Here is a 288,358-nt window from a genome sequence, read left to right as displayed (position 1 = left end):
AGTGTCTGGCCAAAAGTGGAGGAGATGAAGGTCACTTGGCCGTTCCCCTTGCTGTGTTCAAGATACAGGGCCAGCCTTCTGCTGGCCCTTGCTATGCCTGGGGTGCCCTGAACCTCCTTTTGCTGAAGTGGAGACTCAGTTTCTGCTCAGTACAGCTGAGTTTTGCTTTTTACTCTGCCTTTGCTTTTTACTCTGTAAACTCTTTGAGACAAGGCCTCATCTTCTAAGGAGTTTATATGTGAATTCTCTGTATGAGCTTATGGACATCACACAATATACTGTGACTGCAGCAGTAGCCTCTGGGTGCTAACTTATGAAGCTAATTATCATGGTGCTTGAGTCTTTCTTAAATGTCACTGCATGTGTTTGCACTGTATGAGCAGACAAATTAAATCCTTAACCTGAGCTATTCAAAATCTAAATGAAGACACAGAGAGGTAGGATGTACTGTGAAGACTGAGGAAAGATTTGTCTCAGGATTTAATATGTGCTATTTGTTTGCTTCTTCAGGGCATCATGGAAGAATTACTCTTCAGGAGAGATAGGGTGTGAAAAGACCAGTAAATCAGGATGGCATGTAAGGTGCAATGAACAAGAGGAACTGACAAAGCAGGGAAAAAACTTGTTGAGGTTTATTTCATTGGCAGGGTTTATTAGTGAAGGGGAGGTAAAGGATGAAATATGATGGGCTCTGATATTCATCCTTGTAATTTAGTGTGTGTGTGTGCACTACTGTGTTTTCTTCTTCCCCACATTATGCATAATTCAGCTATCCCATTCCGTGCTGATAAGGATTCAGATTTATCACAGTTTTAATTTCTGATCTACTCCTAGTGCTTATTACATATATATATATTATGTCCATATATTATGCCTATTATGAAAAGCCCTTTTTCTCAAAGCCTGCGTATGTGCTGTTCATGGCATGTATGCCAAACATCTGTTGATATGATTAGGAAATAGGGCTTCCAGCTCCTGACTAAAAACAACTGGAACATTCTTCCACTTAATTCATGAAAGTTCAGCACTCAGACTGATTGCTGCATATGACACTGAAAGCTTTAAATGACCTAGTAAGTATTTATTGCAAAACCATCAGGTAATGGGTGGGAATTGGCTGAATAGGCTCTTTCACCTTTTGCTAGTATAACTAGGTCTACTTGACACTGGGTGCAAGAGTCTACTATTGATATTCAGATTATTCACCATTACTGTACAATTTTGATCTCTCCACGGTCCTATCCTTTGGAGCAATAAGGTCCAATTCTTATTTATTTGGTCAGTAGAGAGTTTTTGCTATGGCTTTATTTGGGGGACTGTCTGAATAGCATCTGTGTTTGTGAAGGAAGACCTTTGGATGGGTGCACAATTTTTTAAGAATATATGTTGCACCCCTCTCTGAAAGACTAGCTTCAAATATTGATAGAAAAATAATAAATGTTCATTATCTCATGGGATAATGCGTAGAATTTGTTCTGTAGCTGGTTTAAAAGGATAAGAAAATAGGCTTTTTAACATAACCATTTTAATGAAATGAACTATGTATGAAGTTCAGAAACTCAAATATATCATTACTCTGGCAGACTCAGGATTCCTAATGGAATTCAATACAACTATATGCAATTTCAGGCATTTAAAATATTGAATATAAAACTACAAAGACGTAAAGGAATAATTTGTATCAGCTGTCAGTCAGAATAGAAATACATGTTGTACAAATTTTTCCATTTGTCATAACTGAAGTAAAAAGAGAAGAGATGTCAAGTCTCACTTTTGGAAATATGGTTTATTTTAAGGACAGGATGAATGAGTTATAACTTACACTGTTGGTAATGAAAAAGAGAATCTTTCACCTCAAAATCCTTAATTTAATTCCCAGTCCAGGTGGCTGTAGTCACTATCACCTGAACACTGCTGGGGACCTTTCTATCCTGATGATAAAAACCAGCATGATGTACTTAAAACAGGAAGATAAGCAAGTGGATAGATGTAGAGACTTTGTGCTTTCTGATGTCCTGCAGTAAACTGAAACTCTTTGAGTATCACAGTGCTACCTTTCTGATACATTTTCTGTTTGTCCAGCTTTTTTTCTCTCTAGATTTCTACATAATAATCTTTACTGTGGGACCAGAGGTCATCCATAAATGTGAATGAATAGTAACATGAGAGAGTATATATCCATTACTTGCTGACAGTCATTTAGAGACACGCTTCTTTTCCTTATCAGCCATAGTATAAAGAAGATTGTCATGAACAAAAATCACGTTTCTTTTCTGCCATCTAAAATTTGAATTCATGGCTTTGAAACTTCCTAAAAGTACAGCTGGATGAAGGCCAGAGTTCTTTATTTAATCCACAACTAAAACTTGCAGTTTGTTAAGATTTTTTCTGACCTTATGACCTGCTGCTTTAGTCAACTTGCTATATTCTGATTCTTTCTGTGTTAGGCTGGAAACATTGACAAATGAGGAAGCCATAAAATATTTAAAGCCTGTAAGGCACTGCAAATACCAAAAGGACCTATTCCACATGTGTAGTGCTACACTGAGTCTTTCAGAGAAACATTTGCAGCTTGTTAGCTATAGCCAGAGTTGCTGTTTTGTTATATATCACTGAAGCCCATAATGGAAGCAAAAATAAACTTTGGAATATGCTTTACAATCCCAGTCTTCCTTTATCACTTGCTTTGGGTAATGCATGTTGGATTCCTAAAGACAGAGTAAGAGATTTACTGCATTACCTAATGAGTGACTGAAAATGATCGAACTGGAAGCAAACCTTGGAAAAGCTCTAAATCCCTCCACTCATTTGGTTCTTGCTGTTTCTGTGCCTTGCTGAGCTGTTTGCACGAGCTGAAATATTTTTATTTAACTGAAGAGAAGAGTAAGTCAACCTAAGGTTATAAAACTTCCATTTGGGCCTGAAGGAAACTCATTAATGTCCACAGCATGGGGTCCTCTTACACTAGGACTGCCACCTGTCATCAGCTTAGCCTGAAAGCTTTGACTAGAAGAAGCATGTAAGAAGGTACATATATAAATTGCAGAATAAAACGAGTATCCTGTCCCCAAGGAAGAAGTGGAGAACATTTGAATCACAATGTCTTTTAAGCTCCCCACACCTACTGTCCAGTTAAAGCATATTTAGAATTTTGTAGCTTTTTCTTTTCCTTATTTGCAGTTTCTTCCTGTGCTATAACTTCAGGCTAAGTTGTCTGGAGTTCAGGAAGCAGGAAAAAGTAGCGGCTTAGTGTGTAAGAACCTAGTAATGAAAAAATGAAGAAGAATTAAACAGGATTGTAATAAACCCCACCGACCTGGAGAAGTCCCTTATTAATAAATCAGAAGAATGAGGGATTCAATGAAGAAATCAAAATATGTGTCCTGTGACATTACTAATAATAGACTGCTTGAAAGATTTTTTTTTGTAATAGAAACTATTGTTAATAAAGAAGGCTTTTTGCAGCCATTGGGATTTTTTTTCTGAACAACAGTGGTGCCAGTTGGCATTGGATTTCCTAGGTAATTTTCTACTGTTCTAATGAAGTAATATATTGAAGCTACTGTAGGGACGTATGCAGTCAGGTTTTGCTGTTTTTTCAATTACCCTCTTCAGTGCAAAAGGTCAAAGGATAAATAATTGACTTGACTGAATCTCCTGTGGGTTCACAGTATAAGTTCTAGCTTGTTTCTTCCTAGAAATCTGTCCAGGGAGGCTCTTACCACAGCTGTAGCTGCCAGACTGCACATGTGGAAGTGCAGCATATGAAGAGGATGTTGTGGCAGTCTTGGCATAGGAGTCTGCATGGGTGAGGTTTCTTGCACTCATTTTACAGCGGGCTCAGCTGGTAGGTCAGGTTCTCAACTCATGTAAATCCATATTGCTCTACTCATATTACGGAGGTAGAATGACAGATTTCAGCTGAAGTTTTTGCATCCTTAACATTCATACTTATGTCAGCAGAGGGCTGATATACCTCCAGACTCCAGCTGGTGTGTCTGATCTGTTACTGCTGAGAGCTTGATGGTACTACAGCAGTTCTTATGGATGTCTCAGAGCTTCAACCTTAGCGTTTCTCCACTGTATTGCAAGGTATCTTGCCTTCTGTCAGTCCCACAAAAAAACCTTGTTTTGTAACTGTTAAATGTGTAACCTGAAGTCTCATCATGTCCCCTTAGCAGAGGTCCTAACTAGGGTTATTGGAAACTTCCACAGAAGCTGTGAAATAATGGAGGGTTGCTGACCTGCCAGAATCAAGGTTTGCAGGTCAGCACTGTGTGTGTACATGTAGTGATACAACTATCAGAAGACTTTTCTACCAGTGGTGAAAGTAAGATTGAAAATATTTTATTTCTTGTTAAAATTAGTATTTAGTCCTATATGGTGGTTGCCAGGGATGACTATTCTTAGCATCTTGACCCTTTCTACTGTTAAAGCGTATGCTGTCTTCTGGTTTCATCAGAAGATGTGTACTACACAGTACTACACATCAGAAACTGTATACTACACAGTTTGTATCTGTGGAGATGCAAACTGATGAACCATGAGAACTGAAAGGAAGGCATCCACAGGCAGTCCCTTTGTTTCTTAAGAGCCTGTTTCAGAATCTCAAGTTCACTAGAAATCTTTTTTGGGGAAAAAAAAAGGTTCAGTCTGGAATGAAAACAAATTATGGACAAGCATAAATGTTTTGTGAAAAAGCAATCCTGCATTTTAGTCAGCTTTGCTCTGAGTAGGTACCACACATTCATGTTGCAGTCACTTGAATCTCATATTTTTGTACACTGCAGGTAAAGGCCAGATTCTCAGTTGAGTTAATTGACTTGAGTGATATTCCAGAAGGTACAAATCAAAACATATTGTGTCTACTTGAGAACTTCTTTATAAATCATTCATTCACTCTACTGAATACTGCAGTCCAAGCAGAAAGGAGAAAGCTGTTGTTTGCTTCTGCTTTATTTTTTTTTATGAGAGTATGAGCTGGATGTTAATCTCTGGCACAGAAATAGCTGAATATTTCAACAGAAGAAAAGGTTGCTTAGATGCTTTTCTGATGAAGCTTTTTTGCTTTTATTTTTTCTGTCTTGTTTAATTGCATTTCTTTTTGGAAGGAAATTATCCTTTCATATGGCATAGAAGAAGAAGGACCATGACAGTTTATTAACTTTACAACATTTCTTGGTCTTGTTTTCAAATATGAAGAGGAGACATTTTATGATCGCGTAATTTAACTGTCATTATCTTTTGACTTATCTGAGTATGAGGTACAATATGCCTAGTTACATCCCTTCATATTTCACCATCTTATAATCAACAGCCCCCTGTGTGAAAATTATTTAGGAACAGATTCTTCCATGCAAGTCAGCTTGAGTTGTCTGCTAACTGAAAAGTAGCCCCATTCAGGGGAATAACTTACCCTACTGAAAGGAATAAGATATTATTCAGTTGAGAAAAGAAGCAACTTAACCCCCAGAATTGTGAAGTGAGTCATTAGGACAGAATTACAGTGTTATTATGCCAGGAGCTTGTTAGGCAGATTTATTGCCAGCTCATCATGGCTTGCAGTTATTCCACCTGAATTTTTTTTAAGAAAATTTACTATTCATTGAAATAGTTTGGATCCTGCAAATCTGTGACAATCCAGTTATGTAACTAAACTTAAGACATTTATTGAATAATCTTATTCAGATTCATACTTCGCAGATCCATTTTGGGGGTAAAGATGAAACATATATATAATTTGGAGTGCAAGACTCCTTTCATCTTGCTAAGTGCTTACAAAGATGTGTTCTTTTCAACTCTTTCTCACTAACAAGTCTTTGCTCCTCATTCTGGATATAAGTCATACAGTTGCAGGAAAAATTTCTCAACAATCCTTTAAGTGATTAAGGAATGTACTTAAGGCAAAGAAATATTTAAAACCTAGCAGATTATCTTATATTTCAAATTGTTTTGTCTCAGTGTTAGCATCAAAATTTGCCCTTTGCTCACCTACTTTGCATGTACTTGTATCTTGTTATTTCTGTGTGTTAGACAAATGTCCAGAAACCAGCTGAGTAACTGCACTATTGATCATATAGTGATTTTCTGTCCCCTTTGTTTGGTTTATATCTCTATGAGAGCTTCAGAAATAAAGAGCATCCATTTAAATCTATTTATGGCCAGTGCAGCTGTAAAAAGGTTTAGATAATTGTACATGTGTCTGTCTGTGCACTTGAATGTGTGTTACAATTAATCTTTGTTTTTCTGGCCTTTAAATGTTCCAGTAAAAATTCACATTTTCATCGTTTCTGTTAATTTTTATATATCATTCAGCAAATTTAGATTTCAGAGAGGAAAAAAGACAGAAAAAATGAGGGGACTAATGTCAAGAAGTTGGGTGGATAAGTGTTTGTAAGGTGTGTCAGTGTGCAGAGATGTAGATATCCTACTGTATACATGGATGTCTCTGTCCTCAGGTTTCTGATAATGTTGCCTTGTATTTTTTATCAGCTATGATCACCTTGTAGAAGTGGACAAAAGTGCATTTGACGCAGCACCTTGATCTGAGAAAACTGCTGACAAAGATATGTTGCTGAGTTGGTTTTCCTTCTCTGTTTTTTCTTTTTAATTGTCTCGTTTAAAGGTTCTTTAAAAGTTTGATGCAGATTCAGACTTACCCTGTGAAACACTTTTCCTCTGTCCAGTCCTTACTGAAGAATGTGTTTTTTGGAGAATTATATCACGACTATTAGTTAGACAACATGAGGGTCAGCATCTCTATTGGTAGAAGGAAGTCAAGTGTTGATGCAAGCTTCATTGCATTTTATATCTTGTTATTACAACTTATTTCAACTTGTTTAAAGGGAATTTGAACATACTAATAGAACTGTTATATTTTTAGTATTAAAATGTGTGTTGAAAAAGGCTTGAAAATACTCCACATAGGGAATATAGGAATATTCCAATAGGGAATAACTTGGTGTGCGCATGTGTGAACAAGGATCTTTGCAATTTCCCACTTTTATAATCACCTGTTGAAAAGAATGCTCTGATATGCCAGGTCATAATTTTCCTTCTTCACATTACTTAACTGCAAAACAAGAAAGGGCTCTCTAAATATCTTATTTTCAGGTTTTGTGGGGTTCTTTTTCTTCTTTCCTTGTAAATTCTGTTCTTATTTCACCAAATGCTCTCTAAATCCATTAGCCCAATGATGTCGAAGAGTTCTTTTCTCTGTAAGTAGTAATTTTTACTAGTCCCACAATAAAAAAGTATTCTTACTGTGAAGGATGATGAGAGAAGAGAGTGCTACAAAAACACAGAAGGAGTTTCAACAGGATTTAAAGTGAGATGAGGGTGTCTCTGAAGGTTGTAGGATGAATCTGCATCTCAGGACTGTCAGAAAAACTCTTCCTCGTAGTTTTGTGGAGTGGTCAGAATGAGAAATGAGCTCACAGTCTACCTGTAGTAAGAAGTCTGTTGCTCTTTACTGCAAGTTGAGGTATCAGTGAATAATTTAGCCTCTTCTGTGTCCTTTATCACCAGGTACCCTGCCCCACTCAGCAGCAGGCAGGTATTTTCCCTAGTTTTCTTTTTGCTGCCGATGGACCTTTAAAAGCCCTCCTTTTTGCCCTTCATGTCCCTTATCACATTCAACTGCAGGTGGGCTTCGGCTTCTCAAACACTGTAACTGCATACCTTGACAGTGTCTATTCCTCTTGGTCACTTGACCCCTCTTCCACTTGTATGCTTCCTTTTTATGTTTGAGGTTTGACCTACTTGTTCATCCATGCAGGCCCCCTACTGCCTTTGTTTGACTTATTGTACATGGGGATGGACCAGTCTTGATTTGGCAATCCTTGGAAATCAACCAACGATCCTAGAATCTCCCTCCAGAATCACCATCCATGGGATTCTTCCAAGCTCATCATCGAACAGGGCAAAGTCTTTCCTCCTGAGGCTGAAGGTTGTGATCCTGTCTCACTCCTCACAATCCTGAACTACATTATCACATGGTTGCTGCAGCAAAGACTTCCCCAGCCTTCACATCTCTGCCCTGTTCTGCCTTGTTTGCAAGTGTGAGGTCCTCTTCTGCTTCTTGATCATCTGATCTGAGTCAGGAAATTGTCATCAATGCAATCCAAAAACCTCCTAGATTGCTTGTGCCCTGCTGTGTTGCCCCTCCAGCAGATACAGGAGTAGCTCAAGCATCATTACTTTTTATTATTAAATATGACAGGTCCTCTGATGTAGCTGCTATGTTGGGTATTTGATAAGCATGTAGCATGGAGGTGACTTGTGTCTGAAAGAATGAGGGAAAAGTTTGTGGATGCAGAGAGAAAACAGAAGTATAGCTCTTGAACTGAACACTTAATGAAAAAATGCTGAAGCCATCTGCAAAGTATTGCCTACTGAATTCAAAGAAGCAAGTCTTTGTACAGTCTTTATGGATAAGCAGATCACATTAAACAAACCAGACACCCCATTAATGTCTCCTCAAAATGCAAACATTTTACAGAGGTCTGGAAGTTGGCTAGCATCCAAAGGTAAAAACCACACATAATTATGAATACCCTTTGCTATATTCTTTAGTTTCAAAACAGCTAATTGATATTTTTGTTTTCTTCTGCTAAACAATACACTGGATGAATAATACCTTGGACAAAATTAATCTCTGATGTAATTCCATTAGAATAGCTTGAGTATAATGAAGTAATATAAAGGGTGTATTTGGCTGATAAAATCTACATACTCCCACAAGGACTTGATGTTTTTCTAGCTGTTTAATTGGAAAAACCAAACAATTACTACAATAGGTCAACAACTGTCTATTCCATGAAGTTCACATCATAATGCTATAGAAATTATAGGTGGTTTTCCATGCTGCTGCACAGTGCTTTGTGAGATTAAGCAAGGACATGGGATATAAAAACCTGTAAAAGCTTGTGTCACCTACCTTATCTCTACAGATGTATTTTCATCATGAATTTTAGCACTGTAAATTCAAACACTGAGTGAGAGGTTTTTTTCTTGCTAGTTCTATTTTCAGTGTTTGTGAGAATCTCTTCTTGCAAGGTTGGTTGCCACTGAGACAGAATGTATGGCTGTCTTAATGAAAGAAGAGTTTTACAAGATAATGTTTTTGAATCTCCTAACTGTACATTTTCAGTCCCTCATAGATTAGTAATCTTATCCTACTCTAGGCAGTATGAAAAGACCAAAAAGGAGAGACTTCTCCTGAGCCTAAAAGGTTTTTCTTCTTTCAGTCTGCTTCCTCAAAAATTGGGTAAGTTGACTCATGACAAAACTCAGTATGTATTAGCAGACTACTACCAGAGATGAGTGTAACCATATCTTTTCATTCTGAGGGCTTTTCCTCAGGGTGCACAAATCTTTCTTTTACAGTTTTGTAATCATAATCTCGAAAAATCAGAAGGAAGTAATGATAAACCCAGATAGGAAGAATCAGGAAAAAAAATAGCAAGAAAAAAGGGATATGTTAAAATAGTTCATAATATCTATGGTATTTCTACAGTAAATATGAATGGGCATCTAAAAAGCAAAAGGAAGGTCAATGACCTTATTGGCTTCCATGTGCCATTATCCAGTGGTCATTTCAGGCATCTCGTTTCTGACTGAGGAATGCAAAGCAGCAAATTAGACTCAAGGTTTGAAACTAAAGCAAGATCTCTCTAGAGTGAGATTGTGCAGATTGTGAGAAAGGCAGCTGTTAAAAAATACCAAAACTGACAGATTAGCTCTTAGGGTTTTTTAACATATATAAAAAAAGTCTCTTTTACCTCAAATGTCTTGGCTTCCCAGAAGCACCTGAATTTTGTTCTGAAGAAACAAGCATGGCATGACTTTTAATGAGCAGAATGAACTGTACTTGGTAAGGTCTTCAGTGTAAATGGGGCTAACTATGATGCATGAAGATCTTAAGTTGTGTACTTTGGTCATGCAGGAAGTAAACAGGTTTTTTTTTTTCACTTGTAATTTAAAAAGCCAAAGGATGGCTAACAACTGAAGAGCTATAAGGAACCATAATCAGTGTGAAAGGAAAAGAGAAATAAAGGCAGTTATTATATAACAGCATGTGATGATTTTATTAATAAGTTGTATGTAGCACTTTGTAATAGTCCAGACAAACCAGAAAAACAGTTTTCAAAAACCCTGCATAAATACATAGATATATCCCAATCAGCCACATGATTCCTAGTCCAACCTGCAGAATATGTCCAAGTTTATTCTTGCTGAACCCTTTCTTCATTTGAGAAACTAAATCTTAACTGGTACAAAGTTGATGCTTTCATTTCCTAGAGACACATACCAGCCAGACTGGTGAGCAGGAGATTTACAATACATGAATATCCCCCCAAAAGATAAAGAACTACTCTGAATATTGATTGTGTCGCAAGAAGTCCTGATCAAAGACAGTCGAGCTAATATTCATCTGACTAATAAATTATATGGATTTTATCTTGCAATGAAAATAAAGATTGTTGGTTTAGCACTGCTATAACATGTTGTGTTTAAACACTCAACATAGAATTTAAATAATGTTTGGTAACATTGCATAGGAACTGGAGTGCAAAGTATCTGCCCAACTGGAGCATACTGTTATCGAGCCCATCTGTTTCTGGCAAGAGCTAGTGCATAAGGATGCTTCTCATGTAAGTTAATATACAGATGAATTTGCACTTGCCTTTCCTGACCTGTAACCATTTTTTAAGCGAGCAGCTAAAAAAAAAAATCTAGACTCTTTCATTTAGAAGAATTATGATTCTATGAAGTTGCAATGGTCCCAGGTATTTATCTGATGCTAATTTTCACATGTGTAAAAAATATGTAAGTCCCAGTTCCCAGAACCACAGAAGACACCAGTTTCTACTTTAGGCTGGAATTGGCTGATTCGTTATATCTAACATCCTCTATACTTGTTGCCTGGGGCTCTTTGGATAAAAACTTACCTTTGTTTTCTATTCTTTGAGCTCCTCAGTGGGCCACTTTACGAAATGCCAAGTGAGGAAGTAACGTGGACAAAGACTTTGTTAGGCCTTTTTGCGCTGTAACTGTTTTCATTTGTCACTGTGCTGTTTTGACCACAGATGTGAGGAAAAGAGGCCCAGCAGTCATCAGGTTATGCTCAGCCTACTGCTAATATCTTCCCAGGACTACTTGATGTCTAGAGAGGGTCTAGGGTTGCATAGCAAATGTTGGTGAAGATGGTGGTCCCTAGATTTGGCTGGTTCTCTTTTCCCTCTTTCCACTGATTCCTCCTATATCTGCCTGGATACTAGCTGCAACCAAAGAGCACTGAGTGCTCCTGCTGTATCTCCAGAGCATCCTACTCCCTTGGTCTGCATCTGAAGCTTCTTTGTCAAGGCCTGTTGTCAGGGCTGTTGAGGACTTCATATAATCCTGTTCATGAACATCTCCCGAATCAATCTTTTCTCCCTCCTTTCTTCTTAATATTTCCTCAGACTGATACTACAGCATGTTTTCTGGTATGATATCCTAGACATACAGTGCCTCCTGCCTAAAGCAATGTAGTGCTGAGGCACCAGAGTCTGGGAGTGGAAATTGGAAGAGAACAAGGCTTTTGTGGGTCACCTCTGTGGAGAAAAGAAAAACAAATCCGTGAGTCCAGGACTGTCTGCAGGGTTATAATGCAAGTATCCTGCCTACAGCCATCCACCCTACAGCTCCCTGGCTCTCTAGGGCACAATTTTGTATGTAATACCAAGATTCACCTATTCCTTCTCTAATGTTTGAGAAGGACTGCTGAAAGTGAGCTCTGAGTAGGAAGACTGATAAATTACCTTTATGCTATGGCCAGCAATGTGTCGTGGGAGTCTTTCTTCTGATAAGGCAGGACAGCAGAAGTGCTCTCAGGTGCTGAAATGGGAGGAAGGTCTGAGGTAGTGAAAGTGAACAAAAGCAGGAAAGAGTTTCCATGATTATGTCATGCTTTGTTTTATGAGAACTTGGTACTGCTTCAAATGTCCCTGAGGATGGTGGATGAGGCTTTGAAGCTCAGTGAGGGCATTCTATCACTGTAATATAAACTTGCTCCATACCAAGACATTCCCTATCCAGCTTGGAGAATGGGCTGATGTGTTGCCAAGACTGTAAAAACCACTATGGCATCTTTGGCAGTCAGCTACTTGATACTCTGCCTGATTCATAGCTTTGCCTACATGTTCATCTTGCCTTGGGTTATGATATGGCATCCCTGGGACTTCACAAGTGACATGTTAGCAAACAGGTCAGAACTTCCTTTTTTGTTTCTCTCATGTCCTGGGAGTCTGAAACTTTCTGGAGTAGAATTACATCTCTTCTGCACACCAGACTGGGGCCATGTGGCTTTCATGATTGCCAGAATATAAAGGAGGGGTTACTGGTCCCAAGCTCTACCTCAATGCCAGATAGATAGATCTGCCTCCCAACCTGTACATGACCTAAATTTCAGTGGGGGGTGGATTATTCAGATGTACTCTGCAGGCCCCAGTCCTGGGGAAACTTAAGTCCTTTTGACCTTTGTGGACCTCTCTGCAAAAGCCGCATGTAAAAAAAGCACAAGAAGCACATCAGGGAGTTGCAGATTGACAGTTTCAGAGCCTTTGCCAGTATATTGATGTCGCTATTCACTGGAAGACTTTGTCACATTGGAGACCACCTCTTGGTTCAGATTCCTGTGATTCTCTACAGTGCATCTGCCAGTCAGTTTCATCCTTAAAAGAACCTAGTCCACACACACCCCCCCCCAGGATCCTTCCAAGAGCTGAACAAATACATATGTGGAAATGATCAGGGGATTCACTTAATTTTGCTGTTGCTCTGAAATAAAGAATGTTAATATAGATGTACCCATAGATGATACACTTTTTCTCCATGGAAATGCTATTGTACTTAGGATTTTCATTAAGACTTAACAATCTAAGTCTTCTTTAATCATGGTTATATGTCCCTTCTCTGGATCAGTGGTGGTTATATGTCCCTTCTCTGGATCAGTGGTGGACAACTATTCTTTCTTCGGAGTCCATCAGGTATTTGATCCAATTGTTTTTGCTGCTACAAGACATTTAACTTAAAGGGATGGCAATATTCAGAGCACATAAACTAAGGGCAAATATGGTGGACTGCCCTGGATGAAAAGTAATTTGAGTGCCATAACATGAGAGTTGTAGCTGAGGCATAATGTCAAGCAAAATCCAATTCCCATAGAGCCAGTATTTCTGGGCAATGTGTTTTTTAGCTCACATCCGTATTTGGCTTTGCAAACTTCTTGGGAAACTTACTCATTCATATATTTTTATTGTTGTAAGAAGAGAAAGGGAGAATATTGTTCCATTAGTCAATTGGATCTCTACCTTTTGATATTTCAAAAGACACAGTGAAAACTTACTTAAACAAGAAAAAAAAGTGAATGTAGGATAACACTGATAGTTACCAAATACAATTCTACATAATTCAGTTACTACTTTTATCAAATTTACTTACAACAGCAAGAGCAGGATTTGATTCTGAGCTGTACCAAGAGTTGCTCAAATTCTGTTCATTGCTTTGAGTGCTATATCTCAAACACTGAAAAGGTCTTTCCAATATATATTTCACTGTGCCAGATGAATCTTACATTAAGCATTCCACATTTTGCATACAGAACCACTTACATTTTACTTAATCAGGAAATCGATTCAAAACTTGTTCTTTACACATCACTGATTACCTCAATAGATTGTAAGGTATTAAATGTGTGAAATAGTCTATAAAATAGCTCCAGCTAATTAATCCTAATTTCACAGCTCCATAGCAGAGTTTTGAAAGTACCTGCAAATACTTTGTTAGCGACCTTTCTGATATGTGTATCTTACCTGTCAATACCATTTATTACTACTGCTATTTAATTCCTCTTTTATTCAAATTAAATACCAGCCATTCAAAAACTGAATTATGTTGCTGCTTCTCGCAGTTGTCACACTAGTTAATTAGCTCTTGGCATGCCTGAGCGTCTGAAGAAATTGGGAAAATGATTTGTAATTGTTCACTGAAGTACAAAGAGGCACTTAAAAACAGCCACATAAATGCAGAAGAATAGATGTGTATTTCAACCTAATTTAGGTGAAAGTTTTTAGTTTATCAGCAAAAATTAGAAAAGCTCATTTATTTTATATGCAAGCTATGTGCTCATTACCTCTGCCTGTACCTGAGCTTAGCAAGGTTATAAAACAGTGAAAATGGTGAAAAAAGAAAAAATGAGATTTTATAGAAGCAAATTGCCAAATAACATTTTAAAGACTTCCTCCTGTCCAGTCTCTGACATTAAATTGATTCTTATTGCTGGTTTATATTGTGAGATATTTGGAGATATTTGAATATTATAGCAGCTGGTACATCGAGATCCATGAAACCCTAAGCTCTCCCAACTTTGGGTCATAGGACCTCTTAAGTTAACTTTAGGGATGTCTTCTGGCCCAAAGAAGTGTTAAAGCCAACCCAGATAACCAGAAGAGACTTTCCCTGTAGCTTTCCTTCTGGTGGCCATAGGACTTGAGAACTATAAAGGTAGCCAACAACATGTTTTCTTTCCTCAGTCTTGTTCCTTGCAGTTGTGGGTGCAAAATGTAGACCCAACAAGCTTCTCGTGAATACTCCTGAGTGATTTTTTCCTATTTATTACATGGAGACAAGTCTTTTGTTACTACTTTAAACACTATCATGTTTGCAATGGCTGTGTTATTGTTAACAACTGAAGTTAATTTAGTCAAAGAAGAGTATTACACTGATCTAGATGTGGGTCAGTTCAGTGTGATCGTTTACAGGAATCATAGAATCATAGATTCATAGAACGGTTTAGGTTGGAAAGGACCTTAAGATCATTTAGATCCAACACTTCTGCTATGGGCAGGAACACCTCGCACTAAGCCATGTCACCCAAGACTCCTTCCAACCTGGCCTTGAACACTGCAAGGGATGGGGTGGCCACAACTTCCTTGGGCAACCTGTGCCAGTGTGTCACTGCTCTCACAATAAGGAATTTCTGCATTACACCCAACCCAAAGCCCCTTGGTCTGGAAAGCTGGTTTACTCCAGCTCTTGCTAGACAACTTTTGTGTTATCTTTCACTTACAGGACTCATGGTGTGCACAGGGGGAAGCGTAGCATGTGTAGACTCAGAAAGAAATGGAGCCTGAGAAGCAGTAACTTCAATAGTCCTGTTGCCTGGTAGCTGGTTGTTTAGCAAATGTTCAGTCTTACAAGGAGTCACGTATCTACAAATGAGGATGCCAAGTGCCTTGTTAGTGCAGAATGTAATGTACTGCAACAGTGGTGTCAGATAATTAGCTTGACAGACCAATAGATTTTCCAATAAAATTGGTTATGTAAACCTTTTTTTTGGTTGTTATTATTGTTTAGATCAGGCATTGTAGCCTTTTGATGAAATTAAAGTCAGACCAGAAATAAAGACTTGCAGTTTGTAGGCACGCTTGTAATCTTGGTCACCTTGTCTAAGAATTATCTCTGGCTCACTTCCCCTCACTGCTTCCCTACTCATTGTAATTCAGACTTCTCTGAGAAAAATAAGCTGCTAGTCGTACAGTAATGCTCAAAATTTGATCAAGAAAGGCAATGCAGTGTGGAAAATGAATTTTCACAAACAGTGGCCATTTCGGATAACTTTGCAGCATTTACCATTTAAATTTTTCAAGTAACGAACTCTTGCCTTTTCTGTCACTCTGATTTTAGTCACACCTACTCAGTTTATTACTTCTGAACAAAGTTACTGTATAAAATATGACAAATGTACTTGTAATTCACACTCTGAATATGCTCTGTCTTGAATATTCAAAGTGTAAGGCAATGTAATTAAGATGTTTGTTATCGCTGTTGAGGATCTATGGTGCTGTAGCTGTACTTGAGTGCCTCAGTTGAGGTGATATTTGGGAAGCTGTGGCCTTTGGAGAGGTGAGCTGGTGTCAGCTGCCTCCCCTTCTGGGGTACATCTCGGAAGCAAGATCATCCTGAGCACATCACAGATGAAAGCCAGCTATAATAAAAATAAAAAGCAAAACAACCCCCCCAAAACATCAACCAAGTATTCCGCCTGCAATGGAGTAGAAAGATAAGTGAGCACAAGTGATGTTTATTCCTCATTATCTCCTTAGCAGTTTGACTTCATCTGTACAGTATAGGAAGAATATTTTGCCATAGGAGAAGACTGATTTGCTTTCCTAGAAGGATGTTTGTATTGCTTGTGTCAAGCACAGTTGCTCATCTGGGGGCACAGAATAGGTGTGGGTGCAGGTCAGCTGTACATACAGTGCCTGAGCAAGCAGTTGTGTGACAGTGAGCTGGAGACAGAGCTCAAACCAGTTCAGGTTGTTAGTTCTGTGTAAAATAGTTGTAAATAACTTAGAATTTTAACTGGGTATTTAGGTAAACAGAAGATATTCTTTGGAGCTTTTCCACCAGGTGTATTTAAGATACAAATGGTGTGGCAAGGAACAGTGGAAAGAAATGTGGACAAATCACTGCGTGGCCAGTGAAAATGCAGAGGTTTCTTCAGAGCCCCTCTTGGAACTGCTGGGAGGAGTGGGGCTGCATAGTAAAAAGTCCCCAGAGTAGAGCTGGCTTAAAGAAAACAGGGCCAGCATGTGCTTTTCTTTGAATTACATCTCCTGGGACAAATTTACCTCTGTTTTTGTTCCCATCATTACTTCTGGCATGAAGCAGGTTTTTGAAAGCATGCCTGTACCTTCATGGTAACCTGCAGAGTGCTGCAGGAAGGTGGGTGACTGCCCTGTGGGGAAAGCATTAGCCTCCTTCTACGAGCAGGCTTTCTCTACAGGTGGTAGTGACTTCACCTCGCTAGGTAAAGCAGAAAGTTTCTCTCAGATTTAGTCCTCTCCTTGCTTTGTCTCCTCACCTTACTTTTTCCTGTCTTTCTCCAAGATTGCATATTGTGTGTTTTTTCCCCCCCTGTTGCAGTCTAATGGTGTCACAGGCACTTTTAAATGGATTGCAGCACTGGTATAGAGGTATGAGACAAAGGAGAACACTCTGACAGAAGGATGAAATGACATGTGGGTTGGCTACCAGTGTAGAGACAGCTTTGACTGAAGTGAAGCATAGGAGAGGTCTAAGAGCAATCGCAGGGAACTATTACATATCTCCAAGGGCAGAATAAAAAGGCATGCTAGGCTTTGTGTAAACAGTAGGACACAAAGCACGGGAACTATGGTCAGCATTCTTTGGAGTCAAAACTGTAGTGTTTCCTGCAGGATTTTAGTGGGAAAAATTTCAGAAGGGATTTTCAATGGCTGCATGAAAGCTTTAAGATGTTACTGTTATGAATGAGTTAGATAATGTGTTATTGCTCCATTAATAGAGATTTGTTAGCAAGGGTGAAAAGCAAGGCAAAACCCATCACCTTCTGCTGAGTGCAAGTGGAGCAGTGTCAGGGTACAACCATGGCAGCTGCTTTTGCTGGATATAGCTGCTTCATTAGTCTGCCCTATGTGTAAATCCTTAGATATCTGCAGCACTTTTGGCAGGCTGGGGAAACCCTGACTCCAAAGCCTCCTCCTTTAGGGGAGCCTGCAACTTCTGTGGAGCAGCTGGATGCTCGTGTAACTCCATCTGTACAATTTACTTCTGTTCAGAGTCAGCCCCTTTTACTACCAAATATCTGGCGGGCAATTTCTAAAGCAGTTAATATTGCAAGGGAAAGTATTAAGTGTCTGTAGCAAGTCCATGAAGAAAAGAAACAAATGTTAAAAGGTCTGAAGCATCAGCCTGTTCAGAAAGAACATTTGTGAAAGAAATAAAGATGGATGGGAAATCAGGCTTGCTGAAGCTTCTGCATATGTTTTCAATAATCCAGAATGAACTGTTATATTTGGCAGAGCGCCATGGAAATAAGAGGGTATAATCTTATAACGATGAAATTAGGAACTATAAAATGTTTTAAGTATACAAGAGGGAATAAACATATGTAATAAATTACTGTTCGAATGAGAACTAGCAAGACAGCTCCTAGACAGAGAGTGGGAATGAGAAGAAAAATGGAAACTAGCTGTATTTTTGTAGTTCCTACAGAAGTTTACAAACCGTGGTCTCTTGGGTATTTAGATAACTTTTGAAAACAAGAAAACATTTGTCAGTGGCTTGGAAAGCTAAAAAAAAGCTCTTGTGATCTTTTTCGCTGGAGTTCCTACTGGGCATTGCAATGCAGAGGATTATGAGTATATTTATCATCTCAGGTATTTAACTGAGGTGAGACACAACATCATTTCAGTGTAGACTGTATGGTTATATGTCTGTCTTTTATGTCATGACCAAGGAAAGTCTCGTTTTTTTTACAAGGGGGGGATAGTAAGTAGATACTTCCAGAAAATGAATTTGAAATGCATATCTTAGTCTGACGGATAATAAAAGTTGAGGAATTTTATGTGATGCAAATATTTTTGGGTTTTGTATTTCAGGTCATTCCCTGATCAACTCCTTTTGTAAGGGCTTGTGGCAGAACACAGAAGAAAGTCTGAGTTCTGGCAAGTCTGACTCAGTTGTGTCATGGGGTTAATTCCACTGAAATCTTTGCTTGTTTGCAGAAAACAAGATAAAAGAAATGTGTAAAATGGGAATCTTGAAATATTCTGAGGATGTCTGTTAATGCAAGCCCTGGAGGAAGTAGACAAGTACAGGCTTTATGTCTCTGCCTTCTGTCTTTCATTCAGACTCTTCAGTTAGCAGTTTCTACCTGCATGACAGAGGTCAAACAGGTGAAAATTGCCTTTTTAGGAGGGAGAAACCCATCAGGATAATATTATCAACTAAAATTTGACTAAGGCGGTATGAAATTCCCAGAACAAAACAGAAGATGCATTTAAAATGAAAATTGGCAGACTGACCCAAGACAATTACAGTATTGTGTTTGTCTGTGTTTGTCTTTATCTCTTTCTAGTGGGAGGGATTCCCAAAAATTGTGTTAGCTTTTATATTAAGCCTCAGTTAGATTTTGAATGAGATAGTAAAGAGAGCTGGATGCAAATTTCTCTGAAACAAGGCTATTTCCATCTCATCTTGATAAAGGCAGGGAAAAAGAAATCCCCATTGCTTTGGGAGAAAGGGTGGAGGGGCGAGTTGCACTGTTTCCACCTATTTCATTTCACAGTTTCTGGTCTAGTGGCTTCTCTCAGTTCCCCAGTTCAAGCAGCACTTTCCCTTTATGTGGTATGCATGAGAGTTGAAGGAATGTTTTAAAATAAAAATACCTGTAAGAGCGTTGCACTGATTTCAGTGTGTATCTTGGTGAACAATGTTCCTAGTTAGATGTGGCTTGTGTGATGAAGTTTTATATCAAAATAAAGGCAAAGAAGAAAATTTGAGCTCATTTTTTACTGTTTAAATGCTGTTAAGCACCTGATTAAATTCTTGCTAGAACATCCAAATATGGTGGACATCCTTCTAATATATGTTTATATCTTAAATAGTTTCATGGTAGGTACAATTATTTTTCTAAGTAGAGGCTAAGTTCTGTAAAAGCATATAATAATCATTATCGCAAATATAAATACCCATTTCAGTGACAAACAAGATGCACTTCTTAAACATCCAATACTGTGAATTCCAAAACTGTCTTATAATTACGGACTTAATAATGATGCTGCTGTTAAGCTGTCTTGATGTTGCGCTTTGGAAATCTGACCTCTGGTTTTGATGCCAGGCTCTACGTTACACCCAGCAGCTTCAAAGGATTTTGCAGTGTTTAATTACCTACTTTGACTTATAGATGGAATAGGAGGGAGAATGAAGACAATAAATAAGTTAGAGATGATTGTTGTCCTACAGAAGAGAACTTTACTGTGGGGGCTTTAACAGGGCGAAGTAAGCAGTTACAGAATGACTTACTGGCTAGAAAAGCAAATTCCTTTTTTTTGTTGACTAATGGCCCATTGTCCACCTTCATAATTTCTTCCCAGCTTGGTTGTAGTTATGTGAAATTGCGAAGTTTGTGAATGGTGGTGTTAATATAGGCTCCATACTCACAAAAAACTATTTACCCTGGTGTTAGGAGCTGAGACCACAGTCTGGTCTTTTCTATTTCATGTTATTAATTCAGGCTATAAGCTTGAGGACTGATCATATTTAAACTGAAAATTACATTGAAAGTTCATTGAAGACATGAATTTGGAGCACAAGAACTTTACTGAGGTGTTTACTTTTATTATAATAATAATATAGCAAGGAATCTTCTCTATTGCTGGTTTTATCTAAATGTATGCATCATTAGAGTGTCAAAAACTGCCAGAACACAAATAGTCCATACTATTACAGCAATATAACATTTCTCTAAAGCTGTGGAAACACACCTTCACAAAATTTATCCCAGTGCTTCATTTTTTCTGTGTGCTTTTTATATGAAAGTTCATATTATTCATAACATTTTAATATTTTTATATTTTTTTACCAGAATAAAAAGAAAATCTATCAAAGTACCCACTTTAGCAGAACATACGTTTCATTTGTACCTGCATCTTTCGGCATTAAAAGGTTATTCTATGCAACTTCTATCCAGACTTCAAAATGTGTGCTATATGACCTCTCTGATCAATTACAAGTCAATCAGTGAATAATAACCAGGAAATATTAACAAATTCCTGTTTTTGTTTAGACACCCAAAATTATCAGGAACACTGAGTAGTCTACACATTTAAAATAATGCAAATCTCCTGGTATAGTTGCCTGTAGGCAAAAGACAGGTTAAGCTTCTCTAATAACATAATCACTATGAATTATTTGTGCCATCCTGCTCATTGTACAGTATTTCTGATGGAATTTTCTTTTGCATAAAACATGTTCTCTTTCTTTAGATATTATGGCAGTTAGCTTAGATCTCTTGGGGGAAATAAAAATAGATATTTATTTATATTCTGACTTCTAAACAGGCAGAAAGAAGTTGCCTAAAGCAGATATACTCTCTTTGATGAATTGAAATGTAAGTAGAAGCACAGAAAATGCTGGTTTAGCTTAGCTCACTTCAGTGCCTCATACTGTCAAACTCCAGCAGCAAACACAGTGGTGTAAGAATCCTGCTTGAAAAGTTTATGTATAAAAAATTATGATATCAAAAACTTGAGGCCTCCCCAGAGAGACAAGGAATATTCTACAGATGCAGCAACTGAAAGTGAGGCAAGACAGGAACTTGATGAGAAAAAAAAATGCAGAAAATGAAGGATGAAACAGTGAAATCTTGCTGTAAGAGTGGGGGCAGGACATGCTTGCTGGGTTATAATAACCCAGGCAAAGCTTAGACTTCCACATATGGTCAGAAATCTAATTGCTACCTTATGTCAGAAGAGTTTCAGCAAAAGACGGTCAAAGAAGTGTGAATGTGTAGCAGAGGCATCGCATAGCACCAAGAGAGAAAATTGAAATATGTGTTCATAGTGCCAAGGCATGAACACTGCCTTGAAACTTTTGATGGATTGCGTTCTGTTGGTGTTCATCACAGCCAGCTCCAGAGTGAGCCAGACAAACGTGTCTATTCTGAGTGAGCTTATGAATTACATTTGAGCTGACAAAGAGGAAAATCAGGCATTACAGGGCAGTCGGCAGAACAAAATCTAATATCCTTCACTACAGTTTCAAACCAGTGCCTAGTCCAAGAAATAATTCTTAGCTAGTGTACAGTGATAAAATTAAGCAGTTGCTCAAGCAGAAAATACTAGCTCATCTAGATTTGCAGGAAGTGGCCACAAAGGTGTGGATCAGCCTAATCGGCACCTACAGCCCCTGAAATGTTATTTCCCTAGACATTTTTTTAACCCTTACTCCTAAACAGAAATGTCTGAGAGATCACAGGGCTGCAGCAGTGGTACATTCGGTTCTGTTCACAGCGTCTGTCTTCTGTAGTAGGCTGGCAGCTGCTCCCCTAGTTCTCTGCACCACCCTCCCTACGGCTTCCCTCTTTATTCCTCCCCATCTCTGGCAACCAACACAGCGCACTCAAGCTGTGCACATCTGGCGTGGAGCAGCATCCCCTCCGTTCATCCGGCTGGCACAGCTGCTGCTTCTAAATGGGAGCTGGCCAGGCAACTGCTCCTAATGATTCCCCTGACAGCTCTTTTCCACTTACTGATCCAGCTTTCCTATTCACCACCTGCTTGATTTCCCTTCCCCGAACACCTTGGATGCTCAAAACCACACTCTGAATCCTCTGCTCCCAGCAGCCTCCACACTAAAGCCATACAAATGCTGCTCTCCCTGGACTGATTTCTGACACCTCCAGCTCAACAGTTACTGCTGTTATCACCCTTGGATTTAAAATAACAAACCAATGAACAGAAGATTAGTTCTCTTGCTCCCTGTTTTGCTGTTTTCTGATTGAGATCCTATGTCTGCAGGATAGTAATAGAAATAGCATAAAGCAATGCTGAGGTTCTCAGTTAAAAAAGAAAGCTTGTAATTTGGGGTCTTGAGCTGACTATTGGGCAACCACTATCTCTTACCCTGTGAAAAAGATAATTTTAGTAGTTAGACCCTTACACTGTAGTGGGGGCTGTCCCATAAGTACAGTGAGTCTTCTTAAAGTTCATCTGTGTCATAACAACTTTGTGCAGCAAAACTATGAAACACTGAATCAACCACCTTACCAATTTCTGAGGCTTAAGTTTCCGTTTCTGAGGCTTAAGAGACTTCGTTCTGCATTTGCTGTTTTACCACAGAATATGGATAGTCAGGAATTTTATAATTGCTTTCCCTTTAATAACTGCTTTCCTTTCTGTTTTTTGTTTTGAGAGGAAGCATATTGTATTCCATAATTGAGGTTTATTTGCCCAAAACCAGAGAAACCCAAAACCACAGAAGTACCTGGAGCCTGTAAAATTAAACCAGGATGTGGGGATGCACATGTTCAGTGCTAAGTTCTGAGTCAGACTAGGGAAGCAAACATCAGTATCTCATATTGTAGATGAAGTCCATCACTCCAGACTAAAAATGAATGGTCAATAACCTTTTACGTGCTTTGGTGGACTGAAATTATTACAATTCATTTGTAAATACAGAATATAACAGACTGTAACTTTATAGGCTTTTAAAGCCATCTGAGGCAGTGCAGTAGGAAGTCCACTTGAGACTGGGGTTAGTCCCTTGTTCAGAAGTCATTGCAGAGGATAAAGTAGGGACACAGACATTCTGGCAGAAGAGAGTAGAAAGAATAGGGAGTATTCTGTGGAAAAACACAGAGAGCAGGAGGACCAGGAGGATTTTCTTCAAAGAAGCCTTTGTTGATGCCATCAAAGATTACTCAAATGAAGAGACCTAATTCTAACATCTCCTGCTTTTCACTTCCACTGACTTCCCATCGTTTTTGTGAAATTAGTTTCTTATCAGGGAATGTTTCAATTTTCTTTCCTTCATTCTCACCAGTCTAATGATTCTTTACCATCTTAATAAGTACACTGGATTTGCTCCATTAATGGGCAGGGGCATTAGAGAACAATGGCATTTCTGAAAACTCTTACTACATTTTACAATTAAGAAGGCATTGATTCAAGGTATTTTTCAAATAGGAAAAACCTAAGTAATTTCTCTAGTGACATTTACTGCCCTATGGGAAATGAATATTCTAGTAAGAAAGTTTCTTCAGTTTTTTCACGTTGGTTCATTTAGATGAATCAGATTTGCCTGATCCCAGGACCTGGCTGCAGTACTCTTCTACAAGTAGCAAAAGGCTGTTTATATCACAATTTTATTCCAAATTTTGAATTCCAACTCAACAGAAATAGAGAAAGATATAAATTCAAGTGATTTTGATTTTACGCATGTGAAATTTATATGTAGTTCTATCAAGTACTCAACTAAGTATGAATGGAGATGTCTGCATGTAACTGTGAATACACATTCAAATTGCTTTACTGAAATGGGAACACATAATAGTGTTACTGAAGCAGATCTGCATGGATTTGTGTGCATGAAAATAAGGACTTTCATATGTGTAGCGCTGGAGTCTAAATTTTCAGGTTTTTTAGGATCTAATTCGCTCTTACTGGGACAGAGAACTACTAATGTACTATATACTATGTACTGTGTATTCTGCTTTTTCAATGAAAGAAAAATTTGTGTCTATATTAGCATTAATGCTTGTCCTGGTTTTGTTTGGGATAGAGTTAATTTTCTTTCTAGTAGCTAGTGCAGTGCTGTGTTTCTAGTCTGAGAATATGCTGATAACACACTGATGTTTTAGTTGTGGCTAAGTAGCACTTACCCTGATCAAGGACCTGTCAGGTTCCTATGTCTGCTGAGGAGCTGCACAGGAAGCTGGGAGGGAACAGAGACAGGACACCTGACCCAAACTGGCCAAACAAATATTTCATACTACAGCACGTCATGCCCAGTATAAAAACTGGGGGGAGTTGGTGGCCAGGAGCCACCAACAGCTGCTCGGGTCAGGCTGGGGTTAAGCCACAATAGTGCTTATGAAGAGAATATCTTGATTTTCTCTTATTGTGCAGGACTGCAGTTTGCTTTCTGTCATGGAGCACTCTCACAGTACATGGACTAGGTTTCCTTCAAATGAAAATAAACCAGGAGCATTTGTTCCATGAGACCAGACTATTTCAAAGCAAGCCCTTCCATATGCTATAGGCTGTATGTTTTTTGCTTCTGCTACACGTGTTTACTCCTTTGCTTCTATTGCACGCATAAGCCTATTTGTACTAGTAATGATATAGCATGGCCAAGGTGACTCTTTTTTTTAAGTGTACCTCCTTTAAAGGAACAGAAATCAGTTCTTTTCAATCTCAGCCAATATTGCTGTATGTGATTTTTAGACTATTTGATATATCCAAGTAGTTTTGCTTTGTTGTTTTGCTTGTATCCTTGCCAGCTGTAGCATATGTTTGCTCTTGTAAAATATCGCAAACGTTAGAAACTTATCAGGTGCCTAAGGGCTATCTTTAACTTACCTAAAATTATCGTCACTTATACCCTTTAACATGGTGGTTCATTGTATGCATGAGCTATAAGAACAGCAGGCTAAATTCTCTTTATAAAATAATACAAAATGCATTTTCTTCAAATTCTGTACATGGGCTAATTCAGAGCCCTTGTTCTCCAAGGTGTGGTGTAGTGACAGCATTCTGTATGAGGGATCATCTTTCCCTCTCTATCACTAGTACTGCAGAACAGGTGAACAGTTTAATTAACCTCTCATTATTTCTTGTCATGGTTGAGGCATCTTGAGAGGTCTGATAGCATCAGGAAGATAGATAACTTATGATTTATGTGATGAGAAAGACCAACATTTACTAATGTGGGGCATCACTCACAGCAGCAGAGCATTTCACTCTGTGAACAGTTAAGATAAAACCCAGCCATCTGGAATACTCTTGGCCAACCTTCTTTAAACCCATTAACAAGACAAGGCCAGTGCTCATGGTTTTCCCCATTCCCTTTCCATATGTTATAGCCTGATGATATGCAGTGGGTTAGAATGCATTGTGTATGTTTATACTTAGTTTTGTGATTGTGTATAATGAAAAGTTAACAAGACAGTCCAGTTTCTCTTTTTCATGGTTAATAGAGATTAAATTAATTGTGTACTAAGACTTCTAGAGAGTTAAATTAATGACCCATTACACACAAAAGCTGGAGCTTTCTTACCAAAAGCTAAGAAGCATAACTGCTTTCTCTGAGTATGGGCGACTCTTGGAAGATTTCTAAATTCTAAAGAATGGTCTTACAAAAGCAAAACGATATCCCTTAAATAGAAAAGCACTGGTTTTAGGTGGCTAATTAATATAGTTTAGAAAAGATGGACATTTCTTAAAGGAATAGATTTTCAAAGATATTGATTGATTGATTTAATAATGCAAGTTCTCTTTTCCTGTAACAGATTTATTTGTGTCTTCGCTTAGATCTACACTACTTTTTGGCTAGTGTCTCTCTCAGGTTTTAGCATTCTGCCAATGGCTATGTTTTAGGAGTGAGTTCTTCTGATTTTCTACACTCATCTAAATATTATTGTCATTATCCTGACAGTATGGCTGTCGTGTAGTTAGGGAAGTATGAAGTATTGTGGTCCCTATGAAATGTGTCTAGAGTTTAGATAGAGCAGTGAAGTGATATGCTGAAAGTTAAGGAAGGACATAGTACAGAGAGCTCAGATAAAAACAGAAGGATTTTTGAGTTCAGCTCTAACATTTCAGCAGTGGGACCAATATTTCTTGGTTTCTGGATTCCTTCTTCTTACCTCTCTGTCTCCTGTTTTGTCATTTCTGGTCTGTAATGCCCTCCTTTTAAACTTCCAGCATAGTTTTTTTATTTGAGTTTCTGCTGATTTCATCTACTCAGAATAAAGAAGAAAAATGTATCTTGACTCTTAACTTGCTGTTCTACCCCAGCTGTGCTTGTCCCTAAGATTTTGGATCTTTTTGCACAGGTACAATTTCAGAAAAAAAAAAAAAAGGATTATGAAATCTGAATTCATGTGAACATGCGCAAAGGTCCCTTAGCAGACGTGAAAGCCTCTTCCAGCTGAACAGTTTAGTCTGCAGTATACCATGTGGCAGTGCATACTGTTAAAACAGATGTGCTATCGATATAGTTTAGTGCTCCAGTGGTTTATTATCTGGGTTCTCCCACAGAAAGTTGCTTTCTATCAAAATGTGATGTAGGAACAGAAGAGTTCCAAATCCTGCTCTCTAATGCCTGTTGGTTAAAATGACAAGGAGGAAGACAGGTATCTTCCTCCTGCTTAAAGGAGAAAACAGGTATCTTGTCAAGATATCATTGGTAAGCTTAATTATTATAGATTGTAAGTATGTAAATTAGCTTACATTGTAAGTATGTAAATTAACGTGCCCCAAGGAAGTCCCCAGAAGTGCTTAACTCCTGTTAGAGAACTGTCAAAGCACAGTAGTTTTATGATTTAAGCACTTATTGTGTGATTGTGAGATTTCTTCTGTCCTACTAAAATGTGTGTTGAATAGATTTGCCTCTTTGGTTATTCAAGAGTCCTGTAAAATAGCTCAGACCCAGGTAAGTGGTTTTATCCCCATTGCACCTCATATTCAAACCTTCCTCTGCCTGTATCTGAGGAGATGTTTATTCTCTGAATGCTGTAAATAAATATTCTGCTCCATAAAATTCAACATTCATGCATTCCCATCTCTTTACCTAGCTAGACTTTTTCTCTCTGAGTGCACTATGCTGATACCTTTGTGATTTGGTTGCCTGCTGACCATACAGAAGAGACAGAACATTTTGATTTGAGTCTGTCCATTCTGGCTGTCACAGCAAAGCAGCAGATTTGCTGTGGTATTCTTGGGTTCACTGGTTTTTGAGTGAATCCACCCTCTGTTTCAAAGGTTAATACAGCAAATCCCATTGTGCTGTTCTGGGACTGAAAAAGGAAAAGCTTCCTGCATCAGAAATCATTGTTTTGTGATGTGTTTCAAAGTGCCTTCTGCAAAGTGTAGACCTTTATTTGGAGTGGCCTGTTTTTTATTACAAACATTAATGTCATAGATGTGGTCCTGAAAATTTGTTTGTCTTTCAATTGATAATGTGGTGTAAATGTGGTTCATTTGCTACTTACGTGTGTGGGAAGCTAGTTTATATGGTAACTTCTTATATATTACTTAATGAATTTTATAATTTTCTGTTTTGTAGTGAAGACCACTGGGATAAATCGCCACAGAACCTCATTTTTGGGATCCGCCTTTGTTGAATTCCCAAACATGAGAAATATGCAGTGAAATCAGTTCCTCCTTCACTGCTTATACTCCACTGAGTGAGGCTAAGGTAACTTTGCCTCTCATTACATGGGTTTGGTGGGCAGTGGGACATATTGTATCTGCCCTCCCAGGTCTTTACTCTTCCCATGTTTTGCTTTTCTCTTCACTCCTTTCTTGGGTTCCTGTAGGCCTTCCTGGAGAAGTCACCCAAATTGTGTTACTACTTCTTTCACCTTCCTTTTCAGTGTTTTATTCTTGTTCTGTCTTCACTTAACAAGACCCAAACACGGAGCCAGGCTCCTCACAAAAAGATGTGGGCAGTAACCATTTTGTCCCATATTTGACTTGAACTTATTTATTTTGCCTATGTTTTCTGAATTGCTTGTCTCCAATCTAAGATTTGTAGGCTGAGTCTAAGTAAACTTGGACATACCAAGCAATGCTTAGTGCTATAAACCCTGGTGAGCTTTGCTAGCATTTGATATTAACTTTTTTGCAGAGAGAGGTATGCAGAGAAGTGAAAGCTCCATTTCCACTCTACCCCAAAACTGGAGGTGGCCTCACTATGTTACTCAAAAGACAATGAACAAAAGAAATGCATTGCACTTCATTGCTTTCCCTTAAGTTCCTGGGGTAAGAGAGCCAGATGGTGTGAGACCTCTGGTCAATGCCTATCTCTAATTTAGAGAAGTATGCATGAAAATTAATCTCAAGAGCTTGGCTGTAAGTTTCACAGAGGAGCTTGCACTCACTTAATGCAAAGACAGCACATCACATTGCTAGACTGACAGGTAAATCCCAGACCAAACAGAGTTAATTGGAGCTCCCTGGGCTCCAAGTTTTATGTTCACAGTATACAAGCTTGCACAATTAACCTGTGGACAAGGACATGCCCTTTGGCTATGTTGATAAATATTTATTTGGTGTCATTAGGCCTTTTAGGTCACTGGTGGAGTTAGTCAAAGAGTTTTCCCTTCTGCTAGGCAGGTATATAGCAATCGGTTTCTTTCTTGTTGCTGCTGATGATAAAGGCTTTATTTCTGGGTGGGGACCACATCTACAGCATTAATATTTGTTGTAAAGGACAGGACACTCCAAGTAAAGGTCTACACCTTGCAGAAGGCACTTTGAAACACATCTTGTGCCCCCTTTTATGTGAATTAATATATTCAGCTTTAGCTCAGTTTTCTATAGACACCTGTGTTCACTGTTCCCATGAAATTACATGAAGTCACTGGTTCCACTGAAAGTTATGTTTTCTCTCAAAGGAAATAACAAAACTGAAATTACTTTTATTATGATTCTTATGACTAAAAACTTCTAGAAGTCATCACAGAGACAGAACTGTGACTTCTTTGTCCTTCCTGATGCTAAAGTGCTGCTGCTTTTCCCACAGATGGTTCAAATGTGTCAGCAGATAAAATCCCTTTTATTGGTGAGATCTGTGAGACAGCAGACATCTAACTTGAGGCAGCCATTGCAAAAGCCAGCAAGGGAGCAACAAGCCTGTAGAAAAGGCACACACACATAAAGGAAAGGTCAGAGATAGAGAAAGCAAATGAAGTGGCATTTGGAGCAATACAGGCTGGTGACTGTTGGTGACTGTTACTGCTAGGGTTATTTTTTGGTTTTTGTTAAATGGTGTAAACATTGCAAGAAAGATTCTTGTAATATCTAAAGTAGTGTTTCACAGATGCAGGTGTGATATCATTATTTTGAGTATCAAGAGTATGAATATAAATTGGCATTACTGAGAAGTATCTGCTTGTTCATCCTCCATGGATGATTTTTTGTAGATACAAACCATGAACAACGTTGGATTGCTTGTATTAAAATTTAAGAAAACTCAGAGCAGGATCAGGGATCACTTTGACCCCTATTCTCCCTATATAGTTTTATAAAGCGCCTTCACTTTTGTTTTGGTTTGGTTTTTTTTCATTCAGTTACTTATAAAGAGCCTGCTCTTACTTTTCTGCCCTTGCCATCACTAAGAACTTCACAGAGGGCACTCTTGTGATGAACAATGATTTTTACTTCTTTCTTCAAGTTAAACTACCAGTCCTGAAAACAAACCCATATAGTGCTATGATAATAGATGGCACTTTTACCATGAAAGTGGTATTCTGAAACAGATTACTCCAGTATTCACAATCCTTAGGTCTCTTACTGATGGTAATCCTAACAGATACTCAGGGACTGTTGTGGGTGTTTCAGCGAATTACTGTTAACCCATTTCTTCCTCCAAACATCTGGGTCCTACACCACCACATGTCATGAAGCTTGTGGTTTACTGGGTTGCTGTGTACTTCCCAGTATACCAAGGACATTGCTCTTCAGAAGGTGTATGTCCTTAACAAAGGCTATTTTCCCCGTTCATTCCAACTTTGGAATCATACAGCTTGAGACAGATGAATTCCTATGTACATTTTTATCCCAGATTAGACTCTTTAATTAGCATATATATATAAAGCATTATATATATATAAGCATGTATATATTAAAGCTCCTTCTTGAACTGCCTGATGCAGTATTTCTATTCCACTAACAGTGGACCTCCTCAAGGGCTACTTGTGCTATGTGCTTCCTGAGTGTAGCTTCCTGAGTATAGTTATAGTGCTATACTAAATGAATGACAAATATGTGAGCAAAAGAAATGGTACTACCTGTACTTTACTTACAGGCAGCTGAGAGACAGAGAGGTTGATGGTCAGGTGTTTAGAAATAGTTGAGTCTGTTAATAAATGGGTTTTGAATGATTACCTAAATCCATATAGGAAGTCTGTGACAAAGCTAGAACTGAACCACAGTTTACTCTAAGCTTTGTAGTAGGACTTTATCCTAGCCTAGGTTTTTAAAATCCTCCCTCTTCCCCCACCAATGCTTTAGTTTTCACTCCCATTGATGTCTACTGTCTACCACTGGATCTACTGTCTCTGTTTAAGAGAATGGGAAGACAGACCCAGCCAAAGCTGTCAGGCAGGGAGCTTCCTACCTGACCTGTCACTTCTCAAGGCATTACAGAGTCCAGATGCAATTGACACCCTTGTCCCCTTCGTCCCTTTACTCAGTATACTGCTATCTATTTCATTCTGCTTTATTGACTTCATAGGTATTCCAGTCATCAGAAGCCTTCGTGCTCCACAGCCTATGTATGTTACCACAACTTATGCTTGGCAGTGTTCTTAACCCACATTCTGTAGGTTGGCCTGGTTATGAGGTTAGCACATTTACTTTAAATATTTTTGGTTAGTTTGCAGACAGAATGTTTTCATTCTCCCCAGAACTACCTTTACAGGGTAAAAAGCCTCAAATATAGTTCCAGTTCATCTTGGGTTCTGTTGGTTACTCTTCTTAGGTCCCAGACCCCGGTTAGCATGACAGGCACTTTTGTTAGGAGAGTGCTGTGAGTGTCACTTGGCTCCAGGAAAATGGGCATGCTCAGGGAGACAGGAAGGGAGAAGAGAGAAGGCAGGGTATGTGGGTGCATGCCTAGCTTTCATCCCAGAATGGTCAGATGTCAGCCAGGGCAGACTCTGGGCCTGGATGCTGAGAAATGCTCACGTGTTTACACACATAACTGATTTAGACATAACTGGTACAAGCTAATGAAAATTGCCATTCCTCTTGATTTCTTCTCTGCAAAAATGGCAGCTCACATATTTTGCAGTTGTTCCTTTTTTACTGTTTTGATAGTTGTTGGTATGGTCATCAAGCTTTACAATATTTTACATGCATATTTATCAGCACATCCAGTATATGTGTGTAATGTATTGTCATGGTTTATATAGAAAAATCCTGAATGTGGCTCTTTACAACAATTCTGCCAGCCATAAAGTACCTTCCATTTACTAGTAAATATGCATTTAATAAACAAACAAACAAAATTGTAAACAGTATTTAGAATATGCTAAATGCCTTTAAACAAAAGCTATTAATAAGTCAAACGTTGTGCCTTCTATTCCAATTTGCTGCTGCTACCACATCCTGTTTCATTTTAATATGCATATTTCAGTATGCTAGTATTCACATAGACACATTATCCTCTAATCATCTTTCAGAGATAGTTATTCAGTACCTATTTTGATTATAATATACAATATGAATAATTTAATAGTTTTAGAGCTAAATACAATATAGGCATCTTAGTTGCTTTTCAAATTTCCAACTTCCTTTTAGTAAAATTCTGAGCTTATGGAAAGTGAAATTTTAATCCATTCATTCTCTTTTGTTGACTTTCTTCTAGTGAAATAGAAAACCAGCAGAGATACTGAAGTGAACAAATAAAATATCCGTATCTTCTCTATGCTTCACACATGATAAGAGTTACTTTTCCCTATTATTAAAGTTATATGTGGATGTTGAAATTCCCTTTTTGGTACACCATGATGAACTTTTACCTTCTTATACCAAATCACTGCTTAAGTGATGCTAATTTAAAAGGTTACCTGTTAGTTAAATGTTTTTTCTCAACACCTTTTAGCCTATGAGAAGGAGAAATGTTTCACTTCTATGTCACCTATACATTAGATCAACTAAGTCATTCCCTAATACATAAAAACTGGAAAAGAATAAAATACCCATCTCAATTCAAAGAGGTCCAGAAAGTGAAACCCATCTCTGAAAGGGTCTGAACCTGACAGTGCTTTTGCTCACAGACCCTTGTTACTGTCATACTTCCACCCACGTGCGTGTTTGGTGCTGTTTGTCTCAGTTCAGGGACAGCAGTCTTTTGTGTATAATAAGGAAATGAACTGAACTTCATGGGCACAACCTCCTGCAAGGTTAAAAAGCTAAGCTGCCTTGCCTTTCTCCACACAGCTGCTGGGACACGAGTTGGATCCTTCCCTTTCCCAGGCTTTGCACAGAGGTTTATGAGTTCTGGAAAGAGGAGCCAGGTTTTCTGCAGGTTTGCCTTCTAGTTGATTGACTTTGATGTAGACTTTGATGTAATCTCTGTTTAGTGTTTTACCAAATGGTATTTGTTGTAGCCTTTTCTGCCCTAAGATGTCTCTTTTGCCTTATTTCTTGAAATACTGTATTTGAGACCTTTTCTTCTGTCTCAGATTTCAACATACAGTTGAAATTGGCCATGCAAGGAAACGGGGAGCAGAGATAGGGGACAGACACAGAAACATGCTTGCTCATAAGGTGATTACACACTTTTCCATAGTAAATCATGTTAAAAAATTGATCTGAAGTAAAAAGTGTAAGGTTTATTTATGCAAAGTGTCACAGGTAGGCTCTTATATTGGAGTCTGTGATAACTGCTAGTGTAGATGTCCAGTTAATTTTTTTATGATTTAGAAATCCTTCAGTTTTCTTTGGAATAGTTTTGTTAGCTCTGATTGACCAATGTGCATATATATCTATATTGGTTTTATCTGTGTTCTTGAAATAGACTTGAACATAGCATAAAGCTTTGTTTGCATGCAAGAGAGGCATTCTTGGAAGACAAAGCAGTTTGTGCAAATAGCAAGAATGACTGCTGGTCTGCTCCATCAGCATGTTTCTTAATAATTTCTGCCTATGTGTGTGCATTGGATTTTTATGCTACTAGAATAGTAATAGCAGTTCTTAAGTCCGAGTACGTCATTGAAGTGTTTAAGCTGGTTTCAGAAATAATTTTCTTGTCAGATTCATCACTGTAAACCTCTCTGATGTCTGTACTGCCATATGTTGATTTACATAAAGTGTATCACATTCAATGTGAAAATAAACCAAATGGAGAATCCTTAGCAATGAGCCTCACTTAAGATGCTAAAGCAGAACTTAAGTGCCATGCAGGTAATCCCACAATTTATCCGCATGGAAATTCATTTCAGCTACAATTGAAATAGTAATAAGAATCTCTGCTGCAGCTTCTTAGGCAAGTAGCTGGGATATATGCCTACTTTGTCCCATCTGATTACATTGACGTTTTGATACCTGCAGTTTTTCAGCATGTATCTTTGAAAAGCAAAACCATTTTTTTTAAGCCTCTGCTATTATGGCTGTGAAAAATGCTTGTTTCACAGGACACATACAATATATGGTGATGATGCTTTCATCAGGTTAGCATTTCTTTCTAGTCATTCCATGAAAGAATACCTGTCAATGCCAGAAAAATGAAAAGAGCAGAGGAATAAAGGCAAGCACACTTTTACAGTCAGCTAGAATTATGGATTTTACAATATTCTTTGATATTTTTCTTGTGATGTTAATGATTCATTCTCTATTTTTCAATTGCTATTAAAAAGTTGAATATAAGTAAAAATTGATCCAGATAGAGAATATGTCTCTTTCAGTCTGAAAAAAAGGTCTGTTAGTTTTGTATTTTGAATTGAATAATTTAACATGTTTTCTTGTAGATTGTCAGTAGAATTAGTCAAATTATGGTGTTCCAGCAGACTTTAGCTAAAATGTTAGTTGTTAAGTGCTTTTATTCTAATGTATTCTAGGTATGAAAGGTACACTTTCAATTAAACTGTTAACATAACAGGAAAAGATAGTTCATAATAGTAGTAAGTCTTTAAAAAAAGCATAAAAGCAATGACCTCTTGTACCAAATTATTGCTAAAAAGAAGAAAAGAATGTTTAACAGCACTGTCTAGAACACTGTACTAAGATTGATGATTCCGGCGGTTAATCAATTACAGTTATAAAGATATACAGTAAAAAATAGTTGTAGCAGAATGACATTCATTCCTCTGAAGAAGGTTAGCATAAAGCTTCCCTCATTTTGAAGGGTTACATTGGAACTTAATGGTGCAGAAACTGCTCCCTCTGGCGCTTTGCAGAGGAATGGATTTCAACTCCCTCAAGATTATCTCAGAACCACCATGGCTGATTATTTCATCTGGGGAAAGGCACAGACCACAAATGAAGCACTATCGTGTAGTCCGTAAATATGATACACAGGTGATATATTGAATGAGACCACACCAAATCAATCTACAAAAACTGTACAATTGAAAATACCTGAAACCAAATATTATGTATTGATTAAACACATTTTAGAACAAAAAAACTTCTGATTATTTTCTAAACTCTAGCCCAAGGCTAAGATTTAAGTTGCTAAATGTGGGACTGGTTCCTTGACTTCACTTGTTGACATAATTGAGCTTTCAGTTTCGTTAGTGAGAGAAACAGTCTCAGTTCCTAATCTTATTATTATAAATGAGAAATCTCATCTAAATCAAGGGAATCTCTTCACTTTCTCTCTATAGTGTGTTGCCTAGTGAGCAAGAACTCAGGTTTCAGAGCTGCCTGTAGAAATTTATAGTTGGTGTGCTAAGGCACTTGAGGGATGCTTGAGTACTAAATCATTATGGACCACCTCTGAAACACCAGCCCTCTATTTTTATGATCATCTACAGGCTCTTCTGCTATTCAGCTGTTGGGAGCCAGGTCATGACAAGTATTTTGAACTTTTGTATGTGTTCATCTGTGAGTATGCTTCTATTAGTAGAGTATGAAGAACAGTTTACAATAAGATGTTAACTGTTATCTAGCCAAGGTTCATGATCTAGCACACAGCAAATATAAAATGTTTTAAGGTTAGAGAGTAGTTCTGCTCTTCAGATTCCTACAGTAAATAACTGTTGTCCAATGGCTTTTATGTGAGACAGACCAATCAATCCTGTACTTGTATAATAGACAGTGCTCTTGCATATGAATGATTTGCTTTGCAGAGATTTTGTTGACCTTAAAAGGAAACATTTTGAACATCCCCCTGGCCTGAAACAGCTATTATTTACAATGTACATGTTAGGAGATTACTCAGAATTTTCTTAACATTCAAGACAGCCTACAAGATAACAACCTGGACAAACTGAAGGAGACTGAATTCGGTTTGAATCCTAATGAACTGCAATGGCGAGTCCCTCTGCAGATGTTGCGCTGAGGAGCTGCAATGTCAAAACAATTTCTAAGCAATGCCCATAGAATTTAAAGCAAATCAGACATGCTGATGATAAAATAAACACAAAATGAACAAAAATAGGTGATTTTAACTCAGGCATGGTTCATGCAAGATTCATTGTGATCTTCAGAAGAGGGAAAGGATGATTTTCTGGCAGACTAGGAACCTGTGTAAGCAGTCTAATTTCACTAGATAGGTTAAACTTTAGGAAGCAGCCTTAGTAATGAAATTTTATGTTTCAAAGAATAAGACAATGACATCTTTTTCTCAGGTTGTCTCCTGACAGGAGGAACTAATTAAAAAAATAGACTGAACAGATGAGTAATATAGTTTTAGCCATGAAGAACAAGACAAAGAATGCTGGGGAGGGATGATTTTTGAGTCTCCCTCTCTAACCCTTTTGCCTTCCACATACTTTCCTCTAGAGCTTCTAATGTCTTAAATTTAAAGAGCAGACTATCTTATAACATCTTTTAGAGGTGATTGCTCTCAAACCCCAAAGTGCATGATACAATTTATTTATGTTTTTTTTTGTGGAAAAAAAACCCTCTTGTATAAGCAAACCCTCACTCATAGTGTACTATCATAATACAATTGATTTAACAGAGCTGTGATATTTACACCAGGCAAGGATCTCTGCCTCCTGGGATTTAATTCTTCTCTCATTTACATTGTTTTAAGCATACTTAACCATTTAACATTTTGAGGTGCTACTACCGATTTGACACAGTGCTAGACTAAAATCAGAGTGACCTTTTTCTTGCTACAGTAGAAAGGTGTTTGATTCTGAATAACTACAGCATGGGAAAGATTTACTTGTCAGCTTCTTCTTTAAAGTAAGACATGTGCAATTGGTGAGAGACAAATGAACCTGATACCTTTGGGTTCACTTTGAATGTCTTATATGACACTGGGTTCACTTCTGAATGACTTTGAATGTATATAGGCTGACCCTATATACATCCCAGACCACCTGTTCTCATCCATTTTAGCATGTTTCTTTAATTGCAATTTTGGTTACAACCCTTTCTGTCTAAAATTATGCAGTTTGCTAAACTGTACACTGACCTTACAGTAATTCTTCAATAATTAATATGAAATGCATTCTTGTGTATTCCAGGTCTAAGTTAATTTACATGCTTATGCAAAGTCTGGACATTTCACATTTCATATCATCAGGCTACAGAAACAGACCTGCTTTTTAAACAGAGAAAATAGTACAGTTATGATTATATTTTCTTGCTCTTTTAGGAAAATTTGAAAGCAATAAAGAGAATTTAAAAGGACAATGCCATAAGATAGATAAGAGAAATATCTTCTCATCTAAACAATTTCCAAAGGAAATGTGCATGAAGTGTATAAAAGAAATCTTCATGTTACCTTCAGATGCCATCTTTGATACAGTCTTCAAATATTGATCTGTTTATGTATTGACAAATACCTCTATATGTACACAGCCTCCTGCCCTCAGTTTTCCACATCACAGACATTTCAAAGAGCAGCATTAACACATTCCAACTACAGATTCCAGTTGAGCTGCCTACTGTTAAGCAGATGCCATAAATATTTGTACTTTTTAATTTCCCATAGCAGTCAGACATGCACATCTCCTTTTATCTCCCCCTGACACTCCAGAAACAGCACTGTTCATTCAGCTAATGCTTTAGTTTGAAGCAGATGCTCCGTTTTCACCAGCAAAGCCACAGAATGTTTCTGAAAGCAGCTAAAGAGATGATGAGGCAAGAAAGCTTGTTGGGTTTCAGACCTGACCGCTCATGCACATCACTATTATCTTGGATAAACTGTTTTTTTAAGCACAAGCTTGAGCAAACAATGGTATGTAAATTGCATCAACCTACAAATAGCTTTGGGAGGCATTGTGCCTCATACCACAATTCAGAATAATTGTTTAACGGCTTCCCCTTGCTCTAGGGGGATAATAATCAGCTGCTTACCTCTGTCTGTAGTAAAACTACTACATCAGCACAGAAAACCCAACATAAATGTACGCTTGCTCATCTGCTTCATTTAGCTGTTAAAACTTACACATCACTCTTTATTTGGTGCACAATGTGCAAATCTTTACTTGTTTTCTAAGTATTTGGGCTCTTTATCTCCCATAACCATACAAATATTTAATTTTTATCTCCTTGTATACATATGAAGTTTGAGCAAAACTGCAGCCCATAACTGTCTGATACTGTTTTCCCCCATTTGTATAATAGAGATAGTAAAACTTATTCACACATCTAAAGCATTTAAGAAGCACTGATTCTAAATTACATGTGGTATATAAAATGTATTTACACCATGTTAATGTTATTGTGCCATAATGGTGTAAAGCATCCTCTCCTGGATATGAGTTAGTCATATGTTATTCATATCGCTATGAATAACACTCTGTGAAAGGGGTTGTGCTCCATAGTGGGCTATTGGAAGATAAGATGCTAAGAACTCGATATAGTTAATAGTTTGTGTTACTCTGTGCCATAAAACTGGATTTTGGCAGATCTAAAACCCATTGTAATTTCACATGGAAATTTATTTACTAGATTAGTAACTTGTTTTGAAATTTCCAGTGCCGGTTGATTGATTGATTGATTGAAAGAGTAATTCAGTGATGATACTGAAAAAATAGAGATGACTAATTTCTTGAAAGTACATGACCCAACAGAAGTCATTTAAGAACTAGGCCAAAGGTGAAGACACAATTAGCCTTCAACTTGAGTGGTTCTTTGTGGTTTTACCTCCCAGACTTCTGGTTAACCCCTGCAGTTGTATCAGTGTAACATCCTCTAGTAACAAGTGGCATTTCCTTGACATAATAGGCCTTGAGGATTTTCTAGTTGTTTTACCTTTCTTTTAAAGGCTTTCAACATAATAACGGTGGTATTTATACTCTTATTCTAAAGAGCATTTTCCCCTTTCTATAGGAAGCTGAGACTGTTCCATGCTTGCTCCCAAGAATATCTTGACATTTTGAAAATGAGCACAGGTCCCAAGAGGACACACAACATGCTCAGATTGAACAGCTGTTCAGTTAGCAGTATATGCAGCTAAATTCAAATGTTTTAATTGCACATCAGGATCAACATAGACTTAAAGTTCTCTGAAATCAGAGCCCACAAAATACTAATCCTTTACCCCGTGAGCTCCACTTTCACTAATTCCATTATAGGAAACAAATATACCCATATTCATTTTTTCAACCAGCACTAGCTTTGTAATTCTGCAAGTTTAAAAACCACAGCTAGCTGTAGTGGAGAGTGCTATGCTGAGAACTATGCCACAAATACTTATAGTAAATGTTAATAATATTGAAAGTTATTGATCAGAGTGTTCTTAAGTGGGAATTACAGACATGCCAAAGTTAGCATCAGCAACTATGGAGGGGACAAACTGGTTTTCAACAGCCCACAACACTTTGGTAGTGATGACTGCTACAGAATGTGTATTTGAGTCTCCAGAGGGATCCTGGGCAGTGACTAGTTTGCCTTTTCTTCATCTTCATCATCTCATCATCACTCCATGTACTTATTTCAGCACATGAGAAATACTGCAAAGAGTAGTAGTAAGTGGAGAATGGACTTGGCTCATTTTGCTTGATACTGCCATCTCAGCATGGTTTTGTTCTGAGGTCTCATTGTGTCTGGGCAATTCTTCCAAGCTGGCAAAATTTTCTTGTTTTTGTCACAGGACGTTATGAAAGAGAGTTTTCATGTGTTTAACCATAATTATCTAACTTGAAATCCAGTGAACTCATATCTGTATTCAGTGATTGTACAGCTAGTTACTAGTTTGCTTTCTGGAATATAATTACTTACTGCTGATGGAGTTTATATCTTTGAACAAAACAGGTGTTCCACTAATTTAAATATGGTCTCTCTTAACCTTTAAATAAATGGTGTTTTGCTGTTCCTTGATGGAAAATGAGCTGAGATGCAGACATTTCTCTAGTTTTGTTCTCTGACTTAAATGTTTTACCTTGGTTTCATCACTAGCTTTGATTTCTTTTATGGTAACAAGACCAATTTATTTAAATATGTATTCTTACAGATACTAGAACAAATGCAAGGCCCTATAACTTTTTATAATTAATTTCAGTTGAAGAATAGTACCTCTAAAATGCAGGCGTTTGACTGTAATGTATTTCTTTCATCTCATTTATTGTCCTCTTTCTAAACTGTGATTCAGATACTTGCTTAGTAAATATTGTCTTAGTATTTTACTGCATTTCAGTGGAAATCACAGCAAAAAACAGGAGCACTAAAATTTAAAAATATGTGTCTGTAACCTATAGTTGTACATCTTATAGTGTTAAATAATATTTCTTAGCAGCAGCTATTTATTATTCACCCTGTCTGCCCTTTTCTGCACACACATAATCAGCAGAGATTTTGTAGTAGTTGTAGTTCCCCTAGGGTTATGTCATGAGGACTGCACTAAAATATAGGACCAGAATTATTGGTAGCATAAAGCAGTTTGTAGAAACTGAAAGACTGTTTCACAACTGACTATTGATGGGTATCCTCTTATAGCCATTCTATTAATGTGGAAATACAGGAAATATTGAACAAAAAGGAAAAAGGAAGCAATAACTACATATAAGGTATATATATAAATGGTATATATACAATTTTCCTTGGTACATCTTCTTATTTTGCTTAGCATAAGTGATGCTTGGTAAAGTATGGTAGCTTTATAATGTTCTGCTAGATTTCTCTTGAGGCAATTTCTAAAGTTGTAGTGCAGAACAGTTTTGAACAATTCTACAAGTATTTTTTTTCTGTAAAAATTCTAGAGACCTATATTTATGATATGCAATGATGAATAAGACCCTGTACCTAAAAAGAGCTGAAAGTTCTCAGTTTCACATCCTTTTTTTAGGAAGGGTACAGCATATAAAAAAGATAGCTGTACAGTGGGCACATCATACAACTTACTGGGATTTTGGCTAAACCACAGAACGTACATCTTGGGCCTTGGGAAGGAATTTGTTTCCCATATCCTTTCCTTTAAAACTCAAGAAATTAAAATTAGTTACAAGGAACAATCTACTTCACTCACTTTGCTTTATGTTAACATAGAAAATGTTAAATCTAATGTAAACAATGTTAGCATTTAAATGTACGTACTAGAAAGGAAAATGAGAGTGCATCATGGAAAAATTGATATATGTTCCAGTATGTAGCAATATATGTCTGAAGCTAGAGCTGCCAGAAAGTTGCTAAAATCATCAAAAGAGTACAAGGAAGAAAACTGTGGCAATAGAAATAGGACATGGAAATAAATATTAACATGATTGAAGTAAAAAGGATGTTAACAATGCTGTAGATCTCTTGAGCAGTAATAGAGTAGTCAAATTGCTTAAAACTGTAGAAAAGATAGAAGTGATCACTGAGCATTTTTTCTCCATGTTTGGGAAAAAATAAATTGAAAGAAGTAAATGAAAGACATGTTTGAAAAGATAATTATCGTAAAACATTTTTTTGATCTTGTGATAATTTGAGAGGATGTCTAGAGCTAAATATCAAAGTGATACACATTTTAAAAAGAGCATGTCCCTGTGTCTTGCATTCAGAGGTTTTGAAAGAATTAGGCGAGGAATTCTATCAGGATTTGACCTCAGTTTTCACCATATTTTGAAACACCAAGGGAGTTCCAGAAGAGAGCTAATGTTATCTAGTAATTTAGAAGGTGTCAGAAGAAATTATTTACTACCGTATTCAGTGCTTAGTAATATGCTTAATTTAGTATTTCCTCAGGGTTTTCTCTTTAAGAATACAATAGTTAAAGGCTGTATTCCTAATGATTCTATAGGTGCTTTGGTTTCTGTGCTGTTAAATATTCAGTAATGAGCAACAGAAAACCTAAAATCGTAATTCATAGGATTTTCAGGGATGCAAAAGTAGGGAAGGCATAAATAATGAAGATAAATATAGATATGCTAGTGTTCTTACCTCCAAAAAGCTCTGAACCCCAAATTATTTAGAAGCCTATAAATATTGCATCAGGATTGTTCTGTTATTTTGGGACCTTTTTTAAAAAGCAGCCTGAATCTGAGCTGATAACTTCTCATGTCTACTAAGAAAACAAAAGCTATATTACAATAGCTCTTAAAATGGGTTAATCGTGTATCTTGGGAAAAGAACTCTAACTTAATGTGTCTGTCATACTTTTGGCCAAGATGGGCTTTATCTCATAACATGAGGCTAATTGCAGTGCTTTTGGTCAGTCAAGAAAAAACAGCTTTGGGGAAAAATTTATGTGGCAGTTCTGAGTAATTGCCTTATGTCAAGTCCTCATTTCACCTGAAGAGCAGACCTTACCATTAAAGTAAATATTTCCTCACATCAAAATGGATAGTTAGGTTCTTGGAAAAGAACTACCATTACTATATTAACTACACCCTAGTTTAATCACTGAAAGATAATATTTTCCTTTGGAAGACAGGTAGTATATAAACTTTGTTGATTCAAAAAACGGTATTCAAGGATGGGTTGGACAGAGCCTTGGGTGACATGGTTTAGTCTGAGGTGTCCCTGCTCATGGCAGGGGGTTTGGAACTTTATGACCTTAAGGTCCTTTCCAACCCTAACTATTCTATGATACTATGATTCTGAAATATTATTTTATTTCAAATACAGGAGTTCAGTTCTTAGTCAGATGATGTTAGGCCTTACCAAGTATGAGTCAATAACCAATTTTACAATGTTTCTGACAGTGGGTAGATGTGAACTGTAAAAAAAAGCACACAAGAAGAAAATACACTGAAAAAATAAAATCAGCAGATGCTAGAGATTTACATTTCATGTAAGAATTCAGTCTTTGCAATAATCACGTCACACAGGGCCAAAAAAGCCTGCTGGCATGGTGGTATGGCTATCTCCAGGATCTGGATTCTATGGGACACTAGCTGCCCTAGGTTAGTTTGTCCTAGTGTGTGGTGGAGATGAGAAGCCACAAGCCAGTTCTTACCCCAGGAATGAAATTCTCACACCCAATGACTCGATTCCGTGCTGGTGTGGGGACAACGTGGATTAGTCCGGGTGATCCTGCAATCACTAATGCTGCATCAGACATAACCCTTCCCTCCTCACACATGCACGTGCTCTGCTGAACCTGGTAGATTTTTCTTGTGGAAGAGCTTCAGGGTTGAATTACTTCCCTATTATTGCAGTATTATGATTTTCATATTCATACTGTTAGCAGTGTTTCCACTGTTCAGAAAAGGGAACAGTTTTGAATCTAGGTAGACTGTATGTATGATGGGGCCATACTTTCAGTATGATTTCTATACAATTGCTCATCTATACAAAGAATTACAGATATATATACTTTATGAATAGCTCCCTACACAGTTCAGTGTCTGCATGGACTTACATGACTATTCCATAATTGTAAAAAAATGGCTTGGTTAGTGTGGAATATACCTTAAAAGAATGCTTAGAAGCAGAAAGAAAAGAATTGTATTCTGCTTCCAGCTTTTCCAAAGACTTGATTGAGTGACTTCAGTGAAACATTTTCTGATAAACGATGCATTCCTGTTTCACTGGCAAAACGATAACTTCTAATTCCTTGGAAAAAAGGGAAAGAAATATTGAAGGTGGCTAAAAGTGTAATGCAATAGCATAATGTAGTTACACAAACATTGCAAACAGCAAAAAAATAAATCACACTCATGATTTAGAGTTTGCAGTAGACAGACACAATTTTCATTGACTTGTGATTGAAATCTTGGTTTGTGGTGTAATCCTGTGTTTGTGTAGTAGGAATAAGACCTTGCTGAAAACAAACTGGAAGATCTTTATTCCCAGAGAATGTTTAAAATAGGACAGAAACAGTATGTAAAGAGAAAAAAAAGGTAGAAGGGTTCATTGTGTGTTCCTGAAGACATGTAGCATCTCCAGGCTTTCAATAGAAAGTGACAGCTTTAATTTACAGTTGAGCTTGGAGAAATTTTTATAGTTCTGAATTGAATTCTTTTATGTGGGCACTACAAATTGCTTATCAGAACAAGCCCATTTTTTAGACCACAAGGCACTTTAAGTTATATACTGTGAATTCAAAAGAAGGATCTTGAATGTACGTTTAGAGAAAATATACCATAAATTGGATCATTAGAGAGTCAAAATGGGAATAAGATTAAAGGTATACCTGAGGACATGTGTATCTTATACATTATCCGTGTCCTATTATTGTTACTCATTCTTCACTTGAAGAAATCAGTTTGCTTTGTGGAGAAAAACAGAAGCAAGATGAGTATCTTACTGGGTTAAACAGGTATTCATTGCAGAATAGGCAATATAATAGTTACAGGTGTCCTCTTTATTTGTGTTGTGTTTAAAACTATAACACTTAAAAACAGGAAGCCTAGTAAAAGTCCCTACAAATGCCAGCTGAACTAAAACACAGGGAACATCCATAGTAGCAAATAGAGAAGGGAAAGAACCCCAATAGGCTCATCTGGGCTCTCTGTGTTGTATGTGCCTGAGGCACAATAAGCCACTCTTATTGTGAAAGATTTTCTTCTCTTTCATGAGTCTGAGATAAGCTTGAAATAAAAGGTGAAAGCTGTGTTGCAGCAAATCAGAGTTGTGTTTTCACAGCATGAAAAAGAGGTTCTATGTATTTACTGTCTACCAGTGGTAGGTTAAAGATGGAGGTTAGGTATGAGAGTATGTGGAAGTGCTTGAAAATTAAAAGCCTCCAGGGGCTAGTGGTGTGCATGGTGTTTTTAAGCATGTTTAGCTCTTAATATTCAGCTACCATGAAAAAGTAACCCATGAGAATTACATTTGAGAAAGTGAATTTGGACTTTGTCCTTATTCTTTCAGCGCAGGTTAAGTTACCTATTTTCTGGGTAAATATTTTGCATGCTTCCCTGTCTTCATCCAACTATGAAGTGTATTTTGATTGGAGCAGCATTTTTGTGATTTTTGTAGAATACATTATAATGAAGGAAATATGATGAGTTTATGGTAGAGAATGAAAGTAGTGGTGACAGCCTCTCACTGTATTTTGTAAATAGCCATAAGACAGTGATAAAAGTTGATATTTTATTCATCTCACTGAATTGCAATAGCCTTTCAAATAGTAATAGATTGCAATAAATTACTCCCAGGAATGCAAGAACATTCAAGAACATAAGAATGGCTATACTGGGTCAGAGAAAATACTTAGATAATTCACTTTCCTATCTGTAACAGTGCTCAAATTTTTAGGGAAAGAGTGTGAGAAACATACAGGGACTTTGGGGAGATTTTGACAGACTTTATGAAAAGACAATGTTAATATAATGCTCATTTACAACCAAACAGGATTATGTTTTAACTGTTTTATCAAAGAATCACAGTAAGAAATGTTTTATCCCTTCCTAGCCCATAATGCAGCTGACTCTGGAGCATGAAACTGCTTCTTGTTGCCCACATTTCTGCTGTAGGGGATAAGGGGTGAAAGGGCGGCAGAGTGCAAAGGGCACAAAACCCAATATAATCTGCATCTTTCCAGGATCCTGTGGTTTACTTTGGTTTTTCAGTGAAATTAGACGCAAGTCATTAAAATTCACCATTGCTCTTTGTCTTCAAAGGAGCCCTAGAGCAAACCAGAGAGACTTGAACCTGTTATTACGGACAGGAATAAAAGGTTTGTAAGGTATAAATTTAGCAGTGAAAGTGTGCATGTTGTGATATATTTCTGAATAAATAATCTGTTACCCTGTTGAGCGTTAAATAGCAGAACATAACAGATATTTAAATTTTTTTGGAATCCAAGCTTGTTGACAAACATAAAGGCACCAAGAGCTGATGTTGTAAATGGTTTACCTCGAACCTTAGAAACCCATTAGAAATAATGAGCTCACCATATGGCAAGATATACCCCAGGTGACACAAAAATGCAACAATCATTGCTGCTAAAAGTTTACAGTGGAGTGCACACAGGAGATCTGTTGGTCCTAAGGAAGTAAAAGGAAGACCTGTGGATTTAGTGGGCAGATTGTCCCAGAGAGGATGCCTGAGTACCTAAAGAAGGCTTTACGGTGAATTAAATGAAACAAGAGACATGACAGCTCAGGTGGAAGCAGGAATAAACATGCTTGAACATGCTTGCAGTTTCCCAACTCTGAAGTTAAAAAAGATATCAGACAGCAGAGATATGGGGGGCATGCCTCATATGGAGAAATATGGTAGGTTTTCATTGTATCAGCTTCCTCCGTATTACTCCCAGCTGCTGAATCACTGGATTATAGAGGCTTCTCTTCTGACAGTGGATTTTTAGGAGCTCCTGCAAGATAATGAATGTTTATCATTTCTTGCCATGGCATCAGATAAGGCAGGCTTGCCTTGTCTTTTTGCCTGTTCCAGCAGTGATAAGAACAGAGATTACAACACACCTTCCCTGAGGTCTGAAAACTCACAGACTTAATGCTTAGTCCTGCTGAAAACAGGTGTCTCTCACCAGGGAGATGAAGCTGGAATAAATAAGCCTGCAGTGATTGAAACTTACTGGATGTATAAGCATGTGACCTCCTATTGTGGTTACTGGTATTCACAGTGATACCTAGCATTATATTTTCTCTCCACAGTTTTCCCTTTCTGAACTTCAGCAGTAGCAGAAGGTCTGCAGCAAGATTTTTTTTCCCGGGTTTAAAGTCTTCCCTTCATATTTTGTTCTAATCGAGCTATTTTTGGTAGATAAAATGGGAGTAAGAAAGGAAGACAAGTAACATACTTATCCACTTGGCCTTTTCAATGATTCTTTTCACTAACTTTTAAGAATGACTTTCACAGCGGTAAGACCTTCACGCAAATTACTAATGATGAAACATACCTATTTGATAGTCGTAATTTTGCTCATCTCATTTTCCCACTCTTGATAGTATTCGTGCTCAAATAAGAGTTTGGAAGTTTCTGATTCATTTCCCTTTTTCTCTTTTTTTTTTCTGAATCATGCAATCAAGTCATAATACTGAAATTTCAAGACCACAGCCCTGCTTCTGCTGGGAAACGGGTGATTGTGCCACAATGACAAAAATCTGCCATCATATAAATAGTACAACTTCTTGAAAGGCTTGAGCTATATAGAATTTTGAAAAGCCCAGTTTGGTAGAGATATTCTCTCCAGCCATCCATTCATTGAGCAGGTGAGAATATTTTCTAGCACTGGAAACTCTGTGTAGGCAGTTTATGTCTTTTGCAAAAAACAAGGCAAATTAAATGTTCTAAGACATGTTTAATATTTTGTTCATGGAGGAGACAAACAGCATTGCAGTGTTTCAACTGCATGTGCTGTCATTAATATAAGCTTCAATAATAGCATAATAAATATCTCTAGATATTATCATCCAAACTTCTCACTGTGGCTTGTAGTCCCTGGCATAGCAAATGCTAGAGATTTCTGGCAGCAACTGCTTTTCCCAAGTGTAATATTTTTTAACCATGAAGCTGGCAATGCTGTCTTCCTCTACAGATCCTTGAGGTACATTTATTTCTCAGTGCTTATTTGGTGTTTAATTCACTGACCAATTGATCGGTTGGTCTTACATTTTTCTTCACTGTAAGTATCTCTAATCAGATTCTGATTCATCTAACATTCATTTAGCTTAAGTTAACACCATGATTTTATAGAAGAAACTGCATAGTGCTGTGATGCTCCACTCATAAAGATCTTCCTTTATCTCATAGAGCTGGGGGGGGGGGGGGAATTTTGGCAGTTCTACCCATTCATTTATGGCATCTTGTAGCTCATTCCTGAATAAATCCACCAATGTCATTGAGATTACTGCTGAGAATGAGAGTTCCAGGTTCTGACTGCATCAGTTTTGCCAGGGCCTTTGCTCCAGACTTGTCTTAGCTTCTTTGATACTGTTTCCTTTTGTCCTCCATACAAAATGCTACCTTACTCAAGTTTATAAATTTCATTCTGATTTAGTCCTATCATCAGGTCTGCCACAGCTATAAAAATAGCGTATCTTGAAGACAGAAACATGCCTTGGAGTGTCTTGTATTTGTACAAAGTTACCCCTTTTCCTCAGATACTGTCATAGCACATATGCTGATTTTATTAGAAAACATATACTGAAAGGCACTGAAAAAGGAAACACTTTTACTGTAATGGTGACTGAGCATGGTCCAGAGATGTGGAGTCTCCATCCTGGGAGATACTTAAAAGCAGTCCTGACACAGCCTTGGGTGGCCCTGTTTGAGCAGTGTGCTTGAACCAGCTGACCTACAGAGGTCCCTTCCAGCCTTAACCATTCCGTTAAGCACTTTTATTCTACTAGCACTCAAGACCTATTCATTAAGTTTACCACTGATCCATCCAGTGTCTGTGTTTTCTGTGGGGCACTTTGTACAGTTTCAGATGATAGCAGGGAGGTATTTGCACACCATCTATTACAGTAAGGATTATGTCTGAAATGGAGTATAAGGTCTCCTTTATACAGCACACTCACTCTGGTATTTTTGTTGTCCATAAATGCCCTATGCAGTGCATATAGTCTGAAGGATGCATTATTGTGCTCCAGCTCAGAAAAGCACAGCATAAAAGTGTGATATTTTACAAATAATTAAGGCTGTTGATTCTTACCTCAGTTGTATAGTAACATTGCATATGTAGCATTAACACAAACACCTCCTTCTGATGATGTGTGGACAAATGGTTGGGGAACTTTACAAACCTTTGGGATCAGTACCCTGAAATCCAAACGAGAAATTTTGTACTGTTGGAATCTATTATATTGCATGAATTCACACCAGTCTTTTTCTTCCTGTTTCCCTGTGTAGTCTTGCTGAGCATCTCTAGATAATTAGGGATAATTACCTCTAGCCTTTGAACAGCACCGGTGTATTTCATGACATTCTAGTAGCCCCCTGCTTTCCTCAGCTTGTTTGTTCTGTTCCAAGCCTTTTGAAAGACAATTGACAAGTTTGGGTACATCTGTTTGCTGGCTGAGTTTAGGCATGGACAAAAGAGCTGCTGGAGAGGGTTTAACTGATACGATAAATAGCGAGAACACTTGCTGAGATAAATGGAGAGCTGCACTGGATATCACCAGCTATCTTCTTTTGTAGTGAATGCTGAAATACCAGCAGTGGGGCTAGTGGAGAGTGGCAAGAACTGTGAAGGTAAAGGGAGATAATTGCTGCATCTGTGATTTGCGGGGACAAGGCTGGATAAACTTTTCCAAAACACTACAGGCCAACTGCTCAATGTGTGGATTTTATCAATGAGAGGTTATTCAAGGGACAAAACCCAGAAGTTATAGGATTAAATGGAAATAAGACAAATGGAAGTGAGTCAACAAGAGATGAATTTTCTGTTCAAATCATGCTAGAAATATTAAAATTAAACAATTTGAATACTTGTTTTAAGAAGGAGCTCCAAATATATCACATATGAAGAACTTTTGCAGTATTTTATGTATAACTTTGAGTTTCAAAGGTATCATCTCTGCTTCTAGATGCTTGTTTTTCAGTCAGGTCATAATTCATCTCTCTCTGTCATGTGAACTACGGATTACCAGTTAGTGACATGCAAAAGTTGCCCTTCTTATGTGGAGGACACCAGAACTTCAAGTCCCCAATGAAGCCAGTCTGTTCTCTTGAAGTTGAGGGCAGTGAGCTTGCTGTATGCCCTTCTCACTGCCCTGAGGAGTTCAAAATCTTATTCTTTTCTTCACAGAAGCAGGAACAGCTGTGGGAGACAATGCAGAAACCTTTGTAAAATATAGTCCCCTCTTGGAAGTTATTAATACAATAACCTTTGTTGATTAATTGCTTTAGATAACACAAATAATTTGTCATGCTGCTATTCAGTCCTACACTTTCTCTTAGTGGGAGAGGTTAGAAAAAGAAAACAGGTGCCACACTTTTTGTTGATAGCAGCTGGCAAGAGGATGCTCATGGGATGTTGTATCTGTGTCCAGGCTTCATGGTCAGATATTTTATATTAAAATATAGTACTTGAAAGAGAAAAAACCTCAGATCTAGTACAAAGGAAAACCTCTGGTAGCTCACATCCAGCCAGTTACCTGAACATGTAGGAATTGGGAGATGGAAGCTGGTAAATGCCATTCCAGATCCTGCATTATGTTTTGACAGTTTATAGGATTTCAGCATACAACAGGCAGAACTCAAGTATTCAGGTATTCTTGATTATACAGAAGAATGAACAAAGAACATTTTTGTGTTTATTATTTTTCAGTAATGAGCTTGGATGTCTCCTCTAAGTGTTGCTGCCTTAGGTTCAGTTGGTTCAGTTTGTCTTAACATAAGTGTAAATTGACTTGCTCAATTATAATGTCACGAACAGTTTCACTTCCCTCAATGGTGTGAGCTGAGCTGCTTGTGGGGATAAGACAGAGATCTGAAGGGCCAAAAAAAATTACAACAGTGAAGAAGACTATAGAGGAGACTCAGGTCAGTTCAATATTCAGTATCTTTTCCTCTCATTCAAAGGAAAAAAAAAACAAAACAATAGCCTTTTCAGCCCATGGAAGTAGCGAATGCATCCTTTGTCCTCCCCATAAGCCTTCTTGGCCAAATAACTCATGAGGTCAAGAGATATTGCTGCTATGCTATAAATAGGGAAAGACTTTACTTTATGCCACAACATGAAATAATCCAGTATTAGGGAATTTTCTCGTTAAAGCCATATGCAATGAAGTCAGAGGATCTGTGACTGTGATGAGTGCCCATCTCAGCCTCTCTTTCCTCACACACTCATAGTCTGCCTGTTTGTGCTGGGGAAGGATTGGGTGCAGATCCTGCACTCAATGTTCTCAGCCTTTTCTTTTTGCTCTTTTTTTCTGGGGGCTGGATACCATAGTCATCAGAACTTACCTGGGATCTAGGGCTGTCAGTATCATTGCTATCAAGTGCTGGCATCACCGGTTACCTCCTTGCCTTAATCTACTATGCCCTGGGAATTTAAAGTAGTAGTAAACATGTTCATTTCTCACTGGTGTTAGTTACTGAATACTTTACTCCACCATTTCTTAAGCAGTGATTGAGGAAGCCTGTGAAGGTACATATATTTACTGGATGTGTTCAAAAGTGTAAATAAATGAAAAATAAACCCCAAAGAAAAAAAAAAAACAAACCCACAGCCTTACAGTTATGAGAGCTTAGGATTTGAAAATATGATGGGATGTAATGGTGTGGCAAATAAAAACTTTATTTTGGATTAAAGCCACTGCATATGTAGCTTGACTTAATTACAAAGAAGACAGATTTTAATTTGCTTTTCACTTTTCTCTAGATTCATTTCACATGGACTTTATAATTCATAATAAACTAGAAATCTTTAAAGATCTTTAACCTGTGCCCATCTCTTATACTGTCTTTTGCTGTTATGTATGCTGGCATTAAATTGGAACAATCAATGGAGTCTTAAATGCCACTATAAGCACATTCATTCCAGCTGTTTGCAGGACTGTATAGGTCACCCAGCCAAGGGGCTTGACTTCAGTGTTTTGTGATTTGTTGCAGCTTCACTGGAGGGTTGAAATTCAATCTTAAATCACTGTGCTGTAACAAGTTGGTGCTACGGAGTTTTATTACAATAGTTGGCTTCTTCCCTGTTCTGACTATGCATAGACTGGAACTGTGTTTTAGAGTGTCTTCTCTGGTACAGATTCAACAGTCAGACTTGGGTGTACCACACTGGCACCTGTAGTGTTCTGGTTAGTGGGACTATGTGATGTCACCTCTTATATCACTGTAGTCAGGTGACCCTGCAGAATAAATACAGACTATTCCTTCCATGCCAAGGAGACTCTTGAATAATTTACTGCTGCCCTTATGAGCCAGGTCCTGCCACCTTCATGCAGTCAGAGCTTCTTTTGACTTCTGCAGGAGTTTTGTCTGTTACAGAACCTGAGGCTTGGCTCAGTTTCGGTGGAAGTACACAACATCCTAACATCCGTCACTCAAAAGCTTCCTGAACATTCCTGCAAGGCTTTTTTACTGCACATAATCAGGAAAACATTTTTCTGCTAAGAATTACCTTTGTTCTATGACTGTCTGGTAACGTTCCATTATGATATTAATATATATATATATATAATCATAGAATCATAGAATAGCTTGGGTTGGACAGGACCTTAAAATCATCTAGTTCCAATCCCCTTGCCATGGGCAGGGACACCTCACACTAAACCATATCACCCAAGGCTTCGTCCAACCTAGCTTTGAACACTGCCAGGGATGGAGCATTCACAACTTCCTTGGGCAACCCATTCCAGTACCTCACCACCCTTATAGTGAAGAACTTCCTCCTTATATCCAATCTAAACTTCCCCAGTTTAAGTTTGAACCGGTTACCCCTTGTCCTGTCACTACAGTCCCTAATGAATAGTCCCTCACCAGAATCCCTGTAGGCCCCCTTCAGATACTGGAAGGCTGCTATGAGGTCTCCACGCAGCCTTCTCTTCTCCAGGCTGAACAGCCCCAACTTTCTCAGCCTGTCTTCATATGGGAGGTGCTCCAGTCCCCTGATAATTCTCATGGCCCTCCTCTGGACTTGTTCCAACAGTTCCATGTCCTTTTTTATGATGAGGACACCAGAACTGCACACAATACTCCAGGTGAGGTCTCCCGAGAGCAGAGTAGAGGGGCAGGATCACCTCCTTTTGACCTGCTGGTCACACTGCTTTTGATGCAGCCCAGGATACAGTTGGCTTTCTGGGCTGCAAGCACACACTGCTGGCTCATGTTCATTTTCTCATCTACCAGCAGCCCCAAGATATATAAACATATATATGTATTTGTTAAGATGTGGAGAAAATGAGCTAAGGAAGAGAACCCTTTCAACATCTTATAATTACGATTTATAGATTTCCAAGATCTGATATTTGCAATCTTTCCTTAAACTATGGACTAGATTATTAGATGAGATTAAATTCTTGCCACTTGTTTAGGGGTGGATGATTCTGAGATATGAAGACAGTGTTATTGGCTTTCAAAAATAATTGAACATATACTGCACAATACTTACCTGTCTTTTTCTTAAGCAGTTATCAAAAAACTGCTGGTAAAGTACTGATGAGGGATAGTTGAGGTTTTTTTCCCCATTTAAAATACTTTGAATTATTTTGCTAAAATATGATGTCTTCTGCAATATTATGTACGGTCACTACCATCATGCTCCAACGAGCTTCTTCACTAAAGTGCTTCGGAGAATGATGTCAAGACTGTTATCTAATTCTGAATATTTTCTACATGAGCTGAATAGTTGAGTAAGAGTAACATTCACTGTTGAAAGGCAACATAGTATGTCTTAAAAAGAAAGAGTTTTTGTTCATACCTGCCTTTGTATGTATTTTGCATTATACTTTATCCAGTATTACAGCTACCCAAGTGACATCAAATTACCTATTTATCTGACTAACATGGGATTTTTGATATTAGATCATCAGGGTTTTTTTCTTCTTTGACAATTACTTGTCAGAAAATTAGCATTTTCTCTTTTGCTCCATGAAACCAAACTTACTATAAGTATTTGTGATTTACTCAGAAACTTCTTTGAAATTCAATAACATTCATGCCTCATAATCTTATAAGTGTATTTAGTGAAATGTTGTAAGGGATTACCCTCTTAAACCCACCCAAAAGCTAGTATTTCACCTAGACAAGTAAATTCAGATCATTAAAATCTAATGGGAATCTCCTCTGTGGTCAAATGGTTGCTTTAACAGTCACTAAAGATATAAAGTGAGTTAAGCCAAATTTTAGCATTTCATTGTGACACAGACTGTACTCTTTTTTGGTTATGAAGCCTCTATTGAAAGGTGGTAAGTCATAGGTAAGGAGGCTGTAACCTTTAGTTGTGGGACAGTAACTTCCTAGAGTGTTCTTAAGCCAAGAGCAATTATCTAATGCCACCCTTCCACTTCGGATTTAAATCTTCTCCCCTCTGTTACAAACCTGACATTTCTCCCATGTTAGATTTTATGTTCCTTCTTACTGAAGTCAAGAGTCTCAGTAAAATTCTGAAATTTCAGCAAGAGTATAAAATGTGTGTAAAAAATAGTTTATGCTTTGTTTGTTTGTTTTAACTTTCTCCTAGCTTCATGTGTTAGTTTTCTGTTAGAAATCCAGGATTTTAGCATTTGGCAAGTCAGTCATTTACTCTTCAATGCTGAGGTTTAATCTAGGTTAGTTTGGTAGCTTTTCGACATCTTTTTTCCTTAAATTAGGAAGTGTATATTCTCCAAAATAAGGTAAAAGTGTGATGTGAACATTGTGCTCTTGCCCCAAGGTTTTACAAAAAGTTCTCTCAGTGAAATATCTGTCAAGAAAAAGGAAATACATGCCTAAGAGCACTGAAATGTGAAGACAGGGTTTAAGTCAAATGTGTCTAGTGTTAAAAATTGCCTTGATCCAAGGTCTTCTCTGTTCCAGATGAGTACTCCGGCTACAGGGTGGCATAAGTGGCTTCCACTGCTCCTTTCTTGCCTCGGTATTGCCCCCTTTCTTGTGCTGGTGTACAGCTTTTTGGAGGTATACAGTGAGCTGGGAAAAAAAGAGGGAAGGAAGGAAAGAAGGAAGGATGGAAAGAGAATGGGAAGGGATGGGATGGGAGAGAAAGGTGAGTGCTCTGCTGAATACAGCAAAACTGTCCCAGGACTTCAGAACAGAGGACACTTAAAGCTCCAGGTGGAATTTTCTGGAGGAGACTTGGGAACCAGATCACTTTTTTAAGTTGCATCTGCCAAACTGGACCAAACCATCTGTACTTCAGCATGGCATGTTGGAAACTAATGATAATGGTAAAAGGAACAACTTTCCTCAGAGGTTCATCATACCCAGGAAACTCCTTCTGAAGCCACAGGTTAAATTTATGACCATAAGATGAAACAGAGAGTTTTGGAGAAAATGTCTTTATCCTTATGAACAGTAGTCAGTATGGATGATGAGCTGTGCCCTGGTGCTTCTCCTGTGATAATTATTAGCAGCATCAGCCAACTCTGAGACTTACATGCATAATTCAAGTATTTCAGATAATTCCTGACTTGAACTTTGAATGTGAATGCTCTGGACTGTAATTTTTTGCAGTCCCAATTTTTTGTATAAGATTCTTATTTTCAAAACCTGAGGAAACAGTGTCCATTTGGAAAGTCATAATTATTAGTGTCTTTTTTTCCTAGTTTTTAAATTGTTTTTATTGCAACACAAGATGTCAAAACTATAAAGTTTTACAGCTCTGCAGCTATTAAATATTTAATATTGTGATTGTTTCTTGAATACAAGTTTGTTAGATATAGAATGGTTATTTTTCTTGCATGGCAAAATGAAGCAGCTGTTGCATATCAAATGCAGAGTAGATTATATTTCCCTAATTTTGTAAACTCAATCATTTATAGCATATCAAATTTGCAGATATTTCTATATCTGCATATATCTATTAAGCTTTTATTTTTATATTAAACATTTTGATGTTTTTATAGTTATATCAAGCCACTTTTGTTGTCTAAAATTATATGTTGCAGATGAAAGCTCTTTTCCTTCATCTAGTGGCTCTTTGGCTGGATATAGATGTAGTTATTCACCTCAAACTGACGTGCTGTTTATAAAAGCTTTTTCATTAAAATATAAAACTAACTGTTATCCGTGAGATTTCTGACAGGAGAAATTAACTTTGTAATTCTAGTCTGGTGTTTCATCACTCAGATAGCTTCTGATATGTATTTTGAAGTATAACAGGACCCAAGCATTTGGAGAAGGGGTTTACTCCATAGGGGGCATTTGTTGAGGTCTTCTCTCAAAAATGGTGAGGTTTGTGATCCATCTATTGGCTAGGACGACTGTGGGGATTTTTTTCTGTACTCCCTATGCAGCATTGCTGATTTCTGCCTCACATTTTATTTAGTTACTCCCTCACCATAAGCAACACATGAGGCGTTAAGGCTACAGCTGCCCTATGTCTTCTATTCAGGATGTTCCAAATGTGCTGACATCTGGTTGATCCATCTAGCTGGAGAAACTCAAAATTGAAACAGATTAGCTTGCCTGAACTTTGTGCTACTCTTAACACAAAAAGGCTTGGGGCATGGCCAGAAGAGAAAATTCACCCAATGTGACTTTAATGCAGCCCAGTTTTGCAGCTTAGTACCTTCTCGCACTCTGTGTAAGAGGGACATTGGGAATGTTTGACAGACTTAGTGAAACAAAGAAGTAAAAGAACAAGACAAATGTGGCACATCTTCATTAAGTGATCTGATACAGCCCCACTAGAGCACTTTACTGCTAGTCCTAGTCTCCTGAGTTGTGCACTTTACATTACAAGATTGCTCTGCTGATGGTGACTAAATAACTGAGCGCTCCCTTGGCAGCAGTAATAAGAAATACTATGTCTCCTTTTCCAAGTGTTGTTATGATAAGAAAATGTTATTTCCTATCAACTTTTATAGATTTTTATAACTTCTTATGAAAATTTTTCACACAACTGAACATAGGTTTCACTAAAAACTGACCCCAGTATTGAATTTGCCAAAACTAAAGCTTTTTTATTTGCAAGAAAGGTTTGGGGTTTAATTCCACTTCTGTTAATCATTAAAAAACAGTATCAAGCAACAATTTATGATGGACACAAACTTTATTGTTTTAGTTATCTCCAGTAGTGGAGGTGCCAGTTTCTCCCAAACATGTGTTTGTTAGAAAAGGTATGACAATAAACCCCAAAAAGACCTTAGTCACATCAAGAATAGCCCATTTCTCTCTCCTTGAAATCCTCTGACCTACCAAGTTGATATATGCCTTCTAGCAACAGGGGAAGTGAAGCCAACTGACACTGCCTTCAGTGCTCCGGTTTTCTGGCTGTTTTCAGAAGAATCTGAAAATGATAAAGAAAGCAAAAATTCATGTGGGAGAATTTCTCATTGAGAAAAACAGCCTCTCAAAACCTATCAGAATGGTTTTGGTGAAAACATTTCAAAGTACTCACATGCCCGCAGGTCCAAGTGAAACTGTCTGTCATGGTTTCTGCTTCTTTCCGGCTGCCCCACATGGCAGAGGTTAGTCTGGTGTCCACTTGTGACTACTGGGATTTTGGATCTGTGCAAACAGACAGTACTGGATCTTCATTTCTATGTAAAAATAGCCAGTAATTGTGCACAGCAACCTGTTTCTCTCCCTTTATTGTGATTATTTCTGTACACAACTACCTGAATCACAAAGTTGAATTAGGGACTGCTTTTATTCATTGTCATGGAGCTAAAAAGTCTATGGCCTTCACTGCTGCTTGGGAGCTCTGTTGTGTGAAATACTAGATTTAAGAACAGCAGCATTTACATGCCTTCTGTATTCAGTGCATATTGCTCCTGGTATAAAGAAAAAAAAAACTTAGTATGTTTTCTGTGCCATTATCATGATTTATTATGTTTTTACCTTCTATCAGCACTGTCTGCAAGAAGGTTTTGTAATTTACAGAAGAGTAGCAATTTGAGCAGGAGAGATGTGCCTCCTACCTCTTTCTTTTATTTAGATTTTTTCCCCTACTAATGTATTCTGTGGTCTTTATGGGTGAGACAAATACTCTGTGTTGGCGACAAGAGCAGAATGCATGAGACTTTAGCTGCACAGGAAAGTCTCACTGCATAGCCTGATGGTGAAAGTACATGTTAGTGGGCAAGGAATGGTGCTGTATGTTTGGCATCCTGCTTCCTGGACTCCTTTGGTGGTTTGCATGCTGTCACTGTATATAAAAATAAAGAGCCTTGCAGGCGAGAAATAAGAACCTCCCAGTCCCAGATAAGCGCTATAAGCAGTAGGCTGTAGACTCATGTTTCTGCTTGTGCTCAATTTTTGACTCACTAAATAATTGTGGGGTTTTTTTGGCTGGTGCCACAGCTTCAAGGAGAAGCTCTCCCCCTTAGTATCCTAATTGACATTTCAGTAGGTAGCAGGAGAGGAAAATGAACCTTATTTTTGTTTGTAGTGGGTGCCTTTATCACAGTAATCTATAAAAAGACTAATTGTGTTCTATATGTGTATGTCTATCTACCATTCATGTACACATTTGTGCAATCATCTTTGGGAAGATACCAGTGGCCACTGTGCTGTTTTGTCACAGCCCAGTCCTGACAGACATGTTCAGAGATATCAAGGCAGATATCAGAGAGATATACAAAAGGCAGACTTTTATCCATTTGAGGCATGAGCTGAGTACCAAGTCTGTTAACATGGGTCTGATGGCAAAGTGCAGTGGCTGTGTTTGTTGATGTTGTAGGACTACATCTTTCAGGCATTTAAAGTGTAGACCTACATGGCTCTGAAAATTGCTCCTAAGGACAAGTTTAAGAAGGGACACACTATACATCTTCATTTGTATCTGTGCTGCAGTCTGTGCTGCAGGTTTTGTTCTCAGACAGCTCTAGGTGTTTCAACACTTCATAAAATGTCTAAGGGCAGCCATCTCTTGCATCAAACTGTTTGTGTGAAGTTAATTACCTCAATAGCCACCCCAATCAAGTTCTGTGCTTCCTACACCAGCAAATTCTTCTGTGCCTGGTGAAGAAACCAGGAGGTGGCATTCCACTGTGAGCACTAGTGAGCTGTTAGACTCCTCTGTCATGTTAACCGAGACTAATGGTCTTCCCGGGAAGTTCACCTATGCCTGGGGACCATTTTGAGTTGGTAGGTATGTGTTTTGCACACAACTGCCCTGTTTCAGAGCCAAGGACACTCTACTGGAGGCAGTCCTAGGACAGCTGCCTTCAGTGTTGGGAGTGCTATAAGGACACACTCAAATTTATTGCTGCTGGTGAAGACCTAGGCTACATGAGAGTTTCAATGACTCTCAGGGCAGAGATGGCTAATAAGCAGATTCTAAACTAATTTGGCAACTCCATCCTCTGTTCGCTTGCCAGGGGCTTCAGGAAGAAATCCCTTTCACTGTCGCTGAAAAAAGGTGACCTGAGAATTACGTAGGTGTCTTCCTGACCCTGCAGGATCTCCAGGCTCTGACTCTGGTCATGGAAGTCATCAATGCTTTCCTGCATGATACAGGACAGGACTCTTGCTGTGTCATTGCTAATACCATAAACTGTGAGTTCTGCCTGTGCCAAGGAGTTTTTGAAATACTCTACAATCTTACAGATGGAATTTGTAGCACCCTTGTAATGTATTGCGTGATGTATCCTGTGGTTTAGGGAAGCTACAGGCAGAGGTATTCCCAAATGTGAGATCACATAAACTGCCTGAGGGAGCACATTAGAAAAAGCATGTCACTCTGAGGTGTCCTTGGTGAAGTCCAGGATAGGCCATTATTGTGATGCTTGTGAGTCTACTATAAGGTGAAGACATTAAAAAAATGACATCGGGATCACCATTGCTGTGTACCAATTAGGTTGCCCACATACTTCCAGGAAGGTGACAACCACACCATTAGGTACTGAAACTCCATCTGAGGTCCATGCAAAATATATATTTTTCTGAATTTGTTCGTTAACGTCTGTAGTTCTTTTCCATATCTAGGGAAGAACACAGGTTGATACAGATGGACAATGAGTTAAAGAAGAGTGGGCCAAGTGTGACAAAAGCAAGGAGATAATGCCTCATGAGCGTCACTCAAGTGGGAGTTGTGTTACCCCTTTACCTACAGCATGAAAAGGATAATTTTGTTAAGATAATATCATTTTAACATTACTGCTTGATAATTTTTCATTATATAAATGTGCCAGCTGTTTATCTGATAAAAGTCAGTGTAACTTCCCTGATTGCAGAGGAGCTGCACTAAGTTGATGACTTTGTTCATGTAATTGGTTGGATTTATCATGTTTATTAACCACTACATAGAGAATGCAATTCATAGAACCATTTCATGACTGGTTTAAGGGACAGTTTTTGTACACAAAAGTTGGATTCTGCTCTGAGCTGCTTGTAGGAAAGAATCAAATCTGGCCATTGCATGTAAAATGAAATGGTTTATGTGAAATACCCACATATGCTAATACTTCGGTTGGTATTTATAGGGCCATGCTTATTCCATCTGACTCAGTTACAAATATTTTAAGTACATATTTCAGTAAATTTTAGGGTTTGTAACAATGTAGTAAAATAATGTAGCTGTGTAATAAATTCTACCAAGCACAGAAATTCAGTTGTTTCTCAGTAGGATTCTATTTAATGCTCAAAAATGTCTTGCTACAGCTTGAGAAATACTGAACCAAGTTTAAACTTCAACAACTATGCTGCTGAGAAAGTTGAATTTAATGTCTTTATAACAACAGACTAGATTTTCAGAAATTGGTAGCAAATTAATTGAAACTGAATCTACGAAAACACAGACATGGGGAAGGGAGGGAGCATGATGATACTTCAGTAACATCAGCAAGGTTCACATGGCTTTGCTCAGCCTAGGTGAGCTTTTGTTTAAGACAAATTTTGTACTTAAGTAAGTATTGACAAGACTTAGGTTTTCCAGCATACAAGAATAAAATAAAACTTGTCTGAATTTGTAGAGGTATTTTTGTATTATATGAATATTTTGCAAATATCTTCTTAAAGTTCTTTCCAGTTGCTTTTTCATTAGAAGATCTGTATGATCTTCTAGTAGCTTGACTAGTAGCTATCATCAGATACCAGTGTACTGACAATGCTGGCAAAGGTTACACCCAGGAACCACAGTTACAGAATTCTGATGTACTTTAGTCTGGGGAATCCTGGTGCAAATAACAAAATGTCAAGTGTTTTATCTCACCCATAATTAAAAATGGATGTTCTTTTTATGTTTTTTTGTTACAGCTGGCAGCATTAGAGAGACAGATCTTTGACTTCCTTGGTTTCCAGTGGGCTCCTATCCTTGGCAATTTCCTACAAATAATAGTTGTCATTTTGGGGTTGTTTGGAACCATCCAGTTTAGGCCTCGATATATAGTTGTGGTAAGTCTCATTAATTACCTTTTTCTTTTTTTTTTTTTTCAATTAGCTTTAAAACCTGTTACATTGCAAAGAGGAATTTTATTGGTTTCAAAAGGTTTCAAAACACCAGATGGTATTTCTCTAGAAACTTCAGAGGGTTCCATATCATTTCGCAAATTTAGGACTACTGAGTGCCATTTCTGAGATTTTGGAAGCTATCAAGAATGGGTAACCTAGAGAAAATGCTGCCAAAATCATGACCAGGATACAAGTCCTTAGTAAGATTCTTTAAAGGATGAAATATCCAGATGGGTCAATTAGACCAAGAATAAATGAAAAAATGCAAATTTCCCTCTTTGCAATAGACAAGCAGAATCAATTGCCATTAAAAATAAAATAAAAATTAAAAAATTTAATGATCAAGTTATATTTAGCTACGTGTTCCTCTTAAACAGGGAGAAGCAAGGATTATACAAATTCCTTTGGTCATGTGGCCCATGGAAATCTCAGTCTCACATTTAACTTTGCTGAGATACGTATTTATGGCCTTGAACCAAAATTGTTGTAAATTGTCTCTGATGCTTGTAACTTGAAGCTTCTTAGATTTTTTTCCCATATTTTCAACATAACCAAGAATAAAAAACTTTCAAAGCTGTGAAGGAAATTGTCAACAAAAAAATACCTGTTTATTCCCTCTCAGTCTCTTTTGCATGGGTGAATATTATGTCTTTACTTGGCAGAGTCTGTATGTGGAGCATTTCATTTGTGCTGTCAGTAATGGATTTTAAGATACGAAAGTTGGGTTTTTTTCCCCTCATGGAAAGATAAAATAAATGTCTATTGGGGAAAACCCATTAAACAAATAACTTAAAAAGCTTAATCTTTTCTAGTCAAGCCTGGAATCCTGTAATTCTTTGTCATGTCTCAAAAGAAAAAGTGAAAAAAGTGCAACCAAGGCTCCTTATACTTACATTAGCTAAACTTCACAAGCAGACTATAAATAATTGAAAATGGATTGATGTAAATAATAGCACTTTTATCTATTACCTGTGGTTGGAGAACTAGGCAGCAGTGTATATACATCCATATATTGATGACTCACTTTTCTGCTTCATGTTCTCCATTTTATACAGAAGAAATAGGAAGCAAGTGAGGGTAAACATCTGTAAAATTGCATAGCAATTTTATTTTATTAAAGAATGAAATACCTAGATGGGTCAATCAGATCAAGAATAAATGAAAAGAAGAAATACAAAAACAGCATAAGCATAACTATGTAGATTAAATTCTGAATAAAGAAATGAGTTCTGCTTAATAGTTTGAGTGATATAAAATTTGGATTGAGTGCTTTCCACCAAATAATACCCTACCATCTAAGAGCTGCCATGCAATGGCTGAGCCATGAAGCATCTCTGTTGAATACAATTGTCATTCCAAGTAGGTAAACGCAGTACCTCATATTTTCTTATCTACAGTCCTTCAGGTACAGTGCTATAAGGAGGTGATTCTGGAATAAATATAGAATTTCACTTGCTCATAGGTAAAATTCTGAGTCCTCAGAGCTTAAGAAACACACACAGAGAGAGAGGGGAAGAAACAACATTAACACCAATTATTTCCAATAGTTTTTTGTATTAATTAAATCAATTTTTGTGAACAATTTGTTCTGTCAGTAAGCGGATGTGCTATTTTTAGTACTTGAATATTTTGTGGCTGAATTAAATCAGTGCAAAGTTCCCAGGTAACATAAAAGTTCATAGTTGATTCCTAATTTTCCCATATTGGCTCATTTAAAACTTACACAAACATTTGTAAAGAAATAAAACCTTCTAAATGTCAGTTTTAACTATGCTGTAACACACCTGTCATGCAGCTCCAGAGCTCTGCTATGATCCATTTCCCTGTGCATGCTTTTCCTTTCTTAATAGGACTTGCTATTGCCAGCAAGATTTTTCAGGCTATTAAAACTAATTAAAGATGTTGACAGGATACTTGTTAAAGTGGGGGGGGTTAACCCCGCTTTTACTTCTGATATGAGACTTCAAAAGCCTTCTAAACTATGAGTCTTGTAGCTAAAATTGCTCACACCTGGCCCAACGCATTAATGAACAGTGAGAGATGAAAATAATACACTTAAATAGGGGGAATATTAGTTGGAGGTCTCTGCTTTACTTGACTTAATTTATTCCATTAAATAATATCAACGTGTACACCTGAAAAGCCAAGAGGTATAAAAAGCAAAAGCAGAAGAAAGGCTATACAGGATACTTTACACAGCATTCAAGCAAATGTTAGTATAGACAGTCAAAATATGTGAAATATTTAGTCATCCAAAATTACTCCTTGAATATCCTACCTAATAAGTCCTGAGTTGTTACTGTTCTAGTATATGTTGATTTATGGCAGTTTCCATGTCATCTTTCACAAATATGACCAAGTAGAGCTCTGCAAGTACTGATGCCTCTAAGACACAGCCAGGTATTACAGGGGAATGATCTGATGACTCAGCAGTTTCTGCCTTTCCCTTGAAGTATCCCTGAGCCAACATTCATTTCTCTTAATGCCAAGACACTGTCAGAGGAGGTGCTGCACTTCAGATTAAATATACACTTGAGGTCGTTTATTCATTAATGCTAAACTTACCCCATGATCCTTGTAATATTCACACTTGCAAATTTCCATTTTCTCCCTTACCTTTTAGTTTGAGAAACCATCCTTTGCATTTTTCTTTAATCCTTTCTTTTTGTAATGCTGTGTCCAATAATAACAATGATTTAACTCCAGAAATGGTTGTATTTCACTGGCATGTGAAAGGTATCTCTTCACCGATTTCAATATAACCTGTAGAGTCAAAAAAGGCATAGAAATATCATTATTGTAGAGAGGCAGAGGCATTAAGAAAGGGATCTGAAAGGAACCTACTGGGTTGCACAGTAATCTAACAGACATTTAACCTGTAAAGCTTAGGTTGTACTCACTTCAAATAATATCTAAATGCTTCCTTACACCACATAGTACACAATCCTTACTGCAAAAATAAAGCAAGAATGTATACAGTGCATCATGGGGAGAAAGCAGCAAAGGTTATCACTAGTGTCTAGGTCCTTTGAGGAGAAGGAATTTAGTAAATGACAATGGCTAGGTAATTTTTAAGTAGTGCATCATATGGGATATAAAATAAAAATATGAAAAGAAAAGAAAAGAAAAGAAAAGAAAAGAAAAGAAAAGAAAAGAAAAGAAAAGAAAAGAAAAGAAAAGAAAAGAAAAGAAAAGAAAAGAAAAGAAAAGAAAAGAAAAGAAAAGAAAAGAAAAGAAAAGAAAAGAAAAGAAAGACCACAAAACAAAAGAAGAAAAGCTAAACAAAACCAACAAGCAAATGAACAACCCACCCCCAGGACCTTTCTTATTGATTCAACCTGTGTGGTGAATTCCTTCTTCATGCCAGATACAGTGAGGGTTGTGACGTTGAGCATGAAATCAGCTGACCTGGCAGTTACTGAATGTGGCTGGCCATACAGCTGAGGAAGGAATCACTAGCTGGGGAGAGGGGATTGAACACACATACACATAATGTTCAGAAAGTATTACAATTTTTTCAGGGAGAAACCCTCAAATTAAGAAAAGCTGCTACTAAAGCCCTCCTCTGCAATCTTTACGTGATCCTTTTGTATATTTGCAGTTTTGAACTGCATGGATGAATACCAATTTTTTCCAGTTGCTATAGAAAGGACAGATATTGGGGGTTTTCTGGTGATTACAGCTATAGAATAGAAACTTGATTGGCAGAAAACAGAAGCCATGGGAAATATAAGGCATTTGATGGCAAGAATAAAAGACTGCTTTTGTTGTGAAGTATGTGCCAGGTAGCTGAGTTTTATCTCTCCTCTCAGTCGCTGAAACCTTTTTTAACACAAAATGAGTTGCTTCAACCAAACTTCTCACATGCTTTGTTTTCCCCTTGTATTCTGGGTTCTTGTCTTGAGACCTTGTGGCCTGATTTGCAAAAGTGCTGAATGCTCAGCCACAGGAAGCTGAACGCTGATCTTATAAAGCTCTTTATAATCCCAAGTGCTCTGAAAATCAACTCCTAAGCATCTCAGGTTGGATGCCTATAATGTATGAACATTTCTGAATGTAATCTTTGCATGTATCAAAACATCATTTGCATTCTGAGAGCTGTATCATTCCTTTATAACATAAAGTAAATTAGTTAATGTTTGTGCAGCTCTCACACATTATAACAATGTCATCTTAGAAAACCTCCTGAGGAAATAAACATTCTGTCCTTAGAGCAGGGTCTGAGCAACAAAGAGAATTACTGAGTTAGCTGTTCATAAAATGTATTAAGGGAGGTAAGGTCTTCTAAAACAAAAATATACCTATGGTGATTTAATTAATGTTTGCATTGTGTTGCACAGCCACAACATAGAAAAATTAAATCAGAATTCTGCTATTTCCTAATTTTGCTTTCTTGCTTTTACTGTCTTAAAGCCTTTCCTTAATGCATTATTCCTTAAGTGCCTATAACACTATGCAAAGAAAAAAAACTGCTACTTACATATCCAAAACCATGTGTTGTCTAATTTTGTCAATAACTTGCTTACTTTAAAAAACTGTATACTACTAACTACTGAATATATAATTATTATGTACTTAAAGTGAAGGGGAGCTTATATTCAAATTACTGTAGTTCAGTGAGTGTGTAGGAAGAGCTTTTTCATGCACAGTAGCTGGGTGTCAAGGGGCACATGTGCTTTGCACCTGCAGTTTTCTTCCCATAATCCTCACAGTGGATAAGGAACCAAACAGGTCCTGACTGTGTAAACCAGCCTAGCTTGGCCTGCCAAAGCACATTCAGGCAGTTTTTACCTGCATGATTTAGAGTTGTCATTGGTGCCCATGGGACAGGATGAGGTCATTAACAGATTTGGCTTTGCCTGGCAGATCAAGTAGGTTTCCTGTTGTTGTGAAGACAGATTTTGTTCATGGACAGATAAAAAATTCTTTCTTAAAAGGGGAAATTCTCCTGAATATTCTGAAATCTGCTTTTTATGTGCAACTGGGCTTGTATTAATTGTCCATTAATTTTAAATGCTCATCGCTTGATGTTCTGAGGCCATATGTTGAAAAATCAGGAGCTTATGATGAGTTACTACAAAGTCAGCAAATGTAATAAAATGTGTTATCCTCTTTTAAGTTAATCTTATAGATAGTACAGACCTTATACTGCTCACAGACCACAGCAGCTTTCTCTAATTTATAATTATCCAGCCTTCAGTTGCCACAGTGCCCTTATTTGTAAGCCAGAGAAAATGGCCCAGGAGCATTATTCTCATTTTGTTTATTAATGACCTAGTTCTTGTACCATAACAATATGCAAACTGCCTATGTACCTCATAAGAAATTAAAGCAGTTAAACTATTTGGTGTACAGAAAAGACTGTATGCATGTGGAGGTAATCAAAGTGGGGAAAAATTCAAGTCTCTTCACCTGAACCTTTCATCACAGGGAGGGGAATTAAGAGGGAAACATAACCCAACACTTCCCAAGACAGCCAAACTAGTGGCACCCATGTGATAGAAATGGGATCCAGCATATTATAGATTAGGGTGTTGAGCTTTACTGACTGTATTGAGGCAAAACAATAGCATATTAGCCTCATCTGGTCACAGCTAATTAAACTTGCAAGGGTGCTTAGCAGCAGTTCCCCACTGTGAAGGTTGTAAGCACATAAATGTAAAGTGACAGTGCTGCTGCTCATTGCATTTTTCTGGTGGGTGTTGCTCCGATGTGGCTGAGGGTGTGCTGTTCCCATCAGACAGAAATGCTTCTGAGGTGTACTGCTTGAAGTGTTGATTGGGTGTAGTTTACAGCTGTATGTAGTTAAACTGTGCATCTGTAAGGAATTAGGGTCAGTCCATTATGCTGACAATTAAAATGCAAAAGATGATTTACAATAGACAAATTAATCTTCCATTCATGCTGTGGATGTAGTATGGGTTCACTCTTGCACTAGGGTAGGAGAAACAAGAAAAGCTATAGATACTTTCACCTGTTAAGGGCACATTGTAGGATTAGGTATGTGGCCACTAGGGCTGGAGTAGTGAGTTATTTTTAATATAATTAAAATACCTTTTATTGAAAGACTCCTCCCATACCTCTGATACAAAGACAGGCTAAGAAAATTGGGCTGGAGAAGCGAAGGCTGTGTGGAGACCTCATAGCAGCCTTCCAGTATCTGACCTACAAGGATGCTGGAGAGGGATTCTTCATCAGATAGTGTAGCAACAGGACAAGGGTTCCAAACTGTAACAAAGAGATTTAGGTTGGATATAAGTAATGAATTCTTTACTGTAAGGGTGGTGAGGCACTGGACAAGGTTGTCCAAGGAAGTTGTGAATACTTCATCCCTGTCAGTGTACAAGGCTGAGCTGGATGGGGTCTTGAGCAACCTGGTCTCGTGTGAGGCATCCCTGCTCATCGCAAGGGGGCTGGGACTAGATGATCTTAAGGTCCTTTCCAACCCTAACCATTCTATGATTCTATAATCCTATGATTCTTAAGAGAACAGATTTACCCCTTACTCATGTGATTTTTTTTTGTCTATATTATCAGATCAATAGATCTGTTTTATTTGGTGTCTTTTTTTTTTCTTTTGTATTTCTTCAGAATATTTAAATTTTATTTTAATAATACCTGTCTATTTAAATTACTATTCTGGAATCTCCTTTAACAGAGCTAAATCATGATTTACGAATAACTCACAGTTGCCCCCAAAACAGCATTTTGGACTTAATTAGTATCAGTAGGATAGTACAAAGCTGTAAAGAATAAATCTGTTTTATTGGTATTTACTTAGAGCAGCAACGAATATTGGATTTGTAATTTCCTGTGGTTCTCAGGGGACTTCTGCAGGGAGAACTCCTTTTCTGAACTCTCTGTCTTGGCTGTTCCCAGAAGAACAATGCTTATTGATACCAGGTTTATTATTGTTGATCTGCTCAGTATAAAGTCCTTTCATCTTCACATTTTATTTTTCTGTCTTTTTGCTTTTATCTGGCTTTGTGTTTAGTACACGGTGTGGACTGCCCTGTGGGTCACCTGGAATGTTTTCATTATCTGCTTCTATTTGGAAGTAGGCGGACTTTCTAAGGTAGGTCACTTATCCTTCTTCAGGTTTATGGGAGGGTGTTTTAACAGCAGGACTCTCAGATTTTAGAAGGCTAGAGCCATAGAGGAAAATATGGTTGTTTGAAGATACAATTTGATCTTTGGAGTTCCCCTCTGATGAGAAATCCAGTGCTTGAACTTGTCTTTGATAGTAAATAGTCATGGGTTTGAAGTATATGTATGCACTGAATCTGAAATACAGTTGCCTTCTGAAGTACCATCTGAAGGAGTGGGGGAAAGGTTATTCAGTGCAAAACTTGAGGTTCTTTTTGATTGTTGAAATTTCAAGTGTGCATGAAAAGCGTATCTGAATTTCCAAGACTGCTGTGAAAGCAGCTAAAGAAAATTACAAAGAAGGTTAATGTAATAACTTGTTGAGCAAATTGGTCTCACAGTGAGAATGATGATTCTTTATAGAAAAAGAACAAATGGCAAAGGGTGAATTTTTCACATCTGAGTAAAACTTTCCTTTTCATGGTACTCAGTGCTCTAGGTCACAGATTCCTTATTCAAACCTCCGATTACTGCAAAAGTGTTTGCTGAAGGTATCAAGATGCTTGTTGCCTTCATACAAGGTAGCACTTCCATTAGCATAGTTCATATTCAGCATTGTATCTGCAGTGAATTCTATACAGCATCTGTTGTTTTTTGTCCTCTTGCTGGACATATATGATACTGATCTTTGGTTGCCACATTCATACTTAAATGATTCCAGTCACAGTGTGCCCATAGCACATGCTGATCCTGGTATTAACAGAATAAATGACCACATTATTGGCTGTAGATTTAGAGGCATGAACTACATCATGGTTAATTCATGTGTTGCTTTTAGCTCAGTTGAGATGGGAACATTTGTAAGCTACATCCTTTTTGGGTTCAGCATTAAAAATCCTAGCTTTTGACTGACAACAAACAGAAAACTAGTGAAAACAATTTAATAAGAAATTAAATTTAATGTACTCAGTAAAAATTACATTAAAATTAAAGCTTTCACTGATAGATTCCATTGGTTATAAAATTTTATAATGAAAAGCTACAGCAGATATGATGTAGCTCGCCAGAAGCCATAGGCTTGATGAGGAAATTAGTGTATTTCATAGACTATCAAAATAAATTATCATATTGGTATGTTCTGATTTTAAAATATGTTAGATGAATGGAAAAACACCACATGGAAGTGATAAATGACCAAAATAATTGTTCATTTTCATTATAAATAGAGTTTGTATTTTTTCAATCAGTTGATGATGACTGTTTTTATAGTGCCTATTATATTTTTATATGTAGCTAGTGTTTTTATCTGAGTAATTAGGAATTAAGTGAAACTTTTAGTCTGACCACTGATTTCATGAAAATTTGAATTGTCTTTCCACTGATTGCAAAAGATTCTGTTCATATCTTTAGTGAGAGAGAACTATAAACCAACAGGTTTGAACTGAAATTTGAATCTCAGTTTCATCACTGTGTTTCACTTTTAAGTCTTCTTACTTAATGTATATAGCAAATCACAATGAAGAGAAATAGTAACAAAAGTATTACTCAGCAGTTGAGAAAAATCCCTTTTATTAGTATGTACTTTGGTTGATATCAGAATTTTAGTGTAATTTTTATGTTGTGGTTTATAATTACAGGATTTGAGAAGTAGTTTTTGAGAAAAGTAGGTGATACATGCAAAATTATTTTCATGGAAGTTAACTGTTCTTGTATAAAGTATATGAAAGGTATCAGTATCAGGGCCAAGCTAGTAACGACAGAATCAAGAATTAATTCATTAAACCATGGAATTTGAAATCCCTTTAATGATGTTTCTGAAAACTATACTGGAGATAATGCAGTCATCAAGAGGCTGAGGTCTTTTTGCAGCATACACATAGAATTCTGGGTATTTACAAAGTGATAGGTATTTGACACTGGTTTAATTGGGGCCCACATTTTGAACATGATAGCCTAAATATTTCATCATTGCTTTCTGTGGACATGCCCCTGTGTTGTTAAGCATGATAAAGAAAGGTTCTGTTATCAATGTACATTACTGTGTTTGGAAATCAAATACTACCAGAAGCTTTTCAAGGGTGGCTCTTTTCTCAGCATTGAAATAATGACAGAGAGTAGGTTTTATTTGTTTCTTGCCATTGTTCTATTTTTCTATTGAAAAAAAAAGGTTTTGTTTCTGAAATGAATGCAGATTAAATATAATTTTTAATGTCTGTTGACACAGTTTCAGGGAAAATGAGGGTGGTGTCTGGCAGTGGACTTATTTTTGTTTGCTTGTTTTTTTTAAGCACTATCATGTTTATAGCTGCTCTGATCAGTATTAGCTATTGCTTGGAGTCCCAAGAATTTCTTGAGTCTTTGATCTTGAATACTATCAGGAAATATAACCTTGTGCAATAATAAATGGCAATTTTAATTCAGTATCTTCACTTGGAGTATACATGCAATGCAGACAGATTTTTCGAATGTCCTAATAGGAACCCCACCACCACTGACTTTTTGCTCAGATCTTATTCTTGCAGCAGAAAGGAAGATCTCCTTTGAGTATTCACTGTTTTCATTCAGCCAAAGTTCCACCTCAGTTAATAGAAAATTTGAATAAGAAGGAGATAGGTAATTCAGGCCTGTTCTTTGCTGTGAGAGTCTGAAACTTTTTCCATCAATTATAATGCATAATGTTCAGATTTTCCTGGTAAACTGATTTTTTGTTGTTGTTTTAAAGAAGCAGTTTGACATTTAAAGTTTATGGTTCTGGTATACCAAGATCTTTAAACTTTTCTTAATAAAAAGTGATGAAACCTTCTACCACCGACCCTCCTAGTAGCAAACACAATGTATGTGACTTGATCCTTTCCATTCTTTCAGTAAAATGTGACATTTCTTCACAAGAGTGACATGGAAAGTATATTTTTAGTTGTAAACACATTTTATGTTTTAAAGTAATTTGGGGGGAAGGGAGAAAATAAAGTCAGTTTCGTATAGACCCAAACTCCCCACCATATTAGTTTTTAATAATGTGGAGGGCCAAACTGGTAGACATGAGGGATGGAAGCTGGTAGGATAGGGTAAGCTTGGAACTAAAATACTATATATATAGCTGTAGGCTTGTTGTCAAGGAAATCACTTGAGTCTCAGTCCCTGCTCCAATTAATATCATATTATTTTGTTTAATGAGATAAAGCTTCACAGAAGAGCTTTCTGTGGAAGCACTCCCAGTAGCTACAGTATGTTAATTCAACCAATCTCCTGGGAAAAAGGTGATATGCATTCAAGTCTTCTCAGGTGTGAAAGGGAAATTAACATGGCTTTCCCACAGCCAAGTGTTTTAAGTAGAAACCTAATGTATAAAGATTTCCTCTAACTACCTTATAGACACCATATAAGTCAAACTCTTTCACTTATGATACAGATGTGCACATAAAATTTTAATGCCTTTCTCAGGGCTAAAGAAATTGTATTTGATCAGAAATAAAATAAATATACCCATATAATTTTTTTTTGTTTGTGTTAACTGTTTTTTTTTCCTGCTTTTTAGCAGTGAAAACACACCCTTATGAAATTTGTCTGCATTTTTTATTGCTTTTATGAAATTGAAAGCATAATTTTTGGTCTTAACTACTCCATATGAGAGAAACAAGGCTGCTATTATAACATGACCTTTTAATCCTAATCCTCTGATGCAGAAAGACAGATTGCTACATCCATACGTGAGTTCATTAGTTGTTTGGATCTTGTTCTGTCTTGAAATGAAAATGTGTTCTAATTACTACTTTCAAGAATATAGATAATTTACATAGACATAAACACAAATCTCAAGGAATAAAAGGTAAAAGAAAATTCTCTAAAGAGCATTTGAAAATAAACATTGATTGCATCTTACCTGATACAATAACAGAAACTGTTATTTTGAAGTATTGTATGTACTTCTTAAATATGGATGAGAACTTCTAACTTGTATAAACTAGCCCTCCATTCCCAGCAATACATTCTGTTATGTACTTCTGTACAAAGGACGCTTCATTTATTTAGTGTGTGCAGCTAATATTTCTATCATTTATAACCCTTCAGATCCAGTATGAAAATAGCTGTGTTTATTTGTATTTATAATTTTCTGTTCCAACTGATACTTTTCTTTAGATCATTTTTCTATTGTGTTTTATTGAGTGTTAGTGATGTTTGCATGTGTTAATGCCTTTATTCAGCAAATGTATGGCAGCATCCCAGTGCAGTGCACTCTTTTCATGTTTGACATAACTTACCTAAGCAGCTAGGCAGTAGTGATGAGCTCTTTTTTTTTTCTATGATGTTTCTTCTTGTTCTTCATGTTTATTTTTTGTCTATGCCATGCTTCTTGAGCATGAACTTTGCCTTATTCTGCATTTCTTTAAGTTTGGCTCCCAAGATTGAGCTCTCTGTCAACTGACTCTTTCATTGCTTTTGACTAAGGATTTGTATGGCAAACATTCATGTGGGAAGCCACTTCTAAAACAGCTTACATTTATCACATCCTTAGTTTTAGGTATTGAATGTAGATTAATGTGAACTGTCCCAATGTGCCTTTGAAACTAACTTAACCTTTCCCCTGAAGCCAAAGGAAATTTTGCATATGTTAATTAATAAAACAAACCTCTTTCATATATATTTTCCTTGTAATACTTACTTTTATCAATGGAAGCTCAGAATCTGTAGGGCTCCCAGTCAAGTTTATTAAGACAGAACTATAGGATAAAAGCTTATATGGTTCTGTAGTTGAAGGGATAGAAACTATTAAAATTAACAATTTATTCCATCCAAGGACAAAATAAACTAATAAATTACTTATAATAGATTATATGAATAGAAATCTGGTACTCTTTTTTAAACAAAATACTGTGCATCAGAATGAGGGCTAATTATGTGGACTTTATCCTGGCTACTCATGGAATCCAATTTATTCCATCTGGTGCATGTCAGTCAATCCTTAATTGTTGTGCAGTTACATCTAATGATCTCAAATGGAGTAAGTTAAGATTAAAACCAATGCTATTTTGTAAATAATAGAGATATAAAGGTATATGCTTGTGTCTTTTTTAAAATGTGAAATTAGAGCATAAGTATTGATTGAATTTATGATTAGCAATATGAAAGTAAATGTGATTTTCGTTCTAATTTGGGTTGATGTGAGAAAACAGAAACAATTACTCTGGTGTAATTAGCATCATAATTAGCTCTATGGAATAGCCCAGTCCAGAAAGCTTGTGAACAAAGTTAGAAGCATCCATAAAAGCAGTATGGAAAAACAGCAGACGGAATGTAAAAGACTTCCGCATCTAAGCAGGAGGCTGAAGGTAGGTCATAGTACATCTGCTCACATGTAAGTGATTTTATGTGGAGGAAAGAGGTGAAGATTTTCATATCCACTGGGAAGAAGGGCAAGAAATAATTTGCTGAGCATAGAAACATAGAATAGTTAGGGTTGGAAAGGACCTTAAGATCATCCAGTTCCAACCCCCCTGCCATGGGCAGGGACACCTCACACTAAACCATATCACCCAAGGCTTCATCCAACCTGGCCTTGAGCACTGCCAGGGATGGAGCATTCACTACCTCCTTGGGCAACCCATTCCAGTACCTCACCACCCTAACAGTAAAGAATTTCTTCCTTATATCCAATCTAAACCTCTGCTGTTTAAGTTTCAACCCTAACCCCTTGTCCTGTTACTACAGTCCCTAATGAGTAGTCCCTCACCAGCAACCCTGTAGGCCCCCTTCAAATACTGGAAGGCTGCTATGAGGTCTCCACAAGAAGATTTGGTTGGAGATCAGGGGAAGCTTTTCTCAATAATAAGGCCCTGAATAGGATCTAAAGCTGTTAAAAAGCCATATTGCTGGGTAACTCTTCTGCCCCACTGTTTTTAATCTATAGAAATAAGACTGCCAAAAGAAAACCCCAAGTTAGTGTCCATGGATGGGTTAGGGTAGGAATGTTAAAATGAAAGTATGAGTACAAGTTGAAGTCTCAAAACTACATCTTTAATGAAATCAGTTTTATTAATTTTTGAAGGGAGTGGCATTCCATCTTGGGAGTTTGGGGTGTCTCTGGCTTTTTTCCCCAGCAGATGTGTAGGGACACAGAAAATGGGACACCTGAGTTGAGGCCGAGAGGTTGCTGATAGCAGTTCTTGAGCATGCAGGGATGGGGTTTTGGTGTTCAGCTGTGTGACACCAAGTCAGAGTGATACATCATTGCTGCTCACTCCTGAGAGAGATTAGACCTCTGTTACAGATAAGACTCATGTGCTTTCTGTTCTGTTGATGGATTTTTAATTGAACACAAATCATTGCCTTTCACAGCAGCACATCTTTCACTTAGGACAATCTGAGAGTGATAATAGTATATTTCTTTGCTTCTGGACATGGTGTATACATTCATGTCCAACTCAGCTGAGAATTTTTTCCCACACGCATCTGATTCATACCAGTTGCTTTGTCAGCATCTCTCATATACATTACCTTCATACTCTCCCTACTACTATATGTCCATTTACTTCAGCTGGTGCCATCAGCTGCTACTAGCTGTAGTATGCAGGAATAACACATCATGATAAAGCAGTGGATGTAGCTGTAGGCATTCTGCAGTTTCTAGTCATTGCAAATAACTCATTTTATAGCAGTAGTTAAATAAATAATCTCTTTCTAGCATGTGTGCTAATAAAATTCAACTTGCAGAAATTAAACCTAATTAAAAGATTGGTTTTGTTTCTTTGAGGTTTGGATCCTCTTGCCCAGTCTTTCTTCCCCAACTTTATTATTCCAAAAGGGTTTAGTAAATTGTTGTTTTGAAAGTCATGTTCCAGAATCTTCTGTGACATGGAAAAAGGAGGAATGCTAATTAAACCCCATTTAAGTAAATGGAATTAAACTAATATAAAGATAAAGAAAAACAGACACAATACAAGTTTCAATGCTTGTGTCATATAATTCATTTAATTCCCTTGGCCTTCACTCTTTCTTTGAAGCAGCTCTCAAAAGTAACAGTTTGTTGGGATTTTTTTCAATATAAAAAGGTTTTAGAGCCAGTTGTCTCCTTTTTTGTTCTTCTTGTACCCTTTTCTACAATAAATATTACACTGAAATGTGTTTGCTAAAATATGAACTTCTAATATGATTTTCCTTATGCAAGTTGTTCCTCCCATCCTGCTGCTCTCTCACCATAAACAGAAATAATCTCCAGGTTCAGTTGTATTTAATACTTTTCCATAATGTTCTCTTCAAACAGCAACCTTTTGAATTTTTAATTGCTTTGGCAATAAACCTGGAAACCAATTTACTGTGAAGTTATGCAGTGTAATATAGAACAGAAACAACATTTCTGCACTTCAGAATAATAGCTCTGGCCTTGGCTGGTATTAGGTACTGTTAATCATAGATTCAGTGTGTTGGTGGTGTGCCTTTCAATGGTATGTGCAAACAGTATTTTTGATGTTGTGTTAGGCTGACATCAGTATGTGCAGGAGCAGAAATTTCCTGTGGCAGTTTCTGTTTAGAATACAATGATTATTTCCATGAAAAGTTAGAAAACAACTAGCCACCAACTATCAATTCATAATGGTGAAGCTATGGAAAAATAAATTATCTTTTTATTTGCAATTTACATTCTCAGCCAAAAAAACAGAATAACTACACATTCATGCATGCCTTTTGAAAATAAAGCTAAAGAAATACTACCTGCAGAATGCTTAAGAAGATGCCTTAATAAATGCTCTCTTTAACAAACAAACAATCCACTCCCCCCCCCGAAAAAACCAACAAAAACAACGCAAATGAAAGAGCTGTTAGCTCTCTAGTGTTGAAATCAGTACACATTCCTTCAATTGAAAATTTTAAACAATGAACTAGCTTCAAAGACTTCTATTTTAGCTGAAGAGACTTCGTTGTTTTTTTTGGTGTTCCAGGTTTCACAAAACCAAAGTGATTTGGTATTCTGTTTCAGTCTGTTGTGTAAAGCTCTAGTATCATGTAAGTTTTAATGAAATACATGCTTAATCTTGGAAGGAGAATTAACATGCAGCTAGCTTGGTGACACAATGTGAGCATAAGGTCATTCTGGAAAAAAAAATTGCATGGAACAAATGGGACACAGATAAATGCCACTGAAACTGGAGAATGTGTCATTCTGATGTTAATTATTTTGTTTAGGTGATACAATCACATTGCTGAACAACTTAATCAGGATTGCATTCCAGATGGTGCAAAATTAGATTTCATATCCTTTCAGGTGACTTTTACGGTGGTTCATAATATTATATACTATCAGCACCACTAAAATATGTTTCTAAAACAGAATTGGTGCTCCCTTGATTGCTGTATTCAGAGGCTGATATTCACAGTGTAGGCCTCCATCATCTCCATTGGTTTAAATAACTGAGATGACATCTTTGTGGCTTTTTTTTTTTAACAATGCAGTTATCAGCCATGAGTTACTCATGTTGGGAATGATGAATGTGGTATATATGGTTACCTAATTGCTACACAAATAAACTTATTAATACAAACATTCATATTTGTTTGAGTTCATTATCCTGATGGATAGGGGAGGAACAGCTGACTTGTCATCTACCTAGACTTGTACAAAGTGTTTCACACTGTCCCACGTGACATCCTTGTCTCTAAATTGGAGAGACATGGGTTGATACAAGAGGGTAAATCCCTGAGAACCTATAGTACATCTGTGCCTGAAGCCCATAGCAAAATTTGAAAAAAGGCTGGGTATTTGGATGTAGAACAAGAGCATACAGAATAAAGAATCAGAGCATATAGGGACAGGAAGGAATATCTAGTCATTTATTCTAACCTCATGTGTTTGGGAAAAGGTGAATTGATTAGCTTGTTCATGGAGTGAGGAAGGGAAATTTCTCTTGAGTTGTGGTTTGGTTGTAAGCAAGTACGGCAAATTCATCTGCAGAGAAGGGTGAACCTATTATTTTATGTACTAATTGACAATTTGATGTATTTTGTAGTGATTCTTACGCTGTTATGGTAGAAGAAAAAAAAGAAGACTGTTGCTTAGATTTTGATTTTGTTCTTTGTAAATGTGATGTCCTTCTGGCGAAACTACAATGAAAGCTATTTTGGTTATTTCTTTCATCATATTTTTGTTCAGACATTGGATCAACCACATCTGCTGTCTATCCAGCACCTTCTAAGTACTGACAGAATGACTGCTGTGTACAGATTTTGACCCTTACGTAAGGCACTATACTTTTTTAGTGCCAGTGCAGGCTTGATTTATTGCCTGCCAGGGTAAAAATGACGCTTTTTGATAATAATTTTTGTACACTGTTTTTCTGTTGTATTGTATCTTTGAAATTTTTATTCCTACGTTGGCCAAGTAAGGAGCTCTTCCTATTTATAAGTAACCCTGTTATTTCATTAGTCTTCTAATAAATAGTTTCATTCAACTGATGCCCAGCTTAAAGACAGTTTTACTGATTTGAAGGGAGTTTCACACTGATTCATGAAGTCCAGCTGTCAGCCTAGCACTGCCAAGTCCACCATGAAACCATGCCCCTAAGAGACACCTACACTTCTTTTAAATACCTCCAGGGATGGTGGTGCAACCATTTCCATGGGCAGCCTGTTCCAATGTTTTACAAACCTTTCAGTGAGGAAATTCTTCCTAATACCCAGTCTAAAGCTTCCCTGGTGCAACTTAAGGCTGTTTCCTCCCTGTTACTTGGGAGAAGAGACCCAACACCCACCTTGCTACTTCCCCCCTTTAGGTAGTTGTAGAGAGCGATAAGGTGCCCCCAGAGCCTCCTTTTCTCCAGGTTAAACAACCTCATTTCCCATAGACGTTCCTCAAAACGCTTGCTCTCTAGATCCTTCACCAGCTGCGTTGCTCTTTGGACATGCTCCAGCATCTCAATATCTTGTAGTGAGGTGCAGTGTTTGAGGTGCAGCCTCATCAGTGGGGGACAATGACTTCCCTAGTCCTCCTGGCCACACTGTTTCTGATACAGGCCAGAATGCAGTTGGCTTTCTTGGCTGCCTGGGCACAAGCTGGCTCATGTTCAGCAGGCAACAACTCATCGTCTTTAGATATCATCCAGGTGACTGTAATTGCGTTCTTTGGAATTCCAGAACTCCCCCTAATTTAGAGGAAAGACAAGGAAAAATACAAGTTTGTTTCACTTTTCATAGGGTATCCATGGAGATTTTACTATGTAGAGCCTATGTATCCACTCACAGATTTCCTGGTTCTTTAGGATTTTCTAAAGTATTTCAGCATGCAATGTGCATAGTCTTGAACTTTCTGAGTTAACATTTACCTTAAATTACTTTGCTATACAGGTCTGGTGTTGGCATTTTACCTTGTGTTTTAGAAAATTTCTAAGTCTGGTGAGCCTACCTGAACCTGACTTTCATCAAAAATTGCAGAAGAGCATCTGGAAGAAATTTTTGCCATTCATCTCCTTTTGAGTTGTTTTTTCTTGGTTCTTGAGTAATGTCTTGCTTTCTTGGGTAGTGTCTCTCCCTTACTCCTAAAATTTTGAAGGCTTCAGCAAACAAAAAAACCTCTAGTTAGTTCAATAGCGTCCCTTGGGTAAGCCTTAAATATATTTCCAACATGTGTGTTTTGACAATCTTTTGTGGAATGCTTAGTGTTTATGTTATGTTAATCTTTCCTAATTCAAAGGGTTTTGATTCTGTAGGTTATAGGAAGTAGTCTCTTACTCTTTGTGGTATGAATCTTGGAGCAAGCTTATCTCCTAAATTCGGTTTTCTCGTAATAATTTATTTAACCTCCATAAGATTAATGCCTTTTGAGAACTCCTTTTCTATGCATAAGGGAATTGAAGGGATTATTCCTTATCTAGATCATTATACTCTCTTTTCCTTTTACAGTTGTCCTTCAGAGAAATTTCTTGCTCATGTTGATGATGTGACTGAGTTTATTATTCATGAGTATCAGCACTCCTTTGAGCAGACTTCTTCAGTGTAGATTAATGGTAAAAGAGTGACAGAATCCTACTGGGGATTTGGCTGCCCTCCTGCCCTTTGCTTTGCTAGGAGGTTCAATTGTCAGAGTGTCTTTACTATACCAGGAATAATGCTGGGTCTTTGACCTGTTCAGTCAAATGGGGAAGGCAGAGTTGTTGGAAGTCACAATGATGGCAACAGTGCTTGCCTGAGATAGTTTTCTGTGGCAAGATACTGTTTATGAACAATTTGATTATCTCTGTGTTATGGCAGCATTGCATTCTGTCTCCTTAGATTCCCTCTCTGCTTACATCTTCAGACAGATTGTAGAAGTTCTTTAAGATACTGTTTTGATAGAGCTTTTCCATTGCAGGTAGAGAATGTGTTATACCTGTCTGCTGAGAACTGTTGCTCTGCATTAGTGCTATGGATCTTACTTCTGCATACTTGGAAGTACCTTATTTTTTTTCTTTCTTTGGTAGATTGAGATATTCAGGTTTGACTTGGGAGATTTGGCTGAAAATTTTCCTTGTTTTTCTCAAAGACATTTGAAGGCTTTGACATATTTTTATGCTGAGACTTTGAACTGTCTGAGCTGCTTGCTGACCCCTCTGTCTAGTTCTGCTGGGAGGGGCATAGGTGTTACTCCTAAAATCCAGATTACTTCTTTGCAGAAAATATGACACAGTTGATTTATTTTACTTTTATTTTATGTGAATTATGAATTATATTTGTACTTTTCAGCTTTATTTTCATTCAGTTTAGTAGTATTCTTCAGTTTGATCTGAAGAGACCAAGCTGCTGGCTAACTTTCTTATGGCCAGGGCAGATGATTTTCCTTTTGAGTCTTCCCATCTTGACTAAATTGTTATTTCTTTCTCTTTATCTGTTACCGAGGTATTCACAAGTGCTTCTTATTTTTTTCCATTCAAAGGTGGGCTGTAAGATAAAAGACTACATTCTATGAGAAAAAAACTATGTACATGTCCAGCTGTGAAGAATCTGATTTCCACTAGGTCTTCATCTCAAATAAACCTGTACATTGTTTAACTTCAGAGCTGTTCATGTCCTTTTGGGACTATTTTCATATGCCTCATATCTACCATGAGTTGCAACTATGGTTTGCTTCAGGATATCTTCTATCCTTATGTCTTTTTTTTTCCAAATGAGCTAGCTATTTTTCATAGAATCATAGAATGGTTAGGGTTGGAAAGAACCTTAAGTTCACCTAATTCCAACCACCCTGCCATTGCCATTGGCAGGGACACCTCACCAGAGACCATGTTGCCCAAGGCTCTGACCAGCCTATCTTTGAACACTGCCAGGGATGGAGCAACCTGTTCCAGTGCCTCACCACCCTAACAGTAAAGAACTTCTTTCTCATATCTAACCTGAACTTCACCTGTTTAAGTTTAAGCCCATTACCCATAGTCCTGTCACTACAGTCCCTAATGAAGAGTCCCTCCCCAGCATCCCTGTAGGCCCCCTTCAGATACTGGAAGGCTGCTATGAGGTCTTCACGCAGCCTTCTCTTCTCCAGGCTGAACAGCCCCAACTTTCTCAGCCTGTCTTCATATGGGAGGTGCTCCAGTCCCCTGATCATCCTCATGGCCCTCCTCTGGACTTCTTAATATTTTTATCTCTTTTCTTTTTTATATATTTTATGCTTATGAATCAATTGGCTAACTGATGATTAGAAAAAAATATACCTTACACTCTGGTTTTGAAGCTGCAACTTCCTATGCAGAATTTAAATCATCTTGTTGTAAGATTTTCTTTGCAAACATCTTGCTTGACTCTAATACAATATGCTAAGATTTGTGAAAATATATAAATCTTAAAATGTGCTTGGGACACATATTTACCTAGTTTTAATATATAAAATAACCAAATGGTTTTTAAAAATTGTTAGAGAGTTTTAAAGTATTCCTAGATGTTGGCAATGCCATCGGTACCCTAGGATTTCTTCATTCCTAAATGTCTCAGATCACTTTTTACATCTCTAACTAGGCAGCTTGCTTAAGCATTCCAGGATTATATTAACTTTTATCCAAGTATATTATTCCTTAGGATGTAGCTTCCAATTCTGTTGCATGACATGTGTTTCCTGCTTCCACACTGTAGCACTTTGCTTGTGCCTATAATTTAATGGATTTTGTTTTGCTGATCCCAGCTAACCATGTGCTCCAGATGGCCCTGTACAGCTGCCTGCCTTTTCATTATTTACTCTCCTCCCTCTTGTTGTGTCATCTGCAAGTACATCCACTGTAAGCAGTGATTTTATACTTCTAGATCATTGATGAAAATGTTGAATAGCATCAGACCTTACATCAATCCCAAAGGAGTCCTGCTAGTAACACTCTTATTCAGCTATGATTTCCATTGATAAGTATGTCAATTAGGTAGTTTTAAATTTGTTTCATTTTGAGTCCATTAAAAATATACTGCCAGTCTAATTTTTTCAATAAGAATATTTTCTGAATGCCACATAGAGTTCTAAATATATTATCTTTTTGCAGCTGCATCTATCATCTCAGCTTTTAGTCTTTTGAAGTAATGAAATCAAGTTTGTTTAATAAGTCCCAATATCTTATGAAATCTTATTGACTGGCATCAATTATACTGCTTTTGTTGGTTCTCAAGCATCTTTTTAAGTTGTCTTTCCCCTCAATTTCTTTGGGACTGATGCTAGACTAGCTGTCCTAGAACCATTGCATGTTTGAACATTATGTAAGCTTTAAAGTTCTTCAGTCTCATGAATTTCCCAAGATTTATTAAAAGTTAACTTATATACATTCATGAATCTCAACACTCAGTGTTTTTGTGTAGTTGCCTAAGTAAGTTGTCCAGGCCTAAAGACTGAATATAATTTATAAATTGGTAGATCATTTACTAATGGTTTAGAATGTGCTTCTTCCTCCTCTTCTCATTCTCTTCTTTACTAAATAAAGAAAGGAAACACATATTAAAGATGACTGCTTTTTCTGTCTCTTTAAAAAATGTACAGTCTTTATCTATAAGTAGGTCTAGATCATATCTATTTCTTTTGTTCCTTATAAGCTTAATGAATAATTTCTTACTTCCTTTAACCTTGCTAGCATGGATAATATCTTTCTTCCCTATTAAATATTCTCCACTATATATCTTCCAATTTGTATTGGCTGAACTCTTTTCTCCATTTTTATCCTTGTCCCTTGAGGAACAGGTTGACACAAGCAGTATATGCATGTGTTTTTTTGCCTAGCACTGAAAATTTTTTGTACCTGTTGACTGAAGAAATTTTCATAAAGGATGAATCTTTCATAATTAAATTCTTGTGTATGTTTCCTATTAGAAATTAAAGAAGTAGCTGGAAGAGGGGACAGAGCAAACTGTCTAGTGCCTCAACAGAGAGAAAAGTTGCTGCAACCTTTCATTAGGAACTTTATAATTGCTGTCTTTAAATTAAACTAAACAAGGGAAAGACCACAATGGAGGACAAGGGAAGGAAACCCTTTTGCATTCCTTCCGAGTTTCCGTCCTTCATCCAAAGCACCCTAGCTCTGGACCTGGAAGACTCCCTAAGTCGTTAAACCCTGAAATTCCATGTGCCACTCACCTAGGCCTCCACAACCCCAAATTGCTCAGTCCTGTGAATTTATACATTCTCTGACTCCCTGAGGACAGTATGGTAAAAATACATTTTCCCTCACTGAGATGTCTTCTTGATACACATAACCTCTACATCTGCTTCAGAAAGGCAACAAGAGCAGCACGCACCAAAAAGGCTCCTATAACCTAAATCACAGGGACAATGTATGTAAAATGCAGTGATCATTGTCCTGTAGCATTGTGTATTCCTACTACTTAGATTTCTGTATGTTTTTTTTCTGCAGCCTCAGTACAGCAAGACACATGATTAACTTAAAATGCATGAGTAGTCTCATTAAACTCAATAAAATTACTCACATGCTTACTGTGCATTTAAGTAGTTTGCAGAATCAGCATTAAAATAAGAGGCAATCCATAGACACCTCCACTTATGATATGCAAAGTCTGGGAAAGGGTGGAGGCTTTGTTGCAAAAGTTGGAAAAAAAAGAAGTATCCATCAGGTACAAAACATCTTGTCTGATGCAATAAAGTTGAAATGTGGAGATGTGATATATTTAATATATAATGTATTAAACAAATACCAATGTATACATCTATGTATGTAGTTCTATGATTTTATATCATGCACATTACAATATTGCTTAATAGTGTCTCTTAACAGCATTTTCAAGTCATCTAGCTTTCATTTGCTTGTATTGATCTTGTATATATTACTGTGACACCTCTTCTGTTGTGCTTATGCTTTGTAATTTCTTCTAATACATAACATGAAGTGAGAGAAATTCAATTAATTGGAGTCAGAAAAAGTCAGGGGACGATATATAGATGTATGAAGTTTGTGTTGGTGTTTCTTTTAAGCCATCATCTGCCTTAGCTGACTATTTCAGTACATCTCTGAAATATTCAGTGTTTTAAAAAACTTAAAGATGTAGTCCTTATGAAGAAGACTAAAAAACCACTGAGAATTAATGCCATTCCTAGAATCCAAAAAAGATTCAAAGCCAAAGAAATCATCATGTTTTTGTGAAAAAGATTTCACAATATGTTGCTCTTTATTATCTGCAATCCACCCATTAGTTTGTGCTGCTGTATCACATCACTGACACTGTGAATAGTGTAATAAATAATCTTTCTGACTTAGTGTTTCTTTTAATTTAGGACTTATATTTTGAGTCCCTTTATTAGCATGGAAATATAAATGTGTTCCTGTACTTAGGAGTTTTGCCAACAGTAAAATAAGTTGGTGCATCAAATAAGGATGATTTAATATTTCACAGGGTTGTGTTCTGCCTTTCTAGTGGAATTATTGCTCCCTTTTACTTGTATTTCCACTTGCCTTAATAGATTATTTTGTTAGTCTACTGAGTGGTCTTTTAATTCAGGTTGTACTGTACATGAAAAGAAACACAGAGCTTATGGATGTCCTGCATTCAGCAGTAGCAGTCAGTTTTTCTCCTTAGTAGCTGGTGCAGTGCTGTGTTTTTGACTTTCGGCTTGGGAACAGCACTGATAACACCGATGTTTTTAGTTACTGCTCAAATTACTTTCTGAGTCTCACGCTCTGCCAGGGAGGAGGGAAAGCCAGGAGGAAGCAGAGACAGGACACCTGACCCAAACTAGCCAAAGAGGTATTCCATACCACAGCACGTCATGCCCCGGATGCAAACTGAGGGTTACCTGGAAGGGCTAGTTCATTGCTCAGTCGGGCTGGGTATCGACGGATGGTATTGTATTCTCTTCCCTTGTTATTTCCCTTATCGTTATTATTGGTGGTAGCAGGAGTGGTTTGTGTTATACCTTAGTTACTGGACTGTTCTTATCTCAGCCTGTGGGAGTTACATTCTTTCGATTCTTCTCCCCATCCCTCCAGGAGCTTGGGGTGGGGGGAGGAACAGAGGGAGTGGGCAAGCGGGCTGCATGGGTCTCAGTTACTGACTTCACTTAAACCATGACAATGGGTTACAATAAGGTAAACAGAAGGTATTTATTGATTGATGGCTTGGCTTCATGAGTGAAGATTTTGGGAAGGGCTTTAAACACACTTACTACAAGCACAATGACCAAGGGCATGTGGGATATGCAAATCTGGTTGGAAAAAGGTGCTTAGGCAATCAGGGAGTGTCCGACCAGGACTGTCATCTCCTGAGTAATCTTAAACTACCCATGTGCTGGTTCACCTGTATGCAAGGTTGGATCTGCAGCTTCCCATGCACCTTGTCATAACAGAAGGTATTACATAGTAAATATACATACTACTGAAAACAAACTGTAATATTTTAGTATCTGCAGATTTTTCTGCTGCCCATGTATGGCTGTTGATAAATATTATTTTTTAGGAGAAAAAGAAAGGATTTCATTTTGTGAAATGTTAATTTTTCAGAGTCCTTGGCATTCTTCTTAGAGAATAAACACTGACGTAACTAAAGGAAAAAGCATTGAAACCATGATCATACAGATTAGATAAAAAATAGGCCTTGTGGTTTTTAATAATAATATTATTTTTGTACTTGTGTGCAAAGTAACCTTAAAGGAGAGACAGGGTTTGGTTTGCTTTTCTGAGGAGAAGGAAACCCTGGATTCTAATGATGTAAAACTGACTCGATATTGACAATGCGTTTTTAGGAATGCCGTCACAAGTTTTACATAGGCCTCTCATAGGCTATCATGGAGCTTCTCCTTTGAAGACTGCCTTGGTGGCAATGCGGGGAAGAAAACTGTCTCTCTGTGAGTCTTGCTGCGTCTTCAGAGGCAGAAAAGGGCACCATCTCTGTAGTCAGCACTTCTATTATTCCTTTCTTTAAATACACCATACCTCTTCCCATCCATGAAGAAAGGTGCTGTGGTCCCACCTTGTCCATTTACCAGGGTAGAAGAAATTTCCCTGTAATATCTTTTTCCCATAAAGCACTGTTCACCAACTCATGCTATTGCTTTTCACCCTGAGCTCTGTAGCTTTCCTCTATGTGCTTAGTTTATGTACATAGCTTTCCCCTATGTACCTTAATTTACATACTTACATTGCTTTCCACACAACTGTTGCTTAGATATTTGACTCATGGAAGACAACCTTTGCTTCACTGTATTCTGAAAAGGTACATGTGTGGTATAGTCTTTTGAATCACCATAATGAGATCTCTTCCATTGTAGATACCAGTAGACCTGAGGTAACTGAAATACTATACAAAGATAGCCTAAAATACTGTATTTGTCAGGCGTTTGAAAAAAATTGGTCACTTTTGCTTGATGAGTGAGTTCTAAAATGTATCATAGGCCTTTCGTACCAGGATAGACTTTCAGTCTTACATTTGAGAAGTTAAATATAAGATTTATAGTTATCTAGTAAAAAGGCAGACTACAGGTTCCTAAAATCAATGATTCTCAAAATCACCCAAACATTGAATGATATGCATGAATAATTTAAGAGTGTTTTGTTAAATGTGCTAAAGTCAAGTTATCCGTGCAGTGAGACTCATTGTAAATCGCCAGCAATTTACTGTGTTTCTGAAAACCACAGGCAGCAATTTGCAGGCACGATTACACCTGTTACTGCACACATGTGACGTTTTCTTGATTTAAACTGTCATTCTGGAAAGCTGTTAACTGACAGCCAGAGTTTGGAATGGGGTTATAAAGTTTACTGAAGGACTCCTTACCACTGAGGCTGAGCTATATTTGTGTTTGGGTAGAGAAAAGCACATAGACCTCCTACCACAACTGAAGTATGTATGAATGCAAATTAGTGCTTTCAAGGGAAATTATACATGATCTTTTTAGACATTCAGGCTAAAAAGTCTACTGTGCTGCAGTAGTGTATGGTGCTATACTGACATTTTACATCTCATAAACACAGTAATATATTTCTGAAATACCTTCTTTCTTCTAAGGTATGCCAGAAATTCTGACTGTAAGTGCTGCAGATGGTTGGCACTGTAGCAGTACACATCAGCATCATAATTTTCTTCTGCTCTCTGTAAGTGATGTTTATTAAAGTCGTTTCTGAAGATGATCTGTTGGGTTCCAGAATATCACATGGGTGAAAGGGGGAATATTCTTCTTGATTTACTCTTCTTTGGTTTGTTTGTTTTTTTTTAATGATCAACTAAACTGGAAGTTTTTCTACCAAGTCAGTTCCCATTATGTTTCCATGGCATGTAGATGTATAGTACTTGACCTAAGGAATGTATTTCATCATTGCTTTAGCTACCTTCTCTTTTACATCAGGGAAGCAGTTTCAGTGTAAGTGACATTGTCTCTTTATCTAGTGACCTTCAGAAATGAGCATGCACTCAGACATGCACCAATTTAGATACCCTGATGTTCTTATTTTTTGACATGGAATAACTCCTGCTCAAGTTCTGTCATTTAAAGGGTGCAAAGTACTTTCTCATAGTCACTTATTCAAACCATGGCCAGTTTTGAAAGCTATTGGTCTGGGTATGTCCTTCGTATAAAGAAGTCATCACAGTTAGTGAATCATCCAGAATAGAAAAAAAATAACTTTCTTTTCTTTTGCTGAAACCCATCTTGAAAGGTATGCTCTGCAGGTATGATAAATCTTTCCCAAAATTTTCACTGGAAGTTTCAGATTGAATGTTACTTGTTATCAGGAAATCAAATTCTTTTTATTAGGGATATGATATCCCTAGATTTTGCATTAAAGATTTTGCACAACAACTTTTTTGCATATAACCTTATGACAACTCTTCTACTTTTAATAACTCTCTCAGAAGGAAGAAAACCAGTCAACATAAAATTGTATTGCCTGGAATATTGTGGATATGGTGTCCAAAGGAGTAGAAACAGAAAATGACACTATGGACAGGGGGCTCTTTCCTTTTCCATTACCCTGCTGATACACCAGACTCTTCTTCCCTAGCAGATGGGCATGAAGAAGAATATCTCATAGTGCTGCTCGCTTGGAAAATTGACCTATATGATTCAGAAAAAGGAAACTGTTAAAGCAGAAAGTGATATCAAACACTGGAGAAGTTTTTAAAAGGTGACTGTGAAGAGGTGCACTGTAATTTAAAAGTTCAGTATTTTCTGAAGAATCTCTTGGGAGAAGAGTCTCAGGTAATATCATATATAAAAAGAGATGAAGGAAAAGATGCAGACTAGTGGTATCTGAATTACATGTAAGAATGCACTGCAGGAAAAAATCCAGAGACAGTCCTGTTCAACTGTATGAGCCAGGGATACTTGAGAGCTGATGAGCGCTTGTGTTACAGGCAGATGGCAACAAGAGGTGCTGGAAATGTGTGGCAAATCAAAAAGAGATTAGAGTAAAAGAAGTAAACCAGATAAGCTACAGTTGCTGCAGGCAGGTGTCAGCTTGGTCTTCTAGAACTAGGTGATCCCTCAGGCATTGCCACTCTTATTACTCTAGCAAGACTGGTGAAATGTTCCAGCTGGTATGCATCTCAGGTAACACAGCTGCTGACAGTGGATTTGAGCTTGCTTATATGGAATGAATAGGTATTGTTGCAGTATTAGAACAGTAAATTCAATACTTCGTACACACTCATTTGGTATTATTACCCATGTGTATTAGTATTCCTAGATGGGTTAGGTGCTAGCCTGCAATTCCTGCACCTTCTTCAATTATGCGAGGTGAAGCTGCCCTTGGAAAATTCTGCTTTTGTGAGGTATTTGATGGTGCTGGGGAAACAAGTGAAGAGACAGGCAAAAAAAAGCAAGCATCAAGAAAGAAATCAGTTCTCCTTCCTCTTACGCTTAAACAGTGTTGTAGGAAGAGCACATTAAACCAGTGAGGTTGTAACCCACAGAGTAGTAGATACAGGGATATTGTATTACAAATATGTTCTTAAGAATATTCATTAAAAAAATAGAGGGGAAAATGGAATGAACTGAATTATTCTTCAATAAACAAATGTCTGGCTTCAGAGGGGACACGGATTATTCATTGTATTGTATCAGACAAGGGTGTTAAAAAAAAGTTAACCTCTGGGCGTCTAATATGTCCCCAGCTGATACTGCAGGCACTTTCCCACTAGCAAGAAGTCCCTAGTCTCTGATTTATTGAAATGACAAAACCTTATAGCAACATAACTTGCTGTGACATTTTACTTACACATCTTGGATTTATAATTCAGTCCCTGTGTTCAAAATCTATACATGCGTATGTACAGGAAGGCTCTTTTTATAACTTGTTTTATTAAAAGCTTTTTTTTTTCCATGAGGTAGATGTGTTGTCTACATAACTCTCTTTTGTTTAGTGGAATATTAGTCAAGTCGGCCTGCACAAGACCCTGTGGCAATGCAAAGTGGTAGAGGCCACAATGCTAATTGTGATCCACAGTGCTGCTGTTGAGAGATCTCCGGCTTCACATGTAGGTGCAGGAATTCACCTCACTGAGTGCTAATATGAGTTATGCAGACTCTGAGGGAATTCAGTGATGCTGCTTTGTGGATAAACAAGGGAAGAGTAAACTCTGCCTAAAGCTGTCCTAGAATACTTTATTTATTCACTGTATTTCAAATCAGCCTACTCCAAATTAATATCTGCTTTCATCTTTGGTTTGTCTGAATGCCAGCCCTCACCTATTTTTTTCTCAAAAAGGAAAGCTACGACAGTTCTTTAATAAATTACTGGGTTTCTTTCCCCTTTAACTTCCATAGACAAGAACAGAAAATGTTAAAACTTTATGACAAGAATTAGAAAATAAAGTGGTTAGTAAATGCAGATTAATATTAGCCTATTACTCTGGTATTACCTGAGTTATTTGATAAGTCAAATCAGTGTTATACAAGCTAGTTCCAAGTGAAATCTTCTGTCAGCTGATTTTTCAGAAGTATGAAGGACAGCTTTAAATTAAGCCTGCAGTAGCAATTATTTTACCAACTAGACCTTTAAGCATGGAAGATATGGCCTGCATATTATTCACAAGGTCATAACATCTGACCTGATTACAAAGGCATTACTTTGAATTATGTGGAAGAAACACAGTTCCTTTGCTCATGTTCTCTAATTAAAAGAAAAGCCAACAAATTAACAACCAGGCAACAACATTCTTATGTAAGTGACAGAATGCAAAATTCTAGCTCTTCTGAACTGTTATAAACAAGCTCTGTTTCCAGTGTTGAATCTAAACAAAGTAGGCTGCCAAATTAATTTTTGTAAACATATTGTAGAATTAGTATTAAAGTTTGTATTCTTGTATGTGAGCTCATTTGATTTACCTCTTTCTGATAGTCGACAAATGCTAGTCCCTCCAAATAATCATCCCTGGGCTGTTTGCTGTTGGTCTCCCTCTGATCTTGTGCAATGCCTATGTTGTTCTTGACCACCTGACACTTGCAAACTAAACATCTTTAAATAGATACTTGTAAGTACCAAATAGCACCACAAAAGAAAAATAATCAAGAAATTATCTTAAATTGCTACCATGTGTATTTTCCTGCCTCACGTATAAACACTTGATTTAAAAACCAGCCTGATTAAAAAACTGAGTAACATTTCATGGTATTCTCTGTCAACGGAAAGTCTAAGTAATGTTTTAAAATATTTTGGGATATGTATTTTATAACCTGGTGTTACTATCAGTTTCTGACTCTTTGGCTTCTTTTATCTTTGTTAGTAAATGCAAGGAGGGTCTTACTTTATCTGCTTCCACAAGAAGCGCAATAATGGAACAAGTGACTTTACAGAAAACTCAGCTTTGTAAAAACCACTTTCTGCTATGTGTGCATTTCTGTTTGAGTATGTCAGGCAACATCTTCTCTTAAATCACTGAGTGCTCTCAGCCCTGACTTTTTATCACCAGTTTTTATATTGGAAAACGTAAGCTTCTTTGACATCTGCCTATCAAAAATTTTTGAGAGGCTTGATTCATCTGGGGTCAACTCAATAAGGAAAATGCTTTTTGATGAACAAAGGAAGAAAAAAATTGCTGGAAAAATATAAAAAAAACCATATTCTTAATCTCAGTAGTCTGGGATTACAAGATTGAGCTCTACAAAAATAATCAAGGCAGTTTGCAAAGATTTTATGGAATATGTTGTAATGAACTAGCTAAGTAATTTTGGCATGTGTTGCCTTTGAGCATATTGTGTGAACTCATGGGTTTTACTAGGAAAATAGAAGGAATATTACGGGTGAAAAGCAGGATGTGGCAGTAGTTGTAGGTGCCACATAGGGGTGGACAAAGGATATTGTGGTTTGACTTTGTTATTCTCTTGATCAAAACTTTTATTGCTCGTTGCATCAGCAGTCTTTGTACACAATATATAGGAGCATGTGGCTGCAGAGAGGGAGAACACTAAATTCACTAGATTATTTTTTATTTCAAATATCACATGTATTTCTAAGTGAATCTAATTCAATAGCAAGCTTAAACAATAATATTTGTATTTTTTATGTAAATATCAAGGTTTAGATTACATCCTGGAGAGGAAAAAAACATCAGGAAAATGTATGAGATGCATAAGCAAAATTCCTGATTAAAGGACAGGTTTGTGAAGAGTTAAGGGACCATGACATTAAGCTTGCAAGATTCTGTTCTCTAGAGACTTTTCTAAGTCAGAATGTGATCCCTAACCATTAGCTATGCCAAATCATGTCTTCACAGTTTTTCTTCAGAGCCAGTGGGGTTTTTGGGGGCGGGGGTTAATTCATGAATTGTGTATTTCACTGTAATGATAAATTAGTGGTTAGAGGGAGTTGAGTTTATTTTTATATAAAAACTTTTAGTGCTTACTTTTAGAATAGAATGGAATGGAATATTTTAGTTGGAAAGGACCTACCACAATCGTTTAGTCAAACTGCCTGACCAACTCAGAGTTATCAAAAAGGTAAAGCATGTCAGTAAGGGCTTGCCCAAATGCCTCTTAAAAACTGACAGGCTTAGGGCATCGACCACCTCTATAGGAAGCCTATTCCAGTGTTTGACCACTCTCTCAGTAAAGAAATGCTTCCTAAAGTCTGAACATCCCCTGGCTCAATTTTGAACCATTCACATTAGAAAAATAAAATAATTCCAAACAAAAATTTAAGGATACAAACATTAAGTACTTTCAGACAATCAAAGGCATAAAACCAAGAAGCACCCACTTTCTTTACTATCTTGTGTCTTTGTCTGAAAGTACTTAAACTCCCTCCTCTGGATGAAGGTTAATATCTGCAGTTTCAATATTTCAGTCACTGATATCTAACATATTTTCATTTTCTTTAATAAAAGCTTAAATAGCTTTAACTTTCCCGATCCACATCTCCATTTGAATTATGGCTTTTATGTTGCTATTCAAGCCAGCTCTGTCTTTTATATCGGGAAGTAGTATATTTAACATGCAAAGTCTTTTCTGGGGTATACTTAGCAGCAGCCCCACTACTGCTACAGCTGGAAGAGATTAAAAAATATAATGTTCATTTCCCTTGTTCCCCTCAGAACTTGTAAAGCTTGACCATTTCCCAGCCATCAAGCTACTGACACACCTTTCCATACAGAAATTATGGATATATCAAACGGTGGTCTTAGAAAGGCTGGCATTTACATACTTTTTTTAGGTCAATGATTAAAGTAATGAAAGATGCCAGTTAGTAATTTGAAAACCACAAGATACATTTACCTGAAAGGTCAGAGAAATGAAAGAGCTGGTGCAGAAAGCTGTGAGGTTGGGCATTAATTCCAGCAGGTTTCTTGGTATCGATTACACAGATTGCAACTGCTCATTTGTAAGCCAGAAGGCAGATATGTCTCTTTGCAAGCCATTTGTCTCCTTTTGTTTCTTAATTAATATCACAGGTTTGAAAACTTGTGGTAATGAAATTAGCCTGTTAATTAGTCTAGTCTTCAGCAGTAAGGTTTTGATATCATAGTTTTTTTTCCAGCGCAGTTAACAGCAGTCTTGTTAGAATCAGTGCTTGTTTTCCTTTTAGAAGTTACTTATAATTCAAATAGTGATAATGATTTGAGGAATAAATACATTCTCTGCTTGATAACCATTTCAGGGTTAGATTTTTCAGAGACAAACACTTTAAGATGATGATTCTTCTCTGGTTGTCTTTAATCTGCTGCTTTATTCAATTACATTAATATCTTATATGGAAAACACTGGGGGATTATTTTCTTTTTTTTTTGAACATGTGGCAACATTTTGCCTGAGATAAAATATTATACCTTGATATTTTGATGCAAACTTCCTTGGCACAGTCAGCTTTTTCTGATGATTGTGCAAGCTTTTTCCAGAACAACAGAAGAGATGGTTTATGCCTTTTTAAAAGTAAAATAAATAAAGTAAGTAAATGAATAAATAGAAAATAATATTATATAGATAGTTAATATATTAATAAATTGATGGAGTGAATGAAGTTGCAAAGCCACTGGCCATATATTTGAAAAATCATGGCAGTCAGGTGAAGTTCCTGACGACTGGAAAAAGGGAAATATAACCCCCATTTTCAAGAAGGAGAAAATGGATGACCCAGGGAATTACAGACCAGTCAGTCTCACCTCTGTGTCTGGCGAAATCTTGGAGCAGATTCTCCTGGAAGGCATGCTGAGGCACATGAAAAACAACAAGGTGCTTGGTGACAGCCAGCATGGTTTCACTGAGGGGAAATCCTGCCTGACCAATCTGGTGGCCTTCTATAACAGGGCTACAGAACTGATGGACAGGGGTGGAGTAGTTGACGTCATCTACGTGGACTTGTGCAAAGTGTTCGACACTGTCCCACATGACATCCTTGTCTCTAAATTGGAGTGTCGTCAATTTGATAGGTGGACCACGAAGTGGATAAAGAACTGGCTGGATGGTCGCACTCAAAGAGTTGTGGTCAACGGTTCAATGTCCAGTTGGAGACCAGTAACGAGTGGTGTACCTCAGGGACTGGTGTTGGGACCGGTCTTGTTTAATGTCTTTGTCGCTGACATGGACAGTGGGATTGAGTGTGACCTCAGCAAGTTGGCGGATGCTACTGCTACTGCTGAACCCAGGACAGACACCAAGTTGTGTGTTTCTGTTGATACGCTAGAGGGAAGGAATGCCATTCAGAGGGACCTTGACACACTTGTGAGGTGGGCTGATGCCAACTTCATGAAGTTTAACCATGACAAGTGCAAGGTCCTACACCTGGGTGGGAGCAATCCCAGGCACAGCTACAGGTTGGGCAAAAAGGAAATTCAGAGCAGCCCTGCAGAGAAGGACTTGGGGGTGTTGGTCAATGAGAAAATGAACATGAGCCAGCAGTGTGCACTCACAACCCAGAAAGCCAACCGTATCCTGGGCTGCATCAAAAGGAGTGTGACCAGCAGGTGGAAGGAGGTGATCCTGCCCCTCTACTCTGCTCTCATGAGACCTCACTTGGAGTATTGTGTGCAGTTCTGGTGTCCTCAACATAAAAAGGACATGGAACTGTTGGAACAAGTCCAGAGAAGGGCCATGATGATGGTCAGGGGACTGGAGCACCTCCCATATGAAGACAGGCTGAGAAAGTTGGAGCTGTTCAGCCTGGAGAAGAGAAGGCTGCATGGAGACCTCATAGCAGCCTTCCAGTGTCTGAAGAGGACCTACAAGGATGCTGGGGAGGGACTATTCATTAGGGACTGTAGTGATAGGACAGGGGGTAATGGGTTGAAACTTAAACAGCAGAGGTTTAAACTGGATATAAGGAAGAAATTATTTACTGTTAGGGTGGTGAGGTACTGGAATGGGTTGCCCAAGGAGGTTGTGAATGCTCTGTCCCTGGCAGTGTTCAAGACCAGGTTGGATGAAGCCTTGGGTGATATGGTTTAGTGTGAGGTGTCCCTGCCCATGGCAGGGGGGTTGGAACTAGATGATCTTGATGTCCTTTCCAACCCTAAGTATTCTATGATTCTATGATTAAAAAAAAGAGAAGAGTGACAAGGACACCAATAAAATATATACATAGACTTCCTAGTGAGTACTTAATGAGGAAAATACTCTTTTTGGTGTAAATTGATTTTCTGGTTTGATGTTTGCCCTCAAGTAGAAGACAACACTTGGGGTTATTGTTGGTTGTTATACTCAGTGTTGAATTCTGAAGAAGTTATCACTATAGAACAATGATGAAATCCTATCACTATTGACATCACATTCTGTGTTCTGTATGCAGCCTTTGCGGTTCACAGATGCAGTCACATAACCTTTCATTACTTCCTCATTTTGACATCATATGGGTCACTAAAACGAGTATTGCTTTATTTTAACACATCTTTATCAAGTGAATTATACTTACATCAAATAAATGAGAAGTGGAAGTCAGAAAACAGGACTGGATTTATTAGAAGAGCAAGTGATCCCCTGGTAATGTTAAGGTCAGAAAATGTTTTCACATCATGAAATCTTATTGCACAATTCATATCTCTCCTGGGACAGCTGCATGTAGGCTGGTGCAGTCAGCATAATTGTCCACATACTTACGCGAAAAAAAGCGTGTTTAAAATGAAAGCTTACATTGTCCTTTTTATCCTTAGTGTGATGTTGTGATCTTCCTTTAGGAAATGTCCAGGATACTAGTTATTTTCATGTAACTGTGAGGGCTAGAAAACATTGTTGGAACCTGAACACCTGCTAAATGAACTATTCAGAACAAAAGAATCTGTCAGAAAATGCTTTTGTGAAATCTGTGAATAATCTTTCACAGCCTATGACCTTATGTATACTCATCAACTCAAGCGATTAAATTACCTGCTTAGTCTTTGAACACCGAAAGAAAAGGTTGCCATACTGTGCTCAGATTTTCAAAAAAACATTGTGATTAGGAAGAAAGATTCAATATATAAGATCCCTCAAACCTGAGTTTTAAATTGTTTTAAAACTGCTATAGCAGAAATTGCACACTAGTTTTTACTATAATGATTTCTACCTCTCTGTTGTACATTTTACATTTTTTCTGTCCATTTAACCCAAACAGTAGAACTCAGAAAACTTTAATAACGTCTCATACTCGGCTCCTGAAGTAACTTTGCTAATTGAAAATTTCATCTCAGTGGCATTGCTCTGGCCATTTTTAATAAATCTTGACAGATTTCACAGTTTCTGATTTTGCTCCATTATTTTGTCCTCAGGGGTTTCTGAAAATTTTCCCCCCTTTTCAAATACACTATAATATAACAAGGCTGTTGGATAAATCTGGCAAATCAATTAGTCGTGGCCCATGCAATAAGAGACACATGCAGCTGGTATTTCCTAGGCCAGCCAAATGAAGCAACTATCTCAAAGCCGAAAAAAAAAATCCAGGAACAAATAGTGACCAATACTGCATCCTGTTAACTGCATCCTGTTAACAATAGTTCCAGTTTCTGAGCTAGCAGGTAAAAGGGAACTGGATTATAAAAGTGGTCATGAAAGACACTGAGTCACCATGTGCAGTCTCTTGCATAATCAGTAGTCCTGCCATATAATCTCTTTCACAAACTAGTCAATTTATTATATATCATGTGATTATATGACCCAGTGTCATTTTATTTTGCCATATCACAAAATGCACAGATGTTGTCATCCATGTACCACATATTGTTTGCAGTTGCAAATTTTGGATTTGTTGGATAATATGATGGACTACTCTTGAGGTATTTCTTTATGATCTTAAGAAAACCCCTTAACCAACTCGTCTCTTTTTTTCCTCTTTCTCTACACTCCAGCACTGTAACTGCCTTTCTTGTACAGAGACTCTTACACAAGACCTCTGCTTTATAAATTCCGGACACCATCCCACCTAGCACAGGAGAAGAGTGAGGGTGGTTTTGAACTACTCCTTTCAGACTAAGGTTTTTATTTTATTTTATCCTTTGTCAGATAAACAATTGCTCACAACCATGTGAAAAGTGCCAGCAACCGTTCCATGCCATTTTGTTCTTAAATTTAAATGCATGAAGTTCTGTAGGTAGATCTAATAATGTTACAGCTGAGTCAGGATGATTTTGTTGTTTTATGGGGTTGTTACAGTGTTACATTGCTTTTAAGGAAAACATTTTTTTTTTTTTATTCAGAGATAACTGTAAAAAAAACACAAGAAAAAATGGACTTTCTTCAGTATTTTCAATATTGATTTGGAACTGTTAATTACAAGCCATATCTTTGCTTGAAGGCAGCAAGTACATAACATTTTTTCCTTCCTCTGGTTCTTAGCCTTCTGTCACAAAGGAAATTTGGAAAGTTATAGCTCATCACTTTTGAGATGAGAAATTAAAAATGAGGAATGGGCAAGTTAAGACAGTGCATAAGTGATCTTTTGATGTGTGTTGGGAAAATATTAAATACACCATTCTCTATCCCAGGGTCACAGACAATGTGCTGCCTACAAGACTTTCCAGCTTTGCTTGTGGGTATGGGAAATTAAAAAGACCAAAATAAAACCTTGACTTTCAGAGGAAGCAAAGGATGATGTTGCCTACCACTCATTCTGTGTCAGTACTGCTGCCTCTGGTCAAATATGATTGGAACCACTGTTTTGTTTCATCTAGTACATTCTAGGTTACAGCTCTATCTTTGACCTCATTGAGTAAAGGGTAAACGTGGAATATAACAATAGTTTTTCCTCCTATATCATCAACTTTTCAGCACTTCTGCTGCAAAGTGATGGTTTCACACTGAATTGAGGTAATATTTAAAGCAATTCAGTGCTTCAGTAAGGGTAGTTGATATAATATTATAAAAAATTCAATATTTGTTATGTTGAGCAAAGATTTTATGCCCAAGAGGAAAAGGTTTACAGATACTAAGAATACTTTTCAGGGATCATGTAAAATTTTCAAGATCAATAAATGGAAAAATAAACATTTACCAATGAAACAGTGCCTTTTGCATGAAACCTGATAGTTTTAACCTTGAAGTGTTGCTGCAGCATCTCACAATGGTAATAATCCAGCCTTGTGTCTCTAATTCTCTTTTTTGATCTAAAGATCTGAGGTGACCACATCCCATGTTGAACATGTTCTCCATTCTTGCTGAACCACTGTTGTGCATGATCTGTAGTCAGCTGGAAAGAACAGAAGGAAGAAACAAATTAAAAATGTTGACATTGAGATGATATTTCAGAATTTTTTCCATTCCAAATAGTTACCAGAAAGTTGATGGTTGGGGGTGTGTGTGTCAGTGTATTTAGGTATATTAAGCTTAAGATGTCATTAAACAATAAGCATTTTTCACTCTCCAAAAGTCAACAGATCATCCCTACAAAAATAAGTTTAACATAGCAGTTTGAACAATGTGGTTGAGCAGTTTTGTGGTTTGATGCAGTTTTAAGATTCCTCACCTTCAACATCTCTTTTTTTTTAATTTGTTTTTCTATTTTTATCCAAACCTACCAGATAAAGTTGAAGTGATAGACAATCTATTTATTTTGGGGGCCTACAGGGATGCTGGTGAGGGACTATTCATTAGGGACTGTAGTGACATGACAAGGGCTAAAGGGTTAAAACTTAAACAGAGGAAGTTTAGATTGGTTATAAGGAGGTAGTTCTTTACTATAAGGGTTTTGTGGCGCTGGAATGGGTTGCCCAGGGAAGTTGTGGATGCTCCATCCCTGGCAGCGTTCAAGGCCAGGTTGGATGAAGCCTTAGGTGGCACGATTTAGTGTGAGGTGTCCCTGCCCATGGCATGGGGGTTGGAACTAAATGATCTTAAGGTCCTTTCCAACCGTAACTATTCTATGATTCTATGATTCTATTTAGTTCTGTTGACAGCATCCCTGTCCATATGAGACAGCTTACAGAGGTGGAACTGGGTACAGAGACTCATTATTTGCTGGAACAAAGCCCAGGCACTAGGAAGTCCTTTTTAACACTGGCTGGGAACTAACGAACTGCATTTTAAAACATCCTTTTTCAAATGCAGTAACTGTCACCATTCCCAATGCTGACATTAGGAAAAAAAATTTTCAAAAACGTATGCACAACATGTCATCCATATAGACACATATATTTTCACTACACTAATATAGCATTAGTGTGTTAAAACTCATTAAGTGGTGGAAGGGTTTGATGCAAAAATAAGACCTGGTAAATATTTTAGGAGCATTTTCTGCTATGTAGAACATGCCTCCTGTCAGGTGGTGTCTGAGGTGCACTAAATAGATGTGAGAAGTGCACTGTGTACTCTTATGCCAGCTAAATAAGCTTGGTTTAGCATCTAGAAGTGACTATTTTGTGCTCTGAGTGGACGTCAATGAATACTGCAGCAAATTATGTTTTCATGTATTTTTTTTTGCAACAAAAGATTAATCTTCTGAAAAGCATCAGGCAGCAAGAGTGACCCCAATTCCCCCAGAGTTTCAGTAGTTTGTTTTTGGGGGCAATTTCCCCCTCCTCTCCCAGCCCCCCTTCTAGATTCACAAACTGTGTGAAAATGGTAATGCCAGTGTCTGGGTTTTTTTCAGTCATTAATGGTCAGAGCACAGAGCCACAATGTGGGAGAGGGGGGTTCATGGTCTAAACTACTTGTGCACAGATGACACTTTCTGAGTTACAAGGACTCTCTGAACCAAGGCAAAGCTGAAGAAGGAATATTTGAAAATGAGTAGATTTTATTAGTCACAGCTGGTAGGGAAGGGGCTCTGAGTGAAAAGCATTCATAGGGCTCAACATGAGAGAGGGGTGCTGCTGGGAAAAGCAGTCAGGAGACTGATGGTACACAGACTTTTTTTAGTTCATTTTACTGCTGAGCAGACACTTCCGTGCTCTTTTTTATGGTTTAGGTCTGCTCTGGATCTGATCTGTTCTAATATTTATTCTAATTATTCTGATCTGTTCCAATATTTTTCTCTCCCAGAGTGGACCCACAGCTCCCACAAGGACTCTTTTTTGTTTGACACAAACCAAAATATCTCCTGCGCAGTGGAATGATTTAAAAACAGAAAATGTCCTGTGAAGAATGTGTAGCTTGTTGTCAAAGAAGGCAGATAAAAGGCAGATTGCCATTATTTAAATCCCTGGTTTTGATCCAAAAAAGGGTAACAACCTGGATTTAACATAGACCGGCTAAATACTCTAACAAAATAATTGTTCTAAAAAGGAAAAGATTCTTACTTCTAATTACCTTTGTTTCTGATGGTTTTTGGAAAAATCTGCCTGAACTAAAATATTCTTTGTTAAAGTGTAATATGCATTTGATCTAGAAATCTACTGTATCTTTTTTCACTTTGATTCGGAAAACAGACAAGCAAACAGTTATCCAAAAGAAACTGAACAAAAAATGCTTTAAAGGAATCTGCAGTCCCTACAGTGTTTTGACATGATGAGGGATTTCTTGTTAGTATTAAAAAGAAATTCTGTGTTCCCACTCAAGAATAGTTACATTCTTGTTTCTGAGAATTGATATCCACTCATAGAAAGTGTTCCATGCTTTTACACCACACAAATGTTATAGAAAAGCCTTCAAAGGGTATTGGCCTCCTTCTAGGGGCAGATAGATACCCAGGTTTCTGAAGAAAAGTGGTGCTGCTGCAGTGGACTGCTTGTTTTACTGTGCTTTGAAAAAGATATATTGGACGTCAAGTACCCTAGACATTGAGCAGCTGTTTAGTGGCGTGGCAACAGTGGATTATGCTGGGGCATAGCTGCGCTGTATGTCAGAGGAAGACACTCTTCTGTATTGCTCACTCAGTAAGATCTGTCTCCAAGGGAGCTGAGGATGTGGGCACTATCTTTCAGCTCTCATGATGGGAGAGAGAGGAGAAGATTGGAGGAGATAACATCTTTCATTCATGTTATAGATTAAGTTCCAACAGTCAGATGCCTTGTAGTCTCCTTTCTCAAGCCTTCTCACTTCCTTCTTCACTGGTTCCTATATATTGTTTCGGCACTAACTAAACAGATAAGGATGCTAACTGCATCCAGAATGTTATTTGTAAGTGAGGTAATATAAAGTGAAGCTAAATAATCTTTCATACTTTGACAGCTCCTGGGAAAAGTCTCTTCCAATTAATATCAGTTATATCAAATATCCAGATCATTATGTTGTATTATTAAAAGAGGGATGCTGCAATAACACTGTCGTAACTGTATGGGTCATTTGTCTTACATAGCTAGGAGTCAGAAGCTGTATTTTCCTTATGCTCTAGGAAAGAAGAATTGAAAAATTCCTACCCTTGTAAGTAAAATCTGTAGGAAACCTATTGCTGGACTGAGATGTGAATGGCATTTAATTAGAAATCTAACCAGCTTAGAGGAAATGTTTATCCTACCTCAATTTGAAAAATAGCAAGGAGTATGTGTGGTAGGGTGCTCACCATTTCTAAACAAGCATGTTGACAAGGGAAGCTGATGCCAGGTGTTCTACCAAAAGCATAGAAGGGAGAAAAGCAGTTAACATTTCGTCATTAACTGTCAACTAATAACCCCATCTCAAGCTCCCCTTGCTCTCTGATCAAGCCCAAAACAGTGGGTATAGCTGGTGTACAATCTGGATGTAGAAACTGAGGATATATGGAGTGTACCTGACCCCATGGGAGTGATTGGCACAGCAGTGCAACGGAGTACACCTAGACCATTCCCAGCTTCCCTGTTGCTGTGAGACTCTTCAGCTGAATGCCAACCATTCACACCTGCTAAGGGCCTGCTCTCTTTCCTCACAAGCGCTATGTCATATTTTTTTGCCTCATAACTGGGATGCTAGTGTATCTTGAATAGCATTGAATACTGCCCACCTTCTTGAAATAATGTGCCTGACTTTGATCGTACTGTACCAGCTTTGAAGAGCACTCAAGAAATGAATGACAAAGAAGTATGGCTAAAGTGTAAGAAAGGGGTGGACAGGGACAGTTCAGAGGGAGAGCAGCATCGGCTGTAATTCTTATGGTCACTACTGTTCTCATTTAATTGACTCCTGTGCTTGGGGCACAAAACCTGGTTATCACGGGATTGGACAGAAGGGTCACATGTCCAAATCTCTTGCCACACTTGGTAGTGAAATAGATGTACCATATGGTTGTTTTCTTCCCTATGGTATTTTTCAAGCCACTTTCAAACTAGGGAATAAATCCTGTGCTACAAATGAGTCAAAATTACTAATAAATACTATGAGAGGGAGAAGGAATTAAGGGAGAGAGAATGTGTGAATTTTCAACTTAGTCTGGAAAACCTCTTCATCTCACAGTAAAACATTTTTCTAAAGTACCTTTATTTTTTTTACTTTCCTAGAAGCAAGGGAGAATGACCTGGGAAATTACCTAAAAGGCTGAGTCCACCCTAGAAAAGACTTTATAGTGGCACAGGAATCATATTTGAGTGCCAGTACCTAGCATTTTGTATCAGCTTCTAGAACAAAAGAAGGAAGGTATTTTGCAAAAGAACCTAGATACTCTATCTGAGGGGTTTTGACAATATTAAGAATAGCATTAAAAGTTGCATCATTAAACATTATTTTGATAACACAGGTTTTAAATCTAGGTTTGTCTTGTGGGCTTACCTACCCTGGAAAATCTGTTAAGGACACTAAGATTTTGATTTATACTAGCTGCTATACCTTAGCCCCCACTGTGGAAATCCTGGGCTTATAAAATGCATTAATAATTCATTTTGCTTAATACATGCTGATATCCACACCAAGAGTTAAACAGAAGTAGATAGTGTGCAATAGGCTAGCTCATTTTGGAGCAAATTCTCAGAAAAGGCACATATTCCAAGAAGTCCTTCAGCTTCTGCTAAATAGGTACATTAGCTCTCTCAAGGAACATTTCTGTGTGTTTAACAATTTTGTCTTATGATTGAGTTATTAAGTAGCACAAAGTCTCAGCTCATTTCTCCTGAATGACAGTTAGTCATTGAGCTACTTACTGCAAACCAGCACAGAAGTAAATGCGCTCTTAGGCATTAGTGGATTACTGATGAATTTTTGTTATTGTGATTAGGCATTTTCCACCTAATCTCATAGCTGCAAAGATGTATTAGTGGAGATGAGTGCAGCTTGTATTTTGCAACACTAAGCTTACTCAGCAGCTCTTCTTAAAGAAATCTGACTTCCTGGGGGATGGGGGGAATTTAGCTTTATGTTATAGAAATTTGAGCCATTATGAGCATTAAAAATCTAGTTCCCACAGAAGGATTTCTGCAAATATCTTATTGGTTTCTGGAACCTTTTCTACTGCAAGTCACCAAACCAAACTCTGCAGACCAAATCTGGGTTAAGAGTTTTTGCCTTTATTCTGGGGAAGTGAGGGTTGAAGTAGAGGAACTGGTATAGCTGAAAGTGCTCTGAATATTGGTCTTCTCCCCTCCCTCCAACTCTTTTAGATCTTAGGCATGGAAGGCATCTGTCAAGCATAACACTCACTCCTATGTTAGAGGTTAAGTTTTTCTGTCAACTGATCTATACTGGGTTCTGCTTTGAAGCTGACACGGTAGAAGACTATGGGAATCTTTTAAAGTTTTGACAGAGTTTTTTCAAGACCCAACAGTATAAAGACCTGAACAACTTGGCTTGATGTCGTATTTTGACCCTGCTGGGAGCAGGATGTTGGACTAGGGAACCCTGAATCTCTCTTCCCACTGGAAGTGTGATCCTATAACTAATTTGATATCAGTTTGTCTTTCTTGCAGTCTGGTTAGCAAACTTTGTAAATTGTACTTCTATGGCTCTTTATGTTGTCCTTGCCTCTTGAGGAATTTGGAGTAAGGGGACAATATTAATTACTGTGTTTAAGGAGGATGCCTTTTGTATCTGGTACCAGCTGGACTTCCTGGAGACTCTGTTGTGCAAATTTTTCTTTATCATGGAGAAATGGGTCCATCTGTGATTTTAAGCTTTCTTTTCCTAGACTTCAAATGCTCCCAGGAGAAAGAAAAAGAAAAAAAGAAGCTAGCTGAGGCCTGCAAGATTTCTCTCACAGCAATCTGAAATTATAGGAGAATCATGTCCCAGTGGTATAGACATATCTATGTGAAGCCTTTTCTCATTTCTTTTGATTAAAGCTTCAAATCAGTTTCTTGGTTTGTGGGTTGGTTTGTCTCTCAGCAATTGAGTGAAATGTGTTCTTCAGTCTCTCATTAGGCCAGTTCTCACAGAATTGTTGTAAGAGCCCAGCTGCTACAGTAACAGCTGAGACTGAACAGGCAGAAATGGGACAGGATGATGTGCAATAGTGTCCACTGCATGAAGCCACCAGCTATTACCCAAAAGCTCTTCTTGGGCACAGCTACTGCAGTGGTTCTACTAAAAAAAAGAAGATTGGTACAAGTGTGGTATCAGACCTTTTCACAGATCAGCATCCCAGTTTATTAACACCACCTTCACAGCTGGATGCCAAGAGCTGCCTGGGAGTCAGAGCATGGCAGGCTGCTTGTGTCTTCCCCTCAAAATAGCGTGAAGCAACTGATCATAACTCTGGATCCTAACAGCTATAATTTGTCATTAAAAAAAAAAAAAACCTCTGTAAGGACATTTACCCCTACATCTATAACTACATCTTATTATTGGAGGCCATCGAAGAACCCAGTGGTGACTGAGTTGATACTTCCCAGCTTCTCCAAGGTGCTGGTGCTGCTATTCTGCTTCCTTCTGGTGTCACCACACGTTGACCTACCTGCACCTCCTTTGCCATTGGCTAGTGCCAGAGAAGTTTGTATGCCTGTGGTTGTGCCATCAGTCAAAGAATTACCATTTTGCCATGTTTTTCACCTGTCTTTATAAGCTTTGTGATTCACACTACAGCTCTAGGGATGGTTTTGGGTGTGGTACACAGCTTGGTACCTACCCTTTATTTTACTCCTTGTAGGAAGTGTGACTGCTTTTTCACATCTCAGCCAGTCCATAATGGACAGGCTCGTGCTGAGAAACATCTGTCTCTGTGGCAGCCTCACCTGCAACCCCTTTTTTGTGCTAGATAATCCATTACCCACATACAGATAGCTGGATAGCCTCTCAACCCTTTAGTTACTGGCACAGCATGAAAGTGCCTAATGCAGATATCATGGCAATCACTAGTTGTGTGTTCCTTGTTTTCTGATTCACTGATTAGAAGCAGAGTGGCAGAGGCACTGAGCACTCACAGAGGAGATTAGTTCAAGATCTACTCTGCACAAAGTGTGTATTTTTGCTGATGTTTTCTAAAGTAGAAAAGAGGACAGATACCCCACACAGTGTTGGTCGTAATAATTTGGAGCTGCTCTTTCTTCTATAAAATAGAGATGTTAATGCTTCTTCATATCTTGAAGGACCCATGAGGGCAGATTTAAAGTGTGCTACCCCAAGCAACATCCACCACAAGCAGGTTGTTTGCAAAAAAGGTTTAGGATTATGCACTAAATACAGATATGAAAGAGTGAATAATTAAGCAAATATTTATTATAAAGAACATAAATTCTTAAGGGAAAAGTAAGCATGTGATCATGGAACTAAAGATCCTATCAGACTCCAAATGCACAAAGGGGCCAAGGAAAAACTGCAGAAGCAATATTAATTCTTTAATAACTTTTTATGCTTGATTTTGCAAAATTCACATGCTTTGGACTTCTGTGCAGGAGTTTGCTAAAACGACTAACTTTGTAAATTAAGATGCCCACTGGTTAAAATCAGAAAGAAATAGTCTTTTTAAAAATAGCACCAGTAAGTAATACACTTTGCTATTTTGGGGCTTATGAAGCATTAATGAGATTTGTAGGAGCGATTGTTATTTTAAAAAATCACAGCAATTTATTGTTGCTAATTACTCTCTTGGCACCGCATGTATTTAAGATTAATTGGAATGTCTGTACTCACTAATGAGGTCCCTTGTAGTTTACACTGACTGACAACATCTTCCTTTATCTGGAAAATTACCACACTGGAAAAATTGTAAACAGGGCAGTAGCTCTTGGCAATCAAATTTCTAAAGTCTTACTTGATGCAGTAGCTACGGAGTTACGATAAAAAGATCAGACAGTTCGAGTAGTTAATAATAACAATAAAAACATCCACAGGAATGCTGTCATGAAGGTGTAACTTACACACATAGAAATGGATGTTTGACTCCTGCCTAGTCAGACTTAGCATTCAGAGAGAGACCTGATTTCTCAGTGTGATACAACATCATGAATTAAACCAGCAGCATTTCTCAAAGATTTATTTTTATCGCTGTTTTGCTACTGTAAATTTAGTCATCTAAAGCTGGGATTGCTGGAAAAGCAATCCTTTCATCTCCATCTTGAAAAGCTGTGAATGAATAATAGTAGGTGTCGATGACAGGATTATGTTGTAGCGTGATTCAAGAATTTTTCTGAAATGCTTTGTTTGTGTATACAGGTATGTGCATGTTTTTGCATTTGAATATTTCTTTAGCAGTTTTCTATTTCTGTAGTTCGCTTAAAATGGGAATTTTGTGTCATTCTTTCTTGGATGCATTTATCAGATGAGGCTAATAATCACTTATTATAGACTTTTTTATCAAAGAGCTAGTGATAGAATTCATTACGCTTTGAACTGGAAACCTGGTATCCCCAGCCACAGGCCTATTTTTGCTGCTGGAGAGAAAAAAAAAAGCCAAGCAACAACCAACCACACAGAAAACAGTAACCCAAACCCTATAACCTGGGTCACTCCTGCATTGCAACATTGAAGCTACACTTAATAACTCTCTCAAAATATTAGTTGTTTTCTGTGAGCTCCTGATCTTACAGAATTCCCCACTTAACGAGGAGGTCTTTTTGCAGAAGCTGTAAGGGTGCAAATATTCAGGTAGGTTTTGGAAAATTCAGACATTTCTCTTCAGCACTTTCCATTTCTATGTATTATGCAGTCAGTCTGTAAAACTTCAATTGTCCAATGAATCAGAATTGTCATGATCATTTCTTACATGAGCCCTTGAATAATAGCAACAAAGTTGTACCATTAGTGGCCAGCAGATATAGTGGTTTATTATCTACATATTCTTATTTTTCAGTGTTTAATTTTATAATGTATCATAGGCTCACCTCTCTGCTTAAGTGGTGATTAGATGAACCATTATTATGAGGGTTGCAGCAAAATTACCAGATACACTATGAGTTGTACTTGCTTGGAGCACTGTGTATCTGAGTATTGTTGTTGATGCTTGAATTAACTTGGAATTGCATTTTAAATGGATATTTATGCTGCTGTTTAATGAGACTCAATTAGTCTCAGAGCAGAGTTTCATTGTTTTGATTTTTTTTATAAGGGAATGGGGAAGAGAAGAGGTCCTTACTGTTCTGGTGATTAGTTACATATCTTCAAAGCATTTCAGAACTAAACTGTGCATAAGGCAGTGGGTGTTGGTACACATTAATTCTGAGTGGCTCTGTCCCAAAGAGATAACAGCATGTTGTCTGCCCCAAAGAGATAAAATGCTTCTTTTCAGCTGGCCAAAACCCCATCATGAATCTGGACTGTGGTGGAAACTGGTTCTCATTTCCGGGATGCCTCTGGGGGAAGTTGCAGTTCCAGGGTTGCTAGAAGAAGCAGTTACTGCTTTCCCTAAAGCCTTCCTTAGCCTGGAGGGTGCAAAGAATGGCAAAACTCATAGCCTTGTTTATAGCCCTGTGCGTCTGGACAAAGCCAAGGGAAGTTACTCTCTTGATTACAGCACTGTTTATTATATGCCATATGCTCCTTTTCTCCTTGGTAGCAGCACTCTGACCTTGTAAATATGTCTCAGAAGAGTGAAACCAGAGGTGTTGTGTTACTGTGGGCAGTGGCTACGCATGACCAGATGCTTTTCTTTGCTGGCAAGCTCCCCTTGCGGGCACCCAGAGGAACCAGGGAGAGGAATGGCATCCAGCTAGGTCAGTCTTGTCACCCATTTTGTCACTGTGTCATCTTAAAGGGTGGATGAAGCCACCAGATCTGTGGATGATTAGGACCTGTCTGCATTCATGTTTCAATCTTGCATCTAGGTTTTTAAAACAATTTTTTTTAACTTACAGTGGTACATATGGATAATAGGTAGGTGACAGGTAACTCTAGTTACCAATAACCTCTGCATTTCCACCAGTGTATTAAGTCGAAGGTGGCACCACATCCTATCTTAGCCATATGTATTTCCCTCAGGTTTTTGTGGTGGCTATTGAATGCTCTCCAGGGTTGGTGCAGAACCTAGCAAGTGTTGTTGAAAATGAGTTATTAAAACTCAGAGATCAGAACATAAATGAGAAACTTCAAAATTTCTCAGCCAAGTTACATTCTGAAAGAAAAAATGTATTTTAAATGAGTGACCAGGTTCATTGTCTTGTTAAAAAAACCCAAACAACCAAAAAAAAAATCCTAAACTACCCAAAAGCACAGCTAGGCATGAGTTTTGCAAATTCCTCATCTGTCCTGGCTAAAAGACAGAGAGGTGGTGCTATTCCCAGGAAGTTTGACACCTCCTGGAAAGTAGAAAGGAGTCATAGCAATCCACTTGTAACATGCAGCACAGAGGCCCTGATAATCTTGGCTCATGATAGGACCCTTGGGACTCCAGTCCTTCTAGGCTCTTGGGAGTCTGGTTTACCTACCTGTAAGTTATTTTAAAGCCACTCTAAAATTTGAATTGCTAAGGTTTCTTAGACCAGAGGTCTTTCAGCATCATGTAGTGGTGCTGCTCAGGAGGCAGACATTTTGAGAGCTCACACAAGACAGTGACTTGTGATACAGGAGGTCAGAAAAAGCTGAAAGTTCCTATCAGAAACCTGTGCGCATTATGTAAACCAGCATATTTCTGTAGGTAATACCTTTTATCCAGATAATTTTGCCAGATAATTCCCGAGTAGTTCAACCGCATGGCTGTGCAATGTGAAACTATTGTACATGCATCTTTGAAATGAAGTCTGGCAATGCTGCTGTCATTCTGTATTGCAGAAGAGACTCTTTTTAAAGACCAGGTGTTTATTTAGATTATTTTTTCTACATAGCTTTCAAAATAACTGAGTCCAGTACTGTCTCAGGAATATTGGCAAGGTCATGTGCTGTTAACCCTGACAATCAAAAGTAATGAATCAAGGCCAGAAAAATAATGAGATTTCAAAATAAAAAAGTACTAGTTTAGCTTCAGGTATCTCAAATCTCTAAGTTATTTTCACTAAGTGCTCTGTAATAACAAAGGCTAAAGCCTTGCATTTTGAATAATGCACTGTTCTTAAATAAACATTCTTCTGATGCAATGGTAGCATCTTAACAAAATAAATATATAATACATATCAATAATATAATAAATGCTTCAACTAATGATAAAGTCATAGAAAATGGTTACACAGTGTGTTAAAATAAGCAGACCTGTTGAAAAGAAAACAGAGAGGAGATTAAAAAAGAGGGTACCTTATGACTACTGAATCACAAGGTACATGGGAAGCAAGTCAGGCAATGTCTCTTTTTGCCTTGCAGCAGATTGTCCACATAAAGCAATGACAGAAACAGATATCAAGGAAACTACATGGATCAGCTGTCATACACTTATACCCCACAGATCGCTTAAAGGCTCCAATGGTCTGTAATGCAGAACTGAAATGAAAGGTTTACAAACATTCCTGTTGTCTGGGACATCTGGCTGAAGCCATCCGGGTCCAGAAGCCTTCACTATAAGTGCCAGAGTCTATTAGGAGACTTGCCTGCTGAGCTCTTGCAGTACAGGTGGTCCCAGCGGAGCAGATGAGCAATGCCAAAAGGTCTATTGAAGCTGCAATAAAGGAAGTTTCTGGCTTGTAGTAATGAAATAAAGGGATCATTAACTTAGGTGTGCATGCTTCTAGTGAGAGACATTAGGAGGCCATTGGCAAGCTGCACTTCTTAGTCCTTATATTTTAGAATTGCTTTTCAGTGCCTAGGTTTGAGCACTGCCTCAAAGAAATGGCTGGGTTTTAACTCAGATGCAAATGAAAAGTAGCAAAATCTCTAAAGGGAGAGACAATGTAACACACCTTTTGTCCTACATCCACTGCGATGTATAAAGATTACCTCTTAGGAAAGTTCTACTTAAATAATTTGAAAAAAAACAAAAAAAAAAAGTGTGTTTGTTGTGTTTTTTTCCACACTAGAAATGTCTGATTTTCAGGTCCAAACTTGTGTAATTTATTCGTGGTTTATTCATCTTTAATTCCTATTGCTTCTTTCCCAGTCGTCAATCTCTTGATTAGAATTTTGTCTACTCCTTCATTTGCAGATGAAGTGGTACATTGTTGTTTGATGCATTCAAAATTATCAAAGCTAGGGAATTGATTTTCTGAGTTAATTTTGCAAAGTAGGGAAACCTGTGACTGGTTTAATCTCCCGAATGAACATGATCTTAATCTCTTATTAGCTTCTTTAAGAGTTTTCATCTGAAAATTTTCCCTCTCTAGGTCGACAGCTTCATTAGTACCCGTCACCCAAACAAATCAAGCTGAGCCAGCTCACTCCAAAATAATGAGATTGTCTTTCTATTTCCCTGAAGTACTTCTCTTCCCTAGTTATATTAGTCTTTCCGACAATTAGCACCTCTTATTATGCATGGTGATTTTGAAAGCTGAAAAGTAATGTTATTAGTATTATTTTTAAAAAAATGCAGATTTTGGCATTTTATGTAAAATTATGGTGCTTCACCTGTTATTGTCTCCTTGGGGGTTCCCAGTGTATGGAAGATAATTTGAAGCATGTGGAACTCAATAGCTGAAGGCATTAGAAGAGAAAGTAATGTCACCTTTTCAGGCATTTCTTTTGAGAACTCCTTAAAAGCAAAGAAATGAGTGAAAGATGAGTTCATTACTATTATGATCTTAAAGGAGAAAAATTACTGGGTAGATAAAGCAATGTTTATGTAATATGTAGTACTGTCATATGTACCCCCTCAGGTGTTACTTTATGTATCTTTCGCCTTGCAGGAGTGTTGTCTGGTAAATCCAAATAGGAAGGATAATAAGTGGCTATATATCTGCTGTAAATAGGCTACTCCTATAAATGCAAGTCTTTTTGACCAACACAGGATAGCAGATTCCATAGCCGCAACTATGAGAAACACTAAATACCTTAATAATGTGAGGAGGTTTTAGCCCAAGGAAGGGATGGTTTATTGGTTTTCCATTAACATCTTGTGGAAAACAAGAGGATTCTTCTTTCTATCCTTTGACTTAAAACTAAAAAAGGAAAAAAGCAAATATCCCCACATGACCATTTGCTTCTTCAAGCAATCATCCAAGAAAAAACTCATTGTCTGCTTTGTCTCTTCCAGCATTTGAAATAAAATAGGTAGCCTGCCAGAATTTCTGTTATGCTTCTAAATCAGATTTCACACCATCTGCAGGTCTCGTGTTTATATTAATAGCTCCTTATTCATCACATATCATTGAACTACTTTAGTTTTTAGTAGGACTGGTAGCTGTAAAATGCATCAATTCATCTGATGTAGGTTGGGCGCTCTCTTGGTGAGGCAGCTGGTTGCATAAATGGGAGCTGCAGCTTGTGCATATCTCTATGGCTGTGTTCAGTCATCCACTCCCTCATAATTCACTTGGGGATGTGGATTCCACTGTTATGCTTTGCTTTTCTCAATCTGTTATGGTATTTTCACCTTCATCCTCTGGAACCAAATATGGGGCCTCTGAGGTGAGTCATTGCTGCTGCTTTGGAGATCTCTTGTTTCAGGAAACACTTTTTTTTTTGTAGCACCAGTTGCAAATCAAGCTGGAAAGGCACTTGTAAAAATGGTTTGAAGATCATCTACCTGTGTATTTGCTATGAGGACAAACAGCAGTTTAAGTGAACTGAGACGACAGTACACAAGCATTTATGGATAACCTCCAGGATTAAGAGGGAATTTCATCTCTTGTGCACTGTTAATCAGTGAAGCAAATGTACTTGTGCATCTTTTATTTTCTAAAATACCAAATGTAGACAGCTTTTGGAGACAGGATACTGTGACTGATCAGTAAGTAAACAGACCTTGTAAATCAGATCTTTTACACCTAACAGTGTTGAAGGTGGCAATTGTCTCAGACAGGTGTTTCATCTGCTAGAGTTTAATAAATTACTCTACATTGTGTAAGCAGCAGTAACAGACAGCATAGATTCTCTTATCTTGCAGGTTAGGTAAATTTCATTACTTTAAGTCAACTTCATTCCTAGTTTCAAGGGAAAAATTAAAAGGAAAAGCAGCTGGGCTGCTTGTAATGCACAAGACTCAAAATCCTTTAAGTAAATCTGCTATACTTGCTTGTTTGTTCAGTGAACATTAGCATGCATTTAAAGAAATAGAAGGGCATCCAATCCAAACCCAAAATTCTTATGCTGTTTTACCCCACCTTAAACAGGTTTGATAGTGAATTTATACGGGTCACTGGCATTTGTCTGTGCAAATTTCTACTGTATACATCCATTTTTCTGATGAAAATTCAGAAGAAATACTGACAGACTATTTTTCTGCAGTTTTTAGTGTCATCATCTACATTATGAATTGTGTTATGGTGGATGAAGGACAAAGCTCAGGAAAGTAGGTGTGAATAGTTACTTTGACAACTCTTGTATGGCAAATGTTTATGTCAGAACTGGTGCACAAGTCCATCTCTGGAGAATAAAATACCCTCAATATCCCAGGTATTTAAGGTCTTGGGTCATCTCAGCTGAACCACATTGCCTGGTACCTGATTGAATCTGACTGTCATGCTTATGTTAACATGAACATGAAGTTTGATATGTTCAAGCTGGAAAATAGGTGTGAGTGCAGATATTTTATTATTTCTCCCAGTCTAGACTGTCTTTCATCCAAACAAGTAAATGTACACCTGACTTCAGAGTTACTGTTAAATGCAGCACATTCTTGGATGTTTCGATGAATTATGACCTCAGAGATGAGATGTGCCAAATACACAAGAAGTGAATAAGATGACAAAGTATTTCACCTGAGGAGCATAGATGCCAAAGTGGTGGTCTCTAACTTTTGCTGGCCAATAACCAGTAAGACCAGTAATGAACAGTAGCAAGGATCACCTGTTGCTCTCCCTGTAAGACTCAGTTTTCTTTGTTTTAATCTCCTTGCTCATGAAGTATATCAAAGTGCTTCATGGACAACATGCCTGTGTGGTCCTTGAGCTGGAGACCTACCATGACATGGCTTACACGTACTATGAAGATCATACTTGCCACTGATGTAATGAGTAAATATTTCCACTCTAGAAGAGGACAAACAGCATTTACTTACAGTCATTTCTTTGAGGATGCCTAATGCTGCTTTTCCCTGTCTACATTGGCAAGTGCTTTCTGAGCTTTGCCAGCTGATCAATACCTCTTGCTGAGTCATGTTGTTGGCAGCAGTCATTTTCTTTTTCAAGATGAGCTCTTATTCCTCCTGGCATTTACAGTTTTATATCTGAAAGCACAGACAGTGAAGCCTCAAGGTAAATGAATTTTATTAAGTATATTGTCTCCCTCCTTCTGCTCTGGCAGAACTGGTAATTATCACACGCTATTGTTCCACCATAGTAAAAGGCCTTCGAGTCATGAAGTACAGCTGAGCACAGCCAGTTTACACTAAAGCTAGGTTTGAGCAATTAAAAATTACCCAATCTTTCCTCCCTAGTTGAAAACACACTGTAGGAGTGCTTCTGAAGCGTATTAAACCAATGCATTGAAATAACTCTTAAGATTCTCTGTTCTAGAATAGCTTTACTATTCACAGAGACCAAGTAGTTTTAATGTTAACGGCTTATAAAAACACAAGCTATTCACCATAGAGATGGGTGCACTAGCTACATTCCCGAACAAGATCAGTAAGGCTTTATCTATTTATTATTTATTATACCAGTAGTCCATAAATGATGTAACAAATAAGAGAGAGAGAGTTGAAAAACATTTAAAGATAGAAAGGAGACAGTGAGTTTAATGAGTCTTATGTTTGGATTTTCAGCCTTGGCTTTGTCTTTCAGATACGCACTTTAGACCTCTGTGCAAAATGTTTTGCATGGAATAATCACTAAAGTGTTTATTTTTTCAGCAAATACTCCATTTTCTGCAATGCTCTGGCATTTTTTTACACCATTACCATAGCATCTGGCTTATACGCATAATAGCACTCTATTTTGGCTCCTGTAACATACGTGTGTAAGTACATATAGAGAAGTAGGTATCCATATGCATCTTACCTGTATATAAAAGCACACATGCATTTACCTGTGTAGAGGTGTATAAGACTGCACCATAAAAATCTGTGAACAAAAGAGAAAAAAAAGGAAATTATCTACCCTAAATCAGATACCTCACATCACACAGAGAAGCTATTTTGCAGGTCCTGTTGTCAGAAGCTCAGGTACAGGAGCGGCAGTGATGACACTTACAGAGGAACAGATCAGGCAGGAACTACAGATGACCACTCGAAACCCAGCATTTAAGATATATGGCACTTACATTTCTGTTCATAGTTTTCTAGGTTGCATAAAGTATGGTTTTCTATGTGTAACCTCCATGAATTGTTTTGCTACACTCAGAGGTAATAATCAATAGACTTTCGGAAGAAAGAGTGGCAGTCTTGCTAGAGACATGAAAAAAAATTGTATTTGTTTATCCAAGTAACTTTTCTGCTAACATTTCTCCAGTTATTTGTACTTTAAATCTACTGCATAACTGAGGATCAAAGAATCTAAATCAGTTGAAAAATATCATAGTCAGATATTACTTAGTAGAAAATAAAACTGCAGCATAACAACTGTGCCTCAATGGAGACCAATGGCATCGCCTCTAAACAGCACATTGAGCAAATCTTGTAACATTAAAACTAATAGAAAAACAACTTGCTGCAGGAAAAGCATCATAAAACCAAATGTTTTAAAAAACAATAACAAACAAAACATATTAGAGTAATAAATGTTGATGAAAACAATTAAAATTATGAATAGATCATTCTCATAATTCCTGACTCAGAAAAAAAAATCAATTTAAACAGCTTCTAATATAAAAGCTAAGAACAGAAATATAATTAAAATGAATACAATATATTTAATACTGGAGGTAAAGCATACAGTCTCTGAAGATCTGACTTTCACTTACATTACCTTGTCTTGACATTCTTTCTTCATCAGTGTGGGCAAGACTCAGGAAGTAAATGGGTATCTTAGTAGCATTGTGTTGCTGTAGAGAGACAGTGAAAAGGTACTTAGCCCTGGCATGGAGCAGGAGATCACTAAGTGGTGGCTCCAGCTGGGAGAGCTTTGCTGTAAAGGCAGCATAACCTCTGCTATAGGGTGCTGGTGACCACTACCCCTTGGGGTTCCTGTACCATCCAGCTCTGCTTTGCTACAGCAAATGAAGAGAGTTCAAAAGTCTGACCTGAGGTTTTCTTCATGATCAAAGAGTTCTGGAAAGGATAGTCAGTGGCCAGCTGATGTAGGAGGTTCCCAGCATTTCTGGTTTGGGTGGATTGCTTAGGTGGAGATGGCTGTTGAAAGGCAGCAGAGAAAGGGCAAGCAGTTGCTATTGAATGGGCAGAATTGCTCTCATTCCTTGTTTTAATACAAAAAGTCTTTTTCTATCTTTGGGGATTTTTACATTGGCGATGTTGTGGCTTTCAGAATTCTGACTGGTCCTTGCTATCCTCTGCTCTCTTTATGGCCATTGCAGTACTGTGAGTCAGTCCACTGCCTGGTAAATGTAATAACCCAGACTCTGATAGGATGCTGAGAACACCAGTGTAGGTGCTGTGCTCAGTGACTTGACAGGATAGGTACTGGAAGACTTTGGATGCTCTGGGAGAGAGGATGCCCAGATGTGGTCACCAGTACAGCCAATTTGTCTGTGGGTTGCTCTTCCAGCTGAGGTTCTGCCAACATACCAGCAAAGTGCTGCTGTGACTGGATACTGTGGAAAAACTAAAGAACTTGCACACACACCTGAAAGTCCCAGCGTAGACCCCAGTAAGATGGGGAAGATGCAGGCAATGGCCGCAGCAAAAGTATATAAAGGGAAAAAATGTGTCTTCTTTTTATTGTTTCAAGTGTTCTCAACATATGTCAGTTGTTTTTTAAATGGAGAGATTGGTATCCTGCCTCCTCCTCTCTCCCATTCTCTGGGTACCAGACATTCTCCATGAAGAAAACAAGTAATCCTTCTGGATAGTCACCAATGTTTGTAATTGCTTGGTGCCAGAATGTTAATGAGTGACAGGTCTGCAGAATATATGGATTTAAATATTGGATGTTAAATGTGTATCCGCAGCATGCTGTTGATAATTTCTGTGATGTGTGTGTGTTTGTTTATTCATCACTTATGGAAGAGTGTTTGAAAATAAAGATTTCTGGGGCTCAGCTACACAGATGGAATTGGCTGTACAAGATCTTCCTTTTAAATGAACAGTTCTTGCTCTCCATGGAAAGAAAAGGCCTCTGTTAGGAGAGCCTCATCTCAGTCTCTCCTTATTGTCTTAATTGAGCCTTTGAATTGCAGAAGCTCACAGCAAATACAGTATCCAATCAGATGTATATTTTTAAATTAATCTACATTTGAATACCTTCCCTGATTTCCCACCAGCACCTGCAAAAGAAAAATAAAAGAAAAAAAAAAAAAAGGAAAAATGTTTGAAAAGAAAGGGAATACATTTGCAAGTTTAATTTCCCTAGGGAGAAATGAGCTTTTCAGAGCAACTTTGATTTGTTTCTTTCTTCTTTGTGTAACCTGTACTTTAATTTTTGTTCACATTTTTGCATTTACATTTGCATGATAAGAGAGGTTCCACTTTTCCTTTAAAGATTGTTCTAGAAAGTCAAAATTATTCATAGGAGAAAACCAGCAATAAATTGAAAATTTAAAAATTGTCTCCCTTTTCTGTAATTTGGATATAAAACCCACTATGATTTCTAATGCTTTTACTGTTACGAGCAGACAACTGTGTTTTTCACAAGGTTCCATGAAATATTGTTGCACTGCTATTTTAATGGTGATTCTGTAAGTTGAATGCATTTTTAATGAAATGAATCATCCCAGAGACGGAATTTCTCACCTTCAATGTTCAAGATCTGATTTTCAACAATTTTTTTCCAACCCAAGCAGATGTTTGGGCTGTTCAGCATCCTTTCTGAAAGCTTCTTTCATGCCATCTATCCTGCAGCTGATGTGATTGTGAAACGGAGTGAAAGGACATAGAAAATCTTTAGAGCAAAGCAGAAAAACTGCCTGATCTGTATTTGTTAGAGCTGGAGGACTATGGTTTATTTCCACTCAGGCATGTTTTACACTGGGATTTCTGAATTTGCTCTTGATCTCTGACAAAGCAGAGGCAGCACTATCTAGTAACATGTATATAGCTGTACTTATATATATATATATATACATGAGATGAGATGTTTGCTCATCACACAGGATCTGCGTTTTGCTTCACACAGGATCTGCGTTTTGCTTTTCTGTGGTATATCTGTCACACAGAAGTATGTGGAACTTAGTCTGGGGACCTGTTTTATCATGGTTTTGTTTTTTCACTTAATGGGTGGCCCTCCTCCTGGGTTTCTCAGCCTCGTCAATTGCAGCAAGCGGATTGTCAGGCAGTATAGCAAGCTGCAGAGTTTATATTATACTTCAGTAAGCAGGAGCACAAAGAAATTTCTAGGTATACAGAGCTAGAAATCCAACATTTACTAAACAAAGCTCCTCTGTACATTGTATATTCCAGGGCATTACATCCCAGCATCAGAACAAGTTTATTATAGACTTCAGGTGCTCAGATACATGCACACATATGTGTCTTCTGCCACTGAATATAACCTGCACACCCTTGCCACCTTGGAGCAGCTCCTTTTGAAGCAAGTGGCCTTTTTTGAAGGAGATGGTGTATATATGGCTTTTCACAAACCTGATTTCATCTGAACTGATGGCCCTTTGTGTCCTTTGCATGCCCGCATATTCAGGATTACTCAGCCCCACATTGATTCCTAGCTGCCAGTTCCTATCCTGATCAACTGAAATGTTATGGTGATACAAAACCTATATCATATGCTGATTAACTTTCTTAACTACAGAAACAGGAATTTTATAAAGCATAACTCTCTGTGTATTACATGTTATGGTAATGCAGGTAGTTTTAATCCTATCCTTTTAGATTCTGATGGGGTATACACACCACATAGTACCTGAGCCAATCATGGTATTTCATGTGCAATGAGTGGAGAGACCATTTGCTCTTTCTTGTCCCAGTCTGTCTGAAAGAGGAATAACTTGGGTAATAGAGACAATTTATTTGCTTATAGCTTTTAGTGAGTAGAGGTAGGAAGACAGGCGTGAGAGGGAGGGAGAGAAAAATATACTAAGGGAAAAATGTGAAAAATAGTTTGGGTTGGAAGACCACCTAGTTCCAACCCCCCTGCCACGAGCAGGGACACGTTCCACAGACCAGGTTGCTCAAAGCCCTGTTCAGCCTGGCCTTGAACACTTCCATGGATGGGGCAGCCACAGTCTCTCTGGGCAGTTCATTTTTGGAGCCATCTGATTTACTGTTTGGTCAAGCTCACCTTCAAGTTTCTGTCTTTCACTTTAGAGAGTTTGGTTTTTCTCCTGAGTTTAAACAATGAACAATTTTGTCTCAGGAAATCAGCTGCTTTAGTGTTTTACTAAAAAGCAGTAACACTTCAGGAGCTTTATTTGCTCATTAAAAAAAAAAAAAAAAGCAAGAGAAAGGTGGCTTGGTTTTATGTAGAGGAATTCTCAAGTGTTTTTAATTTCAGAAATCAGCCAGTGTTATCTTAGGTAACTGCATGCAACAGCAGGATGAGCCTTCTGCCTCTTGCAGAAAAAGGTTTTATGTTGACAAAATACTGGCTGTAGGGATTCAGTCTAAGAGATACAAGCCATTTCTGAAATGATCTATTAAAGGTTGTTTCCAAACACCCTTACAGCCTCTTCAAAGGAGGACAAATACACTTGGTGTTTGTCAGTACCTAACATCAAAGAGATCTCTTGAAGACTCACATGGATATATATCCTACTGGTCTGTAACATCACGTCATGCCATTGGATTGAGCCCTAAACACCACTCAAGGAAGTGCAAGTTTGCTTACACTCCTGGTTCCAGGTTGGGTCAAGGGCAAAAGAGAGAATTCATACACTACAGGAATTCTAGCATTGCTCAAAGCAAGAGTTTTTTACAGCCCTTGATAACACTGGCTCCACATACTGATTCTCCTCAAGAAGGTCAGGGTCAGAGCTATGGGTGATGGCCTTGATTGCATCAAATGCTATAGCTGTGCTGCTTTGAAAGCAGATGTTCTTTATTCTCTGGCTCTTTTTTGGTGGTGAGGGAGGGTGGTGGTGTTGTTCAGGTGGGTTTTTATCCTGTCAGGCCATTAAGGATGCTGATTTTGTGTTATTCAGTCCCTCCTTTTGTGCTACTATAGTGTGCAACAGCAGTCCACCTTGGGTGAAGAGCCTTGTGTCTTTGTCAGCAGAGTTTGTACTTCCACAGCATTGATCACAAAAGCATTTTCCACTGTAAATTTCAAGCATACCCTACGAATACACGAGTTATATGCAAAAATTTTTAATGTTGAAAAGGTATAAAATTTTTAGAGAGCCTGATGTATCCCTGAAAGAAGTAGATTGTTACATTATTTTCCACACTTAAGTCTCTTTTCTTACTATATCAGTGGTTTTATCCTGTCTGAAAGCAACACTGAATGTTTACTGTTTGCTCAGGAAACTGAGCAATAAAATGGTTACTGCTCACACATTTCTTTCTTTAGTTTCTCTTTGCTAGACATTTGCAGGATAGTTTTTCCATTATGTCCTTATTAGTTATAAATAATTGAATGTCAGGATTTTCTGCATATTTGTGTTATCCCACATTTTAAATTCAACTTTTACTGCATGAATAACAGTTACAAAATAGACTGACCAGGATATAGAAACAGGTAACCTTAAATAGAAATCTTAGCACATAATTGTAAATTATATTTTTTCTTGCTGCTTTTTTTTTAATCTCCTTGTTGATACATGTACATATCCCACAGAACCAAAATCAAGGCTTAATAATAGGAGCAGAAGAAATATTTTGTCTTAAAGGGGAAAAAAATTTATATACTGTGATGATCTTCAATGCTTCTAAATTATTGAGCAACGTAAAGTCTTTCTCTTCATTCTTTACTGCAATAAACAGAATAAATACATATCTTCAACAGCTTTCAATTTTTTTTATCCACCGTTCTTTACCCACCAATGGGTAAATGGAAGTCAGATCTTTTGTAGTCATTCCTGTTTTCTTTTTATATTTCCAATTTGTATTTAGAACAGATTGTCTCCTTTACCTTAATAAACAGAAAGGTTCATTTATTTGTGTAAATCTAAATATAATTTGATTTCATTTTGTGTAATTTATAATGGTCAAATGGCTTGTCATTTTTTGTATATCAACCAATATATCACGATTTTCCTCCCACCTACTGCCCTTTTTAAGACCTCACTTTTTTAAAGTAAAATACATTTCCACCAGATTGGAAAAATGAATGCTATTGATACAATAAATTACCAAAGCAATAAAGGTATATATGAATAACAAAACTATCCAGTGTCATAGCCCATTAATAAAAATGCTGTTGCAGGGCTTCGAAGTGTGCTGCTTCGATCTGTAAAACTGAAGTAGGACTAAGATTCAGTTTTCATAGGTGGTAGTTGCAATTTCACACAGCTTCCCTGAAGTTCAGTTACTAACCAGTCTTATGGAGAAAAAAATGCTCTAGGATACTACTTTTGTTTTCATGATGCTGTGTTAGTAAGGGAGAAAAGCAAATTAGTCCCCATTCTAAACCAGCAAAGGTTGGGAGTTGCCAGTGCTTCATGTCACTAGTTGTGAAAAGGGGGTAAATAAAGAAAAATGTAGTTTTGGGTAGAAATCCAAGGCCAGATAGGTTGGGGATATAACGCAAGCAAACAAGTACCATTTCACAACATGAAACACTTCTGCTTAGGGATATTTACTGATATATTCACTTATTTTACAAAGAAACACATCCTGCTTCCCATGAAAACAGGCAAAAGTATTCAAAGAAAGTACAAATTTTTCTGTTATGATTGATTTTGATAAAGAATTTTTATTTGGCCATGCTAAATGTGCTAAAACATTCAAATCTAACATTGCTTGGCTGCAAAATAACTGAAAGTTAGCTAGCTAATGATGTGTCTAAGGAAGTGTTGGCATGATGCAACCATACCCTGCTGCTTGTGTTCAAAGGAACTTGCTGAGAATGAGGTTCTCCTTTATTTTCACATAACAGGTGGATGATTGGGTTAATTTGACTTAATGATGCATTACAGCACAGATTTATTTCCTTACAGTCATGCACAGCTTCCCTATATGAAGGCGATATTGTAGTATGAGCTGCTGGACAAAATGAGGAACAGTGCCCTCCCAAAGCCATCACACACAGTTTTCTCAATGCTTAGTGCTTTCTGATCAATATTTAGCATTATGTTTGTTCATGCAGAGGTAGAACCTTTCTGGTCTACTAAGTGAAAGTTTTTATGCTTATATGCATTTGAGCAAAAGCCTATGTGCTTTTACGGAGCAATTACACTGTGTGCAAAAACTCTTGTCTGTCCATAGGGTATGATTGGGAAATGTCAGTTCAAGGCAGCAAGGGCCTAATGCATAAGTTAACATTTGGTGAAGACTTTTTAAATGACTGAAAATACCAGTTATGTGACAGTGTGGAAATGTGTTAATGTTAATTGGTTCCAAGGTGTTGATCACTCTTGTCCAGCCTAAGAAAGCAACTGATTAGTCCCAGTAAAACTGAATTTATTACATTTGAACACTTTGTCTGCTGTTCACAGTTACTGTAAAAAAAAGTGGCCATTTTATTTATCTTTTTACAAAGCTATTTATGACTATGTTTTCCAGACCTGATGTTTGAATTCATTCTGGAAAGTTCCATTTAAATGGTTCAGACACAAATACTGATAAGAAAATAAGTTGTAAAATAATTTCTTCAAATAAAACGTTATCTCAGGCAAAAAAGCCATTAGGGAAATTTTGGCTGGTCTGCAAATCTCTATTTTTTGTGATTGGGTTTTTTTTTAAGAAAAGAAAGATCACAGAATCACAGAATCCTAAGGGTTGGAAGGGATCTCGAAAGATGATCTAGTCCAACCCCCCTGCAAGAGCAGGGTAACGCCTGGACAAGTTCCTGTGTGATGTACTCTAGGTCATGACATTTTAAGCAGTATGGAGAATACTTAAGTACTTGTCAGGAAGAGAATTGTGTTCAGGATGTGTTAATTACTTTATACAGAAATTATTTTTCTCAGGTGCATTTCCAGTATCAAGGGGTGACTGAACCATATGGGTGGTGCTGGGACATGGGCGAATGAAAGTGAAAAGAATGAAAGGGGGAAGAGGGAGGGGAGGACACTGCTGCACAATCTCTCCTGCACAAGGGGCAACCAATGGTTCTCTAATGTCTCTGGTCCTTCTCTTCCCTATAGCCATTCTGCCTTTGCTATCACTGCTGCTTTTCAGCTTTGAAAACAAAGCTTCCCTTATAAAGCCTGTTTTGCACATATCAGGAGTATCTGAGCTGACCTTGTGAAAACAAGGCCATTTTGTCATGTTACTTCTGTCCATGATTATTCCATCCCAGTGTGGCAAAGTATTTCTCTATATCCTTAGCTTTCAGAGTAAATAGTCCTGGAATGGATTCATAGTTTTTAGGTATTGTACATGAACAAGTCTAAGGATTGTCTGCTATAAAAGGAAAAATTCAGCATTGTCTTTCCAAAACTCTCGAGTTGATATAATTGAGCTTTTAACTTTAAAAAATATTCACTGAATGGGTAAGCAGGTAGTTCTCATTCCACGTGTGTCTGTGTCAAAATCCAAAGTTATAATAGCTCTGAATAAGATGTCTGGAAGAAAAAGAGGTGAAACTGTGAATAATCCATGGGATTTAAATCAAGCAATCTGCAGATTTAAGAAAGGCTTCAAGCCTCTCCAGCTTGGAGAATATAATACTCTTGAAACAGATTGTTCAAGAAACAAAAGAAAAGGGCAAAGTATTTATTTTTACCTATATTTTAGCAAAATTATCCTTTAATATTATTATTATTTTTGTGTATATATATGCTTGCACACTAAGTCAGTGCATCATTGAATTGGTCATTATAGTCTTAGGAAAAAAGCCAGTAATTTCTGATAGCAGTGAAATACAAGGAGATTGTGCTGGGTAGCTTTACATCCTTAAACTGAAACAATACATGGTGTTGACTTTCTGTACACGTTTATAGATTTTGAACTCTCTGTTGTTCCCAGCAGCAGTTAGCTAGTCAGCTTTAACATAGGCAACTTGAGAACAGAAAATATTGCTGTAACAGCAGCATAGTGCTGAAACTGAGTGAATCCCCCTGTGAGTATCCTTCCACAAGTACCGTATACCACAGATCAAAGTGCTGTAATGGCTACCTTTATTCTTAGCACAAGATAGATCCTTCCACTCTGTTAATTTCTTTTACTTTTTTTTGTGATGTGTTAATGTATTAATGAAACTAGAAGATACATTGACATTATCTGAGCCCCACCTTCAGACTGATCATTATTTTAATGAACTCCATTTTTTATGAACTTTTCTATTAGAGTAAATGTGCATATTATATACATGCTAACATGTATATTTGGTTACTTAGGCTTTTAAATAAAAGCCCTTAAAAGCATAAAGAGCTTGCTTTATTATTTATCAATTACCTTTTAGTATAGCGTATGAACTCAAAGGCCACAGGTGACCTCGGGTCATAGCTTTAGAAGTTGCTTTCCTATGCTTCTTGTCCTGGATTCGGCTGGAACAGAGTTAATTTTCTTCCTAATAGCTGGTGCAGTGCTGTGTTTTGGATTTAGTCTGAGAACAGCACTGATAACACACCGATGTTTTTAATTGTTGCTAAGTAATGCTTACCCTGATCGAGGACTTTTCAATCTCATGCTCTGCCAGTAAGGAAGGGCATGGGAAGCCAGGAGGAAGCAGAGACACGACGCATAACCCAAACTAACCAAAGTGGTATTCCATACTGCAGCACGTCTTGCCCAGTATATAAACTGGGGGGAGTCACCTGGAAGGGACCAGTTGCTGCATGGATCTGGCTGGGTATTGATCAGTGGAAGGTGAGCAATTGTATTGTGCATCACTTGTGTTTCCAGAATTTTATTCCTCTTCCTATCTCTTTTATTATTCTTATTAAGAATTATAATATTAATATTGTTATTTTTATGATTGTATTTAACTTTTTTTTAGATTATTAAACTGTTCTTGTCTCAGGCCATGAATTCTAACTGTTTTCTGATTCAATTCCCCATCCCCCCTGGGGCAGCAGGGGAAAGTGAGTGAGAATCTGCATGGTACTGAGTTGTCAGCTGAAGATAAGACTATGACACTTCTAAATAAATCTCCAGGTACTTCACAGGGGCTGTGTAACCCATTTGTGATGTTGCTCCAGAATGTTTTCTGTAAAATGGATCCTTCACAGTCAAGATGAAAATGTTCCACCCTGTTATTTCTGAGCCTTAATAGACTTAATAGAATTTTATGTTATCTACTTCTTTCTGGCATTAATTTCAGTAACATTTTAAATTTTCCCTTAAATTATGAAACTGTAGAAAAATTATTTGGGGTTGGCTTGATTTGTTTGAGGTTTTGTTTGTTTGTTTTTCTGGTTCATATTCTGAATAAATAAAAATACTACGCATTAGGCATGCAGCCCTCTGTATCCAACTGTTGCACCACGATCTGCCTGCTTGTACTGATTTAGCTTGAATTCAGTCCTGCTTAACCCTGTTTTCCTTATTGTAATCTCAGCTCAGATGAGAAAGTCGTAGTATACCCTGCAACACTGTGTTCACCCTGATGTCTCTACTATAGAAATAAAATTGCAAGAATAGCAAATAAATTAACTTGAAACAGAGTTAGAAAGATTTCCACAAAGTGCAGGAGTGTCCAGAGAGTTTACATTATGCTTTCACTGTCTCTTTTTATTTGACTGCTTAGAACAATCATTATTTTGCATCCATTTGCTTGGTACAGTTGTGTGGAAGGAGCTGTGCTATGATGGATGGAGCTGTCTTAAATCCTGTTGAGCTGGGTATTTAACTATTGGGCCACTGCATTGGTTTTACTAACAGCTGTACTGTGGGAAGTCAGAACTGCCTTTCCCCTCCTTTCAAGGTAATAAAGTAGAGTATAAGGGGAAAACCTGTCTAGGTTTGGAGGTAATTTAAGAGGTACTTTTTGCTCCTGTACAGGCAAAGCATGTCAGACAGATGATTTCACAAAGGTTCTGTCCTCAGAGATTTTCACTCAGAAATGAACAATGCCCTTCTAACCTAAACACAGATGAAAGATGAATCCATGACAGTATCACATATTACTGGAACAAGTCTTAAGATTTGGAGTCCTTTAATAGAATGAGAGAAGTAGTATCATGAATGGACGAAACAGTAATACTTTCTGTTTTATGGATCCTCCCCCAGTTCTTCATAAATCTTATCACTGACATTTCAAATTAAAATGCTAGGTGTTTTACCTTTAGGTTACTTTTCTCAGTCTCTCCTTGTTTCTGCATTCAGGGGAAACTGCAGTTGCAAATTCTGTAAGTCTTCTGAGTGATATATTTTAACTTTGTTTGAAATGTCACGAGTCTTTCTTCCATAATGAAGAGCATGGAGATTTCTCTGTGTTTGCTTCTGTAGTCCCTTGCCTTCATTAGATTCATTTATCCAGAATGACTTCAAACTTTTTTTTTATTAAAAATATGCAAATCATTGATATCATTTATTGCAAAATTAAATAATTAGAAATAAATTATGACTGATTTAATTGTCTTTGCAACTTGGGATGCGTATAATTTGCAAATCTTCAAAGCTGTGTTAGGTAGCAATAGCCTCATTGTATTCATAGTGAGAGTTAAATTTCTTTTCATATAGTAGTTGACCTCTTTGAGGAAGTCACCAAGGAAGTGATTGATTTTCAGAGGCACTAAGCACCCACCGCTGAACTGAACATAGGGGACTTGACCAGTGTTTTGTGTCACAGCCTCCCTGCTTCTTTGGAAATTACCTTTGGTGGATCACAGCTGCCTTTTCCTTTTTTGCCCTGGAATTTCTACATCATTCCAAAATATACTGGCATTCCCAGTCTTACTTAGCTGTTTCCAAATGAGCATTTTATAGCATGCCTATTTTGTCATTCATTAACTGAAAGACTTTGGGACTATTGGATTTCATCCGTTACTAAAAATTCAGTTGGTTCACACCATTTATGGTTGTGATTCTTTTTTTCACTGATACCTTTCTGAGAGTAATTTTTTGCTAGGCCATACCTGCTTCCTGTGCCAGAAGCTATATAAACATCTATTAATAATGTGACACTAATTAAAGCTTTGGTATGCTTGCTAAGCTTCTATATGATTATATTTTGTAACAACAGGTTAAAATTGTTCATAGAAAAGGCTGATAGAAAGAGTATATTTGTACTTCAGGAAGACTGAAACAGAAGGGTGTTACTACAATGTCCTGGGGTCTTACCCATGCCTGATAAGGAGGAAGATGGAATTTCTTGGCATCCAGTTTCAGTGTTGTGTGCCATACAATTACTCACTCCAGCAACACAAAACCCCTCTTATGACTGTCACCTTTCCCCCACATCAATAGCAATTTTATACAAAACTGGTAGGATTTTGCTAAATCAAGTATCTTCTCAGGAACCAGCTTCTTGTGGTAAGGGTGTTTTTTATGATGATCCTTCCTCTCTCTGTAAACAGACCCTGGGAGGCAGGCTTGTGTGGGATACTATTCAAAGTGAAGACCTTTCTATCTAAAATTTCAAATTTTTGTGATTTGAGTTTAAAAAAAAAATCAAACCTTTTAATCTCCAATTTACCTACATGTGAGGAACCATTTGCTGAATCATGCATATAATCATACAAATGTGTTCTGCATGTTTAAATTTGTCTAGATGTGAATACATGTGCACCTGTAGTTGATGGCAGCCTGAAAGCAGAGCTTTAAACCACCTCTGTGTTAAATAAAATGTAGCCAGCACAACCTAGGCTGGAAGCATTAGACTTCAAAATATACAATAAAGATATTGCTTCATCTGAAACTGTGGTTTCTTAGTTTTGAAACTCTTAGTTTAGGAGAGAATCTTATTCCCCTTGGATTCAATTCATCTCTGCTCTATGAATAGAAAACAAGAATTGGGTGTCTGAAACAATTGCTCTTGTGGCAGCCACAAATTTCACTGTGGTGCTGCTAATTCCTTGTGGAGCACACTGCATCTGCAGCCTCCTTTTTTTATAGATTCTTTCTGTTAGACTGCAGTGAGCCCTAGAATAGAGCTACAAAATTTCCAATGTAATTTCATCAGAATAATAATAATTATTATTATTCCTGTTATTGTTGTTAATTGCTGTTGTTGCTGGTGGTAACGGTGGTGTGTGACCTCTGAATATGCAATATGGCCAGAAGAAACAAATAACTGTGGTTTTCATCTATGGGCAATGATCTGTTTTCTTCAATTATTTTTCTGTGAGGTTTAAAGCAGCAATCTGTGGCCAAGCAAGTCCCAGCATTGTTTCTGCCTTTATTCTGAATGCCTTTGGTTTCATACACTTCAAAATATTCTCTGATGTGCCTTTCTGCCATCTTAGGTTCTCTGGAAGCAGTGTGGCTCTTTGCCATAGTGTTTCGGGAAAAAAAAACATACGTTTCAAAGATTACAATGAAAAAGTCCAAGTCATTTAATTTGTACGTGATCGTCAGCTTGGCCTTCACATTTAAGCCCTCAGGTCTTCACAAATTAGTATTTACATGACAAAAGCCCCCCTCCGCATGTACATATGCGCATGGAGGTGAAATAGGTTCCTTTCTACCAAATTTTAACATGCAAACAGTATTTCAATATGCAAATGCTTTTGGTTTTTTCTTTTCTTTTTTTAACATGGACTGTGCAGGAGTATGGAATCATGTAAATTACACAAGGAGTGAAGAAGTCCAATAAGAAAAGCTAGTCAAGTCTGTAGTCCATCTCAGTCTTTGACAATGCATTCTCTACACAGTGCTTTGTCCTCTTTTTGTTAGCTTGCTTGGGTTTTTTTTAGTTAGCTGTCTTAAAAAGCAGAGGTTTCTTGGTTTTCCTTAAGAAGCTGCAGTGCTACAAAAGCATTTCGCTACTCTATTTCTGTTTTATTATTTTCTCATCCAATTAGTGTGCAAACCCTTTCAAGGTCTGTAAACTAACTGTCCTCTTCCCACCTCCACAAACTGGGTAAATGCACAGAGGAGGGAAGATCACATTTTTTGTAGGACTGACACTTTACTTAGAATTTACATTAAATAATAATTATACATACCTAATCTTTGGTTTTTACTCTTTTATATCATCTCCTTACTTTCTATACTGCATAACACAGGTCTCTTTAAATAACTACTTTCCACATTATTCTCTCTATGTTATATATGGGAGATGTATATATATATATATTGCAACAACACATCATCAGTAGGATAAAACTAACCTGTCTCACGATGGTCTAAACCCAGCTCACATTCCCTATTAGTTGGGTGAACAATCCAACATTTGGTGGATTCTGCTTCACAATGATAGGAAGGGCCGACATCGAAGGATCAAAAAGCGACAGTAATGACAGTCTTGATCAGAATGTGTGTGTTAAAGCCCTTCCTGAATCTTTGTCAGCAAAGACAGGCCCTCCTCATAGGAGAAGGAAAACTCCCATCTTCAAACCCGTACTGATGGAGCTCCTCTAGCCTTGTATGATCCTCCATCAAAGAGAAGGACACTCTTACAAAACCTACGACCTGTGGACTTTGCTGTCACCATCCTAGCTTGCTATGCCGTGGCAGTTAAACCTCAGGTGTAAAGGTTGGGGCCAGTTCTGCGCACGCTGTGCCTCACCTAAACAATCCCCTGCGCAGGCTGGAAGGGCTTGGCTCTCACTTGTCGGTATGGACAGGCAAGGGTCGAAACAGTGGGTGACAAGGTGCATGGGAAGCTGCAGATCCAACCTTGCATGCGGGCAGACCAGCGCATGGGTAGCTCAAGATTACTCAGAAGACGACAGTCCTGGTCGGACACTCCCTGATTGCCTAAGCACCCTTTCCAACCAGATTTGCATATCCCACATGCCCTTGGTCATCGTGCTTGTAGTAAGAGTGGTTAAAGCCCTTCCCGAATCTTCACTCGTGAAGCCAAGACATCAATCCATCAATCATATATATATATATATATATATAGTATATTATTCTTTATTTTTTAAAGATTGGTTTGGTATTTTACTCATCTCCTTCCTCTTCAAGGAGGAATTTCTTATTCTTAGGGTTTTTACTCCACATCCTTTTCACCCTCCTACTTTTGATCCTATCCTGGGAGATTTTCTGTTTCTTTTTGGCAGAGATATTTAGCCTTCAATTTCTTTCCCATCTCTTTGTGGTACTTCTCCCTTTGTTGTAAAGTCTTTGCACTTTTTTTCTTCTCCCCTCTTTCTTCCTATCTGTTTTTCACTACTATGCTAGCAGACAGAGGATGTAGAGGAAACTGCTGGAAGTTGTCATGACACTCCAGAAGGTGACAGGGGGATGATATCTCCTTGCTTTCCTTGGTTTTGATGTGGCTCTTCCCAGCATTGTGGAGAGTCTCTGTCCTGTGTGTAGCTGGGAAGGTGAAGCAGACTGGCTGCCCTCCACTTCCAACACTTTCTCAACCTGAACCAGGCATGCCACTAACTTGAGACTAGCTCTCAGGCACAAACAAGTAGGAAGGAAGGAAACCAAATTATTTTAGTTTTTTTGGGTTTTTTTAGTTTTTTTTTTTTTTGTTTGGGGTGTTTTGTGGGTAGTGTGGAGTGCGACACCAGGTGATAATTTAATGCTGAATGTGTTTAGGCTTATTTTATTACATTGTGGGCAATACTATGAAAGGTCTCCAGTGAGAACTGGAGCTCCTGCAGCTGTGGAAGACCGGGGGAGATGAGCGGTCATTTTATTGTCAAGATACCAGGACTGGAAAGAGTTGGCAGCCTCTGTGGTTATATTTGGCTGGCTTTGCCAGCAGTCTCTGTGCTAGTCATGTACAGCAAAAAATACCTCAACAGGATGAACCTTTCTCTGCTGTGTGTGTGCAGCCTGCTCTTGAAACACAAAGGGCTTCTTTGTGGGAATGGCTGCTCTTGCTCCAGTTCCTCCTTGGTCTGGGTCTGGACACACAAGGAGCAGCCTGGAAGTGCATCTCAGCTCTGCAGCTGACTAGCAGCTGATCAGAAATTTCTGCCAAGAAGAAAACATTCCACCCACAGATTGACATTTCAGAAGTGTATGTATGTCAGTTTACATCTTCCTAATATTCTCAAAACTTTTCATTTTGATTATGTCAAGAAGTGTCACTTTCTAAATTCAGAATATTTAGAATGCCATTCTGTTTTTCATCATTGTCTTTTTTACTTGCACAAGAGGAGCACCAGTTTTTCACCAAACAAAATAGAACTTTAGTTTTGCTTGATGAGCTTGTTTTATCCTTCTTTAGCACAGTTATGTTTGGCTAAAAATATAAACACATGAATTGACATTTAGATTTGAGCTTTGTGATCCCTGGCATAGACGTCCGCCACTGTAACTAATAGAACAACAGCTAGAAAAAGTGGTTTGACATCTTGGTGGACCAGAACTGGAGTGGGAGAAAAGATTTGCCCATGCGTTTTGCAGAGGAATAAGAGTTTCTGGATGCCATTCACAGGTAAAGAGGTAGATGTACTTCAGGAAGCACAGAGCTCTAGGAGGTGTTTTCCTCCCTGTTCTCCCCAGCCTGTCTCTACCTCTTTGTCCTCTCCTTCTCAATTGTCAGTCCCAGTGCACCATGAAAGAGCTTTATCTTCTACTTGATTTCTATTACCCTGATATCTCTTGTCTTTTCCTGCTTCCTTCAGTGCTGCATTTCTATCAAGACTAAGTCCCGATCTCCTTCTTAGGACCTCTTGTCCCCTTCTAACTTTATACAGTATCCTTCAAAGCTACTCTCAGCTCCAGCTGCACATAAAACCATTTCCTATGCTGATATTTGGAACATCTTCTGTTTTGGCATCTTCTCTGAACTTTATTGCTGATAACAAACTCTCTCTTCCAGCTCATCAGTGAACACATGAAATATTGCAGAGACAGATTACATTACATACACTTGGCAAGAAAGGTACTTTGTGAGGGTTTTACATTTTATTACATGCTTCTCAGCTGTTGAAGATCTGGAAAAAAAAGAAAATTAAAAACAATTTTACAATGTCACAGCAGTAAGTCAAAGAAGGTAGCATCAAAAGCTTACATTTGGATCAATCTGGCTAACATTTCCGCTTGCATCTTGTTTCCCAGTGTCCAGTATTTAAAAACCTTTTGAGCATGGGCAAATAAAGGTTTGCACAGAAGACCACAGAGGAGTCTGCAGGACAGTGAGGTAATGAAGAGACAGAACAGAGGAGAAGGAAAAATGTGCTCACAAATGAATTTTAAATACCTTCTTGCTAATGGCTCATCACAGTAATGTAATTTTGTAAAGAGGTGAGTGGGTATCTGAGAACACAGAAAAGTGATTTTGTGTTTGGCAGGATGCATGGTTGTGAAGGTCAGTATAGCTTCTAGGGGGCTGTTTTTCATCAGCATGGGCATGGGAAGTAAGGGAGTCTTTTAATAATTGGGCCTGCTTTTGTAGATCTATTTTTATCTGTACTGTTCTTTCCCCCTGCTCACCTCTCTCTGTCTTTTTATTCCTTTTATCTTTTTCTTTGGCTTTTTTTGTGTTCTCCTCCACTACTGCTACCTTCTCATATTTGCTAGTGCCCTTTCCTTCACCTCTAGCCCTCTTTCTACCCTATCCCATGAACCTTCCATAAACCCAATCCGTCTTCTTCTGCCCCATTATTATTATTTATTTCTCTCCAGTTCTAATTTGATTGTTACTATGCAGAATCTGAACACAAATGACAATAGCAGACATTGCTGTTCTTCCTTTTCACTGATAATTTTTCCCTTTCCTCCTCTCTTTCCACTTAACTGTACTTTTAAAACAGTTTTAGTTTCCTCATTTGGAGTGATTAAAAAATATTTTTGCACACTCAGCATCAAATATTAATGATGTCTGTCTGTTACTCCATTTTTATGATACACACGGAGACTGTAGGATTTGCAGGAAAGAAGGAAGGCCAGAGAGACAAGCCTTTGTAATACTCCCAAATTTGTTGACTCTGCTGCTATGAAACAGAGCTGAAATGGTTTCATGCTGTTCCCTGAAAGAAAAAGGTGCTGAGATTCACAATTGGCTGAATGAGGTAGAGAAACAATTTCACATCTGGGCTGCTTCATTAGCAAACCTGAGTGACTACAAAAGGGAAGTCAAAATAAACTCCTCTGTTGCAGCAAGCAAAGGGTGGTATTTCAGGAGGGGTCAGAGCCATCCAGACAAGTATGTGACCATGACATTTGGCAGGTATAAATATACATAAATTTGATAAGGCTCAGATGTCCCAGATCTTTCCCAGATGAGGTTTAGTCTGTCAGCCTGCCAGGAGCCCAGCTGGATGACCATAATATATACAATAAAATAAAATTGATTGGTTTTGGCTTTATAATTCTTCATCCCCAAATGGAGTCCTACGTACTGGAACTTAGAACTCAGCTCTGTTTCAGAGATAGAAGGCATGACAGGGACATGGCTTTGATTCTTTTGCTGGTATGAACCCAGAGTCAAAACAGTTTTCCCCCAAAGAAGTGTTAGAAAAAGAAAATTAACAAACTGCATTGGAAAAAATGTAGGCTGTGGCAGCTGTTACACCATGAAAGATGCTCTGATAACACAGTTTAAAAAAAAAGCCAAGTAATATCAACAACAAAAACCCAGACCCTTCAAGAAACTGCTCTACAGGAACATTGGATAACTTCTAATTTTGATTTAAGAAATCTTCCATGAAAGCACAAGATTAAGGGATCTGGATACAAGGCAATTTCTTGAGGTAGTTCTATACATTCAATCACGTCAACACCATGATAAATTCAGAGTAACTAAGTTGTATTTTTTTCAGGTTTGGGTCATCTCTACAGCTGTTCTTACATTTTCTACAAGGCTCTGGGAAGGGATTTATGGACAGATACAGGAGGAATAGGTAGAAAGATAATCATGTGAACCTTTCTGAACTAAAAATCTATTGAGTAGTTGCCCGTGATTGTAAAAAGCCAGTCTTTACAGCTCTTGTGACTCCTTCAGAAATTCTTTTTGGTTCTGTTGAAACTGGGATGCAAGATGAAACAGCTCATGAAGCTCTTCTTTCTGATCTCTCTCATCTGGAAAGCACACATTATCATCATGGCTGTGATAGGAGTTTCTGTAACTAAAATTGCTAGAGTTAAGTTCACCCACTGAGACAGATTTTCACTGATTTTTTTTTTTTTTTGGTGGGGGGAAACTTGTAGAATCTCTTTGTAATTCAGAAAGCTTGTTGGGAATATTTTAATTTTATTTTTTCTTTTAGTGCATTAGTTATGGCATCATTTTAGTTTGGAGACATCAGAGATGCAGAGAGGGGCTTTGAACAACTTAACCCCATGCCTCCTTCTGCTGTCAACCAAACTTTTCTGCATTTCAGAAGGTTTTCAATGTTTCTGTATAACTCCTAATAACAAGAGATTTTTAGTTGTTAAAATAACCATTATTGAGATTCGGGTTGCTAGAAACTTACAATTAGCTTGAGATGCTCAAAAAGAACTTTGTGTTCCCTTCCTAGAAATGGTTCTGTATAAAGTACTTGGCATATTTTTCCCTGCCTATGTTCTTTGGTGCCTGCAATGGCATTAAGTCATAGCCCTGAATCTAGTGACCCTCATTGCATATAAAAGATATTTCATATCAGCAACAGCACTGTGGGAGTCCACTCCCTACATGCTCTCTCTCAGAGAAGAAATGATTTGCTCTTTGGCCTTATGTCTGAATTACCACTGAGGTGGGGTCCTAATTATGCAGCTTCACTGCTTATTGGCTCTTATTTTTCTATACAATAATGCGACATCTTTCTAATTATACTGTAAAAACTGATGACACAGAATCCTTAGTTGAACATAATTGTCCTTTTTTTTCCAGGTATTCCAAAAGTCACCATTTTCATGAAATTTAAAAGCTGCAGGTTGCATAATTAGTCACTAAACAACTGGATTATTACAAAGGTGTCTGAAGTTCTGCAAAAATATTTAATTGCTTAGGATGTATAAAGAATTTCTCACATAATTATTAATGACTTTTTTCCCATTTTTTAACGTGCATTGGAAAAATTTGAATAAGGAAAATTCTCCCAAGTCCTGTAAATTAAAGACATATTTTCTCTGAAATTTAGTTCAGCAATTACTTATTGCAGTAGCCATTTAGAAAGTTAATTTATATAAATGTCATCTTTGCCAGTGTCAATTATATTAAGATGCTGCTGGTAGCTTCAGAATATACCTGATTACTTGAGGATGACATTCTTCATCATTTTGTATTTGTGGATCTCAGAACACAAGTCTGCTGGCAGAGCTTTACAGGGAGTGTGCTCATTCAGTCCTTTGTCATCTAACAGGAAGATACGCTGCTATTCATACAGAGATAAAGGACATACCAGTTGGTGTTTGATGTCAGAGCTCCTTCTCCTTTATTTAAAAATTCCTGCTGCTACAACACAAGTTATTTGTTAAAAACTAGGAAGGGTATTTTTCAGTTGGTCAAAGATCATTCCTCTGTTTGCATCCACCAGGCAAGAGACAGTATTGTTTAGGGATTCTCTACAAAATGTGATGCCAGGCAACACAAAGCATGTAGCTACAAGGTCAAATGCTCACCTTGAGTATGATCATAGAAAAGCTCCAGTCCATCACTCTCAGGGAGGAATCCCTATTTTCGTTTTCCTTCACTACAGTCGGTTAAAAAAGAGGTAATATATAAGACCACAATATATTATTTTTATATTTCGTCCATGGACATATTGAAGGACTGTTGTGGTTTAACCCTATCTGGGAGTTACTTTTCAGTAATTGTTAAGATTTTCATAGTTTTAAAAAATTCTAGGAGGAAACCACCATTTTTTATTTTGTTTAATTCTAAACCTAGATTACAATATGGTAGAGAAATGCACTATTGCTCTGTCCATATGCCCTCTGATCTCAGCAATTTCACAGCCATTGCATTTCAATTTCATACCCATAAGCTGGAGTCAATAGAGCAAAGAGAACACTATGTCTTATCTTTCTCTTCAGGTATGCATGAGAACTCCTTTTCTGAACTATTCTTCAAACTTCTGTCTTTCAAATAATAATTCTATTATCTCAGTGTTATTAATTTCTTTTATCATTCATTCTCCCTTGGCAACTATTCCCATGAGGACAAATATTGGTAGTAGTCTTTCTGTCTTTAGCTTGGAGAAGAGGAGACTGAGGGGTGACCTCAGCAGTGTTTACAAATATGTAAAGTGTGGGTGTCAGGATGATGGAGCTAGGCTTTTTTCAGTGATATCCAGTGGTAGGACAAGGGGCAATGGGTGTAAACTGGAGCATAGGAGGTTCCACGTTAACATCAGGAAGAACTTCTTTACTGTGAGAGTGACAGAGCACTGGAACAGTGGAGTGGGGTTGTGGAGTCTCCTACATTGGAGATATGCAAGGCCTGCCTGGACAAGTTCCTGTGTGATGTACTCTAGGTTACCCTGCTCTTGCAGGGGGGTTGGACTGGATGATCTTTCGAGATCCCTTCCAACCCTTGGGATTCTGTGATTAGGAAAATGTGACTTCATACCACAGGAGAGAAGCCGTTCTGCCAGATTCATGTCCATATCTTTCCCTATGCAGATAAGGCTGAATGCTGTTCAGAGAAACAGTGAATTTTGTTTCATTTGGTTTCACAGATGTTTCTGAATACACTAAAGCTGATGTCTGACTATTGCATAACCTATCTTTACTAACCCAATCTGCTGTCAAATTACATCAGGTGAAAAGATGTAATTTTTCATTAGAAAAATTAATATTATGTTCCTTAATCATACTTCAAATTTTACTTCAGAAATTTGAAGCTGTAAGTGATGAAAAGCTAGTGAAATAAAATAGTGAATTATTAAATAATTTATTTTTGTGCTATTTTAAAAAGAATATTACAGTTTTTTTCTATCAGATATCCATCTTCTGTGGCTTTGAAGTCAAACTTCTCTTTGGACTTGAATTGAACCAGCATTGATATTTCTTATCATTATCCACTGTCGTCTATTCACATTTCTGTATTTCTCATAATTTGAGGAAATTGCTGACTCTTAGACATAGAGTATTTCTTGGATTTGGGCTTCCATATTTAACACAATCTTGTAACTGGCACTAAATGCAGAATTCAGCCAGTCTACTTACAAGAGTATCTGCAGCTATTAAAATAGACATACTCACAAAATATTGTCTGGTGGAGATTTCCCTTTTTTTTCACTTTTATGGAGATTAATGTTTTGATTTCTGTGTCTGGAAGCAGAACAAGAAGGAAATCTAGGAAGTGACTTTCTTAGAGCATTAAGACTAAGTTTCTGGAGAAAATTGGAAAGCTGTATCTTTGACGATTTGGTTTAAAAACTACGTGTAGTAGGTCTATGTCGTGGTTTAAGTCCAGCCAGTAACTCAGAATAGGCTGGTGTAGCTGCTGTGCTTGCAGCTCGTGTAGCGGCACTTTCTGTTGCTTTGCCATCAGATCCAGGGACATTTTTTTTCCTTTTGAAGGTGCTGGGTAGTGTTGAACAGGGCTCTGTAAGCATAGGCCAAGTCCCAACACGTTGACATGATTTGTCCCTCTCTGGTATAACGAGAATGACAACACACCTCATCTAAGTGTTTTACCAATTTTTGTGGATTTTGCACTTGTTCTGTGGTGAAATTCCAAAGTACTGGAGGGGTCCGCTGGCCTAGATATTTGCCCATACTATCCCACACACCCAGCATTATTGAGCAGCATTACTGAGCAGCAACTAAAAACATTGGTGTTATCAATGCTGCTCCCAGGCTGAAAGTCAAAAACACAGCACTGCAACAGCTACTAAGAAGGAGAAAAAATGACTGCTACTGCTGAACCCAAGGCAGTCTATGAGCTTTTATAGAAGAGAAGGTTAGGGGTAAATCTAGCTCATGATAATGCAAGGAGCAGAAATAATTATGAACCCTTGAGGAAACGATCTTTTCAGTTGGATAAATGTGATAAGTATTTTGTATTTGTGAATTGTGTATTTGTATATGTGAATAAGTAATCTATGCACAAAGAAATGCCAAGTTATTCTAGAAATACACCGATTTTGGTGCTGCTGCTTACTTTGGATCGCACATTACTTTCACATATTGAAGTCTGGAATAGAACCAAATAATTATGAAATGGTTATTTGTTAGATACTGGTCAATTGTGACTACACAGAAAATGATTTTTTTTCCCTGCATGTGATATAAATATGGGTGGATGTAAGTTATGAAGAAAGTATTCAGTCCTTCCAGAGACTGCCTGGGGACAGCAGAGATTGTGAGCTATAAAATGTCTGATACACCAAAAGTACAGTATATATGAAGGCAACAGTGATCAGGTTATATAGAAGAGGAATGACACTCTGATGAGACAGACTGAAAGCAACAGGAGTTTTAGTGTTGGTCCAGCTCTTAACTGCAAGCTGGAGATCTTTTCGTCATCCACAAAAATGGATGACAATGCTACAATACCATGTATTTTAGGGCCTATAAGCCTTATCTTTCCTTTCTGTGTGAAGGTGGATTACAAAGCTTTTCTTAAAGAGAAGTCTTGAGGAACATGACACTTCCATGCTTTTTTTTTCAGCATTTTACTGTCCTGGGAACCAATTAATGCCATCTTCAGTGGATACTGTTCAGAACAATGTGGCTGGAGGGCTTGCAGCCTTGTGGGGCTTCCCAGTGTGCTATCCTTTGCTATGGTTCTAAACATCCATTGGCTCTCTTCTTAAGACCACATTACACTCTTGTGAAGAGTCCAAATCCAATTTACGCGCTTGAACATATTGTCCTGCTTTGGGGTACCTGGTACATGAAGTGCTTATGCCTGTTCAGCTACTCTACTGGACCCTTACACCAGCCTTTTCAGTTCATTAATCATTTTATTTCTCTTTATACTCTATCTGTCAACATCTTTCAAAATTCAGTGAGCTCAGAACAATGTTATTTATAGCTGGAAATTGGATTAGGTTTTCACCACTAAAATACAAAGTTAGAAATGTCAATCGGGAATGAAGTGTTTTATTAGAGGAAAAAAAATATTAATAATTTCTAATATAAATTATTAGCATGATTACTGTATTTAAAGAAAACCAAGCTGTCGCCTGTTTTTCAAATTACTATATTTCAACTTTTCAGTGTGTCATTTAGAAATATGAAGTAGTCACCTTATTATACACCATCTTCCAGAATCTGAAAGCAACTTATACATATAAATGGATTTAGCCTCATCAGTACCTGTGAATGATTAAAAAAAAAAAGCCATTTATTAAGTAAATGTATATAGTGCAGATCCTGTCTGCTGGATTTAAAGTCTTGATTTACATTTCAAAACACTTTGGAAGATTTTAATCATCTCAAACTAGTCTCAGTTGATTATGTGGGCTCCTTCCATTCTCAGCAAAAAGAGGACTAGACATCATCCAAAGGCCCCTCACACTACTTTTAAATACCCATTTGTAGGAGTAACTATGCTTCAGAGGTATATCTCTCTTTCCAGAAGGAATAGCTAATTTGGTGAAATGAGGTACTTCACTTTTAGTCACTTTAGACCTACTGAAGATAGGTGAGATTGACCTCTTCTCCTGAGAGTCTAATCATTAGTTTCCTTTTGATAACCTGTAAAAGAACTCCTAAGGTGTGCCATTGAAACACTTCAGATAAATGGTGAATGGGCTGCATGGCTCTACAAATTAGGTCCATCTAATGAGTAGTAAAAATTGGTAAAATTAAGCCTAAACTTTAACTAATTAACTGATAAAGAGAGAGAAAATTATTTTTATCTCTCTTGCCTCTAAGATGCACAAGATTCTCTTTGTCACTCCCCTTGCTATTAATAGACTCAAATATTGTTACCCTCCATAAAAAAACTTCTATTTTATTTATTTAAAGAAAAAGGTTATTATAAAAGTAAAATAATGGAAGTTGGCATCAGTTCATCCTTCCTTTTCAATATTAATTCCAATCTTTAAAAATGGATGTTTGTTTGACATATAGTAACTGGAAAGTCTAAGTTTTGGTCAGAGTTGGATGGTTAAAGAGCAACACTAGATATAACTTGCCTGTTGTTACTAAATTTGCTACTTTGGGGAGATCTTCTAATTGGAGAAGGCTGTTATATCAGCTGATCACTTTTGTAACAAGTCATATTAGAAACAGTGCATACCTTACTCCTGGGTTACTCATTCAGTTAGGTCTTTCTGTTTACTTTTCCTTCAGCTGAGTTAAGGGATGTTGATTTTTTTAACTTTCTTAGCCTTTGAAATAATGGTAGGTTTACTCCTTTCTGTTTTTTGTCTTTGGTTTTGCTTTTTGTATATTTTGCATGTCAAGAACGGGTTCCTGCGCATTTAGGGTCACATAGATATTCAAGCTTCTTCTGTAAGAATTTAAGGAAATTATAGTGAAACCTATGAAAAGTATGACGTAACAGCTGACTTTTGGGCCAGCTAGAGCACAGAACCAGCATATGAGAAAGATCTCAAACTTATTTGAAAGTATGTCTAACACCATATGTGCATGCTGGAACTTTACCAGGGACAAAAGGTACATGAATGAAGAGATTGTGATTGGCCTTGGGCTCTCCTGAACAACCTTTTCGGCACATCTGAGCGCATGATTGTCTTGCCATATACCCTCTTCCTTGGGGAACATGCACACGGGTGCCTTAGCGGGAGCGCAGAACAAATGAAATTTCATTGCTGCTACAGACTTTATTTTCTACACAGGATGAATAGCTGTGAAACAAAAATGGGCCTTTATAGGGCCCACTGAGTGGGGAGATGGTGTGTGGAACTAGGTACACCATGCAGAGGATTATTTTAGGGAGTCAAGGGTGGAATAGGCACTGGAAAGACTGTTCTGTACAGATGGTTCATAGAACATTTTCTTTTCTAAAGAAAAGAAAGGACAGTCTCACATGATGTGTTACACAGAAATAGTCCTCTGTAAAACATAAAAATTCCTTATGAAATAAACCAGCACTTTCTTAAATCTTCTGCAAGTTGTAAAAGAAAATACAAGCTTCTCCAACCATTTTGTCATTTTTTTTCCTATCTTACTATGATTTTCTTTCTTTCCCTCTCTTCACAAGGAGAAGGCATAGTTGTTTTTAGAGGGAATACAAAACTGCAAGAGTATTGGAAACTCCGGCTTTTTAAATTGTTTTCAAATCAATGTAGTTTAATTTAAGAATATGGTGAAATAATAGCCAGTCAGTCTGTATAGCATGTACCACTTTACTGTTGAACATATTGGAAAAAATCCCTGCAATGCTTGCTATCTTTCTTTTGAGGGGACTCCTTCATTTACACTGTGACATCCTCTTCACTGAATGGCAACACTGTGAGTAAGCACAATGACTTTTACGAAGACATGCAATGCTCTAATTTAGCATTTCTATTTTAAGACTAGATGGCTATAAATCCTGAGGTACAGGAATGGAGACACTGTAAAAATTGAATTCTAGGGGAGATAAAAGATTATATATGAGAAACTGAATCTGGTATCTGTACTATAGAAATACTGCAGGAAGCCAGCTATATACTAGGGTGCATCAAAAAGAGAATGGTCAGCAGGTCAAGGGAGGTGGTTCTACCCCTCTGCTCTACACTTATGGGACCCCACCTGCAGTACTGTGCCCAGCTCTGGGACCCCCAAAATAAAAAGGACATGGACCTGTTGGAATTAGTCCAGAGGAGGGTCTCAAAGATGCTCAGACTGCTGGAGCACCTCTCCTAAAGACAGACTGAGAGAGTTGGGCTTGTTCAACCTGGAGTAAAGTCTCTGGGAAAACCTTAAAGCTGCCTTCCAGTATCTAAAGGGGGCCTACATGAAATCTGGACAAGGACTTTTTACAAGGGCATGTAGTGATAGGACAGGTGGAAATGGGTTTAAGCTACCATAGGGTAGGCTTACATTAAACTTTAGGAAAACAGTCTTCACTATGAGGATAGTGACATACTGGAACAGGTTGCCAGAGAAGCTGTGGCTGCAGTGTTCAAAGCCAGGTTGGACAGGGCTTGAAGCAGCCTGCTCTAGTGGAAGGTGTCCCTGTATGTGGCAGGGGGGTTGGAACTAATGATCTTTAAGGTCACTTCCAACCCAAACCATGCTATGATTCTATGAAATTGATTCTGGTATTTATACTATAGAAAAATTATCCAAAACATTAATGCCTAGGACTATCCTGACCATAACTGTTACTTCCATATCACAAATATGGACAGAAATATGGGACACAAACTAAAAAGATCACACTGAGACAACAAAAGAAAGAATCTTAACTGTGTTGAAGATCTGTCTGTCACAGGGGTATGTTCCTCTACCTTTTCAGCTCCTGGTGTTGCAGCTGGCATGCTGGGAACCAGAAGGTGACCTACCTGTGGCTTTCATCAAGTATATTGTTCTTGTTCTTACTGACTAGCTGGGTTTCTTTAAAGTGTAAGTAGCAGGCACAGTGTTTCAAATGAAGAGAGGGAAAGCAGCCTTCCCACTGTGAGTACATGTAGCTATTGCCATTGCAACTCCAGTAAGACTTGCTTTCTGAAGTGCAGGCTGCTGTGCCAGGGCAGATGTGGAATCTGGGAAGTTTTCCAGAGAAATCATTAAAAAATGAGGTTCTCAACATTAGCTGCTGTGTTTACCTTTTCTTTCTTTCTTGGACTGTCACTAAAAACATTACCAGCACTGACAGTGGGTGATGGACTGGGAGCATAAACAACTTGCAGAAGAGCACTGAGGCAAATGCTGTGTTTTCCAGTGCACTTGAATCTTTCCTCAGCAATCTGTAGCCATTTTCAATGAATAAAAGAACTCTCTCACTCCTCCTACACCATTTGGCTCTGAGCAAACTAGTCATATTCTGGAAAACTGAAAGTTTAGGCTTTTCCTGTGACAGCTGAGAAATGATGCAGTGGAAGTAATTACGTGATTGCTTCTGGTGCTGATGATATCTCTCAGTCTGGCTGGTGCTGCTAATCTATTTTATATTACTGTGTGCTTCAGGAAAAATATAATGCTTAAACTGAGGAGGAAGATGTTAATGATGACATTGCCTTCAGCATTCTGTTTGTGACATCATCCTCCTGATATTCCTGTCGATACAGATGGTGTCTGCCAGGTGCCACTTTTAGATATTTCTGTAGACCTAGAGGGAGAAACAGAGGGTGGGACAGATGCCACTCTTCAGTGTACTTCTTTGGAAATATCTTTAAAAAAAAAAAAATCCGAATAATACTGCTGTAAATGAGTGGTTGAGTGTTTCCTTCAAGGTCAGGGACTCTTGTGCCATAAACCTCCCTACCCTGTTTGCAACACTGAGAGCTTGAGAAGTGCATTAGGTACAAGAGATTCCATTAAGAGGGATTATTTTAGCTGGTGGAATAGCAAGCTACCAAAATATTGCTCTGAATTAGGCTGACACCAAGATCTGGCAAAACCATAACATTGATTGGAGCTGTTTTTCCCCTTCATAAGACAGCCAGTTAAAAATGTGTGTAAAAATTGAACCTTAGCAATTCATAATAAGCAGGACTGCAATGACCTTGGACTAACTAATCAAAATTCTGAATGAAGCATGATTGCAGCTTTGGTACTTTATACAGTCTACAAAGTCAAATGCTGCAATAGGAGAAATATTTCTGATATTTGCAATTTTATGATATCAACTAATTTTGTTTGTAAAAATTAGGGAAAATACATCTCTAAATCCACCTTAATATCCTGATAGGAAGAAAAATAAATTAGGAAAACAGGCTTCTGAGCATCAGGGATTAAATATTAATACAATAATTTCAGCATCGCTCTCTGTCTTTCCAGCCAGACACCTGAAATTATTCACGGCAATAGACAATGCTGTAAAATATGATGGCGGTAGTTACTTGACTGTAAGTCTAATGTATGACAGTAAACCTCAGTCACTGGAGATTTTTAAACTTTTAATAATTACTCTGAGGCTTTAAGTGGCAGTGATGTCAATGCCTAGAACATCGCTGCTGCAGAAACTCTTAATTACCCAAGTAATGCTGTCAGTATTCATAACCGTTCTTTTCTTATTCTTTTACTGCTGTTTTTTTCCAGCCTAAAATCCAATGCCTAATTTCTGTTCTTCCCTGACTACTATATTCCCAAGGCCAAATTCTTTAGCAAGGTAAATGCTCTCTGCATTTGCCTCAGTGTACATGCATCAATGCATTTCATTGTCGATTTTCTCTAGCAGAGGATCTAAGCTAGTTGAGAAGCAAAACATATATTTTAGAGAGACAAACTTTTGTTCTCCATGTAGCATAGGTTTTGAATAATGTTTTCTCTTCCTTTGTTGTTTACATTATATGGAAGGACTTGTAGCTATTCATAACTTGCAAAAAGAGACAAGTGTTTCAAATGAGTGTGCATATATTATAGAAGAGGTACTTCTCCATACTGCCACAGCCTCATGTCATGTTCTGGAGCAGTAATTCCCATAACTATATATTTTGTTTGCATTTTCTACTATGGTAGAAAATAAATTATCTGGTTTATTTACAGAATAATATTTTAAAAATTCTGTGAGTTGTAGATAGAAGTTGTCTTCATTTACACGTTTACTTCCTTAGGCATTAAAAATGCACAGAAAAAGCACCCAGTCTTTGCCAAAATTTAGACGACCAAAAATTGTAATAAGAATAGCAATTCAGCATGGTGGCTGAGTTGAGGAGAACTACTTTCTGGAAGACAAGGGCAAGTTTCAACATCGGTTGGGTAAATTTAAGCAGAGACAGAAGCAAAATAGTGCAGCTGGAGTGAAACTTTAGTTCTAGTAGAATCAATAGAGAAACATATGCTTGTTTCAGTAGACTAGCATTTCACCAGAAGTGATTCATGTAATTTTTGCAGCTGTTTTCTGTACAGATCAAAGTACACAAAATAGGCTATATTATAAAAATAGAGCAATAAAAATAAATTATTCCTATCTGCTGAAGTAACAGCTAGAACAAGGCATAAATCTAAAATAATAAAATGATGCACATGACCCAGATGTTTTCTTTAGGATAATGTATGTGGCTTTAAGTAGAAGTAATGGCAAGGAATTTGAAGAAATTTTGCTGAAAGTGTTACAAAATGCTTCTAAGAGTTAAATTGGGATCTGTCTTCTGGTGACTTCCCTGTTTCATACTGGGAATGTGAGGGTGTTTGCTGTTATATGAAGCTCAACAAGATCAGTCTTAACCACGTTCATTTTCATGTGTGCTTTCTCTCTTTCCTCATTCACTCAACAGTTCCTCCTGGTCATGACAGACCAGAGACCTGATGGAGTATTTTTCAGATTTTTACGACATTGCTTGCACCTCCCTAGCCTGCAACTTCTTTTTCTCCTACTGTGCTTATTTATTTTTCTTAGTTTTTCAAATTATACACTCTTTAGGATAGCAACCATTGTTTACAGGTTTTGGAGTGAGGTTCCTAATTTACTGTTCTCTCTTCCTTAGATTGTCAGTTTGTATCTGGTTGTTTATTTACAGACTTTCCTCTTTTTTTTAACCATGTTTCCTCCCACACCCTAGGTTGGTCTTTTGTTGATTATCCCATATGTCTACAGATATCAAAAAGGGAAATAGGAACTACCAATCCTGCTTGGTTGGGAATACATACAAAAGAGCTGAGGAATGTTTTTCTTGAGAAGCTCCCTTGTCTCTTTTCAAGACACCTTCTCTAACCTTCCTAGCCTTCCTCAGCCCAGTCTTCAAACATCCTTCCATGCCCATAAAACTCAATGACAATATCCTGTTTTGCTGCTGCTTCTTATTGCAACAAGCAATCTTGGCCAGCAACGTGGACTTGATCTAGTTGTCCTTCATCAACCAGTAGCAGTTACTAGGATTTTAAACCTCTTGCCTCATGCAAGATGTATGTCTTGTTGCAACTTACCTTCCTTTTACAGAATCATCTTGTAGGTCCAGCACTCCTGGACATTCTGCCTGAATGCAGCAGGCAGGAAAAGGTCGGTCTTTGCCTCTTGGTTCCAGTCAGGCAAGTTTTGGGTTGGTTTATTTTTTTCTTTTGCATTTTAACAGATGTATAATATCTTTGAAAACAATTCACAATTTCTGATGGCAAACCTCTCAAAAATGTACCAATTTCACTGCTTGGTGGCATTCAGTCTTAGCACTGTTGAAACCTGTCCTAGGTTCAGTTGTAACAGTTATTTTTCTCCTTCTTAGTAGCTGGTGCAGTGCTGTTTTCACACTGATAACACAAGCTGATAACACACCTATGTTTTTAGTTGTTAGTAAACAATGCTTACCCTGATCAAGGACTTTTCAGTCTCATGCTCTGCCAGTTGAGGAGTGGCACAAGAAGCCAGGAGGAAGCAGAGACAGGACACCTGATCCAAATTAGCTGAAGAGGTATTCCATACCACAGCATGTCATGCCCAGTATGTAAACTGGGAGCAGTTACCCAGAAGGCCCAAATCACTGCTGGGATCAGGCTGGGTATTGATCAGCAGTTGGTATTGTACAATTGTATAGTGCATCACTTGTTTTTTAGTGTCTTTTTTCCCCTTCCCTTTTTAGTTTTATATTCTCTTCTCTTGTTATTTCCCTTATTGTTATTATTATTATTATTAGTTGTACTAGTAATTTTGTATTATACTTTAGTTATTGCACTGTTCTTATCTCAACCTGTAGGATTTACATTCTTTCGATTCTTCTCCCTATGCCACTGGGAACAGGGGAGGAAGAAGGAGAGGAGTAAGCAACTGGCTGCATGTTTCTGAGTTAGGCTTAAGCCACGACAAAACCCTAGTAAATATGCTCAGTTGTATGAGCAGAAGTAATGATGCCCTATTTTATATTTGAGTTTTGACACTGATCTCCCTTATGTTTTCTCTGATAACAGGAAAAGGCAAACTGTCCCTAGATCTTTCTCTTCTTTATGGTTTCTTATTTTAATGAAATCTTCAGGAAAGTTAATATATGTAAGACCTTTCCTCACTTACAAATGCATTAAAATATTACGAGGGGATTGAGAGACAGACACGTGTATATACTGAGATGCTACGAGCTTGCTTTCTTCAGGAAACCAAACAAAAACCAGGTAGGATCAGACTAAAAAGCATATCTGATTTGTTATACACCTGGGAACATTGGCCATTCAAGACTGATAGCTCCAGCTTTTCTCAGTAAGAATGTATAGCAACTGCTCAGTTGACCTGCAACATTCAGCAAGGCAGATACTCTGCACAGTGCATATTTGATGTTTTATTGCTCTGCACAGGAGCTGTGGTCATTTGTTTAGGATTTCTAGAAACTTGATACATCCCTGTCAGAATTTAGTAGATTACCACCCAAAGCAGTACTTCAGCCATGCGAACTGGTGAAGCTGTTTGGTACAGATCAAACAGGCTTTCTCATTTCCTTAGACTTAGGATATAGGACATATATAGACTTAGACATAGGACTATATGCAAAAGAATTCTTTAGTGGACTTTAAGTCACACCTGCAGGGAATGGCTAAATGTAATTTTGTGAGGGCTCTCTATATGACATTTGAAGTGGAATTTACTCTTTGCTAGACCATTTAACAGATTACAGGGAATACAGGCTTTGGCTAAACAATGCTACTACAAGAGTTAGGGGTGACATTTTAGTTTTAACTAAATTATTGAAATGGTGTATTCACCACCATGATCATTATTATGCTTTATATTACAAAGTTTCCTCATGCCATTATGGCTTATTCTCAATACTGTAGCACAATAAGAAAGACTATTAAAATGCCTTTATAACATTTTAATTGTTTCTGTGGTGGTGGAAACATGCTAATTCAATTATATCAATTTAGCTGAAATAGTACCACTCCTTGGTCAGGCTTTGGCTGTGGCAATCTGGGATTTACTTCCATATGATTTACTTATGCTATGTTAATAGGAATTTTTTGTTTTGTTTGGATTTGGGTTGTTTTTTGCTTTTTGTTCATGAGTTAGCACTGTCTACATCAGTTAAGTTCTTAGAGATTAGAAGTTGTCCAAAGAATCGTTTGTGCCAGCATTTAAAGTGAGCAGAAGTAAACCTCCTCTGCTGAATGCTGTCTTCTTTTTTTTAACCTGTTCGTAAGAGGTCTTCAAAGAATTTATTCTACAGACATAATCCATTCATAAAGTTCTGTCAGCTTTTATGATTTTTATTCTGGTAAAAACAGGTTGCTTTCTTAGAAATTAGGTGTTCTGTATAAAGCAAACACTCTTTTCTCAATACTTTTTGGCCTTTCTGAGATACACGTCTTAAGAAAGTTATGGGAGGGATTGTAGCTGAATTGAGTTTAAGTCATATTGTGGAGGTGGTGCACCTCCCACAGAAGTAATCAGTTAAGCTAATCATAGCTATTTAAACATCCTTTTGCTGACAAGTCCATCTTCATACCTTGTTAAGGTAATAACAATTACTTTATTATTCTACAACAGACTTACTTAGTCTGGCAAATAATACTAACACAACTTTTGAACAACATTGATATTTTCCCCAAACCATAGGAAAGTAACTTTTGAAGCAGCAATGTACTAATAAAGGAAGAAAAAGAGAGTTATGCCTCCATGAATCATAATGCTAGCATTAGGCAGTTGCCCTTATTTGTGCTGGTATTTTATTCCTCTCATTATGCATTATTACCTGAATGTACTCCGTTCTGGAAGTAAATTCTAATAAAGCTTATTTTGGGATGTAAGATCATATCATTCCATGACAGCTTTGCAGTTTGTTTCCTTTCTGCCAACCACTATTTAAAATAACTTAACATGTGCAAACATGTTGACAGTATAAAATCTGTTTATGACATTTAGACATAGTTTCCTATTGTCGTGGTTTAAACCCAGCCACACAGCTTGTTCACTCACTCCCCCTCTTCCTCCCCCCACTCCCAGAGAGTTGGAGAGAAGAATCAAAAGAATGTAGCTCCCATGGGTTGAGATAAGAACAGTTTAATAACTAAGGTCTAACACAAAAATCACTACTGCTACTACCAATAATAATAATAATGATAAAGGAAATAACAAGTGAACAGAATACGGCACCTCATCACTCGCTGACCAATAACTCACCCCACCCCACCTGACTGAGCACCAACTGATACCTCCTCCAACCCCTCAGAGCACTAGCCCTTCTGGGTAACTCTCGGTTACATCCTGGGCATTACATGCTGTGGTATGGAATACCTCTTTGGCTAGTTTGGGTCAGGTGTCCTGTCTCTGCTTCCTCCTGGCTTCCCCTCCTCCCTGGCAGAGCATGAGGCTCAGAAAGTCCTTGGCCAGACAAAACATTTGAGCAGTAACTAAAAACATTGGTGCTATCAGCAGCGTTCCCATGCTGAAAGTCAAAAACACAGCACTGCACCCGTTACCAAGAAGGAGAAAAAGTGACTGCTACTGCTGAATCCAGGACACCTATTTTCATCTATCTCTCATATTTAAAAAAAACCTAAGAGTAGTCATATACATTTTTAAGGTAGTTAGCTTGAAAGACTATGGGGCCTCACTTCTGACTTAGGTGTTTAATGGTGGCTTTAGAACATACTACTAAACAAGTAGTACCTACATAATAGGTAGCGTGATAAGTAGTCTCTACACAGTGACTTCAGCAGTTGCTCATTCTGCTGCCAAACAGGAGAGACAGCACTGACATGTTCACTCACAAAAATGGTGTTCATTGGAAACTAAATGAGTGGAATTATTTCAGGGAAGAATAGAATTCCAGGATGGTTTGGGTTGGAAGGGATCTTTAAAGATCATCTAGTCCAACCCCATGCAACCTGACCTTGAACACTTACAGGGTGGTGCATCCATAGCTTCTTTGGGCAGCCTGTTCCAGTGTCAAATTTCAAGCTACATCAATAGGGTATCCAATCCACTCTGCTTTTTCTGAAGAGAAAGCTGAGCAATTTGATTCTAGGATTAGAATTTCTTTTCCACAAATATGGAAATCTTCATGGTATCCAGCACTCAGCACACCTCAGCCAATACCTCCAAAAGGGAGAATTTGCTGGAAAATGAACAGCAACTGTGTATATAACAAATCTGAAATACAGCCTACAGCTTTTATCTCTTTAAAATATAGTGCAGTAACGTTAGTGCAGTTTTACAAGACTTGCGCTTTCTGAGCTATACCACTAAAAAAAGTAAAACTTCTCATTTTATTTCTTCAATTAAAAGCATTTTAAAGGTAACATCTTCATCATTTATTTTTGTGCTGCAAATATGGACCAATTTGAGTAATGACTTTATAAAATCATGTGAAATAATCATAATATTTCTATATTTCTGTAAGAAACAGCCAAGTAGCAGAATTGCAGAGTAGCGTATTCTAGATTATGTTTAAAGCTGTGAAATTAGATCAGATCTCTCCTCAGAAATTCTCCTTTTCATGAGTTTCTAACTAGGCCATATTCTTTGTTTAGAGATAAACCTTGAGATATATGCTCTTTTTATTACTGGTTTTTAGTACTTTGAAAGCGCACTTTCAGCTGAAAAATTGCTTTGTTCCCAATGCATTTAAAATGGCACAGAATGTGAACATTCAGGGGGCTTGTTTGTTGGGTTTTTTTGTGGGGGTTTTTTTTTTTCCATTAGGGTATTTTAATTTTTCATGTTCAGGTCATGAGTCTTTGCTGTGTAAGACTTTTCTGGTTGGCAGGATTAAAAATTGGAAATAATAACTTTTTTTTTTTTAAGAAGATTGCCTAGTTCAGATTTCTGCAGATGTTTACCTTGTTTTCTAACTTTTGAAACTAAATACTCCCTCCCCACAATGTTCTGCATGCTGTGCAAAGACATACCTGATTAAAGTTTGTTAACGACTTAATGCCTCCCTTGTGTTGGCATGAGTTAATTGTATTTTTAAAGAAGAAAATGTCAAAATCAGTTTTGGTTCAATACAGGAAAATTCAATGGATGGCAGTGAAATTGTATCTATTTTCTAGGTGTGCATGTTGAAAAGTTTCTATAACTACCCATCTGTATTATCCTGTCATCTCTGATCCTTCTGTTCTAGTGGTGTGTGCTTCCCTGTCCCAGAGTTAGGTTGAAAGAGATCTAATTCAAAGCTGATTGAAGTTCCTGAGGGTTTCTACTAACAGTGGCTACTCAGCCCTGTCACCCAGCCAGCCCTCAGAGTGCTTTAAGAAGCAAAACTGTTGTTTAGTGTTTAGTTTCTGGCTCTGAGAAGAGGCAGTTATTGAAAGAGAAGCAGTGGGGAAGTCTGTGAGCAGTAACAGGCAGGAAACTTTCTCCTGTCTTGCTTAATAACACCACATCTCAACATTTCCATTTTATCTTGTCTACCATCACCTCTCAGACGTGCTTATTTATAACTTTGCTATTTAGCACACTAGCTGGCTGCAAGCGAGGAATAAGCTAAATGTAAACAACACCTACCCTCTTCCTCTCCCGAAGGCTGAAAGGGAAACCCACCTTTAAAAATATATTCTCAGGACAGCAGCAGTTGTACCTGAGAGTAACAATAACAACCACTACTGTTACCTGTGACTCTTTTCACAGATGTAACTAGAGTTTTACAGCAAAATACACCACATTATTTGTTCAAGGAAAACTTCCTGTATGCATCAGTATGCTACACAACTGTGTACAGGACAGATTACACTGAAAAGAAATTCTGTATTATGTCCAAGATGTGTACAATTAGCCCAGTAAGAACATACTCTCTTGGTCTTACTTTTCTCATCCTTTTCCTCTCAGATGTTTCTTATTGCCTTTCTTGGTGGCCCTAATCCAGCAAATATATGTAGATCCATAATGTCAATGGGATGATTGTTGAAATTGAATAATGTGCATGCATGCTTGTTGAGTCAACTCTGTAGCTTTGTAGACTTCTCCAGGCTTTCAGCTGCCCCTTGGAGTCACATCCACATCACTCCTTTTAAAAACAGTTTTTAAAAATAGAAACGCTTACAAAGTGAAAATGCTATTTATATTAATCATTGCTACTATATATTATAAAGATTAATGATCTCCAAAGTGTATTGGATTTTGTAGACAGCAGCTTGCAGAAAAAGGCCTCAAATTTGCGATGTTTTGATTGATTTTCCTCAGGAAAACTGAAAATTCTTTTTTCAATTACATTTGAGGACACTTGATGTAGTAGTCTTGATTTTGTATTCAGTAAGTATGTACACTGATGTTAATATTACTTGTCCTTTTACATTTGTGTACTTTTATCATTCAAAACTCTATCAGCTTACCTAAAACTTGATTATTGTTCTTCCCTTTGTCTGTTAATATTATTTCAAGTTTGACAAGTGAAATGAAAATATAATTTCAAATATCATTATGCTTTTACATCTTTGCAATGGTCTCATTTTGTTCTTATTTATAAGAACAGGATATATTGAAAAATGCATGATAGAATCATAGAATAGTTTAGGTTGTAAAAGACCTCTAAGATCGAGTCCAGCTGTTAACCTAGCACTGCCAAGTCCACCACTAAACCATGTCCCCAGACATCTCCACAAATACCTCCAGAGATGGTATTCAACCACTTCCATGGGCAGCCTGTTCCAATGCTTGACAATCCTTTTAATGAGGAATTTTTTCCTAATAGCCAATCTAAAGCTCCTCTGTTACAACCTGAGGCCATTTCCTCTTGTTCTAGTCCTTGTTATCTGGGAAAAGAGATCGACCACCACCTCACTATATCCTTCTTTCACATAGTTGTAGGAAAGCAATAAGGTCTCCCCTGAACTTACTTTTCACCAGGCTAAGCAACCCCACTTCCCTCAGGAGTTCCTCAAAAGATTTGTTCCTCCAAACCCTTCATCAGCTTGGTTGCCCTGCTGTGGACCTGCTTGAGCACTTCAACATCTCTCTTGTAGTGAGGGACCCAGAACTGAACACAGTATTCAAGGTGCAGCCTCACCAGTGCCAAGTACAGGGGGATGATCGGTGCCCTGTCCCTGCTGGCCCCACCATTTTGGTTACAGGCCAGGATATGGTTGCCCTTCTTGGATGCCTGGCAAAAGCAGCCGTCAGTCAGCACACCCAGGTCCTTTTCCACCAAGCAGCTTTCCAGCCACTATTCCCCAAGCCTGTAGTATTGCATTGGGTTGTTGTGACCCAAGCACAGAACCCAGCACTGAGCCTTGTTGTACCTTGTACCATTGGTCTTGGCCCATCAATCCAGCCTGTGCAGATCCCTCTCTAGAGCCTTCCTGCCCTCCAGCAGTTCAACACTCTCATTCAGCTTGGTGTTGTCTGCAGACTTACTGACACTGCAGTCATTGCCCTTGTCCAGATCGTGATGGTCCTGATCATGAGAGACCATGACAGGCTCAAGAGGTTGGGCAGTACCAACCTCATAAAGTTCAATAAGGCCAAGAGCAAGGTCCTGAACCTAGGTAGGGACAATCCCAAGCACAGCTACAGGCTGGATTGAGAATAGGCTGAGAGCAGCTGTGAGGAAAATGGCTTGGAGGTGCTGGTTGAGGAGAAGCTCAGCATGTGCGCTTGCAGCCCAGAAAGGCCAGCTGTGTTCTGAGCCAGCATTCAGTGGCCAGCAGGTGGAGGCAGATGATTCTCCCCTTCTACTTCACTCTCATGAGACCACACCTGCACTACTGCATTCAATTCTCTGTTCCCCACCATAAAAAAGATGTGGATTTGTTGGAACAAGTCCAGAGGAGGGTCACAAGGATGCTCAGAGAGATGGGGCACCTCTCCTGTGAAGACAGACTGAGAGAGCTGGGCTTGTTCTGCCTGGAGAAGACTTCAGGGAGACATTATTGCCACCTTCCAGTACTTAAAGGAGGCCTAGAAGAAATCTGGAGAGGGATTCTTTACAAGAACATGTAGTGACAGGACAGGTGGGAATGGCTTTAAGCTACCATAGAGTAGATTTAGATTAGACATTAGGAAATCAGTCTTCACTATGAGGATAGTGAGGCACTGGAACAGATTGCAGAGAAGCTGTAGCTGCCCTATTCATGGAATTGTTCAAAGCCAGGTTGGATGGGTCTTTGAGTAACCTTTTCTAATAGAAGGTGTCCCTGCATGTGGTGGGGGGTTTTGGAACTAAATGATCTTTAATGTCCCTTCCAACCCAAACTATGCTATGATTCTATGATTCTGTGATCGCTGATAAAGAAATTAAACAGAGCTGGCCCCAGTACTGGCTTTTGTGGAACAACACTTATGATATAACTCCATTCATCACTTGGATATAACTCCATTCACCACTACTCTTTTTACTCATCTATAGAGCCAGTTTTTTAGGCAGTGAAGAGTATGCCCATCCAAGCCATGAGCAGACAGTGTCTCTAGCATATTGCTGTGGGAAATAATGTCAAAGGCTTTACTAAAATCTGGCTAGGCAACATACACAGGCTTTCCCTCATCCCTCATCACGGAAGGAGCCAATCTGGCCCCATACACCTGTGTGTGTCTAAGTGGTGTAGCAGGTTGCTATTTCCCCTGGGATTAAGGGATGCTGGTGAGGGGCTATTCATTAGGGACTGTAGTGATAGGACAAGGGGTAACAGGTTGAAACTTAAACAGCAGAAGTTTAGACTGGATATAAGGAAGAAATTCTTTACTGTTAGGGTGGTGAGGCACTGGAATGGGTTGCCCAGGGAGGTGGTGAATGCTCCATCCCTGGCAGTGTTCAAGGCCAGGTTGGATGAAGCCTTGGGTGATATGGTTTAGTGTGAGGTGTCCCTGCCCATGGCAGGGGGGTTGGAACTACATGATCTTAAGGTCCTTTCCAATCCTAACTATTCTATGATCCTATGATTCTGCAATCTATCCCTGTCTTCCAGGTCAGGAGGCAGGTACCCTGAGAACTACTGGTCTTACTATAAAGGACTGAGGCAAAGAAGCCATTAAATATCTCAGCCTGAGGAAAGATTACAGACAAGTCTGTGGTGTTAAAGAATGAATGGATCATTAGGCTTTCCTGTGGCTTTATTCATCTCTTAAAGTGACCAGATTTATGTAACATCTGTTAACAGGACCATTAAGTAATTCACCTAGACTTGAAGTTCTTAACAGTGCCTTTTATAGTTCCCTCTTGAATTAAAAATACGCTCTGGAGAACATACTCAACCATGTTGATTAAAGGAACTTTCAAGATAAATTTCTTAAAAATGAAAAAAATATAAGTAGACTTAGCACCTCACTGATTTCCTTTGGCTTGACAAACATGAAATTATCCAAAAGATACTGGACACCATCAGATTCTTCTGATTAAACTTAGCAAAAGAACTTGGGAAGTTGGGTTATGATGAGTGTAGACCTGCTATAGAGTATGTCAAAGAAAAAGGGGTCCTTGCTCCTCAAACAGTCTTCTGAATATCTGAAAATTACTTGAGAGGATAAATCAGAGCTCTTTGTTATGTGAATGTCTGTGAGAGTTATTGAGGTTTGGAGGTAGATTGGGCTGCAAATTTAATCTGTTTAAGGCCAGGGTACAATCCGTTGCTGAAGGAGATTGCAAATGTTGCCTTCTTTGACCAGAGTTGACATTTATTCTCAGGAAAGCACTGTTCAGTTATTAATTTGTACAGGTAAATATAAATATGCATATACTTATGGCATATATTTACATAGATATATAAACATATGCATACTGTTTAATTTATGTATACACAGTATGCATATATTTATATATTTACATAAATACATAAAGTGTTTTAAGGAACCTAAAATGTGGATGAATGCCCAGTCAATCTGAAACTGATAACTACATAAATCATATTAACAATTCTGCTACAGCAGATTCTCTTTTCCATAGTCATTGGTGCTTCACTTATTCTGCTAGGAAAGGGAGGATTTCACATTCCATCATTTTTTCTGCAGGGACCATCTCTGCTTTTTAAACAATGTGCATCAAATTCATTTTGGAGACTGTCATTGCTCTAGCAGAATGCAGGCGAGGTCTGTGATTAAAAGATTGCTCTGCTAAAGCCAAGGTCATTGTCAAACAGCAGTAGAAGGCTGTGGGACTGGCAAAAATATGGTAAGCTGATATCACAGACAAGAAATACAGAAACAAAAGTGTCATATAATAAATATCAATAAAATAGGGCATTCCTTCTGACCTCTGTCTTTTAAGCTTTTGGGGTGCACTTGGATTGGTCTCTTTAAACAGATGAAAAATGGTCATTTCCTACACCTTAACGTACCCATGATCATCTAAGAGGGGTGCTATGGCACATGATGCCCTGGATAGGCATGATCTGAGCTGGTAACACAGGTGCTACCCATCTATATATTACAGGAGCCCAGCTTTAAGAAAAGCAGCAAATAATGAAAATTGATTCTGCCCTTCTACTTTGCTCTTATGAGACCTCACTTGGAGTACTGCGTACAGTTCTGGTGTCCTCAACATAAAAAGGACATGGAACTGTTGGAACAAGTCCAGAGGAGGGCCACGAGGATGATCAGGGGACTGGAACACCTCCTGTATGAAGACAGGCTGAGAAAGTTGGGGCTGTTCAGCCTGGGGAAGAGAAAGCTGCGTGGAGACCTCATAGCAGCCTTCCAGTATCTGAAGGGGGCCTACAGGGATGCTGGTGAGGGACTATTCATTAGGGACTGTAGCGACAGGACAAGTGATAATGGGTTCAAACTTAAACTGGGGAAGTTTAGATTGGATATAAGGAAGAAGTTCTTTACTGTAAGGGTGATGAGGCACTGGAATGGGTTGCCCAAGGGAAGCTGTGAATGCTCCATCCCTGGCAGTGTTCAAGGCCAGGTTGGACGAAGCCTTGGGTGATACGGTTTAGTGTGAGGTGTCCCTGCCCATGGCAAGGGGGTTGGAACTAGAGGATCTTAAGGTCCTTTCCAACCCTAACTATTCTATGATTCTAAATTACAGCACAGACTGTAGTAGTGGGACTCGTGATTTTTGAAGCTTTTACCCTTCAGCTCAGTTTCTTGTAATAAGCTTAACTTATTGTAATCTCATGTCCCTGGGAATGGAGTCTTTAACAAAAATGCTGAATGTAACCAGACTTGCCATAAAAAAAGAGTTGGCAATATTGTGAGCAATTGCATTGCTTAGAGCAAGCAAAACAGAGAACACAGTAGCAGTTTCTTAAACTGGCCTATTAATCTTTAAAAGTGTTCCCGAATGCAGGTAGAAACATTCTGGTTAATCTCAAAAGAGGGAATTATTTTTCTTGTCAGAAATTTTAACATTCATGTGAGTTTTTAAGTCTTTTTATGGTGCTTTTTAATGTCATTGTAGTCTGGTACAGAACCTTAAATTTAGGACCCACTCTCTCTTTCATCTATCTCCAGTATAACATTTATCTCCTTACATAGCAAAAGATGCTATAGTGTTGTTATAGTTGGGACGGTGAGACAGAACACAGAACCCATCAGAAATTAAGGAAATTATTAAAATTAACTGTACTGTTATTGTGACATTATACTCTTAATCAAGCCTTTATCCCCGTGGTTTCTTTTTGTTCACAACCACTGTTCACAAGATACAGTTGTTTCAATAATGACAAAGATGATCCCTGTACAAGCTACATTGCATCTGTTCCTCATACTGGATTATGTGTGCTTTTGGCACAAACTGTCTATTAGTTGCACTCAAGCTTAACTACTCTGGACTTCAGAGAGCAGACTTAGGCCTCTTAAGGGATCTGCTTGGTAGAGTACCATTGGGTAAAGTCCTGGAGGGAAGAGGAGCCCAAGAAAGCTGGTCAGTATTGAAGCATCAGATCATCCAAGCTCAGGAGTGATGCATTCCAACAAAGTGGAAGTCAGGCAAAATTGCCAGGAGGCCTCTTTGACAAACTCAAACACAAAAAGGAAGCCTACAGAGATAGGGAGCAATGACAGGTACTGTGGAAGGAATACGGAGAAATAGAGCAGCCAGGGATCAGGTTAGGAAAGCTAAAGCCCTGACAGAATTAAATCTCTCCAGGGATATCAAGGGCAATAAGAAAAGCTTCTATAGATATGCTGGTGATAAATGGAAGACTAGGGAAACTGCAGGCCCTTTCTGGGTGGAAACAGGAGACCCAGTTAGGAGGGATATGGAGAAGGTTAACATACTTAAGGACTTTTTTTCCTTGGTCTTCTCCAGAAAATGAAAATCCAAACCATTCTATGATTCTATGAAATTGATTCTGGTATTTGTACTATAGAAAAATTATCCAAAACATTAATGCCTGGTACTAGCAGTACACTTTCTGTGTTTTGAACATGCCTGTTGCTTCCATATCATGAATATGGACAGAAATATGGGTCACAAGCTAAAAACATCACATCAAGACAACAGAAAAAAACATCTTAATCTGCCTGTTATGAGTTCTCTACATTTTCAGCTCCTGATGTTTCTGTAGTGGTTTGAGCCAGTTTGTCTTTGATGCAAGATATGGTGGTGTCAAATTTTAATCTTGTGATATTCCAAATGTATGCTTAACTCCATAGGGATCTCAGCAATATCATTCTAAAACAACAGAAAAAGAAAAGATTAAAAAGTTCTTGCTGAGACTCAAATTTGCTTTACATTATAAACTCCTTTTCCAAATGTGTTCATAGTTTTATAAGCCTTTTGATCAGAATATTTTCTGGACCATAACTGGAATGTTTTCACATTTTTAATTTTTTTATATACCAAGTGTTTTTCAAGCCACCTTTTACGTTTCCTGGCTTTCTGCTATGAGAAGTTTTCCCACAGCATTCATGCCGGTGGCTATATATGGCCTGCCAATGATGTTTCTAGTTCTTTACTATTACAAATACATTTCAATCTTGTCTTGATTCTTCATTTCAGTCAAAATCAGATACAGCTTGAGTAAGGGACACAGCAATATGTACAAATCCTTGACTTCACACAAACCCTTATCCTATTCCCAGTCTTTAAACCTGAATCACTGAAGCAGTGCTTGCAGTTTGCCATCACTCCATGCCTGTCTTGTCTCATGCCTATGGATCATCAGAAGGAATAGGTGAGAGCAATTTTCAGACTAAGTGTTCAGCTTAATCACATGTCAAGGACTCCATTGGAGCACAACAGCTTTTCTGGGCTGTCATGACATCTTTGTGCTCATGTTGAACTTCCTATGACAAGTGATGAGTAAGGCTCACATTGATCCAATCACACTTTCCAATGCCATTTTTGCTTTTAGGCTTGGAGCTTTTTTTTCTGGTGTAGTGTATTACCTCTCTGGGCTTTTTTCTCAGACAGACTGCCACAAAAGGAGGTAGATCAAGGAAAAGGCATAAGTCATGTAGCTGGGATTTGAGCATAGACTAATTATTGTCAAAGATCAGATCTCATTTTTAAGGGCAGCAAGTTTAAAAAAACATCCCCTTGCTGGCTCTTATTACTTGTTCTTGTGACTAATACTAACCCTGCAAGAGGAGTACAGCAGTATGCTTCTCTTGCTGACTCCTTGCCTTCTGGCTTTCTAACAGGGTGGAAAACTAGATTATGCTGCTAATGAGGGTCTTCGGCTAATAGCTGATGCTTACTCTTCAAAGTACTTCTACAGTTAGAGCAGGTTTTCTTAACATTGGAACACATCATTTGTATCTAATGAGGATTAATGTCTCCTTGAAATTAGATACTAGAGGAATGTGTGTGTCCCTTATCCATGTCAACACCACTACATCTTAACTATGAACCTAATTGGGTGTAGAGAATTACAAGGAAATGTGCTGGGTTTTTTCTAGCATTGTACATATTATCTTTTTATTACCTGTTGAACAGTTGTTTAAATTACAATCTTTTCTTCTCACTGGTAAAAACAGAAACTGAGTGGTCAGAGAAATCTAGAGCATCATTGATACTCGGGATGTGAATACTTTTTGCCTCAACCTAATTAATGGTTATTTATAATAAGCATTATAGTATGTATTAATAAAATAATAAGTGCTAGGAAGGGCTAGATACCACACAATCAACAATAAAGTCAAGGTATCTAACAGTATGCTTTGCCAAGCCTTAGTGCTCTTGTACCTTTCTGTAAAATTTCGGGTGTTGACTGCTGTCTTGTGGAGGGAAAAGCGCTTCTCCTCCATCCTCCCCAACGTGCTGATGCCTTTTGTTACAATCTTCCTAAAAGTATGTTTTTCAGATAATAAGAAGGAATGAAAGAAATATAAACTAGCATGTCATAAAGCAAAAACATACAGTGAAAAGAATATTTCTACAATGCATAATCATCATGTCACAGTGTAATATTTGTTTGTTATATAAGATAATATTGGTGTGTTGAGAGTTTTTTCCTGGAGTTTTAGTGTCCTTTATGCCTGGTAACTTTAGTCTTAATTTCTCGTTAATTTTTTGTTGTTAGTATAGGCACTGCATTTAAAGTATGCAGAAGTAAACCAAAGGAACACAATCCTTATTATTGCTCTTTAGTTTTACAACAAATCGGTCTATGCTATTATCTGTTAAAGTGTATCTAGATTCACAACCTAAAAATAGAATCATAAAATGATAGAATGGTTTGGGTCAGAAAGGACCATCAAAGATCATTTACACTAACCTCCCTGTCATGGGCACGGACATCTTTCACTAGATCAGGTTGCTCAAAACCCTGCCTAATAGAAAATGTCCATTTAAAAACAAATGTGGAATTTAAGTAGATATAATGAAATTAAATGTTATCTCCAAGCACTTAGAAACAGTATTACTGGGACTTAAAGGGATTACATCGTACCTAAAAGAAAATACCTGCCACAGCAATGATTTTCAATAATGATCAAAATTAATCCTTGGGCTGACTGCCAACACAAATTCTATACATAGTTTAAAAGCTTAAAAAACTGTAGACAGTTAAGTAGGACTCTCCATCAGTAGGAGGGTGGTTATTGGGCTGATACTACACTTGGAAGCAAACTTCTTACCAAGGACTGGAGTATTGCTTTAGTGCTGACTGAAAAGGGAAAAGAGTAATTTCTGTAAGCCCCACATGATTTTCCTGAAAGTCCTGGTACCTGTGTTCTGCCTCCTCCTGGTTTATGGAATCTGTCTGAGAGGTTACCAGCTCAAGAAGTATAGTTTACCCACTGATATATGGAATACAAGGCAAGATAAATGTAATGGTTCTGAAGTTCAGAAGACAGCAACTTTCCATCCATGACTGAAATTTCAATTGTTAAATGAATCCCAACTGGATTCGTCAAAGAGACTACTTGATGTCTCTTGTAGAGAGCCAGAAACTGAGTTTCTTGCTATGAAGCAGCATTATTTTTACAAGAAATATGCAATTTTCATTACATCATCTGCTGAAGATTAAGCATTTTATGCACATATGCTTAATGATTGCTTGTGTTGTACACTGTGATATTGTGATGTACACTGGAAGATAGTACGATCTGTTGAAAAACTTCGAGCATCTGCTTGTACTTTCTGAAAGAATTCTGAATTTTAATTAAACATACAACTACAAATAAGCCACTTGGGGAGCAGCTTTTCCACCATTCACAGTGTTTCCAAGCTCTGAATTCACAAATACTGAAACACACCCAAAAAGTTTGCTGATACTTAAAAGCTCTACACCCAAGCAAAGAATTTCTGAATTTTCTATACTTCTGGAAATGACTATGAAGAAAGAGGTTAATTTTTTAGTGCATGGCACATTTAACTCACTTTATGGATTGAGAACCTCCAAGAAGTTAGAGGAGTATGCTTCAGCTGCTAACAACAAAAAGGGATTGATTTTTGTCAGGCTTTCTTTTATTGATTGGCAGCTTAACATTTATCAGCTCAAACAGCTTATGGCTGCCATTTTATGAAGTAATATTTTAGAGGTCAAGCTAACGCACCAGATGGTTTTGTTTGCATTTCTAAAACTGATCTTTGCTGGGCCATCATTACATACTTTTACCTGCTTCCAGGTAAAAGTGCTGTTTCCCTATGCAAATTTACCATTTTTCTGTGCCACTGGTGTAAACTAACCAAGCACAAACACTGAAACAGGGCATAATAATCAAAACTTAAAGACAAAAAGAAGAAATAAAGGAGGAAAAACCCCTTGAGAGCAAAGAAAGATTTAACACTAGAGCCACTAACATCACAGCTCATTCCCACAGTCGCTATAACAGTTTTAAATTGTTACCTTGCCATATTTAATACACACTAACCCACATGGCAAATCCATATTCCTACTCAACAAAGACTTACTGAAAAAGATGAGAATTAAATATGTGCGTATTGCTTGACAGATGACATTTCTTACAGTTGACAGTTTTTACAAGCATTTGATAACACTGTGCAATCTTTGGCATTGTTTTATAAAGAAAGCCTTGGCTGTTTCCTAAGAATTTATATTTATTATTATATTTTCATTAAACTGAATTGTCTGTCAGCTCCTGATTTTAAAAGTTATTTTTATATTGCAGATGAAAATGTTCTGAACCAGCATAAAAGAATGACAGACAAAGACAAAAGAGAAATGCCTCATCACCTGTAAATAATGCTCCAGCAAATCTGCATTTTAAGGGTAAAGAAGCTATGGAGAACAAAACAGCAGATCACAAAAGCAGATTTCTTACTGCTAACTAGCAGTAACAAAGACTGGCAGAATATAATTCAACTGTTAATTTTCAGGTGTGGCCAGAATAAGCACAGTTTACAGAGGAAAACAAGAGGACTCCTCCTGCAACTGGAATGTGGACCAAATGTCCCTTTGGCCAGGGTGAAACAGCCACAGACAGACTGACAGGACAGATTTTCAGAGATGCAAAGGGCAACATGGTTTTTTTGTGGGCATAGGGCTGACAATTTTGTACACACTTTTTACGACTACCTTGGAGTTGACAGGTTTTCACACTTCTTCCCTCCCTTTCTCCTAGGAAACTGATCTCATGACCTTTAACATCTCAATGCACCGCTCTTGGTGGCGGGAACACGGGCCGGGCTGCATACGAAGGGTAGTGCGTCCTTCTGCCCCTGGCATCCTAGAGGATTACTCCTACGTCTCCGTGACGGGCTGCATCATTGATTTCCAGTACCTAGAGGTCATTCACAGCGCTATCCAAATACTCCTCTCTGTAAGTTCATGTTTCTTCTTTGCACTTGGATTCCAGCAGTCCTTTCACATGCAGCCTGATGCTTTTTGGTGTCTTTCTCCTGACAGGGGGATGTAGTAGGTCATGGATGACAGCACAGATTTTTAGTTGATTTTGAGTTTTTAACTATCTCCAATTTTGAACTAGAGAATGATATTCACATTATTAAAATATGCACTGCTCTAGTCTCATAAAGCTCTGTGTAGTCATAGTCTCCATTCTGGCCTTTGATGGGACAGGTGAAAATTAACTCGAATTCTTGGGTCGCATTCATTGAGACATGTGCAGCAAAGGAGAGCAGATTAGTTCAAGATTAATTTGGCTAATGCTTTCTGAAGTTCACAGTCAATGATGATATTTATTCAGCCCTGAATGTACATATATTTTACTTGGTATATGGCCAAGTTTCTTCCCAAAATGAGATACGGTTGTAACTCTTGAAAAAGTTCAGAGAAGTATTAGAAATTAAAGTACTTGTTTATATTTAACCACTTTATTTGGTTTTTCCTGAAGCCTCTGCATTATCAGGATGCTCCACCTTCATGACTGTAGTGGCAATACCAGTCAAAAACTGCAAATAAAAACTGCAAACACAAGAACTCACTGCAAAACATCTGCAGTGCAGGAAAGCGCTGGGGCTGGATAAGTTGCTTTGGAAGCAACAACCCAGTCTTGGCTGCAGCCTTTTCTTAATCTGATGGCTGCTTCTGCTTCTGATTAAAAGTTGTTTAGCATGAGCTGCTGCGGAATGGACTCAGTCAGAGACCAATATGATCAGACCAAAAGCCGTTTATTGCAAAGCATTAACTTCTTGTATACTATTGCTTACATACACTTACAGTGATTTGGCATATTATGGTTAGATACGTGTCTTGAAGACCCTTAGTGACTAACATATAACCGGTCAAGCACAGGTGTGAGAACTTGACCTTGAAAGCTTGCCAACAGTCCACAGTTCTTGTAACTTGGTGAATTCCAGCTTCTTATCTTGCTTGCTTAAGCTTCCTTGGGCCTCTCATGGCCTTGCTGTATCTTTCGAGGTTATTCAGAGTTCATGTACCAAATATCCATTCTCCTGTGAGAACACTGTCTCCACAATGAGCTGCATGGGATTTTCTAGAAGTGATAGCTCTTTCTGTACATAACTGCATGTAGTACGGCCTATCCCAAATAGGTGCACAGAGGTCTGATACACCCCAGACACCCAGACTTATTCTGAGAATATAAGTGCTCATAGTTTCTGGTCCTAAAGATGGTGATCAGTTCTTGTCAGACAATGTGAGAAGAGATGCAATCTGCAGTCCACACCTGCTAGTCAGGTGAGCTACCTGGTCTGAACAACCAAAGGGCTGGGCATTCCTGGTCTATTTAGTACTTCACACTGTTTTACTGGCTGGCTGCTAAATACTTCCACTAGCAAAGTAGAAGGGATCTGCATGCTAAATCTCACTCATTAGTTTAAATTTGCTTTCACATTTTAATGTTTTAATTTTTGCAAGATAAGGACATTTCTCTTTTGAAAGAAAAAAACTAGTGTATATCATGTATCCGTAATCCTGTCCAACTGTCTTGAATGAAGTAGTCTGAAAGTCCAAGGTAACTTCTCTTCATTACTAAATGCCTTTTGTAAGATGCTGAGTGTTCTTTACTTGCCACTGCTTTTACTCAGAATTTGGTCAGTTTGTATCTTACATCAGTGATTAATGAACTTCCACTTGACAGATCCAGATCTTAATTAGTGGAATTGGTTAGTGGACCAGTGACATCACATGCACCTGCACAAGCTATGTGTCTGTTCCTATCAACTTCTCAGGCATCAGTGAAATCACAAACACCTACACAAGCCTTCTCCTGACTGTTGTTCAGTCAGGCAGCAAAGACAGGATCTTTTCCAGTGAAGTCAAAGTTTAACTTTCTTGAGGCCCAGCCCTGTGTATGTCACCATACATTATAACATTTCTGTGAAAGCAGACCTTACAGAAGAATTTTGCACACTACCTCTGTAAAGCTTAACTGAATGCCCCTTCCTTACTCTTGTGGGGGCCTGGTATTGAAAGAAGGTTCTTTTTCCTCTCTTGTCGCACAGCATCATTCCCTCTGCTTTGTAAGGCTGTCCAAGGGAAACTGGAGCGTGGTTGGTGTAAAAGGAGAAAACCATAAGTATTTCCAGGATTACCTCACTTCTATAAGGAAACATGTTTTGTGTTAGAAATTTCTAGAATTGTCTAGATTCTTTGTGATTAGAAGGAAATTTAGAGTTCAGTTGGAATCAGGAACATTTTTTTCCTCTGCATTTGTCAGTGCAGTGTAATTCTGGTCAAAATTTACCAAATGGAAGGAACACAAATATTAATGTTAAAATAATAGAATAAAACCAGTTAATAGATGCAAACTGAAAGAAACATGAAAATGGAAAAGTATAAAAACTATGTAATAATTACAAAACATAAGATGTAACAGGCCTTCCCTTTCTTATGGAGTAAATGATTGCCTGGAACAATCATAAATAAATTCTGGATACAATTCATTACAATTCATGAAACAAGTTCAAAATGTGCAAGGAACTTGTAAGACTTGACTGTGAATTAAATAGGTGCCAGTTTCAGATACTGCTTTAGACTGGTATGCACAATGTTGAAATTAAAATCACACACACAAAGTAGGGCTGTTTTTTTTCCAGTGTTAGTATCTTGCTGTCCCATCTGTGGCATGCTATGATTAGCATACTACGAGTCTGTACTTCAGTTCCCATCCTGAACTGTAATTTAGGCATATTTAGTTTTTTGTCGCACAGGACAGAAGTCACCACCTAGATGATCAAATCTGTTGCAGTTTCCTCCTATTTCCTGAGTGCTGCTGGCCTGAGCAAGTTCCCATTCATTTTGGATGCATAACTGCTTTCCTAATTGGGGTACCAATTTCAGTTGCTAGTTAAAAGGTCATTGAGTTTGCCTTTTTACAGTACTGAAGAATTGTAGATCCTTCTTTTTCCCTTTCCTGGTAGGTAGTCCTAAAAGTAGCTTATTCCTTTTTGGACCTTACAACCTACTTAATTTTCATAGCATTTTTATGTAGCAGTAGTGGCGTAACAAACCATTTTACAGTGTAACAAAAACTTTATTGGCATAACAAATCATTTTATCATGCTAACCCTTCTCCAAACGACCAGGAAGGTGAGCACTTCCATTTGGAAGGGAGTTTGACCCTCTGTAAGAAGAAATCCCTCCAGGGGTAAATATTGGATACCTATCGAGATACATTTTTCAAAGGTGACTTTTTTTTTTTTTAACTGATATGGAATGTTTTTATATGCACAGGGTACTGCAGCTGTGACTACATTGGATCCTGCTTCAGGGAACAGGTTCAACAGCCATTTCTTTAATTCTAACACAGTAAAGCTCTTTTTGTATTTGCTTTATAGCTGTTTCTAAAAAAAAAAAATTTATCTTTCCTTGATGAAACAGTCACTTTGCTTCTCATCCTGATTCTGGGTGGCTCTTGAAGTGACTGGGAGTTGAAGGTGTTAAACATTTCTTTCAACTCAGGTGAAATCACGAGAAATATGAGAGAATGGTATGAAATTTATAGAAAAGGTATACCTAAAAAATCTAAAACCTAGACCACCAAAGGAAGGGGTGAAAAAAAGTAAGAAAAAACTCTAAACCTAGAAGCATACAAAGCATTTGAGCTGTTCAGCCTGTTGATGCTGACCAAATACAGGTCCATCTGTTGCCTCTTATAAGTGTCAATTACAGAAACCCCTAGGTGACAGCAAGACGTACAGATGAGCAACACTTATCACAAAAAAATCACACTCCTGCAGAGTGGCCTGGTTTTCACTACACTATAAAGCCAGGCAAAGGTGTAATATAGGATGATTAAGAGTATTGAGTCGTTTCCATTGTGGAGTGAAAAGCAGTGAACATACCTGCCTAAGATAAAGTTAGGCACAAATCAATGGAGAATAGCTTCTCAGTAACACTACCAAGTGCAAAACATAGCCAGAAAAAGGTATTATTTTTTACAGAATGAAGCTGGGATATCACAAATGTAAGAAAAAAGCACTTGTGGAAGCCAAATTTGGAGTTGGATAATGTGGTGACCATGAGTCTGAATGATTCTCCTGCAAGATGGATGGTCTACATCTATATACATAAATGAAGCATGCCAGTGGAACTGTGTACTGAAGCCAACTGGGTCAGAACAGCTTACATTTCTGCTGATGGTCTCAGCCTCCAAAACCAGCCTAATTGGTTCAAGCTACCCAGTGGGAATAATCCCTGGGAGTATTCTCTTCCTCAAAGCAGTGCCTGGGAACTGTGTGGAGAGAGTGGTAGCTAGAGCAGGCCAACCTCCCATACACATAGCAGCATGGGCGACAGTATGCCAGTGCCAGGAATGCTCCCAGGCATACAGAGGAATTCCCTCCTGTTGATGCAGCTGCATCAGTGGAAGGTTAGTGGGCAAATGTCCAGCTGCAATTCATTCCTCAGAGTAGGCTGAAGCAGAAGCTGGCAGGAAGTACTTAGATAATCTATTTACCTAGAAGGGTGCAGAAGAGCATGTAATTTTTTAAATCCCTGCTAGAGAAACTTATCCCCTATATTTTTTACATGGTAGGAAAAGGGATGTTTTCACATGACATCTTGTGGTTACAGTGATATTTATGAGATGCTGTTTGGGGACATTCTGTCCTATTATGCTCTTCTACCATCCTAATGGAATGTGTGAGCAACTCCAGCTCTGCATTAAGCAGCTTGTCTGTCTTGCATCCATTGTTCTGCCACCTCAGATGAAGAATGGGGCACAGAGCTGAAACTTCGGCTGGATAAGGATCGAGTTTCTTTGCTGTTTTTGAATGTCCTTTCACTCTTGGATGCATTCCGTTTTGATGTGCAGACAGAAAACAAAGCTGAAAACACCTTGAGCTTGGGGTACAGGTCTGCAAGGCCTGTGATGTTCTCTATTTATCATGGGCAATAATTTCATTCATATTTGGCCTCGCTCTGGCCTGCAAGAAAGGTTTGTCTTTTGCATTACTGGTTGTGTGAAGATGCTATCAAAAGTAGTGGAGCATGGGTTTATTTTGAAACTTTCTTTGGCACTGTAGAAACCATTGGGGCCCACACTGTTAAGAGTTCCAATGTTCTTTTCTCCATAACGTACACCATCACTTGCATAAGGAAGTGATAAGCAATGTGATCTGATTACATTTCTGAATATGTGTCACAGTCAGTACCTCATACTGACCCTGACCCCACGCAACTACCTCACTTTGTGAATTTCTGCCCTGCTGTCTTCAAAGAATCTGCCAAATATTGGTTATTTAATATGAAAATGAATTATGACATTTGGTAGACTTAAATGCTTTGTTTGTCCGAGAAAAACAGAATTTAATTAAAACCCATTTTTAGCAGATCAGACATTAAAATTGAGGTTTTGCATTTCATGTAAATAATTAATTGAGGGAAACATGACTATTGAGCTAGAGAGAGACTAATATCAGGGACAGTGCTCAAGTGGCTTAATTAATTTCAGATCGTTGATGAAGCTTTTACTTCTGAGCTTTTGTGTCAAATTCGGATGGCTCTTCCTCTATCCTGATGTTAAGACTGTCTTTTGTATGCCATTTGAAAAACTCCACAAGGTGTTCCAAAAGAGGTTGCAAAGCAGCTTTTGCCCCTCCCCTCAGGCAGCCAGAGCTGCAGTTTGGTTTGTGTTCGTTTAAATGTAACAAAAGGGCTAATGATATCAATATATAATGTGGTTCCCTCAGGGAGCTGTGGCAGTCCTTTTTTTCCCATCAGTTAGGGCCCTGTTATTTTTATAATTGGACAGAAAAGGATGCTAGGAAGCACAACATGTACATTGTTCTCCAAAGAAAACCCCTGTAGGGGCTGGCACCAGTGCTCAGGCAGGTTCCTTGCTCTCTTTCCATTTCCTTGAGTGACGTGTGATTGATTAAGAAGATTGGTCAGCATCAGCATGTGATAGGAAAACATGAGTTAATCTAGTGTTAAGGACTACAGGAATGGTACATGAGTAAAATATAGTTACCCTGTCTGTCTTTTCTTTAATTTTTGTTTGCAACTTTTCATGTTTAGGAAGGTTTTTCAGGTTTAGGAAGCAGTTAACATGTCTTCTTTTCCATGATCAACAATTGCACAAGTGACATGGAAAACTAACTTTGCATTGTCTGCAGAGCTGAACTTCAGTATTACTCCAAAAGAAAGGATATGAAAGATTATTCTTCTTCCACCTCATAATCATCATAGCATCATCATCATCATCGTCACGATAATAGACAGAAACACTTGCCTCTTACCCATGTGAATAAATAGTGGGCTGTTGACTTCCTAGAGGTTCATTAGTAAGTTTAGCATGATCACAAGATTATTGAATATCAGAACTTTTTCAGCCTGGGCAATGTTACAGAGGAGTTGTCAGTCCCTGGAAGAGACTGCAGAGAGCTTAGAGGCTTGTGCAAATCTGTGGCCTTTGATATTACTCCCAGTGCTTTATAATAGATGTTTCATTGTATTTGTATCATAATCTACACCTTGTGGAATTCCTCCAGTGTTTATGGTATTGGATCAGGGATGCAGTCTACTTCATCTTTGCAATGTCAAGCTTTCCATGTTAAATAAATAAAAACAGAATAAAAATTAGTGAGATACTGTATCTGCATCTATGTTCTAGAAATGGCCTTGTGCTCTCTCATTAGATTTAGTTAGACTTCATTATTAATGGTCATATGTAGGCAGTAAAATACACAAATATATTTGTCTAATTACCAATCGGGGTCAATAAAGCAGCTATATGAGACAGAGTCAAGAAAAATCTGTTTTTTTCCATCTCAATTGTCCTTTCCAGGGAAGTCTGCTCTTTCAAGCAGCTGATTTAAAAGGAATTGAAACCACTGATATTACAGTTATTTCCATGTTCATTTATTCATTAAGTGTTATGTTGGATTTGTGAAAAAACAGGCAACTTCTGCAGCAGAGCTGGTTAAGGGTGAGAAGATAGGGGACAGCAGTTTAAGCACTAGCAATATAGATAATAGTGCCTTCACCTTGTCAGCTAATCAATATGAGAACTAAATTGTTCTAGACATTTTACAGTACTTGATATAAATTTGTTTTCCATTTTACATAAAAATTACTATGGCATTTTTTCAATACTGTACAAAAAAAAAGAAATTGCATACAGCTATTATGAAATATTTTTATTTACACAAAAAATATTTAAAGTAAATATGAAAGTATAATATAACCTATTTTGATTGGTTTTAGTTCATTAATATTTAAATAAAAATATGCAGAAACATGAGATAAATGGAAGATTTGGAAAATAATATTTTGGCCCTTCAACTATTGCTCAAAATTACCTCCCCTATGGCAGAAACAGTGTAAAAGACTATATGTCTGCAACTTAGTTACTGTAATGCTCAGTTAAATACTTTAATTCAGATCCATTTCCTGTATTTTCAAGTTAACCTGAACTGACTATGAACAGGAAACTGTAGCAGTGCAGTGCATAGAAAACTTGGTGGTCACAGTACAAGGCAGCAACTCTGCAAATAAGAAGAGGTGGTGGAACAGGTAAATACATGTTAAACTGCCTCAGGAAACTTGTATGCTTACATGCTATGTTTAGAGCTGAGCAGAATGCTGAATGCTGCACTAGAAACTGAGAAATTATAAGAGAAAGTGGGAAGTGTAACAAAGATTGGCAATTTCAGTATTTTTTTTAGAAAACAAGGAAATCCAAAAATCAAAGCAGTATTTCCTTTGTATTTTAGGGATATTTTATTGACTATATTGTCTGTAGCCATAAAGTATTTGATGGGCTACTGAGACACCAAGGAACCTGAAAATTCAGGAAGTCAGAGCATGGTGCTCCCAAGGATATTTGTCTTCACACCTCTGGGGACACTCCTGAGTTTTCAGCAATTCCTGTGGCAATCAGTGCATGATAGTTTCCTCTGAAGGTGGAATCAAATTCATGTCATTCTGCCAAGCTGCAATTCAGTGGAAATAGTTCTGCCCTATCTCCAGCAGCATGCTGCAGATCAGCTCCAGTTTGAAAGCTGATAAACCAACCAAAGACATGAATCTTCTTTAGGCTAAGTGTTTGACAGGTCTGGCTGAATAGGCTTGACTTTGGTGGAGATTTTTTATTTCCAGAAAACACAATTCTAATTGATTTTTACTTGCAGATCTACTTTTAAGTAATGAAAAGGTATTTTACTAAGAATACTAAGTAAATGTAAGAATACATTTACTAAGAATACTAAGATTCCTTAGTCTGTGTCATGGTCTAAGTCTAGCTGGTAACTCAGAACCACGCAGCTGCTCTTGCACTCCCCCCTTTTCTTCCTCCCGCTGCTCCCAGAGAGATGGGGAGAAGAACTGAAAGAATGTAACTCCCACGGGTTGAGATAGGAACAGTCCAGTAACTAAGGTATAACCCAAAACCACTACTGCTGCCACAAATAATTATAAGGGAAATAACAAGGGGAAGAATACAACATCTCACCACCCGCCAACCAATACGAAGCCCGACCCAAGCAGTGATCCAGCCCTTCCAGGTAACTGCCCCCCAGTTTATATAGTAGGCATGAAGTGCTGTGGTATGGCATACCTCTTTGGCTAGTTTGAGTCAGGTGTCCCCTCCTTCCTGGCAGAGCATGAGACTCACAAAGCCCTTGGTCAGAGTAAACATTACTGAGCAGCAACTAAAAACATTAGTGTTATCAGCACTGTTCTCAGGCTAAAGTCAAAACCACAGAACTGCACCAGCTACTAAGAAGAAGAAAAATTACTGCTATTGCTGACCCCAGGACAGTTTGCATCTGCACATGCAGCGTAAAGGATGCAGACAAACCAGAAGCAAGCATCACACTGTCTCTGATCCTAACAGCAACAAGTCTGTGCTCACTCATACCCATCGTGATGATTCCTTCTGCATATTGTAGTTGATAACCATGTGACCAGACTTTCTTATACAGAGGAAAAATATCCACTGATTAAAACCTGCCTATGTATGAGCTTCCACTGACAGGACATTTTTCTTTTAATCATGCACTGAATTCGCAGACTTGCTCTTACATTAAAATTTATTACCTGAATGTGACCTGACTGCTGAAAGAATTCTTTTCTCTGGACTTCAGTCCCCGATGATTTGCAACACTGTCTGTTTTATCGTAGGGAAATAAGAGAAGCCAGAGAAGGAATTTCACTAAACAAGCACTGAAAACAGCTCATACTCCTCAAGCTTTGAGGGAATGATTTGGTTTTCACCAAGGAAGAAAGTCAATGTGCATATGTGCTCCTCTCAGAACAACTTCGCAGAAAGACAGACAAGGTTTTCTGGGAAAATGCATTTTGATTTAGGAAGATTGCAATCCAGAGGCTTATGTTCTGTAAATGCTGCCTTTATAGCTTTTCGAGCTAACTCTTCTGGCCCACATTGTGCGATACATCTGCTTATCTTTTGAGAGTTCTTTGTTCACTATCTCGTATTGTGATGACTGTTGATAAACTTCTTGTAACTGTTTCCTTTATACTTCTTCAAGCAGGGCAAGGAATCCAACCAACAGATACAAGTCCCAGCACAGGGTGTGCTTCCCTGGCACCAGCATAAGTGACAGTTTTGGACAGGGGGCATGGTGGACTTGTTACAGGGCTGATCCACCCTTGACTACATACATCCACTCAGCTCCTATCAGCTTTCCCATGGAAGGGGCTGGGCATAGTATGTATGAACATTCTAGTTCATACAAAATCCTCTTGACAAAGCATGTGGGGAGAGGCACTGAGTTGCAGCAGCGATACCAGAGTTACTCTTTTGCTACTTCACTGCCTGCCATAGGAGGTGGCTGCCACAACACTCTTCATTCACAGATTAAGTGTTCATAGCTGCATGGGGAGGAGGGAAAGGGGGATCTAATAGCCCGTGAGACTCACACAGGTAGCAGAGTTTGGGTGACACTCCAGTACAACAAGAGAAACTAATAAAAAGTTTATATATGAGTAGAGTCAAGATGCTTATTGATAAGTACCTAAGAAGTGACAATATTACAGTAGTAATTACATAAAGTTTCCTCATAAATTTTCTTTTTGTTCAGTTTGAACTTGTTTTTTGCAGTGTTTATCAGGCTTGCCTAAGGGAGAAAGCACTTTTAATACACTTTCATAGAACAAAAGAAATTAGTCTCATGTCATGGAAGGAAGACTGACAAACACAGGTGAGAAGTATGGGGGTTGAAATTATGGCTAGGAATACGTACATATAAGGATTTTTGTGTTCTCTGAAGATTCAGAATAGATAGAGATCGAGTGAAATGGATGCTTGAGGCAATTCTTTGCTGTGGTTTGATTATGATTTGAACAGGTAAGATTGCTAGTGGTCTTGAAAGGGAGACTGATGTGAATTACTTTCAGCTTGTAAGTTTTTGTCTCCTGTCAGAAGCTATTCTGACAGAACAAAATCACCTTAAAGTAGAAGTCTGAAAAGCAAATTTATTTTCTTCTCAGCCTTGTAGAATATGTAGAAAGCTTCAGTTGAAACAATTGCCCACACAGGACAAAAACGATGAATAATGGTGTTGCTCTGCAATTCTGATGTTAGTCTGAATGAAAACGATAATTGAATAAATAAGGTGTAGTGAAAAACATCTACTAGATATCTGATATAGGTAAAGATTTTTCAAGAATTCATTCTGAGTGATGTGGAACTTTTCTAGATTAATGTTCCATTTCCTCCTATGTAAATTCCTGCCATGTAGATTAATTGATAATCATTGGAATAACAGTAAAAGGTGGTAGATATTTAAACAGCTTCTTAAATGAATATGATGATTTCCATTTTGTAACTAGTTTGTTTTTACCTTTTCATTAACTTACAATGCACCTGATATCACACTTGCAGTTATATACAGATTCAAATAGCTAATATATAAAGATCAACATAGAAAGCTAAGCCTACATGGGTATCAGCCAAATGCAGCAGACATTTGAAGCTTCTGAATGTCATATTCTGGATGCCAGTGAGTTTAGTGTCCATGAGAGCAGAAAATGAACCATCAAAGTGATTCTTGACCAAAACCAAACTGTAAAAGAAAATTTTCTGTGTTTCATTTGTTATTTTTAGAGTACTGGAAGCCACATTTAATTCATTTGTGGACCCAATCCACAGCCTCACTTAAACACATTTGTCTTTGTTAATGAAAGTCTCATTACCCGTGCCATCATGTTATTCACTGGTAACATGGACCACATCGGCCTCATAGAATCATAGAATGGTTAGGGTTAGAAAAGACCTGAAAGATCGTCTAGTTCCAACCCACCTGCCAGGATCCTGCACAGGATCATTTTCCACTAGACCAAGTTGCTTAAAGCCCCATTCAACCTGGCCTTGAACACTGCTAGTGATGGGGCAGTCACAACTTCCTTAGACAGCCTCTTCCAGTGCATCACCACTGTCATAGTAAAGAGTTTCTTCATTATACCCAACCCAAAGCCCCTTGGTTTGGAAAGGTGGTTTACTCCAGCTCTTGCTAGACTGTTCACTTTTCCTTCCGCATACAGGATGCACAGTGTGCACGGGGGGAGCGTAACCTGTATAGGGTGAGAGAGAAATGGAGCCTGGGAAGCAGGAAGTCCTGTTGCCTGGTAGCTGGTTGTTTATCAAATATTCACTCTCACAGGGAGTCACCTTATCTACAAATAAGGGTGTCAGGTGCTTTGTTAGTGCATAATTTAATGTACTTCAACACTACTATACCTTCTATACCATATGTGGGGGGTTGTCCAATTTACTCTTTTAATAGAGTGCCTGAAAGAGTTTGGTGTTTGCTTTAAGCTTTAAGTATTTTGGAAATTCTTCTTACTTCACTGAATTGAGGATTTTGTTCGTAGACAATGGAGAAGGGATGACATGGGAGGCTTTGTTTCATGGTGTTAGATCTGCAGGTTTTCCTGCCTCCATGCTAAGAATATTTTATAATCACTGGTGTTTTCTCCTTTGGTCTGTTAGCTTCAGTCTACAGATGCCACTTGAAAGTAGCCAAATAGGGATTTTTTTTTTCATAGGGGACTCATTTATTTTTATTAAAATGTTGTAAACTAACACCACTAAAACACACCAGCATTTTCACCAGAAATAATTCTGGTGAAATAAATGGAAATATACAGTTGTAAAGCTGATGCAAGTGAAAAATAAGGCCCTAGGTGCTCATTGATAACGAATTTATATAGGAAACAATGAATAAAGAGAAGATTGCCTAGACCTTGCAGTTTTCAGGGCTTTCACATATTTTCTGGCAGCGTTATTGAAACTGGGCACTCATTACAATAAATAGTGTGTTTCTAGACACTTATTTCTTTGTAGGGTTTTACAGAGGGAATGGAAAGTGTATTCCCTCTGGTGAGAAGGAATGCATCCACACATATGCTATATAGGGTGCCTGATTTCAGGAAAGACCATTAAATGAGTATTACCATGATACATTTATTTATAACTACCAGCCACTGTGTATCATGTCATCTGAAGGAATAATGTCATCTAGAAAAAAGCTTTATTCATTTAAAACTCACCTAACTTGCATTTATTTTGGTTTGAAATGCTTTGAACAGAAATGACATTGAAAAGCACTTGATCTATAAACCCTCTCAAACCAACTGTTTCACTTTCATATTAATCTTCTTGACCTCTTTCTGGAGGGGAAAGTCTTTCAGCAGTAGATGTCAGTGTGGGGACTGTATCTTTCGGGGTCTCCTTTAGAACCTGAACAGTTTCAGAGACTTCAAAGAGGGAATGGAGAGAGCTGGAAGATGAAGAGGCACCAGACTTCTCTGTTCACTGTCACCTGGGAAAGTTTTACCAGTGAACAAAAGAATTTTACAGATAACTGCAGCCATTTCTCTCCTCCTCTGAACAAGCCATTCCAGGCACCACACCAGCTCATGAAGCCTGCAGCTGGGTGATAAGGAAACTGGGGATAGACTGCCTGCTCTCAGCCCCATTTTTCAGGCTCAGGGACCACAACACGCAAAAACCTGCTGTGACTGGGAGTCTGACCTTGTGTTTGTTGACAACTGCATTGCAGGCTGAGTGACAATGACTGTCACGTGCATCAGAAACAATTACATATCTCTGGCTGGTCCTGCTTCAACACCAACACCTGCTCCACAGATTAGGAACCCCCTGATTTACAGGGGAAGAATTTTTGAGCATGGTGGAGATTGATGACTTCCATCCAGTGGGAAATTGAAGCACTTTATCATGTAAAATAAGGTAAACACACACAGTAAATAGAAATATTCTGAAATGAGTTAGGAACTTTGTAGCTTGCCCTGGTGCAGAGAAGCTGAATTTTTGAGGAAGGTCATACAGAAGTTTGCTACAGAATAAAGTATGAGCTTTGATTCTGCTTTCACTTGAGCAAAATTAAAAATGCAAACAAAGCAAGTGGGATGTGGGATTATCTGCACAGCTTTGAAGTGGTAGTTGGAGTACATCCATTCTTATGATCCAACATATTCAAAACAATAAAGATAAAAGTAATCTTTACATGGAATATCATCTGTGCCTTTAGCATATGCAAAGACAGCCTTGAAAAGTTTTGTACATTTCCATGGTAAATTAAGTCCCCCTTTTTTTTTTTTTGTCAGAATTCCTTTCATTTGCAGAAACAGAGGCTCTTGAGAATGAAAGCGCATCTGCACAGTGCAGACTCACTTTCCCACTCCTTTCATCTCTTATTTTGCATTTTTTAATTTTTTGCTGAAATCAGCATTTCAGTCTCTGGCTCAGATTATGCTTTTCTGATAAAAGAGAAATTTCAACAGCAAATAATTGAACAGTGAGGAAGAAGGAGAATAAAGATGCATTTAGGGCTGAGCCTGGCGCTGCTTACACCTGTCAGAAATAGCAGACTTTGCCAATTACCCTAATCATGAATATGTTAAATTGAAATTCACATCCTACACCTGAGCCATGTTCATTTTGAATACAAAGCATAGTAATAAAACACAAATGCAGTATTCTCTTCTTGAATCCATAGTTAGTTTGCTTTTGTGAGCTTGCTCTACTTAGTGATAGAATTCCCTACCAGGAGCAAAAATACAGGATATATCTCTATAATTAATTGATTTGGCCTTACAGGATATGTTTATGTGAATATAAACTGCATGGTATGTAGTTTTGTCCTTGAAGAATACACACAGTTCTAATCTGTAAGATGCCAGGTCCCTGGACAATTAGAATTCTGTATTGCCAAACTCAAATTCTAGGTGCTTCAAGGAGTTCAAACAAAAATTTTAAAAAGAGAAACATGTTTTGTAACTGCTCTGTCAGATAGACTACATAAACACAGGAGCTGGGCTGGTTTACATCAGAATGCATTTGGTTATTCACTACACAATGGACTGAATAATCCCATAAATATTTATGAGTAAACCACAGAGGATTTACTCTTTCTTCCAGCATGTGGAGACTTTATAATGTGCCCCATGTTAGTTCAAAGTAGAACCTAACGTTTTGGTTACTACTTAATGTATCTAACAGCATGGCTCTGCATCACATATGCATACTCTCTAGACAGTTACTCACAGACAATATTTTAGACTGTAATTCAGGAGGAACTAGTCTGTGACCACCAATACATGCCAAATATACTTGTCAATACACACAGGATATATTGGGGTTGAAGAGGATGTAAGGTAGGAGCTGCTCTGCACTTTGACCTGAGGCAGCATCAGCTGGGCTCTGTGGATTGGTAGTTTCTAACAGAGTAGTTCAGTCTAAGCAATAATCCTAGTGGACAGGAATGGAGAAAAATAAATGAATAAAATAATAATAATAAAATAATAATAATTAATAATAATAATATTAATAAAAACCATAAACTAAACCAATCAAATTAACAAAACCCTAAGAGAATCAAATTAGATTTTATTGGTTGAATTTTTACAGATAAAATGGCTTTAAGAATGCCAGCTGCCAACTTGATGAGCCTTATGGTCTGCAAAGCTGCCCTGTTCCTAAAATGGGTAATTTATTTGTTTGGTTTCTGATGTTATCCCATGAGCAAGACTATGCTCAGTTCAAATTTAATATCAATATCTTTCAGTTCAGAGCAATTTCCATGCTTTCCTCATCCACCTCTTCTATGATTCACCTTTAGCCATAAAATAAACTGCAGCCTCCCTTTGTAGAGCAAGAAATTTTCTTCCTTCCCACTTTTCCCTTCCCTATCAACTTATGAACATTTTTTTTACATTTGTCACTGATTCTAAACTGAGAGCTAAGTCATTTATGTTCATGTTCTGACATTTGTCTCTGCTGATAATCAATCACTCTAATAGGCAAATTTGTCTAATAGACAAATGTCATTAACCCAGGTTTCTGTTGAACCCCAATTTGGGTTCTGTTAAAATCAGAACCTCTAATTCTGAACAGAACAGATGCCCTTGTACAAGCAAATGGAAGAGTAAGGTGTTAATTATCCAGTTCCCATACCCATGGTAACAGGGTAACATTTGATGGGTAACCTTGTTACAATTCTTGCAGTATTATCCTTCATGCTGATAGTGTGCATTTTTATTAGTGTTTCATTTCTGATGAGAATTGGCTTTTACAGCATCTCTCAGCCATGCCAGCTTGCTGTGCTGTGGTTCACATCACCGAGATACCTCTAAGTACATGAGCTGGATCCCCTCTGCATGAAACTGTCCTCCTGGAGGACATATCAGGCATGAGAGCCCCAAATGGGCATTCAGCTCATAGGATCAGACTAGATCCAGTCCAAAAACTGAAGCCAAATCAAAAGAGAACCTGATGTGTACACAGCATGGCTATGAGGTTTTCTGGTCCATTTTTTTGACTTAACAGTTCTGTGCCTGCTGATCTGTCCTGCTTGCTAGTGTAGACACAGCCCTGGTCATCATTGTCATTAAGGCTGCCTACCAACATATAATTCTGCTTAAAATTTTCCTTGGTAAGCTAACACCTGAAAATAAGTTAGCTGAGCTACCAAAACTTTTCTGAGAATGAGACCAAGATAAAATGCTGTACCCTGCCAATTAGAAAAAGTGAAGAGATCATTGTTGTAGAACAGGACTTTGACATCTGCAGGGAGGAAGAGATGAAGGAGACTCCTCTAATGTTTAACATTTCTGCTCTGTGACTACACAGAAATCTGGTGGAATCCTGATTCAGTAACTTCTCTTAAGCATGTCATACTCCTTTTCTGATGATTCTGTTAATGCAGAGCAGGCTCCATAGCTCAGAGCTGACTTGCAGTGTCCCCACAGATAAGTTGCAAAGGCCCAGCAAACCTTTCACTTAGAGCAGTTCCTCCAGGAGTTATTGAAAGGCATTGCTTTTGATCTCATGCTTTTGCTGATGACATGTGAGGAGGCAAGACAAGCAAGGACCAATAGGGAAAACAGAAAAGTGGAAAATGTATGAAGAGGCTACATGATAAAAGGAGAGGGCAAATTCTCTGTTTCTAACGTTATGTGTGCTCTTCAGAGACAACATCTAAGATGACTCTAAGCAGTACATTCACATCCTATATGAAAGGACAGATACTCTATTTCGTGTACACATTTGATCCACCCTTCGTAGTTAGTGTTAAGCACCTTCCCATATCAGTACCTGAACTACTGTGCATGCCTAATCTAGCCTGACATTTCTGGGTTAAGTGTTAGCTACTGTTAGTGTGCCTGAACTGAAAGAGCATTATTAATTAAGTACCAATTTTGAAATACCCCAATTCTCTTTATTCTTCTATGTGTTTATGTAGACAGTAATTGACATTGAGATATTTCATACCTGATCATATTAGGACTAATTGGTGTTTACTCTTTTTCAAGAAAAAAAAAGGGTGCAAAGTCTCAGAAGAATTGATAACTGCTGCTCAGGTGAGGTGTAGTCTAAAATCTAGGGCAAATTACACTGTCTTTATAATTCTATTTTTCCTTTGTAGTGTCTTTGTTAACTTTTCTCTCATCTCACGTCTGATTCTGAAACAAATGCTGAAGATCTTCAGAAGGAGATAAGCATCTCCCAGATCAAAGTCTTTGATGTAAATGCACTAGCTGAGTGATTCTGTTTGTACTTGTTCACATAGGTAAGAGCACCAGTATTAACACTGATTTATTTTAGAATTGCAATCCTGAATAAGCAGGAACACATTGCATCTGACTCTCATTTACTAATTGGCATTTTCAGTTTCTCAGAACATTTGTTCACTCCAGTTTTAGTAGTGTCTTGTCTGTGAATTATGATTTACAAGCCAAAGCCAGACGCACGGGATGAAGCAGACAGAACACTGATGCCTGTCACACAGGCGTGTGTTACTGCTTTTTAACTATCAGGCAAAGATTTAAATGAGCAAGGAGCCTTCAAAGAAAGCATCAATCTCAATAAGCTGTGAAAAATCTACCGTCATTAACACAGTTTCAACTGAGCAGATATGCTCAAATCAATGCTGAAGATTTTGAGACTGGACAAGTACAAAGCACCAAAGGAATGCATAGACTGGAGAAATTACTCATTTTTTTTTGTTAGGAAGTATATCATGAAGAGAGAGGACAGCAGTACTCAGCTAGAGAAGAGAATTTTCTGTTTCTTTCCAACCATTAATATCTGTAATTGTGCAATCACAGCTTGGGTCTGTTAAATTAGAGAGAATATTTAAAGGGGCCAAACACTAGAGGCAAATAATTACAAATATATTTTTCCCATATTTGTTAATAAATCTTATGTAAATAACCTATTTTTTTTGTGATTTAGTTACTGAAAGTTATTCAGGAAATCTTCCATACAGATAAACTTCAGGAAGTCAGTTGTCTGCACAATTTTTTTATTGTACTAATTATAAATAATTACCAGATGGAAACAGGTCATTCAGCCGTGTGTTTTAAGCCCTGTTCTATGGTTATATGAACATGATTGTAGTAGAGGAGAGGACTAGTAAGTACAGTATGTTTCATCGGCTTTACCACACTTCCCTTGGAAACTGCTGGTTTGCCCTTCTTGTTAGTAAGCCTAGATGCCTCCTACCCAGAAGAAGTGATGCAATGACTGTGACTTCTCATGGGTGTACCACGGTACCTGGCTTGCCAGTCTGCCAGTGTCTGCCACTAGTGTTCTGAAACAACCCCAGCCCAATGTCACCTACCTGACGAAACATGGGTGAGCAGCTGGATGCCACCCCTTGCTGCTCCAGCTTGTTGGGTGTGCAGATATTTCTGGGTAGTCTCACATTATGATAGCAGGTACCAGTTCTCTCTGGAGAGAGTGTAAGTACTGGTCCCTCTGAGTGCTTAACAGTCACTTAGCAGGATCAACTAGCAAGTCTGCAGGCAGCATAAAAAAAGGTGGGATGGAAAGCAGTAACATAGTAAAGCAGAGGATCTTGTGGCAGGTTAGAGGAGTGCTAGCAAAAAAAATAGGGCCTCTGGGAGACTTCATACTAACTAAAACTTGCATGAGGAGCTATGACACATCTTTTGGAGGTCCAAAGATGAGAGGAGACTATATAGGCAATCAACACAGTGAGATATTAATACAATTGTAAGAAAGGCTAAAAGTGTTGATTTGTAAGCATGATGGCATTACCACCATTCTAATAATCTTTCTGTCCTGAGCTTTCAATCTCTTTTCTCTCACCCTCCTACCACCTACTGACCAGAACAGAAAAGGTATTAAAAAACATACAGGGACCTAGATCTTCCCCCCTTCCTAAGCATGCAACACAGACATCAGCACTTATCTTCTCAACCCCTACATAGGATTTACTGTTTTGGTCCTTTTTCTCTATGCCCAGAGTGAGGGCTTCATGGGCTGACAAGGATAACATTCAAGGAAAAAATGAACATTTATGCCAACAGATGGAAAATAAGAAGTAGCAAAGGAGGGGGCTGTCTGGTGTGCATTTAAGGGTGCTTCTTTGAGCTGACATTAAGTATTAAAAAACTAGTTGTTCAATTTTTCTGCTATTTTTAACACAGTCTAAAGTTCCCTGCGTGTTGGTTCACAGGTATGAAAGTGAACACTACTGGTGCCCTGTATTGTGTCAGCATCCAGCAAAGAGTCCATACTGCCAAGCACAGCTGCATTGAGGACATCCCCTCTTCCTGCTGCCAATATTTCTTTGTACCTTCCTCTTCTGTACTAGCTCTGGAGTAAACAGCAGCAACCTCCATTGCCTCATTTTCTTGTTGCCTTTCTGCAAAGAGCTTTTCATTACTCTTTTTGGTTTTTTTTGAAAGGCACCTCCAAAGAAACAACTTTGAGACGTGCAGGAGGAATTATTTGCTTTGCTGTGAAACTTTCCAAAACTGGTATAAACCCAGACACCAGTTCATGAAGACATACAGGCAATTACTAGCAACTGCCTTATCTACCCAACAGCCCAAAAGGAATTCCTCAGTTCTTTCCTCCCATTATCATAAACTACACACACTTCGCTTTTAGCTTGCTAGCATAAGTACTTTGGAATATGTATTTATGCAATATCTAATAAAAAGCAGTGTTTAGACATTGACTTATTATCCTCTATTTATCTTTTTCCAATGAGAAAATAGTCTATGTGGTTAATTTGCTGTAGACATAACTACAGGGGATAACAGGTAAGCAAACAAGTGACCTGGACATATGGCCATAGAAACAGAAGCCTGCTCTCAGCTTATCCTTTTTCTAGTCTACAATATTTATCAATATGGTTCAATATTATATATGTTTGCTTAATAAAATCCAAACAACCTACTACTGCTCACAATGCTTACTTTGGTGGCCTTCTTCTGCCTTGCCATTCTAACCTGTGAGCATTTCTCTCTCCTGGCTTCTGTAAGGCTCTTCCCCAGGCACCTACAAAGGTTGTACAAAATTCAGGAAACAGAAATCAGACCAATGGTTGTAGATGGTAAGATCAAACAAGGTCCCAGGTACATGATCAGCTTTGTGTCTGCAAGCTGATCTGATACCAGGTATTATCTTGCCTCATGTATATTATTTTGCTACTGAAGCAATCACTAAAAGTCGCTTTCTCCATTTAGATACTCCTTAATATGAAGGGAGTATTGTGTAGCAATCCTAGGAAATTATATTTTCCCATATTCTGCATAGCAGCCAAAGGCAAAATTATCTTTCCATTATGTTTGCTGCAAATAAAATATGCAGAAGGTATAGAAGTCTCTCTTAAGGAGGTCAGTGTGGGAATAGAAAAAACTGTGAGCTAGTAAAAGATAGTTTAGTACAACTACCTTAGTCATCTCTTAATAAATATTTGTGTGAAATATACACCAGTCTAATGTAGCCTCAAAAAAACACTGCACATTAGAAGCAGGAATATTCCTTCTGCACACAGGCCATGGTTTGCCTGCTACTTTATGCAAATTCTCCTTGGGGCCACCACATTTTCCAGCTGAATGGCACCTGACTGCAGAGGAGAGATCATCGAAATCACTGAGCTAACTGTACAATGAACATACCACCAAATGCATGAGAGGTGAGGCAGCCTCTCCCACAGGCATCTCTTGTGGGATTTTCTTTCCTGGTGAGGCACTGCTGGTGTCATCACTTCCCCAGTCCATGGCTATGCAGACATCGCTGCGTTATTAACTGAATTTGTCCTATGACCTCTTTTTATTCAGTGTTGATATACACTTGTCACATAGTGTGTCACCATGTTCACAGTATCAGTCACAGATCAGTCTCTTCTCTGTCTCACTGCTGAGTTACAGGCAGTTGCAAGACAGGCAGAAATTAGAAGAAAAGCCAAGTAATAGTACAGTTAATAACAAAGAAAGGTGGGATGTGAGACAGAGGTGTGTTTCAGGGAAGCCATCAGCCTGAAGTAATTGATTTCCCTTTGAACAGAAGAGCTTCAGAGAGACATGGAATGAAATAAAAAGCTCAGAGCTGCTTACAGGCTGCTAGAAACTTGCAGCAGGCTCTGGCAGCCTTGCAAAGTTGTGAGCAAGTTAAGGAAATTAAGCCAGCTTGCTGTTTCTGATATGAGAGTCAAACATACTGTCAGGGATGCAGTGCCATTGATCAGTCAAGCACAAAGCTGTTCTGATCTCATTGTTTAGACAACCAGTTGTCTTTCTATAGGAGCTCCTAGAGCCAGGGAGCACTCACCTTTCTTTGGTTAACCACAGCCCTGTGGCCCAAGTCCTGTTGATGAAGCTGTTACTGAAAGGAAGACGAAAGCGTGAGCACAGCTGGTGAAGCCTTTGATATTCTTTGTTATAATGAGACATTGCAATGGCACAGAGTGTAAGGTGGCAAGCAATTAAAAGTAGTTTCATTCAGAAAACACGAACAAGCTGCTCAGCCTCCGCTTTTGCAATCAAGCTTGCTCACTGTTATAACACTACACTAATGAGTGCTTCACAGGCCTGAGCATAGACCACCTTGTATAATTTAATGGGCATCATAAAAAAATCTAATTGAGCACCCACATGCTTCAAGTGAACCTGCAGGACCAGTGTCTGAGGAAGACCTGCAGGTTGAAATGAGGCTGGAAAATGATCCTAGTTTGAACTAATCTCATTATATTGATGCTATCTGAAAGTGTGATTCACATGCATGCAGGCACTTTTCTTACATTTATTGGTTTTCCTATCTTGTGACCACATTGTAACATGCTTTTACAAGCAGAAAAAAAATGAGAGGAATATGGCACATTGTCAACCTGTATCTCAGCTTTGTTGTGTTTAAAATACTGATACACTACATAAATCTGCATGTGAATTGTAAGTTTATATATTTCTTCAGAGAGAAACAATGTAAATAAATGTAAATTTTCACACAACACTAATTGCTACAACTTTACGTTAATAAATGTTATCTTTCCTGAAACAGCAAACTTTTCCAGGAATGTTACAAAGCTATTATAAACCATTTCTCAAGCTTTATTTCACCGATTAATCCAGTTGGCGCCATGGATCATCTTTGTTCTGATCCCAAAATATTCAAAGAAAAAATCATATGAACCTGAATGGTTGACTCTTCTATTCCATTCCGTTCTGCTGAACTCTGTTTCACTCTGTACCATTCCATTCCATATCACCACCTGGCAAGACAGCAGTCACAATGCACTGGGACAGGATTGAAAAGAGCAGCTGCCTGTGTCCCCTGGCAGAAATGGCTTGGGGCAGCCCAGGACATCCCAAAGGAAGTCCTCGTGGAGCTGGTGGAGTTACTTACAGGTGGCTGAGGTAGGAAGACCAACACCTGTGATCACAGTAATCACAGTTTAACTATTCGTTTTGCTAAAGGGCATAATCTAGCTTTGTCAGCAAACTCTTGCTCCCTTTTTTGGCTAAACTACAAGGTCTTTTAATAATTGTGACCTGTAGCTTGCAAGTACAGTTGACTGTAAAATGGGGAAAATATTAATTTATAACTGTTTGTGTAACCTTACTTTAAAAATTATCTTTACTCATTTGAATTGATTAATAGCTGTTATATAAATGAGAAACAGTTTAGAGGTTACTGGGGCTTTTTAGCTTAATTTTAGGTGAGATCTTTTTCAAAGATCAGTTTGGAAAATTGTTTTCAGGGTGTAACGGCAGATACATGCTGAAAATGCACTTCCCAATTTGAAATAAGTTAGCAGAAATTTTGTTCATAATTCTGTGTGAATAATCACCAGGTGTATTTGAAAAGACTGATTCATTTTTCTTTTTAATTAAACAAAGATACACTTTGACCTAAATCTCAAGAGATGTTTGACAGCGCATGCAAAACAGGCTTGAACTGTATCCCAGTTCATCTGTGCACCCTCCCCACTGCTTGCACATGGCTTTCCCTCCTTGCTTGGCATCTCCACACACCAGAGTTCTCCATCCTTTCTCTTGCTGTCACTTCTATTACTGCACTCAGTTTCCTTTCTAGCTATGCTTTCTAAAGCCAGCTACCATTCCCTGCTCAGTTCAGCTCCCCTCGGAAGTTAAAGGACTATAAGCATGGGGTTGTACAGGAAAAGGACAAGCAAGCACTAAAAGTTTCTCATTACAAAAATCACTAAAAGCAGCCAGTGGGTGCACAGGTGAGTCCTTGTCGAGTAATTTACGAGCTTGCTGCTGAAAACACACTGCCAAAGGAATTGTCTGCAGGAACTTTTTGTTAAGAGACCGATTAAAACACCGCAGAAGCACAGAGAGAAAGATACCTCTAAGTGTTGAGCACCTCTCCATTCTCAGAAACACTGCTTCATTTCCATAAAGTGTCTTTTTCTGTTAAATTGGTCATGTATTTCTCAAAAGTATTCTTTTTCCCAGTTGAAGGTATTTGTTGGTGTCAGAGAAATCAAAAGTATCAAATTCAAAATGTGATAGCCTTGAAATCTTCCAAAAACAAATATAGCAAAACCTTTGAAGTGACCCTTGCTTCAGGCTGGTTTAGGGGTAGCTCTCTGATCAGCTAATTAGTTTGCCTCAGAAGTCATTATCACTAACAAAAGCTCCAGAAGGGGTCTGGGATGAAATTAAATACCTGCTATTTCCATCACTAGTCCACTCTTATTTCTTCAAAATACTGGGCAATCTGTTTTCTTATTCAAAACACCTATATTTCTATACAGTGCCTCCATTTCAGAGCACACACAGGTTTTTGCCATTAAAATTAAATTTTGTATCTTCTAGCTCTTAGGGTTTTTTGGTTTTTTTTTCTTTGCTAGCTTTTCTAACCAGAAAACTTTGCCTAGTTTGCATTTTATTTAATATGAAAAAGAAACAATAAAGAATTAAAGCACTGTCTGCAAACACCTCCTGTGTTACCCTACCAAACAAAGGCACTGTTCTTCAGTCAAATAGCTGGTAAAACCATCTGACATTTTGTTCTGGGCATGGTCATAAATGGTAGCAAGCCTCTCAGCTTTAGCAAAGAAAGGTGCTTGAAGAACCCAGAGAACTCGCTGTTTCACTGTCCTCAGGAATGAGTGATCAGAAGAAAGTGGAACTATCAGGAAATATGTGGCAACCCTGATTTCTCTCACTGATTTTCAGGTGGAAAATGGTGAATCTGAGCAATTTGCCTCCCTCTGTCTTGCCCTAAGTGATGACATAGAACCTGGGTTGTCTCTGCCCTCCTGCACTTTTTCTGTCATTGTTCTGTTTTCTTACAAGCAAAGGTAAAAATTAACAATCCATTTAAACTACAGATGCAAAAATAGCAATTCCTCTGTTCAACATCAATACAGGGTTAATGTCTGCTTCAAAACACATAATCCAGTTCTAAATGATGATTACAGTATTTTCCATTGTTTAACATATTCTCGTTCCATCTCAGCAGCACAAATATTTTCTGATGCTTTCATCTTTTTAATCTTTCAAGTTTATGTACTTACATATGTGTATATAAAATATTCTGATATACCACTTCAAATTAGTATTTTGGAGCCAGGAAAGATTGCTACACCTGTTAGAAGAGCAAAACATGAGCACTTGCTTAGAACACACTGATGCACAGAAATTCAATTTACTCACCAGTAATGTCTTTGAACAGAATTTGTATTTTTCCTTCCTCAGTTTTGTACTTCCTGAAATATACATGTTTATATTTCAGCACTTCACCCACCCAGTAATGCCATACCATATTTACAACCGTAATGCCCAGCCACTGAAAATGAAAATTATAGGAAAGGAACCTAACGTAGCTTAATCTGCCACTCAGATTTAAATCTGAGTTAATAAATTTGGTTTTCCTTAATCAGCAGCTTTGTTTTAAAGGTGTTGTAGAGAAATTCTTGTTGTCATGACAAACATACATTTTAAGTAAATTGTGCGTAAAGGTGTTGAGTAAATTCGGGAGTCCAGGATTATATTCCAATTTCTAGAGGCTTGGGTGTCTTCTTTTTCTTGCTTTTATCATTCTGCTGTGAAAACTCCATTTCTCACATGCGTATATTTATTTGTTTCCTCAAAATGTCTCTCTGTTGGCATCTCAGACTGAGATGGAAGATTCTAGGTGTGGTTTTATCAGAGCTGTGTAGACAGAGACTATCGATGTCCTAGCATGCAAAAAATCATACCAGTTTCCTTTGTTTCCCAGCACAGATTCACATCCAATTTACTACCTGTATCTCCCCTTAGTCTCTCCCAGCATTATTGCTTTCCCAATATTTCTCTCAGAAAAGTTACATTTTAGATTATTACTTTCACAATGTGCTGACCTGCTTTTGGTGCTACTTTATTCTCAAGCTCCTGTTCATGCCCATGTTGCCCACCTTATTCCTTGTTATCCTATTTATTTTCTCTGTTCATAGCTTTTTCTAGTTTAGCATAATGTAGACATTTGGGAAACTATATATCTGTTTTTCTACACCACCAACAAATTAATCTGAACTTTCCTCTGAATAAAACATTAACTGCTGCACTGACTGGACCAGGTGGTTGCTGCTCCTGGGAGTTCTCCCAGCCTTACTCCAATTTACTGCCTGTATTTGGACCAGCGAAATAAAACTGAAATTATGACTTCACTTAAGATTAGTACATTTTATATATATATAATTATATATATATTTATATATATATATAAATAGGTCTAGGGTTTGGTGCATGAGTAAGTGAATTTCTGAGCGTGAAAAATACTGTCTTTTTTTAACCTTCTAAAGCTGTCTAGAGTGGTGAAGCAAGGTCAATTTTATTATGGTGTGACTAATTTATGGAATTGTGTCATACATATGGATTCTTTATGTTACCAATTGGGAAATAGGAATAAAATAATTACCTAGTGCACATATACATTTATTTTTATAATTATCATGTTTATTGAATGCATTCACCTTGTAGTATGTATTTTCAATCACAATATCCAGCATATTTTAAATAGAAGATTTTTGTTTAGACTATATATATTAATGATATTGTAATGCAAAAGGAGCTATAAATAATTTTATAGGCAGTTGTAGCATATTTTTCAAATATCAATGACATCATATTAATTTGATTCCTAACCTCACTCAGTTAATCTTAAATGGCATAATACCAGCAGTCTCACAACTATAAAGCCAATGCAGGTACTGCCAACAGAACAAATGAAGAAGAGCACATGCCATTTGTTTAACACTCTAACTGAAAGCTCCCTCTGGACTGGAGAGAAATAAAGGTCTAATTTTCTGATGCTAAAAGATATTTTCTCTTCACAAAAAGCTGAAGGATCTACTGGTCTCTATTAATCACTCCTAAAAGAGAACTCCTGGCTAACAGTAAAAGGTTTAGGCTGTGTTAGAAAAACTATGAGAAACACTGCTTAAGGAATTAACATGCATTTTTAATGAGCATGGCCTTGCTTCATTCTCATATACATCCTGTGACACATTACTCATTTGAGCCTTACTGGAGCATGCTTCATCCTTCCAGATACTGCCCTCCAGTTTTACTGCTATAAAGTTCATTTTTGAAAAAAGTCCAAGAAAGCTAAAAAAGAGGATGATTTGTTGTTCTGATAAAACAAATAAAAAATAAAACTATAGCCGTGTCACAGTTTTAGATAACAGTGGAGGAGAACAGACGAATTTAGAACTGTTGTAAGGGGAGAAGTAAGAAGATTAGTTTGTGTGCAAGAATACTGATACGAACATAAAAGGAAGGAAAGGAAGTTAATCAAACCCAACTTTAATATTTTATACCAAAGTAACTGTTATAATGCAGTACTTGAAAAAAGGGAATATGAAAGTAGCTTCTGCAGAAGAGGTACAATAGTTTTGCTTTTGGGAGTTTCTTGAAAATAGAGAAAGAGGTATAACATGAGTAGAGAGTCACACCATGGAATAAGAGGTGTGTTTGTGATGTGTGACTGTGGACAGCATACATGAGGCTATAGGACCTGATGAGGAAGGGTGATAAAGTTAAAAAGTATGGGGATAAGGAGAGACCCTGAGAACACTCAAGTGGAGGATCAAGGAGATAGCAGAATGGGTAACACTGGGACACTGAAGCTGGCACACAGAAGTAGCCAACACCATGATTGCAGGGTCTGAAACACAAGGAATGATGTAGGGTGGAGAACATGAAGTGCACACATTTTTTTAGAGGAAATCAAACAGATGGCCTTACGAGAGATAAAGGAACTAATATGGGACAAAAAAAAAACTGTCTTATCTTCGATCCTCAACAAAAGGATCCATTATAACAACAAACTATAGAGAAAGATAATAGGATTGCAGCACTAGGGTATGCAAGGTCTGTTTGACTAAAATAGGGCTTACAGGTGGTGTGAAGCAGTAGCCTGTGATGTTTAGAGTTCCCACTAAGGCGAGGAAATGCAATATTCATTTTATTGTAGCCAGTAGTGTTTATGCTGTTTCTCTTGTCAGCCTCTCTTTGTCTTGAACTTTAGTTAAGTAATAAGCTGGATGTCTTTGGTTCTTCACAATGTATGTGAGAAGAGTAACCCCTGCTTTTATCTTCTACTTCTTTGCGTGGAGAATTCTTTGCTCAGGAATACATTTGGGTTTAAAAGCTGTTTTCAGAGAAAAGACATCTCTTGGCTCTGAATAACATTTTATCTCCTCTTTAGCAATACAGCACTGTGGTGACTGCCTTTCAGACATTTCGACAGAAAGTGTATCCCAGAGCTCCTTCAAGGGTTAGGTAATCCACAGCTGCAGAGAAAGAAACGAAGAAGATGGCTTTTTTAGCATGGCTGGGAATATGTTAGGCATACACAAACTCAGGCTTTATTGAAATAAGTCTGACGACTGACTCCAAAAATAATGGAAGGTATGTAATGGGATTGCAAAGCTGGAGACTCAGACCTAGATATCTTGGCTCATGTAAATATGATGTTTATAGGCTTAACATTTTGAATCATGTGGCTGTAGTTACCAGTAAAGCGCGAGAGGAAAAACCAAAATAAGAAACAGAAATCTTAAAATTGTACCTGGGCAACTAAATTTATCAGTGGGCATAGAGTGATTAGACCAGCCTGTAGTACTGAAACTGATTCATGATGAGTGTTGTTACTTTTTTTACCCTTTTTAACATTATTTCATTTTTCTTGTGGATTTTTAAATGGAAAGCCCACAATGAAAGATTTCCTTAAGACTATCAAAAGACATACTGAATACAGAGCTATAATATTCTCATTAGATTTCGTCAGTTAGACTTCAGGAATTTGTTTAACCAGGCTCAATTGTAAGGGTAATATATATCCACTGTTGTAAATTGTTAGCATCTTCTAAAAGCCTCTGATAAAAGCTGACAAGCTAGACTCTTGCTGAAAGCACAAGATATGGATTCCAGAAGTAGATCTATGACAGCTGAAAAATGAGTTAAAACTTCATAAATATAGAATGAGGATGCAGAAAAATGGAAATAATTCTGTCTTTTTCAATAGGTCCTTTTGACACCTGGTGACTGTGAAAAAAAAAACTGGCACATTTTTATTGCATACAAATTTAAAAGATGTGATTTTGAAAGATCAATCTGTATTTCTGTTTGTGTAGTTATTTAATTGGGGATATATTTTTCTCCTTCATACAAAGTGGTATGTTCAGAATTAAAATACAATTTATTTTGTTTTCAACACAGGGTTTGCTTATTTAACTCAAATGTGGTCAGTCAATATAAATGTATTTTAACACAACAAAAGCAACAAGCAGAGACATGGAGAATCACATAAATGCATACATTAGGAGGGTTAGGAACTGACTGAAAAAATCTCTAAAATTGGTTGTGTATGAGTGTTATTTTTAGTCCACTTTAGACAAATTATCCTATTCATGCTAGATAGTAACTCTAGCACAAATATGTTAGTAAAGGAAACTTGAAGGAAAAAAAAAAAATCTGAAACAGATGCTTGAAAATTGCCAAGCCATTATCATTTGAGAGCCATGACTATGAGAAATGGTCCAACAGTCACAGCTGAAGAAATGAGACAGGAGCTGTTTAAACAAGAATTAAATGACACCATGATGGAGTGAAGGATGATGAAGTCCTCTGCTAGCAGACAAAACAAGAGTCACAAGTGTTATTTTTTCTTCTGAGCCCTCCTCCTTTCATATATCAAGATAATTACACTGAAAGTTGTCTGATTAGAAAGATGAGAGAATGGTTAAAGTTCAGATTTTGAATGAACACTTGAAAATACTCAATGGGCTCCCTAGCATGCTATACTTTCTGCTTACCATAATAATAAATGCTATGCCTCTTACTGATTTCAGGAAACTTTTTATCAGCTTTCCAATGTAAGAGGGTACTACAGTCTCACTGTTATATGCGTCAGACATCTGCAAAGTAATGACAGGAAATTACAGGGTAAGGTGGTGATGGCTCATAGCACTTCAGTAATGCAAGCTGAAAATACAGCTCTTTCAATGCTTCTGCACACTCAGTCTGGAGCTCCCCCAGAACAGTATGCTCCTATCTGCACCACTGTTAATGGTTTTGTTTCAAAGCAATCAATAAATTAATTATTAACAGGAATTAAAAGTCAGGAATGCAGATTTTGTGTGGCATAGCTCCCTTGTGCAAACCAAGTGCACATTCACAGCAACCATATTTGAATGTAAGCAAGATTTAGAAGTAAATCCTAGGCAGATATTTTCCTTGTAAGTCACCTATTAAAAGTACTGAGCTGGGTTTATCAAAAGAAGAATGAGTATTGTGCAAGGTATTCATTTTCTTGTAATTATATGTCAGAAATGAATCTTTTTATGTGATATTCAGGCACAATAGCTAATGGCCAAATTTTGATCTTTCCAGAAAACAGATGCATGTGAGGATACAGAACAGTCCAAGTTAATGTGCATTGAAGTATAAAAAATGGCATTTTTACAACAAAATCCTCTTTGTTCTATTTTTCTCATACACTGCTCTCACCATCTCCTTTTTTACATAACTATAAGATCCCCTTGTTATAAAATGACAACCTCTCATTAAATTCTAGTGTCCATCTTTTCTCTCATGAAAAATACATAGCTCTGTGACTCTTTATGCACTCATTTATTTATGGTGTAGGGAAGCTTGTACTCCCCAGGTCATAACAGATAACTCTTTAATTCTCCACTGGTCATGTTTCTGGAGCACCAGAGTCAGGTTTTCCTGATGTTGTTTTGCTTTGTTTTGTGTTTTTAAAGCAATGAACCTCAAGGAGAGAGGTTAAAGTGAAGTAAAGAGGCAGTCTGTTTGCATTCCCTTTTATTTCCTTGTTCCATTTTTCTTTGGATGGCTTTCACTGCTGAATAGCTGTTCAGTGACTCCTCACCTTTTCTCCAAGAATATCAGATACCCAAGAATAGAGTGCACTATACTCTTACACTCTGCTCTTTTATTGCACTCAAGCTTCTGAAACATATTTCTAAATATCCGTTAAGATACACTGCTGCTAATGGTCACTGACCTGCTTTATTTGTGTGGATTAAGGAAAATAAAATTGAATGAAGCTTTAGTGGAATGCAAACTATAGTAGTCTGTTATGGGGTTTTCTATCTATCTTTCCTCTTCTTTCTAAAAAGAATTTGAATTGAAAAGTGCAGATTCACATGGTTTTTTTTATAGCCACAAATAACTGGTCCCACTGACTGCAGTGGAATATTTCAATTTCAAAACATTTTCCTGGCCAGTCTTCCTCTCTGTTCTGTAAACTTCCAACACTTTTGATTGGCTGTATAAAGAAGTGCTAGCATTCAATTAAAGGATACTGAATGTCTATCAGAAGGGACTGACTATTGCCTCTGGCTATCAGGATACCAAAGAGACGTATCTGTGTTTCCCTGGGACTCGTCCAGGTTGATGGCTTTCTAAACCACTGCAAGAAACTCTGAAAGTGAGATGATAGTTAATGAAAACAGCAATTATTCTTTACTATGTCTTTCAGGAATATATGGCAAACCAATCCCTACTCTAAAGCGTCATTGTGCATTAATATGAGTTCTTTTACTGTGTGCCAGGCAATACATTTTATGCCCGTGGCAAAGATAGTATTTTTCGTGCAAGGGAAGAGCACATAATACAACATCTCAGAAGAAAAAAGCTGTGCCAAAAGGAGAGTAAGGGCTTAATTCTCACTTCACACTTATTTTATGTTGCTGTATTTCTACTGCTGTTAGCTGAGCAGCCTTTGATTTGTGCTAGTTTCAGCAAGATTAAAAACAAGTCCTCTATCAAATGTTGGCTTTATGTATCTTTTTATTATTCCTATATATAGGCATGAAAACTCACACAGTTGAATTGCTTAGGTATAAAGCTTGTTTTAGCTAAATTAAGGGTGCGTATAACTAGCACCCCAATGTAATTTGGGGTTCTTTGTAGGCAGATGTTTCCTAAAATGTGTTTGCCTTATTCCTCAAAAATTGAAATAAAGATGGCGTATATTTTAGTGTGCATACATTAAACTGATATAATGTCAATCAAAAAATGAAAGATTCAGATGACTTATTTCATGGTCTGTATGACACAATAATCCATAATATGTTAGTGACTTCTAATTTTGTAGATAACGCCTATCTCAATCCATACAGTGTATCCTATTATATTTCTTTGGGCAAAAGTGTAATAGATGTATTTTCTAGCTCTAAGACTATCCATACATTTGTGACCTTGTGAAGAATAAATCTGATTTTTTATGGAACTTGGCCAATTTTGAGCTTTCTTTCATTTGCTATTAACAACAGAAAAATATGTAAATGAGTGAAGGAATAAAGTAGGGTCGATTTGCAAAGATGAGATATAAAGAAGCTGATATAAAAGGTCTTTTATCTAGTGTAATGCAGCGCTTCTGAAACAAATTGAGCCTTTTAGTCACCATATGGCACTTTTAGAGCTCTATTATTGCCCTTATATCCTAGACCTCTGCTCTAACCAACCAAATTTCCTTTCACATTGTACCTTATTTACTTCGTTATGTGCCATTCACATTTTCCATTTGACCAATGATTCTGATTGGCAGGAAGAAAATGATTCATCTTAAAAGCAAATGAGGATGTTAGCGGAGACAAGAGTAGTAAAGCTAAGCAGGTGTTTCTGGATTTTTCTAATTGACAAAAAAATTCCAAACTGCTTTTATCTGGTAGATAAAACTAGACGCAAAGTATGCTACCTTGAAGAGAGGTACAATATCTACTCTAAGCATACACCAGCTGGGATACAAAAGTATAGGTCTAAACATAAGTCTACTGGATTAAAAGGAGTCACAGCAGGTATCTTGATATAAGAACATTATAAAACATGATTAGAGAGTTGAAGAAGATGGAGGACAAATAATGCCTGATCTGGGGAACTCTGAAATAAATGTCACTGTTTCCTTCTACTTCAGAATAGACTCTCAATCAAATCTATAGAGACATGACTTATGAAAGCATTTTCATTATCTGAATATCTGTTGGAAAATGAACACAGTCATTTATTTCCAGGGAAAATATCACACTCATTCAAAGTCATGATGAAAGAGCATTGGAGGAAAATGTGATTTTGGTCTATATTTTAATAAATAAAAAGAGTGATAAAGGAGGGAGGGGAACTGAAGGCTGAAGATTATTTGAGATTATAGGTCATTTATTTGAAAGGAAAATTCTGCTATGTTAAAGAGAGTGAAAGAGCAATGTAGTCTTTACATAAAAAATTCCACAGGTTCTGTCTCTTCTGCAAGTTATCAATTCAAAGTAAAGGTACTTAGGTTTCTATATCATAGCCCATAGGTTAACCTGTCAACAGAGTAATAATGAATATGAAAGGAAGTGGGAGAGAAAATGGTTTTATTCCATTGGCATATACTTTATGGAATTGACAAAAAAAAAATAGACAAAAGGAGTCAAGCATCAAAACCCATCCAAAGCTTCAATTCAGTGAATGCTCCCCTTGCAGAAACAGCATGATAGGGTCATGAATAATAAAAACATAAAAGGAGTGAAAATTCAAGACAAGTGCTCTGCATGGCTAATCACTGCTTTCACATTGTGGAGTGGGAGCCTCACCCTTCACAAGCCAAGACTTTCCAAATGGGAAGATCCTTTCCAGGAACCATAAGAGAAAAAGATTTCAGAGCTGAAAGCCAATTTTGGAAGACAATGTTCTGGCCCAGCAAGCGGCAGGTCCCTGTCTCTTTACTGATGTAAATACTTGTGCTGTCACACTCTATTTTTTTTCTTCTCTGCTTATTATTCTAATGTGTTTTTTTTTTTTTGCTTCACCTATTTCAAAAGCTCAGATGTTTCTACCAGCAGTCTAACCCCCTGTGTGCACAAGCAGTGCCAGCAGTGTAGCTGAGAGAAGACCAGCAGATCATGCCACAGGCAAACAGGAGACACCAAGGGGGATTCAGGATGAGGAATCTACCTCATTAGTGATGGAAGTGCCTGAATAACTTCAGCCTCTGTTTTTAAAGACTGGGGGCTGAAAAGCAAAATGTTTTGCTTTATTCCATATAAATGAAAACAACCAAAGTCTTCAAATCACCCCTCTCGCTCCCATGTCAGAGATGTAGAAGCAGTTAACAAGGGAAGGAAGCTACTTCTTAAGATACAAAATTATTTTTAGACATCACTGTTGTTAGAAAAATGAGAAGCAGGAATCTGAGAGAAGTTAAGAGTGTGGATAAAATCCTGACCCTGGAGCAATGCATCACAAAACTACCACTGCTTTAAATAAGAAGGGATTTTTTTTTCCTTTATGCGCAGATTTTCAACACATACAAACAACATTCTCCAATGCCATTTAAAAATTAATAATGCTGAGAGTGTAAGTGATAACTGTAGTTTAGATTAAGGAATAACAGTAACTAATGAAAAGAAATAACACAACAGTCTCAGATAAATTTTCAGGTGCCTTTTCCTTACAACAGCAATGACAACCATAATAATAATAATGAAAAGAAGAGCTCTTCACTCAGTACATCTGTCTGCTGCCAGGAACATGGCAATCATTACAGAATACCGTATTCTACTCACTTTCAAGCTAATTCTGCCATCTCACAGAGTTTCTTGTGTTATTTCCACACCCCAAAGTGCTCTCTTTCCCTTTTGTGCATGTTCCTTGGCTGTCAGTCCTCCTATCTTGGCCAACTTCACTGAGGCCACACAAAGTCTGAAAGCAAGCTTTGGCACCGTATCAACTATAGAGGCTTCTCAAAAGAGCAGGCAATGACTATTGCAAGAATTTTGGACTCTGTGAAATACACATAAACCCTCTTGAATGTATAAGTAATTATTTACTCAATTTGACCTCCATGTCTAAGTATTTGAGAGCATCTGCCAAAAAACTCTGAACAAAGTTCAGTTTCCAGTCTAAATAGATTTTGAAATACAACAATGCAAAATGATTTGGGAAAGTGCCCTGAGATCCCCTCCGACTGTTTGACCTGTTGTGTATCCAAGCATGAAGCTTGAAGACTTTGTTCTGGATTTCCATGGCTAAGTTTGCATATGAAATGCCATATTGTTTAGTTTTGTTGCTGTGAAGCTGTGAGGACTGAAAATATGAAAACAGGCTTTATTAAGGGAAAATAGCTCCAGTCTTTAAGGACTGAGACTAATTCCTCAACACAAACACGCTATTTAGCAGCATTATGAAAACCCAATCACTTATTCTGTAAACATTAAATGAGATAATCCTTAGGGAAAAAAGGATAATGAACAGGAAGAGTGTTAAAAACCAGAGTTACTGGGCTTTAAAAAAAAAAAAAGAAATTGAAAGAAAAAAAAGGTTAATTGGAAGCCTGGGAATTTCAAAGGGAACCTAAATTTTCCTGGTATTGAGTTTTAAAGCTTCAGCAACATTCAACCATTTGCAAGTGCTGTGTAAAATCTGTTTTTACATCCTTCTCTACTATACTGTGAATCATCCTCAAATAATCTTGAATTGAGTAAGGAGGGTGGAAACCAGGGGAAATAATAGAAGTACATAGGTCCTGAAAGGCAGACTTCCTACTGCATGGCTGGCAAAGCAGTCATTGAAAAAGCAGCTTGGGAAGACTTATTCTGGTACTCTGAATTATGACTGAGAAGTTCTAAATGCAGAGGCAGTTAACAGTGCATCTTCACATTGGCATTTGTTCAGTTATTTGCTCTACTAATGCAGTGTTGATTTTGTAGAAGAACATAGCATACACCTTCAGACATTGTCCCTGTGTGAGATCTTTGGCTTTTTGCTTTTCTCTCCTTTGCAAAGGAACCCATAACTTGAAACAGGCTCCCTAGCTACAGAATTTATTACTGTATAGTTCTGCTCTTCTTTTACCCTTTAATTTGACCTTTCTAGATGCAGTATAATAATTTTCTGTGCTATAATGTTAATTAAGAATTGAACATTTCCACCTGTTAATGCAGTGAAGTGAGGTTGTTCTTTTGCTAGAGCATATTAATAATGTCACTAATTGATACAATAATTGTCATGACACAGGATCCCCCATTTTGCTCTGAATTTTACCCATGGGAGAAATAAGCTATGACCTGACATGGGAGATGTAAACTCTAGTAATGACAGAATGTGTTGTAATCACCCTGTAAGGCTGGGGATATCCACAGCAAAAACAATTAGCTGCAGGCAGGAGAGCTTCTGTGGGGTTGTAGCATCCATACACTATTATTAGGGACTTTGATATCATCAACCAGTTAATCTGGCCAGTATTGGCTGTGTGGCACATCCTTATTCCCCCCTGCTTTCCTATGGGGGAGTAGAGAGGCAACAGCTCAGCCCCCCTCCTTGAGTGGATTGTCCTTAAGGGAGCCTGGGGTAGGTGGGTTGTGTGGAGTGACCTCAGATCAGTCTCTAGAAAGCCAGAGAGATACTGTTTAGAGCCTTTGGGAACAACTGGTCTAGCTTTTCAGGTCAGCATGAGCTTCAGGAGAATTTAACTCCTAGGGAGTAGATGAGGGAGACAGGTGTTTGCAAAGCATCAGATGATGGGACAACACATGCCTAAGAAAGAGGCGCACCCTTTCACTTGGTTTTACTGATGTGATAGGTGAGACAGAGGGCAAAGTGGACTCAGTGGGATGATTTAGCAGATCTGGGAGAAGACAGATTTCTTTCATGTCAGATTAGCTTATTATTCACTATTTCACTGTACCACTCAGAAACACTTCATGAAGTGTGTTTACTGGTAGATGAGAGTAGATAGTGTTCTACTTCACCCAGTACTTCAGTCTGAAGTATTATTAGATGTATTCTGTAGGCAAGTAAAAGATAAGTATGGGTTAGAGACCTGATTTGCACCTGAGAGTTTTGCCTGTCCTGCTTGTATTAACATGAGATTTGGAGTGTTGGCTAGCATGTCACACAGGATCACGATTTAGGCTTCTGTTATTCCTCCAGGCTATTGTTAAACTCCAGCATCTTGATATCTTTTAATACACTGTGTACTTTTAAAAACTGAGACAAAGTCTAAGTGGTTCACTGATGGAAATGTGTAAGCTGGTATGTCTTGGTCTTTATTCTTGTTCTGTGCAACACCTGGGGAAGGGGTTGAGGGAATAGTTTAATAGCTAAGTTTCCAAAACTGTTAAATGGAAATACCAGTATGTAGCTATGTACCTCATCTGATGATTAGTTAGAAATATTTGTACTTACAGAAGTAGGCACATTTTTTGCATTTCTGGGAAATGGAGTGGTATCTCATTCTAGCTGGAACAGCTTCTGACCACAGCAAAACAAGGAACAGTCATTTGTCATATTCTGTCAGTAGCGAAATGTCAGAGATAATGATTAGTGTGATCATTGTCTGTATGTAAGTCTTGCACAAAATGTTAAAATAAATATTTGCTAATCCTTTAAATATGTGCCTTTCTTTTCAAGAGTCAAAGTCTCAGCCAGGTTTCTCCAGCAATGCAGGCAAAATCAAAAGCACCGCTTCCTATGTTAGAAGTGCATTATTCTTGGCTACAGTTGCTTTGCTTTAATATGCTGTTACCTTCTGCCTGAATTCAGTGCACTCAAGCATTCTCTTGATGTTCATAACTGCTGCCGCCTACTATTCAGATATCATCATCAATCTCTTCATGATTGTTCATAAGGATTTTTTTTCCCAAGGATCTAGGCTGTTCAAAGCTCATCCTTGTGTTAAAAGTCTGATTAAACTTTCAGTGTAGCTGACAAGCCTGTCTGTGGGGATTCCAGATTATGCATCTGGAAGCATTTGATCTTAAACAGTATGAAAATAATGTTTCAATAAACCCATGTTTGAATGCTACCATGTTTATAATACAGTAAATACTATCTCATTATCAGCTTTTATTCACTGAAGAAATGACTTCTCTCACAGCTGCCTCAGCTGCACTTCCTAGTCAGGTTTTTTAGTTTTACATATTTATCTAAGCACTGTACACTATAGTGTGCCATATTTTTATTGAACACTGCTTAAAATACACTATAAAAGTAACAGTTCAAACAGGTTATTGTAGGACCTCATAAATCCTCTACAGAGTTTCTGAGGAGGAGAAAGTTTTTCCTGAAACATGTCAAAACAGTTTTTATAGTCCCCTATTCTCCTATTAATGATTCAGTCAGTAGGGCAGTCCAACTGTACTGAACTGAGATCACTTTTGCTCCCCTAAGTACCCCAGCAGCCTCAGGTGTGCCATTCATAAGGGTTGCCAGCCTGATCTACTGCTAGACTGAGATGCCTTTTTAAAATAACAGAATTGCTTTCCATAAGTGCTTTTATTTGAATTTAGCTGATCTTTGACTGCAGGAGGCTTTAGATACACAAATCCTAAACGCGCGTTCTCTCTTCATCTTGACTTCCTGTCCTGACTGGAAATTACCTTCAGGAGATCTGAGGCAGGAAAACAGCTAACCACCATGATGGAGGGTACCCAGCTCTGCAGCTGGAGACACTAACCATAACATCCAAAGTATGCGATCTATATGCAATATGGATAAATACCTTTCCAGTAGATACTCCTTTGAAGAGGAAAATAAGCAAGGCAATAGCATTAAAAAGCATACTTATTCTGAAATCCTTGCTAAGCTGCAGATTATACACAGCTATTTCCATAGCACTTTGTGGAGTCAGCTGGCCTCCCTCAAACAAGCAATGAGAAAATATTAGGAATGATTTTGCTCTAGGTTTTTCAGTCCTCTTTCCCACACAATCTCTAGCTCATTTTTAATATCTTTTCTTTCTCTTTCCCTCTCCTTTCTGTCAGTTTTCATTATGCACATAAAAACCTTTAGGAAGCAAGATAAGATAAGCTACCTGCTAATGCCTATTGCCTATTAGTCATGTTAACCTAGCTAAAGTGGGCAGAAGACGAAACTGCAGTCACTTACGTAAGAGAAGGTAATGTTTTCATATACACTGAACCAGAACTCTTTATGCTTGCTAGTCCCTTAATTTAGAAATGACAAATGTATTAAATAGATGGAACTGGTTCTGCAGAGCATTTTCATGGGACAAAGGACACATTGTTCTAAGATATAATTAAAAATATGGGAAATGTGTTGTAGAAGAATTATTTACCTAACTGCCTATATGTCTCAATATCTTTTTTTCCTCTTTCTGACTCTAGCTCACATGCACTAAATCCTTCTTTGATTTGTCTTTCACAAGTAGGAATTGCTCTACAGTTTTTATATACCATGACATAATAACTGTATGCATAAATCATCTAAAGTTTCAGATGAAGTAGACATTTTTAGGAAGTATTTTGGAAATATAAAATGCTATAACTAACAGTAAAGAAACTGGAAATGCCAGTCAAAATATCTCATTTTCCAAAGTATATGCAGACAAATAAGCAAAGAAAATTCTTCCAGCCTAATTCCAGAAGGATTATTCAGCTTCTGTAATGCAGATAGGACAAGGCATAGGTACAAAATCAATAAGATTGAAAAGAAAAAAAAAAAAAGAAAAGAAAAATGAGCAACATTTAGTAAGGAAACTGCATTTATTACTGTTTACTGCAAAAATTACAACTTCCTTTTCTACAATATATATAATAGTATATAATAAAGTATAACAGTTCATGTCCATACACTACATTTTAGTTTACTAAATCTTAATAAAGCTACATAGACCTTCTTGATAAAAGTTTTCACAATAAGAACCACCATTCAGTAGTATTTGGCAGAAATATGCAGATAAGAAAAGGATGTTCTGGCAAGAAACTGTCCAACCGAAATTTTAATTGTCACTTCCCCACTTGCTGTAGCTCTCATTGCTATTATTGAGCATCTTTCTCTTCTCTCTAAAAGGCAGTTAGACTATATCTTAAAGTATTTAAGAATTTACCTCTTTTATACTTGGCAAGCTAATCAAGTTTGGGTTAATATAAGGGAAGTTTAAACAATGACAAAAAACTTTCTAGAATAGCTTTGTTTAATTCTCTCCAGTTTGGAAGACATCTTGTGCCTTCTAAATGAAAGTGTGGCATCATTATAGCCATGTTATGCTATCCCACCAAGTTTTCAGCTGGCTATTTTGAATGCCTAAGACATCTGCATATGGTGAGTATGAAGTGGGACCTACAAGGTATCAACCTCCTGGAGTGGCAGCTGGAAGGTTGGCAAGAGTACTCTGATTCCTAAAATTAGATTAGATGCATATGTTTAGGTTATCTATCCACCTTCAGGATAGATGTGGGCAGCTAGACATCTGGCTGCTGGCAATATCTCAAAGGTGCTTCCTAGAAAGAGTTACAGAGTTATACTCACGTATAGCCCAGGGTACGGCCGTAATTTACCTTTCTTTTTTAATGTTAAAGATGTTTAATATTTCATGGTGGTTATTTGTTTAGCATATTGGGAAGGTAATAATACCATCTTGAACAGTATCTCTTCACCATCAGAGAATAATACTCCCCCACACCTTGTTTCTCTTTTCAGCTTTGGACAGATACCCTATGTGCCATATTTCTTTCATAATAATTGAATCTTGCCCACAAAGTAACCAGCACAAAACCTGAAGTGATCAGATTCTGCTTTGCATCTCATTCACTCATGTTACAGCTGTCAGACAAAGTTATGCCCTATCTAGATTCATAACATCTTTAATGATGGTTTTCATATATTGGCCTGGAAAAAGACATTTCAACTGTCTTAGGATTTGCCCTTGCAGTGGGGCCTCAACAAGAAATATGAATCATTATTGACATACTCAAAATAATCTGTCTTGCTGCTTTAAAATACTGATGAGAAAACCCTTGAGTCTTTTGATACTAGTAGTTGCTTCATGTTGTAATTGAATTTGAAAAGCTCTGTTAAGATTTTTATCCTCTGACAATGACTGATTATTTCTAGAATAAAATTTTTGGTAAGTGGTTTAGATGGCAGCATTCTGAAGAAGCCCTTTGCACTTATCTTTCTACGGGCAATGTGAGCTAACAATACACTACATGTGCAGCCTCCCAGATTCAGATATTTTAATAAAGTGTGTAATTTAGTATCATAAGCTTTTCCCAGAGGTCATGTTTTCTAGTTGTTTGATCATCCATATAATTCTTATCTGGATATCCTCTTATTGTTTCTCATCTTTGCTAAAGAGAAAGCTCCAAAATATACACAATCTGTCAACCATAGTGATGCTGTGCTCTAGGGCACTTCTGATTCACCTTGAAAATCAGTTTTGCATCCCGGTATGCTGTCTGATTTTTTTTTTCCCCCAACATTTTGATATTATCAAGTCCTAATCTGGGGGTGTTTCATTATTCTGTGGAACTGCTATTTAGCCTGTTGTTCACCCTATTCTGTCTTGGAGTGCTTCATTATTCCTACCTAAGTATAGCAATTTGCACTTGGCCTTATTGAATCACATCCCTTTTTATTTTTCCAGACCCTTTGTCAGTTTGTCAAGATTATTTTAATTCTAATCTTGTCCTCCATGGGGCTTGAGGCTGCTGCCAGCTTGCTTCCATCTGGAAGTGTAAAAGGCATAATATCTCTTCAGATAACCAAGAAACCTATGAAACTACTGGATAGTACTAGACCCAGGTGGAATTCTACAGAGCACCGTCAGTGACCACATCTTAATTTGATGGAGAAAAATGAGTGCCTATTTCTGAGAGCAGTTTTCAAGCCAGTTATTCAATCTGTATAACAGTACTTTGGTCTAAGTAATATTTTCATACTTTGCTTTTAAGAATGTCAAGCAGTGTCAAAATGCTTACTAAAATCAAGATATTTCACACCTGTTGCTTCTTCCCTAACCACAAAGCCAATTATCTCTCATAAAAAGGAGCAGACTTGACCTAACATGATTCAATTTCTGATAAATGCATATTGGCTATTAATTATGACCTTGCTTTCTTACTAGTATGTTTATTTACCCACTGATAATTTGATTCCTTGTTTCAATATGTTAAATGAAGTTAGGGATGTAATTCTGTGTGTCCCTTTTCCCTTCTCTCTTCCTGTCTTTGAGTAAAGAGACAAGGACAATCTTTGACCTTCTGATCTTCAACCTCTCCTGTTTTAAATCATATTCTCACAAGTATGTTCTAACATGTCTGAGATTGTTTTAATGAGACTTCATTCTTTGAGATGAATTTCCCAGGGCTAGTGCATCTGAATCTCTTCAGATTTCTAGTTTATACAAATTATCATATATCAACATATTCTTCCTATCTCGAAGCCATGGTTCTGTATTCATTCCTTTGAAGGTATTACCCTTTAACACAGACAAACCTTATATCTAACTGCTCAAATCCATGCTTCCAGTGGGCTGGAGGATATGCATATTGTATTCATTATACGCATATCTGCAGTGGATGACTCATCTGATGGGTGACCTGCTCATGCTGGAAAATATTTACTGCTGCCACATGCACCTGCAGCCTCAGGGTCACATCACTGAGGACTGTGACAGGTTATTGCTTGAATTTTCTTTTTATTAGTAATATGTTACTGAATGTTTTTTATAATGCTTTATTTTTTTATTATTTTTTTTTTCAGTTTTATCTTGTGTCTTAACCTCTCTGCATCGTTCCTATACATTTCTGGGTTTATTTTATATTTGTTTCTGTTAACCTGTGTGCAGGTCATCCCAGAGATCCATGTTGCAATCTGAGACGGCAACTTATTCTATAAGCTTATAGATTTTATTAAAACATTTAGCAAACAAATAGATGACTAAGCAAGCACTTTATTAAGATAATTTTCTTCAATTCAGCTAGTGGAAAGGATTGAATATATGATCAAATCAAGGCTACAATTAAGATTGAGTCAATGAACCAGTAAATTCAGTTTCTCACATCATCCAGCTAATATGCAACCAGAATGCTACTGGAAATAATTCTTTGTTATTTCTTCAGAGTCCATTTTCCTTCCTGCTTAAAGCCCTATCAGTGATCAGTATAATTTTAGCATTATGTGTGCAAAAGACATAAGGAGCCATAGGTCACAGTTTAGGTATGACTTACAGTTGGTAGTATTACACAGAACAGAGATGTCCCTCAGCCACATCACCATGAAGCTGTTTCACCATTTCTCTCTTAAACCTCATCCTTACTAAATATTACTGGTTTATTGCTCTGTTCCTCTTTTCATATAGTAGCATAGAATCTTTTCTGTAACTTTAAATAAAGGTCAAGTTCAGCACAAGTTTTTAGTTGATAATTATTTTTAAATACTTAATGAACATGTAATTTAGAGATTAAAAATATTTTTGTTGAATGCTGGGAATTTTTGGAAGTGTCATTTTGTAAGCATGCACATTTTGCCATGCCATGTACAAATGTAAAGAATGAGCCATTTCCCTAAGAAAATACAAAGAAAAAATAAGGAAGAGTTCTAGTGAAGATTAAGTCACAGTTGTGAATCTCGATAAAACAGGCGGTAGGAGCTTACATGCTGAATGTGAGATCTTTAGGTTTTAATAAACCTACCGAACTCCCTTAACTAAATCCTCAGGTCACTTTTTTATCTGAAGAACCTAAATGGAGAAAGAGACATTGAATCTTGTAGGCAAGTCTGTAAGAAAATAATATATATAACAAAAGAACAGGTTTCTTCTAAGTATTTTTCACTTAGGTATGGATTTCTCAGGCCAGTTTTCAGGACCTGCTAATTGATATTCTGGATTATGAATATAGCTCAGTCCTCTCCCTAACGGCCTAAAAGTGTAGACTTTTGGTCCACTGGTCCCAGCAAGAAGTTGCTTCTGTGTATGTTTTTTCATTTCAACATATCTGCGAAGTGGACCATGGATAAACTAATATTCAAAAAATGTGAAAAATACAAAATGCTCATAAGTATGCTTGGTACTTGGAAGACCGACGTCAGTTTTTGAGATAAGGTTGTGAATATGAGTGCTACAGTCAGCTAAACAGCATTTTTAGAAATGTAATGATTAACACATCTTTTTTTCATTTAAGAAGGCTTTCTCCATGCAGTTGTTTCAGTTCTTAAGTAAAAGAGAAAATTGGTTGACTAATGTGGATTTTTAAAGACTTTTGGACCACATCCACAGAGTATTTTGACATTTTACTATAGCCGCTTATAATTAAACAATAAAAGTTTTCCTGGTCCAGCTCTGATCATAGACCCTATTTCTCAGAATGAATAAAGTTGCAAGGAAATCTTCGATTATGAACTACAGAGAGAAACCCTAGAAATCTGGCATGATAGCTGAGCATCTCACATCTATTCCTAATATTTTATGTGGAAGCATTTAACATGTCTTCCCTTTCATTTGAAACAAGTAGCACACCTAACTGAATCATTTCATGCATATTCCAAGCCCTGAATGAAACCTAATTTTAATTAATGCATTTCAATTCAACAAATAATGCATACATTAAGCCTAGGGCTAGTATTTTAATTTTCTATTGTGTGTTACTTCTAATTTTATAGCTTTGTGATTTACAGATGAATTTAGCAGACATAAATAGTAGTAAATTGACATGTTTAATGCAGCAAACATGAGTGCTTAACATTTCCTGGCAGTATTGTTTGGGGGTTCCTGGGAGAAATCTGTAGCAGCTGAAACCCTGAAATCTTGTATTTCATAGCCTTCACAGACATTTTTTTTCCTGCATGTGCCTAATCAGCTTTTGGACTGCTAGGTTTCATGTCTGCAGCATGCTTTGGTCATTGAGTTCCACAGCTTAAGTCCGATTTGTGTGTAAAATGTCCTTCCTTCAGTCTGTGATGAAAGGCAACCTCTTAGTCTGTGATCTGATGATTCAGTTTGATTTTCCATTGTTCTTATATAATGAAAAGTGGGATTAATTATTTTATATTTATCTTTCCCAAGCCATTCATTATTTTATCTTTCTATAATTCTGGCATCAATTTTCTCCTTTCCAAGGGTGAATTTGTTTAATCTTTCCTTATTCTAAAGCTGCCCACATCTTTGATTATCTTTGACTCCTTTCTCTGTACATGTTCTGATTTATCTGCTTCTGAGATGAGGACAAACAATTGTGTGTAGCACTGAGGGTGCAGGATACAAGCAATTTATACAGTGGTATTGAAAGAGGTGATCATTCTGTTGTATGAAGACAGGCTGAGAAAGTTGGGCTGTTCAGCCTGGAGAAGAGAAGGCTGCGTGGAGATCTCATAGCAGCCTTCCAGTATCTGAAGGGGGCCCACAAGGGTGCTGATGAGAGACTCTTCATTAGGGACTGTAGTGATAGGACAAGGGGTAACAGGTTCAAGCTCCAACAGGGTAAGTTTAGATTGGATATAAGGAAGAAATTCTTTACTGTTAGGGTGGTGAGGTACTGGAATGGGTTGCCCAGGGAGGTTGTGAATGCTCCATCCCTGGCAGTGTTCAAGGCCAGGTTGGACAGAGCCTTGGTTGTCATGGTTTAGTGTGAGGTGTCCCTGCCATGGCAATTGGAACTTGATGATCCTTGCCAAGGTCCTTTCCAACCCTAACTATTCTACGATTCTATGATTGTATAATCAGTGCAGCAAATTCAAAGCAGAATTGGATCCTTTTGTCATTGATTTTTTCAGGTGCTCTCTCTTGCTACATTTGCATTTCTTTGCAGCAGTAGCCTCAAAGTAGGCGTTAGAGCTAAATCTGCCTTCCATTTGCTAAAACATCCTGAGTGTTGGCTCTGGGGCCATATATACATTTGATGCCACCCATACACTCAGCATGTGGGGACATACTCCCTAGCCAGATAGGGATACTTATGCTGGTGGTGTACTGACAGGGGGAGACCATGTCCTTTCTAGAATGTTTCCAGCGTAGCTTGTGTATTTGCATGTTGCCTGATTGCAGGCTGAGCTTAGGCTCCTTAGAAAAGAAATAATGATTTTAAGTGCATCCTGGGATTCAGGCTGCAGAATTAGGCCCAGATGAGGGTAAAGGGAGCAGTGGGATCCAGAGACAAGTGAAAGCTGTTGGTAAGAAACTGGAGTGAATAGGACACAAAGCTGCAATATACATACTGGAACCATATATTGCAAGCAAATAAACTGTGCTAGGCACATGTGTTATGAGATCACACTGGGTCAGGTATGACTGGAGAAGCAGCTTCTGAAATTCATTAGGCACTGATAGAAAGCAAAGCTTCACTGCAGTTCTTGATAGCTTTTCTGCCCAGTGGGAATCCAGCACAAAAGCCTTTTAGCACAACAGTTTAACAAGGAATTCCTGGGCAAACTGATAACATTGCTGCTTTTATGGTAGTCTTGTTTCTCACATATCACCACAGACCACTCCACAAAGCATTATAAGGACTTGTGTGTGTGTGTGTACGTGTGTTTATGTACCTCCATCTGTGCATTCAGGTAGCAGATTGAAGGAATTAAATGATATTATCCACAGTAGGAAGAACTACAGTGTGAAGGATATCCATAATAGAAATCCAACTCTTATTAAACAAAGGTTTTTCAAAATGACCTGTATTGCTATTGTAGAGTTCTTTGTACTGCACAGTTTTAGACGTTACAGTTCTGTGAAGAGGCTGCTATGTTACCTGCCAAACACATAAACCCAGCCACATTTATGATTACAGTATTGTTTCTTCCAAAGAGCAAAACCAGCTCAACTGTGGCTCAAAATCAAGTCATTTGCTGTGTGGTTTGAATACAGCAGATTCATACACAAATGAAAGCACACATGTGATAGATCATCTGCTAAGTATCCAATTACATGGAAATTGATTAGGAAAAATAAAGTGATGAACAAGAATACTTTTCTTCACCTCTTGTACTTGTGGTACACTACTGTAGTATTTCAATGAACACACAAAAAAAGCAAAACATTATCAAAGCCTGATGAACATAGACGTGATTTGTTTCAATTATCATTTTTGAGAATCAAAGCTATCATCTGTTGGCCTGTTCTTACCTCATCTTGTCCTTTCATATCTTATTATAGGTAAAGATACACTTTCTTTGCCAAGAATAGAGACATCATCTGTGGTCCTCTAAGGAAGATAAGATTGTAAGGATTTCCAGTGTATACCTGCACATCCAAGAAAAAATCAAAATTATTATTTTTTGCCTGATTACCTTTGTCTGTATAAAGAAAATATTAGTAAAAAAAAAGAAAATTCAACTATTCAAGGTCCAAAAATAGTTAGAAATTGAGATCCACAGAGGAGCATACTGTATGCTGCTTTTCCAGCTCCCTCTGCAGACTTGATTATAAGAAAAGTTTTCAGACAATCTGTGCTCATCCATGCTGCATTACATGAATTTCTACACCCTTGTGAATTTTAACCATTTCTTGGTTATTATTCAAGATTTCTTTTTATTTCCCTGTGACTTAATCGTTGCCAAGTCTAAGCTGGTGCATGTCTTTCAGGCTTTGGAGCTTATTTCTGAGTTGCATTTCTTTGTCTACCACTCCTGAATATCCTCCCTGAAGGTTCCACTAGTGGGGCTAATATGAGCATCCTGGTATGGGAAGAGACTAAATCATACGTTGCAGTTTATTAGGTCATAGCACATTTCCTAACATAAGTTGACATGATGGCTTAAATTTTATCTGTGGGTTGCTTTTTGTTCTTTTTTTCCCTAAGGTATGCTCTGGCATAATTGTTAGTAGTGAAAGCTTGGCATTCTTTTTCATACAATTTTCAAAACATCTTTAGATATTAACAGAAGCTAGAATAATAATTTGTTCAATTTTAGCTATTGTTACCTAGGTATTTAAGAAACATCTATAGGGGAGGTTAGAGAATAGTGGAGATCAGACTGGTAATTCTATTCTTACACTCACTGTCACCCCACTGAAATCTTGAAACTGTTATTTGTAGCTTCATGCATGTGCTATTTACAATGTGCATGGAGGGAAAGAAATAGTTTTGTAGAAAATAAGTAATTCTCAGAGATTTAAATGCATTGTTGGAATTAAAATGCATTGTCTGTGTCTATTGCCATAAGTAAATGGAAATAATACTCTCATTATGTGCCTTCTGATCTAATAACGAGGGAAACAATATCCTTTGTCAAAGGACATTTTTATAATTGCATTTGAAGCAGTGGAAGAATTAAAAGGACTACTAGCCTAAAAAATGGCCAAGATTTGCAATATTCTGCTGTTCTGAAAATAATTTAATTTGGTACCTCCTGCATACAAAATCGTTTTCCCTGGGATTCAGAAACCTTTCCAAGTACCTTGTCACATGCCAAAGAGATTTTCATTGCCTCTAGTCACTGGCAGACATTTCTTTCATTCTTTCTTCTGATTTCATTTCCAGCTTCCTAAGTGGTACATTCAGCTTAGTGGAGGTGAAGTCATTACCTGATGTATACCTTGAAGAAAAACTTTGCATTACAAGACACCATCAATCTGAATTTCTTTGCTGTATCAAAAGATGTGAAATACTGTGTCACCTGCAGGTAGCTCTGAAATTGTCCTTAACACTGACAAGTTAAGGTAGAAGCAAATAAAAGTAGTTGCTTAGAAAATGTGAAACTAAATATCACAATATCAAGTTTACAGAAATGGAAGCAGGCAATCCTTCTGTCTGCTTATTGTGAAATTAGATTTATAGGATTTTCTCACACCCTATTATTCAGTTCACAAGCTAATTAGTCATTAAGGTAAATATGAGAACTTTAAGCCCATTTGTAGGACAACCTTTCTTTACACACTGGAGGAAAACTAGATCTAGAGAAAGTCTTGCTTGCTTATCCATTTCTTTCTGGAGAGGGGGAGTGAGTATACATGATGTTCTCACTTGTTTTTCTCAACCCTAACAAAGCTGGGACACACTTTGGCAACATCACGTCAGTCTCCCACTTAATTGGTAAAGTCTTTTTGGGCAACTGGGAGATAAGGGTAATTATATGTTTATGCTGCTGGAGAGACAAAATCCCAGACTGAGTGCAGGCAACAACTGTTTTGATCTTGGCCTGGGAAAATAAGATTGTCAAATATAATTTTTAATTTAAAGATGCAGGTACAACAGGGAATCCAGTTTTGAGAACAGCAGATACAGGGTAGGACTTGAAAAAGCATAGGTAGTTAACAGGTATAGTCTTTTCCAGCATGCTTTTCTCCCCTCCCAGTGCTACATAGATGGCATTCAAGGGGAATTATCATCTCCTGCAGTATTAGCCAATAGCAACCTCTATGGAATTTAAGGATAGACTTTTATTTTAATATCTGCACACTTGTTTCTCCACAACCAACATAAAGCAAAAGTACCAGGAAGCTGCTGTCACCCACTTTTGCAGTCCTTAACACATTTTAAGGCCTATCAGAGTCGCATCCTCTGGGATCTCTCCACTATAGCTGTAAACGGCACAGTTGGATCAGACTGGCTGTAGGGAATGTTGATGAAATTGGTAGACAGAACCCTTAAAGGCTGAATTTTATTCAAGTCAAATCCAATCAATTTTAGGGAGATGAAGGAAAAACAGATAAAAAGTGTTTAGACCACATAATGTACTTCAGGTGTTGCTACTACCATATCCTGCTATGTTTTCTGGATATTTTTCCAGTTGTTTGTCTGCTTTTATGGTTTTTAGATTTCTAAGTATCTTAAGATTGAGGGTCCTACTGCTAGCACTGTAAAATGTTGTACATTTCATCATGTAGTTCTAGAAAACAAGAACCTTTGAGACTCTCTAATTAAATTTTTTAATTGTCTATGATTATATAATTTTACAATATATTTCTAATAAAGTGTATATAATCAAGCAGTTATAGTAATAATTACATACAGTGACATAATTGGATAATTATATTCAATAGTATATAGTATATAATCATGCAGTTATAGTGAATGGCTATTATTATGCTACATCTGTATGCTACTGTTACTCTTGATCCTGATTCTTTTGTCATTGTCTTGTAATACATGGAGTTATACTTTCTCTGTGCTTGATAATTTAGCTGTATTTCTATCTTCTTGCTGATTCATATGTACTCACAGATCTATTCCTCTTATATATATCCCATTCTGATTTGTTTTCTAGTCTTTAATGGAAGAAAAAGGTGTTACAGTCTTCTTTGCAGAGTATTAAGACTGGTAGAGGCAAGTAGGTTGCTTAGAAGATGAACTACCCATGTTTCACACTTTTGATTAGAGTGTTTGCCAAGTTATACTTCTGAAGCACTACAGAGATACATGAGAAATAATGTCCTTTAGCTGTCATGAGCAAAATAAAAGTCAAGAAAAAAGCTATATTCATTGAAATGACAATCTGGGTGGGGTGGGTATGCACAAGGAACGACGTGAAGCACAGCTGTGTTATCTTTTTGATTGGAATCTTCCAAATCTAGTTTACCTACAGCATCATATACACCCTCTGGGAGCCCTGACTGCTGAACATTTATGTCATTTATTTGGATGGTCCTATGTTGTTGTAATGAGATCTCTACAAAACACTTCCTAGTAGCTTAACAGTGATAAGTGTCCTATTGTACACCTAATCTTGAAGGTTAACCTGATAGCCTAGGGCACTGCTTCATGTAATCTTAAATATCCGGTATACACTCACATCTCCTTTGAACCAGTGGAACTGAAAGTAATCACATACTGTGAGAGTATATACAAAGGCCGCAACTGATGATGAAAAAGTCAAGCAGAATGATTTGAGTCAAAGTTATCTGATTCATCAATTTTAATCAAAAATATTTCTGTGTTCAGAAAATGCCCTTGATTTAAATAATCACTTCTAATTTTATTTTGCATTTGTCCTTGTTTTCTTAAAGAAAGGTTAATCCACATTGACTGGTAACATTAAATTGCAAGTAAATATACATTTTACACTTATTTTGGTCTTATTTTTAATAGGATATATTCTAGCAATATTAATTTATTAAAACAATTATATGTGACAGTATATATTTGCTCAGCTGATTAGTTTTTTAATTTCTTACATGTTTTCACAGTTTCTTACATTTTAATGATGGACAATTATATAACCTAATTTCACTTATGTTAAACTAGGCATTTATATTTCATGCAGATGTCCATAGCTTAAACCTAGAAATTTTAGTTAGAATAAAGCATTTAGGTCCTCCAAAGACTACTGCCTGCACCGGAGAAAAATAACAGAGAGTACTACTTCATTTCTACCTAAGGCTATCAGCAGAGAATAAATTATGCATCAAAAGCCTTGACAATAGCATCATATAAATGTACCCATGTTTCACTAATAAGAAACCCCTTTGTGCACTCCACATTGACGCTTCAGCCAGCTTAGCCTAGGTGACAGCTGCTTCCCACAACCCTAAGCCTGCTCATTGCTATGATTTGGAGAATGAGAGCAACACTTACCAGCTAATTATGAAGAATTAATGGGTTTGGTATGAAAATACTGGTGGTTCTGAAAATACTGGAGGGCCGTGTCCAAAGAGTTATGTCCAAATAGAAACCAGTAACAAGCGGTGTCCCTCAGTGATCCATACTGGAACCAGTGGTTTTTATAACTTAGTTAATGACATAGCAGGATTGAGTGCATCCTCAACACGTTTGCTGATGACACCAAGCTGAGTAGTGTAGTTAATATGCTAAAGGGAAGAGAGACCTCGGGAGGCTCAAGGAATGAGCCTGTGTGAACCTTATTAAGTTCAATAAGGCCAAGTGCAACATCTTGCACATGGCTCAGGGCAATCCTTAATTTTAGTACAGGTGGGGGGATGAAGGTATTCAGAACAGTGCTGTGGAGAATGACTTGGGGATCCTGGTGGATGCAAAACCATACATGAGCCAGCAGAAGTCAAAAGCCAATCCTATCCTGGGCTGCATCACAAGAAGTGTGGGTAGCAGGCTGAGATGATTTTCCCCCTGTACTCCGCTCTTGTGAGACCCCACCTAGAGTACTGCATCCAGCTGTGCGGTCCCCAGCACAAGAATGGTATGGATCTGCTTGAACAGGTCTGGAGGAGAGCCATGACAATGACCTGAAGGCTGAGAGAACTGGGGTTATTTAGCTGCAGGGAGACTTTATTTTCGCCTTTCAATATTTAAAGGGAGCTTTATATGAATACATGTATATGCATATTTTTATATATAAGTATATGTATAAAGAAAGACAGAAAGAGACTTTTTACCATGGTCTGTAGTGAGAAGACAAAGGGCAATGGTTTTACACTGAAAGGGTAGATTGAGATTGTACATAAAGAAGAAGGTGAGCATAAGGGTGAGGGTGATGAGGCATTGGAACAGGTTACCCAGAACACTTATGGATGCTCCATCCTAGAAATGTTCAAAGTCAGGCAAGATGGGGCTTTGAGCAACCTGATCTAGTGAAAGATGCTCCTGCACATGGCAAGGCCTTGGATGAGGTGATCTTTAAAAGTCCCTTTCAACCCAAACCAGTCAGTGATTCTATGAAATATCTGAATATTTTATGTATTGCTTATTCTCTCAAGAGCAAGATATATACCATAACAGCTGTGTAGCTGGATGAATGCAGGGGACAACAACCTCTTCCTTCAGTTTCTCACTTGATTTTCTGCAGAATAACACTGACAAGTGTTTTCTGAGACAGGTTACTGGGCTGTGCTCTGCAGGCAAGATGGGGATTCCGCTGTGCAGTGAAGTGATCCCTAAAGGTTTCCGTGCCTTGAAACTCAACATTGTCAAGACAAGTCCAGCTTGGCATCTAAATTGCTCTCTGTACTAAGACAGAGGCTCCCATCTATACTTTCAGGTGCTGGTGACTTTTGATGCTTCAGATATCCTGTTCCAACCACTTTATCATTCCCTTTGAATGATTACTGAAACTCAAGATGAGCAAATTAAGTATCTTCCAGCTCATTTGCATCACATTTTCTTTAGTTATCAGGGAACACACATTTAAGTCTATCACTTGGTGCCAGGCCAAGAGTCAACATTTCCAGTATCAAGAAACTGAGCAGTACGTATCAGTCAGCTCACTACAAATTGGCAATTAACATGATGGCTAGATGGGTTCACATGAGCATAATGTTATTAATTAAACAGTAGCTGGGTTAATCAAGATAGCAAAAGTAATTTGTTGGAATAAATATTTTATTAGTGTGTCTATCAATAAAGCAAAATAAGAGATTTTAATTCATTCATTTATAAAAATAGTCACACTGTGGTGGCTGTAACTCATTTAAGGATCTGGAAATGGGTCTCATCTGTAGAAGGCTATATTCCCATTTTATCATTTCATGTTAATTGTACTGTAGGTATCGGTTACCCAACTATAATTACTAGTATGTTAGTTACAAACCAAATATTGCTGTCAATCTCTGAAAAGCAATGCCTGACAACTGGTTGTAAAGGGCTCTTTCCCCTCCTGTTTAACTTATTCTTTCAGAAATGTGCATTCTGTCATTTAATTACAGAAAGATATTCTTGGAAAATTGTGGGTTATGATACCTCCCAGTGTGAACCTCATCTTTCTTTTTACCCTGAGAAGATCATGAAACTGGGAGAGGGTGAATATATATTTTTATTTCCCCTGATATTAATACCTAAACAGACTGGGGGAAATGGTGTATTTTAAGCAAGTATATGCCACAAACATAACAGACAGCAGTAATTTCTATCTGACTGAGAAATATTTATCTAATAATACTGAGAAATATAAAGAAATACTGAGAAGCAGAGAGAGGCTGCTGATTTTGCAAGGTCATAGACTAGATAAAGTGCATTTCAAGCACTGCAGAGAGTGGGGAAGATTTCCTCTAAAGACAAGAGCTACTGAAAGAGCAAGGTGTAAGCTGTTAGGACTGCTAAAACAATCAGGCTTGCCATGCCCCATATTTTTTCTGGAGGAAAGATCTTTTAGGGTGTTTTCCCCTGTCTTCGTTACACATTAGAGTAAAAGTCTCTTTCTCTGCTTTAGCCACCTGTCCAACATCTTATACATGTTCAAGAATTTGCTGGAAGCCCTCACGAACTGATGCTTTATATAATACACATGGATATGGAGTACGAATGTATCTTCAAAAAAGGAATTGCGTTCATAAAAGTAAATTTAATTTAATGCAAAATACTAATAACAAAAATAAAAAATACAGAAATTGGAAAATGGTAAATAATTCAAAATATTTGATCTTCCTTCACAATTATTTAACTCACAAGCTGTACTGCAGCTCATTTTTATCATGTTCATTATTTCCTCAGCAGTTTTATTCTTCAGAATATTTCAGTCATGTTTAGGGAAAAGAAAGATACCTGAGTCACTTACGCAATCTGTAAGCCAGAGCTAGTTCTGGAGGTGCAGGCCAGAAGAACCACAGGATCCCAATTTCATTAATAGCAAGAAGCTGGGCTCCTCTTACCCACCCACAGTCTTCAGCAGGTAAACATGGGCTCTCACTGAGCACCCCACCCCCACCATGGCTCCTGGTCCCATTGGCTGCAGTTACCATGACACTGGATACAGAGGGCCATGGATGCTCAGGCACAGCTAGTTTGCACTTAGCCGGCTCAGAGCATTGCTACAGCAAAGTGATGTCCACCTGACAGAGGCTATGGCAATACTGTCTCAGTAAACTGGACCCCAAAAACCTGAGGAAGCTGCCGATACTGCAGTCTGCTCAGAGCAACAAAGACATTGGGTCATACACTCTTTCCTGAAACATCACTGAGGTTGATGTCCTATAAAGGAAGCTCCAACAGGACTGTGCTGCAGCACTATGGCAGGTCTCATTCACAAGTAATTCGGCTTTAGCATACTGTAGCTTAAATCTCCATGGGGAAGATTAATCCCTTAGAGGAGGATTAAGCTGCAGTGAACTAAGGCCACTTTATTTCTGAATGGAAAAGGCCACACAGGGATTTAATGTACTTTATCTTATGTGCATTGATTTCACAGCTTTAGTTAATTCGTCTTAACTTCCCTGAATTCCCTTGTGTGGACAAGCTTTTTGTCTGCCAAGAGGTGCTTGGAGCTGCTTGTAAAGCTTCTTGTGCAGCCCAACCAGAAAGCAGGTTGGAATTATTTTTGTGCTTCTGAAGGAGCTTATACCTGTCTAGATACTATTAAATTACCTCTTTCTCAGATGGTTGATCCATGACACCCTTAGAAGAGCTATTTTAATTAGATTTTTTTGAATTGACCAGGGAAAGGGGAGTTTTCTTAGAACTAATCTCTGGGTTATTTTAGAAATCTCTCATGAACAGGGTTTTCAAGGCTTTCAGATAGCACAAATTGTGTACAGCTGCACAAACAATATTTTCTCAGGCATGGACATGTCTAGGCAATGCAGTTTAATAATTTCCTTGCCCACTGGGATTTTCTTCTTCTTTGGCAATAGTCAGAAGAAAACATTTTGTCTATATGGAAAGCAAATGAACAAAGTTTCTATTCCTGACCCTAAAGATCTTAATCCCTTCCTCTCAGTGGCACAAGTGACACAGATCTGGGTGGAGGAGGATGTTTTTGTGAGAGATGCAGTTGAAATAATGGCATGATTTTACTCGTGTTGTCCTTTGGGGAAATGAGTCTGCTCATTTCTTGCATAGTTAATGTGATTTACTGATAGACCCTTCTGATAAGGTATTTCCTGACACTGATGAGTTCAACTGTGACCCTTCACATACCAAATTAAACTTTTGTTGACCAGTTCTTTACTGGGACACTTTATGCAACTCAACACATACACTAGGTGCTCAGGACCCACGTTCATGTGGTCAAAGTCATGTGAGAACAGAGGTACTGGAAAACAAAGGAATGTAAACAATAGCTGATCATCAAGGTCCAAGTGGTTTCCATCAATATTATTCATTAGTGTTGATCAGTACCAATCTCAGTGGGACTGGGAAAGATTTTAAATTATAAGGCAACATGAGCAAAAGAGAGATAATCTTTTTAATTTATCTGTTTGTGACCATTTGCAGTGAAATTCACACATAAATACAGGAAATTAACCTTTTTAAAATTTAGTGGGGTACCTGCATTTATACTCCATTTTACTAAAAGCATAATAAGCGTTCAATGTTATCTAATGATTACTTTTCCTCTTCTTTCATACAGCTGATTGGATTTGTGTATGCCTGTTACGTGATCAGTATTTTCATGGAGGAGGAAGACAGCTGTAAGTACTGATACATACCTCTCCATCTCTGGGGTGAGACTTAGTCTTGCATTAACTACCAAGGTGAAAAACAGTTTGAAAACTGGCAAAATCTGGCATTAATATGCACATCTAATTGTGCTCAAAGACATGCTTGTTTACATAGTCTCACCTTATCTAGCTGTCAGGATTGTACTTCTTAAACTTCCTCCTAGTGAACCACCTGCATGAGCCAGTCACACTGCTGAAAATCCACACTGCATATATATATTTATGTAAGTCTTTATGTAGGTACATTTAAATTTGAATCTAAACTCCTGAAGCCAGTTAGTCTGTTTTTCCAAATGACAGCTTTATCAGCAATAAACCTAACAGAGATGACAGATAAAGCCATTTACAGTGTGCAGTATCTGACAAATAACAGACCTGTTCAGATTTTAACGTAACTAGAACATGCATGTAAAATGGTGAGCCCATGCTCTTAATCTGCCTTTATCGATTAAGCCCTTATATAACTACCCATATTGTTTAAAGAGTGAGTGCATACCTTTAAAGCAATATATACCAACAGTCATTGAACTGGCACTGGAAAAATACAAATATACTGAAAAATTGGTAGGAAGCTGTATGAAAAAAGGTTGAAAGAATTACCTAACAAGTTCACCATACCCACATGACTCCCATAGCAACTGGTAAAAGCAGTAGTGAAGATGGAACAATGCTGGACAAGCAATGAGGAGCAAATACAAAAAAAAGGCTATATAAAAGGAACAATATGTGATCATGTCAGATACTTCCTCTCATAAATGAGGAGAGAAGCACTAAAATATTTACCAATAGAAAAAGAAACAAATGCCAATACCAGTTTATGGCTATAGGATTAATAATAAACAACCAAATATTTATTCATAAACTTTTATTCATAAATCTTAACATCATTGTTTCACTTTTTCACAGAATGGCACTAGTACGTGAAATGTACATAGTAGAAACAAATAATTCAGTTTCTAGGAAAGCATTTGATAATATCGCAAAAATCTGATTGAAAGCATAATTCAAGTAATTCATGACTGTGATGGTAAACCATACTTTCTGATTGAAAACAGTTTGAAGGACCATAAACAGGATACTTTTCCATTGTTACAAACTGTACAATGTTTGGTTCTCCATCATAATGCAACAGACATCTGTGTGATATCTATTTAAACACATCTAGATTTCTAATAAGAAGAAAATATATCGAAGAGATTCTCAGATCAAATGGGAAGGAGTCATAAGCACAGTGCATATACTGTACTGTGAAGAGGTGCAAGGAGCCTGGACAAAGATTAGTATTGTAAAGGAGAAATATGAACACTTGGAAAAGCAACTCAAAATGTAGGTCTTGAGAGCAGGAAAAGCCAAGTCAATGCTTCCTTGAAAGCTAGGAATTGCCAGTTAGTTAAGAGCTGGTAATACAGGATAACAGCAGAGGATAGCATGGTAGCAAGACAGCTGTATAATTTGGGATGTATGAAAAAAGACTTTGGTCAGTGAAACCCAGAGACAACTCTGTTCTGTCTGACTGTGGTGAGTCATGGCAGCAGCTAGGGCTTCATACATATCTGGAACCTTCACTTATGAGACAGTCACAGTTACAGACTAAACTTCTGGAGCAGAGAGACTATTAAATTATTTGGAAGGCTGGCAGACTGGTAAGGAAGGCACAAACTAGTGTCTTTCGAAGACTAATAGTGTGTGTACATGCACACCCACATATAAACACAGATATATGTGTACCTGGGAAGACAGACGCTTTACTTTTTACATACAATAATATGATGTGTTGGTTTTGGTTAGTCCTGTATACTGCACTTTACACATCTGTGTTCTATGCATGTGTGAAAGACAAAATTCCTAGCAAAAATGCAACATGTATATGGAAAATGCAGTGACCTGCTAAGGAGCATATGTGGTTTATATTCAGGGCCTCACAAGAAGGTTGTTGTCAAGTTAGGGCCCTTTTCCACTTAGAAAATATGTTTATGTTAGAAGAGTTGGGGCAAGTTCTGTCTTTGACATGCAAGGCCTGATCCACTTTCCTCTGACCACAAGCCTACCTTACTGTCTTTTGAGAGTCTTGTGACATATGATCATAGAATCATAGAACAGCTTGGGTGGCCAATCCCCCTGCCATGGGCAGGGACACCTTTCCGCTAGAGCAGGCAGCTCAAAGTCCCATCCAACCTGGCCTTGAACACTGCCAGAAATGGGGTGGTCACAGCTTCTCTGGGCAACCTGTGCCAGTGTCTTACCACCCTCATAGTGAAAAATTTCTTCCAAACAACCAATCTAAATCTACCCTCTTTAAGTTTAAAGCCATTCTCCTTTGTCCTGTCCCTATATGCTCTTGGAAACAGTCCTTCTGTATATATCTTGTAGGCTCCTTCAAAGTACTTGGAGGCGTCTCTAAGGTCTCCCTGGAGCTTTTTTTTCTCCAGGATTAAAAACCCCAATACTCTCAGCCTTTCTTCACAGGACAGGTGCTGCAGCCCTCTGATCATCTTCATGGCCTCCTCTGGACTTGCTCCAACAGGTCCAAGGGAATGATACCAATGGAAATTTAATCACTGAGAATAGAGACCGACTGACGTTTATTAACCAGTAAAACACACCAAGTGCTACAGTGATCCTAACCCAGTGCCCATCCACGGGGAAATTGGGCATCCATATTTAATTTCTGCTTGTCTTTCAGAACTGCTGATGGCAGTAATTTTTGTTACAAGCAAAAATCATCTCGGTCATCTTGGAAAGTGTGGTGCAATTTAGCTCAATGTCCTTCATTAGAAATGGGCAAGTTTCCCATTTTCACTTGTGCCTTTACATTTAATCTTCTAGACTCTTGTGTGAATAGATTTTTTCAGTTAGGGGAGGATGACCTGGGGCAGGGGCAAGAGCGATGTGCTGGAAGTTGGTCATAGCAGCAGCATAGATACAGCTAGGAGATTCTGCAGCCAGTGAAGGGAAATAATTTCTGATTTGTTGCTATTTGTATTCCCTTCTAAGATCCTGATTCCAACCAAAAGCCAATAAATAGCCCTTTGGTGTCTCACTGTCTGCTAATTTGAGTCAAAATGCCCATTTGTTTTTTAGAGTCCTCTGCTTATAGATACATATATTGAAGGCAAATGTTAACTCAGTCATAGCAATTCCACAAATATGTTTTAAATGAAGAAATGTCTGTGTAAGGCAAAGTGGGAAAATGGTTTAATTTGTTAATTAGCTAAGTACAACAGGACTTATTCTGGAAAAATCCACATTGCTAGCTTGCAGAATCATGAAGAAACCTTTAAGAGAGAAGTACAGTGGTGCTTCAAAACAGTCAGGTTAAAAGTAGATGGGGATTACATTAGGATAAAAGTCCAAGAAACTGTAATGAAATAGCAACTTTATGCATGTTAATATGATGCAGCAGATTCTTTTCTTAAGTAGATGCAGCTATTCTATCATATTTTTGCGGTAGTTTGCACAGAATAAATCCTCAGCCATCTGAGAGTCAAAGCCTCCCTAATTAAAAGTACTCGGCAATATTCAGTGCACCAAGTTAACCCCAGTTCTTGGTCTGAAACCCGTCAGGCAGACTTAAAAATTAATAATAGCTGCCGTTTTAGCCCCTGTGCAGTGCTTAAACGGATTTTGAAACTGACATTTTGGCTGATGGACACTTTCCTGAGCAGTAATAATGCTTGAGGAAACATTTATTTCTATCTATCGCTCACCTTACCTACGCTTCAGCCTGTAGTTAACTTTTGCTTAGAAGGAAGCTGATAGCAGGTCAAAAGGAATGAAAAAGAAGACATGTAGAAGGCACACTGCCGTAGTGGGGTTAATACCTGCCATCATTCATCCTAATGAAAAAGTCTATTTATATCTCTTCTCTTCATTTTTTCATTTCTTTCTTTGTAGATCTATCAATCTATATAAGCCCTTTTGAAGGAACAGAATATGTGAAATCTGTAATCATTAAAGCCTGTCACTATCCTGTTTGTGAATCATTTTCTCCTAAAAATGAACTCAGAAGCTTGTTGCCACCTTGTCAGAGTTACTGAATGGTTTTAATAAAGCTGAGTCTGGAGTCTAGGCAAAATGCATTGTTAAAATCATTATTAAATTTCTAAATAGTTTCTTGACTTTTTGAGAAATGGTTGATAGCAGTATTGCTGCTGTATACTAGTTCATAAATATGACATTGACACATGTCATAAGTGCCAGAAGTGATAATTCTGTACTGTATGTGAATTTGTGGAGTAGAAGCTGGGTTGCATACAAATTGCATAAGGAAAAAACAGTGGAATCAGAGGGGAATATTTGCCACAAAACCTCAACTGTGATTTCAACATTTATTATACAAACAAGACTGAAACACCAAAAGGTCAATCCGAGAAAGCTCAAACCTCTTTTGTGCATGAGCAAAAATAAAGCAAAGGGCTTCCATTCACAATGAGGGAAAGCTTTATTCCCTAAATGAAACCACAGGACAAAATGAATAAACAAAAAATTATGTATTTTTCTCTCCCTTATGCTAGATGTATTTAGAGCTCAGCTGTATGTTCAAAACAGAGGGGAAGATGAATCTGCTCTTAAAAAGGAAGAGTTTCCACATACTGTGGTATCAATAGAACCTCCACATGCCATCATTTTACAAATATTAAGTCACACAAGACACATTATTACCACCACTGGAAAATACTACATTGCTTTATCTGACATACATCATTACATTTATACACACCGTTGAGCATCTGTTGACAGTAATCAAACAAAGGAGAATTTTTTCCTCACATTTAATTTAATATTTGTAGTTACAAATAGTCATAGGTCCAGCAATGGTAAATCTCTTATAAATATGCTATTTTTTGCAAAATGAATGCAGAACTAGCAATAACTAATAATTAGCAATAGACCTATATTTGTTTGCGTGTATGATTACCTTCATATGTAAATATACAAGTTTGCTTAACTAAGGAGTTTTTGAGAACCCGCTACTAATATCTTTGCATTCATTGCAATTGTCCATGTGGTTGAATCTATTTACTTTCTAGAAAATAGAATTTTTGTCATAAAATGATTAATATCAAGGATGACCAAGAAGGAGGATACTGCGCTATACTTCTGCTGGGCAATACAAGAATCAAACATCCCCAGACAACAACTACACTAAATTACTTCACTGAAAATGAGGACTTATGAAACTTGCCATACCACAGCCAGCAGCACAGATCATCACTGGTCTTTAATACTCACAGCTCTCACGACTAGACCATAATGACTTAAGATATTGAAACAAAATGTGGTTTTTACTGACCAAGGGATGAATACATTTGACACAGACTTTTAAAATTGTAAGTTTAACTGCCTGGCACTGAAACAGCACTATAGCTGCCAGGTTGACAGCATCCTCTGGGCTCTGGCATTTCTGTAAAATGGCTATAACTATCAGTATTTTTGGAAGGCTTTAAAAAGCAGTTTGCATCTTTCTGTTTAACTGGACAAGCAACCCAAAAGCCCAGAATTTTGATATACCAGTTTTTGTAAAACAACAGAATCAGTTATTTTCAAAGGCTATGTACTGCTAGTACTATATGTACTGCTAGGCATAGAACAGCAATGTATTCATAACAAGAATGTGTTCTATAAGTGTTCATTCATAGACCCATAGAATCATAGAATGGTTTGGACTGGAAGTAACCTTAAAGATAATCTAGTTCTAAGTCCCCTGCCATGGGCAGGGATAGCTTCCACTAGACCAGGTTGCTCAAAGCCCCGTCCAGCCTGGCCTTGAACACTGTCAGGGATGGGCAGTCACGACTTCCCTGGGCAACCTGTCTCACCATCCTCACAGTGAAGAATTTCTTCCAAACAACTAATCTAAATCTCCCCTCTATCAGTTTAAAACCATTCCCCCTTGTCTTATCACTACATGCCCTTGGCAAATATCCTCTCCAGATTTCCTGTAGGCCCCCTTTAGGCACTGGAAGGCTGCTCTGAGGTCTCCCTGGATCCTCCTCTTCTCCAGGCTGAACAATATGAGCTCTCAGCCTGTCTTCACAGAAGTGCTCCAGCCCTCTGATCATCTTTGTGGCCTCTTCTGCATGCACTCCAACCAGTTCATGTCTTTCTCATGGTGGGGGCCCCAGAGCTGAACACAGTGCTCCAGGTGAAGTCAGTCAGCTGAATAGTTTTCTAAAAATAAACAAATGTGGACTCCTGCAGAGATGAAAAAATCTAACATAGCTGTCCTCAGACATGATCTGTAACACGGAGCCCAGCTAAAGCCATAAGACATCTGGTTGGTGATGGGTGGTTCCTGCTGCCCCTTGCCACCCACATTTCAGGGTGGCTCATAACAGGGAGTGATTTGCTCTTTGCTAGCAGGTGTTCTCATCATCTTGCAGATGCCCACCATGACCTGAAGGAGGGGTTGAAGTGCAATCAGCAGTAGCACCAGAAATATCCAGGGTGCTCCCTCAGTTCAGCTGTGGCCCAAGCCAATCCCACTAAACTTTTAATGGATGCAAATGTCAAGTTACAGTTTCTGTAGATTTTAGAGGTCTGTCCAGCTGGAGTTTGTTGATTCACCTGCTTACTATCCTATGTATACCTGACACCACTCTCACACATACTAAGGATAAACCTGTTATTCTATCAATATTGCAAAGTCTTACATTGGTGTCCTCCTATTTATCATTAGCTTTGATGTGTGAATTAACTGAAAATGCATACTTGCTCCTACACTAAATTTTGAAGTATTTAATGAAGGAAGAAATACAGTAACGATGCTATGCTATTTAAATTACCATTACTTACTATTTCAATTGTTCTTTGTTTTCCTTTACATTAAGTTATCGTGCATATCCTGAGCAAGCATTTGTTCTAGTTCCTATGGAAACACGTGCACAGATACAATGCACACAACCAAAGGTAAAGCCTCTGAGGTGGTTTAAATCAAAAGCAGTTAAATACTAAATACTAGAAAAATAACCTAGATTCTAGGTAAGTCAATGGTGAAAGAATTGCAGTGGAGGCAAGATTCCTCCATCTTTTTTTCTGCTTAAAAACCATAGATGAATAATCAGACACAAGAAACTAAAAAAAAAAATGTATATACCCATACCACCCTTTGCTTTTACATTCCCCTAGCAAAATGTACAAAATAGTCTTCATTTCCACTTGAAATCTCCATGGACTGTTGCAGAACACTTTGTTCAAGTTAAGAGATTGTCTTTAAATAATAGATAGTGTACAGTATACTAAAAGGGAAGTCTTGGCTGTGAAATATTTCTCAGAGCAGCAAGAAGTTACCTGCCTGAAAATACCATACTTTCGTGTGGAATGCAATCTGTAAGGTTTATCCAGATATGGCACAGCTAAAATGTGTGAAAATGGCATCATCTAAATGACATGTGTAAACTAATTACATTTTTTTATTGATAGAGCTTAGCTTACTTAAGGTGTGAATCAAATAACTTGAAAAAAAACCTCAATTTTCTATACCACTTGAGTAAAACATTTTAGCCTATCTTCAGTGAATTAATTTCTTACTGTAGGGTTGTCTCTAATTTCCTCTTCCTGCACAACTTTAATTATGACTTTAAACTCAGACTAACTTTCCTGGCAATAAGCATGAAGACAATAGTCAAGATGCCATTTTCACACAAACAAGCAGCTCATTTATTTTTCATTAAGAAAAAGGGTAAATTACTCAAATTATAAGTTCCTCCAGTGTCTTCCCACAATTCATTCCAAAAGCACAAGACACATTTTTTCCCTGAAATTCAGTGGGCAGGAACCACCTCAATCACTTTAGCACAAAGGTTTATAATCAGATATTCTTCAGAATATTTGTAGGTGAGAGCAGTAGCCATCTACACATGGTACAGCTCTGAAATGTTCCTGTGTAGATAAAAACCTGGGTAGCCAGAGCCAGCTGCTTGGCACTACACCTAGCTCAGCAGATGATGCGTACTCTGCTCTATGTCATACATCAAAATGATACTTGATCATTTTGATCAAGTCAGAATTATCCACTCATTTTTGTTTTCACAAAGCTCTGGGAGAGTTTAGGAGTGTAAGTTTTTGAGATCTCTTTCATTCCAACAAACTGTGTGAGCTTTCAGATACCAAAAGGTACAGAGCTGCAATCATTACCTTCCACCCATGATTTTGGATTATGACTGTAGAAACATGTACATATATATAAGTAATGGTTTAAATGGGACTTCAGGAGAATAGGTTAAGCATTTAGAAATAATCTGTATGGAAAGCAAAAGATATTGTTTGCAGAAAATACTAGCACCATTCTTGAACAGAGAAAGGTGTCTGAACAGTATTATGTCATCCATTGGACAATTTCTACCTGTTTGGATAACTACATACATATATATGTATATATGTGTGTAGATGGATATGTATATGCATATGTATGGATATGTATTTGTATATATACACATTTTGTTTCAAATGTAGGTATATACAAACTCCTTTCAGTTTTGAGCTGATTTCCAGACTGATAACTAGAAAGGAGTTTTTAATGGCCAGTTTGCTACTACCTCATAAATTTCTGGTTTGTAAATATAATTCATGTTAAGCATTTCACCATTGATTCTGAATATTCAGACTAGCTATAGGAAGAATTTTTGTTCAGTGAGGGTGGGTGGAACACTTTCACATGTTGCCCAAAGAGGCAGTAGATTCCCAGTCCCTGGAAAGGGACATTCAAAGTCAGTCTCTGAGCAGCCTGGTCTGGTTGAAGATGTCCTTGCTCATTGCAGGGGGAGGTGGACTGGATGACCTTTAAAGGTCCCTTCCAACCCAAACTGGTCTATGATTCTGTGATTCTATGATTCTATTAATATTACATTCCATACCCTATATATATATATACACACCCCTGTATATACATAAAAGACAACTTCAAATAGGAATATAATTATAATCATACAATTTTCCTTAAACTGCAGATCATACCCTCATTTAAGAGTTTTCCGTTTACTACTTTAACAAATAGTATTCTTATTAAAATTGAATTCTTATTCTTAATAGAAGGGTTATATCGTTTTTAGGTCCACGCATTGCTTCCCTACTCCCAAATACTCAGTATGCCTTTTTTAACTAGCTGATTTGATTCAAGCTTCTACTTATCTAATTTAATATTGATTTTGTTTTAGTCTCCACCTTCCACCTCCTTGGCCTTTCTGTTCAAATTAAATCTGCTTTTAAATGGATGCCATCTCAACCCTCAGTTGCCAGCACCTTAGCCTTTTCACTTAAATTGCATCTACTGTTAAATCAATCTTACTCCAGCATCCAGTATCCCTCTCCTGAGCTTTCCACTTGACATCACATACAGGCCTAAGTGGTGCCCATTCCTTTCCCTACCTTTCACCAAGCTTCTCCATTAAAATGAAATTGCTTTATAAATCCATTTTCCACTTCCCATACCAGTCATATTACTTCATTTCTAAATTGCAGAAGCTTCTTGTCTGGTTTTATTGTGGACCTTGAAAAGAAACTTTTCAGACTCCCTCTCTTCTATGTAAATGCCGTCTCCACTGCATCTTAATTTGCATGCAGATGGGTTATTTGAATTTATGTGCCTCAGCTTAAGTAATATCCATTTCATAGTTATTGTTACTTGTGTGATAATTTCCCAATTAGCACATCATGTCTAAGAGCTCTGTCTGAAAATCTGTTTGAAAATCTCAGCTCTAAATCTCATAAATCTAAAGGCAACTAGCATGTTCCAGCAAGAAAAGTCATCAGTTTTGTTTAGAAAAGAAAGGAATAATAATGTTGATAACTGATAAAATCAAAGCAAGAGAAAGATCCTTGCAAATAAAGTATCCCAAGGATTTCTTAGAAGAACTGCAGTTAAAAACTAGGGAAAGAAGATATTAAAATTTTAAACTAATGTAAGGAGTATTTTGCTAAAACCTTTTCTTTATACTGTTGAATTTTAACCTATATGTAGTTCTCTTTACTGTGTCTCTGTTGTCATCACACCTTCAACCCTTCTTAACATAACTTTTCCAAGTTCCTCTGATTTGTAAACCTGGACTTATTGTCCATATGTTGTACTTTTCAGATTTTCTAATTGCACTATTTCAATAGCCCTAATGATTTTAGGATATAAGAGAATCAAGATTTATAACAGGAGGTGTTATCTTACTAAATTCGGTGATATAGCTGATACAGTTTTCAAGCCAGAAAAATAGAATGTATTACCTGTTCCTAGAAAACCTATTTTTCAAAAAGGCTACATCGTATGTGTTGTCTATGTTCCTGATGTGCTTTATTAGCTCTAGACCATGACAAGTCTTTCTCTTACCAGTGCTCTGTGGTCTGGGTCAAAGCTGGACTCAGTATATACTTCATTTGACATTCTTTTGCCTTGAATTGGTAAATATACAGTTGGTTTTGTTAGCTGAAATTTGATATCAGTACATCTGTGCTTTTCTCAATATTACAGATTAGCTGCAGCAAAATCAAGTAATACTGTGTGAGTCTCACTATTTTTATGATGACTCTTTTTCCTTGGCATCAATTTCTACTGATTTTCTTTTCCTTCTTAATCATGACAGTGTGTTATTTCAGAGGACTGAAATTCAAGAGTTGCAAGGTTTTCATAAAAGTGTAATTTTTATTTCATCTTTCTTCAGGGAGAGGAATTTTTATGGATTAGGTCACTATTGCATTATCTTTCTTTATCATTAGGAGGTTGATTCACTGGTGGCTTCAAAGTGAGTATTAATCCTGTTACAGACTCTGTTCCTCCTTTGCACATTCATCTTTCTCAAATATGAAATGATACCAACTTTCTAACAATGAGAAAACCATTTTCCTAGCTATCATGTTTGCTGACAGGCATGATATTTCTTCTCACTCCATCATCAATAAGAAGACCACTGGCCACTGTAAGCTCCAATTTTATAATGCTTTACGTTCTTAGCTCTATTCTCAAAGGTGAGAAAGTAATCATACTATATTTTGGGGTTTTGAGGAGAGTATTTGAGTTGGTGACAAAGAAAGTAATGCGGAAATGTTAAGAAATCAGCAAGATGACTTGAAGATGAAGATAGAGCAACAAAAAAGCAATAAAAATGTGAGGTGCAGTAGGTTTCCCCATCTGCAGAGAAACATCTTCAGAGACAAACGGATATTCATTGATGCACTTAGATGAGATTAAATAGTAGACTTAGCAGAAATATCCACAATGGCTCTGAAACAGTGGATAATCAGATACTCTGGAGCAGATGGAGGGTACTATAGAAGGACTTACTATAGAAGGGCAGAGAAGAGATCCAGAACAGCCCTGAGGAGAAGGACTTGCGAGTGTTGGTCAATGAAAAAATGAACATGAGCCGGCTTCAGTGTGCACTCGCAGCCCAGAAAGCCAACTGTATCCTGGGCTGCACCAAGATGAGCGTGACCAGCAGGTCGAAGGAGGTGATTCTGCCCCTCCACTCTGCTCTCAGGAGACCTCATCTGGGGTATTGTGTGCAGTTCTGGTGTCCTCAACATAAAAAGGACATGGAACTGTTAGAACAAGTCCAGAGGAGGCCACGAGGATGATCAGGGGACTGGAGCACCTCCCATATGAAGACAGGCTGAGAAAGTTGGGGCTGTTTAGCCTGGAGAAGAGAAGGCTGCATGGAGACCTCATAGCAGCCTTCCAGTATCTGAAGGGGACCTATAGGGATGCTGGGGAGGGACTCTTCATTAGGGACTGTAGTGACAGGACAAGGGGTAATGGGTTCAAGCTTTAACAGGGGAAGTCTACACTGGATATAAGGAAGAAATTCTTTACTGTTAGGGTGGTGAGGTACTGGAATGGGTTGCCCAAGGAAGTTGTGAATGCTCCATCCTTGGCAGTGTTCAAGGCCAGGTTGGACAGAGCCTTGGTTGACATGGTTTAGCATGAGGTGTCCCTGCCCATGGCAGGGGGGCTGGAACTAGATGATCTTAAGGTTCTTTCCAACCCTAACTATTCTATGATTCTATGACTTGGTAGTGCATTTATTGGGGCCAAAGATGACTGGAGTGACAGTGATCAGCAGAAGGGTTATTTTGCTGGCTTCCCCATCTTGAAAAACTAAAGGCAAGAACAAACAGAAGAGCTTGCTAGCTTGTGCTAGTCCACAGAGATGAAAGATTGAAAGGATAAGACTAAGAATCTGTTGATCACAGGAGGAGTTTATCCATTTCTGTTTCTATCTGTAGACTTGAATTCAGAGAAGCCTAGTGGGATCACAGACTTCCTTGTTAGGAAAAAGAATGTGGGACTTTCTGCTGTGATGTGGAGAGGAAGGCTCCAGCAGTGCTGGAGGCAACACTGTCTGCTTAACAGAGGAAAAAAAGGTATTTTGGAGTTTAAAGAAGGTGAAACCCTGGAAGATCAGTGGTAGAAAGCCTTGGGGTCTGACTCCACAAGCACTGAGGAAGGCCACTGCAAGACAAAGTGTATCTGTGAGCACAGTGTAGTTGCAGAGGAGAGAAGGCATGCAGTGCCCCACATTGAGGAGCGAATGTCATGTGATGAAGCAGGATTTCTACACAGGATGTCACTGATGGATATGGAGGCAGGATGACAAATGGGAAGGAGGATGAGGAAATGGAAATGGCCTCATCTGAAATGGAAAACAATGTTACATAATCTTAATGTCTTTGATACCACAAAGTGGAAAATATCACCAGATCAGTATTCTTCTGGAAAAGCTGATACCTGACCTCTCAGGCTACCGGAAGTACATGTTTTAGCATGAGTATCAAGTTCAAGGTGTCAGGTCTGCCAAGGCAAACGTTATTTCTGTACCTGGATCCCAGCCAAGTCAGCTACTAATAAAAGAAGGAAGGGCTAGGGAAGAAGCAGGCTCTCCTGTTTGACAGCAAAAGATGCTAACTGGCAGTTAAAAGATGCTTAACTGGTGTTAAGCAGGTTTTAAAGCAAAGATTTGAAAATAGGGCTATAATGGAAAGACAAGAAAAACTGCAACATGGGCTGAATGTGACAGAGCTTTAGTCCTCCAGATCTTTGAAGTGGATGTGCACATGCCCCTTCATAGAAAATTCCCGAAGAAAACACCAACACAGAGCTCAAGAAAAGGTAGTATTAATTCAATTATACACTAGCACATTTCTTCAACAGAAAGCTCAAAATTACTGGATTATACAGAATAGAAATGAGAGGTTTATGGCATTTCCTCCATTGTTGTCTGTGTCCATGTGATTGGAGAGCCATGCTTCCCATTTGAGCCTCAGCAAAGTTTCTGGCTTCTTGAATTGCAGCAGAGTCTGCTTGACCTCCTGAGTTGTTAGCAGCACCTTTTCTCCAGCATCTCTAAGACCTGCCTGGTCTGCTACTCCCCACTGCAGCCTCTACTTGAGGAGTAGATTGGCAGCTTATTGCCTTGCTGGCTTATGTCCTGTGCTGTGCCATGTACACAGACGCGCTCTCCTCAACATCCTTGGCTCAATCCTGTTCACTCTTCATAAGACAAGTAAAGTTGTAAACACATGAAGCAAATATCATGTCACAGAGGATCACAGCAGCAAAGTTCAGGAATAGTCTTCCATCCCTAGGAAGATGGGAACAAAAATCCAGAATCACTCAATGATAAGAATCCCTCCAGTCATATAACCTACTATTTCAAATAAAGCTAAAATTCTGTTGTGAATGGATACTATGAACTTTATTCTATGCAGAGAAACCCTTTCCTCCAAACGTTACAAGTGTTCTGAAAAGCATGGCTACATGTCATGTGTTTGATCTAGTAAATACTTTGCTCTAGGAAGTTTATCTTTAATTATTCAAAGGAGTTGAACAAGGTCTGCAGTATGTAAATGGAATGTAATTTCACATACTAAGGCCTCTGTAACTTGTAGCATATGTGTTGTCTCAAAAATAAATTATTGGATCATACTGACAAATAACTGAAGGAAAAAAATTGGTATGGATACAAAGAGCAATAGGGCAGAAATAGAGCCCCATGAAACTCAACTGATGGGAAAAAAAAATAACTTGAAGCAACTATACACAGAACTTGCAGCTTAGCAATGAACTGTAAGTTAAATAGACCAATTCCAATCGGTCCTAGCATCTGCACAAAACATTTTGAAAAGAACTCTGTAGTTTATGGCATCACACTCAGCAGAAATATAAAGACACGCTAGTACATAACATGTATCCCAGAATCAGAATACCAGAAAAGATCAAAGCATAACTTCGAAAAGCAGATTCAGAGTTCTGTCTCTTCTGAAGCCAACTTGGACACATTTATCATGGGGATCATGTGTTTGGAGGTGTGACTGAAGCTGTAACAGCCTTCTGTACAACAGTCTTTATTCTTGACTACTTGAGCTGCCATTTTAGTGGATTGATCAGGTATACATTGTGAAAACTCAGTGGCATTGTTTGTCTCTTGGGATTGTGTGCATGTAATTGATAACTGTAGTTTCTTCACATTTAATACCTTTTTTGCATGGATTATATTTCCTTTGCAACCTGAATTTGTACATAAGCAGTGTAGTAACTTTAATGGTAAGAAAAAAGGGAATCCCAGAGCATTCAGCACCAAAATAGGTTAGGTAGGAAAGTTGCCACAGAGGGGAAAATCAGTAATTAGTGAAAAAAACTAAGCTAAGATTTTTCACCTTTCTAATCTTCTGACTGTATGAAAGTAACGTAGGAGGCTGTAACTGGAATTGTTTGCAGTTTATTTTGGTCATATGCAGAAGAGGGCTACCCTTCACTATATTTGAAATCTTATTCTAGAACTAGTGGTAGCACCTTTAAATACCAGCCAGAAAAAAGCTTTCTTTGTTTGAATTGTTTTAAAATACAACTTCCATATTATGTGTGGTGGCTTTACTCTTCTAGGGGCTTTTACCATGTAGCAGCCAGGAGTCCTTAATGACTTGAAACTCATTAAGGACAATGGAGAAATGCTTACTTTAAGAGAAAAAACCAATCAGGCAGCCTGTCATTTAACTTCAGTGATGGGATGGTATGACTGCAAATAGCTTTCAAAGGCATGGCAGAGAGTATATTTTGAAAAGGTGCTTTCACCTGGCCAGAGCCTTGGTTATCATGGTTTAGTGTGAGGTGTCCCTGCCCATGGAAGGGGGCTGGAACTTGATGATCCTTTCCAAGGTCCTCTCCAACCCAAACTATTCTATGATTCTATAACTTATATATAGAATGTCTGAGGGGTCTGGATTGAGAAGGTTTGAGCCATTTTCACTTCCTAACATCATACTTCCTTTGTCTTACTGCACAGCCATATCCTTGGCGAATAAAAATCCCTGTGTATCTAATATTGGTATCTTGGATGTCATAACACCAATAAAATGAGAAGAGACTTTGGTAGCAAAGATCACAGTTAAGATTTCCACACTAGTGCCCTTTCTAAGGCAACCTCTGGATGATGCTTCTTTCAGCACAGTCCTGCAGAGAAGTGTGGTACTTACATGCTGCAATGTAGGGCAGTTTTATAAGTGATGCTCTGTCTCACTAGGTGAAGACTAAGAAGAAAATCTAGTGCAAAATCTTAATAATTACTGTGGAACCCTGAAATATTCCTCTTTTAGCTTCCAGTAATAAAAGTTTATGCTAAAGATTGTCTCAGTAATTTTCTACCACTTTATCCAGTTTTAACCTGATTACCATCTGCTAGTACTTTATAAAGACAGAGCAGCTATCACAGTGCCACATATGATTACTGATGTCTCTTCTCCTTTTCTTAATTGTCTTGCACACATTTTCCCTTCTTTAGGGCTCTGCATAAACGAGAAGCTATTCCTGGAATCCTACAAAGAAAGACGTGATACTTCAGCTACATGACTTGAGGTTTAGGTGCTCAGACTTAGTATGAAGAGGGCAAAACAGAGAGTATTGGACCCAGAATGGATCAGCCTGACTGGTTCAGTGACGGGTGTAAGAACAGTGTGTCTCTTGAGAATGAAAGCAGCTGGGAAAGTAGACACCCTGGAAAAAAAACCTAACCATGCTTATCTGGAAAGTTTATATAAGCTACAAGTGCAAACACTGGAAAATCTGAAATGTAGACTTTATTCATCTAGTGCTGACTTGCCATCAATCCTCCTTTTTTGCTTCCTCTTTCTTGTTGACTTTGGCTTCTTTTCTTATTACCTGTCACTTATGTCACCTGGTTACACTCTCCCCAGTTATATACCTTCTCTTAATGAATGTGACTGCATGAATACATTACCATTCAAAGAAATCTCAGCACAAGGAAAATAATTCAATGCAAAATAGTATTTAGAACTTAAGAAAATCTACGGTGCATAAAAACATACATTCAGTCATCTGCTAGCCTGCCCCTCTCTTGAAAGGGGACATCTGTGGTGCCAGCCATTCAAGCCACCAGTTTGGGGGCTTGCTTACACTTATAAAAAGGGGAGGCGTCAAAGTATTCCAGGCCAAGAGACTGCAGGATTTACTACCTGCATATGGCCACTCTGTTAATACCTGCACCTCCAGACATAGTTAGAATTTGCCAACTTTGAAAAGGAGAAATTAGTAATATAGCAATGGGCTGACAAGCTCTGGCAGGTGTTTGCACAGGGCCTGCCAGCAGGTCAGTGGGATATTGCCAGAGAAGCTGAATTCCAGAAGAGAGGATGGGAAAGGAGACAGACAACACTTTTTCAGAGCTCCAGTTCTTCTTCGCTAACTTCAAAGGAAAGCAAATTTTAACTGGCATGTGGGCAAATGCACTGTTAATCTAGTGCGTAATAGTAAATCAAGCCTACGTGTCATCAGTCAAGAAAAGAATAGCAAAATTACTGGCGATGGTAGATACGCTTTCCTCAGCCAGCAGCATACTGCACTTTTCTCACTCAGGCAGATTATGACAACTGTTCCTCTGATATGGCCCCTGAGTGAATGAGCATCATTTTAATGGACTACCCACAGTGGACAGCCAGCACAGATTTGCACTTCCAAGCCCAGTAGGTAGTGAACTCTAAAGGAAGGTTTCACACTGGCCATTAAGCATCCAGCATGACCACAAAACTGAGGTGACACAAGCAGAGAGCAATTCCCTGGGAATATGGATCGTGTTTTGCAGCCAGCTGCAGATAAAATAACCAGCTTCTGCTGTAACCTGCTGTTACCTGGGGGGTGCTAAAAAATCCTCTCCCTAGGATTTTAAGTTTCTCTCTGCATGACTGTAGTTAATAACTGGACTCCATAGGGTGTTCCTTCTTTAGGAATATCCCTACTGCTAACAACTTGTGGGTTTTTTTGATTTTGGGGGGAGAGGGAAAAGACTGGTTTTGGTTTTGTTTTAATTTAATGCACAGAAATCTAAAATCGTATAGATTTTTTGTTATTGAACTTTCTTCCAGGCAGATGAACTTTCTGAAATTAATTATTGTAGTCCCATGAATTTATGGTAGAAATTATCTATAGTCCATTAACCAGGCCAGAAATTAACAAAATCTATTATTTTATATCATCCTTAAACTGTTTTCCCCTTGGGAAACCTTTACAAATGTTGCTGCTCCTTACTTTTGGCCAATTGAAGAGGGATGCGTGCATCTAAAAAGTTTACTCAATGTAAAGTTTTCAAGTATTTTATCAAAGTTTAATGTCTGAGATCTCTGAACTGACACATGGATAGTAACAAAAATTCAAATTTCTGTATTATCTAAGGGCTATTTGTGGTCTTAGTCCTGAAAGTCTAACAGCTAAAAGTGGTGAAAATATCAGGTAAAAACAGACTGAATTTTTAAAACTGAAAGTAACTTATAATTCTAATAACTGATGACCAATCTTCATATTAAAGAGCTATCACCCATAAAATAGTGTATAATGAAAAATGGCACATTCCATTGTCTTGTGTGATAGAGCAGCTTTTTGCCTTGAGTATTAGCTTCACATGAATTTTAAGTCAAAATTCAACTTTGATACTATATCACGCATCCTGGATTGTCAAAGAGAAAGCCTCAGCTAGACAGATTTTTGCAGTTCATCTTAAAAGTTGTTGGAGGGTGCTATTAAGTATATGTTCTTTATCAAAGATACATCTATGATGTCGTCAATCACTGATACATATTGACTTCATTTCTTTCTCCAAAAGATTTTTTGGTAGAAGGACTAGTTACTTTAAACTCCTTCCCTGCTTATAGTAGCAGATGATGTTTGTGATTGCTGAGAGGAATGACGTGTGGTTCTGAAGTGATGAATTAGCTCAAAAACATACCTTTTAACTCCTTCTATCACATGTCCTCAGTAAAAAAAAATAAAAAATAAACCCCTTCAAAAAGCAGGGAAAACTAAGAAAAAAAAATAAAATAAATTATATCTATGGACATGATTTTTTCTAAAAAATTAATCAGTATCTATGTCTTACATTAGACATAATTTTAATAGATCAGTTTTTATCTGCAAATATGCCTCTTTGTAAGGGTTCTATCCCATTAGTGCTTAAGTTAATTTTGATGTGTGTTAATTTATTTAGTGACAGCATTCTAAAGGAGAGCTGCAACAAAGGAAATACAGTATAAAGAGGAGGTGCAGATAGGCTACGGCTGGCACTCAGGATGGGCTAGCTCCTCAGCATTATATCCCACTCAGTTTTATGTAAACAGTCTTGTGGCTAAGGTGATGCTGTATGATTGCGATACATCAAGTTCCATTTTCAGCCAAATCACGCCTTTCTTGGACTCAAGATGAGAGGCAACTAAAATCAACAGGGGCAGATTTCAGTGGGTATTTCATCGGCCCTCCAATCTCTAAGCTTTATTTCTCCATCCCCTCATCACGGATGAGTACTCTTTCTTTCTTTGTTTACCTAGTGCATACATTGCCTAGAAAAGGATTGATTGTTATAGGGGCTCATATGACGATCAACACAATGAAGATCTAAATTCTGCTCAGGACTTTTATATATGAGCCTATATATAAACAAATTAAGGCAGTTGCTTTTCATGTGACCAAAGAATCTTAATGTATTGTGAATTTCTCAGCTCTGCACAGGTCTGCAAAAAGCTCTTATAAATCACCAGAAAAATAACCTCCTCCATGAGCATGCTTTTGAGATTTCTAGGATAGTTTCAACACGCGGCTTCCTGAAGAGCAGGTATCTCTGAAAGAAATCCTGAGAGAAAGTGGAAGGATTCTGAACGGCCTCCTGTCCCCACAACTCATTCAGAGATGAAGCAGATGCAGCTTTTTCACATTCAGTTCTCACCGCTTTATTTGTAACTCAGTGGATACACCTTTGGCTTTTGTTGGTGTGTTACATTCCTGAGAGTCTATTGAGTTGTAAGCATCTAGGTGAAATTAGGCTCATGAGCTAAGGTGTTTCCACTGCCTAAATTTCTTCAAAAACACATCTGAATTATGAAATATTAAATGAGATTATATGCTGAGATTGCATAGAGAGAAGCAGCTACATTACCCCACCATGGCTTCTGTTTACATATTCTGCAGATCTGTGAATGCTCCTTTCACACACACACTGGCAAGAAGGTGTGTCTGGTCAGTCACCAGCCAGCCTGTCTTGCCAGACACAGGGCTAAATGGACCTCAAGGCAGGTAGAGCACAGAGCCTCCTGTAAGCAGTTTCCACAGCATCATTACCCGCTTGGTTTATTTCTTGTAGGCAAACCTGTGCATGTGCTTACTATCTTTTTTAACTTAATTTGTCCATATTTCTTTTTAAGTTGACATATTTTCATTTCCATTTGTTCATTTCTGGAACTGTTGTATTTTCAGTTGATTTCATAGGCGGACTTGACACATACTCCTACCGACAGCCCCCCCAGGAACATGTTGAGTTAAAGCCTGTAAAGCCTGTAGGTAAGGTTCTGGTCCTACAGACCACATTAATCCTTCTAACTGGACTGAAAGCTAACCTTCTCCTGAAATAATTTTGGCATCAAGTTACTAATAATTTAATTAGAATTTAATTAGAATTTAATTAAAAATTAATCCACATAAAACATGCAAGTAAGGACACTTTTATCATCGATGACATATCCACTAATGCAAGGATTAGTAGATATCACCATGTCTGCCATGTTGTGCCTCGGCTTAACGCAAGGAGAGGCTCTCAGTGAAGGATGGAATTGATTTCCTGCTGACTTTTTAGCAAGAGAAGAGCTGGTTTATGGCTGCTGCTGCTGCATAAACCTTAATGGGATTAACCCATTTGTGGAAAAGTGGAAGCTTTTACATTTGTCTAGCTATTGAAAGAAAAATGTTTGCTGAAAAACTGCTAGTCAGCTTAAAGTCTATCTCTCTGTAGAGTTCCACTGCAAGTTCATTATCTCTTTGTAATCACGTATTTATTACCACCATTAAAATCACGTTTTCATAGGCTCTTCCTACTCTGCTACCTAATGTGTAAGTTCATATGCATATATATTCTTTTTATTTGCAATAAATTCTATTATATGTATATATATTCTTTTTATTTGCAATAAATTAATGGGGAAACATTACTAGAACATATATTTTGCAGAAGCTCAGGTAACTTCAAGTAGATGATATTTCTAAATATCAAAACATAAGACGTTAATTTATGAAGTCTTCTTAGATGCTTCTAAGTTGTTGCCCTGATGCTTTCTGTCTTTAAATTTGCCTTCAGGCCTTTCAAGTATCTTAAATGCAACATGAAACCCATGTGCAGCTAATTGACTGAAACTGATTTAATGGCTTACTGTATTTTACTTACCAGTTAACAGAATTTAAACGAGTTTGAGGCTTTTTTTCCTGCTGTATGCATGTGTACACGTGCTGGGAGATTTAACTTAAAGTGGACAATTGCTAACAAGATGTTTTGAGTTGGCGATTTACACCTGAACATTGCTTGTGACTTTATTCATTTTTTCATGGTTTTTAAATGTATTTTATTCAAGCTGCAGCTTTCAGTGTGTAGAAATAAACGTGGACAAAAATGTACTCAAGTTTAGTGAGTTAATATTGTAAGATTATGGGGGACCAAAAAGGAGAAAAGCCCTCTCAGTATGATGATGCTTGTTAGAACAGGAAGAAATATCACATTATGACAACAAAATGAAGTAATGAAGATTTGACATGGGATTAAGTACACCCTCTGTATTGGAATCTGACTTTTCATTAATATTTATTTAAATGCCAGTTTTGCTGCATTTTCTGTGGAACGATGACAGCAGAATGGGGTTTTGACCAATCCAAATAAGCTTCTAGACTGAAAAAAGTAAAATAGGTATCCAGGACATAGAATGCCCCAGCTACAACACTTACACATCTCCATAAAAAGATTTTAATGTCTAAACCTGCATTCAGGTTAATTTTACATATTAAATGAATAAATGTTTAGTACTTTATTAGTAAACTTAATATAACTAAAGGAGAGAGGAAAAGGACATTTTCACAAAATACTTAGAAAATTCCTAAAACCTGTGTTCATTTATTTTGCAGCAGAAAAATCACAGAATGTGAGAATTTGTTTTTTAATGGCATATTTTGGTTAAGTAACTTAAATGATTCGGAGATGTTGGTGAGCTTTCAATACTGGAGAATAAATGGCATCTTCCCATTTACTACATATGGGTATTGTACAGATGGAAAGACCCTCTCTGTCCTCTTTATGCATCCTGAAGTATAAAATTGGAAGATAAATTATACTGAGTTTCTTCTTTATCAATGTTTTGGTTCTATTCACTGAAAGATACAGAGAGGATCTGTACCTAAGCAGGGAAGAAAAATACTATCAGTGATCAAAGTCTGAATTAAAAGTCAAATTGCTGGGAACAATTTGAATGGTCAGTGGATTGAACCAGAAGTTTACAGATGCTTATGCCTTTGCAGCACACCAGCCTTCTAAGACTTCTTTTAATAAGTTAATTGCTGTCTGTATCAGTTATATACAGTCTAAGAATCCATAGTATCCCTAAGAAATGTGACTTCTGGAATCCAAGTTGTGAAAAACTGCATTTCTGCTCTCTTCAAGTTGAATGGGAATAATGCTTGTTGAACACAGTCAAAGCTTTAATAAAGGTTACAGATCTTTTGCTATCCTCACCACTTTCCTCATGGGAAAAATTAGCTTGATGTTATTTATAGATGAAAGCTTGGCTATATTTATCCTTTTATTTCACCCTCTTATTTCCTTTATTTAATTCATAAATTAATTAAACATAACCCATTGGAAGCACAAGGTTCCGTGGCCTCATGCAAACTATGCAGAAGACAATCTGGTTTCATCAAGTATGCATATTCAGTATAATGTCTGTTTAGTGCTCACATAATATTAATGATTAGCAAGTCTAAGATTAGCCTTCCTTTTCACCCCTGAGAAGAGGTTAAACTTGAACTTGTTCCACGGGGAGCATCCTTAATGCAAATAGGAAATTATCATAGCTTGTCTGTTTGCTCTTCATTCTGCCTATAATTCCATCAGGCTACTGGACAAGGAGAAGAAGAATCTTTGCCTCAAAAAGTGCAGCTTCAATTAAGATGTGTGTAAAGCAGGAGACAACAGGGGGAATAGAAAAAAAACATCATATTCTCTCTGAGACTAAAGCACATGGACTATAAAGAGGACTGTTGTATTTTCATCTGTTTCAAGCACAATATCAACAGCCAGGTCACTTGGTAGTATTTAGAATTGCCTCATGTTTTGCCACATGGAAAAGAGAGGAGTGTGGGGTTTAGAAGGAAAAAAAATGAAGGTGCATTTTGTCTTGCATTAGGGTTTTTTATCATTATTATTAATGGTTTGCAGAAGTTAAAGTTTACATGTGCGTTATTATTCCTGTTTGGATGAGTATGTCTGATACAGTGCTACTGTAGCTTTGAGCAACACTGTTTGGACAGACTCTGGCTCGCTAATTCCAGTTAGGGATTTTCCTAGGATTTCCAGGAACATTGCTAACTTCTGCTCATGGAACTGATTCAGTGTCTGAGAAACTGTCAGTGGAGAGGTCACCGCTCTGTGATGGGTCTGTGTGGCCCTGTCCTGTTTGCATCTTCTCCTGAGGCTTTACCCAGTGTAAAATTGCTATGAAAGACCATCATAGATTTCCCAAGATTACACAAGTGAACACGGTTTACAAGGAGTCAAGTGAGAACATGTAGATTCAGCAGATGTGTGGTTATGGTGAGGACTATCAACACTGTTAAAATACACTGTTAAAATGCATCATCTTAAAAAAAAAAATCTGTTATTATGTGACCTTCAGACATGTTTCACCACCTGTGGGATTTTTCCCCAAAAGATTTTTGCCTGTACTGTATGCATGATACAAAGCTACTACTTTGTACCCAGCCATTCTTTCTTGTGCTTATATGTGGGTCTTGTAGCTGAAAAAATTAGTGACCAGAGATCATTGATCCACTTGTTCTTTAGTTGCTAACCTGTCAGCTGGTGTGAATTTTCAACTCACAAATAGGAAGTCAAAGAGAAGAGACTAATATTTAAATAATTCATATATTCTGGTTTTTAGGTCGAAGTAAGTAATGAAATGGACCCAAGACTTCTGCTGCTGCAGCTGAAGAAACAGATTTTAGAAGAAAAGACCAACCTTGTGGCTCATCGTTCTGGAAGAAACCCACCATCCGTTCCTCACGGCATGTGGACTGTTCTTCCCGCAGGCTCAGTGTCATTATCAGCGTTGTTATTTCGTAGATCCTTGTAGATGATCTTGAATTTTGGAATAATTTACTTATATGGACACTTGTAAATTGTAAATTTTTTCTTTTTTAATTTTAATATTTTTACTACATTCAGTGTTAAGGCATGAAGACAAAACCACCTGTGAAAACTAGGAGAAGGGTGTATCTTTCTCAGAAAAAGTCAGTATTTTTTGACTGAATAGAATCATACTGTGCCTGGCCAAGATTTTGTCAGTAAACAGTAACTTTGACTCCAAAATGCGCAGCAGGACTCAAACCCTAACAGTGTACAAGAAGTAATTTCAATGCTGTATTTAGAATTCTCGATGTCCAGTCCTTGCATTGTTTGAACTGCTGTATGCTGTAGGAATTGATCTATGACCCTTACCCTGATGTTCGAGCACTAATGTACTCACCTAATTGTTACAATTCTTATACGATTCCTTCTCCATTCCTAATCTCTTTTGCCCTGAGCCCACCATCAGTAGCTGTCTCTGATTTGAAGAGATGTAGGACAACCACTCTACAGATGTCAGTCTCTAGGAATCCTTACATCCAGGGCTCTTTAGATGTCTGTGATTTGCACATTTTAAACTCTTCTCCTCCTTTCTCCCAGGAAGAAGCCAAGCATGAATGTACAGTACAAGGCACCATTTGAAGCCTTAGAAGTCTCTGGGGACTAATTTTGCTCTTAATTTGACAGTAAACAAGCAAACCTGAAAATGTGTGTACAAATCTGTAAAATTATTTGTAAATACTTCTAGACAAAGAACATGTATGTAACTGTGGTATTTTGTTTTCTATCCTGTCACCACTAGCATAAAGTGATACACAAAGCTATTTTCCCTGGGGAACTGGCAGTCTTTTAAACAGAACATTTGGTTTCTTCTTAATTACTGTATGAAGTGCTGTGCACAGTTGTATGCCCCAGAGAGTTGCATCTCTCCACAGAGCCTACGTGCCTCAGCATTCAGCAGAAGCTTTAGGGGTTTGGGGCTGGTTTTGGTTTTGCAGTTTCTCATTTTACGGTTTCTTTGGTAGGACTGTCAAGAAGGACATTCCTTCTGGCATGTGTATCTCTATATCTCTGCCACAAGTTGAACAGAGGTCCACTAAGTTACTTCGTAAATGTCTTCAGCTGGTATTTTCTGGCCCAACAACATTAGAACCTAAATCTGCAGTCTTCTCTTGGATCAACTATTTTCAAGATGAAGGCTAGAAAGCTTGTCTTGATTCTTTCCCTTCTAAAGTCTATTTGTGTTATCAATACAAACCTAATGGGGTGCGAATAAATACAATGGAGGTAGAGTCTGTCATTTTTAGGTGGCAAGGCTCTTGTGGTGCATCCACCTGTTTCCCAGCTAGTTAAATCAAAGACCTTACTGTCTTTGGAGAAACCACAATCTGAACATAGGTTAATGTTTCCTGAAACAGAGTATAAAGCAAGCATTATGACAAAGTCAACAGAAACAACAACTGAATAAAACCCTTTTTTAGTATTTCTAGAACTGAATATACCTCAAGTGGGATATCTTTGTGTGTGAAGTCAAACTGTGCCAAAAAGAGGGATGCTTTGTATGAAGATAGTGCTGTCTGTCCTTGTGTATTTATGTATTCCCTCCTACACTCTTTTCCCCTAAATTCTAGAATACTGCAAAGTTCCAGGTTTGTCCCATCTTGAAAAGCTCATCTTAGCACTGAAACCTTAGCACTAAAAACCAAAACTAATATAAATAATACCATTTTTGAGGCCTCATAAAGAAGATAGATTGTGAATTGCTTACTGCTGTAATATTTTAATAAGGTGAACACATTTTCACCTACTTTTGTAATATTTTACTTCTGCTTATCATAACTGATTATTTAATTTCTTTACATGATGCCTACAACACTGATGATGTCTACCCAGCCAGTACATGCAGCCTTCTTGTTTGCGATGGCTCTGGAACTTCACAGACAGGGATAACTGAGCACTGTTCAGCATCTGGAAGTTTCCACAAGCTACCTTGCTTCAACTTTCTCAAGTGCAGAGAGAGCCCGGGACACAGGCATCTAACATATTGATTCCCATCACTGATCACACATTGATCAATATGGTTCCCATTTGGGTTATACATTTCATCATAAATTTCCCTGCATTAATTATTATGGGCTAGCAGAGTAAAAGCCTCCAGCTGAACCCAGTGCTACCCTCAGGACCAGACAGGAGGAAAAGGAAGGAGGAGCTCTCTCCAAGGAGGATCATCCCTGGCAGAACATTGTAAGTGTGTACTTAATTTTATACCAAGACAGACACATTTGCTGGACCCTGTTTTACGAATCTGCCTCAATGTGTCTAAACCCTGCCTTGCTGTGTGTACTTCTTGTTTTCAAGTTGCTAACCAAAAGCTGTGCACATGCCACAAAAACTCTGCAAAGACAGAATCTGTCTGAAATATTGAAGGCTCTAGCTGGGGTACACAAACCAGAATATCCCAAATAACACTTAAAATCTCAGAATCGTTACCAATTCAGCAAGTCTGCCATCTGTCTCACTTAGTGAACAGAACGATCCTGATTGAAAGGAATTTGTCTTCATTAGAACAAGCCAAAATGCATACTGCAATGATGACGGAAAATGTCGTTCTTTTCTAAATTGAGATACAAAAAACAGTACCAATCAATCTGTACATGCTGGGGGCGAAAGTTTAGAGAATAATAAATGGATTTGAATGTTAATTGCTGTGTCTGCCAATATAGTAAAACGTATTGGCAAACAATTTTGTAGGAAACCTTAAGCAATAATTCCTTCTTTTTTGCAATGCATACTTTCACTAAGGTGTTAGGTGAGTCCCAGACCACCCCTCTACATAGGAAATAAGTGTTGACTTTCTAAATAAACTTAGATAATTTTCTTAAGCTTAACTGTAACATGTAATTTCAGGAAATAACTAGGTTTGCACTGCAGAACAGAACTTGCTGACAATCTCAAAACCTCAGAGCAGATATCAGTTGGTATAAACTGTTCTGGTATTTCTGGCATTAATAAGTGATACTTAGAACAGCTGAAGATCTGTCCCTCAAACTTTCATACTTTTTTCCTTTCCCCAAGTTTCTGCTTATCTCAAGTTTTATAGAGAATCAGATTTGCAACACTACTTTAACTGACAGCAAGACCGGGGATGTGCCTGTGGAAATAATGGCACTGCATGTTTAGTAAGGACAGAGCCAGGTAGCACCAGTGTTGTAAAAAGGCATCTCATGTCTTCAGGACCGGAAAACAGAAACTATATTGAGAATTAAACAGATTTTTGCCTGCTACAGTGACATAGAGTATTGTATATGACAGTTTTGGGTGTTCCTGAAGGAATCATTGCTGGACTGACATTCTCAGATCTTCCTTATCCATACAGATTTTTACACAAAAATTTGAAACAATTTTTTTTTTTTTAAATTCAACTATGATCTGAAGGAACTTTCTAAAATGAGACAGTTCATGGCCTGGATTTGCTAAAGGGGTTCTTTTAGTGCCAAGATATGACATTAACTACTATAAATAAATTTCAATTGAGCTTTACCAGTTAAAACCATGGGAATTATACCTGGTTTTATTTAACAACTGCTTGCTTTCAGTAGTTCAAAAGATGGCACTAAGAAGATGTTATTTACCATATATTAATAAGGATATTAGAGCTTGAAGGTGGGAGTATGGTTGCTGGTTAGCATGAGACAATACTACCTTGGTAAAATCCTGAGAACACGTAATTTGGTCATGCAAAAGGCTTGTTGTCCTGTCCCAAAAGTGGTGTATTTTAGCCAAAAGAAACCATGGTGGTTGATCTCTATCAGATACACAACACTGAGTGCTGGCTGTCTTTGCTCATAGCTGCCGTGCTGGGCTCTACTCCATGTCTGGATCTTGAGTTTCACCTCTCCATCCACATGTCACCTCTAAGTGCCACATTGGCAGGTGAAGCCTTTTTCCAACACCAACTGCAATGTGCTTCTCTGCAGCTGGCTGCCTGCCTGTCTTTTACATGGGAGTTACCTAGTTGAAAAAAGCCAACCCAGCAATCTATCAAGTTCCTTTAACAGACTTTGACAGAAGCAAACAAAAATTGACATCCCAAACTAATTGGCTTGCCTCCTTCCAGTATCAGCCTCATCTAGTTTAATTATAATGAATTACAACCTGAGAGTACAACCTGGGAGCACTTTTGCACACTGAAGAAATTTCTTTCCAAGTTGAGAAAATGTTGCTTCCATGGTTTTTTGCAAACGAACTCATCTCTTACCTGCTATGCTCAGTGTTTGGACAGAAACTTGTTCTTTAATGCCTCACACTGATGGGGCCCTGCCTGCCAGATTGGCACTTTTACAGTTGAGGGGCTGGGTTGCACCCTGAGGTCATGTCAGAGGTTTGATGGGTTAGGGCTGTATAAGGTGGAGGGTGCTCTCATCAGTACATCCCTAAAGAAACAGTCTTTCTCTCCTCTCTGTCCCTGCAAGCATAACAGTGGATCAGCCTGAAACATCCATTAATTTGCAGAGGATTCATAAGCGAACTAATATACACATTATGGACAATCGGGGAATTCAGATCTGTGAAAATAGGCACATAAAGAAGATATTTCATATCAAAATTACTGCTGCAGGGTTTGCCCCTTAGATCTATGTCTGCATTGCATGCTGATGGTGTGCTCACAGGATGTGAGAGCAGCCCTGATGACCTGGAAATAGCAGCACTCTGCTTCACTATGAGGGGCACAAGGCTGTTCAGGACCCTCAATAATTATTTAGCAGCCACGGGCACAGATCTAGCCTTGTCCTGCTTGTAATTTTCCCCAGGTTGATAAGCAACTGCTGATAAATGATGGTTTTTCACTGCAATTTCAATTTCCTTCACACAAGTCATAGTTTGAATGTTTCTCTTTGATTTTAGATGAATTAAACATCTGAGTTTAATTCCTGCCTCCACATGAGTACCTACTGGTCAGTTGTATAACACAGACTTGGCTGGGACAGCTTTGAGGAACAGCTGCCCTTGCATGGTCTGTTTTCTTACCAGCAAAAGACTCTGAGTGTAGTCTGACTGAACAGTAGCCATGCATAAATCATACCAGGAAGGCAAAAAAAAAAAGATTCTCCTTATTTTCCTTATCCCCCTAGGACCACATATCACTTTTTTAAGCTTGCTGTCCCAGTTTCCTATTTATTCCACACCAGCCATATGCAACCACAGTTTCAAAACACCCTGAGTGCCAAGCAGACTTGCTGAAGCTGAATTATGAGTTGGCTGAATGTGATTCCAAAAGTAATGCAATTTCTCTTTTTCCACAACAACATTTTCTGCCCAATTAGTACAGCATCATCATACACAAGGATGTGTTACAGCATTCCCTAGGATGTAACATATTTGGAATGACAACTACGTTACATGTGAGCAAACAAATCAGCTCGCCATGTTGGCCCATACTATTCAATAAAATGTCACGAGTGTGTACTTATCTTGCTTTATCTGTGTACCCAGAACCAGGGTAGCAAGCAGGTAGAAAGCCCCAAGTGCTGGGGAAAATACAAGCCAACAACTTGTTTAAACAGCCATGATCTGATCTTAATAATCCACACTGCAATGTGTTGTTTTTCTTAGCAAATAAAGCCTCCTGGCTTATAGGTCGCAGCCAGATTCTCAGGTGTGTGATAATAGGTAACCTTCCATGCTACTCTTAACATATATATATTCAAAGTCATGTTTTGCTTTCTAAAGATCTTATAGTTCAATTAAGTCTGTTTTCCCTGACTTTTAGAGAAGGCTGTATCTAGACTGCTATAGGGAGTGTCCCTTGGAGTGTTTGGAGACCAGAATAACACCTATGGAGATCACTCTCTGCCCATGGGAGCACCCCAGGATGCATCCTGATGCCTGGCTGACAGCTCTGGAGGAAACCCAGTGGGGCCCCGAGTTCTGAGGGGAGCAGGAGGGTCTGGCTGCCACATTCGCTGGGCTCTGCAACCTGAAGCAGTCTGCAGGGAAACACTCACTGGGGACCTCTCCTGCTTTGCTCGGGACCTCAATTTAACTGCATTTAAACCCAGGCCCTGTCCTTGGTGCTTGCCTAAGCTGTGCTGTGGCCATGCCTGTGCCTGGACAGGGACAAACCTGGACCCAACTCCCTGATGCCACTTTTTTGGAAAAAGAAGCATGAAGAGGCTAACCCTGTGAAATAAGAAAGACTTGAGGAAATAAATATATGAGACCTACAAAAGGCAGCATGCTGAAAGCAAAACTAGGTGATAGAAAGCAAACAACAATAAAAAGGTAAAAGGAAAAGAACTGTGATTTTAACATCATCATATAGTAGTAGTCTCAAAATGACAGTTTTGATTTCCCAGCATGAAAAGCACCACAGCATACACACACACAAATATTTGTCTTTGTCATTGCTTTTGTAAAAGTGTAGGGTTTCTAAGAACTCAACTAGTGTTACAGCCTGTCATTTACCATTAAAATCTAATACGCCAAGAAACATGATGTACGGTAAAAAGGAGTATTAAGTGAAAGGTTTGACTGCTGTTCTGCTGTGCATATTATGCCATCTCATGGCTAGTGGCAGAAATACCACCACACACTTAAGAGTCAAAAATACAGTAGAGGAAAAAGAGTAGTTCATCTCATTTATTGGTACATATTGCTGAAACGTCACAAGTCCCACTGGGATCAATCACCGCAGAGTGCTGAGATCAAATCTGTGAGTTATATGTAAGTACAAAGCACTGCAAAACATATCACCTTTTAACAGCTAAATTTGATGGTTTACTGCAAGATATTATATATATTAATATTAGTATTATTAGTACTATTAGTATTATATATGTTACTATTAGCATATATTACTAACATAACATATAAGCCAAAGCTAACCTGATACTACCCCATGGAGCTCTGTTTCCATGCTTAACATTTCAGTAGGTTGCCATCATCTAGAAGCACACAGTGTTTTCTACTCCAAGAAGTACTCTCTTTGCCTCTTTCACTTCAGTAACAAGAAATATTATTTCTTTTTAGTTGGATAACTAACATGGAATTCCATGGCAGGGGGTTAGAAACTAGATGTCCTTAAGGTCCTTTCCAACCCAAACCATTCTATGATTAGGATAAATTATACAATTAATTAGAAACGGTCAGCACCTGAGTATCTAAGGAAATCTAGATAAAACAAAAACATAATTAAAGCAAAAATATTTATTTATTTAGCACACACATGCTATTTCTAGAATTGGAAAAGAGGAATCAAAAAAGTTCGGTCTTTGGGGTTTTTCCTGTGACCTGGTTAACTCACAAACAAGGTAACCCATCCAAGAACCACGAGAAATGACCACTCGTAGTATAAAACTCCTCATCTAAAAGATACTATAGTCTTTCATCATGACAGAGGGAGGACATTTGTAGGTTAACTTCGTAGAAGTGAATGTGAAAGTCAGGCACCATTTGCATTTTGAATATTCATATTATTTTCTTAATGTACTTGTTTGAAAAAAGAAGTGTTATGCACTGACTTTGATGCAGTCTAATTCAGAGATAACAAAATACTTTTGTTTCCTATGTCTAGAAAGGCTATGGATGGATTCTCTCCCTCTTACCCAGGGAATGCACTTGTTGGAGCAGTAATCTGCAGTCCAAAATTACTGACACATTTACGGATCATCCTTATTTCAATGACTTGCCAGAAAGTTCATATTCCCAAAGGATGGCTTACCACGCAAATAAATTAAAATGCCAGCCTCATCAGACAATATACTAGTTATTTCCTGTTCAGAAGCAATTGTTTATTACTGCAAAACAAAATACATTTGTTGGTAACTGTGCCAGTTTTTTAACTTGCAATACAGAAATACCTAATCACACTGAAAGCTCTTTCTGGAGATTGCTTTAACAAGGAGATCATGTGGAGCAAATGCATTACTGGAGTCAGAATCTTTGGAGAGTAAAAAAGCTATAAATTGCACATTCTTCCCCTTTTTCCAGCTTCTGGGATTAATTTGGCCATTCATGAATAATGCATTACAAGACCAGCTTCCTACCCTTTGAGATTCATTCTGTTCATCCAATGTAACTATTATGACTCTCAGTCTGCTCTGTGTGACATATAATTTTGCATAACATTAACCAGTATGTTGGAAGTGGGGCATCCTTAATAAATAGAGTTTCTGCTTCAAAATTGCATACAGATGACTTCATGGAGCTACCTGGAATACACACTCCAAATCTATCTTCTGAAAACGCTCTTGTCCGCTATAATGACATTTGAAATGACTGATGAAAACTTGAGAGCACACATTAGTAATTAATGGTGTGTAGATATGTCTTTGTCCTCCTGGAGAAGAATGAAGACTTGGCTTCCTCAGTAGGTGTGGCTACTTACTTTACATTAATATATCTGTGACTCTGAGGTCCAAGCCTTCCTGGAAAACTGAGAAGAAAACACAAGCCTTTTCCCCTTGTGCTAGGAAATCTCAAGGCATTCAGCTGCCTGTATCCACCACAGAAACCTTAGGGAAACAGAAGACACGCTGGGATTTCTCTGAAGAAGCAACACTGCCTGCTTAGTGAGACCTCAACCTAATGACCCAAATTGTATTGTGGCTGTGACATGTGTCCCACACTATAATATTCAACGGACTATAATATTTAATCTCTTGGTATCACACTCCTCTATGAAATGGGCATAGCAATAGCTATGTAGCACTTGCTCACAAAAACGACTCAGGTTTGACTTATTTTATTTAGTGGAGCTGCTGACTATAAAGTATTCGGATTATATATAAAGGATTGTGTCATTTGCTTCACACACAAGATTAATGGGTGTTCTTTACAGACAAATTAAGGATTTAAGTTATTAGGAGCTACACATGAACACGTACTGCTGTAGGGCATGGACTTTTCCATTTTTTAGCTGGATAAACTAATTAAGCATAGCTGAGTTCAGGAACTAAAAATAGCATGTTGTCATTTACAGGACTGGGCTTTAACTGTCTCTTTTTCCCACAGAGGAAAAGTGAGAGACTTCAGAAAAGTAAAGTAATGTATAACATTATATCATATCAACATCTCTTAGTTTGCTGTGGGGCTGTGACACTGTGTGCAGCGCATATACTGCACAGTGCATCCAAACACTGGAATTGAAAGTAGAGAGGCTGCTGCGTGGCCATTAACATGCACAGCTTACTGACTTCACTGCATCCTTCTATGTCCCTGCAAGGAATGAGGAGCAGGGGGGGTTACACAAGCACAGATGGCAAAAGAGAAAAGCATGAAGAAAACAGAAGTGCATAAATTGTACCTGGACCCAACAAGGTATTTAGATAGTCTCCCACAGCCGTTCTTTTGCATTCATCAGCTTTGGCAACTGCTCATCCGCCTCTTCAGATGTGTCTAGCTCACTCTGCTCTATGCATCTGTATCACACCCTGGCTATTCTTGCAATGTGAATGGGAAGTGCTGGTGCAGCTCTACATAAAGAAAAGACCACTTTATCCTCACAGGGCTTGAAGAGGCCCACAGAATTGGTACTCCATAATGGGGTCCCTGGAGCAGCAGGTTAGGAACTATTCACCTCATGCATGCCCTTCTCCTGGCATTTTCCTGGTGGTGGCAGATTATCAGCACTGAAGGTCAAATGGCAGCTACCCAATGAACACTGCTATTTCATCCCTGCCCTGATCCATAAGGCTGAGAAGAAATCATCACTAAGGATTTACCTCATTCAGATGCTATAGCTGGCAGGCAGGCAGGTGACTGATAGCCACAGGTACTTGCTCAAATCGAGGAAAACAAGCTAACTGGGAAGTCCAACTCCTCGAGTAACTCAGTGTTAACCAACTGCAACTGCCACATCTTGCTTCAGCTTGCATCCAGGACCTAAGGGCCAGTTTCTTTTACAGCACTGATGTATTCCTTGTCATTTCCATATGCTTGCTCTATTACAGCAGCTGTACTGGTAAATCCCAGCACACTTGTTGCTGTACAAATGTATAACAGCTTCCAGCACGCAGGAGGCCACAGTAAGCAGGGAGGCAAGTGAAGGTAGAGAGTGGAGAACATCTCACCACCAGCTGCATCGTAGGTCTGCATGCAGCTGACCCAGGCTGGCCTTTCTCCCATGTCTCCTTGCAACCCTTCTTTTGCCCAGGAAGGGCTGTGAGCTCTCCTGTCCTTGCAGGAGGAGAAGGGGCAGCACTAAACCATGGTTCATCTTACTTCAGTGTGAAGCACTGAAGGCTGTGCAGCAGGGAGACAAGGTGGTCAGCTGGGATGCTCCCCCAGGCAAGTCCCTCCCCAGGCTGCCTGACATTCACATTAGCAGACATAGTGTCCTCCACCATCTGAAGCTACCTGCATGCTGCCACATCTCCCAATCACCCTAGCGCTGTCAGACCATGACATTCACCATATCATGGTCTAGGTTCCAGGCTGCTCCACCGCTGAGCAAGGATCCTATTTCCAGGTGGAGATTTCTGCAGTGCTTTAAAGAAATAATGAGGTCAAGTGTCCCAAGTGAGTTGAGAAGGACTAAGCCTGGCTGCTGCTGCTTGGCCAGTGTTATTTGGTGTGAAAGCAGTCTGCATCCTAGCTGTAATGATCAAAATAGAACTGTTGCGGACCACAGAGGAAAGAAGATTGGGCCATAATCAGCAATGTCTAGAAACCATTGGCTTTTTCCAGTGGAAATTTTCAGGAGCACATTTCTGTAGTTAACAGTATCAAATGAAAATGCTTTCCAGATACACAATATACCAAGGCTCAGTGAATCTGGGAACAGCAGATGACTTATATACAACTGAGGAGTTTTTTAATATTAAACAAATAAATTAAGATTGGAGAGGAGTGTCAGTCACACATCTTGTCAAATGCTTAATCAGGCAGAGGAGATATCCCAAATTTTAATTGCCTCTGTTTTTTAGTGCTCCAGTCTGATTTCAAACTGCATAAATGAAGCTCTTGAATTTTTCTTGTCTGGTTTGAAGTCCTGGTACCTAAATCATAATTTATCAGTAAGTTCTACAGGACACAGAGAACAAGAAAACTACCAAAAATTCTGCTCCTCATGAAAGTATCAGATTGTACTTCTTTTTCATTATTTCTCATCTAATTAATCACCCATATGTCTGGATTATGTTCTTCAACATTATAGTCATGAGTTAAAAAACCTGCAATGAATTCATGGCAAACTTAGCAGGAGATAAGCTGTGCTAAAGGAATAAAAATTATGTGTGGTAATGAGGTAGAAGATGCAGCAAAGCCTGGAAGAAAAATGCCAGTTTACCCCTTTATTTACCACATCAGGTTATCTGTCCTGTAATTAGGCACTCAGCAGGACAATCAAGCTCTGTTCTAGAGACAGCTTATTATTTCATAGGGTTATTTTTCTTTCCACAGTAAACTTTAGCCTTAATGGCATTGTACAGACATGCTCCCACTCCTCAACCTGAGAACAACTGATCCCAAGAGATCTGCTTCGTGTCACTCACCCAGACACTAAATAGGGCGCCTGGGAATTCAAAGTGCACACTTATGAAGAATGAAGGAAGGAAGAACATTATTTGACACCTTACGACCTTCCTGAGTATCATTTTAAATCCTTGTGAGAAGCACAAACGCATGGCATGCTTTGTGCACGCATCCATGCTCACTGATGTGGCAGTGTAGAGTACAAGCCTTGAGCTTGGCTTATTCTGCTTCTGGGAAATCTAAACTTTCCTAAACGTTTAAATGTGAGACCTGACAGACTGGGTGTGATTCATGAAACCCTGACTTGTCAGACCACAGCTGCCACGACTTGTATTCTTCCCCCACGCAGTTCTGTGGCCTCATTGCCACACGCAGCCCAGCCACAGAAGGAGGTGTCGCTGTGGTTTAGCACCAAAGCCCTAGTGTGAACTATCGCCACCTATGCTGAGCCTTTGCAGAAAACAGTTGCCAGAAGGATAGTTTATTATAAAATAGCCTGGACTCCACTATCGAAATGCTCAAGTGAGAAATCTGGGGGGAACAAAAGATGGCCAGCAAGCACTGCTGTTCAAACCAGAGTTACTGCCTGGATTGGTATTTCCCATGCTGATGTGACATGAATCAGCTTCTCTCAAAATAAAATTTATGTATAAGGATACGTTTTCATTTGTACCATAACTATAAAATATTCATTGCACTTTGTCTCTCCTCTGTAACACTATTATCAATAAAATTTAATAATAGTATTAACAATTAGTAATTCATGTAATAATAGTAATTGGGTAATGAGTCACATTCTTGTTAAGTCTTATTGTCTTTTGAGAAAAGCAGGCTTTAAAAGCTAGCCTAGCATGAGAGCTGCTGAGTAAATCTCAGTGAAGTACAGGTGTGTGAAGTTTAAACTTCCTGAAGTTGAATTCAGGTGATAATAACCTGATAACAACCTGGTGCCTTCAGAAAGAGAGAGAAACTCATTTCCTAATAAACCCCTAGCTAGAAAATGGCTATTTTAGGATTTCTGGTTTTGCTGATGTACTCTTCAGGAAAATGACTGCTTTGAAATATGTGACATACTTTTTACAAGTGAAACTACACATATAAAACCAGCTCTTGGACTCATATAACTGCAAAACCACAGAGAAATAGCTTCCAGTCTAGATCATCAGAGGAAGCCTGTGAAGTACAATGTACTCAAACCAATTGCTTTGATGACTGGAAGCAACAATTGCTAGAATTTATGCCTATCGGCCTTTTGCTTTGTTTGCTTTTTGCTTTCCAGTTACAGAAGCTTGGTTGTAAGGGATGTTTGCTCATTCTAAGAATCACAAAGAAGATAATTTGAGAGGTTTTGCTAAAGAGTTTGGAGCAAATGCCTTGGTCAAGTGCTCTTTGAAATTGTGACAGCTATTTTTAGATGGTCTGGACAATTTTTGGATGAAAGGGTCTTGGAAATATTTTGCTATATAAGAACTCACAGAGAAAGTTGGCTCTTAAAACACACTTCTTACTTTGTGAAAAAGATATAAGCATTATGAGGAAGTGATGAAAGCTGGAATAGTATCCTTATCAACAGGTGGCCCCGGGCAGGATATTCCTTGCTATTTACCCTATAAATAAACAGTGGATTTGAGAAAAGGCCTGCCTTGGGAAAAGACACAAGGCTAACAAGGTTAGGTAATCAGTCTCCTCCCAGTATCCATCAATCTGTCTTCCATGTAAGTACTCAAACCAAAATAATTTGAACAGGCATTTAGAAACTTTAATGGCACTTGAACACTAGCCAGCTCCTACAGCTTTTCTGATAACACCACCACCAGATACATGAGTGAACTCCACAGAAGGAAACCAATCCCAAATAAAATATTAATTACCATGATAAAAGTGACTGTGAAATCTGTGTACACCCTCCCCCCTTCAAACTCAAACATTCTTGAATGTGTGTTGGCAGGCAGTCTTCAGATACTTGTTGACACACACACAGCTATTTCTCTCCCCTCAGGACTCCTGCCTCACAAAGGCAATACAGAGACAAAACACAATAGGGAAACCATTCATTATTGTTCTTCCTGGTTGTTCTAACGGTCCCCATACTTTCCTCCCTGTTCCAGGAAAAGAACCACCGTGTCCCTAACAGGCCACTAATTTCTACGGAAATATGCCCAGAACTGGTACAAGTACAGCTTAGCTTTCAATACCGTCTTGTTGAATGGCACCCACAGCAATGAATAAGGTGACAAAGTAACAAAGGGAAAGAAGTTAAAAATTAGCCTAAAAATAAGCTACTCAGCATTAAAGTGGGAATAGGGTCATGGGTTGCTCAGACACAAATCTCTGCTTTGGATTCACCACCTTGCTGGGGAATTTTGCACAGCTTGTTGGCCCAGAAGTGGTGGTTTTTTGGGCGCATTGTTTCAAGTTTTCACCCCCACAATGCCGCCTGTGGATTAGACTTACTCTTTAACTCAGTACCTAGAGCACTAAAGATGTTTCTTTCCTGTAATTTCTTCTTTACTTGAAGGAATTCAAATTGGTCTTTCTTACCTCCTAGGCAGAAGTTTTCTAAGCTCAGGTTTTCAGTTCCTCCCAAATAAGTTGTCCTGATTTGCATGAGCTAGTTTCATATAGATAGAAAAGGGAACCAAGACAGGTTCTGTAGCTATAGGGGAGGAACAAACACCTGAAAATAGGGATGTCTTTCCAGTCACCTCCAGCTAGTGCTTAAACCTGTTAAATATTCAGTGGAAACAAGATGAAATAATTGTGTGCTTGTATACATTTTTTTCTCCACTGCAATCCTGCCAATATGTCCAGTTGTACCAAAACATTCTAATATTATCCTGCCTCCTCCCTTCTTCTTCCCTCACTTCCCAGATACCTTGGTACATAATTATATAGCACAGTACAGTAAATATTCTACTCAGCAAGTGACTTTAAACTCCTGAGACACCACAACACCAGATCACAAAATAGCACAAAACACTGGTTCTTGTAGGCCATCTAGTGATGAAAGCAGTACAGTACAAGGAGAAAACCATTTCGAGCTTTCCCTTCTTAAAGATCCTTTCGTATAACCTGCAAGGCACACAGGGTTTTGTTGCTGATGAATGCTTTTCCCTGCACAGCAGCAAGCAAGATGACTGTGCCCATAGCCATACTCTGAATAAGAGAGCATGGCCACAGGCTCCTTTCCTTCTCTCTCCAGCATTAATCCTAAAAACCATGCTGACATGACTATACTAAGTGGGCACAGCTTACAGAAGCCTCCTGATTTCTGACTGTCACAGATGGAAATAAAAAGACCATAAAATGACCATTTATACTTTATCCATGGTATCTAAAAAGAGAACAAAAATACACATCTGTTTGAATAAAAGTTTAATTCATGTATCATAGAAAAATCTAACAAGGCTTTACATGATAAAAGATATTAAGAAAAGACATATACAAATTCATAATAAATACAATGCTTTCTCATCACATTACACACAATATTGTTATGGTTACAGACTTAGGAACTAATTAGTACCATTGCATTTAGTAGACATTTCACTTACAAGTTTGATCCCTGTTTTTAATGCTAAATCCTGCCCTCCTTACTTAGGCAAATTCTTAAAGAGATATTCCAAAGAACTGAGCCTGAACAAGAAGTAGAAGACTGGACTGGGTTTGTAAGTAGCTTAGCTGCCACATTTGTATGCAACTGTAGAGTGTAATCCTCTTTTTATACTTGGTTCTACTCAGAAGTCAGCTAATAAAATTAATAAAGTCACCTATATTAAAACAAGTTCCATTTACTGAACTTGACTGATCTGACAAATGTAGAAATAACCTGCAGTATCACATGTTTAAGCTAGTAATTACCTGGCAAGCGTCCTTCTGGTAAGTCACAGTTAATGTCTCCTTAGTTTTTTAACAAATGCATTTCACATTCTCTTACACAGTTGTTTCATTATAAAGAACAAGAGGAAAGTCTTTCCCTCGAAAAACCTGAGAAATGTACCAGCTTTATTCAGATATGGTACTTGAGAGTATAACATACTACAAAACAGAGCTGTGGTACAAACCTGAATTTCATACAATTCCAAATCCCTGCAGATGTTAACAGAGTTTGGAAGTCGTGCAACAGAGGAAAAGTTAGATTTGATTGTCTCGTCTTAGTTCCTTTTTGGACACCACACAAAATCACTGAACAAAATTTTCACTAAGTATGCAACAAAGCAAAGTTATAAAAAAAAAATGTATCACAGGGTATCAAATGCAACTGCTATTGTCACATTATGTCAACATTAACAGATTTCTCATATACTTTCATCTGCTGTTGGAATTCTAGCTGCATTAAACTACCCAATAAGGCAGAAAGAAACCACTCTCTTTAAGTTAATGGCAAACTACTTGACTCGAATTCTATCCAGTAGCTACAGGAAAAGTCAGATTACATAAAAAAAATTAGGTTTACATTCTTTAAAATAAAAATAAAAAGACATCTATAGCTTTCATCTGTCTGCTGGCTCCAGTTACATAAAACTGAATTTCAAACAAAGAGAAAGTGGAAGCAGCACTTAACTATGCACTCTAAATGTACCCATTTTACCTGATCCTTGCAATGCCTAGTTTACACTGCATCCTCCTATTTATATAGGCCTCACAAGGTATAAGCACTCAAAACAAAGCTGAATGTACAAGAAAAACAGTTTCACAAATGGGATATAACATTCATGTTAGGGGCTGGGGGAGGGGGTGGGGAAAGTCTCTTCGCTCTCATGCCTCCTTACTACTTTGGTCAATTTTTCAAATGACAAAATAGTCCCTGTCAAGAACTTGTTTAAATACACATATTTATGACAAACCCAAGAATCTCATTTGTTAAAACATGTGAAAAGGATAGGATTTTCCTAAGCAATGTATCTAAGCCTTTCATGCTGTCATAGCCCACATTTACAAAGATAACTCTCATATTTTAAAATACATGAATAGTGTTTTTCCTTGTACTAAATATGATTACTTCCAAGTTCATAAGCATAATCAAGATCTTTTTCCTTGAAGAAAAAGGTATTTTTCTGCAGCTTCCCTAAAGTGTGATCCAAGACAATTATTATGTTATTAAATATAAACTTTATATTAATGGTGCACAAGTGCAGAAGAAACAGAATAAATCATTACAAAGAAAGAGAACTGTGCTGGCTTTCTGTCATGTGCAGTGTACTACATCAGTTTACTCAGGCGCTGGCAAATAATTCTATTTATAAATACCAACACCACACCTTTGACACAATACTCAATCAAAAAAATAGATTTGCTGAAATGAAGAAAATGTTCCTGTATAAACTGGAGTATAATTATAAATCAATTCTTTTGTTTCCTCAGCTTCACTGGGAAAATGGTGCAAGCTCTTCCGGGCTGTAAAACATTGTGAAAATACAGATCACTTTACTATTATTCTACTTGACAGTATCTTTCCTGGCAAAGCAAGTTGTTCTGTGTAGTATAACAGCAAATGAAATTACAGTAACTTGTATGTGAAGAACTGTGAAGACACATCTTCATAAAGCTGGTTATAGCATATTTTATTACTGGGGAGGGAGAAATTTAATTATTAATTTAAAGCCAAGCCTATACAAACATATTTATCCATGAGATAATTAAACAAAATAAAACCTGAAACCTTGCCTGACTTATCCCATTGGCAGTTCTACACAAGTTAAAATTAAGGACAGATAGATATGAAAATGGTATTTCAATAGAATGGTTTAGTTATTAAGTGATCATAGATGAGTATATTTTTGTCAGCTGAAAACAGTTTAGGTTTTTCACCCCATAATTTATTTTCAAAGTTAAGGAAAACGTTCTGCCTTAAATCAGCTAAAACCATCAATTACTCATTGCAATGTTAAGATATGAAGTACTCAGTAGGGTCAGCTGTACACCTACTGGAGAGGTGGTGAAGGATAATAGCTCATGATATGGTATATGAGATGGCAGCAGACACAGAGCTGGCTGACACAACATTTACTCTAGTAGAATTGAAGGTCAACAGCTCCAAAAGTTAGGGACACATCTATGTGGTACCATGCATGAGCTCATTACATGTGTGTACATATTTACAAGCAGAGCTGGCACATTTTTTTGCCACATTTATTTGGATAATGGCCTGAGCAAGCTTACTTGTGCCTGTAATACAGAGTGCAGATACTAGTGGACATAGCAAACAAAACCAGAAAACATGCTTTGTTCTAGTAGTAGACTACAAAATAAAAAGCAGACTCACGCTACACTTTCTCCTGGTTTTCCCTTTATTTTTGTCTTAAGTACCTTATAAAAATTCTTAAAATACAGGAAGTTTCTGGATACTGCCAAGGCATTTTATGTGATTTTGCTACCTTTTCACAAAGGGGAGTAGGATGACATTATGCAGAAGAAGGGCCTTGAACTTATACAAAGCACAACTTTTATTTCTACACCACTCTCACTGACCAGGTCAGCACAAGTTGCATTTCTTTAAACCACTGTTTGCTTTTTAGGCGACTCTTCTGATTAGAGAACAAATATAGAGACTAAATTTAGTTAGATTATTGATTATGTTCTCCATAGTGCCAGTCAATCGGGTAAGACAATTTCATAAATAGCCAATTTAAACCATGAAAATTATATTTTAGCAGAATGATTCAGTAAGTATAAACAAAGGAATAGAGTAAGTTTTATCACTTTGAATATCCCTGTACTTATATCCTGCTTATTTAAATAGAACAGAAATGTCATAAATTATCAATATTTTATAGATTAGTTCTTCCAGCTTCTTAGGGTATAAACAAATTAAAAGCTCTATAAAATTCAAAAAACTTCTTGTGCTGTTTATAGTACGTAACTGTTGGGCACCACACTGCTCCACTTTGATACATCTGTATACTGCACAAGCAGTATTTATAATATTGGAGCTTGTATTTTGCAAGCAAAACTAAGAATACAATGAATGACTATAACTCAGTTTGGAACTCAAGAAACTTCTATAAGTATGAACAGAGTATTTTTTTAATTTCATTGTCTCTGTTCAAGGAAGGCTAAAATGTGCAGTTATCATTTATAATGATAGAAAGTCAAGCACAAACAATGCTTTTCAGCAGGTCCACTGAAGAATTTGTGGAATACCTTGCCTTTTAATGTCACTTTTACTAAGCCATTCTATTTCTAGTATCCTATGTTTTTTTATAAGCCTATAAAGTTTGCAGAGTAATCTTCTCAGAAAGCAGTGAGAAGTACTGAACTCTGACAGCTGAAAAAGAGGTCTGTCATCTTCAAAGACTTTCACTAATGCTTCACTCTAAAAAATGACATTTATAGATGATAAACTTTTTACCTTCATTAATGAAGAAGTCAGCTATATAATATGCTGCTCTTACAGCTGACGGGGAATGGGGAATGCCTGGTGAACTCTTCCACTCAAAAGGACTTTTCTCTGGATGCCACTGGACGCCATAAATTGGATATTTGTATGCTGTAAGAAACACAAAGTACATAAGCAAGGTCTATACCTAAAGAATTATGTACTTAGTCTTACTGCAAAAGAACTCAAACAATAAGCTACAAATACCTCACTTATCAACAGTTTAACAAAAGCTTAAGCGGCAAGGTGAAACTCTGTTTAAGTCACAGTACAACTGAAAGAAAAATGGATATTCTAAAAGTAAGGTCTCATTCCATGCAAGAAGATTTTTGTACACCGCTTTTTTGATTATTCATTTCACAATTAAATATATATATATATATATATATACACACTACTTTAGGAAAAATAGTGTTACAAGTGTATCAGTCTCAAAATTTCCCATCTACTGCCAGCATTACTCAACAGACAATATTCACTGCCACACAGGATATCGCTGGCAGTTCCATGGGACAGATCCAAGTCTTAGGATCTCTTTGAAGCCCCAGTCAATCCAGGGGCAGCTCCCATCTGCTCTGTGCCAGGCCTGATACACTGGGGAAGCCAGTCCTTAACTCTTTTACAGAGAAGAGCAGCAAAGCAGCTGATGACTGCTCTGTGGTAAACTGCTTGCAGGCACAGGAGATGCTTGTCATTAGCCTAATCAGGTTTTCTGATCAAATTGCTATTCTTTTCTTCGGGGGAATAGCCAGTAGGCCATACAAAAGAATCACACTGGTGGACAGCTGATCCTTGCTGTATTGCTGCTAGTAGTGCACTGATCAAGATAAACCACTCCCTAAAGAGCTAACTTGTGTCTTGACTTCAGCAAACCTTGTGCAAAATGTAGGCAACACAAGGTAAGTAACAAAAAAGGCTTTTAGTGGAAGCAATTATCAGTATTGCTGCTAAAGCAGTGAGGAAGGTTGCTATTACCTCAGAACTCTGAACTGTTCTTGTAGTAAAACAAACAGATACAGAGCATCACATGGAGCACCTCCCATATGAAGACAGGCTGAGAAAGCACCTCCCATATGAAGACAGGCTGAGCTGTTCAGCCTGGAGAAGAGAAGGCTGTGTGGAGACCTCATAGCAGCCTTCCAGTATCTGAAGGGGGCTTCCAAGGATGCTGGGGAGGGACTCTTCATTAGGGACTGTAGTGATAGGACAAGGGGTAACAGGTTGAAACTTAAACAGCAGAGGTTTAGACTGGATATAAGGAAGAAATTCTTTACTGTTAGGGTGGTGAATGCTCCATCCCTGGCAGTGTTCAAGACCAGGTTGGATGAAGCCTTGAGTGATATGGTTTAGTGTGAGGTGTCACTGCCCATGGCAGGGGAGTTGGAACTAGATGATCTTGAGGTCCTTTCCAATCCTAACTATTCTATGATTCTATGATCACAAGAATGCAAGCATAAGCAGACAGAAAGCAAGGTTCAACAGAGGTTCAACACTGCACTGCAGAGGGATTAAACTACTTCAGGATGAGTGCTGTACACTTCACATCACAGGACTCATATTCTAGTGCTAAAGTGTACCAGCATATCTGAAAGGGGAACAGCAGGCGAGAGAAGTAATTAATTAATCTCACAGACATGAACTCAAAAGACAGAATATCCCTGCACACAGAGTATGCTGCTCATAGCTAGAGCATTGACAGGGCTTACTCACCCTGCTGTTCTAACAGCAAGCTTGCAGTACAAGCTAACATCAATGCCACAACACCTCTAAAGAACTAGTTTGTTACAGTCACAGTTTACACAGGAAATTCCTTTCCCTACCTTCCATGGTAGATATAAACTCCACTTGATCATTCGTGTTAGTGGTCAGAACATTATAGAAATTACGAAGCTCTTCATTCTTTGTGAAATTCTGTGATAAGGAGTCAAGAGAAAGATGTGTTATTTGCTCATTTATTTCTAGTTTTAACAAAGCAAAAGCATTTGGGTTCAGGAAATAAAATGATCAAATACCTCCAGGGAAAGGCTCCACATATGAAAGTTTGATGTCAATGGCTCAGCAGCAAGTGCATGTAATACATCATCAGGGAAATTCTTGAATAATCTACTGGTTTTTGCAGCTGTTAGAAAGAAAATGAAAAAAGGGCATTATCCATTACCTAAGCTGCCAGCAGTCTGCTGCATGGATTAATACTGAGCAGGAGACAAATTTAATGAAATACTGCATTAAAGTAAACTTTTATTTCTAGTATAACTTTATGATTTTAGAATATGCTGCAAGGAAAATCAGTTAAATAACTACAACAGATTTCCAATATGCTGTTACCACTGTCGTCCAGTCCTGACCCAGAGAGGACCCAACATTAATCCTACCTAAAGTTCCCATTAAAACAAGTATCGTTCTTTGCCACTATTTTTGTGACCTTTCCACTCACAATGAGCACAAATGACAGAATCTGTGAATGTTACATGGTCCACAGATGTATTATTCACAAATTAAAGGATAAAGTAGCAACACAGACCCTGTATTTTACCAGTGTTTCTGAGTGGCATAGCTCCATCTTACGTGTTTTCTTCAATTTCAATACTGTAGAAGTGGAACAACAATGCTAATCTCATCATTAGGAAAGATGCAATTTGAAAAATTTATAATCACCTGCTCTCAGAGTTTGATAGGTTTTGGATCAATGAATTTTATTCAACTCTGTAACAAAAAAGGAACCTAAACCCACGTTATTTTTGTAGGTCCAAATTATCAAATGACTCAAAGAACGACAAGTGTGTTTTTCGCTGACTGCTTTTAGTTTCAAATGGCTTGTGCTTACATCTCTGCTTTAGAAGTGATGGATTTGCACTGACATTATGAAAACAGTTATGGCAATTTATTAAGAAACAACAGAAAAAGATAATCATCAGAAAATTCCCAAACATTCAGCCCTGTATATTTATCACAACCAAAACACGAGACCTCTTAGCAAAACTCAGACAGGAGATGTAATAGATTTTTCACCTGAGGTAAAGTTCAGAGGGAGTGCAAAACCATTTGTCTTGGTATTAACAAGCAAAACTTTGCCACTTGTGAGATATGTAAGCTCTTCGTGTCCAAGACATGTTCCCCATACTGGGAAATAATCTCCTTTATCGTTAGCCTGCAAAACAAAAAACAACAACATAAGGAAAAACTATTGAAGATTTACAGAAAGAAGACTGAAGAGAACTTCCTACTCTTTTTGCTTTCTCTCTGTAGGTGAGAGATAAAACTACTGCAGTAGTACAACTGCTACTAAATTAAACAGTTCAATTAGAAATGAAATGAACAGACTTAGCTTTTCTCCTGAAACATGAAGGCTAGGGGATATATATGTCTGTTGAAGCAGTAAAACTGAGCCTAATGATAGTAGTTTGACTGTTCTTTCCACCAGTAAGTAATATTGAGAGCAGAAAAGAAGGCAATCAGAAGAGACACAAACCAGTTTGTTACCATCTTGACGGAAAGCCTACTCATGACAATTCATACTTTTATATGAAACATGTTATGATCACATTCAAGGGCCATTTGCAATGTCTGAATGCCTGCACCCACCCATTTGAATTAAGAAAACATAAATCCTATTACTAGCATGGCTACAGTCTAAGTAACATACTTGTATGCTCTTTTAACTAGCAGGTTTGGAGCTGTGCTTCAAAAAGATAAATTGTGAGTTTAAACAGCATAAAAAATATAATCACTTTCAAAAGAATACGAACTGACAGGCAAGTGCAAAAACAGGAGAAGAAAGTAAAAAGGAGAAAAGGAAAGCAAAAAGAACACAACTAGCTTCATGTCACTTCACTAAGGACAGTGCATACACACAATGAAAATCTCCATTATTGTATGGTTTATTCCTGGTAGTAATCACATGTTAGAGACTGAGTTGTTTCAGAACTCCTGGCTTGGTGAAATATCAGTAGTTTTTCTTAACTTGTTTCTAAACATTTTTAAGTTATGCATAACACGTCACACCACACATCCCTATGAGCTGCTGCTCAAAAGCCATTTTTGAGAGAGCTGAAGCTATAGGCTTAGAACAAAACTAGTACCCTACTGAATTACTGGTAGCATGGTAATAAAAGTCCATATAACTACTTCTTCTCAGAGCAAAACATGGAAGGTTTACAGAAAGAAGGCCAATAGTGCTGCTGTCTTCATGACTACCCACCATGCATAGCTAGACACAGGACTTGGAACACCGCCTGTCTTTCATGTAAGTGAGGAATAAAGCCACTAAAGGCAAAAAATACACTATGTTTAGTAACTACTACACCTGAACCATAACACTTTGTGCTCCCCCCAGCCTCCCTCCCTTTTTGTTTTCTTTTTTTCTTTTTTTTTTTTTCAATAAACATTAGCCTGTAGGCTAAGCATGTATTACACAACACCCAAGATATCACATTTTAAGAACTAATTTAAAAGCTGAAAAGCAGTATTTCTTTTGGGGTTTTATCTAGCTAGTAAAATTCTATTGGCTTGGATGGGGATTAGCATTTCACATCCTCTGTTCATATTAAAGCAAAGCCAGACCACATCATTTCTCATTGTGAGCATTTGCAAACAAAGAGAAAATGAACCCTCATACATTTTTAAAAACCATAAAATTCAATCAATTCCATACCTGACAATATACTCATGACTAATGTAGCTTACCTACATTTACCTTATAAAAACTACCAGTATTTTATAACCCTGATAAAGTCTCAAAAGATGAAAATCAAAACACACAATTAGCACACAAATAGCATGGGGGGGAAGAAAACAACTTGACTTATTAGTAAGGGTTACCTATGATGAACTGAAAATTACTTTCTGCCTTTCACTCACCTGAAGTACACCTACCATCTAACAAACCTGCCACTCTGATCATAAAATTACGACATATACAATCGAGTTAATCATTTTGCAATGTCAATAAAATTTCATAATAGGACTGCAAACCACAAGAACCCCTTGCCCCAGTACTGCATACCAAGACATAGGATGCACTTCACACAATGAGCAGTTTCAAAAAGACAAATGAGACTGCCCCACATAGAAGTGAGACAGCTTTTGCAAGATTCAGGTTTAAGACAACAGACAAACAATCACCACCAATGAAGACAGATAAAAGAACAACATTTGTGTCACAGGAAGTGAACAGCAGGAAACTTAATCACTGAACTGCAGCAGCTGACTGGTCCTGCAAATACCACTGCCTGTGCTTTCCTTGTCTGCTGTTGGGAAGTCAACAACAACAGTAGAAGAGGAATTCCTCCCTGCTGATGAATGCTTCTACCACAGTAACTGCTTAAGCACTACTCATAATTGCCTTTAGAGTTGGGCAAAGTTTTCCAAAACATGAGACTTCTGTGACTATTTTAATCAAAGTTAACTGAAAATAAAATAAAGCCAGTACAGAGGAAAAAAGAAAAATTACATTTTTATGCTATTTCAATGCAGAAGATCCTTAACAAATCATAGGGATTGTATATAAAGCTCACCAAATCTCTATGCCTTTCCACAATGCAAAATTTACTTCAAAATGTCTTTATTAGTACCTGAAAGAACTCCACTCTTTATGCTCTAAGACAAACATCCAGTAAGGATTCAAAGCCTTCTTGACATTCTTTGAAAGAAACAGCTTTCCTAGATAGTCAATCTTTTTCTGAATGAAGCTAATGATCATATAAATATTAACAGTTAAGATAACCTTTCAAGTGCTCTTCCTACCTTTCTTCATGCTTTAAATTAAGCTAGTGTTTGCTTTAAAAATCTGCTATATTTACAATTACAAATGCAAAGAAATAGCTAAAATGGTAGACCCCATATCTGCACCTCTGAAGATGTATTTAAAACTACTTATAGGTAAGTAAAAATAAAGGTGTTTCACTAGCTGCAACATACTGGCAAACGGAGAGCTTAATGTTCTGTTATTGTAAATTGGTTTATTTGAGAGTCTGTCTAGAATTCTTTCTGAGTTTAAACTTTAGTCATGGGACTTATACAAATTATTACATTTATGTATATCTTTGTTCAACATTTAATGCCAAAGGATACGTTGCACTTTTTGAAGGCATTACTGCTACTCTATTGCAAGTTCCGCATAGCCATAAGCCTCAGGTACAATGAATAAATATTGTTTTCACCTGAAGAAATTAGGAATTTAAGACCATGACACAAGATATAACAGGAGAGGGTTACAAAAGTCTGAATCTTAAGCTATTAAATGATTCTTTTATGCAGAAGCCAGCTACAAGCTACTTATTATTGGGCTTACAGTTAACATACTGATGCCAATGCAGAGTTATGAAAATATGAGCCTCCCTGTCACTTTGATCCCTGAACAGTGACAATAACAAGAACAGACTGTTCCTTAGTAATTACCTCTAATGCCTTGTGGTAAAATATCTTAGCAACCCTGGAATATTCTGAAGTCTTAAGATCCACACCGCCTCCTGGAAAAAGTACCCTGAAAGGCAACATCCAAGAGTCTGATTAGCAATGGCAATTAAACTAAGAGCTGGACAATGTACACAGAGAAAGGTCTGATAGTGGTTTTAAGGACAGGATTCAGGTCTAGATTCAGACACCTACACTTCAGAAATCTACAGATAGTAATCTAAGCTTCCAGGGATTTAGTCAGAAAAGTCAAATAGCTTTTCTAGAGCAGAAACCTAAGTCAGTAGGCTGGTCAGCCAGTTAGGCTCCACTGGCTCTACAGACTAGCATGACATTAATTATAGGAGTTTAAGACAGCTATCACACATACAGGCAGCAAAGTTTAGGTGTCTTAAACTAATTCATATCCTAAATCTTAGTGTTCTTCTACTGAAGAATAGTAACTATTACAAAGCAGTGACCAAGCCTAGTGCAATGTAAGGGAGAGTAAATAGAAAATACACAAAGCATACAGATTTTAGCTGGCACATAAAAGGGCTGCATCCCATGACTCCATCAAATCCTGTCCTAACTCTTAGCTGGCTCTGCTTACCACTTTAAAATCCTGACCCTGATCTTAATTCATCCTGTTTCATTTCAGTGAAGAACTGAAGAACTGTGGCCCTGACAGATTAACCTTCCTATTGTAGACAATACAGCTCAAAAATTCCTATTAGAAAGGGAGGAAAAAAGTATGTTCAGCTACACAGAATCTGATGTAGCTGAAGACAATAAAACAATCTCAGGGACAATTTCAAAGAAACAGTGCACAAGGTTTTTCCACTACAGTAAATAATCAGCAATGGCTATTCTTTGTGTCACTCCCCAAACCCAAACAAACACCACAAAAGAAAAAGACACAGTGCAGGCTTTTTCACATGTATGCATGATGACATGGAAAGCAGAGTTTTCATGTGTATGCATGATGACATGGAAAGTAATCAAGTACTATCAGAGGCAGTAATATGTAATAAGGGAAGTCTCTTCTGGCTGTAACTGAAACAGCAGCCACAGAACCAACAGAACTGAACGCATGAGCACTCCCTAACCACTGGGGCAGAATCTCAAGTAGATTTACTCAAGCCACATCCACCAGTTGCTGATTTTTCACCAAAATGGCTGAAGGATATTCTCTACACTTCTGTGCTCTGGAAATGGAAACCTATATCAGTGAGACACATGCACCTAGAAACAACTAACACCTTAAATGATCCTCAGCATTTGAGTGCGCATTTATACCATTGCGACTCAGTTTATCTTAAGGGGAATGATACACAAAAATCACACAAAAGCCACCAAATATTTGGTGAAAAACTAGAGCAGTATTCATAGAATCACAGAATAGTTAGGGTTGGAAAAGACTTTAAGATCATTTAGTTCCAACCCCCCTGCCATCAGATTACTCTCCAGTGCCAATACAGAAAATTAATACAGCTGAAGATATTTTCAGAACAGATCAGATTATAGATTTCTAGAGAGATCTTTAATCTCTGTAAGTTAGACAAATAAGGTGACCCTTACCTGGAAGCAGTGGAAAACTTACTTCACCTGTTCCTTTTCTTCAAACAAAAACTGGCCAATACTAACTAGGAAAAACAACTGTCATTTCTGCTAACGCTAAAAGGAAGTAACACATTAAGTAGCAATGATAATGGCTTGACATTGCCATAAGCAGATTGAAATGCAACTACTTGTATTCCAGTATCTCTAACTGACTAAAGCTGATGACATACACTGCATTTCAAAGGCTATCCCAGGAGTACCTTGCTATATTCAAAATATTCTGTCTCTAAGACAGTAAATTTCATGATTTTAAGAAAGTGGTGCTATAAAGTAAATAATTTTCAACTGCAAAGAACCTGGAGCTCAGCGCCTGCAACATGAAATATCAAGGTATCACTTATATTAAGTTTCCACAGAATGGAAAGTCTTTCCCTCAAAGGATCTTTTCTGTTATTTACACACAGCTGTGCTGTGGAAGCCACCAGCTGATAGAGGAGGGCAATAAGAGGAAATCTAGAGTGGCCTTACCCACCTACACAGCACAAAACAAAACACCAGCCATTGCAAAGACAGAAGTATATAGGAACTGGATCTAACTGCCTAACACCCTCTTCTGCATCAAGGTAGGTGGTGAGATAGAAAGAACGGGAGACCCCATTGGTACAAGTCCTTCTATCAACCAAAGAGAGGCTGGCAGCCATAAGAAAGGGATGAAATTATTGATTTTGTCTCCAACATGACAGGCCACAGGGGAGAAAATGTCACTGTTTTACATCAGCTTATGCCACCAGACTGTAAAGACCTGTGTCTTAGTGTACAGGGCATGATGTAGAGCTTAAGAGGACAATACTACCCCCAGACAGGCATGGGGCTAAATCTAAAAGTTCTATACATGTTGATTAACATTCTAGGATATGTATAAACTTAAAAACATTCATGGTTTAAGATGCTGATCTCATGACTACAAGCAGCTCAACCACATGCTACAGGCTCACATACAATGAAGCCTGTGAATGTAGCATCAGCTGATTTAACTCTCCTGAAGTCCACTTTAGCACCAGGAAAACATAAAAGGTTTTGACTTTGTTTAGTCCACAATTAACTGTGTTAAATTAGATCACATTATCCCACACTTGAAACACAGGAAGAACACATACCATAGGGCAGCTGGAAAGTTAGAATATTTGTCCAACAAAGACCTAAGTCACAGAACCATGACAGGCAAAGACAGGCCACTCAAGCAACAAGAGAAAGCACCCATACAGAAGAGGGTAGAAGAGACTGCAAAACAGAAACTTCTTGTGACAGCAGAGATAAGGGAAGGAGCAGAAGAAGCTAGCAAAGGTAGGAACAGGGATGAAACACCCAGCAAGTGCTATTAAATATTAACATTAATGTGACCATTCAAATGAGGAAGAGGAAAAAATTAACAAAGAAGTAGGGTTTTCACTTGTAAACTTGTTAACTACTATAATGCCACTTCTTCTCTGCCTGCAGATAAGCACAGGCAAATGTCAGGATGAGCCCTGGCACTGTTGAAGATTATCTGACATGTGCTTGTCAAGGGAGGAAAGGCAGCAGGCTGACATCGGACGAAATAGTGCTCTCTCTGTCTTTGAACATATTTACATGTCTGAAGCACTCAGCACAACCTCTCAAGAGAGCAGGAAGTGTTCTTGGGAATATAGCAAAACTCAATACCAGAACTATCACATCTTTCAACAGAAAAAACAGTGCTCAAAACTTACCCATTAATAGAGTGGAATATTTTATCATATTCTTCATCTGAAAGATTTAATCTGAAACACCAAGAACATAGTTACAGAATACATATGAAAAATGCATTTTTAAGCCACAAAAATGTCATCATTATTGAACAGAAACATGAGACACAGAAAACATGTAGAAAGCATGCTTTCAACAGAATAAAATAGACCCAAATAAAACAAAACATTCCACTTGAAAGAGCTCAACCCACAGAATTGACAATAGGGCCCTGTCAGGTACAGTTCAAGATTAGATACTAAGAGATCCCTTTGAAGGCACTTGTTAAATTTGACTTTTATATGAGTAGCATGGTTATTATTTCCTGCAGACTGGCAACTCCGGTTTCCAATTGATTCCCAGAAGGGCAGAGCTGCAAACAGTGGGTCACACCCATTCTTCAGCAAAGATGTAGTTAAGAGGTGCAAAGATGAGAAAGTCCTCAGCCTCAGCAAACAAGCAAAGTGGCAATACTCCTTGCAGAACTGATACACTGGGTATATTCAAAGGGTTCAGCTTTGCTATATCTAACTTTGTTGTCAGACTTAGAAGCCTCCGTTCATGGATGAAGCTTCTGGTCTGCAAACATTCTGAAAGCTCTACTAGCTGCGTGAGGAACATTGCTTCTAATTCAGGCACTTAACTGGTGCTCTTATTTGACTGTGTAGATATATCCTACTATAATTTTCTGCAGCTCCATTAGTATTAAGTTCTGACAATTACAATTTTAACGTTTTATTTCAGTGGGTTTACCATTTTATAGCTACCTGTTAGCTATCAAGTATTGCCACTTGTTACTTTGTTACTTTTTAACCAACAACCAATATAAAACACCACATGGACTTAGTGACCCACAGTCTGAGCAGAACTGGACTTTGGTTTCTTCAAGGAGTACTGACAGCCTTTCTCCATTACTTGAGTTCTAGGACTACACAATGTGACAAAGACAGTATGTATGTATCTAGATATCTATGTGTGTTTGTGGGGTGCTACACATTAGACTGAATATAGCTAACTTCAAAAAACTAGGGATGCAAACTCTGGAGGGCAATTTTACAGGTAAAAAACCTAGTAATTTTAAATAAATGCAATTTTTAATATTTCTTCTTACATGTAATAATGTATTTCAACAATAGCATGTTTCAGCCTGCTTTTATTCTGTTTGCTTCTAAAACTCCCTGCAGATTGTGGTACCTTCAAATAGTCTTGAGGAGCTTTTAACACATTCAAAAGCAGCACAACTGCTTTCTGGGCTCTAAGATAATACTGTTAAGTTCAACAATTATTACCCACTTGTAAGGATATAAAAATCTACCTTATTGGCATAACTCGGGCACCAGCAGATTCCAAAAACTTCACGTATGAAGCTGCAATATAGGAACTTCCAAATCTGTGGAACTTATCAAAGTGACACTCCTGTGCCAATATCCCTGAAGGATCCAAGACAGAAAATTAGGGCTATACAAACAGCAAATGCTACACACTTAAAACAGAATTAAACTCGTTTCCTACATGCATAACATTTAACACCTGAAGGAATTCCAAACACTGAGACACTGGGGTATCAATTACGATGCCTAGTCACACAGCACCAAATAAACACGCATTGCCTAAGACTCACCTTCTCTGCTTTAATTATTCAGTACTACAGCTCCTTTTAGATAAGTGACAGTTAAGATTTTTAAAAAAGGTATTTATAGTGTAACATTATTGATAAAACCTTTAACCAAACCCATGCTCACTCCACACAGAAACTGACAGGGTTTCATAGAATGGTTTGGGTAGCAAGGGACCTTAGAGCTCCTCCAGTTCCAACCCCCTACCATAAGCAGGGACACCTTCTACTAGACCAGGTTACTCAAAGCCCTGTCCAACCTGGCCTTGAACACTGCCAGGGATGGGGCAGCCACAACTTCTCAGGACAACCTATGTCAGGGCCTCACCACCCTCACAGTAAACGCCAGTTTGGGTTCCCTCACCCAGGACACCGAAGGCACAGTGGGAGGCAACCCTCGGGCCGACCGGTAGCCCCCCACCCGCCCCTTACCAACGATGGGTCTCTCATTGCCCCCCGCCAGACGGCCGCAGCGCACGATGGAAGCTGCGGCGGCGCAGCGGAGCAGGAGTAGGGTGGCTGCCGAGCCGGCAGGAAGCCCTGCAAGGCGCCCCATAGCCACGTCGCCCACTGCCTGCCAGCACCAACCGCTCCTCCACCGCCTCAGCCCTGCGCCGCACACCGCCCTGCCCGCCTGCGCCGCGAGGCACGCCGGGACATGTAGTTCCGACGGCGAGGCGCTGAGGGTCGCACCCGGAGGGAGGCGGCGGGGTTGGCCCCTCGTCAGTGCTGCGACGGGGTAGTAGCTGCATCATTAACCAGTGACAGACAAGTCTTTTTCAACTAGAAGAGGTTTATTAGTATAATGGCGTTAATACGTAAAAAATCATAAAAACATTGAGTCTTACATTGTGCTTATGGTCAGTAGTGAATTATTTGCATCATCTAACACAAATGTCTGTTTTTAGAGGCACCCCTTATATTCTTAAATAATAATGCACCTAGAGATTTTGACTCTGCAGCTCATGCTGCCAGACACCCCCCATCATACAGACACCTCTTCCAGTCATCATGTAAATGTTCTCATTTTATTGTGTCCTTACTATTAACAACAACCGCAATTGAGAGTTCCTACAGCCCATGTAACATGTAAACATTAAAAAATAATTAACAGTGCATGAAAAAGTAACTGCACTCCTGCTATAACTGTTGTGTTATGCAAATGTGTTTCCATTTAGTAACAGATTCAAGGTGTTATCTGAAGATATTTAGGACTTTATATTCACAGACCTGGTGCAGTCCAAAGGAAGATTTAAAAAACCCAGCTACATTTTGTACACGTGCATATACAAATGCAATTAAATGAAATCTCTGCTACCTAAAGCAGCAAACGATTAGAGACTGGTTGCATAGGGAAAGTTTAAATCTTCCGATTCACTGAAACACGGTTTGTTCTTTTATGTGGTTTCCATTCAAGGATTAAAATTGCAGGAACATAAAATTAAGACAATAGTTTCAGTTCCCTAGTTTGTAAATTACTTCAGACTTGACTTACACACTTGAAGAACTGCCAGACGCCTGACTACTTAGCTTATTTTCTTATAAAGAAGAATTAGCACTTCACTGAACTCCTCTATTTAAGGAGCTTTTATATCACAAAATAGTTCAATCTGAGAAAAAGATAGATATATAAAGTATATGGTCATATAAAAACATATCTGAAAAATGTTTCTTTAAATTTAGGCTCCATACCAAATATTTCCTGAAAGAGAATGAAAAATGCATTTGAATAAATGAGGGAACTGGAAGAAAAAAAATCTTCCTCAGTTTTGGAATAGTTTTGCATCTGGCATTTACCTTACCACAGCAGAAGAAAATAAAACCAAGTACTCTGTGGGCATTTCACAGATGTTCCTCTTGCTAAGATAGAACAGCTTCCAATAGCTTTTCAATAATGCAGTATTAATGATAATCTAAAGGACAAGGTTTCTGATTTAATACAATTTTCCCTCATTTCTTTCCCCAAGCATATATTAATACAACATCCCAACATATCCTGAAGATTCCAAAATAACTGAAGTTAGCATTTTAAGCTATCTGAAAACCAGAGATTTGTTCTAGATTCATTTATATGAAGATTCACATGGAATGTTTAAATACACAGTGCTTCCACAAAGAACCCCTAGCTTATTTCAAATCACAGTTAAAAACTGTAAACAAACTCTAGGTGTACTGACAGAGATTTTAACAAAAACCTGAATGAAAAGTAAAATAATTTTTTGCATTATTAAATACTGAGGGTTGCAGGACGATACTGCTATGTAATGTGAGCGATAGCTTTTACACAGGTATGGTTCATATCTGAATAACAGCCCTTAAAACATGTTTGCGGTAAGTATAGACACAATTTTTTCTTTACCCCTACAGAAATAAAGAAATTAAAATTAAAAATGTTTTCTTCCAGTGCCTAACAGAAGACATAAAATGTTGAGTTGCCAATTACTTCTCTGAAAACAAAATTAAGGTACCCAGCATCTCTGACGCAGAGGTCCAAAGTGACCTAACAGTACCCTTAAACTATACAACAGATACTTTTAAAGTTCAGATCCACAAAGGATAACCTACTTCACCCTGCAGAACAAATAGGTACTGCAAATAGCTAAAACCCCTTGACCTCTGCTGTGCTCTACAGTAGGTATTAAAGGTGACCATAATCTGAGTTCTTTATAGCTTTTCCACAGACATTATCTCTTTAAAGAAAGAAAATCAGAATTTTCAAGGTTGTTTTGACTCTACCAGTTCCTCCTCCTGATTCATACTGTTCTTTGAAGAATAGGTACACGGTGTTTTCCCTTTCTCCCTCTATAAAACCGTAAGATTACTGTGTTAATTAAGGGAAGCTGCACAAGCAGCAAAGATTAACGCAAATGTCTCACTACTGCTGAGTAATTGTTAATCTGACAATAACAAAATAGTCCTTTTCCCTGAGAATCAATCAAAAAAGCAGCCTCGTTTCACTTATTGTATATTAGCCCCACAGTCATACTTTCCCAACAAGCTCATCTACCCCATTCACATTCTGTTGTTTCTTGTAACCTGTTTTCTTGACAAGGCAAGACAGAAGAGCTAAGCATAAGATTCCTGATTGCATTATTACAGTTGAGTTGTCTCCAAAGACTTAACAGGAGCAGTTATCAATTTCTGATATCCAACACACTATTGAGCTTTTTGGCATAAAAGTTAATAATCACAAACAGTACTGTAAATATGTAGAATTCATTAATCTCTTCAGATGTACATACTGATAGACTCCAGTTAGTACAAACAAGTGCAGTCAGTATAGTACTCAGTGCCTTGCAAAGACATTCTGGTTTCATTTACATTAAGTTCAAGTTTACATGAAAGATTTTGTACTAAACTTATTTCCAGTGTTCAATAATTGAAATCATACTGTAGTAAGGTTATTCGTGGGCAAACAGAGAAATGCTCTGAAGATAATCTGCAGATGCCACTATAAAGTCAGTCCATTCCTTGGCCAGCTCTTCAAAGGAGACTCCCTCCCCCCCATACTCCTGTGGGAGAATGCTGATGGGGAAGTGTTCGGTCAGACTCTGCATGTAGTTATTTCCATGCATATACACCTACAAAAAAAATATGAAAAGCATTTACTGGGGTATGAATGCTAGATTACAGAGTGAAAACAGGCAGCAAAGAAACTCAGTGCAAGAGCTGAAGCCACCAGCTCAGTTTGACCAGACAAGTCAACTTCTTCATAATGAGCTCCTTAAATGAAGGAGAAAGTACCATGTAAGTGAGTTTCCCATGGGTGCTCAAACTGTGTGCTCAGTATCTGCAGCTTGGCAAAGCATGGACCCAGGAATTGCATTTTATGCAGCTGCAAGCACAGGAGCTGAAACAATCTACACATTTGTTCCAGACTGGTTTAGCGACATTGAACAGCTAAAGTGAGCTAAACCATGGGAAGGCTGGTACTTGGTCTTATCATTATAGCTATCATGCATTTGGTTTTCTGTCATTTCCAAGAAAAAAACAGCTTGGCTCCTGGCCATTACTATCTATTTCTGCCACGTGTATTTGAAAACAGCACTATGCAGTATGTATGTAGGTTCACACAGCCAAGGAGGAGATTCAAAAGAATGGGTATCTTGGTTCTTACATTTCAGGTTCAACTGCAATTAGATACTGGACTACGCCTCTTTTTTAACCCTTCTAATACTGTAATTTTGGTTCTTCTTGCTTTATTGCAGCTACTTTGAGGCCTTATTTATTATTTTCAGTCACACACTTTTCTGCAATTATTACATGAAGACTGCAAAATACTCAAAAGGTAGCTGTCTGTCTTTTATCTAACACTTGCCCATCAGGAATTAAGATAATGAGTGAATAGTAATTACTCCTATTAAGGTATGGGGAACTGGCCCTTAGAGGTTTGTCTTGAGATCCTACCTGTAACTCAGGTTGGAGACAAGCCAATTTGCTTCTGTTCCCCTCCATGAACTAGGATATCTGGTTTGTTTTCTTTTAGGCCTTTACTGTCCATCTGCCCTCCCTTCTGCTTTTTGAGTTCTATCCTGAGATATTCTGAGCTGGATCAGATGACATGGGCTTTTTTCACAGGTAGTAATGTAAGAGACGAAGGGCCATGGCTTCAGGCTACTGGAACATACTGCTTTTTCTTATCCTCTTTTGCGAGTGAGGGACTGCACAAGGCTCCCATAACAAAACACATGTGCTAGGAAAAGGGTGCTGGCAACCAAATGCTAACAGTGACCAGAAAAAAACATGGATCTACTGTCCCCGAGTGTCATAGCTACTGCAAATGCACAAAATCCTTGTGCTGAGATAAGGAGGCTTCAGAGTGGGAACAGCAATAGACATGGCTGCTTAGTTTGTACCTTAGTCTGCTGTTAACATTTCACAGTACTTTTGTGTCAGCTGAAGTCTCCAATATTCTTCCTATGCTACAATAAACCAGAATTCTTGACATGCTTTTGCATCCACATACAAACAGGTTTTCAGATTTAAAATTGAAAAAAACTTAAAACAACTAAGGAGCTATTTGGAAAAAACCCTGAAGTTAAGCCTGACTGATTTTTGATGCATAAATGCCTCTGCAGGTCTTTCAGAACTCAAACATTGTCTTCTACAAATTCTGCACTACTTGGAGCATAACATCACTTTTCAATGACAATTTCTCACTGTCATTGATAGGCACAGTGCTGGGAGATCCAGGACCCGTTTCTTCCTAGTTCTGCAGAAGAATTGCTGTGTGGCCTTAAGCAAATTATTTAACCTCTCTGCGCCACAGCGGTTTTTCTCTTCAGAGTGGTGACAGCAGCAACTGCTTGCAACTCTCACATCACTGATAACTGCAAATGCTTTAACAATTAAATTCTGGAATCCTGCATGACACTAACACACAAAAATAATTTATGCTTTTCAGTGCTCAGGAGTACCAGATCCTAAGGGAAGTGCTACAGATCGTCATGTAAGGGGTTTGTGGCAGAAAGAAATATATGTGTGCACTCACCCGTTCCTTTATTTTTTCAGTGAGAAAAGGCTTAATTAGAGTGAAGACTGGGTGGAAGAATAAAGGCTCATTTATCAAGTGGATACCCCGAACTTTTAGTGGAAAGGAATCCTGTCAACATACATGAAAAAAAAGTATAAGAAAAAAGAAAATTTTGAAAAGATTCTATTGTTAAGGACAGTCTTTGAAAACTATGTAGTCCATAAGTTAGAACATTCCTCCTGACCTTACCAATTCTTGTACTTCAGAGTGTTCATAATTTACACTGCCCCAATAACACTTAGAAAAATCACATCAATCACATCAATGTTCTTCCCATTAGATGAGGGAAAGGGGAGGGAAACCCAAACAAAACAGAGAGGGTGACTAGTAAAAAAAAAAAGAACAAAACAGAAAAATAAACAAGAAAACCCTCACCAAATTATACATAAGTAATGTACATAAAGCTTGTGCTCAGCCTTTCCTCAGAGGTACAATTCTTCACAAGAGATTCTGCTGCTAATTTACAAAAAAATCTATCATACCATGGGCTTTCATTGGCAATATACAGCCTGAAGGATAGTATGCAAATATAAATATAAACCATTAAAGCTACTAGCTTAAGTTAAATAAATTATAATTTAGAGACAAGCCTTGAAATTACTTGGTATTTGCGCAAGCCAGTAGTTCAGATTTCTACTTGCATTCACAATTCATTTAGAAGTTCCATACCTTTGAAAGTTAAAAGAAAATACAGCAGTGCTGAAAGACAGAATTATGCAATAGGGAATGTATAGCTTCCATTCATACCTCACGTGATACTGCCTCTGCAACCAGAAGTTTTCTGCTTTTAAAAATAGTGCTTCTCACAAACATCTTCTCCCCATTAGTACAGCAGCTCTTCTCCCATTATTTCATTGAATCTTTTATGGATAAAAAAAAACCCAAACCAAACCCCACACCTTTCTTAAGTGCAAATCCTTTTATAATTTAATGTATGATAAAGACTTTAAAACTATCAGATTATAGGTTTACTGCATGCTATTATGTGCTATCATATACTTAAAGTCTACTGCCATGTTTTTCACAAAACAACTAGGTTTTCCCTGGGGTAAGAGATTTTTCAAGATGATGTCACTTACTAATCTGACTACACTTCTCATTTCTTAGTATGTATTTCCTTTCTATTAACTTCTGTTTCTTCCTACAGGGTAGTAATTTGCAAGACACATTTCTAAAGTAAAAAAAAATGTGTTGAAACTAAGATTACTTAATTTTTACTTATAAGTATATTGAACAACACTATGACAATCTCTGGGTGAAATATATGAACCCAGTTAAAGTGATGAAAGAAACCTGAAAACAAGTAAGTTAAACTTGTTTCTCTTCTTAGAAAAGAACACTAGAAACATACAAATGTTTTCAACCTCTTTTTTCAATGTCTATAATAAAAATTTAGAAATTTGAAAACCATGCAACAAATCTGAAACAGGTCATGATGGAAACATGACATTCAAAGAATTTCCGGCTTTGAGGTAATGGATTGAAGCCTTTAGATCTAATTGCAAATCCAGTTCTACCTTCTTCCCGCTGTATTACAAGGTTAAAAAAATTACTAGCAATTTTTTTACTACCTCAGAAATCAACTGCAACACTTTTACTACTCCAGTTCTCGTGAGATCTGGCCCAGGACAGTATGAACATCAAGAGTTCTTATTCTAGAAGGGGAAAGTTGGGAATACATGCTGGTTTCACAGAAGTTTCACAGAAGGTACCAAAAAGGATGAACAGCTGAAGTTACAATGATATTAGTTCAATGACTAAGCTTTGACAGAACCTCAGATATGAATCTTCCCAAATCAGAGCAAGGTATTATTTCCCTGGCTCATTTCCACATTGCAGGCTAACAGATTTTTTATCACTGACTTTCAACCTAACTTCAGAAGGGAAAATAGGACTACACTGTAGCTTGTCTCTCACTTCTCTGTCCCCTTCTTTTTTTCCTGCATTCCTTTTTTATTTCCTCTCATATCCATTGGCAAAATTCTAACAAATTTGTCAGAAAAGAACAAGTCTTAAAGGCAGAAAAGTCCCTGCAAGTTTTGTGAAAAACAGGAGATGAATTAGCCAGTGAGTTGGACAAAAAAATGCTCGGGGGTGGAGGGGGAGGTAAAAAGCAAACAGAACATAAACATACATTCTGTTGGTAGCAGACAAAGATCACATAGCATCATCCATACTGGTAACAGGTTAGTACTATCTGTCTTTAACTCAGTACATCCTCTGAGTCTCAGGGGAAAAAAATGTGAAAAACACAGATCCTTCCAAAACTGGGCTTCATCTACTCTTACACTCATTAAATTCTTGTCTCGTAACAGGTAGGTAGAGTTTTTACAAAACATCAGAGGTTAAAGGGCACTTACTGCTATGCAAGAACATAATTTATGTCAAATCAAGCACAACCTATGACTTTTAATGGGTTTAAGATTTTGTTCTTTTAAGCTGCATAGACTCTAAAAAGGCCTACAGAAGGAAAATTTACTATAGCTTAAAACTGATGAAAAATTGGGAGTTATGGCAATGAAGCAGTGTAAAGCAGTATGTTATACTTACTGTGAGAACAGCAGCAATTTTCTTGGCCACTGCTGGACTGATCTGAAATGCATGAGCAAATTTCCACCCTTGAAGATCAAATATAGCCTTGACTCCATTGCGCTGAGTCTCAGTCTCCTTTACAATGAGTTCAGATGTGATAAGACTTACACGAAACACATCATATGCTGTAAATAACTTGGGATCCCATTGTCCTGAAGAGTAGATAGATTACTCTGCATTACCACAAGAATACCGCATACACCTACCTGTACTTTCCCTTGCTACTACTTCTAATGTGCTTCTCAGAAACAAGAAGTAACTAGTAATTCTTTACTGTTAGGGTGATGAGTTACTGGAATGGGTTCCCCAGGGAGGTTGTGAATACTCCATCCCTGGCAGTGTTCAAGGCCAGGTTGGATGAAGCCTTGGGTGATATGGTTTAGTGCGAGGTGTCCCTGCCCATGGCAGGGGGGGTTAGAACTAGATGATCTTGAGGTCCTTTCCAACCCTAACTATTCTATGATTCTATGAATATCAAAGCTCCTGAAATAAAACAATTTGCCAGTACAGAAGTTATTTTCTGTGCCTGCTCTGTCATTCATCTACACACTTTTTGTAGATGGTACTACCTAATGGAAGATGCTTGTAGATGCCACCTAATGCAGTATGTTCTACCTATGGCTGTAGCCTCCAGTACAAGGTTTTGACAGGAACAGCTTAATTCAGTAACAGTTATGCTAGCAGAAACAACAGATCATCAATACAATCAATTCAGGCAATTTTTCTTCAGTACAGTAATTCTACCAAGATTGTGTATTCCACTGCAGAAATTGTGACAATAAAAAAAAAAGCCAACCAAAAAACCCACAAAAAAACAACCTCAAAATCCCCAAAACCTGAAATAAACCAAAAATATCAGCTCCAGAGCCAGATGTGAAACAGGTTCAAACAATTTTGTCACTCACCGATTCTGTATATTAGAACTTTGCTTCCATGTGGGTCCCTTGATCTCAGGACTCCATGATAGCCAGCAAGTAAGAGACCAAGAACAGAAGATGGTCGTAAATCTGCACTTATTTCTGGACATTCAATTCTCCACTTCTGGTAATTCTTCAGTAACTAGAAAAAAATAAATGTGGACGTCAAATAAGCATCAGGTGTCATAAGAACAGCACAGTTAAAAAACGTTTTCTACTTGTGGTCACATTCAGGTTTAATTCATTAAATTAGCTGTAATTTCATTGTCTGTTTTAAGCAAATCACTAAGGTTGCTGTACTGGATCAAATGAGTAAGTCCTTATGATGAATATAGAACCCTGTCAAATTGCTAATGGACAGCAGTTGTCATTTTGTGTCAGAAAACTGGAAAATATAGAAAAAAGCCTGTAGTTTCCATGTAAAATACACATGAAAACCAGTTTTCTTACTCAGGTTACCTTTAGAGTTATGCAGTTTGATACTGCATCAGATTCATTCTCCAGTTTTGAATTTAGACATGAAAAATTTTACCAAGGAATATTCTCCTTCAACCACCCATTCCTCCCCTCCCCTAAAGTATGGGCCCATTTTGTACACACACAGACAGCATCATAAATAATTTTACTTTACTATTAAAACAGGTATGATCGTCAGCATATCCAAAGAATTTTTTCAAGGTCCTTCTTAGCCCCCTGAAAAGGCAGAATATAACAATGTAGTAGGTCCATTACCCATTAAGAAATTTGCCTTCCACAGAGCAGAAATACAAGAATCTGTTTCGGTAAAGCAGAGATCGTGCCCTTTATAGAGGACATGATCACCCTGGCTCCGAAGACTGGAAGGCAGCAACAGTACATTTAAGGCACAGGAAGAGCTGTGTGTTGAAGGGCAATGGCCTAACTCTTAAGGAAGAGCCCATCATAGGCATTACTTTCTGAAGTAACATCTGTGTAGAAGAACTACAGGTGATACTGTGAAAAGTCATCTTAAAGATGATCATAAAAGATCATCTTAAAGATGGATCATAAAAAATTAAGTTGGTGATGCAGTAGTTTTAATCCCCAAGTCTAATTGCTGTTTCGTATTATTAAGTGGCGGTGAAGAAAAGTAACTGCTATGCCCTGCAACTAAAATTTCTTGAAGATATTTTTGATAATCAAGTGGGAAACTATACAAGACTATTTTCTGAAAGGCTTCCTCTCAATTCACCAACTGAATTCTGCCTCTGTTCTATCACCCATTCTAAGTTCTCTATAACGGAACTTGGAGGGTAAAGGGGTAGTTATTGCAAGTAATTTAGATTTTATATTAAAATTTCCTAAATAGCGACAGTTTAGACTTTCAATCAAGGCCTTCAAAGGAGCCAAGGGAATCAGAATTTTTCAGTACCTGTTTCACAACAAACCGAAACATAGATTTAAATCTTAAAGGCAGTGTACACAGGTTAGCCTTTGTAATTGTTTCAACAGCGAAACATAATCTGATCTTCATCACAGTTCCACAAATTAATGTCTTCATAATAAAAGCATCAACTAACAGTATAAAAATATCAGCCAACAGTCTTCTATTTCTGTTCATTTATATTAACAGAAATTATTTTTTATTCATTTTTCAGTATTTCACAAAAGAAACATTTAAAGAACTATCAGCTCCAAGTATCATTTTCTCCATCATTTTGATAAAAAGAAAGGTCAGCAGGAACTTCAGTGGATACTGACTCCATCCCTTGAAACATCACTGCATCATCTATACTGATGCGTAGCTACAGTCTCTTAGAGGGACACCCAAGACGCACCATCCTGTACCACATAGCATGCTTATATGAGATAATTAGTTATATTCCTTAACCTTCCCTCTACTTTTGTAGTTTCTTGTATAATTTTATATAAAACATATATTTTTTCTTCATTGTAAGGCTCTTCAGCTCAGCTGAAGGTCTTAAATTCTTCTGAAGGTGTGTCTAATTATCATGAGGAAATTATTTATATGGCATTACCGTTGTCAGCAGAATTTACTTACAAATACATGGTGTACTGATCAGAAATTATCTGTATCTTTCACAGAATAGCGCCTATAAATACATATTTAGGTATGATAATTAGAAAGTTCATCCCCCATGCTACAATTCCACCTGATTTGGCAATGAGAAAGTTGATAAAAGCCTCATCTTAAACCATACTGTCGAAAGCAATACTTAACCTTTAGGAAAATTTTACAAGAAGCCTTTTGAATGCACTAAACCAGTTCTAGTCTAGGCTAACTTCAAACAAATGAACAAAAAAGGTTGGGGTAGGATGGGGGGAGGAGGGTGGAAGTAGGGAAAGAAAATTAATTTCTGGAATAGAAATTCACTATGATTGCAAGACAGCCCTGAAGAGGTACTCTGATTATGTCGCTCTATTAGTGCTTTACTCTCTACAAAGGGCACTGTTTGAGCAATTACAACCACTTTGTGCCAACCAGACAGCATTGTCAACATATTTTTTTCCTTGGCCTTTCCACTACAAACACTTTAACAGCAGCAAAATACAAAATCACACTCAAAACCTACACAAACATCTGTAGCTTTGTAATTTCTCACTTTTCTTGCAAAATCTCTTGTACCACAACTTAATGAACTTAATTTACAATCACATAAATATTATAAACAACTCTTTGAGGTGCTGCCTGCCAATACTAAGATGAGAATAAATATAATATATTTATTCAATACCCTAAATAATCCTATTTTGCCAGTGCAGTTATTTTCATTAGTATTTACATTTTCCAAGTTGGAAAGAACAAGGACCTAAGTTCTGGACTTTGGGAGACAGTGATCACAGCTTGTGATATGCGATCCTTAGAGGAAACATGATTTATCTAACTGGCAAGTCCATTAAGGAGTAAATATATCATTGGAATACTACTGATGCCTTCCATAACGTGGGCAAGTGGTACATCTTTGAGGTACATGGAATGACTAAGCTCCAACCACACTTCCCTTGGACAGAAAGCCACAAAGTGCTAAAGAGTTATCAGATTTTGAAAACTGATTCTAATTACCTGAAACAACTAGAGCTGAAGTAAAGGTCAGCATTAGATAGTCTTCCATAGCACCTACAGCTAATCTGGGGACATACTCTATTAACTTTTACTTATGTAAGCAATTCCTTTCTCAGCAGCTGGACATTCTTATGTCACACAGCTACTTACATGAGTAATCCTTAAACATATAATGGAATTAAAAAACTAGCAGTAGGTACTTAGAGTTTTACTTTATTTTGAAATTTTCTAATTTAACATTGTTTAAACTCTAAAATTCATATGAAATGTTTAAAAGATATGGCTTTGTGTTTTTTTTTTAGTAAAGACAGCAAGGAAAATCATAAATATTATTTATAACAATCAGTCTGGATATAGAGATCAGCAAACTAATATCAGGAAAAACAGGAGCATTCATCACATAGTATAAAAATTGGCTTATGTACTTAAAACACAGGGAAAACATCTCAATGTATAATTATCTGTGTTTACAGACTGAATAACCTACTTAGCAACTGCTCAGCATCTGAAAATAGATGCATGGTAACTCAATTAATGGGGAAAGCTGGATGAAAAACTCCAATGTCTGGAGTTAAGCATTAATTAGGATTTTTTTCGTGAGGTTTGCAAGAGACAGTTCCAGACTTCTGAACATCACAGATGATAAGTTAGTAATTAACCCAAGATTCATGTGCTACAAAACAAAGTGAACTTAGTACTTTACTTAAAAGAAAACAATGTGCTGGTTACAGAAAGCAATGTATTTTTTATATGTAAGTTAACTACTTTTGTATTAATAACTATTTATTCATATTAACAAGGACACTAGACAGAATTAGGCCTCTACCCTTGTCAGCAGTTGTACCAATGCACACATCATTTAGGAAAAGTATGTTTTATATTGGTAATCTCTGGAGGAGAAACCAACAGCTCCAAGTTTAGAATATAAACATATATACACACACATAAACACACATCTTTGTGCATACACACAGAATTTAAATATCTGGTACACACAGATAAGGAATTTAAAATATTTTCATTGAGACACAGAACTTTACCAACTCCACACACATCACCTCTATGCCAGCTGGGAGAAGATGTGTAAGGTGAGACATTTGGTTTAGCACAACTGGAAGACTTGTTGACTGATTTGTTTCCTCAACACTCAGCCCAGAGACATCCATTTTGAGAAATCCCTCTGCATTGATGGACAAAGACCAGCCAAATAACTGATTCAAACTTTGTATTGATATTTGAATGATGTGAAGATCCTCAGAGGTAATGCCTGAGACTCAGCTGTAAGCCTGACACTATGGAAAACAATCCTTCTTGTACAGCACAGTTATTCTAAGCAACTTATTTGCCGTACAACACACTAGAAAGTCTTGATTTCTATGAAAGTCAAATGCAGAGCAAAGACAAAGTACCTTCATATCAACCAGAACTCTTAAAAGGATCCTAGATATTGAGATAGTTTTGGGTGCCATAAAAATTATGCTTACAAAAGTCTTAAGTGGTGTATGAAAATACCTCCTGGTACAGAGTTTCAAAGTTGCATTTTTACCGAATTTAAAAGAGTGTCATTCTTTTTCCCAGAGTATAATCCATTTCAAGTACAAAAATACAGTATCCCCAAGTCACTGAGAATCGCACTCTTATACAAAAGTTGCATGTGAGACATAATGCAAGGACATAATAAAAAACACTGGGCAAAAAGATTTATGGAGGAAAGAAGACACTAGTTCTCCAGATTTCACATATTACTACTGAATCCAAGTGACTGGTTTTGATCATAACAGTGAAGTCAAACATACACACGTAGCTCATAAATTAAAAAGGGATGTATAAAGCCATTGCTTTAGTGCAATTAATGGAGACTTGTGGCCCTGCATTTTTACACCATATAGAGTACTTAGGTATATCTGCACAAATTAATGAGCAAACAACATGCTTTAGCTCAGATATGAATTTATATCCAGACTGCAGACTTCTTCAGCATTAGCATCCCATCCATACCTCCAACAGAGGTTACAAAGGCATGGAAGATGCTGCAATGATATGACTCATTTCTTCAGAGCGTTAATTTTGGTAGGTAGGTAGGTATTGCCCAGAAATCTCACAGGACAAAAAAAAAAAAAATCATTTTTACCTACTGGAGGTTTGTTGTGTTGACAGTTAAGTGTTAGTCTGTCAAAGGACTTTCTACAGACAAATCTCTCTGCCAGTATTTCATGTAGACCAGCCTAATACTTTTTTAACAATAACATTCATACACTTGAAATCCTTTCACAGAAGCTATCTGCTTAACTTCACCTCTTCTTCTGGAGCCTGTACTTAAGTGGTTTGGGTTGATGCATGTTATTTCCAGCCACTTTCTAAGATAAGGCAGTGGGCACAAGTTTAATCTTCGCTGTGATTCAAACTGAAGAAAAATAATTCTCTCCTAACTTGAGAACAGTCTGTTACTGAATTTAATTTAATAATCATTGGCTTTAAAAAATACAGACAGTTCCAGCTCAAGTTCTTCAGTTCCAGCTACCTGTTTCAGTAGTGGATTTTCTTCTAGCATAACATGTATAAGTACATTAGTACTTGAAAGCAAATCTGGAATTGCCACTGGAAAAATGTAAAAGATTGCTGTTCGAACAACTAATCATAAAAAATTAAAAAATTGACTGTCTTGCCACACTCTACCAATCATTCTTTTCTGAAGCATTTCCAAATGTCAGTAAACTAAAATCAGATAAATCTATGTCAAATATTAACCATGGATGTATGAATAAAGTCTGGTCAGTTGGCAGACTCTTGATTCCTACTTACGGCTATGTCTAAGCCCGTATTAAGAAAGATGCTTATATAACCTTTGGTTATAAGCACGGAGAGAGCCAGAAACTCGTTTATCCCCTTAGCCTGCTCTACAAGCACTATGCAGCAGTACACAGGAGCCCAGTGGCCAAAAAGAGACTACCACCCTGAACTCCAAACTGAGGCAACATCACACCAAGATGGGAGGGAGCAGACACTGTCTGGACTGATGGCACAAGGGCCCTGTCTGGGATGGAGTATTAACAGAACCTCTGCATGTGGTCAGACTTGGATTAGATTAATATACATCTCATGACCACCACAGATTTTTGCACAATAACTCCCTGGGGGCCTTAATATACCAACTGCAGATAAACACATTTCTTTACCTCCTTCAACCCCCAAAAAACCCAAACCACAGCAAAACAAAATGGGCTTCTTTTCTTCTTCCCATACTATAAGAGAAGAACGCTAGAAGTCAGTTTCAGCTGGTATGTGGAAGATTATATGCAGATAGCTACAGCATTTGGAGACCTGAAATTCTAGATGGAAGGCTGAACATGAATGGGTTTTTATCATCAGGGTCTCTTAATTCATAGAAGGGTCAAACAAGAAATGTAGAAACTTAGCAGCCTGTGGAGACCCAGAAATCCTAAAGAGATTCTAAAAAGACTTCATTTTTTTCTGACCAGGTCCCCAGTCCTAGAAGAGTGATTCTCCAGAAAGGTATAGGAGTATAGATATAATTTATATTTTTAATATATATGTTATATATAAGTATATATAAATTATTAAATAGATATAAATTATATATAAATATAGTATATATATTTGCTGTTTCACAGACTTCATCTCTAAACTTACCCTGGATTCCATGCTCTTGAAGATTAGTCCTACCTATAACACATCTCAGAGCTAATCACAAGAAAGTGCAGAAAAGTATGGGCCAAATTCTAAAATGTTACTATCCTGTGTACAGAATTATCAGTAACAACCAACTGCACTGCAATTAGGAGTGGGATTTAGGAGTGCATGTTGTCTTCCTTAAGCCCTATTTTTTTGGAACCAAGGAATATAGAAAACAACACACCTTTTGCTGGGAAAGAAGACACAGTCCTACAGGTATTAATTCACAGCTCTGATAGAAACAATGTAATGAACTTCAAGCAAAAAAAACATAAATATTCAAAGAAATTTCAATTGACTTGCTAGGTCTTCTACTGAGGAGAGGTTTAAAGCTATGATGCAAATTGCATGAGCCAAGTGAAAAGAATACAAAATACAGTTTTTAAAGCTATTTATGATTAAGAGCTTAATTCAGTTTCTTACATTCTTTTTTTTTAAGCTACCCTGAATCTACATTATATCCTTATGCAAACAACCTTCTTTCATGGTGACTAAACTCAAAAAATCTACTGTACAGAGAAGTCATAAACTAAAAGGTGAGGTCTGTTGGGCAATGCTATGTCATCAACCTCATTGAATATTACTGGAACACAACTTCCAGGTGGCATAAGTGAGTAAGTACTTTTGCCCTGGGGAAGATTTGGAAATACTTTCTGTTCAGAAGGGTTAGTGGCTGTCAATCTTCCTGTAAAAAAAAAAAAAGAAATAGTAACAATTTGTACCTTTGGATAATAAAAATAGGCACGTACTGCCTGTACAGCAAAAAGCTGTACAAGCAGCCACAGAAGTATGACAACTTACGAAAGCCTGAAAGGAGTTCTGCAAATGACAAAACTCCAGGAGAAAAGAGTGGGTTTTACTCATAGTTTTACATTGGATCAATTATAAATAAGCAGTGAAACTGGTACCATTACTAGTAACAAGTAACTGGAGCCGAGTAAGCACAGTAAGGATGTCCTCTAAGGGTTATCATTTCCTGATGGGAGTGGTGACCTTACCACACTTACTATAACCTCTGCTTCATATGACTGTACCTCATCGAGGTTGCACAAAGCCAGACACGGCACCGCACATTTATACGGTGGTGCCATGCTGAATGTGACAAGCAATTAGTTACACCCTGAAACTCCCTGCTTGGCCTTGGCTGACCCAAGCAGGGCAGCTCACCCACCCCACTCTCCCCTTCACAGCAATAACGCTCTCCTACTTCTCGATCCCCAGCTCCCCACCACAGCCCTGTTGCCTCGCCTTACCCGAGCGACAAAGGCGAGGCCCCCGGAGGCAGCGGGCTTCGAGGCCCCGTGGGCCTGCGTGTCTCAGCCCCGGCAGCAGGCTGGCGGACAGGGCGCCCCCGGGCTGGGTCCGCGTCCGTGCCCATGCCCGTGCCCGCGTCCGTGTCCGTGCCTGGCTGGCTGACAGCCGCCGCGGGGACTCCGCAAGTGAAGCGAGATACGGCCGCCCCCTCCACACTCTCAGAGGGTGGCGGGACTACCCCACAGACCCTCGGGCGGCACCGATCCTTTCCTCGCTCCCCTCCTTACCCTCCAGGCCTGGTCCAAGTGGAAGTCTCGGGCGCGCAGGAACCGCACGAGGAAAGAGTCGCTGAGGGGCTGCGGCCAGCGCTGGCCGGGCTCTGCCTCTGCCCGCCGCCGCAGCTCGGACACGGCGCTGTGCACCCGCGGCGAGTGGTCGGGCAAGTCGTTGAGGCGCCCCGCGGCCGGCGGCCCCTGCGACATCCCGCCGCTGGCCGGCTCCGAGGCCACCGCGCTCGGCCCCGCTGGTCCCATCGGCAACTGAGTAGCGGCGGAGCCCGCCGGGGGCGGGGGCAGCCCTCTTGGGCTTAACCCTGAGCACCCTCCCCGGTCGGAGCGGAAAGGGGCGGAGGCAGGTGTGTGAGTGTGTCCCCGTCCGGCCCCGCTGCGGAGGCCACCTTCGGGGTGATACTTTGATCTTTGGTTTGGGTTTTGTTTGTTTTTTTTCCCCACTTTTATGGACTTGACCAGTTTTTAGCATTTTATGCCTTCAGAACTTCTCTTTTGTTTTTAGATT

General features: G+C 38.0%; 3 protein-coding genes across 3 annotated transcripts; 1 reads left to right on the top strand and 2 right to left on the bottom strand.

Annotated features, from left to right (window-relative positions):
* Positions 1–58,211: 58,211 nt before the first annotated feature.
* Positions 58,212–241,171, top strand: NKAIN3 (sodium/potassium transporting ATPase interacting 3). Its single transcript, XM_031052262.2, has 7 exons — positions 58,212–58,259; positions 60,312–60,506; positions 67,558–67,638; positions 161,136–161,333; positions 216,629–216,689; positions 236,449–236,528; positions 240,165–241,171. The coding sequence occupies exons 1-7, from the start codon at positions 58,212–58,214 to the stop codon at positions 240,354–240,356; spliced, it is 855 nt and encodes a 284-aa protein (XP_030908122.2). The 3' UTR covers positions 240,357–241,171.
* A 14,010-nt stretch (positions 241,172–255,181) lies between these two features.
* On the bottom strand, positions 255,182–271,119 carry GGH (gamma-glutamyl hydrolase). The gene is made up of 9 exons (XM_005152736.3): positions 270,964–271,119; positions 270,232–270,346; positions 268,901–268,951; positions 265,596–265,680; positions 262,209–262,347; positions 261,212–261,318; positions 261,020–261,110; positions 259,173–259,310; positions 255,182–257,218 (listed from the first exon to the last, which is right to left on the bottom strand). The coding sequence occupies exons 1-9, from the start codon at positions 271,085–271,087 to the stop codon at positions 257,097–257,099; spliced, it is 972 nt and encodes a 323-aa protein (XP_005152793.1). The 5' UTR covers positions 271,088–271,119; the 3' UTR covers positions 255,182–257,096.
* Positions 271,120–271,329: 210 nt separating this feature from the next.
* On the bottom strand, positions 271,330–288,091 carry TTPA (alpha tocopherol transfer protein). The gene is made up of 5 exons (XM_005152735.3): positions 287,851–288,091; positions 279,562–279,715; positions 278,615–278,808; positions 276,023–276,133; positions 271,330–274,112 (listed from the first exon to the last, which is right to left on the bottom strand). The coding sequence occupies exons 1-5, from the start codon at positions 288,043–288,045 to the stop codon at positions 273,933–273,935; spliced, it is 834 nt and encodes a 277-aa protein (XP_005152792.2). The 5' UTR covers positions 288,046–288,091; the 3' UTR covers positions 271,330–273,932.
* Positions 288,092–288,358: the final 267 nt, after the last annotated feature.

Source organism: Melopsittacus undulatus, chromosome 1 (assembly GCF_012275295.1).
Source record: "Melopsittacus undulatus isolate bMelUnd1 chromosome 1, bMelUnd1.mat.Z, whole genome shotgun sequence".
Classification (NCBI taxonomy): domain Eukaryota; kingdom Metazoa; phylum Chordata; class Aves; order Psittaciformes; family Psittaculidae; genus Melopsittacus; species Melopsittacus undulatus.
The sequence above is the reverse complement of the archived record's forward strand: the minus strand, read 5'-3'. Positions and strand labels throughout refer to the sequence as shown.

Bases quoted from the DNA above. Each gene is read 5' to 3' on its own strand.
- NKAIN3 (XM_031052262.2), top strand. From the start codon at position 58,212: ATGGTCTTCCCGGGAAGTTCACCTATGCCTGGGGACCATTTTGAGTTG. The intron at 67,639-161,135 runs GTAGGTCACTTA...CCTTTCTCCTAG, and splicing joins AAGTAGGCGGACTTTCTAAG to GAAACTGATCTCATGACCTT. The intron at 236,529-240,164 runs GTAGGTAAGGTT...TCTGGTTTTTAG, and splicing joins AGTTAAAGCCTGTAAAGCCT to GTCGAAGTAAGTAATGAAAT.
- GGH (XM_005152736.3), bottom strand. From the start codon at position 271,087: ATGGGGCGCCTTGCAGGGCTTCCTGCCGGCTCGGCAGCCACCCTACTC. The intron at 270,347-270,963 runs GTAAGGGGCGGG...TGGATCCTTCAG, and splicing joins CAATGAGAGACCCATCGTTG to GGATATTGGCACAGGAGTGT. The intron at 262,348-265,595 runs GTAATTACTAAG...TTTGTTTTGCAG, and splicing joins TTTACCACAAGGCATTAGAG to GCTAACGATAAAGGAGATTA.
- TTPA (XM_005152735.3), bottom strand. From the start codon at position 288,045: ATGTCGCAGGGGCCGCCGGCCGCGGGGCGCCTCAACGACTTGCCCGAC. The intron at 278,809-279,561 runs GTGAGTGACAAA...TCTACTCTTCAG, and splicing joins AGTTCTAATATACAGAATCG to GACAATGGGATCCCAAGTTA. The intron at 276,134-278,614 runs GTAAGTATAACA...GTATGTTGACAG, and splicing joins AAATTGCTGCTGTTCTCACA to GATTCCTTTCCACTAAAAGT.